The sequence below is a fragment of the Balaenoptera ricei genome, chromosome 16 (assembly GCF_028023285.1).
Source record: "Balaenoptera ricei isolate mBalRic1 chromosome 16, mBalRic1.hap2, whole genome shotgun sequence".
Taxonomy (NCBI): Eukaryota; Metazoa; Chordata; class Mammalia; order Artiodactyla; family Balaenopteridae; genus Balaenoptera; species Balaenoptera ricei.
Window position 1 is genome coordinate 119,657,521 of NC_082654.1, and position 288,358 is coordinate 119,945,878.

General features: G+C 40.7%; 1 protein-coding gene across 2 annotated transcripts; it reads left to right on the forward strand.

Annotated features, from left to right (window-relative positions):
• Positions 1-11,801: 11,801 nt before the first annotated feature.
• Positions 11,802-200,429, forward strand: ARID5B (AT-rich interaction domain 5B). Of its 2 annotated transcripts, XM_059899412.1 has the most exons (10): positions 11,802-11,823; positions 12,256-12,510; positions 42,768-42,993; positions 103,883-104,113; positions 155,069-155,181; positions 161,278-161,482; positions 163,437-163,489; positions 173,109-173,206; positions 190,741-190,939; positions 194,329-200,429. In XM_059899412.1, exons 1-10 carry the CDS (start codon positions 11,803-11,805, stop codon positions 196,480-196,482), a joined length of 3,555 nt encoding a protein of 1,184 aa, XP_059755395.1. In that variant the 5' UTR covers position 11,802; the 3' UTR covers positions 196,483-200,429. The 2 variants fall into 2 exon arrangements, with proteins under 2 accessions (XP_059755395.1, XP_059755396.1); XM_059899413.1 differs by lacking the exons at positions 11,802-11,823; positions 12,256-12,510; positions 42,768-42,993; positions 103,883-104,113 and adding an exon at positions 153,498-153,644.
• The last annotated feature ends 87,929 nt before the right edge of the window (positions 200,430-288,358 follow it).

Here is a 288,358-nt window from a genome sequence, read left to right on the forward strand (position 1 = left end):
TTTTAGCCAGACACAGAAAACAACTCAGGGCTCCTCACTTCCATACCTTGACAAGCCAGGTACACTCAAAATGGGTACTGCTTCCAAAAATAAAAACATGGGTCCTAACTTAGGGAAGGGGGGTTTAAAAGATCAGCTTACCTGACAAACATAACTTTACAAACATAACTTTTCAATACTTCCAAGGAAAAATTTCAAAGCTGATTTTAATGCCATCTTTCCTGTGATGTCTTCCCAAATGGCTGCACTTCCTGCCCTCTCTCCATGGTACCACGGTCCTTAGTGGCTGGACCCGTGATTCTCATCTCTGGTTGCACATTAGAATTCCTTGTTTGGGGGAAGGGGGTAAAAAATTCATATGACCTATGTACTTACCCTCAGAGGTTTTGATTTAATTAACCTGGGGGTGTGATCCCAGTGTCGTATCTTAAAAACTCCCCAGACGAGCATCGTGTGCAGCCAAAGTTGACTGCCAGTGTAGATGAACTGGGGTACATAATTCATCGAGATGCTGAAAAACTTACAGAATGTCTTCTTATATATATATTTTATCTCATTCTTCTAAAATTCTTTATAATTTATATTTTGAGTATATTAGTATATATTAGTACATTTGTAACAGCTTAGTGCAGAGGTAAATATATATTTTATCAACAAATATACACATATCTGGTGTGCATTCTAAAACAAGGGTTTTCTGATAGAAGTACATCCTCCAGAAGTTTGAATCTAAATAATTCATTGGGTAAGTAGCCATTTCTACGAAGTAGACATTTCTTTAATTATAGTCTTTGTGGTCTGTTGTTAGCTAATTTTATGTTGTTATCTGCCTTTCATCTGTGCATTTTGTCTTGTCTCTGAAAGTAGACTGTAAATGCCTTTAAGGCAAAGATTCTGATTCATGCTTTTTACTGTCCTTCATATTTCTTGGCGTGGTGTACGACCCGTGGCTGTTCAACTCTGGGCAAACCTTAGTTTCCTCACTTAAAAAAGACTGATAATAATAGTACCTTCATAGCATTATTATGAGGATTACATTTGAGATAATTCATACATAGTTCCTAACATATGTTGCTCAGTGAATGGGAGCTGTTTTATTACTTGTTTGTTGAATTGAATTCTTACATCCCATACATATGGAATGCCAGGTACCATGCTAGAAAATGAGAAAAAAAATGTATAAGACATGGTTTCCCCTTTGAGCAACTCATAGTCTAACAACAGGAAAAAAAACCCCAGACGTTTAAATGCTCAATAATAAGGATACAAAATAGATGCTAAGATCGGCATATTATAAAATTCTATGAGAATATAGCTAAGGGAGCAATTAATTTTTCCTAGTGCCTTGAAGCATGAATAGGAGTTTTCCTGTGGACAAGGAAGAGGCATATGCTTGAAAGAAGAGCACAAGCAAATGCATAGAGCACTTGTTCTCAAAGTGTAGTCTGGGGATCCATGGGAATCCCTGAGACCACTTCAGGTGGTTAAAATAACAATCATAATACTAAGACATGGTTTGCTTTTTCCACTCGCATACTGTCACAAAAGTATAGTGGCATTTTCCAGAAGCTACATGACTTGTGATATTCAACAGATTAAATGTAAAAGCAGCTATGAGAATCCAGCTGTCTTCTATTAAAGAGATTTATGAAAATGTAAAACAATGCCCTCTCTTTTCACTAAGTTATAGTTACTTTTTAAATACACGTATGTCAACATGTAATGTGTTTATTATCATTTTTAAATGAGTTAATGAATATTTTAAATATTTCAATTATAATTTCTAATGTGGTAAATATATACATGTATATATTTATATTTATATATTTATATAAAACCACCATAAACAAAAGCTCTTTGAGGGCCTCAGCAATCTTTAAAAGTGAAAAGGGTCCTCAGACCACTAGCATAAAGGCATAAAGTTGCATGGCGTGTTCAAGGAATAGATGAATAAATGAAGACGTGCAGTTAGCTGCCTCCAGTTCTTTTTGGAGTAGAGTGTAAATTATAAATATATACATCACACATTCATACACAACGAATATGATTACCATATCCTCTCAGCCCATGAATAACAGATAAAATATGCTAAAAGGCTGAAAGATTTAACCTGAATCTATTGGTGATTTTTGGAAAGGAGGAGGGAGCAGATTTAGTTAATCCAGTGAAAGTCATCGCATATAAATTTGCAAAATATTCCCTGGGCTGAGGTCATGTGTTTAATTTTAGCAAGTAGGGTGAATATATTTGGGTAGGTATTTATACTAAGCAGTGGACTGAACTGGAGATAGGTTTGACAGTGGAAACAGTGATACAATCTTTATTATTTTCAATGCAAAAAAAATGAACTATTAATGTGATGTTCTGGTTGAGAATTTAAACTCTCAAAAAATCTGGAAATTCAAAGTCATGGTACCCATAGCAACCATAACTCTGCCCCCTTGCATGCCCAGTGTGGAGTATTTTGTATTGCAGTACATGCTGTGAAATCTATGCCTAAATGTGCTATATAACAGAGTTACAGTTGCTGTGGGAACTGTAACTTTGAATTGCCTGCCTTTTGTGTCATTAAACTTTCAGCTGAAGTATTGCATTAAAGGAATTTTTTTTTCCTCCACTGCATTTCCTCATTTAAAAAAAAAAAATTGATTGGGTGTTTTTTTTTTAAAGGATGTAAATGATGTTAGACTCAAAAGGAAGGATAATGCATTCTTGTTTCCCAGATATATGCACTGATATAACATTAGTGAATTACCACATTTACATATTTCAACCTGCAGTAACAAGTCATAAAATAATCCTCGATTAACATAGAACCTTTAATCCTGAAGGGTCCCATCACACACATAGACACACAGTAACCGAACCACATTGGACAAGAAAACTCAATAAATATTTAACAGCGCCCAACAAAATTATACAGTGCTTTAGGACAAGCAGTCAGGAAGAAAGGTACTGTCTTCCATGGGTGGAACGCAAACTGAGGAGTGGGAAATCTCATGCTCCATTCCTACTTTTTTGATGGCATTGGCTCTGTCTTTGACCTTGAGTCAGCGACTTGAATCCCTCACAACTCTGGGTATTCCATTTTCTCTGTTTACTGAGGAAGTATTTCTAGGACCAATGACAAGAAAAGACTTCAAAAGGTCATTTGGTTGTGTATACTACTGCCAGCCAAGGCACATACCTACATATTGTAGAACAGGCAATTACAACTACAAACTTCTACTACAAAAGGCAAGATAGTAAATATTTTAGGCTTTGAGGGCCATACGGTCTCTGTCGTAACTACTCAACTCTGCTGTTTTAGTGTGGTAGATGCCATAGACAATACATAAATGAATGAGCATGGCTGAGTTCCAACAAAATTTATTTATGGACACTGAAATTTGAATTTCATATAATTTTTATTTGTTACAAAATATTATTTTTCTAGTGATTATTTTCAACCATTTAAAAATATAAAACACATTCTTAGCTCGTGGGTTGTACAAAAACAGGTAGTAGGCTGCAGTTTGCCAGCCCCTGCTCTAGAAGTTTGAGTTGCATGTCAGGCTGAAGGCTACCTGTAGACAGAGGTGTGCTTCTAAATATTTAACTAGCTCCCCAACCCAAAAGAGGTATGTCTGTGTTAGTTTTTATATATCTAGATCTAGATGTAGATACAGATATGTACATATGGTATACATATATGATTTAGATATATATGATTTAGATATATATATAGGTGTATAAGTTCGTTACACATTTTGCTGATACACAGCAAGTGTAGCACAAATGTACAAATAATAATAAAATATGCCACACTCTTCACTGTAAATTCCATAGAGCCAATCTATTCTCAGAGAATGCTTTTGTTAACTATTTGCTGAACTCTTGTATCCATAGCTAACCTATAATTGCATTAGCAAACGAGTGTAGTTCCAACCTGAATATTGTTTGAAATTTTCATTTAAATTGAGGAGTAAAATAAAAGTGAGAAAACAAAGATGTATCCAAAAATTTCACTCGTTCACCAATGACATGAGCAACTTCTTTGCTGAATTATATAGCTTTCAAAAATTTCCTCAATTTTTTTGTGCTGTTCACAATATTATTGGCTACAGACTTGACATACTTTTTTTTTTTTAAGTGATTTTAAGCCTCGTTGTTAAACAATGAGTTCTTTTTTTTAAAAATTTTTATTTCGTTTATTTATTTTTGGCTGTGTTGGGTCCTCGTTGCTGCACGCGGGCTTTCTCTAGTTGTGGCGAGCGGGGGCTACTCTTCGTTGCAGTGCATGGGCTTCTCACTGCGGTAGCTTCTCTTATTGTGGAGCACGGGCTCTAGGCACGCGGGCTTCAGTAGTTGTGGCACGCGGCCTCAGTAGTTGTGGCTCGCGGGCTCTAGAGCTCAGACTCAGTAGTTGTGGCACATGGGCTTTGTTGCTCCACGGCATGTGGGATCTTCCCGGACCAGGGATCGAACCCATGCCCCCTGCCTTTGCAGGCAGATTCTTATCTACTGGGCCACCAGGGAAGCCCTTGACACACGTTTAATTTTAATCCATGTATTAGTCAGGGCTCTTCAAAGAAACAGAACCAATAGGAGATATATGTATCATAGTTTGATATATATATATCATAGTTTGTGGAGGCTGAGAAGCCCCAAGATCTGTAGTCAGCAAGCTGGAGACCCAGGAGAACTGACCTTTAGTTGCAGCGTGAGTCCAAAGGCCCAAGAACTAGGACAGGCAATGGTGTAAGTTCCAGTCCAAAAATCGGCAGGCTTGAGGCCCAGGAAGAGTCAGTGTTTCAGTCCAAGTCCAAAGGCTGGAAAAGACCCATGCCCCAGCTCAATTAATCAGACAGGAGTTCTCTCTTACTCAGACTTTTTTGTTCTATTCAGGCCTTCAACTGATTGGATGAGGCCCACCCACGTGGGGTTGGGGGCGATCTGCTTTACTCAGTCTACTTATTCAAATGTTTATCTCATCCAAAAGCATCCTCACAGACATATCTAGGATAATGTTTGACCAAATATCTGGGTACCCCATGACCCAGTCAAGTTGACCGATAAAATTAATCATCACAATCTACAATATTTACATTTTCTCCATTCCTTTCTTAAGTCTAAACAATCAACAATACAATAAATCAAGCCCTGATTGGTAATGTTTGCTGAGTTCCATGCTCTAAATACTCCCACCACGGCCAATTTCAAGCTACCAACATAATGCCAATGGGCATGGATTGGGAAGAGAGATGGTAACATACTGTGATATAGTATTGCAATCATCACAATACAAAAGGTATAATTAACCTCAAGAGTATAGATAATAGTAAAATGTAGTAAAATAATTAGAAAGTGATGAGTTTTCAGTATGTACTACCTTTGTTTTTAATACAATGTATTGTGAATTTATATAATTTATTTTTTATTGAAGTATAGTTGATATAAGTATATATACAATATATACATACAATTTAATATTTAATAATAGACATGTTTAATAGCCAGCTTGCAAAATTCCTGAAAATGCAACAATTAGCTGTGGTGAGTCCAAAACAGGTGGTTCCAGCACACCCTGAGAACGGCATTGTGTAAACTTTGTTTGAGGCTCCTCTGGTCCCTTACCATCTTTGTGAAAATCCTGCCCAGTTTCATTTTGGCCACAGCTTACTGAAGATGAGAACAGAAACAATCTCACTATTCTTCTTGGTATTACTTTTCCTCTGAAGTACTCAGATCTCTTTACACCCTTAGTGAATTACTACGTTTACATATTTCAACCTGAAATAACAAGTCATAAAATAATCAGTCTGTGGCCATGGCAAAATGTAGGTGGAGACAGCCCAGGGACTTGCTGGTGCTTCCATGGGTTTGGCTGATGGCCTAGCACAGGGGGCTGCCACTACACAGATGACCAGTCTGGATCATTTTGCCACAATTATCTGAGAAATTCTGACAGAGCCGGAATTAGGATTTGAGTCCTACAGACAATTATAGCCATGGACAGGGAGACACAGAAAATCAGTGAAGAGTGGCCCCTTGACTTGCAGTTTAGTGATTTACCTACCATGCCCACTCTGCTTTTAATGCTTGTCAAGTATTTTTAAGTTGTAAATCAGTAAATACAAGGCATCATTAACGTCCATTTGAAACTGCACAGAGAAATTTTTAGTAGGTGGTATTTGAGTCCCCCAGTGGAGCCCATACCCCATGTCTGTACACTTTCTTGTCTTCTTTTTTAAAAATCAGGTATGGCAAGATGTTTTAATAACCTCAGATGGCTGGGACCTCTGTTTTTGGTATGATCTAAGATAGCTGTTCCCAGCAATGCCTTTAATACCACGCTGGGGGTCAATTTAATCAAATTCTTTATTAGTATGTGGATCACAAATGAGTCTGAAGAACAAGGAGCCTATAAGTCACCACCACCCTCTCCCCTAGGATGTGGCCACCTGAGATGGAATGGTGTGGCATTTCGGTTAGAGGGACAAGGTCACAATTTAGTCAAAAGTCATACATACTCCACTGCAGTGCATGCAATTTTAAAAAGAAGAGAAAAACGAAGCTTAGTTATTTCTAAACTAAATAACCCAGAAATGTCAAGGGCACTTGAAGGCAATGAATTGTTAAAATTAAGGGGTGTTTGGGTATATATGTGATTGGGGTGAGGGAGTGGGACTTGGCTTTGATTTACAAACAAATCAGAAAAAAATAGACTCAGCATTTCTATTGTAACTGGAAATGGCTTGGGCAAATTTAATCCAACTTCCCTGAAAATACTTGATTAGTCTCCCAACGCGGAGGCAAATCAAGATAAGATAGGAAGTCTCCGTCTGTACTAAGGGCAGAGGACCTTGGGGCTTCCAGTGCCCACAAAGGGCATCACATGACCCCTCCAGGGGCAGGGTGGGAGGGGGCGGGGTTTGGAGGGGGGAGGGGGGGTCCCTTTCTCCGAGTTCCCCGCTTCTCTCTTGGCTCTGCCTTCAAGTCCATGAGAAATCTGTCCCAAGCTACCAGCCTTTACTGCCTGGAACTGAGTTAAGAGGCTCAGTGTGTCTCCCCACCACAGCCCAGGAGACAGGAGACAAATAGGAGGCCCAAATTTAAGATGTAGCTCAACCTTTGACCACTAGAGGTCTCCTGGAAAGCAATGACCCGTATAACCCTATTTACCCTCCTTCAAACCCATAGACTTGTTGAGCTCAGACTCCGCGAGTCTGCTCTGCTGGAGGCCGCCTTATTAATAACGCCACCCACCCCCAGCGCTCGCGATGGCGCCAGGCTTGGAAGGGGGGAGGGGACTAGGCAGTGGCTGACCCTCGGACAGTGCTGGCTTTTCAATCCACGAATCAGTCCGCAGACTCTCTGGCTACCCCCCCCCCCTCGAACCCCACTTATTGACCAAGCAAGACGGGAGAGAGCCTCTAACTCGAGGTCCCCAGGTGGGCAGCGCGGAGTCTCCCGTACTTCTAACCAGCTATGGACTAGCCAGGGGACCAACGTGTAGAATCACTTAGCAGGTCCACCAGCAGGCCAGGACGCCCCCCCCCCCCCGCCCGCTCCCCCAGCTTCGCCCCACTCGTTTCTCCTGCCCCCTTTCACCTTCCCCCTTTGCCTCCCGATCGCCAAAGTGGCCTGGGTTTAACCGGTGGAAGGAGATTAGGGGACCATTCACCGTCCCTGTTCTGACCCATGCGATATTTTCTGGAAAAATATAGCGGCTTCTACGTGGGAAAGGAAAGAAAAAGAAAAAAAAAAAAAAAAAAAAACGTGGTCGGGGGAGCAAGGAAGGAAACAGCCAGGTTGAATTCCCAGTCTTTATCAAGCAATTCGCTCACCAGTGAAAGCAAGCTGCAGTGGCAGATTCGAGCCACATGCGGTAGTGTGTAGCAATTAGTAGATAAAATGCTGACTAAAGTGCTAAAACATGAAGTATTATTATAGCCAAGGTCAAAAATGTTTCATTTGTCTTTTACAATTTGGGGGAGGGGGAGGCCCAGAGGTGCGCAGAGAGGGTTGAATTTTTGAAATGGTCGCCTTCTTTCTTCAACTGTACTTTAAAAAAATTTTTTTAAATGATCTTGTTTATTATAGTCCAAGCTGCCTAATTATGTCACTGCTAGGTTTTGCAACTAACTTAATCCTCCTGATCTTTCTTTATTCACAGACACTGAAAAATGTGTCTACTGCTTCCCACTCCCTTGAGGGGTGAAAATGATTTTTAATTTTTTAACCTTTTAAGTAAACCAAATAACTTAAAACAGAAGTTGGGTTTTGGCTTAGCAAAGCAGCCGGAATATAGATGTGTGGGTATAGGTTCCTGTGTTGCAGTATAAGAAAGAGCCCAGAAATAATGTGTGATATAAACATATACTGCTTTTTCCCCACTCTTCTTTTACACACTGTGAGTCCCAGCTACAAGCTTTTTTTATAGATAAAGCACTTGCTTTCATGATTCTAACTGTCCAGAATGGATTGTCTTCTTACAACATTCAATCTGTTTATGAGTATTTACTTTACATTAGCCCAAGGACCCTGCACTGCAGGAGTTTGCCTCTATTCCCCTGGGTGTCGGGTGTCTCAAGTCTTACATCTGCTCTGTGATTGATGGAACCTTGAATCCACGTTATTACTCTCTTACAAGCAGAAATCAAACAGGCTATTAACTACATTACTTCAAAGAACTGTTTCAATACAATCTCCTTATCTTAATTGAAACTTTCTTTGTATGGATATTTGCTACAGAGATAATTTACAGGTGCCTATCAAGCATCATATTAAAGAAGTAAAGTAGAGGGGGGTTTTGGGGGGTTGTTTTTTGTTTTTGTTTTGTTTGTAAACACACACCATTGTGACCTATAATTTTAAAAGTCATTCACAGGATTGGACCTGAGGTTTGATTTACTGGATTTTATTAGGTTCACGGGGGTGCTAGCGCTGCTCCTATAAAAAGAGCGGGAAGATGCCCCTGTGATTCAGTTTTGACATCTGACTGTAAGACTGCAGATATTCAAAAATATTCAGACCTAGATCCCTGCAATTGTTAACATCTCAAAAACCTTATCCGGAGTTTTCCAGAAGACAGAGAGATCAGGCAGCATGCAGCCTATTTCAGCACCTAACCTTGAACAGACATAGAAACAGGGTTTCTAATTAGGTGAAGTTCCTTACAGACCCTTGAAGACTTATAGCAACAAAACCAGCAGAAGTTGCTTACATGCTATAAAGAGCTGTGTATTTTTAAAAAGAGATTTAATATACAATCGAGGGATACCCTCAGGCATTCTGTTGAGGTTTCCTGCATAAATGCTGCTGCATTGGTCATACAGGAAACTGACTCACAGTCGATCTCAAATATGATCTTGTCAAAATACTGCAACTCAAGTTTTTTAATATAGTATTTCTTGAACTGAATGTATATATTTACACGAACAGGACAGAGACTAACTGCAGCCTTAGGCGTCTCTCATGTATTTTTAAAAAAATTATGTAAAATGCCCTTCAGTCAAGTCCATTCATATGTAAAAAAATGAACAAAATGGGTTATTCTAATCAAACGTCTGCAGTATGCATCATAAACTTAAAAAGAGACAGAAAGCACCAGAGAGCTGTAATTTCTCTTTGTAACCCATGCTTATAAAATAGAAAGATCAGATGAAATTTCAAGGAAGATAATTAAAGAGTGATGTGCAAGTCATAATTGGCTAATGCAAAAGATGGGAGACTGTGAATTGTTACATTGTCCTCCATGGTGCAGAGTTGTGATATTACTTTAAATTATTAAAATAGTTTTCGACATCTTTCAGAATACCGGCTCTTTGGCATGGGCTTTTATTACTTATTGTAATTGGAGGATCTGCCATTTTCTTTCGTTTATCTCTGTGTGTATAGAAACGAGCTAGGTCTTGCCTTTTATTACTTCCCCATGTTCTGAATCAAAAATGTGGTTTAGATAATGTTAAGTGTCCTAATTCTTACTGCAGTGGACGCAGACGTTTTGAAAAGGCATAAAAATACACACAGAGGGTCTTTCCACCTCAAGTCACTGAATATGAGGCATTTGTGCTCTGCCGGGTGTATTAACTTCAGCCATGTGAATATAATTTTCATTAAAGTAATCCTGTTTCAACTAGATGCTGTGACTAGAGGTGAAACGTTGCGAAAGCGTTAAAAATAGCTTACTAGTAATTTCAACATCCTGTAATTTTATCACAGATCAAGTTTCAACTGTCATACTATACAGACCTTATTCCCCATATAGTACATGTTTACTTTTTTAGCATGCCAGACCCACTTTGGAAAGATTGGTGCCAATATAATAAAATCGGAGGGGGGGTGGTGGTGGGTGTAACACTGAAAGGAGTGGGAGGAGGGCGGGGAAGGGGATGGGGGAGCGTGGGGGAAGCGAGTACACCATTTTACATCCACACTGCGAAAATGCAATCTAGCCTGGCGGAGGACCGGCAGCTGGGTCGGAGCGAGCGAGGGCTTTGCAGTCTCTGCCTGTTCCTTGTTCTGTCGCTCTTAAGTTTCTCTGTGTTTGCATAATAGCCATGCATGCAAACCTCGCAATGCTCCAGGGCTCCAGAACAATAAATATACACATTTAAAGCCTTTATTGTCTTACGGTTCATACCCCCGGTTTTCAACAGCTTAATTTCTGGTTGTATTTAACTAGTTTGCAAATGGATTTTTTTCAGTTTCAAACTATTATTGAGGAAGCTCCTCTCCCTTTTTGGCGGGGGGAGGGGTTGGGGGTGGGGTAGTAGTCGGTATATTATTCCTGTAGCGCTGGGTTATATAAACACATTATCATTTGAGAGCGCCCTTGGCGTCCATCAGCATTGTAAACACGTACTAGTGTATATACTTCAAAATTAAAGAATGCACACGCAGAACCGGGAGCCTGAATTCATATTCCGAGCAGACTCGCTGCTCGCATTTATTGATTTATCGTGCATCGTTTATTGTTCCAGTCCCTAAATGCAGGCGCTGTCCGTTCAATATTGTTTGCAAAATCTTGAGATGTGTGTGCGCTGCTCACTTGTCTTTCTGTTCTTTTTTTTTTTTTTTTTTGCTGAGTATTTTTTTTGCGAAGCGAACAAATGCATTAATATTTATATGTTTATATAATCGATAACCCACTTTTCCCTTCCATGTAAATAGGCATCAAAAGATAATTTAACAGATTAGTTCTCGAAAACATGGCAGTGAGGAAGCGTAATTTAACTATCAAACAAATCTACATGTCTAATAACAGCAAATCTGCTAAGGAGCATTAGAAAGAGGAGCAGCGCCCCGGAATCTCTGCAGGAAATGTTCTTTATATTAGACATATACAAGCAGGTCCTGTCAGATGCACAGCGGAGCTCGCTAGCTCTCGTCTCCTCCAAAAATCTCATCAAATGAAACCACTAGACAAGGGAGATTGGGAAAAGGTAGATCTCATCTTCACACACCTTTAGGGTAGAATTTATTTTTACAGACCTTCCTATATATTTTTTGCCTTGATCCATCCTCTTCCCGCCGAGATCGGACGGAGCCTTTCTGCCGATTATGAATTTGATCAACCCACGTTTGGAAGGAAACCCACACATTTTTGACAGGAGCTGAAAATTGAGTCGTCAGAGAAATATTAGGACACATTTTCAATCATTTTGGTGACGAAGGGGAGGCGAGAGCTTAGTTTTATATTGAGACATTACGCCAGCTGAAGGCAGAGAATGTTTTTCCCTGCCAGGACCTGATGCAATCCATTCAAGCCAACAAGTTTGGAGAGAATGTTGAGTTCAATCAATTCAGAACGTCGAGATGGAGCCCAACTCACTCCAGGTATTTCGCTCTCCTCCGCTCCTCCGATCCCGGCACCCCCCGGCACCCCCCAGCCCCCCGGCTCACCCACACCTCTGCACCCACCCACACCCCCCACAAACTTTTCACCAAACTTTTACCCTCTGCATCCCCCCAAATCATTTTTATTGTTTAAAAAAATCCCTGCAGTGATCATACATACATAATGTAATTTTACCGCCTCAGATGGAGAGGTAGGGAGAGGTGGGGGGCCCGGAGTTTTTTTTTTTTTTTTTTTTTTTTTTTAAGGGAGGCAGAAAATTTGTGTGGGCTCTATTATTTTTTCCACCCAGCTTTATATCTGTTGGCTCTTCTGTATTAAGAGTGTGGATGTCTGTGTGTAAATGTGTCTGGGAATAGACGTTTGTGCTCTGATGGTTACATTATTTATTTGGTGCTTTTTTTCCCCTGCAGTGGGTCGGCTCACCGTGTGGCTTGCACGGACCTTACATTTTCTACAAGGCTTTTCAATTCCACCTTGAAGGCAAACCAAGAATTTTGTCCCTTGGCGACTTTTTCTTTGTAAGATGTACGCCAAAGGATCCGATTTGCATAGCGGAGCTCCAGCTGTTGTGGGAAGAGAGGACCAGCCGGCAACTTTTATCCAGCTCTAAACTTTATTTCCTCCCAGAAGACACTCCCCAGGGCAGAAATAGCGACCATGGCGAGGTGGTAAACTTATATCTCCCTCTCTTCTTTCTTTATTATTTTTTCCCGTAGTAATGCTTATTACAGGGCAAGCTTGAAAATACTGTATTCACTTCTGCAGGCGAGCAGGATCGACTTCTTTTTTAAAGGGGTAGCGCCACTAGCTGGGGCTCGAGTATTTTGCCATTGTCAGAGTTTGGCTGTCAGCTTTACAAAGAAGATCCAACTGCTGATTTTAGTCAAGATCAAATAACTTGTTCGAGAAGGGTTTTGTTCAAGGATATGTGTGTGTGTGTGAGTGTGTGTGTGTGTGTGTGTGTGTGATCCTGCTATTGCCGCTTGAACATCACATGCTTTTTATATTTTTTGCCTTTTGAAAATTTACCTTCGCGCCTGGCTCGGTAGGGGATGGGTGGATTTCTTTCGGTGGGTTTCGATATTGTTCCCGTTTTTCTTTTCTTTTTTTTTAAAGTAAGTATTTGATATGTTTAAGAGGGCGGAAATTACGAAATGGAGGCAGAGTGAGATCAAAAGCTATTGAGTTGGCAAAGACGTGTTGAATAAAGTGATAAATGACAGGTACTGGAATAATACATTCAAATAACTTGCAGATCTGCCCGGGCGGATTTCAAAGCGGTCGTGTAACCGGCACAAACACGTTAAGCATTAACAACTATCTCTCGTCCCCACCCCCTCCCCCCGGACAAGCCATTTGATGTTCTAGTTTTCAATTACTCCACGCAAAGTGGACGCCTTCCAGCGCGATCTTTGGGGATGTGTGGGACGCGGACGGGGGAGGGAAGGGCAGAGGGGTGTGTGCTCGCCCCCTGGCCCTGCGGGTCCGGAGTCCTCCGTGCCCAGACGGCGCTCCTGGGGAGGGTGGAGAGGGACAGAGCCTCCCCGGCACGTTTCTGGGCGGCCGCGGGGGCGCTCGCCGCGCTCCCGGCAGGACGCCCGAGGTGAGCCCGCTGTCACCGGTCGCCGGGGCGGCCGCCCCTATTCGGCTCTGTCATTTCATGTGTGACCGCAGTTCTGCGGGCTCCCCTCGTCAGCTGACCGACCTCAGCGCCCTGGTACCTACCGGGGGAACTGTTCTGGGGAGGCTGTGCCCGCGGCGCGGCGGGGCGGGAGGGCGCGCGGCCGCCTGGCCAGGCTTTGTGTTGCCCAAGCGAGAGCAGGGCAGTCAAACTCAGACTTCTGAGGGCAGCTAGCTCTGTGCCAGGCTTTCGAGCTGTCGAGGTAGGTGTAAGGATCTTTTTGTTAAGTGAACGGTTCCCCGTTTAACTCATCCCGGAGCTCGAAGCTCCCTGCCAGTCCTTCCAGAATTCCTTGGTCTGGTGGAGTTGATTGTACTTTTGGCACCTTCGGTTCACTCCTCCTCGCCGGGATCGAGTTACCCGTCAGTGGTCTATGCCGGTTAATTACCGGAGTTCGTCAAAACGTTCGCCCTCGGATCTGCCTCTTCGGAAATAAGCCCCTCCCTCCTCCCGAACACCTCTCCCAACCCACACGCCCTCCCCTCCGCCCTCCCGGCCAGCTCTGGGTTTTAAACGTTCACCTTTCCCGACGTCTGCCGGCAATTTTACAAAGGTGTTGTTTGGAAATGCTGTGAAAAATCCTGCAGCCTACCAACAGGTTGAGCTCTTTGCACCGCCCAAGGTTTGGCTCGGCCCCCTCCCCCGACCCAACTTTCCTGCGCAGCTGTCTGCCTTCCCCTCCCCCTCCTGATTTCTTATTATTTGCTTTTCAAATTTATTACTTCAACATGGCCTGTGATCTGGAAAAGGGAAGGATTAAATATCCAGAAAAGAGCTGGTGCCTAATAGACTTCTGACTGAACCCAGGAGGAAATTATTCAGTGTTTTATGGGATATTTTGTGGCCACACTCTTTTTTTTTTTTTTTTTTCAGTTGAAAGCGGAATATTTTTTAAAGACCCTGAATTGACCCCACTTGGTCCAGTTTTAATTTCTGTTGTGTAGTTAAACAGTAAATTCTGATTTAAGAATAAAAGAAACGTCTGAAAAAAAGAAGAAAAAAAAAAAAAGAAAAAAAAAAAAAAAAAAAAAAGAATAAAAGAAACATTAGCCGAAGGTTGCATCTGTTAGAACTAATGATAGTGAATAGATATATTTTTAAATACACGATTTTTAAAAAGATATTATTCATTATGGGGAAATGTAAGCGAACCATTTTAATGATCTTTGCGTTTCGTCACTGCTATATGAGCCATACCTGAGAAAATTAATCTTGCCATTTAAAAGTAAACTCTAGGGCGTTTGGAGAGGGAGATGGCTCTATTTATATTCCTCAGCTGCATATACATCGTCTAATATTATGCATGATTTGTTTTTTAACGCTAACACGGATGGTAATTAGCTGTATGATTATAGTTGTATATTTCATTAGGACTTTGGCTGATGTCATTGTGAATTATTCAGCCATATTAAAACAATTTTCAGTTGAGATAATGACACGCCTCAAAATTATGCAAATACAGGCTACATTGTGCAAAATAATTATGACAAATGTAAAGCAGGTAGAAAGTTTCCCAGTGCAGATCGGTTTTCCACCCTGGTGATGTCATTTCCCCCCTGGCCTAAGATAGTCATTCATTAGCAGAATAGCAGCAGGAGTCTTCTCTGGAGGGGAGCCTGCAGAAACCAGCATTTACTGCTGGCACCTAGAGGGGGCAACAGGGCCCTCTCATTAAGACGTTTGCTTTGTTTTCTCTTACTCCGTTAACTTGTTTATACAGTGAAATGATTTTATTATTGATTTTAAATAGTTTTGAATGATGCACTTGCCATTTGCAATGAATAACTGAAAGAGAGAGGTGTCGTGGTGGTGCGCACTGTGACTTGGAGAAAATGTTCAGCACATTTAATCAGCCAGTACAGTTTATTTAAAGTAACCAAATGGAGATTAATAATTTCTTGATTGAGCTGACATCAGCATCCATTTCGAAAGGACAGCCAGGACTCCGTATGCTTTTTTGGTTTAAGAGCACCATTCTGTCTTTTTATGATTTCTTGAAATATAAAGACATCAGTTCTAAAAACAGGGAAATTATCATTGTGCGAGATTAGAAATAGCGTCCCTGTGCGGTTTGCTATGATCTGCAGAGGACATTTTTTTTTTTTTTTTTTGGTGGGGGAGGGAAATTTTCGTATTGATCTTTGCATTAATTGTATCAGGCTAGATAAGGCAGGACTTTGTATGCCCATTTTATAGATGGAGACAGAGGCTTGAAGAGTTTATGTGGTTTGTCAAAGGTCGCCGGCTGGAACCTAGGCCTTCTTAAGCTTTAGGGTTGCTTTATTTTCCCCCTGAAACCTACCCTTGAAACTAGAGCTTGAATACCTCATATTATATTCCAGAAGTGTGTACTAAATGTGGGCAGTTCCTTGTACATTTTAGAACTATGACTAGTCAGCTTTGCTAAAGGTCACCAGATATTTAGGTAGCAGAATCATTCTTATTCTATAAAGTTCAGTTAATCCTAGCCAGTGTCATAGAACAATAACAGTTACATTTTAATACCATTATTAATAATCATTAACAATTTATTACTAGTTTAAATAATTAGGATAATGTCTGGCCTGCTTACATCACTGCTGCCTACACGTACTTAACAGTGCTGGCAGCTGGTGTGGAGGAAAAGCATTCCAGAGAGTCACATCTTGATTCTACAACTTCCTATTTGTTTGACCTTGGATAACTGTAAACACTCTGAACCTCAGTTTCTTCAGCTGCAAAATGGGAACAATAGTAAGGCTGACTGGGGATTGTTATAAATATCAAGAGGCATTATTATGGGCAAAATTACTTTATAACTGTAAATTAAATAAATAGAAAAGAGTTATGATTATGAGGGTCTTTATTTTAGATATTCTTAATTTATAAGTAAGAAACATGATAACTTTTATGTCTGTGTGGAGGCTTCTGGGCCTAATCATGATACAGTCTTGAATTATTATGAAAGTGAAGAGCAGGGCCATATGCAAGGAGTTAAGTGTCTTCAGTAATTACCTACAATTGCCATATTCAGCCAGTAGCTCTTCAGAGGAGGAAGATGGCAAAGTAGGCGGGTAATTGGTTCTGTTACTGGGTAACTTCTGATTACATTCATTTTCAGATTGCCAAGTGCTTATTCTCTAGGCAATATACGCTCTTAAAAATAGGTGGATGTACAAGGTTGGGTTTCAGCCTGATGGATCATGGGCTGGATTCTACAAGAAAGCTTGCTGGTCCCCTGCAACAGTGAGTGTGGATGAGTAAGTCAGTGATGTCAGGGAGTCAATATCAAGCATATCTGGGCATTACAGATTCTAGTATGCAGCCAGGGTTTCTAACAGTGGTTTGACTATCACCAGCCTCACTATCCAGTCAAAAATTGTTAAAAATGCATATTCACGAGCCCCTACTGGAATTAATTTATTTAGAATCTCTGGAATTGGGGTCCAGGATTCTGCATTTTAAATAGTCTTGCTCTAGCTGTGTGGATCTTGGGCGAGTTTTAAACTCTGTGCCTCGGTTTTCTCATCTGTAAAATGGAAATATGGTACCTACTTCCCAGGATTATTTTCAGGATTAAAGGAGTTAATACATGTAAAGTGCTTACTACTGAGGTGGGCACATAGTAGAGTCTCCAGTAATGGTTGACTCATTTATTATTATCATTAATATTAGTATTATTGTTCTCGTTAAAGTTTGAGACCACTACCATGGACCTTCCTAAAGAAAGCTTTTCTCTATGAGAGGGCGGCATCTAGGTTAGTTTACTAGAACATATAGCCAGTTCAGGTCCCCCCAGATCAGGCTGGCTTTCATCCATATGGTGGATTTAGCAATGTTGCCATTATAAAAGGCTCCTTAAGGATTTACATTTTAGTATTGAAATATGCTGTCAACTGGATCAGCAGGATTTTTTAGAAGATCACCTGATTGTATCACAGACACATTCTGAAATTCAGGAGGTGCTGGACTGGCCTTGCTCCGCCTGTGGGTGGCCACTCACTGGGTCTCTGGTCTGTTTCCATGAGCTGATTTTTTTTTTTTAGAAGTTTCTGAGATCTCTTCAGTGTCCTCACTAGCCTTGCACAATTTCTTTAACTTTTCTAAGCCTCAGTTTCTTCATCTGTCAAATGGATTTAATGGCTTCTACTTTGCCAAGAGAATTAGTGATAATAATGAAAAGGTCCTGGCAACCAGCCTCGTACCTATACATGCGAGCTCAGCAAATGATGGATGCTGTTATAATAGTTATTGTTTATTTTTAGTAATGATCTTAAGCTAAGAGAAGGAATATCTTTACTCTCTCCCTGGCAGGCCCTTTAGAACTAGGGTGAGAACTAATGAATTACATGGAGAGAGTTTATTAGACTGTGACAAGTATCAGCAAACTAAGGCCAAAGGGCCAAATCTGGCCCACTGTCTGCTTTTGTAAATAAAGTTTTACTGGAACATAGACTGTTTATGTATTGTTTATAGCTGCTCTCAGGCTACAGTGTCAGAGTTGAATGGTTGTGACAGTGACCATATGGCCCACACAGTGGAAAATATTTACTCTTTGGCCCTTTACAGAAAAAGTTTGCTGACCCCTGGTCTATGGAGTTGATCCGAAATAAGAAATGTGACTGTGTACCTTTTTGTCTTTCTTACTGGGCTTTGGAGCAAGATCCAGTAATAGAAGAAATACTTTAACGTTAATACGTCAAAAACCTTTACATGTACAAAATTCTGTTTCAGCATTGAGCCTAGGGTGTTAAAATTTGAGAATCAGTAGAACGTATACTAAGTTGTATTTTGTATGGTTAAGTTCCCCATTCCAGCCAATGCTGGTTTCATCTATCGTGAGTTAATAAAAGCTACTTGCTGAGTGCCAGCTATGTGCTCCGTGCTTTGCTAGGTACAGAGATGGATGTGAAACAATTCATGATGCGGCTTTCTTTCTCAAGAAGCTTATCAATCTTGATAGAGAGATGAGATCAACACATGTTTTTAAAAAATGTAAGATATAAGCAATATAAGATGTAACACATTGGTGAATTGTGCTGACAGTAAATGCAATACGTTTTCAAAGGAAGGGTCACTATCTGTATGTTTTTGGAAAAGGCATGTGTTCAACTCCTCAGCTGCTGATTGAAGACCTACTAGGTGCTGGACAGTGGGGTACTGAGATACAGGAGAATGGCCCAGCCCTCAAAAAACTCTTAGTCTACCCCCATAGATAGACACTGGTCACAGAAAAGCTGTCAGACTCTTATCTGCATCCTTTAGTTAAAGCGGAGATTAACTAAGGTCACTATTTATTTGTAGCCTTTCACAATCTTTCTGGAAACTATGAAGTACTGTCTTCACCTTTGAGGTCTTATTCACTCCAGGCATATTTATAGAGCACCTATTTTGTGCCAGAGCCTGTTCTAGGCCCCGACATCCAGCATTGAACAAAACAGACAAGTATCCCTGTCCTCAGGGGGCTTACAGTCCAGTGTTTGGTTTTAATCTCCCAGGTAGTTTTCACATGGTGCTTCCTGGGATGGTTATCTGTGTGCTTTTCCTGTGCTTGTCACTCCCTCTTCCCCCTCCCCACTGCAGTGCGGGTCTCAGAAGCAGAGGGTTGTGCCTTACTCACCTCTGGGTCTCCCCAGAGCAGTCAGTGCATTCATCAAGTATCTGCTGAATGACTGAATGACATGATTAAAATGACTGCTTCCCCACAGCCTGCTTTCTTTAAGCTTGGCCCAATTTCTTTCTTTCTGGCAGAGGGTCATTCACCTGTGGGCCAGTTCCAGCAGCCCACCTCACATTTCTTTCTCTTCTAAAATCCATACCATTTTGCACCATAGGCTCTGAAAAAGCACAAAAGTTTTTTTTTTTTTAGGAGAACTCGCCAAAGAAATTAGTGACTATTTGGGACTGAATGATCAGGCGAGAGCCAGCATCTCCATCTTTTTGAGCATGTTTCCAGTCTTCAGCCATCAGCCCATAAAAAGTCAGGGTTTTGGGGGAATTCCCTGGCGGTCCAGCGGTTTGGACTCTGAGCTTTCACTTCCAAGGGCCTGGGTTCAGTCCCTGGTCGGGGAACTAGGATCCCACAAGCTGCACGGGGTGGCAAAAAGAAATTGTATTAAAAACAAATAAATAAAGATTGTTTAAAAAAAAAAGTCAGGGCTTTGGGGTGGCAGTCTGTGGAAAGATGGGACTTCAGGGAAGAGGAGTCACTTCTCACCTGAGTGTTGGTTGGCAGTTCTGGCAAACTAGCATGTTTTTCAGACTGATGGTCTTGACGAGGCCACATGTTTGATAGCAAGTCAAAATTGTAATCAATTAAAACCTGTCTTGACATTTAGAGTGTCAGGCACATACTAAGGAAATGTTATTTTTATGAAGTGCACGAGTCCATACATGTAAATACTTCGCTGTTAATTATTAATAAAGCATACCATTGTTCATAGTGGCATCTAGTGATACATGACTCAGGCTCATTTATCAAAGTCTAGTTTTAACCAATATCCAGAATATAATTGCTGGAATCAAATGGATTTGCTTGTCATTTTTTATAGCCAGGGTGGTTGGATATTTGCCATCTTCTGCTCGGAATAATATTGCAGCTAGTGATTACCCGTTGGCTTGGCTTTTAAATAAATTTAAAATAAATGTATTGATTGTTGGCTTAAGGATTCATTCGCCTCTCAGAAATGTGGTCATGGATTCCTGCATTTCTTGAAAAATCTGCTCCTGTGCCCTCACACGAGGATGGCTTTTTCTAGCCGCACCATGATCCTTGCTGGCTTCCTGGAGATGAGAACCTGGGCCTTGGCCTTCAAAGAGCGTGGCTCACATCCTGGACAGTCAGCATCCATACTGACAACACAACATTTCAAACATGCAGATGATGATGAGTATTGAAAGGGTGCTTTAGAATCATGCTAATGGCATCAGTCTCCAGTACACACTTGCGTAAATTAATTCTGCTTTTAAAATCAGATGCACCGTTAACAGCGTTAAAGATGGATATTTGACATTTATCACACAGACTGGGACATGTGGTTTAACTGCATGAATTTTCTGTAGGATCTTGGTGGCTGTATGAATCGACGCACAGTGGCGGGTGTCCTTACACACATGAACATCAAGTTCAGGGTCCTGTCTCCATCCTTGAAAAGAGAGAAAACCTGGGGGTAGAAACCACGTGTTGCTAGTCAGTCTGGCGGCCCCATAACCATCTCCCCTCTCCCCACCTTTCCTTTCTCATGACTCCAGCTCACCCGGGCTGAGATGCACATGCCCCCTCCCCAGAGTTGAGTTCCAAGCCGGATCAGTGGCACTAAACATTAAGCTCTTGTCTTTGAGAATAATAGGCTTTGCTTTGTACACCCTCAAGCATGTTGAGCTACTGTGCAGGCTGGAAAATAAAAATGTTCTAATTGTGTCTTTTAAATAAGCATAGGAGTGAATTAATTAGACCATATTTTGTCTTTAGTTGCTTAGTTACACAATAGTATTCCTGGGCACGAGTAAGATAAATTGGCTCTTTTTTGTGCTGCCTGTCCTTTAATCATAATTACTGTATTGCTCAGGAGAGTAAAGCATACATAGATTTTGAATTTTTTATTAATAGTCAAAAATATGCATATGATATATAAAGTATATGCTGTTTAACCTGTTTTATATGCTTTTATGTGGGAAGAAGTTTTATTGTGGTGGTAACATTTGCATTAGTTGCTCAAAGATGTAGTTCTGGGAAATACATAATTGAAATGTTTTTGAATTGCTTTTTCTGGCCTTTTCAATCTTATTCAAAATAATAGTGCCTCCAGTCTTACAGCAGTCATTCTCATTTGATTTAACATCTTTCTTTGCACTGCACGCGCAGCGCCCAGGTTTAACCCTGCAGAGCCTAGATGAGGTTTTGTGATTCACGGGCCTCACACTTTGTGCCTTATGTTTTGGGGTTCACACTGTTGGGGGGCAAGGGGGCAGCAGAGCGCCTGCATCCAGCAGCCATCACTCCAATGCCCTTCGCTCTGGCACTCTTCCATGTTCCTCGCAGAAGGCTCCAGGGTTGGAGATCATAAGAGTTTGTTGTAGCTTGGACTGGACAGTGCTATGTGCTTGCCTTCTAGGGTCTTGCAAAATGGGATGTGGCTTCTGGAAGGAACTTGGGTTTCTAGCCCCCTATCCCACCCCTCCACCACAGAGGGCAGCAAGAGTTGGACAGCTTGATGTAGTTATTGAACAATGGGAGAGTCTGGCTTAAGACCCAGCATGTGTGCTGGGCAAATGTATGTGAAAATCGACCCCATTGTTCTGTTATATTTGAAAGCAAATAAATTATTTACAGATATTTGCTAATTAAAGCACATGTTGTTTTACCAGCACAAAAGAACACGGTATTACTGGAGACAAAGAAGTAAGTGCGAATAATTTAATCTTGATAATTCTGTGTGTTCTTCTTAAAGGACGAATATGTTTAAAAATATGTACATATACGTACATATTAAAGTGTGTGTGTGTATGTATATACAGATATGTATATATGGAGTTGTGTGTTGTGTGTGTGTGTTATTCTCACAAAGGAAGCCTTGCATACTACAGAGATAACAGGCCAAGTTACCATCCAGTTACTTGTCACTAGGCCTGCTCCAAGCTCCCTGTGGAACATTGGAGATGGAAATCATTTTGACAGAATACCGTTTTCCCTTTAGTCCAAGTTTTGCTTGCCGTCATCTAGTTTGAGCTCAGCTCTGAGTACCATTGGGAAAAAAAGCAAACTAGCCAGATATTGTACCAGGGAATAAAAATGTTCTCATTCATTACCTTGTCCTCAGACTTTCCTCAGTGACGGGCCCAGGTTTAGCGGTTTCTCTTCTGTAACAACCCAACTTTGGCGACATTCTGATTGGAAATTTGCATTGTGGAATGAGGGCCTCTGACAATGAGGTGAAGCCGTCCGATGCAGAGCAGGTTGTTCTGATGTTCTGGGACCTTCTCCTGGCTGGAACGATAGCCTGTCCATGGGTGCAGCCGGTCTCTCTGCCTCTGCCATCAGACATGTGTGCTTGTAGGCGGGACTGGCCAGACGCTCTTGGCACTGTTGATCGCGATGACCAGGAAGACTTGCCATGGTTATCTCAGAAAAAGGCTCCTGGCTGATGTGCCATGGATGTTTTAATAGACTCACAGGATATTCAAGAGAACAAGTCCAGCCCCCTCTATTTAACAGATGCAGAGACTAAGGCTCAGAAAAATCTTGGGCATGTGCTCAGAGCTAGTGGGTGACAAGTAGAACCAGAAACCAGTCCCTCAAGCACAGTGGTCTGCTGCTTTGGGGAAGGGCTGCTCTCTTGAGGTTATAGTCTGAGGAAAGTAGGCAAGTGTTTCCCATGGGTGTGTTCAGGTGGGTCGTTCCAGTGCCCTGTCTTACACCAGTAGTTGGTGCCTCTGTGGGATATCACTTTTATAAAGTCACTAATGGAATGTATGGTTTTTATTCTAATGATGAGATACTTACCAAAGGGTGAGTGATTACACAGAAACCAGGCTTTGATATTCAGGGTCCCCTCTGGATCTCACCTTTATTACCCTCATTTCCAAATTCTTTCCTGGAGCCAGGAGGGCCCTCTGATAGGGATATTTATATTGACTCAAGAAAAGCGTTCTTGGTGATAAACAGAATTGGCATTTCTGCTACCGTCTGATATTCATGGATGGTTTCTTTCATTCAGAAATTTTTACTGCGTGCCTACTATGTGCTGGTTCTCTGCACTGGGATATAACAGTGAACACAGTGACTAATACCCAGATAAAGATTTCTGTTCTTAAATTACTCACTCTCTAAAGGAAGAAGGAAAAGGTAAGTTGATTGATTTATCCAAAATGGAGGAAACCCATCGCCATACATTGTAGTCTTAGAACCACATTCACACTTCGTTCTTCCAGGTGCACAACCCAGACGAAACTTCCCAACTTGCTGTTTTCCAAAACCATTTGCAGAAGTTTCACCCACAGTGTTTTCAATGAAGTTACATTTTTTTTCTATTGAGTAGCTATTGTGTCAGGCATTGCAAATATATTAACATATAAATTAAATACTCATTTAATTCTCAAAGAAATTCTCTAAGGTTGGTAGTACTGTGACATTTCCACACTTTATAGACTAGGCAACTGAGACCGAAAGAGGTGTTAAGTAACTTGCCCAAGGTCACATCTAAGTGAGACTGACAGGCAGGATTGAAAACACCAGATTCTCGATTCTGCCAGGTGATCTTCATATCCCCCATTTAGAATATATTGAGAATTAAAATTGGGATTTTCATTATATACTGACCTATTGTTTACCTGAGCCTTTATGAATAGTTTCTTTTGGTCCTTCATCTATTTATTTAGCATATGGTTCTTGAAAGCTTCTATCCTGCTCTCTGGGAACTTGCAGTCAGATTGGCCGTGGACTGATACGCGAGTCATTTGGTAATAATACCGCGCACCTGCTCGGTAAAGTGTTTGCACGGGCGCTTTAAATCCCAGCAGCCCACGCGGGGCACCAGGCGTCTCCCTTCGGTTCGCTCCCTCTTGAGCGGCGTCTGTGTGCCGCCGCGCTGGGCCCTGGAGAGACAGGTAGGAAACCAGGCAGATGCTGCCTTCGTGGGGCTTCTCACTGCGCGGGGAGCACAGGCACGATTAAGCAAACAATCCTAAATAAATGGGTGATTTTGTGGTGCGGTCAGCGTGGAGAAGGGAAAATACAGCCACCTAGGATGGGGTGCCTGATCTTGTTAGGAAGGTCTCTGGAGGCATTTTGCAAGAAGTAGCGTTTGAACTCAGGGCTAAAGAGATTCCAGTGAAGATTGGGACAGGGTTTCTTGGTAGGATGTGGAGGTGGGAGCGTTCTCCCTTTGGCATGATTTCTGGGCTGCGCGGAATCTTGGTGAATCCCGGAAACAGGTTAGAGACGCCCACTGAAGCCCACTGGAGGCACCTACTGTTTTAGATCCCATTGAGACACCTGTGTACCATTTTCAGAACTGATTTACATTGTCTGCCTGGCTGTGGAGAAGTAGAAAACGGAGCCGCAAACTAAGGCCTATAGGCCAAATCTGGCCCACTGCATGTTTTGTCAATAAAGTTTTATTGGCACATAGCCACCTGTTTACAAATGGTCTCTGGCAGCTTTCACACTATCGTGGCAGAGCTGAGTAGTTGCGACAGAGACTGTGACGCACAGAGCCTCACGTGTTTACTATCTGGCCCTTTACAGTAAACGTTTGCCTGACCCCTGGTCTAAAATGATTTTAATAAAGTTAGTAGTAAAACTAGGTGCCGACAGCTTCACATGGACCTTTTGTTTACTCCCTACAACCATAGTACTATGAGGTAGGTTCTAGGGTCACCTCGTTTTGCAGGAGGGCAACCTGAGAGGCTAGGTAACCTGTGCAGGATTCTAAGTTCACTCCTCAGGTAAATGACAGAGGCTGAATGGGAGCTCGAGCTGTCTTGATTCCAGAACACAGACGGCAGACGCCTCGTGCTGTCCTGCTGACAGGTCGAGGAATTAGGGGTTGTATCCGAAAAGGGGTGTAAAATTTGCTGAGGTTTTTCTCTGTGAAGTAAAATAGCACAACTGCTGTATCCTGTTGAGAAACCACCTCCTCTATGGTGTCTTCCACTGACGAGGAGGGAGAGGAACCCGGAGCAGAGGCACAGGTGTGGGCCGGGCAGGGAGGCCAAAGTGGATGGAGCCAGGGCTGGGAGGCAGAGTGACGCTTGGGAGAACCGGGGAGCACGTGACTCGTATGGCTGTTGCTTCTCAGGTCCTGTCGAACATTGCGGGCAGTAGTGTCATTTGCTGTTGCCCTATCTTTCCATTTTTTCAAGAGACGTGCCAGAAAGCCAGATTTTTGTGTGGTTTTAGTTGGCAGTTCCGTACAATTTAAAAAAAAAAAAAACACTGTGGGCCAAACGCAACATGTCTTCAGTCTAGATGTGGCCCACGGGCTGCCACCTTGCACTCTCTGGAGGAAAGCTTTGGAATATTACAGTTTTGAAAACTTTCTCATATTTGGCCCATTTTCTGTAATGAAGCAAAAGGAACCTATTAGTCCTAAAGGGGCAGCAAAGGGAGGAGCCCAGGCAGCCCGGTGGACAAAACCCTCACCATTTTCTCCAGCCAGAGCCCCGGAGTCTGGAGGGATGGAAGGAATGGACGGACGTGCGAGCTGGGGCCCACAGTCAGGAAGGGGACAGGTATCAAGATGTGGGAAGAAGGAAGTGTGTGAGTGGGGAGGTGGCCTGAAGCCATGCTGAAGGCGCCCTGCCGAAGGGGGCTTGTGAGCAGACCCTTGAAAATACTTTGGCCTTTCACGGGTGGAGATTTTTGAGGAGTGAGAGTGAGAGAAGGGGAAATCCTTGGCAGAAGAAGCCATAGGCAAGTAGGAAGGCAGGACGTTACAGTATTGGATGTGGTCTGCATTCGGCGAAGGAGCAGGGCTGTGGTGGGCAACGAGGTAGACTGAAGCCAGACCTCGGGTTGTCTAGCTGGTCAGGTTGGACTTGAACCTAGAGGCAGTGCTGATTAGTAATTTCACGTGTGTGATTTTTCTTTCTGTTTAGAATATAAACTCTTAGTCTCCAAGCTTGGTAGAACCAACATGTGCATATGTACTTTGACTGGTAGTAGCTGCACGTCATCTTGGTCCGTTACTTAATTTTTCTGGGGTCTCTGTTTCCTTATCTGTGAAGTAGGCTCATCTTGCTGGGCTGTGATTATCAAATGAGACTTGCATGGGCATAAAGTCCCAAACCCTGGCCTGGCTAATAGAAGACCCAGGCCTTTAGCAGATGCTAGTTACCGACCCTGTCCTTTCTGGTCTGAGACCAAATCCTAACTTTATTGTCTCCATGAAGTCTGTCCTGGTGCTAAGACTGTTAATAGTCCCTTACTAAGTAATTTATTGGTTGAGTCATTGGGTTACTAACTATTGTTTGAAAAAACAATAACTAAGAAAACTATCAATTTAAATTGAGTTAAACTTCCTGGTTCTCCATCTGTCCTGAGAGATTTTTCTTGTGTTTAGGTTCAGAGTTTTTGATTCATGTTTGAGGTTTCCAGTCACTGTGAAGGAGTCACCCTCAAGCCCATTCTGCTCTGTTCTATTTGTGTCTTAAAGGACCGTAAGGGGGCATTTCTTCCATCAGCCACAACAAAATAAAAAGAGATGGGAGTCAAGAGACCAAACCTGCATTCCAGATGTCCCATCTCAGTGTGCCGAAGAAAGTTCAGACCTGGTGCTTCCCAGGTCCCTCCCCTTTCATGATGCAACCTCTGGGAAACCTGTGTTGATGTGCTGAATGTGCACAGCATTGAATTTATTGTAAATACCCTCCCTTTCCCGCCATTTAAAAATAGCCTCTCCTAGTTCTTATTTTTCAAAACACCCCGAATCTGGAAATGGGTTTCACCCCCCTGTCATCTCCTCCTTTTCCTCTTTTGGTGGTGGTAAGGAGTGTATTCCAGGCTAACTCCTTTGAGATGTGTGATGCCAGGTTCTTTCAAAAAGCAGAAAGCATCAGCAGAAAGAAGGATGTAAAGGGCTAGAGTCCCAGCCAAAATGGCTGGGGAATCTTAGAAGAAAGATCTTCAAAATAGAGGCTGCCTGCTGGGCCATTAAATCCTTTTGCTTTGGGTTAATCCCACAGTGTGTATCAGATGACTAGAATTCAGATGAAAATACTGCTGTAGTACTCAGGCTCCTCACCAAATTATTCCAAAATCTAGTGTACATGGGTTATAAATACAGAAAATAATTGAATTCTGTATGTCTTAAGTGAGATAATCTGTTCCATTCTGTTTCTTGTGCACATTCTCCATAACAGTCTAATCGTGTTCTGTGCTCCTGGGGGCTGAATGTGTATTCAGCAACAATGCATTGGGTTGTAAAATACGCATCCCCAACTATTTGGGCAGGCTAGAAGGAGGTTCTAGTAAAAAGGCTGAAGATGTTTTTCCTAATGCAAATGGTATGAATCACACACATGGTAGTGTCTTTTAAAATTATCAGTAGGCTCTGTTTTTTTTTTCTTTACAGTTATAGGTCCTATTTCTCACTCCACATTTTGGATGTTACTAGATCAGTAATTCAGTAGACAGCCAAGCAGGTGTTCAAATCATTTCTGACCCCCAGAATTCCTTAAATGACCCCTCGAAACAGTGGAGTGAAAACATTCTCAGCATGACAGAATATTGAGATACCTCAGTTGCCTTAATTCTTTTTTTTTTTTTTTGGCCTTAATTTTTTTAAATTAATTAGTTAATTAATTAATTAATTAATTTTTGGCTGTGTTGGGTCTTCGTTTCTGTGCGAGGGCTTTCTCTAGTTGTGGCGAGCGGGGGCCACTCTTCATCGCGGTGCACGGGCCTCTCACTGTCGCGGCCTCTCTTGTTGCGGAGCACAGGCTCCAGACGCGCAGGCTCGGTAGTTGTGGCTCACGGGCCTAGTTGCCCCGCGGCATGTGGGATCTTCCCAGACCGGGGCTTGAACCCGTGTCCCCTGCATTGGCAGGCAGATTCTTAACTACTGCGCCACCAGGGAAGCCCAGTATTAATTTTTAAAGGCTATATTCTGCCTTTGTTCTCTCTTTTTAAAGAAAGAGAAGCCTTGCTTTGATCTTGGCCATGAGGGCTAGAGGATTGTGTATCTACAGGACCTGTAGATTGTATATGTAGGCAGCACCGTTGTGTAACTGGTCAGCCGTGCCAAGGCCCTTGAGAAGGTGAGAGGAGGACAAGAGACATGAGGCTTGGAATTCTTCTGCGGTAGCGGAGGACATAATATAATATTGCTCTTAACATTTCTATTTTTAAATATAGGCCTTTTGACTGCAAACTTTTATTCAATTCACTTCAGCCAATATTTATTAGTACATACAAGGTACCGTGGAGGTGATAAAGAGATGAGTAAGATTGGCCCTTCTTCCTCTAGTTGCTTAGAGGAGATAGAACATAAAGTCAGCCTTACTTGATAAGCTTATATTTTACTTTGCCCCTTCCATCCTGAAAGGGATGCTTATATTGTTGTGTAGTATTCTTGGAAATTTCTATGGATACCCCCCAAAAAGAAAAGATCTCTTTTTCAGGATTTAGGCAGTTGCATAAAGCATTCTTCCATTGGCTTGTAACTTCTCAGCAGAAATTAATCTAATTTCCAGGCACAGTTAAAACTGTATTTAGCACCTTGTTTCACAGATTTTATTTCATTGTCACACAAAAATATGTCAACGTATTCCATGTTAAAAGATTAGTGTACTAGCTCTCTATTGTTGTGTAACGAATTACCCCATATTTCCCATCTTAAAGCATTTCTCATTCACAGTTTCTGTAGGTCAGGAGTCTGGGTAAGGCTTAGCTAGGTGTGTCTGGCTTGGGGTCTCTCAAAGCTGTAGTCAGGGTGCCTGGCGGGCCCTAAGTCATCTCAAAGCTCTCTGGGGCTAAAATCTACTTCTGAGCTCACTTCTCTGCTCCTGGGCTGTTGGGCTGACGGCCTCCTTCCTTGTTGCCGTTGACCTTGACCTCCCTGGTTCCTTGCCCAGCCGCATGGGCTTCTCCACAGGCCAGCTCCAGCATGGCAGTTGACTTCCCTCACAGTGTGTGAGCCAGCCAGGAGCCACAGTCCTTTGGTAAACTAATCTCAGAGTTGAAATCCCATCACTTTTGCCTAGGTCTGTTTGTTAGATGTGGGGCATTATGTCCAGCCCATATTCAAGGGGAGGGGATCACACAAGGGCATGAATGCAAGGAGGTGGGGATCATTGGGTGTCCTTTTAGAGGCTGCCCACTACAGTCAGCAGTGGAACCAATCACGTTAGTATAAAGCTAGTCTGATGTGGATTGGAAGATAGTCTTCTTACCCTGTCTCGCTCTTTTTTTTTTTTTTTTTTTTCTCCTTTTGTTGTTGTTATGCATTCTCCTTGAGTGGTTCTTCCAAACACCTCCCCACTCTTCTGGGCATTTAATTATAGACGACATACATAATAGATAGCAGACTGCTTTAATCCTTCAAATATTTGTTAGTCTTAGAGCATGTCAACAAGTTATATTGGGTCTTTCTAAAACCTAATGTCATATATATATATATAAATTTATTTATTTATTGTGTTTTATTTTATTTTTGGCTGTGTCAGGTCTTAGTTGCCCCACGGCATGTGGGAATCTTAGTTCCCTGACCAGGGATCGAACCCATACCCCTGCAGTGGAAGGCGGATTCTTTTGCCAATGGACCTCCAGGGAAGTCTCAAACCTAATGTCTTGATCAGTGAATTTGGGGGGTTTTGCTGGAAAGGACATTGCGTCTGGTGTGATGATGAGTCTGCAGAGAGAAGGGGGATGAGGACGCTGTAGCTGGTATAATTAAACAGGCTCCTAGATGCATAAAAACATAGGTGTGGTTCACGCACAGTGCTCGAGGAGGGGCGTTAAATCAGGTTGGCATATGTCCATGTAACGAAGTCCTAAACATCGACATGAAAGGGATTGTTGTCCCAGTTTGTGTTTCTAACAGGTGAACCTATAGGAAATAAGGATCTCTCAGCCACTCTTCAACTTTGTGCGTATGTCAGGGAGCAGCTGGCCTTCCATCTTTTAAATTCTGTGGAAATTATCTGTTTCACGGGAAAACTCAACTGTTCCTCTTTCAGGGAAGATGCAACTTGGTTTTAGATAAAGTGCTTAAAACACACCTATGTAGGCATTAAAGGTTTGAGAAAAGGGTGGCATTAAGCAGATTCTGGTCAATTATTTTTTAATATCTTTTCCCAGTCGGTTGATTCTCTTTTCACTTTTTATTTATTTATTTATTTGGCCACGCCACACGGCATGTGGGATCTTAGTTCCCCAACCAGGGATCGAACCCGTGCCCCCTGTAGTGGAAGCATGGAGTCCTAACCACTGGGCTGCCAGGGAATTCCCAGATTCTGGTCAATTTTTAATAATGGAAATTGATTTATGGGGTAGCTTCCATGCGAAACCTGCCAGAAACTTAGAGAAAAGGAGTCTGGATTCAAATTTAGAAGCATGTATCAGCTCTAGGACATATGTATGCTATGTGTTTTTTCTTTCATCTTGAATTTGACAACATACCGCGTCCCTCCCCGTGCCTTTGTATCCTCTGTTCCCTCTGCGTGCAGTGTCCTGTGTTCTTTCCCCGCTCGTTCCTTCTCTTCCTTACGGTCTCAGCAGAGACCTTCCCTGACCATCTGATTTGAAATCATCCCCACTTCTACCCTCTGTTTCCCATTATTGCGCCTTCTAGTTCTTTTGCCTCAGATTTTATTATCTGACCCCCCACTCCCCTCTTTGCCAACACACACACACGTACCCTAACCCCACACACAACTGTGGGCTCCAGGAAGGTAGGGATTTTTACCTGTTTCAATTTCTGTGATCCCAGTGCCTGACATATAGTTAGTGCTCAATAAATATTTGTTGAATGAATGAGATCACTTATGACAGTTTCTCATTATATAACTCACACTTAGCTGGGGACTGTGGTTTACTGTGTGTGTCCTGTGTCTCCCACCCCCACTAGACTGCTGTTCTTCCCCAGCCCCCTGCTGTTCCTAGTGCCTAGCGCAGCTCAGAGTAGATGCTCCGGACATTGAAAATGAAAGAATGAATGGATTCTCTGGCAGAGGAGACTAGAGAGAGAGTAACCTTCGCTTCTAGGCAAGGAACAGGAGCCCTGGGCACTGCCCGTTTCTGAAGGGCAGCACCAGTGTCTTCTTCATCCTTCTCTCTCCATGGCTGGTACTCAGTCCAGTGCCTGGCACAGAGCAGAGTCAATGCAGGTTAATTGGATCAGGTTGAGCTGAGTTGGGGAAAAGCTCAAACAAAATCCCTCCTGACAATAGCACCGGATGAAGCTCAGCTTGGGAACGCTCAGCTTGTGATAGCTCCTTCTGGATTCCCTTCTGCAACTGTTTTGTCAGAATTCCCGATAGCATTCATTCATTCATTCACTCATTCGTTCGTTTGTTCATTCATTCATTCATGCATTCAGCTCCTCCTGGTAGTATACGGAATATCAGAAGACATGGAAGGCAAGTTACAGCCCTGCCTTCAGAAAGCTTACCTTGAGGAAAACTTGGGCTTTATTCTCTGGTTTATACCACCTCACTGAGGTGGCAGAGAGTTGGAATCAGGCAGCCATAGTTGCTCGTGTCTGTCCTCTGTGTTGGCCTCCACACCACGGTCTTTGAACAGGAGTAGAAAGGTCACCAACTGTGGCTGCAGATTGGCTCTTATGTTAATCCTGGCTTATTCAGAAACACTCAATATTTTTCCAAACTGAGTTTAGAGCTTTTGACTGAAGCCTGAATCAGTTACTGTGTCAGAGCATATCACTCGTATGGGAAAAGCTAGAACTGTAAAATACAAAGCCCCTTTTAAGTAATCCAATATAGGATAATTACATTATTAAATAAAGCCGTGGGTCTCAAATTATTCCACTGCCATTGTACATGTGAGGGTAATAACGTGAACTGTGCTAAGTGAACAGAGTGAAAAAAAAATGTTTAACAAGAGGGAGCATGTCTAAATCATATGTTTACGTTTAAATAAAGGCTACAGAAAACAGGAAGATTTACTTGGTTTCTACATTAAAGTGTGCTAAATAGGCGTAAGGCTTTCGATGACTCTCTGTGAAGACTGCTCTTCTCATTAATGACAGCAGTATATCAAGGTGCTGTGCCAGATCACCAATAACCTTGACTAATTCAGTCGGCTCCCACCGTGATTTTCATATACCAACAGGGGCAAAGAACTTCCTTCTTCCTTTTAGGGTCTTGATTGAATATGGGCCCTGCTGAACTTCATACCTGAGCAGGGTGCCGTATGCCTGTAAAACTAGGTGAAAAAAAGATCAGCAGGTGTAAAAGTAATGGTTTGAAGTCACTCACCGTATTAGAACATCTGGGTTGGGTGGTGGTTGAGTTTGGGTTTTATTGTTATTGTTTTTGCTTTTAGAGAATGGTCTTATAGGTAACTCAGCTGTGCTTTAACACTGGAATTGGCCTCATTTATCTTCTTTTGTTTCTGTTTTAATGGCCAGAGCTAAGTATATGGGTGCCAAGCTAGTTTTTATTATGGCAACCTGAAAGTAGTTAAAAAATAGACTGTGACGTTAACACCCTATTAATTTGGCTAAAGGAAGGGTAGGCTGCTCAACCGTTGACTTAAGGCATCTTCTCTACATATCAAATGCTTGCCTGTTTAGAGAGGATGCTGGGATGCATTTTCTTGATTTCTGTGTAAATTTTTTTTTAATCTTAGGGAGGAAAAAGAGATGCGTGCATAGTAAATCCAAAAGGAAAGAAATGGAACTGGGAATTAATGAGAGGATGTTTCTGGGGCTTTCTTTAGAGAGGGCCTTCTGGTCAGGGAAGCAGGCTGCATCCTAACAGGTTTCAGATGAGCGAGTATTAAAAATGTTTTTAGGAATATTAAAATATTTAGGGTTTTTGAATTACTTGTTTGATACTCAAATGCCTTTGGCTGTGCCGTGAAGGATGGTCACATTACATTTGACAAATCGCCCCTCAGAGCAGTCTTCTGTTTGCTTACTCCCTGTAATTGCGCCAGGATGGATTTCCAAAATTCACCGAGCCACAAGCATCACGCCAGTGTCTGGTGAGGGGGAGGGAAAAGGTTGGAAGAGAAGGGGCTGGCTTGGGAAATTGGAACCCAATACACTAATCAGCCTCCATGGCAAATCCATTTCATCGTGTTAAGGGAGTCACATTAACCCTTAGCAAACTTGAGAAGATACCTGCATCACTCAGACAACAGAAAATTCTTCACATTTTTAACTAGTGCATGTAGTCTTACTTTGGGGGCAAAAACAAAATACAAATGAAAAAATTACAAATCTTTTTGGCCCAACATGACCTTAAGTCCCAGCCACCCCAGGAAATTGCTGGGAGATGGGGAAGGTTCACTTATCCCAGGATAGGAGTAGGTTGGAGTGTTACTGCTATAAAGGCTTAGAGACCAATTTCCCAGAGAAATGATAAGCTTACCAAGCTGGTTTCTGGTTCTACTTCAGTTTTGTCATCTCTAAAATGGGCCTGAGGTTACCTACCTCAGCAAGTCCTCATGGGGATTAGATAAGATGATGTCTGTTAAATTCATAGATTAACGTCTGGGTAGAGTAAAGCACCTCAGAGTTTGCCACCGCTGTATCCTTGAGGGTTAAGGAGAAGCCCAGACGTTCTTAATTGCTTTCTGGCCCACCCTTTGCCTTGGAGGTACCCAGCAGGAGCTACAGGGATATTATTGTCCCCAGACAAAGAATTAAGAGGAGTAAAGAACACGCACAGTTCCTTGCAGGTGACATCTGAAGATCGCTCACCCTCCTTCCCTCATTTTCAGTTAAAGTGATGTTATGTAATAACAGTAATAGCCGTCATTTCTTGGATGCCTGTGTTGAACTACTCCAACAGCCTAGTTACCCTGTGAGGTGGGTTCTTTTATCCAATTCCCCCCGCCCTTTTTTCAGATGAGACCTTGGCGAGATAATGTCACGTCCCAAGATTAACATTGACATTAAACACAGTAGAGCTACCTGTGAACCTGGGTCCATGAGACTCAGAAGCCAATGCTTCCTCAGCTCTCAGTTTCCCCCAGCATGGAACATCCAGACAGGGGGGACCATTAAAATAAATACTTGTTGTGTGCTTTGGGCCCAGCACAATCCATGGCTCCTTGGGAAGTACAAGAGAAGTAAAAGTTAAACGTCCTCGCCGTTAAAAAAGTCTCTGCAATTCTGGTGTTTATTGTAGGAGAGAGAATTATGCAATTCACAATCAAATACTGACACCTAACAAAGATTTAACATTATGTCACAGGTAATAAGCACAGAAATTCCCAGTTCGGGGACCAAGTTAGTGTTGATATCATTTTATTTTGCCGAGTAAGGACGTTAAAAAGCAGCTACCAGCATCCATTGCCATCCTCATTTCAGAGGAAAAAAAGATTATTGTAACACCAGATGAAAGGAGGAGAGGTGAAGTCCTAAACAGCAGGAGTGTGCAGGGAGCCTCTCCAGGCCAGCGCCGCACCCTTCTCTCTGTCCTGGGGGCCCCCGGTGTGGCTCCATTAACAGAGCTCCTGGGACCGGTGGCTTCCAGTGACATTCCCCCACAGAAGACGGAGGGAGGAAGGAGAATGAAGGCAGGTGCTTATTCCCTGTCTTTGCACGGGAGGTTCCCCCGGGCTGCTGGTGTCCCTCTAAGGAAGAGTCACAGCCACTGGTGGAAGGATCTGCTCTGATCCTGGTAACCATCCCCCCCACCTTTTGACGATTTCACCCAAGAGTGGTGATAGCTGAGATGCTGTTAGCCCAGGTTCCTGCGCTATTGCTCTCTTAGGGTTCTTTTATATCCCACCAACATCTTTGTCATTAGTCCCTTTGTAAAACCCTCCTTGTATTATCATTACTCAACTGTTCCATCTCTTTCCTGTTGGGATCCTGGCTGATACAAGAATAGTCCTTAAAATCTAGCATATTTAGCTTCTTGAAATACTCACTGTGTTGTCTTCATTTTTATCATTTCATTTTTCTCATTTCACCACTGACCAGTGAAAGCTTCATCTTGTTGACCCACATTACCATTCTCTTTTGCCAGACCTTCTTGGACCTCTGACTGGCAACCACGTGCCTGCAGAGTGAAACCTTTTACTCACTTTGTAGATGTCCTGTTAGCAGAACATACTACTGTGTAACAGGGAGAGTCATGGGGCAGATGGTACCTTGGATATCAGGTATCTGAGGGAGGTTTGCAAGCACGGGAAGTGGCCAATGCAGCCAGGCCCAACAGGGCACTTTCTTCCCCTTGCCTGAGTCCATTGGTGCGAAAACCCAGGATGTTTGGGGACAATTAAGGTGAATATGCTGTGTTCTCCTGTTTTCATTCTACCCCCCCTCCCGCCAACCCCTCTGATAATACACGTATGTGTTTATTGTCCTTTGGGCTCCATTAACATAGCTGAACATGGCTCTCCTCAGCAATGGTCTGCTACGGGGTACCACGTGGTGCTATAGGGAAGGTTCCGTTCATGTCTTCTCTCCTGAGGAATGATATATTAATAAAAAAAAAAATAGGTTTAGCTCTGTTTAACAGAGACCCAGAATTAAAGCTGCTTAAATAAGTTGGGAGTTCAAAATCTCTCATGTCACAGCCAATGGGTAAGTGTTTCAGGGTTAGTATGACGGCTGTGTTCTACGAAGTCATCTAGAGACCTGACTCCATCTAGCGTTTTCTCCTGAGAGATGTGCCTTTATTTGTATGATCCAAAGGCATATCCATCCCCTCTGAGGGCCTGACCTGGAAGTTGCGCACATCATGGATACATCCCATTGGTCAAAACTTGGTCACATGGCCGCATCTGGCTGTAAGGGAAGCAGGGTAGTGGTGTCTGTATTCTGTGCCGAGCAAATTAGCAGTCTGTTACTAAAGATGAAAGGAAGAATAGATGTGGGCAAAAAGTTAACCACAGTTGGGGAGTATTAAATTCTTCTTGTGTCAACTAAGCTCTTTTCTTACACATAAGCCAAGTTGGTAGTACAGTTCCGCTGAACTTGAGTTGACTCTTGAGACATCTAAATTGAGGACTGGACAAAGGACTGGAGTCTGGATGAAGGTCTGAACCAACTAGTTGGAACCAAACTACAGAATGTAGTCATGGCCTTAGAGAGTAACATTGGAATCTCCATGGAGAATGATTTCTTCAAGGAGTGATATGCAGAGAAGGAAGACTGGACCCAGACAGCATCTAAAGATAAATGTTTCCTACATTTTTCCTGTAGGGAAATAGAATGAGGAAGGAGAGAAATTGAACAAAGCAAAGGAATGTAGAGGTGGTAGGCGTTGGGTAGGTATTTTTCATGGGTCCACTGAGTATCTGTACGTTTGTGAGCAGGGCCACTGACTCTTTGTTCCAACTATCTTTTCAAGGATGTTTATATAGTGAACGGCCTTGGAAGATGGAGCTAGTGCCTTCCTCCAGAACAAAGGGCAGACATACTTATTGATCAGTATTAAAAGATTTGGGTTTCCTATGCTTGGGGTTCTTCTCCTGAAATGCACCGCACTCTGTGTACACATATCATCTAGCCCTCTTGGTATCTCTTTTTGGGAATTGGGTATCAGAGATCCAACACAAATGCTGATACTTTGACTACAGCTATTTCTGTGAGCTATAAACCATCGTTTGTCTCTGACCAGGAGTCTGTGTCCTCTGCAAGCATCCATGAAACTGTGACAAGCTAACTTATAAGTTTGAAAGTAGTGTAAAATCTCAGATTCTTCACAGTTCTTAACAAGAGGGAGAATTTCAAGTCAAAGGTAGAGTTGTTCATTATTAAATTGTTACTAAGACATTAAGGAAAGTTAAGAATAAGAACGGCCTTGGTTAGTGATATAGTGGTTTTCAAAGTTTCTGGACTAAAGACCCATTATGCTCAAATTATTTAGGACCACAAAGGAGCTTTGATTTATGTGGGTTATATCTACTGGTATTAGAAATTAAAACTTAAAATGATTTTAAATGCACTAATTTATTTAAAAATAAAAGTAATGTGACATTTATATGCCAAAAAAATGAATGTCAAGCTGACCCTCACACTTTATATAAAACTAAGTCAAAATGGATTATACTTCTAAATGTAAAACTATAAAACCTTGGGAAGAAAACAAAGTAGAAACTCTTCATGACCAGGAATTAGGCAAAGAGTTCATAGATTTAACAGTAAAACCACAATCCATAAAAGAAAAACACTGACCAGTTGGACTTGATCAAAGTATGAAACTTTCATTTTGTGAAACACGCTGTTAAAAGAATGAAAAGACAAGCTACAGAACAGGAGAAAATATTTTCAAACCCCATATCTGGTAAAAGACTTGTATCAAGAGGGTACAAGAACTCTCAAAACTCAACAGTAAGAAAACAACCCAATGTTTAAAAATGGGCAAAAGACTTAAACACACACTTCATCAGAAAGGATATACGGATGGCAAATTAGCACCTGAAAAGATGTTCAACATCATCAACCATTAGGGAAATGAAAATTAAAAACATGATCAGAAACCGCTACGTACATATTAAAATGGCAATAATAAATTAACAGTGACAGTATCAAGTGCTGGTAAGGATGGGGGACAACTGGAACTCTCATACATTGCTGGTTGGAACGCAAAATGGTACAGCCACTCTGGAAAACAGTTGGCCAGCTTCTGCAAAATTAAATATGTACTTACTATATGACTCAACAATCCCTCTCCTAGGTATTTACTCTAGAGAACTGAAAATGTATGTTCACACGAAAACTTGTACATGAATATTTATAGCAGCTCTATTTGTAATCGCCAAAATTGGAAACAACCCAGTGTCCCTCAGTGGGACAGATCCATAACATGAGGTACTACTCAGCAGAAAAAAAGGAACAAGCTGTTGATATAGGCAGCAGCATGGGTGGCTCTCAAAGGCATTATGCTGAGTGAAAGAAGCAGCCTTAAAAGATTTCATACTGTGTGATTTAATTTATATGACATTTTGTAAAAGAGAAAACTATACCAAGCACAGATCAGTAGTTGCCATGTGTACTATGGTATACATAGAACTGTACATAAAAAAAGGAAAATTTACTGTAACTTAATTTTAAAAAACATTAATACAATGAAAATGGGAATATAAAGCCATCATGTAAATGTAACACATTTTTATGAAAATTAACCTTATTTTCAAAAACAAAAAAAATTAGTAAAAACAGTGGCATTGTTTTACATTTTTGTAAATTTCTTTACTGTTGAGCTTAATAGAGACAGCTGTATTCTTGTATCTCCTTCTGTATTCACTCTTTTGCCATACCATCTGTCTTGTAGTCACTGGAAAACCCCACTATACACTTGAAAGAGAATAAGAGTGAAAAAAGCAAATAGTTTCTTAGTATTATTATGATCATTGTTTTGACTCTGTGGACCACTGAAATAGTCTTGGGGATTCCCCAGGGTTCCTGAGCCACACTTTGAGAACCACTGATATATAATGTACTGTCCCAAATTTCAGTCATTTTCATAGCATCTTGACCTTTTTTTTTTTTTTTTTTTTTTTTTTGGCCATACTCACATCTACTGGGTTTATTTAATGGCTTTGTTCAAACTGACCCATTGTTTTTTAACTAAAACTTATTTAAAGAGGAAACTTTCTATATCTCCTATAAATGGGAAACCAGTACCACTTCCCCATAAGTGGAAAGTTACCACAAAAATAAATAAGCAATGAGTAACTTATATTAAATGTTAAAAGGTTTATCCATGAACCATCTATACTCATCTCTGTGTGGCATTCTTTGGAAAACACTAATTCAGAGAAGCAATGACAGTGATGACAGCTAAATCCGATGTACCACTTCATTTATGTTAACACATTTAATCCTCACCATTACCGTCAGAGATAGACAGTATCATTAACCTTTTTTAAAAACATACATTTAAAAAAATGGAAGCACAGGGAAGTTAAAGAAGTTGCCCAGTATTCCACAGGGAGTAAATGGCAGGGCTGGGATTTGAACCCAGGCAGTCTGGCTCCAGAGTCCAGGATGAATGCTGTGTTGTTGGCCGATAGGAAACCTGGATTCCTGTCCAAGTTCTGCCTGAAGTTGGCAGTCGGACATGTCACTGAACCTGACTGTCCTCATCGTTAAAGTGAGGGAGGTGGGATAAATTAGGGTGTGGACGTTTAAATGGTGGGTGCGTGCCCAAGGGGCCAGGCAGGTAAAGGAACGGTGGACTGAGTGTGAGGCGATAGGAGCGGTGGGGTCGGTGGCAGACTAGAGAGCTTGCATCTCATCTAAAGAAAGCAACCTCTACTCAGTTTCAGCTTTTTTGTTTTGAGGGGTCTTTTTGTTCTCTTTTTTTCCCCCAGATAACCCTTTATTTTATTTTATAGGAGAAGATAGAAGTCAGGAGACTTTGTGTAAAGTTTCCCAATTGTTTTTTTTTTTTAAATTAATTAATTTATTTATTTTTGGCTGCATTGGGTCTTCGTTGCTGCGCACGGGCTTTCTCTAGTTGTGGTGAGCGGGGGCTGCTCTTTGTTGCAGTGCAAAGGCTTCTTATTGTGGTGGCTTCTCTTGTTGCGGAGCACGAGCTCTAGGCATGTGGGCTTCAGTAGTTGTGGCATGTGGGCTCAGTAGTTGTGGCTAGCGGGCTCAGTAGTTGTGGCTCGCAGGCTCTAGAGCGCAGGCTCAGTAGTTGTGGCGCACAGCTTTAGTTGCTTGGCGGCATGTGGGATCTTCCCGGACCAGGGCCCTAACCCATGATCCCTGCATTGGCAGGCGGATTCTTAACCACTGTGCCACCAGGGGAGTCCCAAGTGTCCCAATTCTTACAACACTTGGAGAGGCCAGCCATACACATGGGCTGGCTGATACATGACGTCTTGACCAGATGATCTCCTCTGACTTAGAGGAGTCTGTGATTGAGTACACTATTATTATGCAGTGGGAGAAACAAAATCCCAACAACAGAAATAGCAGTTTGAAACAATGATGAAAGGGGATAGGGACTTAGAAAGTATCCCAACACAGCCTCCATAAATATTGATTAGGCTCTGGGTTAATTGAAAAGCCAAGGTGCATTAATAGAATAACAAGGTGTATTTCTTTGTGTTCCTTTTGGGTTGCATTAGAGTAAATAAGCAGTATTTATCCAGTGCTAATTCTCGGTTTGCAGAGAGCTAATGTAATCATGAGATGAGCTTATAGAAATTCTTTTCTTAGACATAGAGACTTGCCCAAGAATGGTGAGTATTAGGAACTTTAGTCAGCAATTGCCTCAGAATAGTAAATACGAACATGTGATTTATGCCATTGTGTGTACAGAGTAATGTTTCCTGAGACATTTTCTATATATATGTTGGCTATTTTGTTTTGGGGGTTGGTTTTTTGCTTCCCCCTCCTCCGCTTATCAGATTTCCTTCTAAATCCTGGCGTTTGACAATGTTGCCGGGCCAGTTTCTCTGTGAATCCACAGTGAAACATACTGGTGGTTTCACAGTTAATCCAAACTTGGGTTTATGGCTTATACATGTTTATTTGAATTCCTGCATTTGTTTTTATGCATTGTGTATATATTCAGAAGGTCTGTTTCAGAGAGAGAGAGAAAGGAGGGAGGACTAAACCTGTAGACTGGATCTTGAAAGATGGGTTTATTCATCAGTGACATCATAAGGATTGTATTTTCTCTCGGTTAATAAACTATTTGTTTGGCGGGTGTTGGAAGCCAGCCAGAGCTAGTCATGCCATTTCTTGGAAAAGTTCTGAAGCAACTGGTAATTGAAATGATAATCATTTGATCATAGAGCTATTTGAAAATAACATTCATCTCCAAACTTGTCTCTTCTAGGGAACCATATTTGGTAAAATTGTTGCCAAACTCCATCTTTGCTAATATTGAGACTTATATACCATGATACTTAATTATTTTCCAGTATATTCTAAACTTGATTTCTGGTATGCCCTGTCCAGAAGCTGTTCCCATGTGCTTTGAAACAATACCCAGCCTGAATTTTTATTCTGACATTTAATAATCACCATGTAATAGCTATAAAATGCGTGACAACTATAGATCTTTTATTTCGAGAGGATGGTGTAGTGAATCTGAGTGAAATCATCCATTGAAATGGGACTTTGTAATATGCCCCATTGTTTATATAAAGTATTGAAATTTTTTTTTTCTTGAGCAGAGAATAAAAACAGTTTCTACTTTGTCTCCCATTTAGTGGAAGTTCATATTTAATCATGATAAGAGAAAGGATTCCATTACAAAAGTTTTACTTTTCATTTTTGATAGAGTATTCGTTATTTTGCTGCTGCCTAACAAACTCTTCTCAGAGACAGCTTGGAACTGGATGAGGAAAAGTGAAATTTTAGATCCTACCTTAAAACATTTTTAAAAAACTGAATCCGGGGCTTCTTATTGTGTGAAGCTTATCTTAATAAACCCTTTTTTGTTTGCTTTGGAGTAGTGTGTGTGTGTGTGTGTGTGTGTGTGTGTGTGTGTGTGTGTAGGTGGGAGAGAAGGAGGAAAGAGTCATGTTTTACAGCAAAATTAGCTAAAATCACTCGTGAATTCCCTTTGTTTAATAGCTCAGAGACATCTTCCTGTTGTTGTTTGTCAAAAATATTTCTAAGATTTTGTAAGCTTAGGGGTTTTCACAGCTCAGCTTTCTTCAGAAATGTGAAGTAAAAGAAATGAAAGAAGTCAGTTCAAGTTGAAATGTCAAATGCTTCAAATAATTTAACTTAAAGCCCAGTGAGATGATCTTCTTAAGCCTTTTCCAAAGAAGCTTCGGGAAAGAGAGGCCCTCCTTTGCTCCATGTACGGATATCTATTAAATATCTTGCTGGATTAATTCTGAGTCAGAAAAGTTGGTCGTTTCCTGGAAGCAATTAAAGATGCTTAAAATTGAAATTTATGATCCATAGGAGAAACTTAAGTTTCAACTACTTTTCTTAGATTCATAGGTTTTCTCCTCACTTGCCCTCTTGCTTCTTACCCCATACGTATTAAAAGAAAAAATCAGTTCATTTCTCAACTTACAAAGTTTTTAAGAAACATGAGAATGTGTAAGTTTCTTTCAGTGGGAAGCACATAACATTTATGAAGTATTTCTTTGGGGATTATATCACAGTTTTATTTAATTTTAGGACAAAAGTTAAATTCAATATTTGTGTATAAGCCAAGGGAAAATGTACCATAAACATAGGAATTTGGGGGTGAGTCAGAGTTCCAAGAATCCCAGATTTACTTAGACCATTTATATAGAGACAGGCTAACCATTAGTCATCTAGTTCTCACTTTTTTACTTTTGTAAAATTAATGGCACCTAAAAACTAGCTTTCGCCCATGTGGTCAAGTAAGGAGAGTGAGCTTTGGCTTATAGCATTAAAAATGGCTATTAGAATTACTGCCCAATTTTTGGACATTTTGTAAGCACATAACAAATAAATCCTATAAATTATTCCTCAACTAGACCACAAGCAGCGAAAAACCATTGAAATGAAGTGAGTTTTTGAAGGTTCTCTGTCACCAAAAAAACATGTTGTCTGCTTACATTAGGTTCAGCCGCTCAAATGGTGTTTCAAATGGGCTTTATTGAAAATGTATCATTTACTTCAGAACCACCAATAATGTTTTTTGTTCTTCCGCCACTACATCTTATAGGATGAAGTCATTGCTGTTTCCGAAAAGGTGATTGTGAAGCTTGAAGACCTGGTCAAGTGGGTACATTCTGATTTCTCCAAGTGGAGATGTGGCCTTCGAGCTGGGTCAGTGAAAATGGAGTCCCTGGGAAGGAATGGACAGAAGGAAGCTCTGCTGAAGTACCGGCAGTCAACCTTGAACAGTGGACTCAACTTCAAAGACGTTCTCAAGGAAAAGGCTGACCTTGGTAATTATCGTTTGTACTTCTAAATCTAATGTGTGGGCGTATACAGTAACCTACTTTTCTTATTGTAGGTTTTTCTGGAAACCCTGTCATTCATATATGCATATAAGTTCTTTAACCTCAGAGGGACCTGGGAATATGGATGGACAGATGGCTGGGTGTGGAAGGGATGGATGTTACCTGTTGAATCACAGGACCTTCTCTGTGTGGAACCCTGTGCTGGAAACTGGGTGATATAATAACACTCAGCGTTTAGCAGCTTCCAGTTGCTGTCAAGGCATAAGACTTAATCGAGGCACCAAAAGTTGAATTAATGGAGAGTTTAAATATTTGTTCTGAGTAGATAATGTGACATTTTTTAACACCACATCAGAATTTCATGTTTTATGTTGGAAGGAAAGCAGAGTGAGGAAGAGAGATGAGTTACTTAATGTGAAGCAGGAGAACAGTTTCAAAGCAGGGGAACTACTGGTTCGCAACTCATGGCATAGGTTCCCCAGAGTTTTGAGGGTTTAGTGGTCACCATCAACTATATGGTTTTTTCTTTCCTTCCTTCCCTTCTTCCACTATAGGTTTGGGATTTGGAGTAGTTATTCTGTTTAGTGTTTGAATCCTGACTCTGTTGCTTACTTAGCTGTGTGGCCTTGGGCAAATAAGTTAACCTCCAAGCCGCAGCTTCCCCATCTGGAAAACCTGGAAGCTTTTCAGGGTCACTGGGAGATGTAAGATACAAAGGGTCTAGCACAGTGATTGGTGTATATTGGTGTATGGAGAGGAGTGCCATAATTAATTCTATTGCTTTTTCTCAACACTCTCTTCTCCAGTGACTTTTTTGAGTCCTTTCCTGCTTGTTTTTTTTCCTTTGTAACTCCTTGTGGCATTCACTGACTTACTTTCCTAGCATTGCTCAAGACCAAAGTTGTTGACCTCTGATTTAGACTACTTATTTCCTCTTTAGGCAAAGAGGAACTTCACTTTTAACATATTAAGGCATCTTTTTCTTTCGTTCTAGCGCAATGCTGATTTTCATAGCCCTGTTTTATGCCTTAATGTAACAACTTCCTGTTTTTTTTTTTAACCTAGATTTTAACTACTACAACAAACCTAGACTTTTTATTTTAATTGGCATAAAGAGACTGAGTAACACCCGTAACTGACTTGTCTTTCATGTGATTCTGGTTTGTGATGTGCTGTGTTTTGGGAATAGCATTAATATTTTCTTGCAGTTTAACAATCAACAGTTTCCTGGCATCTTTTGGTAGATGTCAGGCAGTAAGATTTTGGTCATGGTGGCCTGATTGTCATGTGCCCATTTAGAGAAAATTATTAATCTAGTGGTTTTCATTTCAAAATTAAAGAATTTTTTTTTTTAACCATCTTCCTATACAGGCTGTTAACATGGCCAATTTTGTGAACACACCATGACTAGCCTTCTGACATGTGGTAATGCTGAATAATACAGCTGTTGTATTACTTGCCTAATATATGATCTAAGTTGTATTGCTATTGTCTTATGTTTTCCTTAACATTAAAACCTTTCTTCTGTTTGTTTGATTTTTTTTTTAGTTATGAAATATACTGTTACTAATAAAAAACTAAACAGGAAACCCATGGGGGAACAAAAGGATGTGTAGATGGTTAGGCTTGATGTCATGCATATAAACAAGAGTATTTATAGAAGAGTTGTTTTGTATTTAAAATTGATAGTTTATTAATGAATGAAAAGAAACCCAACTCCTTAATTTCATCAAAAGATTTAGAGGTTTTGATCTTCCTGAACTCTAAAAATGTCCATAATCGAACTTTTAAATAATTGATTCCAGAAGAAATTGGTTTATAGTGAACATTCAAAGTACTTAGTGGTTTTTAAATCTTGTTGTTCATTAGACTCACTTAGGAAAAATTTTTAAATACTACTGATTGCTGAGTACAGCTTCTCCAGATTCTTCATTCAGTAGGATTGAGGCAAGGCCAAAGAATGTGTACTGATAAAAGGATCTCTAGGTGATTCTGATTTTTTTTTTTCTTCCTTTGGGTCTCATTTGGGAGACAGCTCTGTGAGTGATTAGTGCAGAGGAAGGGAAAATAAGCAACAGGAGATTTGATTGGATTGGAAAGCTCTCTGGTGAATAAGAAACACCATGTATTTTTTTTTTCTTTTCTTTTTTTTAGTGTAAAATACCCCTTTAAGGATAGAATTTGGAGCCTTGAAATTCTACTCAGTTGGTATGAACTGTGGGGAATTTGAGACAAATAGCTTTTGTAATTGGAATGCACACTGTGTTGTAATAATGTGGAAAGAGAAACAAAAACTTTCCTTAATGTAATGAGTTTCCATTATCTGCTTGATCTAAGGTTTACAAGCCTACATTGTGAGGATTTATATTGGGGATATAGGGGGTGTCATTTGCTGTGTGCATTCCTGTCCCAGCAACTTTCTCTTCAACCCCTTCCTTTCTCTGTCTGCAACATCAAAATATTTGTTGTCTGTACTTTTCTTTCTGCACAGTGGTTTTCTTATCTCCCTTTCTCTTGGCCACACTGAAACCACTTCCAATACCACATTGTTAATGGAAGTTCACACACTTATTAGGTTTTTCCTTCTGTAAAACCCTTCCAACTCCTCATTGTTCTTACCAGAGAAAGAAGATGAACTCTGAGATTGCTTAAGACCGTCCCTCTTTTTTTCTAGTGGAAGTAAGCAAAGAATGGAACCATCTCACCTTTCTGTGGATAAAGTAAAACTGCAATATGTTATTTTTTTTAACTGAATTATTTCATCATGTTAAAACATCAATAATAACAAAATAATTAGGTTGACTCTTAAAGAAGGGATTTTACCATATAAAAGCTAATTAAAGAACACTTCTTACTCAGTGTTTAGGTAGAATAAGTTCCCTTTAATCCCAGTTTGTGTCACTTCCTGTCTCTCTGAATAGTAAAAAAACAAGAATGTTCTCACAAATGTGTGTCTGCCAACAAATTAATACTCCACAAAGAGAAACTCTGCCCCAAATGGCAGCTTCCAATAACTGCTCTGACTCAAATCACAACTCTTTCATTTTTTATCCCTTTCCCCTTCAAGGACAATATTTGCGGATGTCATGTTTGCTTTTTAAAAACCTATGGCATTTTCATTTAAGATGGTAAATGGTGACTGAAACTGCAGATCTAGATAGCGGGGAAACTAACAATCTTAAAAAACACTTCTGAGATGTGTGAGAATACATTCATCCTCTTCCCTCCTCTTTGTCCTTTTCAAAGAAAGAAAGTTCAGTATGAAACCAATTCAGATTGTGACTTTACTCGTGAGATATTTTACCTTTTTTCAGACAGTTTCATACTGACGTTTATAGAAAAGGAAGAAAGAAAAAATAACTATGTTAAAATAGAAGGGTTAAGGAATGTATTATTCATAAGCATAACGAACACAGGAACCTGTTTTTCCAGAAGAATTGGGTTGATTAAATCATTCACTACACAAGCCTCTAGTTATTTATTTTTGTCTCCAGAATTACAGTACTTAGCTTTTGTTATAAAGTGGACCTGATACCCATATTTGGTATGGCAGTTGGAACTAGTCAAATGAAGAATTATTTCATTTTACAAAACTTTTAGCAACTAAGGAATATAAACACTATCAGTTAAACATAGCATACTTGCATTTTTTTATTCCTTGGGCTATAGTTTGAAAAGAAATCAAATTATTTTATATAACACTGCTTCTTACAGAGTTCCTTTAAGTGAAGTATGAAAGCTGCAGTGTAAGCTTTATTGGCCTATAAATATGTCATTATAGTTGGACTACATTTATATGCTTTGGATTGTTGTTTAAGCCAAGAAAATATGTCTCTACAGGTTGACTTTTTATTGAAACCCTTTGAGGCATACAATAGAATGTATTTTAGGCCAAGGTTATTAAAACAGCATTTTCATTTTTTTGCAGCAGACTCATTGTCAGTTACGCTGCCACAAACTGTCTGTGGATGGGCAGTTATGAATGGTTTCATCTCCAAATATGTCTCTAGAAAAAGAAAAGATAGAGGAGTGTGAGCTGAAATCAAGAAAAGAGACCAAAAGATGTGGGTGTGGGTGAATTTAATGCTGGGGGTTCCCTCAGGTTCCCTCAGTTCAGTTTCTGTTTCTAAAGTCCCGTCAGATGGAGAAAGCGTGCCTTCCCCTGTCCCTTCTGCTGCTGGGACTTTTACTGTACTTTGGGGAATAGACAGCATGGTGGCGGTGAAGGAGCAGTGGCTGGGAGGTCAGGAGAATCTTGCCTCTGCCTGTCCTGGAGGTCTGTCACTCACGGCACAAGTCACTGTGTGTTTACACCTTTGGGTTCCTCGTGTGTGAAATGGGTCATAGTGTGTACTTTGTTCATCTCGCTGGACTTCTGAGAAGGTCAATAGAGAAAAAAGATTAATATCTATGGAAGCATCTGTGATACTGAAGTCTAAGATGGTATTATCATATTATTATTATTATCAGAAGGCGATTCTATATCATAGGGAGCTAGGTGGTATAATATTAGCTAATTTGTCTCTTATGAATTTCCCTAATCACATGTTCTAGTTATTTGGGTCAGGGTTGACACTTACTGTCTGCCTCAGTAGAAGGCTGTTATTAAAATCCTTCAGGTTCTTTTATTTGTATATATATTATTTGTATATATATATATGTATATATTTGTATATATTATATATACAACTTTATGGAGACAGAATATAAATATATATTTTTATATGTTTATATAGAGATATGTATTTATATTTTATATAACGTTTCTCCTCGTAAATTCTGTCAAAATAAGCTGGGCCACAAGTGGCCAGTGGTGTAAATGTCTTCTCCAGTCGTACTTCTAGTTAGAAATTGACTATAGTCTTTGCTTGGAAATTCTGGAGGCCTTGTATTTCAAATGGTTGTTTCAGCTTCGTTTTGAGTTTGATATGTCAAGCTGCTTCCTGGGATGTGGATACAGGAAGGATTCTCGATTTGTGTTGAAGAAAACAGTATAAATGTCTCTAATAAGAAGCATGCTAAGGTTCTGACAGTTTGTCATAGTAAGTATTTTTCACCAGAGACATCTAATGAACTTCTTAAGATGGAAGACACGCTTCTTCCTAAGCCAATCCTTTTCTTCTTTCCTTCCTTCCTTCCTAGATGTAAATTTTGTATGTATATATTAAACAGTCTTCTCAGGGTATTTGTTGTTTATATTTTAACTTCCATTGCCGAGCTAGCTATACTATTTTTTTCTTAAAATAGAAACTTGGGAAATTTCTTGGATGCTATATTGTTGAATTATCCTGTTCGTGGATATCATGAGGAATCCCTACAGAAGGGCCTCTTCACCGAAACAAATTTGGCCTTCTTGAGTTCAAAATAGAAATCAGTTACACTTGAGGCTTATCAAAAATTTGTAAAGATAATTTCCAAAGGATTTTCTCACAAGCTCCTCTGACAGTATTGTTGTGTGAACCATGCATTCTTTAAAGAATCTAATTCTAGCACAGTGAACACGGGAGAAGCATGCTGGCCACGTGCCAACGTGGCTGTTTCTTCAAGAGGTTGCTTCATTTCATTGTAAAGTGACAGCCCAGAGAACCTTTGACACGAGCAAGTTCACACTTCCAAGAGTCCATACCCAAGACATTCAAAGCTTTAGAACAACTTAGTGACAGGCCATTTTCTAAGGATCTGGGAACATAGACGGGAGGTTATTCCATTTCATTTCAAAGTTAAAATTCAGGTTGGCCATGTAATCAAATAGTTGAAGACTGTCCTGAAATAATGGTAGAATGAACATGTAAAAAGTGTCTTGAATAAACAACGATGTATGTTGTCTGCACTCAGCCATCTCGGCTACACCTGCTGGAAGGGAAGTCTGTGAAACCTAACCACGTGTGAGCCAGTCAACAGCTGGTCTTTGATATTGCTGTCTAGATATCATACTGCCATCACTCAGGAAGGCTCATTCCAAGTTAAGACCCTTGCATTTGGAATTTCTGTTGACTTGCAGATCTTCTAGTGTTTCCTAGAGTGATGAATACTTTCTAGGACACCAAATTCAAATCTTTTAATAATGGACTGAAGGTTGGATAGTCAACTGAAGAGAAGTCCATAGAATTTAAGACTTTATTCTTACTTTTAGAATTGGAGATGTTGGGGCAGAAGTAAGAAAAAAGTGAAATTGGAACTTAAGTGCTATTTTTAAGTATTCAGGTTACCAGTATTCACCTCCTGGATACAATGTTTGAACAAGGTAAGAAGCTCATGCTTTTTTGGGAGCCCTTCATAGAATTGTCAGGCTGGACACTGGTACAGTTGATATTTCCTCTCCCCCCCTTCCTTGAAATAGTCCTCAGTTCTGTCTTTATTTGGCTTGTTTAGCCAAATCCCAGTTTTTTCAATTTTTCACCAGGATGTGGTTTCAGAATCCTTCCCCATCCTGGTCACTCATCTCAGGACACACTTTGGTTGTTCTTTTATACCAACTTACCCATTGTTGGAAGAGAGCCATGGCACATGCGTCAGGCTTGGCACCCTCCAGGTAGGAATGACACGGGCAAAACTATCGGAATCTCTTCCCTAAAGCTGTATGGCCTTGACTTTTCTACTCCTCAGGGCAAAAAGGAGGGAAAAGATGTTATTCAACCACTATACCTCCTGAATTTTAGTTACCTCTTTTTTTGCTGGTGTTTTTTTTAAACAGTAGTGTTAAATGTAGACTATTATCTAATGAACATCATTGTCAACTAACATGGCAGGAGGTTTTGTGGCTCAGTATCATTGCTGTGCCTTTCAAGTTTCTGTAATTCCTATAGTTGTATATTGTAGCATTTAGGGTAGGACTGTAGTATTTTTGCCTCAATAAAGATCCACAGTTGAATACCAGCTTGGTGTCCAGCTTTGTTTAAGCTCTTCTGATCAAATAAGATAAAAGACCAGCACACACGTCTTCCCTAAATTATCATATGTGTTAGTTTAGTTCATTACCATCCTTCTGGACTCTAGCTGTTCTTGCTTTTTTTTCATTCTCTGTTTTCTGGTGTATGGCCATATCTTTGATTAAAAAAAGACCATGATGGAGAAGGCAACCAACCCATACTTTTGTTTTCAGTCTCATTAATAAAAATGTGAATATCACAGTGAAAAATCTGTGGTAGTCACCATCTGATGGGAAGATTACCAAAGATGAAAGAAATTCAGCTGTGGTCTGAGTCCCTTGCTAATATATATGTCCCCTTTAGTTTCTGGTTACATACCCAGGGTCTTTAGGAAAAAGTCTTTTAGGCATCCTTGGCTTCTTGCAAGCTCATAAATATCTGGTATTATAGATAGACAGGCACACTTGGAGCAATACTTCGATTTGCATTTGGTGGTAGGAGTCTACTGTGAGGAACAAACCTGATTGGTCCACGTGGTCTGTTAAGCATCCTTGAACAGTGCAACATCGCGCCTCAAATGTGCTTTAAAAATGAAGTTTGATTCAACATTTCCCCTTCCGTTGGAAATGTAAAATGTTTTTCTCCTTTTATTGTAACTCTAAAATATTTTTCTTTACTTTCCAGCTCTCATCTCTTTAGCCACTGCATGATTACTGACTGTAGACCATTATTATAGCTGTTATCATGATGGCATCACCTTGGAACACAAAAGCACATACATCCAACACGTGAATTGATGGGGCTTTTCCAGAGGGTTTTGTGAGCAGCTATTTGATTTGGGCATCTAGGTTTAATTCTCTTTAGTATTGATGCTGATTCTTCCCAACTGCTCATTTGCCTTTTAGAGTACTTTAAATGTGAGGTTTTATTGCAAAACATTAATTTTCCTAAATGTCAAAGATCCACCCCTCTTCTCTCCTCTAACATTATGTGTTTAAGTCTGTAGTTTGTACAGGTCCACTGTTGAGGAAAGCTGAGGTTTGGACTTTTACCCCATTTTAATGAATATATTTATTTAGGACAGATTGGAATAATAGTGGGGTTTCAGAAGCTTTACAAGTGCTTCATGCACAGTAGGGGCTGAGCAAACAGTGCTGTTAATTTGGGGTTTTCCTAGTTGCCTTGCCCTGTGTGTTTTCAGTTGGTATGCTGGGATGAAATGGCCTCGCTTTGTTCTCCCAAATGTGCCTGGCCTCTTTCTTTGGACCTCTCCACTTGCTTTTTAATTTTTTAATCATTTCTAACATCTTTTACACTTCTGACCCTTTAAAAATACTGGCTTTCAGCCAGTAGCTCCCCTTTCTTCGATAACCTCGTGCCTACTGGATAAGATACAAATGTTGTAGGCAAGCATCCAGTGAACTGTTCAGTCCCAGCCTCCAGTTTTTGTCTTTTTTATTAAAGATCTTTCATTGTTGTTGTTTTTCTGATTGCCAATGTTATCCGTGTTCATATTAGAAAATGTAGGCAATACAAAATGCGGAAAAATTTAAGTTGCTTCTTTTCCTCCCACCCAGAAGTAACTGCTGTCAGCATTTTTAATATCAATATGCCAAGGTATATGAATGTGTGTATAGGTATGAAATTCATATGCATACCCTTCCCCCCCCCCCATTTAAATTTGTACAGGTGTATTATGACAGTGCCTCCATATCATAAAATACTGTTTCTTTCTGCCTGCCATAATGTTTCATTAGAGAGGTGTTTCTGTTTGGACATTTCATTTGCTTCTGTTTTCCCACAAACTCTGAAATTCTTGTAACTCTGCCCATGTCCATGACTCTTTCCTCATACGTTTGTAGAGGTGGAATTGCCAGCTCAAAGTGCGCACAGAATGTTAAGACAGCCTATCTCTCTCTCTTATCTCCTATCGCTTGTGTAAACCTCTCGCTTTAGCCTAACTAGTCTAACTGCTTGGTCTTCTTTCTCTTTAACCGCATGCACCCACACCCCTACTCCCCAACCCTCCCGTGAATTTTGTACGGCTCATGCCTTTACTCATTCTTGGAATGCCCCTTCCAGGACTCTTACCTGAAGAAAATCTCTTTTCTTTAAGTTTCAGTTTAAGCCCCTGAAGCCCTTGTTTGGCATCCTGCTCAAAGGATTTTCCCTGCTTATGGAGCTCTTATCACACTCAGTGTCTCTACCACCTGATTGAGCACCTTACGCTATAACTAGCAATATAATGCAGTATCTTTTTTTTTTATATATATATGCTTGTCTTATCTTCCCAGCAACAGTCCTAACTATCCTGTAGGCATTCTAACTTCACAGCTATATTTAGTAGGTTAAGTAAACATGCGACTTTCATGATCAACCTCCTCTGAAATTTCTGGCGTTCTCTGCTCTGCGTGGTCGGGACACCTGTGTGGATTCAGTGGTTGACTTGAGTTCTTGTCCAGCACTTCCTAGGACACCCTCTAGTGGAGGGGCTTTCTCATTGGTACCTGTAAGGAGAAGCAATGTACAGTTGGCCCTCCATATCTGCGGGTTCCGCATCCATGGATTCAACCAACCTTGGATGGAAAAATACTCAGAAAAGAAAAGAAAAAAAAACCTTCAGAGTGTTCCAAAAAGCAAAACTTGAATTTGCTGCATTTTGGCAACTATTTACTTAGCATACTTAGCATTTATGTTGTATTAGGTATTACAAGTAATCTAGGGATGATTTAAAGTGCAGTTGACCCTTGAACCACGCGGGGGTTAGGGTGCCAGCCCTCTGCACAGTGGAAACTCTGGGTATAACTTACAGTCGTCCGTCCATATCTGTGATTCCTCTGTTTTCCCACTTCTGCATACCCATGGATCCAGCCAACCTTGGATCATGTAGTACTGTATTTACTATTGAAAAAAATCCCTACATAAGTGGACCCATGCAGTTCCAATCCGTATTGTTCCAGGGTCAAATGTATAAGGGAGGATGTGTGTAGGTTATACACACATGTTATACCATTCTATATAAGGGATTGGAGCATCCTCAGATTTTGGTATCCTGGCGGGGTTTCTGGAACCAATCCCCCATGGATACTGAGGGACGACTGTACTTGTGGTATTTAGTTTCTAACTATTTTTGGCTTCGTTTATAATCCTCCATTATAGACTCATTCGTGGAAACTTACTAAGAGAGCTTTTGAACATGCTCAAAGCTAGCTTGCCAGCCTAGGGATTTTTGGTGGTGTTGTAGGAGTTTGTTGTGTGTGGACATTTACATATTAATACTGGCACTTATTAATTCCTCTCTTCCTCAAGGGAATCTTTTTCATGTGTCAGGATTATAGCAGTGACAAAAATGTGCAGGGAAATAAACAAATCCAGACTGGACTTGCTCTCCCTTATCTTTTTATTATCATCAGCTTGTTTGTAATCTGTCTTCTTTAGGTGACAGGTTATTAAGGAGATGGTTTTAGCAAGACATCTGATACTTCTTATTCTAGGCAATTGCACTGTTTTAATCCTCACCTCCCTTAAAATGGTTACTCGCTAATCATGGTGGAGGATATTCCCCACCTTCCAACTACTCATTCTACTTCTTTGGTTCACAAGAGAAGTGTTCTGTTAGGCTCTACAAAAACAATGCTTTATGCCTGGCCTATTCACTCAATAAGAAATAAAATATTGTTTTCATAGCAGTGCTGATAATAAGGTAGATTTCAAAGCATGATGAAACGTATACTTTTCTAGCAGAGAAAAACCTATAGTTACCTGGCTAATTACCCATGACATGATGGCTGTGTGTAAATATAGGCTTTCACATGTGCAGCCTCTGTGTGGGTTTCTTTCTTTTTTTTTTAAATTGAGAATGCTCATTTAGTTTCCATTGTTTTGTATTAATGTTTTCAATCAAAGATTTAGAAGAATGAGCAAACACAGAACCTACCATATTCGGGTGGCTTCTTTTTGACCACTGTACTAAACGTTTGTGTCATGAACTTTAAAGTAAAACAGACGTGAATTCAAATCCTTGCTCCGTAATCTGTATCACCTTAAATTTTTAAATTCTGCTTTGTTTGTTTATCTGTAAAACAGCATTAATACCTGTCTCAGAGGACTGGGAAAGATTAGATTAGATTACATATGGGGGAGCATTTAGTCAAGAACATTAGTTTTCTTTCCTCTTTCCTTTAGAAAAGTAAACCTTGCAAAGTGCTATTTTCTTCCCCAAAAAAGTAAAGTGGACAGTTGCAACCTAAATATAGTAACATGAAGTAACAGGCATCGACTTCTACTCATATTTCATTAATCAACAAAGTGATTAATTCCATGGTCATGTTTTACTTCCAAGAGGTGAGGATATATAATCATACAGCATTCTTGGAAGGAGAGGAAAATTGGATGTTGGGTGAACATCTGTAATAATCTCACACGTGCCCTTTGGATAATGGTAAATCTCATACAATAATAAAATCTCAGGGTTGATAATCTAGTTACAAAACTCTAGTTATGACATCTTTCCTGAGCTTACTACTTCTTAAATGTCCTCTGCTGAAAATAGTTAATTTTTAAATATTTTCAGTGATTGAGGAAACTCATGACTTTACAGTTCCTTTCCATCTTTGATCCATCTCTGTGCTAGAAATTCTTTCTTCTGAGGAATTAAATTAGAAAAGTATGGTTTATAGTACAAACGACTGTATTAATGATGTACTATTGTTATTAGTTCTATTCTTGAGACAGCAGAGAACAAATCAAATTTTTGTTCTTGACAGCATTTCAAATATTTGAAAATAACTGCCCCCGCCTCCAGTTCTCCATTCTCCAGGTCAAGCACCAATAGTCTCAATCCACATTCCTTACACAGCATGACTGCTGGTTTTCCCACCTGTCTGGTAGCCCTTATCTAAAGACATCTAAGTTGTCCCTGTTGCTCTCCGTGTGTAACTATCTATGTTTTCTATTTAAAGAAAAGGCGATACTTCAATCTGGTTTCCGGTCTTAATTTTACTTTTTATACAAAAAAATTTAAACCTTTCAGAAGCAAAAGTACTTCTTCACCTCCTTTCTTATTCCACTCCTCCCAGAATTAACACACTGCTAATGATCGGTAGTTATTCCTCCAGTTATCTGTGTGTGTATGTGTGTAAATTGTTTTGCTTTAAAAATAACATCTTACGCTGTGTACAGTATTTAGCAAGTTGCTTTATCAACTGCTGTTAAGTAGCCTAGAACTGTGCTGTCCAGCATGGTAGCCACTAATCACATATAGCTATTTTTTTTAAAAATAAATTTATTTATTTATTTACTTTTGGTTGCGCACGGGCTTTCTCTAGTTGCGGTGAGCGGGGGCTACTCTTCGTTGCAGTGCGTGGGCTTCTCATTGTGGTGGCTTCTCTTGTTGCGGAGCACGGGCTCTAGATGTGCGGGCTTCAGTACTTGGGTGCCAGCCCTCTGCACAGTGGAAACTCTGGCTCAGGCTCAGTAGTTGTGGCTCGCGGGCCACACTGGCTCAGTAGTTATGGCTTGCGGGCTCTAGAGTGCAGGCTCAGTAGTTGTGGTGCATGGGCTCAGTTGCTCCATGGCATGTGGGATCCTCCGGACCAGGGATCAAACCCATGTCCCCTGCACTGGCGGGCAGATTCCCAACCACTGCGCCACCAGGGAAGTCCCACACACGTAGCTACTGAGCCCTTGAAATGTGGCTACTTTAACAGAGAGACTGAGTTTTTAATTTTATTTAATTTTAATTAATTTCAGTATAAAATTAAAAACTAAAGCAGTGTAAAATATTTTTTTGTTAAACATAACTTTATTGCTTTGGTAGGACTACATCACTTTAACTATTGAATATTTAGCATGCAAACTGGATGTGCTGTAAGTGTAAAATAGACACCTGGTTTCAAAAACTTAGCTTAAAAAAGAATATATCTCATTAATAATTTTTATATTGGTCACGTTGAAATAATATTTTGATATGTTGGGTTAAAAAATATATTATTGTAATTAATTTTACCTTTTCCTTTATTTTTTTTTAATGTGGCTACTAGAAAATTTTAAATTATATATATGGTACACATTATATTTATATTGGACAGTGCTGATCTAGAGAGATATGGACGGCTGTGATGTTTAGCTAAACCTTTTATTTTAAAGTACGTGTCTGGTGTACATTGTCACGTGTGTGCATCCTCTACAAGTGGTTGTGCTTTTGTGTACTTTACTGTACAGTGCTGTATAGAGTACAGTAGTACAGTATCATTATTTCAAGCCCGGGATGTCCGGAAGCAAGCGTAAAAGCAGCGGTGATGTAGCTGATACTGCAGAGTAAGCTAGGCTAACTTTGTTGGACTTATGAGCAAATTGGACTTACAAACACACTCTCAGAATGGAACTCGCTCATATGTAGGGGACTTATGTAGAAGAATCGCTGTTGTATGCACTGAGTGCTGAAGAAGACCAGGGCACTGTATTTGCTGTAGAAGGAAGATGACGATGAAAGAGACCCAGTCCCTGCCCTTAGGAACCCATGGTGTAGCGGGGTGGACAGCACAACTGGGTTATAAGGTAGTGTTTAGCCAGTGCATGGATGAAGGTGTAAGCAGAGGGCACTGGGAGTATGGAAGAAGGTTCCTGAGTGGGTCTTGCACGTGAGCAAACTTGTAAATGCTTAAAGAGCAGGGATGATGACCGCTGTTCCTTTGGTAGTAGTCTCGTGTGATTGTTAAATAAATGAGGAGATTCCCATCCCATGTGATCACTGTTCTTCCAGGATATTACTAGGCTTGAAGACGATCGTGGTCGTCTTTGGCTTAGATCTTCTTTTTGAAGGACCTACTTATCCCACTACGAGCTTGGATTTGGTGCAAGATTGGCTTTCTAGATAGAATTCCTGTGCTTGATGTTAGATGCTGACCTTTCATTGGCTCTAATAAATACCTAGTGGTTCATATCAAGCTTATCTGGTTAGCAAAAGAAATACATATTTTACATATCCCTCATTGAAATTCCTAATATTTTGCCAAAGCTTTAGCACTTCCACCCAGAAAGTGTTCGGAGGTGCTGAAGGGAAGATAATTAAACTTAAGGCTCTTTCTTGATTTGTTTGTATTTATAGTTTCATTTGTTTCATAACTATGGAGACTTCCTACCTACCAATGCGTGCTCTGGCGATAAAGGGATAACAGTTGAAACTCAAAATGTTAAGTCTTTACCCTCTCATTGGCTGTCCTTGATTCATCAAAGCAATATTTTGATACCGTATTCTTAGCTTGTGTTACCTACAAGCTAAGAAAAAAAGTTAGTAATTTTAGATTGCAGATGATAAAACTTTTCCATGAAAATGTCAACTTTCTGCATGGTTACATTGTTCATGGTTGCAAATGGGGCTAGTGTGGTTAATCAAATCAATTCATAGAAAACAATTTCTCCCAAAGGCAGTGTTAGAATGGATCTCACAAAATCTGAGAATTTACCCTGGGCAGAGCTTTCTAGCTGAATAAAACTTCTCCTGTTGAATCTAAGAGTGGAGATCGGGAGGGTATAGGGTCATAGATAGCAGGTTCACGGTTTGACAGGAGGTTTACGGATAATCATCAGCTACCCCCAGTTGCCCGCCCCCCCCCCCCCCACACACACAAACTGTAGCTTAGGCGATAAGTCATATGCCTGAATATTCTGCTGGGGAATCATCTGAGTCATGAATTCTTAATTAAGGACTGATAGATACATTTTTGTGGGGTGCCTAAACCCGCAAATCTTCATGCATAATTCTGGATATAAACACACATTTTCTCAGGAGCCCATACCTAGCATTCATCTGATTCTGAAAGGAGTCTGTGATGATAAAAAGGGTTAGGAAATACTTTTTCAATGCCTATTACTTATCACTCTGCCCAAAAAGCCACCCATCAGGGATTACCACCAAGTTTTATTTATTGCATTTTCCTAGAAGCCCATGCATATGTGACAGGGAGGAGAGGTAATTGGATTGGCCTCTTCTGATGGTGCTTAACCTTTGGGTATGTGGCATAGATAACTTTGAGAATCTAGAGAACACTATGGACTCCCTACCCAGAAAATACATCTGCAAAATTGGAATGACATTCGAGGACACTTCGTGAAACTGGTCTTTGAACTCTTGGTTAAAGACTGCTGGTTGATTCTCTTTAAAGAGTATGGAATCGTTGTGCTATGAAGAAAAACGAAAATGATATGTGTCCACGCACAAGGTTGATGGGGTTTTTGCTTCCAGATACAAGGATTTTTGGTTTTCATGCATGTGTGACAAGAAAGAGCATGCCTCTCTCATGTCATGTATTTTTCTATTTTCAAATTATTAATTTTGACAGCAGGAATGGGCACTGGGTAATTCTTATTTGCTCCTGTCTGGATGATCGGGATGTGCTGTGTATACATTATAACTTTAGTAGTTACTTCCTGTTTAGGAAGCCCTCTGAAAACTCCTCGTGGTGAAGTAGAGCCCCCTGTTGTAATGTAAATACGTTCTCTGTGGCTTAATTTTTATATATCGCGTTTCATAAAATGAGACCTGCCTAAGGATTTTTCTGAAAGCCTTTTTATCACATCAACCCTGTGGCCACATTTTTTTTTTGGCCACACAGCATGTGGGACCTTAGTTCCTTGACCAGGGATCAACCCTGCACCCCCTGCAGTGGGAACGTGGAGTCCTAACCACTGGACCGCCAGGGAAGTCCACAGTGGCCACTTCTAACGACAGTTTGTTTCTTATGTGAATCAATCGCATGCTCAGTGTTCTAAATATTTATAAAATAATGGCTTTTTGTCTTTTACTAAGGGAGCTCTGCATATTGTTTATGGGTCTAAATTTGGCCTATTTCCTGGGAGCCTGAGTTGAAGCCCAAGATGAGAAACATTTTCTTCTTTATTCTGATCAAGACCCCATCTGCCGTTTGCTAGACTAAACTACTTACTGGGAAGGGAATGAGGGTCCCTCCCTCACCCCAATTTTTTTTTTTAATTAATTTATTTATTTTTAGCTGTGTTGGGTCTTTGTTTCTGTGCGAGGGCTTTCTCTAGTAGCGGCGAGCGGGGGCCACTCTTCATCGCGGTGTGCGGGCCTCTCACTATCGCGGCCTCTCTTGTTGTGGAGCACAGGCTCCAGACGCGCAGGCTCAGTAGTTGTGGCTCACGGGCCCAGTTGCTCCGTGGCATGTGGGATCTTCCCAGACCAGGGCTCGAACCCGTGTCCCCTGCATTGGCAGGCAGATTCTCAACCACTGTGCCACCAGGGAAGCCCCCACCCCAATTTTTAATCTAAAATATCGTCCGGCATGTAGTAGGTGCTCAATACATACACTGGGTGAATGGCTGCATGATGAGGCTTTAAATCTTGTACCTGGAGGCAGAATAATGTAATGGTAGGAGTCTGGCAGACCTAAACTTGAACCTGGATTGCTGATTAAAAAAAATCCATATAATAATTTCTACCTCACAGAGATGTTGTAGGATTTAATAACATATTGAATTCCAGGTACTTAAGACAGTGTCTGGCACAATAAAACACTTGATAAATGGAGCATTATTAAAGTCTTAGGCCTTAAATTTGGATATCTTAGACTTTAGCCATTTGTAAACCAATGTCAAAATTTTTCTCATGTCGATAACTCCCTATTTTATAATTTAGTTAATATTTTTTCTTTAACTGCTTTTTTTTAACTTAAACAACTTTAATAGGAAATTTTATATCACTACTGCAAATGGAAAACCTATATCACTTGCTATAAATAACAGTGAAGATAAATACATAGTTCTTAAAATTAAAAAAAATGTTTATCCGTGTATCACCTAAAATTGAGTTGGGTACTCCTAGTGTAGACCACACTAAAGTCATTTCGTTTGAGGCTTTTCTCCTGGGCAACAGCCCAGCCTAGGTTATTGATAGCAGTGAGACCTGCCCGGGCTATGGCAAGCCTCATGTCAACAGCAGGCCGGGGAGGGTTGGAACCAGTTGCACTGAATTAACCTATAGGCTCAGAAGTATAACTGCCACACAGATGCGAAGTCTGAAAATAACCCACCGTGCACCTGCCCCTTTTGTGTGTCCGTTACAGAGTTAATTAAGCACCAATAGATTAGATGCTGTAAGAACAGTAGAATAAAGACATGACTCTTACCTTTGAGATGCCTGGACTCACATGATTGGCTTCATACCCAGCTCCCATTTGGGGATGAGGCCGCGGGACAGTTTCTGAACACAGATCCCAGTCAGGTGAGGAAAAGGGTAATTGTTATTACTACCAACTGGCCCAACACAGTGATGAAGTAACCTGGCAAATCTGAGTCCTGGGTAAAACTAGTTTCTTTAGAAATTTGCCGAGGCGAAGGTGATTGGCTGAGATTGAATCCTTCAGGTTGTCTAGATTAGAACAACCTGCCCTAGCCTTGGGTTTAAGCTAAGCAAAGGGAAATAAACACTGCTCTAAAAGGGAGTGTACACCAGCGGTGCGCAAAAAAAAACAAAGGTGAAGGCTCACATCCGTGTTGTGTCGCGTAACTGATAGAAGCTGAAGCACCATTGGAAAAAGGCTCCTCGTCCATACTACTCTCCTAATCATGTAAATACGTACAGCGCGTTTTGGGATGCTTGTTAACGACGCTGTAGGCACGGTGGCAGTCAGAACATTTCACGTGGTTTGAGAAACAGCTCTGGATGTGTTTGCAGACAGTCTGATTCCAACAGTGTCCTGAAGACCATCCTCAATTTGACTGCGCTCTTCTCTGTTGTGCTGTGAAAGAAAAAGGTAATGCAGCCAAGTATTGTGCTGTTGGCTATAAACAGCACAATTCCGAATACAAATATTATTAAAGGTAAATGAATCATTGAAAGGATAGTAGCATAAAATACCTGACAAATGGACTCCTGAAGTTTGGGCAAGAATAAATTTTACCATCCATGAGCAGCACCTCAGTTCATCAACCGGTAATATTAGTTGTCCATTTAAGTCGCCAAAAAACATTTATGATCGTAAAGTAAATGGTAATTAGGACTTACCAGGCTGTAAATACATAGCAGGGATTTGGTGATATCATAATAAACCATGAGAGAAGCTAGAGTGGTTTCTAGTGTTAGTAGAACCTTGAGAAATATTTAAAGCCGTGTTCTCAGCACCACAGTTGTTGTTGCGTTGTTTTGTTTTTTTTAATTGGAGGTGAGGGGAACAGCAACTGGTGTTGTATCAAAAAATGTGCAACTCTTTTTCATTAGGGTCAATGGGAGTATACCGACTATCGAGAGGAGATTAAGCCCTTGGTTTGTATGATGCATGAATCTTTTAACAAACAGAATCTATACTTAAGGAAAAATAAAATACTCCCTCCTGTTCCTCCCTCTCTTAGTTCCCTCATTTCTGGTTTCTTTCCTTTGAATGAGTTTTGTATAAGCGAAAAAAGACAAGAGCAGAAAGGTCCCAGGCCTCTCAGCTACTTGGCTGGATTTCAGATTCTAAAAAGTAAAGCATTCATCACTCTAGCCCTGGGCTTTGCTTCCCTACCTTGTTGTTACCTGCCAGTCTGCTAACGGTGGAGACATGGAAAGGGGTACCGAGCCCCACCTGCCTCCTGGCTTCACTCACAGCCGCAGGAAGGGCGGCCTGTCAGTGGGACAGGGAGAGCTAGACGGTGTCCAGAACCACAGCCTGGTGACATCATGGCAGCGAATCAGTTGAAGATCCAGCCCAACTGCTGATCTGCAGGCCAGTGTCACTGCCTGGCAGGACTGGCCTGGCCGAGCAGCTTATATCTGAGTAAGGAGCAAGACCATTCTTTGTCAAGTCCGTCAGTCCCACAGGAAGTTCCAAGGAGAACGATGCATGCCCCGTGCTGGTGGATGTTGAAAGTTGCCTCCTGCGTCTTAGCTGCACTCTTGGTTTCTATACCTGTATCTTGGGTTCAGGAGACTCCTGTCATCCTTGACTGTGGCCTTTCTTGAGCCCCTTCTGTGTGCATTTACTACAATCGTGCCTAGTATGTGCAAGGCACTGGGAAAGAAGTGACCTGCACAGTCAACACACCTACACTAGCATCATTAGCAACTGTTAGTTAACCAAGTTTATACACAGGGACACATGTGCCTGGTGTGAAAAACATGGCTGGGATTTGTCCCAGAATAATTTTATGTTTTCACATTCCTGTGGTCCTCAAATCCCTTTTTAGATTTGCACCTTTCTTGATTCTGAAGTCTGGAATCGAATAACAGAGTCCAGCTTACTGGATAATCAGATAGAGGTGAACGGTGAAAATCAGCACATTAACAGCTGTAGGGCTGATGCAGGCACCAGGCAAAGTGGACACACACCTCAGGGCTGAGGGAGAAACCAGGACCCCTGGTGTTGCCAGGAACTAACTCCACAGTGGCTGGGGTGTGGAGGTGGGGAGGGCCTTGGATCTCCCAAGGGAGGATCCAGGGATACAGGGGAGGTGGCAGGGAGCACTGAAGAGAGGGGTTGGGGGCAATGGCTGTTTACTAACCTGCACGAAAGTCTTTGATATTTTGACCTGGCGAGAACGTCGTGGTGTGTACCAGCGGAAGGGCAGCCCCCCCTATAGTCCTGGTGTCAGTGTGCTAACACAGGGGCAAGAATCATCTAGATTCTGTCTGTAGCTCACTGAAAGCCCGCCCTACAATGCTTAACTGAACAGTGCTCTTCAAAATGCACGGACTAAAAATAGTTTCATCTGCAGCGTGAACATAGTTTCATATTTATACTAGCATCTGGCCTAAGAAATTGAATACTCCATTCTTTAAATAGCTCCACTCCAGCTCTTTGAATACTCTGAGAAGAAAATCTCCCTCAAACACCTTGTTTACATAGGCATGTTTAAATGCAAACAAGCTCCCTTTTTAAAAAGCAGAAGAATATTAATTTGGGAGTTAATGGGGCTTTGGGGTAGTCTTTCTGTGTAGGGGCAGGTAGAGAAGGAGGGGTTGAATAGAGAATGGATTTAAAATATGTCCATTTAGTAAGGGATTTCTGAGACATCTACTGTTTAACTTTTTCTGTTTTCCAAAATTTGATTCACAAACATGTGAATAGTGTGTGTGAATCTTTACCATCATCTGTGAAGCCAGTTAGAATGAAGTTCTTGGGAAGAAAAATTTATGCTGCTGCTGATGCCCAAGAATAATAGAAATATAAGACTAGATATACTTTAACTTTTTCTACCAGTAAATGCTTTGGGGCCGGAAATCATTTGCCAGCAGGCAATGAATGTACTTTTGTTAGTCTTAGGGGGATACTAATGGTTAGTCCCCATGAAGAAAAATGTGAAAATGACACACTAAAAGGTAAACATTACGAATGGATGGCTAATGATTAGCTGTTATAGTCCGAAGGGGCAGGGTATTTTTTTTTTTTTTTATAGTTTTATGACCCTTGCCCAGCCTTTATTGAAAGAACATTGTATATTCAGAGTTATATATTTCAAACTTACACCTCCTTTGAACATCCTTCTTTAAAGATCATAGCAAAATAAATAAATAAAGATCATAGCAAATGTTCTCCACATTTATTTATATGCTGTAGGGGGAGGAGGATTTTAAATGTATACTGGTCTTAACGTTATATTAAAGAAGAGGAACACAATTATTTTTAAAAATCCAGCTTGTGAACCCACAGAGTGGGATATAGTAATAAATGTTCACCCTTCCCCTGTCCCACCCATCCTGAAAAGTAAGGGTAGTACTGTTGTTCTGTCAGGTGGGTAAGTTAGCATTTAGTATATTATTGCTACAGTAAAGTCAAGATATATCCTTGTCCAAAGTGAAAAGCTTTTGTGAGCATAATCCAGTTCAGAAAAGTAAAATTGTTAACGGGTTGCATTTTTTTCCTTATTTAAAACAAAAATGGCTTTTTTTCAGTCCCTGGGGGCTCTAGTTTTACATCTTAGATTAACTACTTTAGTAAATAAAGAATGTCAGTAGAACATTGCCCACTAAAATGTTAACATGTGGGTATGTTTGAGGAATAGTAACAGAAAGGCAACTTTTCCGTCATCGATGTTGAAATTAGATTTGAGGCCATGGGTTGTTCTTCACGGTCTACGAAAGTAAGTGCCTTGGCTGAATGAAAACTATGTAGATTTCTCTGGGAAACACTGAAATGTCATAATTTAAACACCGCTTTCATTTTTCACCAGTGGGACTTTTCTAGATAAAAATCTAATTCTAAATCATTCTTTTAAAATGTTTTTTCCCATTATGAATGTAACAAGTTTTTTATTGCAGAAAGTAAAAATATGCAAAAAGAAAAAATAAAAATCATTCATAGTCCCACTACCCAGAGGCTACCTCTGTTAACAGTTTAATTCCAATTTACTATATGTTCTTGATTCTAAGAGCCACTGGTTGTAAAGATGCATCATTGATTTCACAACAGCTTTTAGGGAACAAGAAACAATTTCATTCCATATATAGACATAATTTTTAGATACATACTGATTTCAGAAAATTACAAAGTGGTGAAGGGGGCCAGGGAGTGCATTTTAGAATTGATTTTTAAAGGCCCAGCTCTGGCCCTTCTTCTCCTCGAAGCTGTATTACTCCCTGGGTTCCCAGCTCACCGGGAATCCTGCCCTAGTCCAAGACTCTAAGAAATGTAAGGAACCTCAACTATTCAATTTTACATCCATCAGAGTAATCCTTCCACTGTTTTCCCAGTAATATTGGGTTTACTTACCTTATACAGCCCTGGATTTTTTTTTTTATATGCTCTCTCTGAATTTTAGAAAGTTTTTGTTTTTATATTGGACTAAATATAAAACTTAGTGGCTCTAAGTTTAATGGCTCTGCCACATTTACCCACTGGGACCAGTTCCCTTAATAAATCCCATAAGACAAGGGTCTAGACTCTTCTCCCACATAAAAGTCCTTTTGATACTTTAAAAGCAGTTCTCACATTCCTTTCAAGAGCTCCTGAAGTCTTCCTGGTTCTTCTGATATCTTTGAATTTCTAGGTTAACTATCCCTGGTGCTTTCAACCTAGAGTATTCTTATACTTGTGTTGGTGTGTTCTGGTTAATCACTGCTCATTTAAAAATACCATCTGCAGACTGTGTATGTTGTCTAACCAAGGTGGCATATAATAAGACCATTACATTCTTCATCCTGCACCTATATTTCCATGAATTCTGTCCATGTTCTATTGTTTCTCCCAAGCAATACTTTCTTTTGAGTCATATGGAAATCATGGTTAGCTAGAAAACTGGGTCTTTTTTTTTTTTTTTTTACATGAAATGTTAAGATGGACCACCGCCATCCAGTTCTTGTACAATAATTTTTTTCTTTTTTTAAAACTAAGTGTAAGACTACATTTTTCTTTATTATATTTAGCATTTTTTGCTTCCAGCCAATTTTCAGCCTTTTTAAGAGCTTTTTGCTCTTGACTCTAATACATTTGGAGCATATCTTCCAACTGTGTCATCTGCAAGTGTGAGAAATCTTCTATATCTTTACTCAAGTAGTGATTAAAACAAGCCCCCACCAAATAAACACAAACCATTATTGCTGTTTGGATATGACTGTATTCCTACTTGCATTTCTTTTTAAGGTATATCTTCCTAACTTGACTCCAAGTGTCTTACAGGAAAAAGCTGGTCTTACTGGTCAATATTTGTATTGTCCAGAGCTCCTAGTTCAGAGTCAATTTCTGATGGATCCATTGGCTCTTCATGAATCATGTGAAGATCTTTGGCCACCCCTACAATTCTTGGTACATGAACCAAGGAGAAATAGACCATGCGGTGGACCTAGGTAGAGATTATTCACACAGTGTCATGTATCCTATCACAAAAAAAGTCCTCTTCTTTCATCTGAGTGTTTTCTTATAGGATGATAAACAGAGCTGCTTGATGGAGAAATGCTCATCTTTCAGGTTGAGATTTATACTGTGTAGACAAACTGCCTGACTGTTTAACTCAGTTTTCCCCTTTCCAAGTAGATGTTTTGCTAGAATATAGACACAGCCTCCACAGATACCTTTCTGGCCTGTGAATGTTAATGTCTCTGTTAATATGTGTGCCATTTATAACAGAAGAATGATGCTGGCCTTTTATTTTGACAAAGTGTTGGAAATATAGCTCATTGTAATCAAGGGACGCTACCCAGGCCCATGAAGTAGTTCACGTAACCTTCTGGTTTGGATATGCTTGTTGTATTCATGTAGATAATCATCTGTTTGTATATTCTTATATTTGTTTATTCATTCATCTATTCAGTAAACACTTAAGGGCATATTATGCTCAGGCTCCATTAGACTTTAGCTTTTAGAAGGATTCTTGAAAATATTAATTTTCTTATTGTATGGCAGTATTGGGGATGGATCATTTCATGAAAATTACCTAGGAAAGAATTTTGTTGGTATACAAATATACCCAATCTAATGTCCAATAATAATAATAATAATGATAAATTTAACATGGTGAACCAGTATACACATATACACAAATATCTGTATTTTATATATATGTATGTGTCCATATATATATATGTGTGTGTGTGTACGTGTGTGTGTATAGATGTAGATGTATTTAAACCAATAGTTCCAGCAAACTTTACTATGAATGATACACTCTAGCATTTTCTTTTTTATTATATTCAATTTCATTTAAAAAAATGCTGGTTACAACCCACCTAAGAGGTTTTGTAATCCTACTAATGGGCTGCAAACCTCAGTTTAAAAAACACTGACCTAGAAGTAATCATTTTGCATGATGTCTTCTTTCTGGTTAAGCACACTATTTCCAAACTTAACTAAGTGTTTATGGATGTGAATGTGGCCAACTGTTACTTAGGTTCTCCCAACCCTATAACAGTCCCTACAGAACTTGTGTTTTTTTTCCCAAAGTCTAAAAGTGAACCCTTCCAAGGCATCCTATTTCTTCTTTTTTTTTTCTTTTTGGCTGCATTGGGTCTTTGTTGCTGCCTACGAGCTTTCTCTAGTTGCAGTGAGCTGGGGCTACTCTTTGTTGTGGTACGCAGGCTTCTCATTGAGGAGCATGGGCTCTAGGTGTGTGGGCTTCAGTAGTTGCAGCATGCGGGTTCAGTAGTTGTGGCACGCAGGCCCTAGAGCATGGGGACTTCAGTAGTTGTGGCTCACGGTCTCAGTAGTTGTGGCGCACGGGCTTAGCTGCTCCGTGGCATGTGGGATCTTCCCGGACCAGGGCTCGAACCCATATTCCCTGCATTGGCAGGCGGATTCTTAACCACTGCGCCACCAGGGAAGTCCCAAGGTATCCTATTTCTAAGGCACCATTACTAGTACAGTTCTGTGCCCTTTTTGGTAATCTAATATAAAGTATTGTCATAAGTAATTAAGCTGCCCATGTCCAAAATAAAAAGAAAACCTCACAATATAGTCCATTTATGACACGATGCTTGATTTTTCAAAAAATGAGGACGGGGTTGCTGTTCTTCCCATATACAGTGATTTTACAGAATCCATCTTTTAAGCATTGTCTGAATTGGTATGTTACTCCTCGGTGAGATCAATAATTTCCTGCTTTTTTGCCTTGGACCTTAGAGAAACTGCTTTCAACGTCCCAAAGACAAAGAAAAGCTTCTATTTATAGGCTTCATGTGGTTTCTAAAGTTTTAACCAACGTGAATAGAACAATAATAAATTGCTTTCACATTTCTGCCCATAGAATTGTTTATTTAGCATTTTCTGTAAAACAAGAGCCCTTCCATCCACATGAAAAGACTGTATTTTGATTGCCTGGGAGATTTGAGATGATTTCTAATCTTGCCACAACTGTCTTCTGCTGTATAAATGAAATGTTTCATTTTCAAAGAGACTGTCAGGATATTCTACAGACAGTTCCTTCACTGCTCCGCACCCCGCACCCCCCGCCCCCCCCCGCCCCCTGAAAATAAAGTGCTTTGCTTTGTATTTTCCAAGAGAACAATGGCATTATTTCTTATATTGGAAGATGCGACTTTCAGCAAGTCCTAAAATGCTTATTTTACAGCGGTTTCTTTGTTTCATGAAGTTGCTCATAGGATTTGCTTCTTTGATTCACTGACTACCAAGCATTGCCAGTTTTATGGCATGGTCAAACAGGACAGTGGCCCTTTGGAAATGGAGCAAGAATTGAACCTAAAATATTGCATGCATGCAAACTATTATCTCTTTTTGGGGTGGGGTTGGGCGGTCAGGCCAGGGAATATCTACAACAAAACTCCCTTCCTTTGTTGAAATAGATGGGTCTTTTCTTGATAGCTGGACAAACCGTACCAAGGGAACTGCCATTTGGTTAGGGTGTTAAAGAGAACGAGTTGAGTTTATCAGTCAGCCTTCCTTGACCCTGGGCTTATTAGCATTTTCAAATTATTTATGTTCTCCTACACCCTGCGTTGCTCAGCTCTAGACCTGCCCTGAGTATGAAAGAGGCTCTGTTTTTTAGTGACACTTGACCCAACCAATTTTCACTCAGGAATCATCAGGTTCTTTTGTCTGACAATCAGAATAAAATGATGTTTTCACTGCTCAATTTAGTAGGTGCTTTAATTTTGTTTAGAAATAGTCTTAGGATTCTTTTGGATTTTTTTTTTTTTTTTTGCCCTGAAGTTCTTGATTTCCATGCTAAGTTACATGAAAAGATGCCCTCTTTTCAACCAATACATCCAATAAAGAGATTTTTTTTCATAATTATGCCTAAAGAACTGGAAAAAGTCAAGTTTCAAGCATATATTATGGCTTGCAATACCAGAAAAGTGACTAACATCCAAGCAGAGAAAAATGGCTAGCCAGTCCACTAATTATGTTAATATGAACAGGTCTCCAAGCTGCACTTAATGTATTCTGCCTTGATTAGCCATATTGAAATACTTGAAACCCTGACTTGTAATGTGAAATTCAGACATACTTATAAATGCCGATAGCTTTTATTTACTTAGAGTGAACAACTGATGAAAAAGCTCTTACTTAAATAAATTGAGAACAAGGATGCAAACAGAAACATTATTCATTCATTTTATCATTTTTCCTCCCTGCTGTGGACATTAGCCTCTGGCATCTGGTCTTTAACCATAATCTATGGCTAGATATAGGCAGGGCCTTGTAGGAATGCTAAGGTGAATTCAGACTGGGTAACGCTTGAGAATTCCAGTTAAAACAAGGTTGACTGAAATCTAAAACACACTGTAATATAGAGAAAGGAATTGTTATTATAGATTAAATGTATGTTGAAGATATAGAAGGATTATTGTGTCTGTTTCAGATGTAATTTCATGCCTGAGAATTTACATTGAAGGAAAAATGGTCTGGATCCCATTAGCGAAAGGCCCTGTTTTGCTGTCAGTTTAATTAAATGGAAACTGCTGGCAAGAGCGCTGAGGAGGTCGATAGAAGCAATACTATTTTGTATGTTGGAACAGGAAACTGTTAGGTCTTCCAGTTTGAAAAGGATACAAAAATGAAACCTGTGATTCATTTTTGTTTACAAACTCCCTCCTAGTTTACAATGACCTTAGTGATAAATTAACTACAATAAGTTATACATAGTGTGCAGGACAATGGCTTGATCCCAAGATATGAAATGCTAATCTCCGATGGAGGTAGAACTTATTTTAATGTGCCTTTTTCCCTTAAACAATGCCTTCTTCAACAAAAGTGATTGTTTCCTTTGGTTATTTTTCTGTAAGTAGATTGAGAAGGCGGGAGGGGTGTTCTATTTGCTTTTAAAATGTGTGTGTGTGTGTGTGTGTGTGTGTGTGTGTAGCAAAAGAAAGAAAAAAAGGGGAAAGAGTAAAAGACCCTGAAACAGTGATTTATCTGTTAAGTGTGTTTGGCATCCTGCCTTTTGGCTGGAATTTTTGAGAGAAACATATTTGGTTTACTTTCATGGGCAAAAGCTCTGAACCTCATTTGTAGGAAAAAAAGAGCATGTTTTCTTTTCCCTTTTTCAGTTCGGTTTATTACATCTTGACATTCTGTCTTATAATTGAATAGTAATTCTGAATTCAGAGCTGGAGAAGAAGGAAATTAAAGTGGGTCCTCCTCCTCCTCCTCCCTCTCCCCCTCGTCCTCCTCTGTTTCAGCGAAAAGGACTAGCTGATCCCAAAGTTTTATCTCTTTTCACAGCCACCCTTCGAACTGGCACCAAAAATGATTAATTTTGCTAAGACTGTGTAGCTGTCTTTGTACCTTGGACCATGCTGAGGGTTGTTGATATGTTTGTGTCCATTTTAATAACTCGAGGTCAGTATGTGTTATTAGAAGGAAGTTTTCAATCTCATTTAAAAAAAATAGATTGCCAGTGAAAGTCTGTACGATACTCTCATGGTGGATGCATGACATTATGCATTTGGCAACACTCAAAAATGTACAACAGAGAGTGAGCCCTAATGTAAACTATGGATATGATTAATAATAATGTATCAATATTGATTCATCAGTTAATATAAATGTACCATACTAGTGCAAGATATTATATGTTTTGCGTAAAGATACCAGCAGCAAAATAATTTTTAAAAAGATTTGTAAGTGGTATGAAAACCAAAATCCATTTTCTCCCCTTAGTTTGGTGCAGCTATTTTTGTCACTCTTATCAGCTCAATATATTTATTAGATTGTCATTCCCTTACTAGGTGTGTTGAGGGAGATTTATCAGAGTTACAAAAACGTAAAAGTTGGGCATATTATTTCAAAAAGGTCTGATCAGACATTTGGACTATCCAACATTAGAGAATTTATATGGGGTCATTTTCTTTTTCTATGTCCACATTTTTTCTTCATCTCTTTTAATTGTGCTTATTTTCTTACAATAAAAGTAACGCAGTATATGTATAGCTGATTCACTTTGTTATAAAGCAGAAGCTAACACACCATTGTAAAACAATTATACTCCAATAAAGATGTTTAAAAAAAAAAAAGTAATGCATGTTTATCATGTTGGGACAATACAAAGAAATAGAAAGAAAAAATTTTAATTGCCCATAATATCACCATGCTGAAATAAATAGTATTGATATTTATTGTCTATCATTCCAGTCTTTTTTCTCTGCCTATTATATGTGAGTTTTAAAAATTATTCGTAGTGTATCTTCAGTATTATAACACTTTTTTAACTTAATATGCTCTTTTATGCACAACAGATATTCACATGTAGTATCATTTTTAGTAATGGACTCCACTGTATTCCATTGTACAGAAGTGCCATAATTTATCTGGCTGTTCTCCTTTTCTTGGACTTTGGAGTTTTTTTTCTAGCTTTTGTCTATAATGAACGCTTTTCTCAGGAACATTCTTGAAGAGATATCATTCTTTGTGTTCTTGATTATTTCCTTAGAATAAATTCCTAGAAGTGGAACTTGTGAGGTCAGAGATCAGAGCAGAATTCTGAGGCTTTTGCTAGGTATTGGTTAAATTGTAAAAAAAAAATTTGTAAAGAACAAATATAAATGGTAAAGAAAAGTAGAATTAGGATATCATATATATTGAAAATCCTTCAGTACTTGGCGTCGCTGAAGCCAATGTAAAATGAAAAATATGTTACCAAGTTTCAAGAGAAATTGGGCAAATTCAGATATAGCCAATCTTGCGTAGACTTGTACTTTGTGTATAGAACATGTTTCTATACCCAGAATTCTCTCTCCAGCTCTCACACTGTGATTAGGAAAGATAACCCAACTCTGAGAGAGTTCCTGACTGGTTCCGTCTCCACCTGCCGGAACTTCCCACATTGCCCCTCTGGGGACCTGTATTTGATTTGCACCAAGCCTTCCTGTGGAAGAGACACACTCCCTGCCTTTTAGAATGTGCTAGGTCCATGCTGTGTGTGTGTCTGTGCTCTCACAGGTGAATATAGGGGACTGGGGTTGGAGTACTAGCCAGTTGACAGGCTGGGACTTCTGTGAAAGGGTTAACCTAAAAGACTTGCAGCCAATGAACATTGATCCTGATGATGTCACAGTGGTGAGATCAGAGGCTCCAGGGAGTTTATTATGAAATTACTCAGAACTGGAAACATTCATTCTACTCTTAGTGGCTTTTTTGAGTGTGACAAAAACAAGGATAAATTGAAGTTTTAATAAAATAGGGCTATGTGTCTTGCTCCAGGTTCCTGAAGATCATTATTTTGAGTACAGTGAAATTAACACACACACACACACAGACACACAGACACACACCCACCCACACACCCACCCACCCAGATGCTGGTGTAAAAAAGGGGAGGGGGAAGCTTTTAATCTCTGTTATTGATTTTCTGTGTGTACAGTTTTATCTAAAGAGTATGGTTTACCAGCCATTGTGGGGCTGGGCTTTAAGGCCAATAAAAAGCTTTGGTCCTTAGAAAATAAAGTGAGATATTCAAGCAGCTAGTTTATTTTAATTTCTTTACTTTTCCATTTCATGACAGTATTTCACATAATTAGGTTGATTTATGATTACAGATAGTTTGAAGATGTAGGATACTTTAACAGTGCAGGGCTGGTTTATTGTATGTGGCCTTATCCAATTATAAAATTGAGTTTAGTCATGTAATGATTCTCCAACTAAAATATCAATCATGGTGAATGGACTTTTACAGTGTATGTACTGTGAGGCTATTCTGAGCTTCTCTCGTCAAGGCATCCTCACAGCTGAATATGCTTACTTGGCTTTACTCTTTAACATGTAAGAACACATGAAACTTTGGCTAAATTTAGCCTCTTGAGTCTAATGCACATGCTTGGTGACAGCAAAGGGGGAGGTTCTGACGACGAGCAGGATATGATAGACTAATTATTTCCGCAAGAAAACGAGCATCCTACATTATTTGTACAAATAACACAAAGTGATTATTTGGCTGTGCTGTTGTAATGAAACAATAAAGATCACATTTAAAACAGTATCCCACAGGGTCTTCTTTTTTTATTCAGAGCATTTTTGGCTACTAAAACAAACATGATTTGCTGCTATGGTTAACAACAGCAATTGGGGGCGGGGGTGGGGAGAGAGAGAGAGAGAGAGGGAGAGAGAGAGAGATTGGCAGATCTTTCCCTCTCTTTCCATTAACGCTAGCATTCCAGAAATCATGATAAAGGCATGTGGGACAGGAATGTTGAAATAAGTCGCTTATTGAAATAAGTCGCTTATTTCACTATTCTTTCCATATTGTTCACATAACCATTTATTTACAATAATTTGAGTAATCTCAGAGTTCCTCCTAAAGGCTTTTTTTGGCCAGGATAAAAAGTGCAGCTTTAAGATATTTCTCCTAAAATAAATTTGAGACGGTCTCATTTATAGTCAGCAGTGCCTTGATTACTTGCAGACACACTGGAAATTTACATGCGCTTTTCTCCTTTATAAAACACTGATCTGTTCATATCATTAGTTCCCTCATGACTAGTGCTTGGCTGCCTGCCAAGCGGTCTAAATCTGTAGTTGTAAATCGTGAGTTGAAATAGCAGAAAGTGGATTTGTAACTTAAAAAGTGTAAACAGTTTGGAAAATGAAGTAATTTTGGAGTATGATTGATTGCCTTGTGATTGTACTTTAAATTAGCCTGGGGTCTCAGGGGCAGATATGTACTCTAACTGCTTATTATACATTTTCAGTTTTCGAAGGAATAATAGCATTGTTGGTAGGCTTTTAAACAATGTATGCGTCTCCTGGAGTGACCTTTTAGGAAATGAATAGTTTTATTGTGTGTCCATTACTTTGCCTGAAACAACATTTTTGAGTTATTAATTTGACTTGTTCTATAAATAAAGAATTCAAAATGCAAAGCAGCTGTGCAACCCAGAGCATAGTATATCATGCTTGTGCTTCAGAACCACTGTTTGAGATTGATAATCCACAGAACAAATGGTTTCTTGGATGATAAATTAATGTTTTCTGGAGCCTCTGGTTACCAAAGAGTAGCCCTTCGATATGGCAGAAGCCAAAAATTATTGTTAAGGAAGACAATCGATGAGTTGGCCTTCTGGGGCACTGGAAGTACAGGTCTGTTTTTGTTAAGGGATCTCAGTTCATTTAATGGCACAGGTAGAAAGTAGGAATAGCCCCGTGGTAATTTCTGGGCAAAGTGGAGCAGCTGTGATAGAGCAGGAAGGTCTGGTGTCAGAAAGCCTGAACTCAACTGTCTCTTACCAGGTATCTGATATACCAGGTGGGTCATCCTAGACAAGTCACTGAGTCTCCAGAACTCTTTTTTTCCCCACCAGTAGAATGGGTAGAAGAATTGCAACCTCACAAAATTGTTACGAGATTCAAATGAGACTAGATGTGAAAGGGTTTTGTAAGTGTGTAGTGCCCTGTTGTGCATGAGTATCATTACACCATCATTATTATTATTGCTACTACTATTGCCATTGTGTTATTAATATATTGGCTTTGGTCATTTTTCCTGCCTATTAATATTGTGAGTGGCTCACGGATGTAAATTTCGAGTGCAGTCTCATTCACTTTTAGCTTCTATAAGGGAGGGGTCTAGTAATTGGGTTTCTTTGTTTTGTTTTGTTTTCTGTGCTAACACTAGAATTCTAGTTTTCATTTGTGGAAACAATTTCCCCAAGATAGCCCTTTCTTCGTTATTTTTTACGTCTTCCTCATCGAATTCAACATTTCTTAGGGATCACGTTTTATTCCTTTGTTTAGAGATGAAGGATCTTGGTTCCTTAAGCATTTATTGGAGTTTTTACTGCATGTCAGACAGAGCCTGTGTTAAGCATCAGGGACACAGTGGTGAAAGGGATATAGTTCTTTGCCTTTGCAAGTGTCCAAGCCTCAGGCAGCAGTTTCCAGTAGAAATTTCTGTGATGATTGACCTGTTCCATATCCGTGCCTTCCGATAAAGGGCTCACCAGCCACGTGTGACTGTTGACCACCTGAAATACGGCTAGTGGAACTGAGAAACTGAATTTTAAAATTTCTATATTTGCTTTGATTTTAATTCATTCACCTTTAAATAGGCACATGTGGCTAGCAGCTACTGTATTGGACAGCCCAGCTCCAGAGTAAAGATTTGCCAGGTTAACTGCCAGGTCGGGAAGTAAACCTAAATATTTTGTAATCGGCATGGAGACTAAATTACCCATGTCTCTGTTCTCTTGAATGAGACGCAATCCCAAAGCTCAAAGGAACTGGTTATTTGGAGAATGTCCGTGGACAAAACAGATGAATTGCTTTTTCGTGTATATGTTGTTGAAGCAGGGAATTGGTACGTATTGATGAGGAAGATGAATAAAATACTCATACAGGGCCCAGCCTCTGGTGAGCAGGCCTATGGTGGCAGTGCTGACATGGGACGGCTGGCGGCAGGAAGCCCCAGCCGAGCCAGCGGGGGCGCGAAGGCAACTTGGGGGCATCTGCCCAACAGTCATAAGTGTAGGATTTATGGAGACTTCCCTGGCGGTCCAGTGGTTGGGACTCTGCGCTTCCACTGCAAGGGGCATGGGTTCGATCCCTGGTCGGGGAACTAGGATGTCACATGCCCTGTGGCGTGCCCCAAAAATTTTAAAATTAAGAAAAAAGTGTAGGCTTTATGAACATTGAACTACAGAGTAAAGAACTCCCTGTCTCACAGAGAAAATGTAACACTTCACATTTTCATTTTGAGTTATCCGGAATTCATTCCTATCCATGGAGCAGAAAAATCCAATGGTATTGGGTGTGAAATGCAGCCATCCGAGGCCTGAACACGCAAGTCGCTGGGAGAAGGCGGCGTGCGGCCAGCGTGCCCTGGGCCTGCTCACCGGAGGTGCTGTGGCCAGGCCTCTGCAGACGGTGAGGCATCTTTGCAAACGATCGGGTGCCTCAAAGTCCACTCTTGGTTCCTGTGTTAGTGAGTTTCCTCTGGGAGATGAAGCAGCTTTTGGCATTGTGGAACAGTATTTAAATACTTGTGGTGAGAAGTCTAATATTAGAGTGGGAACAGAGAGCCTTTAGACATCATGGAATCCAATCTCCCTGTTTTATTTTTATTTTTAAAATTCAGTGTTCCTGGTTGAGCCGTGGAGATCTGACTAAGGGTTTCTCAGAGTCGATGGGAGGGATGGCAGAGCAGCTGGTTTCCACCCCTTGCTCCACGTACCATCCAGCGTTATCCGTTGCACCTGCCACCTCTCTCCTCCTGTCTCGTGACCTGGCCACCAGCAGTACGAGCTCTCCTCTCCACCCTTCTCCCACACCGAGTCCTTCTTTCGCACAGCAACCTTGCTCAGGCCCAGCTGCTCCAAATGTACCTTCCCGTCTCCAGGCCCTCAGCAAACCAGAGGCTAGGTCTTCATCCAGGGCTGGCTTATCCAGTGGCCATAGCTGGCCCAGTGCCTAGCGCTTTGGGGGGCCCACAAGAATGTTTCCAATCCTTTAAAGATCAGAGGAAAATGCAATGACCTTTTCAGTGGCAGAAAACGTTTTAATGTGTAACATTTATTCATCTTTATACCAGTGTGGTCCTAAAATACAAGTTTCAGTATTTCCCTATGGAGGAAGGGGCCGAGGCAAGTCACCATGCAGCGCTGCCTTGACCTGATCCCACCTTCCTTGGAAGGCAGAGCCCCCCACCGTCTCAAGGAGGAGAGACGAAGCCCAGAGAAGGGCAGGCGTTGGCCCAGGATTCCAGAGCCAGTGCGTGGTGCGCTGCTCCCCTGCGAAGGCTGCTTTCCCCTCAGACGTCAAGGAGATTTCTTCTTAAAACGATTTATTCCAGGGCTGGTTTTTCCTCACCGTAATGTAATTGTACTTTAATCAGTAAAAAATTTCCTGTGGAACAACTGGGAGAGGTGGGGAGGAGAGAAGCCCAACTGAATGTGAATTGTTGTTTATTTGTCTCTCTTAAACAATGTTTCATGTTAAACCAGCTGCAAATGAAATGAATTGTATTATACCCATCTTGGAAAAATAGCAGCTGATCTCACAAATTCATCGAGCTTCCTGGTTCCAAAGGCCTCTCTTAAAATAATAGTATCTCCCACTCAGTAAACACCTGCCTCCACTTAGTGGGCAGTGAAGGAATTATAATTGCAAAACCAGAATGGGTCCTCCTGCCTCCTCCGAGGTGGCAGGTTCTGTGCTGACCCTGACCCTGAACAGGGAAGGGGAGGCTCGTGGCTCCCCAGGACAGAGACCCCAGCCCTCCATCTCTGTATGATTCCTGGATCCCAAATACCATCTCTCAGCGAATAGGCCGCTCCTCTGTGCACACCCGCTGCCCAGTGCACAGCCCACAGCTCCGTTCTCAGCGCTGCTTCAGTGGCAGGTCCCTTTGTGTCACAGGCTTATCTGGGTGTAGGCTTCTCCCAGAAGTCCTAAGAAGTGGTTATGACCGGGGGCTATGGAATCAGACAGACCTGGGTTCCAGAGTGACCTTGACCAAGACACCTAATCTCTCTAAGCCTCAATTTCCTCATCTATAAAATGGAAGCGGTAAACATGACCCTCCTAGGGTTGCTGCAGTGATTAAATACACATTAAAGGCTTAGCACTTGCCTGTCAATAGTGTATGTTCAATACAAAGCAGCTGGACTCCAGGAGGACGGTGTGTGATCACTGAACACTCTGACTGGGAGCCTGAGGGTTTTAATTTGCATTTTCCTTTAGTTTGGCATCAAGCATTGCAAAGACGGCAATGTTAATAAGCATCAGGAAGCGTGCTCGGCATTTTGCAAACCGGACTGTATCTTACCTGTCCAGGTGTGCGAGATCTCAGAAAATGATTCCAAGTCAGTCGCACTTGAATGTTGTCAGAGGTGAAGCAAGTTCATCAGGTTTACGATGTCCTCAAAGCCTAGGCTGAATATTCCTCAGCCCAGGTCTCTTAACACCTGTCTGTTAGATTCTACATTAAGCAGAAAAGAAACACCTGACTTGGGTGTGACTAAATTCCATTATCTTCTGTCAGACTTTCTCGGAAGAGGAGATGACTTTGGTCCCCACCAGCCTGAGTTTCTGAAGGGTCTCACTAACCGTCTTTATAGAGGCTTGTTTGAAACAAATGGCATTTCACAATGTTTGTCTCTTTGCAGGTTTAGAAATCTTATTTAAATCAATGTAATGAGACACTTTGAACAAAATGTAATCATTCTCACTTCTCCATGTGTTGGAAGAAGCAGTCTCACAGCTAGAGTTGGGGTTAGATGGAGCTGTCCCCAGCCCTCACACAGGCTGGCGTTTCGCTGTGTGCTCTGGCTTGTCTCAGTGCGCCATACAGGGAAGATCTTTTGGGGTCTGTATTAAGTGAATTGTACTCTGGCAGAATTAAGAGAGCTATTATTCCACCGTGATTTTTGAAAGAGTCGGACACACCTCCGAACCAAGCGGGACCACTGGACCAGATCTCCCCCCTCGTCCTCCAGGCCCCCTTGTGTCTTGAGACCAGCAGTTTTCCAGTTTTCAAGAAGGCTCTACTGAAGTGGAAGTGGAAAGTTCCCTTAAAGTTGGAGGGTTTGTGAGGTCAAGGGGAGTCTTCATGTTACCTTTTACAACAAGGATTTATTTATGTTTTCATTCTAAAATTGAAAACAATTTTTTTTTAAAGAATGTGTGAGCAAAGATAAAAGAAACACTTATTTCTTCTGGCCGAAGAAACCTGGTCTCTTCATGGTTACGTGTGAAGGAGTAACTCATTGAGGAACACCTTATAAAAGAGCATCTTAACCCAAGATATCACGTGGTGGGAAAATATATTGGAAGCATCCCTTCCACTGACCTGTGCATGAGGACGTTTGTCCAAGCTCTGAAGTCCTGCTCTCTTAGAGAAAGGTGAGAGGAGATGCAGCCCTCGTGGGGACAGGGCAGCCTTGGAAGCCCCTTATTTTGGTTCTTCTTGTGCATGGGAGGATGAGATTTTTATCTCTAGATTTCAAAGCATTAGCAAACTTATAATAGGAAATACCACCCAAGGTGGTAAATTATGTTGCTTTTTAATCTAGAAATGTTTTTAGACAGAAAGAACATGATGACTTTAAATAGTCTGATCGATTTGAAGGCTGGGGAAAGGTAGAGGGGGCTGATGAGTCTCAGGGCTTCCTACTTGTCTTTCAAGTATCGAGGCTCCTTCAGACGCTACTCATGTGTGCCTCTAAATCCATAGAATAACTGGTGTCGGAGTTCCTCTAAGCTTCAAGATTTGTTACTGGCGCAAGAAAAGGGTGTTTGGCATGTCCCACTCGACTTGAAGTAAGGACCTTAAAGCTTAACAGCAAATAAAAAGAGTTGGTGGAAGACAGATGCTAATTTTCAGCAAAAGCTGAGCTCTGTTTCCTCATGCGAGCCTTCCCTTCCTCCTACCGTTGAGAATTGAAGAATTGCGATGGCTTTGTCGTAAGGTAGGAAAGAGGTGATTTTCTTAAGTCAGAGAAGGAGACAAACATGGAATTTTTATCTTACGTAATATTTGCTGGTATTTAAGTATACTTTGGTGGCATCTTGGCTGGTGTTCAGAGATTGTTGAAATCATCTTGATTTTGAAGAGTCACTAAACGGAGCTGTTAAATTGTGCTTTGTGAATGGCACTTAGCTACAAAATATTGGTTCTGTCTTGGCCTCGTGAACAACACCTATTATCTGGATGTTCTCTGTCCACATCCCACCTGAGGAAAATATCAAATTGGGTTTGCATTTCAGTTGAGGCAAAATATATTAATAATATCCTTCATTATTAAAAGAGATCTCAACTGTTTATGTGGATGGACTGTGCAGGGCTTGCCCAGATGAAGGCTGGCAAGCCAAGTGCCAGAAATAAAAATGAAAAAGGAGGCATTTAAATTGTAGGCAATAGCGACTTCCCTGGTGGCGCAGTGGTTAAGAATCCACCTGCCAATGTGGGGGACACGGATTCACACCCTGGTCTGGGAAGATCCCACATGCCGCGGAGCAACTAAGCCCATGCACCACAACTACTGAGCCTGCGCTCTAGAGCCCGCAAGCCACAACTACTGAGCCCACGTGCTGCAACTACTGAAGCCCACGTGCCACAACTACTGAGCCCGTGTGACACAAGTCCTGAAGCCCGGGTGCCTAGAGCCCGTGCTCTGCAACAAGGGAAGCCACTGCAGTGAGAAGCCTGCGCGCCGCAACTAGAGAAAGCTTGTGCGCAGCAACGAAGACCCAATGCAGCCATAAATAAATAAATAAATTTGAAAATAAATAAATAAATTGTAGGCAACATAACCAGTGTATCTGGTTTTCTTCTGTATAAACCTGGTCAGATTCCAAATTGCATTTTTAAAACCCCTTTTTGTTTGAACTGTTTTACCCACCACCACTCTGTCCTTTTGAGTCTGCAGCGGCAGGTAGACGTGGGCTCAGATCCATTCTCCAACCTCCTTAGCAGTGTGACGGCTAAGGGCCACTTAATATTTTTTGTGTGTCGGTCTCCTTATCTGGAAGATGGGGATAATACTAACTTCCTATAGGGTTGTCTAGAGGAGGAGAGAGATGTGTTCATGACCGCCACACAGAAGGGGCTCAGGGAGGGATGGTGTCTTTATATGCTTTAGAGAGTGTTTGTGTAGCCTTCAAACCTCAGCTCGAGCTCTCTCTTTCGGAAGCCCTTCTTGACACTCCTTTGGTACCAAGGACCTGCCTCCTCTGCTGTGGCTCTCGTCAGAGCATTTATTGGCATGCTTGTTCGCATGCCCGCCACCTCTACTAGGCTGCACATCCTTCAGGGAGGGCCACTAGCTCTTTGATCTTTGTCCTCCTGCCGTTTGCTACCTCCTAAGCCACAGGAAGTGGTGTCTGACCAGTCGATGGACAGATGGCCATTTTGATGTCGAATGCTATCTTTTCAGTGATGCAGAGGGTGCAGTTGTGTGAGCTATGTGTGTGATGAGGGTGGAATGGCTTGTGGGTCTTTGTCCTGGGACCCAAACAGGGGAGGTAATAGAGGAAAATAGTACTGTTGGCTTCACTGAGCCTAAAATTTGCTCCCTGGGGGGTTAAAAGTGCAGAAGTGTGCTGATGAAGAGTGTTTTATACAACAGCGATCTCTTTCCGAGATTATCTTCCAAATATGGCAAAATCTAGCTTCACTCGGGGGATTGTTTTGAGACTGGAGACATGAGACCGGAAAGGCTACTTTAATAGTACAACCTGAAATGAGAAGTTTGCTTCTTATTAGTTCATGAAATCACTAGGATTCTCAAGGCCACCAGCCCACTGGACAGTCTTAGAGAGGCTCTCAGGTTCTCACAAATCTGCCGGAACCCCTCTCAGAGGTTTGGGGCCAAGAAGAAGGCAGGTGGGGTGTGATGGGATGGTGTGACATTTAATGCCCAATGACCTGTCCCTGCCAGTAGGTGGGTGACCTTGGGCCAGTCATCCACCTCGTTGTGTTTCCATGTCCTCTTGTATACAACAGGGGTATCCATATAGACTTCAAGGGGGGTTCTGAGAGGATTAAGTGAATCTAAGCTCGTGAAGGGGCGTTATATATTCCAAAGTGTTATACAAATGAGTGATTATACTATGCACAATAAACTACTTGTAATTATACAGCGTGAAGCAGGGTGTGTGTGCTGGAGGGGCGTGAAGGGAGCTGGGGAATTGCTATAATCAGCATTTCGGTACATAGTCCCAGCATTTGAGTGGGTAGTCCCCAAAATGTGATCAGAGACACCCCAACACTAGCCTGTTGAGGTGAGCCATGAATGACCAAAAAAAGCATGGGGGTGGGTGGGTAAGAAAGCAAGTGAGAGAGAATTTCATGGTAAAATAAATTCAGGAAAGGCAGCATATTCCCTCCTGTAGGCTAAAATGCCCCTTAGCTTGTTAAAGGCCCCAAGGAGACTGTCTGTGTAACTGTTAAATTCAGTGTTTTCCATACTATGGGACCCTTTTTCCATACAACACTTGGTCATATGCTCCTTTCTCTCCCCAGGAGCTAGTGTTCTTCGGAGTATTTGGGGGGATGACTTGCAAAGCAGTAATAATGGTGAAGATCTGTAGAGCATTTGCCCTACACTAGCCTCAGTACTTTCTTTTAACTCACGTATCCTCCCAGGAAGCACAATTTTTATACCCATTTTCTGAAGTAGGAAACCAAGGCTCTGAGAGGTCGTCATTTCCCAGATCACATCTTTAGTGAACACCTGGCCCTGCTGCTCTTTCACACTTGCTACCTTGTTGAATTCTTCTACAAATGATCGAACTTACGGGGCTCATGGTTTCCAAAGTCTCCAAGCAATTGATCCTTCTGCACCACTGTGCTGGTGCCCATGAGAAGGCAAACTGGTGAAGCCAATCTTATGGAATATGTGATTTTGAAATGTGGAGCCTTTAAAGGGCTCACCTGTGTTACCAAGAGAAATGGGTAATTCCCGTGTTTAGCATCAGCGCTCCCTGTGACCTTCTGATAAGGAGCTCTGACCTCCTTTTTAGCTTAACACTTCCATATTTATACAGCTGACCTCAGGACCTTTCAGATACTCTGTAGTTGCCTCCAACTGGTTTTCTGTTTCTTATTTTCATCCTGCCCCCCACAGCTGAATGTCTTCATCTGTTTCAATAGGTGCATGACAACAACAGGGGTAGCTGTTACAAAGCACTAATCCAGAGACGCAGCTCAGGCGTCCTCGTTCAGCATGGCAGGAGGGGGGCCCAGGACTCCTTATTTCAACAAACCCCTCAGTGGTTCTAATGTGATTGTCCACAGAACACGTGTCATTTCTTGGTTTTCATTTAACCTCTGAGTATGGGGACCTACAACCTGAAGTGAGAAGTATCTTTCCAGGTTGAGGCAGAAACAGATTTCCTCTCAGGGTTCAATTGGAGAGACGTTAATGAAGAGAAGATTTATGGAGGTTGGTTAGAGTGAGGAGAACCAAGAGGGGCCGTTGAGGCTGTAACCCAGGGGCTGTAACAGCGGAAGCAAGAGAGGTTCCCGTGGAAGCAGGAGTCACGGGGGAGCTGCAGTGGTGCAGGGCTGCAGCCACGGCCAGAACTGTGGTGCCAAAGTTGGAAGGGAGCAGGGAAGAAATACCCCAAGTTCTCTCTTGCCCACCACCTGCTATCCTGCTGGTGTCTTCCATCTGCTGAACTAAGCGAAAGCCAGAGTGCAAGGGAGACCCGTGATACAACCTTCAGGGGTCACACAGCAAGGGAGATAGGCTTAGGAAATGGATCCGGGGTTAGGGTAGAAGTAGGGGACGCGGAACGGTGAATAACCAGAAAACACTAATTTGAAACGTTAATTGAAATTAACATCAATTGAAAGCCTACCATGTGCTTCACTTGTATCTACGATGTTAGGGATTCAGACATGGTACCCAGTTCCTGTCCTTCAAAGAACCCACAGTCTAGAAAGGGGACCCCAACATGAACAAATAAAGTTCAGTGTAGTGTCACAGGGTAACTGTATCTTAGGAATTAAGCTGATCTCAGTGATCCAAGATAGATTTCTGGAAGCAATCATTTGTTCTCCAGAACAGAGGTTAGCAGAGACAGAGAGTAAATATTTCAGACTTACGGGCTGTCGGGGCTCGGTCTCGACTACACAACTCCACCGCTATAACATGGGAGCAGCCATAGACAGTACGTCAACAAAGAGGCATGATTGTGTTGCAATAAAACTTTATTTACAGAAAGAGGCTTCAGGCTGAATTTGGCCCATAATTTGCCAATCCGTGCTCTAACATAAACCATGCCACAGAACTATCTTAAGAGGTGCCCAGAGCAGAGCTCGGTAGCACTGGTAACTCGTGGTATGAAACCACAGAATTATTACTGGAATTAATACATTAGTCACCAGCAATTTGTTTATTGTGTGTTTTATGAGAAAAGGGAAGTAGGTTTGGATATTAGAGATCAGGGAAAGGAAGACATTTGCAGTGGAAATGACTTTCAGCAGATGATGGGTATTATGGGAAATGTGAATAAACCAGATTCTTCCTCCTGATGTCTTACATCAGCATACTCAACGCTAATACTGTACAAAAGGAAGTAAAACAGCATATCCGCATCATTGGCTTGCAGTGATACTCTCCCACGCTGTGCTGTGAGAGCGCATTGGAAGGTGCCAGAGTTTTATATGACTGCGTTGCTGTGAGATTGAATAGTGGTTTCAGTTTCCATTGGGTTTAATAAGTATCTCTTTCCTTCAGATGTTAAATGAATTTTCGTATTGTGCACACTAGGAAAAAAAAGATAAAAAATATACCCATTCTGAACAACTGATGTTCTCCTGCTATTGTGTCAGAAAACAGAACAGATGGTGTGTGGACATGGCACCAGGGGAACTTGTAGCTCGTTACAGCAGGAGAATAGATAGAACCCAGAGGAGAGGGCTCTCACCGGCTCTAATAGTTGAAGCTTTTAATTTTTTAACTTTGAATTGATTTTTATCATTCACCAGAAACCAAAGGTGGCAAGCAAGGATCTCTACTAAAATAGTGACACAAGGTTGCTTGCTACCTCTGGCCTTTGTTGGGGTTTTGGTTATTAGAACAATGAAATAACAGCCACAACAGTGGCTTTACCTCCTGTTTTGCTCTCTTCTCCCAGCTGGGTTTCTGAACCTTTTTACTTAAGATGGTAGGGTCCTGGAGTCCAGGACTGAAAGGCACCGTGAGGACTGCACCAGGTACCCAGAACAGCCCCGGTTGTCCCAGCTGCCTTTTTAGGCCTGAGGTGTCTGACACAGTGGTCTTCACATTTCTTTCCCAGTGGACTCTCTAAAGCTGTGCCGTCCAATATGCCAGCCACGAGCTCCGTGTGGCTATAAAGCCCTGAAATGTGGCTTGTACTAATTGAGATGCTGTAAATGTAAAATACAGATTTTTAAAACTTAATATGAAAAAATAATGTAAAATATCTCATTAGTAATTCTTTATATTGCTCATGCATTGAGATAATGTTTATGATGTATTTAGATAAACTAATTAAAAACAAAAGTACCCTAGAGAAACACTTGCACTTATGCCATGACATAAGACAAAATGTTTTCATTCTATGTATATTGTCATTATGTTGTACACCCTAAATTATGTTATATGTCAATTTTTTTTTTTTTTTTAGTGACCAAACCATACAAAAAGTCATTTTATTTTATTTTTTCCTTTTCTGACTCTTTTTTTTTTTTTTTTTAATTTATTTATTTATTTATTTATTTTTGGCTGTGTTGGGTCTTCATTTCTGTGCGAGGGCTTTCTCCAGTTGCGGCGAGCGGGGGCCACTCTTCATTGCGGTGCGCGGGCCTCTCACTGTCGCGGCCTCTCCCGTTGCGGAACACAGGCTCCAGACGCGCAGGCTCAGTAGTTGTGGCTCACGGGCTTAGTTGCTCCGCGGCATGTGGGATCTTCCCAGACCAGGGCTCGAACCCGTGTCCCCTGCATTGGCAGGCAGATTCTCAACCACTGCGCCACCAGGGAAGCCCCCTTTTCTGACTCTTGACTGAGTCTATTGCTTTTTTTTTTAAACATCTTTATTAGAGTATAATTGCTTTACAGTGGTATGTTAGTTTCTGTTTTATAGCAAAGTGAATCAGCTATACATATACATATGTCCCCATATCTCCTCCCTCTTGCATCTCCCTCCCACTGTCCTATCCCACCCCTGTAGGTGGTCACAAAGCACCGAGCTGATCTCCCTGTGCTATGTGGCTGTTTCCCGCTAGCTATCTATTTTACATTTGGTAGTGTATATATGTCCATGCGACTCTCTCACTTCGTCCCAGCTTACCCTTCCCCCTCCCCGTGTCCTCAAGTCCATTCTCTACATCTGTGTCTTTATTCCTGTCCTGCCCCTAGGTTCTTTGGAACCTTTTCTTTTTTTAGATTCCATATATATATGTGTTAGCATACAGTATTTGTTTTTCTCTTTCTGACTTACTTCACTCTCTGTGACAGACTCTAGGTCCATACACCTCACTACAAATAAGTCAATTTCATTTATTTTCATGGCTGAGTAATATTCCATTGTATATATGTGCCACATCTTCTTTATCCATTCGTCTGTCAGTGAACACTTAGATTGCTTCCATGTCCTGGCTATTGTAAATAGAATTGCAATGGACATAGTGGTACATGACTCTTTTTGAATTATGGTTTTCTCAGGGTATATGCCCAGTAGTGGGATTGCTGGGTCGTATGGTAGTTCTATTTTTAGTTTTTTAAGGAACCTCCATACTGTTCTCCATAGTGGCTGTATCAATTTACATTCCCACCAACAGTGCAAGAGGGTTCCCTTTTCTCCACACCCTCTCCAGTATTTATTGTTTGTAGATTTTTTGATGATGGCCATTTTGACTGGCGTGAGGATACCTCATTGTAGTTTTGATTTGCATTTCTCTAATGATTAGTGATGTTGAATATCCTCTCATGTGTTTGTTGGCAATCTGTATATCTTCTTTGGAGAAATGTCTATTTAGGTCTTCTGCTCATTTTTGGATTGGGATTTTTGTTTCTTTGATATTGAGCTGCTTGTAAATTTTGGAGATTAATCCTTTGTCAGTTGCTTCATTTGCAAATATTTTCTCCCATTCTGAAGGTTGTCTTTTTGTCTTGTTTATGGTTTCCTTTGCTGTGCAAAAGCTTTTAAGTTTCATTAGGTCCCATTTGTTTACCTTTGTTTTTATTCCATTTCTCTAGGAGGTGGGTCAAAAAGGATCTTGCTGAGATTTATGTCATAGAGTGTTCTGCTTATGTTTTCCTCTAAGTGTTTGATAGTGTCTGGCCTTACATTTAGGTCTTTAATCCATTTTGAGTTTATTTTTGTGTATGGTGTTAGGGAGTGTTCTCATTTCATTCTTTTACATGTAGCTGTCCAGTTTTCCCAGCACCACTTATTGAAGAGGCTGTCTTTTCTCCATTGTATATTCTTGCCTCCTTTAGCAAAAATAAGGTGACCATAGGTGCGTGGGTTTATCTCTGTGCTTTCTGTCCTGTTCCATTGATGTATATTTATGTTTTTGTGCCAGTACCATACTGTCTTGATTACTGTAGCTTTGTAGTATAGTCTGAAGCCCAGGAGCCTGATTCCTCCAGCTCCGTTTTTCTTTCTCAAGATTGCTTTGGCTATTTGGGGTCTTTTGTGTTTCCATACAAATTGCGAAATTTTTTGTTCTAGTTCTGTGAAAAAAGCCATTGGTAGTTTGATAGGGATTGCATTGAATCTGTAGATTGCTTTGGGTAGTATAGTCATTTTCACAGTGTTGATTTTTCCAATCCAAGAACATGGTATGTCTTTCCATCTGTTTGTATCATCTTTAATTTCTTTCATCAGTGTCGTATAGTTTTCTGCATTCAGGTCTTTTGTCTCCTTAGGTAGGTTTATTCCTAGGTATTGGTATTTGATTCTTTTTGTTGCAATGGTAAATGGGAGTGTTTCCTTAATTTCTCTTTCAGATTTTTCATCATTAGTGTATAGGAATGCAAGAGATTTCTGTGCATTGATTTTGTATCCTGCTACTCTACCAAATTCATTGATTAGCTCTAGTAGTTTTCTGGTAGCATCTTTAGGATTCTCTATGTATAGTATCATGTCATCTGCAAACAGTGACAGCTTTACATCTCCTTTTCCAATTTGGATTCCTTCTATTTCTTTTTCTTCTCTGATTGCTGTGGCTAAAACTTCCAAAACTATATTGAATAATAGTGGTGAGAGTGGACAACCTTGTCTTGTTCCTGATCTTGGTGGAGATGGTTTCACTTTTTCACCATTGAGAATGATGTTGGCTGTGGGTTTGTCATATATGGCCTTTATTATGTTGAGGAAAGTTCCCTCTATGCCTACATTCTGGAGGGTTTTTATCATAAATGGGTGTTGGATTTTGTCAAAAGCTTTTTCTGCATCTATTGCGATGATCATATGGTTTTTCTCCTTCAGTTTGTTAATATGTTGTATCACATTGATTGATTTGCGTATATTGAAGAATCCTTGCATTCCTGGGATAAACCCCACTTGATCCTGGTGTATGACCCTTTTAATGTGCTGTTGGATTCTGTTTGCTAATATTTTGTTGAAGATTTTTGCATCTGTGTTCATCAGTGATATTGGCCTGTAATTTTCTTTCTTTGTGACATCTTTGTCTGGTTTTGGTATCAGGGTGCTGGTGACCTCGTAGAATGAGTTTGGGAGTGTTCCTCCCTCTGCTATATTTTGGAAGAGTTTGGGAAGGATAGGTGTTAGTTCTTCTCTAAATGTTTGATAGAATTCGCCTGTGAAGCCATCTGGTCCTGGGCTTTTGTTTGTTGGAAGACTTTTAATCACAGTCTCAATTTCAGTGCTTGTGATTGGTCTGTTTATATTTTCTATTTCTTCCTGGTTCAGTCTCGGCAGGTTGTGCTTTTCTAAGAATTTGTCCATTTCTTCCAGGTTGTCCATTTTATTGGCATATAGTTGTTTGTAGTAATCTCTCATGATCCTTCATATTTCTGCAGTGTCAGTTGTTAGTTCTCCTTTTTCATTTCTAATTCTATTGATTTGAGTCTTCTCCCTTTTTTTCTTGATGAGTCTGGCTAATGGTTTATCAATTTTGTTTATCTTCTCAAAGAACCAGCTTTTAGTTTTATTGATCTTTGCTATTGTTTCCTTCATTTCTTTTTCATTTATTTCTGATCTGATCTTTATGATTTCTTTCCTTCTGCTTACTTTGGGTTTTTTTTTGTTCTTCTTTCTCTAATTGCTTTAGGTGTAAGGTTAGGTTGTTTGTTTGAGATGTTTCTTGTTTCTTGAGGTAGGATTGTATCGCTATAAACTTCCCTCTTAGAACTGCTTTCACTGTATCCCATAGGTTTTGGGTCTTCATGTTTTCATTGTCATTTGTTTCTAGGTATTTTCTGATTTCCTTTTTGGTTTCTTCAGTGATCTCTTGGTTATTAAGTAGTGTATTGTTTAGCCTCCTTGTGTTTGTATTTTTTACAGATTTTTTCCTGTAATTGATATCTAGTCTCATAGCATTGTGGTCGGAAAAGATACTTGATACGATTTCAGTTTTCTTAAACTTACCAAGGCTTGATTAGTGACCCAGGATATGATCTGTCCTGGAGAATGTTCCATGAGCACCTGAGAAGAAAGTGTATTCTGTTGTTTTTGGATGGAATGTCCTATAAATATCAATTAAGTCCATCTTGTTTAATGTATCATTTAAAGCTTGTGTTTCCTTACTTATTTTCATTTTGGATGATCTGTCCATTGGTGAAAGTGGGGTGTTAAAGTCCCCTACTATGATTGTGTTACTGTCGATTTCCCCTTTCATGGCTGTTAGCATTTGCCTTACGTATTGAGGTGCTCCTATGTTGGGTGCATAAATATTTACAGTTGTTATATCTTCTTCTTGGATTGATCCCTTGATCATTATGTAGTATCCTTCTCTGTCTCTTGTAATAGTCTTTATTTTAAAGTCTATTTTGTCTGATATGAGAATTGCTACTCCCGCTTTCTTTTGATTTCCATTTGCATGGAATATCTTTTTCCATCCCCTCACTTTCAGTCTGTATGTGTCCCTATGTCTGAAATGTCTCTTGTAGACAGCGTATATATGGGTCTTGTTTTTGTATCCATTCAGCCAGTCTGTGTCTTTTGGTTGGAGCATTTAATCCATTTACATTTAAGGTAGTTATCGATATGTATGTTCCTATTACCATTTTCTTAATTGTTTTGGGTTTGTTTTTGTAAGTCTTTTCCTTCTCTTGTGTTTCCTGCCTAGATAAGTTCCTTTAGCATTTGTTGTAAAGCTGGTTTGGTGGTGCTGAATTCTCTTAGCTTTTGCTTGTCTGTAAAGGTTTTAATTTCTCCATCAAATCTGAATGAGATTCTTGCTGGGTAGAGTAAGTTTGGTTGTAGGTTTTTCCCTTTCATCACTTTAAATATGTCCTGCCACTCTCTTCTGGCTTGCAGAGTTTCTGCTAAAAGATCAGCTGTTAACCTTATGGGGACTCCCTTATATGTTATTTGTTGTTTTCCCTTGCTGCTTTTAATATTTTTTCTTTGTATTTAATTTTCGATAGTTTGATTAATATGTGTCTTGGCGTGTTTCTCCTTAGATTTATCCTGTATGGGACTCTCTGCGCTTCCTGGACTTGATTGACTATTTCCTTTCCCATGTTAGGGAAGTTTTCAACTATAATCTCTTCAAATATTTTCTCAGTCCCTTTCTTTTTCTCTTCTTCTTCTGGGACACCTATAATTCTAATGTTGGTGCGTTTAATGTTGTCCCAGAGGTCTCTGAGACTGTCCTCAATTCTTTTCATTCTTTTTTCTTTATTCTGTTCTGCGGTAGTTATTTCCACTATCTTATCTTCCAGGTCACTTATCCGGTCTTCTGCCTCAGTTATTCTGCTATTGATTCCTTCTGGAGAATTTTTAATTTCAATTATTGTGTTGTTCATCATTGTTTGTTTGCTCTTTAGTTCTTCTAGGTCCTTGTTAAACGTTTCTTGTATTTTCTCCATTCTATTTCCAAGATTTTGGATCATCTTTACTATCATTACTCTGAATTCTTTTTCAGGTAGAATGCCTATTTCCTCTTCTTTTGTTTGGTCTGGTGGGTTTTTACCTTGCTTCTTCATCTGCTGTGTGTTTCTCTGTCTTCTCATTTTGCTTAACTTACTGTGTTTGGGAATCTCCTTTTTGCAGACTGCAGGCTCATAGTTCCCGTTGTTTTTGGTGTTTGCCCCCAGTGGCTAAGATTGGTTCAGTGGGTTGTGTAGGCTTCCTGGTCGAGGGGACTGGTGCCTGTGTTCTGGTGGATGAGGCTGGATCTTGTCTTTCTGGTGGGTAGGACTGCGTCTGGTGGTGTGTTTCGGGGTGTCTGTGGTCTTATTATGATTTTAGGCAGCCTCTCTGCTAATGGGTGGGGTTGTGTTCCTATCTTGCTAGTTGTTTGGCATAGGGTGTCCAGCACTGGAGCTTGCTGGTCGTTGAGTGGGGCTGGGTCTTAGCATTGAGCTGGAGATCTCTGGGAGAGCTTTCGCTGTTTGATATTACGTGGAGCTGAGAGGTCTCTGGCGGACCAATGTCCTGAACTCGGCTCTCCCACCTCAGAGGCACAGGCCTGACACCCAGCTGAAGCACCAAGACCTTGTCAGCCACACGGCTGCTAGTGTTAGAGGGTCTCCTGCAGAGGTGGGGGGTGGCTGTGGCTCACTGCGGGGACAAGGACACTGGCAGCAGAAGTTCTGGGAAATACCCCTTGGCATGAGCCCTCCCGGAGTCGACCATTAACCCCACCAAAGAGCCTTGTCAATTATATCTCAGTTAAAGGGGGGAGACAAAAATGTCCATTGAATTATTACTTTTAGTAGTAAAAAAAACTAGAGCTATAAAAGATAAAATAGATTATTAAAATTTCACCTGTTTGCTTCTTCATTTTTTTAATGTTAATGACATACTTGGCTCACATTGTTTCTATTGAATAATCCTGCTGTAAAAGGTTTTTCAAAAACCATATATTTGCCTTTTTCCAATTTTAAGTGGACATTTATATTTTTATCATAAATTTGAATGAATTTTTTTTTTTTAGTTTTATTTATTTATTTATTTATTTTTGGCTGAGTTGTGTCTTCGTTTCTGTGCGCGGGCTTTCTCTAGTTGCGGCGAGTGGGGGCCACTCTTCATCGCGGTGCGCGGGCCTCTCACTATCCCGGCCTCTCTTGTTGCGGAGCACAGGCTCCAGACACGCAGGCTCAGTAGCTGTGGCTCACGGGCCCAGCCGCTCCACGACATGTGGGATCTTCCCAGACCAGGGCTCGAACCCGTGTCTCCTGCATTGGCAGGCCGATTCTCAACCACTGCACCAGCAGGGAAGCCCTGCATGAATTTTTTGTTAATAGGCAGTAGAAAATGTTAAACATGATATGGAATGAAATAAGATGGTGATTTACTATAATTAGAATAAATATTATATATCATTTGATAATATCTGAAGTGTTAAAGTCTGTATTTATTAAAGTACAAGAGTTCTGATATAAATCATGTAAAATTTTTATCCTTAGGTTTTATGCAGTTTATTTTTAAAAATCTGGTAACCTTGCAGAACATTCCAGCCAAAGTACTCTGTTACTACTGCCAAGCGTCTCCTTTAACGGAAATATATAAAAAAAGAGAAAGATCAAAGCCCATGGTTTATGGTGCCTTAATATATCAATAAAGGAGGTTTCTCCAAAACCAGTATTTTGATTTGTCTCTTTAGTGATCTTAAGACGACTAAGGGGTAGTAGATGGGTAAAGGAGATTGGCTGTATTGAGTGCAGGCTCACTCTCAGGCAGATGAGTGGAGTAGTGAGTGACACAGATGTTGAGCATCTGTCCCATGCCTATGCAGGTTGGGTCCAGGGGTTCACCAGTTTGAAGTCCCCTGATTCATGATGAGCCACTGGTAGAAGAAAGAAGCCTTTGCCCTCCTTGTTAAGCCACTCCAGAAGGCCTGTGATAATATGCAAGAAAACAATGCATCCAAGCAACTCTTGTCACATGAGGATGTGAGCTCTCAGAAGTCAATGCTGTTGTTTGGAGATGGCTCAGCTCTTTGAGGGTGGTCCACACACTCCTCAAGCGGTGCAATTATTTTTTAAAAAGTCACAAAAATGAGATGACTGCCCAACCTCAGTCCCCATCATCTAATGCCAGCCAATGACTAAAGCACTGTTTGGTGGATAACTTTCTCCACATCCTTTGAGCCTTTTGGGAAGAGCTGCTGGTCCAGAGCCTAGAGTGAACTAGTGACATGACTGCTCTTACTGTTTGACAGAAGGTTCAGATGTTGACTGCAATACTCTCTGTAGGCAATTGGATTTGTCAGTGGTCCTTCAAAGGTCTAGGAGGGATAACAAGAAACTAGGACACTGATTCTGTGCCCTCCAGGAGTTTATATTTTAGTGACTGGTTGAAGAGACACCTCTTTTTCTTTCAAGAAGCAATTAAGAAGGCATCCACATAGAAAATATAACCCTTGCCAGATAGCCCCCTCTTTTTTTAAATTGTGTAAAACACATGTACATAACATTTACTGTTGTAGCCATTTTTAAGCATACAATTCAGTGGCATTAAGTACATTCCCAGTCTTGTGTAACCATTACCAGTATCTATTTCCAGCTTTTTCATCATCCTAAACAGAAACTCTTTACCCATTAAGCAATAACTCCTTATTCCCTGCCTCTATCCTCAGCCCCAGCCCCTGGCAACCTCTGTTCTACTCTCTGTAAGAATTTGCCTATTCTAGATACTTCATATAAATAGAATCATACATTATTTGTCCTTTGTCTGGCTTATTTCACTAGCATAATGTTTTCAGAGTTCATCCATATTGTACTATGTATCAGAACTTCATTCCTTTTTATGGCTGAATAATATTCCATTGTATGCATAACCACATTGTTTATTTGTTCATCTGTTACTGGACACTTGAGTTGTTTCTACTTTTTGGCTCTTGTGAATAATGCTGCTGTTACACTGATGTACAGGTATCTGTTTGAGTTCTTGTTTTCAATTCTTTGGGGTATATACCTAGGAGTGGAATTACTAGGTCATATGGTAATTCAATATGTAACTTTTTAAGCAACTTCCAGACTATTTTCCACTGCAGCTACAACCATTTTACATTCTCACCAGCAATATATGAGGGTTCCAATTTCTCCACATCCTCACCAACACTTGGAGTTTATTGTTTTTATTTATTTTTAAAGTAATAGCCATCCCAGTAGGTGTGAAGTAGTATCTCATTATGGTTTTGATTTGCATTTCCCTAGTGACTAATGATATTGAGCATTTTTTTCATGTGTCATTTGTATAACTTCTTTGGAGAAACATCAATTCAAGTCCTTTTAAGTTGGGTTGTTTGTCTTTTTGTTGTAGGAGCTATTTGTATATTCTGGATATTAATCCTTTATTTGATATATGATTTGCAAACATTTTCTCCCCTTCTGAGCATTGTCTTTTCACTTTCTTGATAGTGTCCTTTGGTGCACAGAAGTTTTAAATCTTGATGAAGTCCAATTTATCTATTTTTTTGTTCTTGTTGTTGCCTGCACTTTTGGTGTCATGCTTAAGAAACCATTGTGAAATCCTAGGTCATGAAGATTCCTCCTGTGTTTTGTAGTTTTAGCTCTTAAATTTGAGTCTTTGATCAATTTTAAGCTAATTTTTATATGTGGTATGAGGTAAGGGTTCCAATGCATTCTTTTCCTATCAATATTTAGTTTTCCCGACACCATTTGTTGAAAAGACTGTCCTTTCCCCATTGAATGATCTTGGCACCCTTGTTGACACATTTGAAAGTTTATTTCTGGACTCCCTATTCTGTCAATCACATTTGACCCTTATGCCATTACCACACTGCTTTGATTACTGTAGCTTTGTAGTAAGTTTTGAAATAGGAAAGTGTAAGTCCTCCAGCTTTGTTCTTTCTTAAGATTAACTACTTGAGATCTCTTGAAATTCCATATAAATTTGCCAGATGTCCACATCTTTAAAAAAATATTGCACAGTTAAAATGCAGGCAAACAAAGGAGAAAATAAGAATCCCAGATACTCTCATAACCTAGCTGAACCCCACTATTAGTGATTTTTAAGCATTAAACAAGACAACATGGGATACCACGTCACACCTTCTAGGATGGCTATCAAAAAGACAAATAATAACAAGTGTTAGCGAGGATGTGCAGGTATCAGAAACCTCATACACTATTGGAGAGAATGTAAAATGGTGCAGCCACATTGGAAAACAGTCTGACAGTTCCTCAAAAGGGCAAACACAGAATTACCATATGATCCATCAATTCCATTCCTAGGTATATGCACAAGAGAAATGAAAACATATATCCACCCAAAAACTTTTACTCAAATGTTGATAGCAGCATTATCCATAATAGCCAAAAAGTGGAAACAACCCAAACGTCTCATCTCTTGATGGAATGGATAAATAAAGTGTGGTATGTCCATACAATGGAATATTATTTAGCAGTAAAAGGAAATGAAATACTGATACACTCTACAATATGTATGAACCTTGAAAACATTATGCTAAGTGAGAGGAGCCAGTCAAAAAGAACCGCATATTGTATGATTCCATTTATATTAAATGTCCAGAATAGGCAAATCTATAGAGACAGAAAGTAGATTAGTGGTTGCCTAGGACTGATGAGGGGCAAAGAGATGTGGGAGTGAGGGGGTTTAGGGTTTCTTTTGGGATAATGAAAATGTTCTAAATTTGACTGTAGTGATAGATGCATAACTCTGTGAATATACTAAAAGCTTGTGCATTTTAAATGGATGAATTATCTAGTATGTGAATTATATCTCAGTAATGCTATTAAACAAAAGACAAGGGGCTGAATATATTATTTCTTGCCTTTCTTATTTTCACTGATTATAACAGAAGCATCTTTGCATGACCTGAAATGTTATTTGATTTTAGTATTTTTAATGACCACACAGTTTTAATGAAAGTAGCCATACCATGACATAATATTATTTCCAGATATATATTCTGTTATGTAGTGTATATATACACACACACATATATGTAGGCATATGTGTATATATATATATATATATATATATATATATATATATATATATATATATATATATATAGAATGCCTTCAAAATGCTGAGCACTAGGTAATCAATATTAATCAGTCTTGCATCATTTGGTGTTTAGTTCTCCACACACACAGATTTTTCCCCCTGATACAAACCATGTTGGAAATGATGAGATTTAGCTTGATCAGTGCTGACTAGTGAAATAATCATGTCCATGAAAGTCATGACAAATAGTGATGTCATTTTGTTAAGGCACAAATTCAGATCTTACATGCTGAGAGACTAATGTGTGGAAGTTAATCATTTAGCTATTGATCTGTCCAGTATCACACCTTAATTAGGTTTATTCATGAGTTTGGGGGTTCAGAAGGGTCTCTCAAATGTCAAAGGCTTACATGGCTGCTGCAGAAATGGAATTGTGACTCTCGCAACGATGGCAGACATAAGCTACAAAATAAGAATAAAAAGCTGTGTAGATATTTTAAGGGGAAAGATGGCAGAAGTTAATATGATTTTTAAGACCAGTTGTGCTAATGATGGTCAAGTTTCCTTCTCTTATAGCAACTTTGTCATGGTACCAGAGGGGCTAACTGGATCTTAGTAGTAGCTTCCTGTAAAACAAGAGAGGGTTGAGTTGAACTAAGTTCAAATCCAATATAATAGCCTTACCTGGGTCACTAGTAAATAAATAAATGGATAAATTAATCTCTTTGACATAATTTTAGAGTAGGAGAAATTTTGACTAAGATCTGGCTCCTAGGGGGTCTCAAGGGTTCTTTATATTTTCTTCTTCAGACACTGAAACTCACCGATACTAAAAGTGAATGGTTGACTGTAGCTTAACAGTTAATCCTGTGAAAGGGAGGCAGGTTATGGTAAATCAGACCCCTTAGAATCACACCCCAAATGTGGTCACCACTTTTACCTATGTGTCATTCTAGCCATGTGGTCTCACCAGTAGATACACCTGTTGCATAATCCCTGTCTTGTATGACATTTAAATTTGGCTGAATTGAGCCATGTGGGAATCAGACACAAAATTCTCTAGAACAAATCTAATATGGCTCTTGAATGCAGCTTAGAATTCAGTGACCATTTGGGGGACCCTTGGTGGTGGAGCTGGCTTTGCCTCCTAGTAGGTTCATTTGTTCCTTGAAGTGTGATGGCAGTGCTTGGTTTTAGTTTAGCTTTCTGTTTTCTTTTTTTGAGTGATGAAGCAGTAGTAGGGCAAAAGCTGATATTAACATATTAACACGTATTTTTATATTTGTGTATCCATCCATTTGAAGTGGCTTGCTTTTGGAAACAGCTGGTTAAAACCCTGGGTTTTACATTTGAAATATTCTTTGTTCTGTTTGTAACCATGCACTGACATATTTTCCCATATTCTCTTTTTATAAGTTCTCCAGTGGTGTTTTTGTTGCCTATCCTGGGAAGATCTGTCTTTCCATTTATCAAAACAAATGGCAAGCTGGGGACCATTTAAAGTAGGGTTTTTTTTAGTTAATAAAACCAATCTTCTTGTTCTGTTATGTTAAAAGTACATTATCTTTTTATTGTCAGTTCTGTTTGGCTAGCTCTGTTTTCTGTCTTAGCAATCTCAGGGCTGCCCCACTTGCTTACTGTGTAGAGACTTACAAAATCATTAAGGGTGGGGCAGCACCAGCTGACTTACAGTACAAACCATTTCTCAAAATAACCACAGCAGTGCAATACTGATGTGCAATTTACGTCACAGTATGTTTTTATGAAATAGTTTGTGGCCTTTTCATTTCTATTCTGGATGGAATCTTGTTCTCTCTCCCTTTTATTCAGGCATTTAATTTATTTTTATTATTAATATTTTCCACTCCTTATCTTGGCGTGCCTCCAATTTAACAGCTTTGGTGAGAAAAAAAACCAAAAAACTGATCTTCCTCGACCCCAACTCTTCAACGTCAGTTTAACTGCAACTGTATTTTCCCCTTTGATGTGTACTAACTTTGGGTACTAGGTTGACTGCCTTATGAGAGATGTAGGGACACATTACACGTTTACACAGAATTGTAATCAGGAATTGATAAAGTTAATGTACAACTGTGAATTTTAAACACTTTCAACCAATTCAGGCCCTTTAAGTCATATGCACTGCTGCATTTTCCTTTTACAAACGTCTTTCTGTATAATGTCCTGTAATTAGAACAGGAAATCATTGAGTAACTGTAAGATGAATAAGAGCACTTAGACTGAAAGGAAAATTACCTTCCGAGAAATTATATTCTTTTCTTTTTTTTTTTTTTTTTGCTGCATGTTACAATGTTGGTAATGATAGTAACAGCTGTAGCTACTCTTATCTGTAGAATTTTCATGCTTAGGTTTTCTGGAATAAAAAAATTTCATTTTCAGTAATAATCAAAAATGAATGGACGAAAAATAGGAAATGCCTAATTATGACAAATATTCAGTGTCACAACAGAGTAGCAATTAAGTGGAAACTTCAATATAATTGTCAATAGCAGTAAGAATTGGAATGGTGCCAGGTATATAAAGTTGATGCTTTGCCTTGGGTCGTTGCTAGGAGCACAGTGAAAAGTATAAAGCTTTGAGAAAGGAATGTCTAATGTAATAAAGTAACAGAAAGAAGCATAAATCATTGTAAGAGCCTCTCATATTGACATTATTTTACTTAAATTGTCTCAAAACTAGACATCAAGTTTTATAACATGAGCAAATTCATATTTGCTTGGGGAAAAAAAAAGAACACTGTATATCATCTTTGAAGGACTAGGGACATTGTGTCTCAAACATAACCTTCATACATGTTTGGAATCTTTTAAGTGAAAATCTTTAAATGTTTGTTTCTATTGGCATCCAAATGCATTTGCCCTAATACGATTAAGAGAACTAAAGGGCAAAATACTTGGCAGATTTTTCAGTTGAGGTAATTAGGTGCAGGAAGGAACATGCATACTTTTTCCACCAGGCTCTATAAAATCCTGGTGCGAGGGTTTTTTTAAGTTTTTTTTTTTTTTTTTTTTTTAAGCTTACTGTGATGTTAGAAATAGATTATAGTGGTTTTCAGTAAGCATAATAGTGTGATGTTTCCGAAACAAGCCTTCCCTCCTCCCCACAGAATGAAAAAGAAAGTTACATTTCTAAATTGTTGTGTAAGAGATAAAAGCAAATTTCTTCTCCGGAATTTATGTTTTCAGCCTTCTGTGCATTTGGCCACCATTATCTATTTAAAAAAAATAGCATTATGGATATTTGAAAGTCAATGCTCCATTAATTCATTGTGTTTGCTATTTCATGCATCTCTCTTTTTACAAAGACGACTTGAGCAACGTGCTATTCAGAATGAATGCCTGCTCTTACCATCTCCCCCCACCTTCTCCCCGCTCCCAGCCCAACGCTGAGGATTAAAGCAATGGTATACAGTTACTGTTTGAAAAGCTTGGGTGGAGTCTCACGTTATAATTACAGTTTCTCAGTGGAATTCTGTTTTGGACTTTGAAAACATATAAATAAGTGAAAAATTGACATTGAGAGAGGTTAACAAAACGTGTAATTATGATATAAGTGCAGGATTAGAGTAATTTTGGTTGAGCATTACAAGCAGTGTACTTTAGGTATTAACTTTTAATAGGCAAAGTTCTTTTCACTGAAGTTGAAATAAGGTTTAGTAATTTGGGGACTCTTATTCCCTTTGAATATTTCATTTTAAAATAGGCACACTTTTTTTTTGGTGGAGGGGGACTTGAGGAACAGGATGACGTTTTAATAGAATATCATAATTATGGTTTGAAATTTCAGTCTTTGGTACCAGTAATTTATTGCTGGTCATTTTCTGTTGACAGAAATCAAGTAATGTGTATATAACCCAACCAACTAGAGTGTGTTGGAGAAAGATTCCTTAGGGTAATACTTTGATTTCTTTTCCTATGTGGGTGTGGCTGAAAGAAAATCTTTGTTCCAGGAACACGTTGTTTGTCTCTTGCTAAACAAATGTGCAATTTATCCACTCTTTATTCATTCTTAGATTTATCTGCTAGACCTATTATGAATTGGGCAGGGGGAGATGTCCTACACAGTGTTTACTGTCAGCCCTTGTTTCATGCGTAACTTTGCATAGGAGTATTTGTTTGTGTGTGTATGAAATGCATAGGAGGAAAGAAGTAGCTGAGGAATTTAAGAATTCTTGAAAGGTTGTTTGGCTTTATTTGTTTCTTAATGTACTAGGGCAAAATAAAATATGACAGCTGTTGAACAATTTAATATTTTTGTAGCTGTATCAGGAAGAAGTTAATGCAAAGGCTTAGGAGGAAGTTATAGGATCATAGAATTTTAGACCTGGAAAGCTCTTCCAAACTCAGTTTTGTACTCTCTTGTACATACCTTTCATATTAAGGTGACCACACTTTGTCTTGAAAAAAAAAAAAAAAAAAGTCTCTTCGGTTCAAGAAACTTCTGCCTAAACTCCAAAGAAGAGATCCAGGGTATCTTCACTCAGGGAAACTTTGACCTAGATGAATTGTTGGTTCTTCCAGATCTCACCTTTACTCTGGATTTTCTCCTGACTCTCACCTAGAATGCTTGTTAACCTCTTCACAGGAGTCCTGAGGGTCTCATGGACTTTCTCTGCTTTTGTAAATATTAAAGGCAGCTCCTCTGGGAATATCTAGTTGAAAGGTTGGAAATTTGCCTCTGTCCAAACAGTGCCAAAATTCTGGTCCAAATGGATGGTTCTGCTAATAAGCAACAAAGTTATAATTATTTTTTTTTTTTTTGGAATCAGTAAGCACTGCCACCTTAGACCAGGTCCCAGCTATGCCTCTAACCTCTCAGTGAGGGGCAGGAGTTCTAGGCTTGCACAGCCTAGAGTTGACTTTATTTCCTATCATGTGGATAGAAAGTAGAAAGTTGATAAACATGAAAGGTGTGTCAATAATGTTAAATCGTTACAATGGGAATTTCAGTGTTCCAAAATAAGGACATGTCAACTTAACCAGAGTAGAAGAATTCTGGCTTATAACTGGCTGAATTCAACAGTTCTTGATGAAACGGATGTCTCCTATTTTACTTGATCAAGACCACCATCCTCATCCCTAATACTGTAAATTAGTTAAATCTCTTCCACAGCAATAACAACAACAATAATAATCATATGTCAAAGGAAAAATATTTTATTTCAGCCACACACATATGGGAAAAGAAATCAAGATATTACCCTAAGGAATGTTGTTATTATTATTATTATTATTAGTGACATTTTGTCATAATGAAAAGCTCATCAAACTTGGAGTTAAAAGATTGGGTTATAGTCTCACCTCCATCACTTTCTAGTTCTTTGAGATCCTGGACTAGTCACTTGGGTGTCTGAACCTCAACTTTCCCATCTCTAAGTCAGAGAATATTAATAAACAGGTTGTCATGCTAATAGGGTTGTTGTGAGAAACAAACAAACAAAAGATATGCTATGTGAAAGGCCTTTGTAACTTTTATTGTTTTTTTATTAGCACCAGAAATTGCACTAGTGTTTTTGCTCTGCTTCCTAAACAAGAAAACAGTTCCTCAGTTCCTCATATTTTTGGTTAAGAGAGCTTTTTTACATTTGCTGTCTTCTGTGATACCTGTAACAGTCCTGGGAAAGTGGCAAGGAGAAGGGAATTTGGTCCTGTATTCTGTTTCAGGTACATTGGGGTTTTGGATAGAAGCATATACCTAAAAACAGGAAAAAAAGAAAAAAAATGTATATATGGAGAGAGAGAGAGGAGAGAGATCAAAGCCCAACTGAATAAATAACTGTAAGTAAAACTCAGGTAGTGTTTTCAAAGTTTAATGTGCATGAACTACCTGGGAGCTTGTTAAAAATATAAATTTCTGGGCCCCAACCTTAGGGATTCTGAGTCAGAGGTTCTCATTGGGGCCCCAGAGTCTGCCTCTTTACACCCTGCTATATGATTCTGATGCAGGCGGTCCTGGGAACATTCTTAGAGATACTATCTCCAGAATGAATGGACATCATAGCATGTGTTTCCATGACTTGGGGTCAGAGGGAATTTGCCATTTTTTTTCCATCAGAAAGAGAAGGACCACATGTTTTGGTTAGTGTTTTAGAAACTGCATGATGAAAGAGGGATAAATGGTTGAAGGATGAGGTGGAGTAAAAAAAAAAGTTATTTCTAAGCACAGAACGTAGCCAGGGGGCTGATTTCATCCAGAATAGAAAATTAAGAAGAAACTAGAGATGGCATCATCATGAAAAATGGTCAGAGAAAAACAGAAGGAGAATGAAGGGATAGGAAGGAAGTGAGGTGGTCCCATGAGTCCAGGTGACATCTTCTGCTATAAAACTAACTCTGAAGCATTCATTTTTTTCACCTTTATTCAGCCTGAGAAGCATGACTTTCTCCATTTCATTCAAGAATTCTTGGAGAAACTAGTACAGCTTCCTGCCACCCCCCACCCATTACAGAAAGCCAAGAGATTTGGAATCAACGGATATTTGAACAGTATTTACTATGTACAGGAGATGGCATTAGGGGCTGAGCATGCTGAAATAAGTCCTGAGGGTTCATGTTTATACCCCTGTCTCTCATCTTGGACGATCTTGGAGAAATCTTGGTCATCCTGGACAAATAGAGTGTAATGATGCAATTGACACATTATGGGCTGCTTCTTCCAATAGTACTTAGACACTCTGGAGTTCTGATGATGTTAGGTAGATATTTCCACTCAAACATTTTTTTGCTTTAACTCTCTAGAAAGCACAGATTTGAACCCAAAGTGTGAACTAGTGTCTTGATCTACTGTAAAAATCTCAAATTGGCATGTCTTGGGACATAGATCAGCATCTCGGAACTACTTTTCACTGGGGACTTGCTTTCAGTGTAGACATATTTCCTTTTAATTAAGTGTGCCAGCTGATGAAGTGGCTACCCACAAGCCAGGCAGGAGTCTAAGCAACGTAAACCGTTAAAAGATGTCATCTGGAAAGCAGCTAAACGTCTCCATTCTCGAAGAAGCCTCCAGCCTGAGGAACTAAGTGAACATAATTAGAAATACATCTGGGTAATGGCCTCCTATCTGAAAAGGTCACATGCACACCTTCCTTTGGTACTGGTTATGTCCCATCATTACGTTCCGTCCTTACTCATTCGTCTCCCACTGGTTACCAGATGGCCACGACAGTGTTGGTATCCTTAACAACTGTTTTGTGCAGTTCCCTGCAGCATGGTAAAGGCTTGAAATATTGAGTGTTTTCCCTTTGGATAAGCAACTGACATATCTGGGAATTGCTTACAAACGCCCTGATGATGTGGTTATAGAGAGTGATGGCAAACTGGGTCATGGAGCCTAAATTCAGCTTGATGTTTTGCAGGTGGCAGGATAACAAAGGGAGGGGGTGCCATTTCTCAAGCTTAAGATGAAGGAAGGATTCATCCACGCAGAATCTGGGTTTTGTAAATGAGCGCTTAATATGGTGAGGTGTAAATAAGCATTAAGATCATTGTAAGAGGGAGTTTCATTAAAGTTGCTGAAACGTTCTCCTGAGTTAAGTTGGTTCTGATGGAGCTCTCACAGAGATGCCTGGGGGGTCCTCTCAGTGTGGTCCTCTGCGTTGTGCTAAGTTACCAGATGGATTTGAGAAACGTTAGAAGATAGGGGGTATGGGTTGGTGGGAGGGCGGGGAAGGTGGATGTATCAGTCACATTGAGATAGATCACGCTGCAAAAACAACCTCCAAATCACAGTCTCACTTGAAACAACAAGTGCTTACATTTATACATCCATTTAGGACCAACCAGGGGCTTTGCTCTGTGTTATCCTCACTCAAGACCAAGACTGGCAGAGTAGCCACTGTCTGAAACATTACAGATGTCCAGAACAAAGGGAGGGAGAGAGTGTGGTCCATGGTACACTGGCTCTTAAAGTAGCCGCCCACTACTGCCATATTTCATTGGCCAGAACGAGTCACACAGCCGTTTGTTCTAAATGGGCAGGGAAGTACGGCCTTTCCACAGGACCATAGAGAGAATGAGAAATATTCATTGAGCAAAACTAACAACCACCAGAGCAGATGACGATGCTCTTCAGACCCACAGACATCGCTCTGGGGCCAGATGACCTTTACAGGGGCTTTAAGCGCTGAAAGATGACATAATCCAAAATAAAAGCAATACCAAACTGTGGAAAGAAGTATAAAGAAGCTCAACAAAATTCTAATTTTTTTCCTACGGTGATGCCTTTAATGCTTAAAATATATATACACATCAGATTCTTTCAAGACAGTTTTCTGGTTCTGCTGCTTGCCGGTGACCTAAACATTGCTTAATGTGTCTGTGGGGTTATCCATCCCACTCTTTTCCTTTTCTCTGCCTGAGGCTTTTTCATGGAGCTGGAGGGGTGATGGTGCTGAGAGGATGCTGGCAGTAGCCGAACTGTGCTGAAGATAAACTGATGCAAGAGTCTTTTTGAAGACTCTGTTTTTAGTACAAAACCAGAGGTGCTCATTGAAATGATGCCAGGGCCACGACAGTTCTCTGTTGGAGGGAAAAGGGTAATGGAAGTGTTTTCTCGTTTGTCTAGGGGAGGACGAGGAAGAAACGAACGTGATAGTTCTCAGCTACCCTCAGTACTGCCGCTACCGCTCGATGCTGAAACGCATCCAGGATAAGCCGTCTTCCATTCTCACGGACCAGTTTGCGTTGGCCCTGGGGGGCATCGCAGTGGTCAGCAAGAACCCTCAGATCCTGTACTGTCGGGACACCTTTGACCACCCAACTCTCATAGAAAATGAGAGCATATGCGATGAGTTTGGTGAGTCTTTTTTTTTTTTTTTCCTACATGAAACTTGTGCGTGTGTGTTTGGCTGTTTTCAGTTCTTGTGAAGAGCAGCGATGGGGAACGGGGCTTACTTTGACAAGCCCTGTGTGCCACCCACCCCTCCCCTCCCCCCAGTGATTGCGGCATAAGACGTCATTGCCACCTTGGCAGCCTGTGTGTACCAGGGCCCAGGATTATTCTTTAGAATTTGTTGTTCAAGACAGAGTCTGGAGTTGCTTGGTCAACCTTGAAATTGGACTTCATAGGACAGGAAGCTTTTATGCTAGTTGCTTCTTAAAAGGGTTCCGCTATTCAGATACTGATTTTTTTCATTTAACTGATCACTTCCTTTTCAGTGGTATAAGGAGCTATAAAAATTCGCCAGTTTAAAAAAAAACACACCAGTTTAACTACTTCAGTATCATAAGGTAAATAGATATAGACAGATAGATAGATATAGATAGATAATAGATCCCCATGCCCCTTAATTTTGTCATATACATATATCTTTATACACTGTGCCCATCAAAGATGGGTATGTGCACACATATCTGTATCTGCATCTCTGTTCAGCTGATTGGTCATGAGATCTCTGTAGATAGAAAGGAAGGAAGAGAAGAGATCACATCCTAAGTTTAGGAGACCTTTCATGATGCCCTGAAAGACTGGAGGCAAGATAAAATCACATCTCTCACATCTTCACTTTCTCATCTCCTTCTTGAAGAGATTGGATCATATCCGTGGTTCTCAATAGGCTGGGCCGGGACATCAGAATGCCCTGGGGGCGCGTCATCTTAGTACACGTGTCGCCTGGCAGTTCCTATACTTACAGAGGCAAAGGCACCCCCAACTCTCACCCTCTCCCTTCTCTGGGAATCACCACCGTAGAGTGAGCGGGGTGATGACTGAGCCGCGCTGGCCCCCATGTGGGTATCTGGGTGCAGACGCAGTGGAGACCCCTGGCCTAGAGAGTATGACGGGGTCCCTTGGGGCAGAACATTCCTTGATTCTGTTGGGTAATGTCTTTCCGAGGATGCCTAATTTTGGGGATTATTCAGGTTCAGATTATTCTGCTCAGCCGTTACAGGCCTCACTGTGGTTTGGGGGTCCACGGTGGCCTCTCCAGTCTGATTGTTCACGACTCCAGCAGCCCTGGAGCTGCTGCGGGGGTATTGTAAGTAGTAGGTGTGTGGACAGATGAGGGTAGGGTGACCAGACGGCTCATCTTGATCCAAGAACGAAGGGAGAAAAGAGAGGAAGGGGACCTAAGTTTATTAGACATGACTTTTTTTGTTGTTACAAACTTTTTCCAGGTGCCTTTCACAACTCTGGCTTATCGGTCTATAAGAGAGTAATAGTGTTTATGCAAGTTATGATTTTCTTATCGTTCTTAATGTTCAAATAACCTTTTTATTTAAGTAGATGAATGTATCTAATACATTTTTAAAACACACTCTCTTTTCAGATCAACATTCATAAATCTTCCCTTTTCAATACTTCTCTTTTGAGTTTTTCATCTCTAGCCCCTACTCCCAGGACAAAGGGTTTCTCTGTCCTGCTTGCTGCTCAAGAGGTCTCTAAATTCCTGAAACAAAATAGAACTGAAAAAATGCTTTCCCTCATTTAAGAGTTTTCAAAATTAAAGTTTCACGTGTAATATAATGAAAAAATGTTTTAACCTTTTTGGCTAATTTAAGAGTTATTAGTCATGGAGTTTCAAAGCTGTTGTATCTAGAATAGGTAATAGAAGTTCCAGTTTAACAGCGATCACAATGGTTGTTTAAGAGTTACTAAATTAGTTTTAAATGTTCTCACAAACACAAGCATCTGACTTTTGAATGTTTTCCGGAATTTTCTTCTGGTATAGCTAATTTTAATGCTGTTTTTCTTCTCCAGCCTCTTAAAGTGGAAGCTTTCTTTTGAAATAAAGGTACCTTTAAAGAGCTTCTAGATGGCTAGTCTAAAAATTAGAATATCAGATTTTTTTAGTTAAGTTTATACTTCAAATAGTTGGGACTTCTTACAGGGTTTCATTTTAGTAAGTGAACAGAAAAAAAGCTTATTCTGACCCAATTTGAACACGTTCACCAACATCCCTCCCCCACCTTGCACTTCTGGTCATACATCTCAATTTCCAGAGAAATTCCTTTTAAACCTCCAACTGGTTATATTTGAAATCAACATGGGTTAAAGGGTTTGTTGAAACGCGGGGTTGGATTTCTCCAACCAACAGTTGGTGGAAGAACATAAATTTAATTAGTGACTGGCATTAAACAAATGTTCCTAATATTAAACACTGCCAGATGACTGAAACACTTCTGTCAGATTACCGCGAGTGCCGGGGGGCCCACAGATGAATTTTCTGCACAGTATATATTCTGTACCACACGTTTGGTGACTTCAGTAATTGGTCAAATGTAATTTAGGTAACAGTATGCCTAGGCTGTAAAAATCAAATTTTATTAGCCATATCACCAGGTGGATGAATGGTGGAGCTGATGGCAAAGAGTGCATAGCATTTAGCAGCTACGCCTTTGACACATGAAATTCATAAATTGCCATAAAATACCTCCAAGGTCCTTCTCGAAAGGACAGTGTCTGCTTTCCTATGATTAAATAATGTTTATTTTATTAACTAATATATCTTTTGCTTTCTTTTATTAAATGGCGTTACGGAGTGAGGGTGGGAGGGGGGTGTTCCAAAGATAAATAAAACACAGTCCTTGCTTGTTTTGAGGATTTAAAATCTAATTGGGGAAGACAGGATTAACGCACCTGAAAGGTTAACTCATGTTACAGGAAAGTCAGTGATGAAGTATTGGGTGAGTGCTGTAGAAGGCACGTGCAGTAGGCATTTCACAGCGAGCTGGGGGCATGCAGGAGATGGCCTGGCTGGAAAAGATGGTCATATCATGGGGAGGGTTCAGGGAAAGCCTCATGGAAAAGGCAGAGCTGGATCTGGTTTTTAAAAATAGGGAGAAGCGGCGGGAAGGGGAGGGATAAATTGGGAGATTGGGATTGACGTATACACACTGCTATATGTAAAATAGATAACTAATAAGAACCTGCTGTATAGCACAGGGAACTCTACTCAACACTCTGTAATGGCCTATATGGGAAAAGAATCTTAAAAAAAAAAAAAAAAAGAGTGGATACATGTATATGCATAACTGATTCACTTTGCTGTATGCCTGAAACTAACACCACGTTGTAAATCAACTATACTCCAATTAAAATTTTTAAAAAGTAAAAATAGGGAGAGAGGTTATTAGAAAAGTTTTAGAAATACCTAGATCATTTAAAATTCAGGTCCAGACTCCATTAGGAATGGCTGCCTTTGCCCTGGGTCAGCTGTTGGTCTCTCTTAGATTTGTTTGCCCTTAGTCATCACCCTCAGGAGGCCATGCTCTCTGGGTGGGATTTATAAATGGCCTGATGCCCCCTCTACCAGTAGGACATGAATGTGAGTCGGTGGACCCGGGCTGGGACAAACCCAGGCCGTGGCTTTGGAACGGATCTGGGCTTGCTTTCTCGAGCAGGGATGTCCCCTCGTTTCCTCTGTGTGCCATCCAGCTTACTCCCATTCCCCAGGTTCATCTCCGAAAATGGACTTTGCTCGTGTGACCACCTTACCCAACTGCTCAGACACCCCACCCCTTTCCCATTGTTTTAATGTCGTCCACTGAATAACAAATTTAATTGAACAATAAAAGTAAGGCTTTTAAATCTGCAACGAGTCCCTGTAAATAAATTCTCCATGGAATTTTATGAAGCTGGTTAATGAAAAGTTTGATTAGAAACTATGAAGGAAAAAGAGAATAGATGAAATTTCATCATTTAGTCCCACATGACAGTAGTGTCATTTTGATTTTTATTTACATTGAGATATTCAGCATAGAGTAGATATATCCTGGTTTTAATTAACTATTCTCCTTACTTGGGAAAGGTTATTTTAGGCTTGAAGGGTTTTGATAGCATACCATCTGCTTTCTTCAGTGTATTTTATTCAAGTCCCTTCCTTGCTTACACTGCAGCACAATGTCTAAACCTATGACATAAGCATAAATTGAATCGTATTAATGTTAGGTGATTGAAAAGCTTCAGCCTCAGCATCCTGCCCGCATTCTTCCATCTTGTCAGTTACAATGCTCTGAAAGGCAGTGTGCTGTTTTCTTAGCACAAGAGAGTGGACTATTTTTAAAACTAAAGCAATGGACTCCGCACTAAAGCATTATGAAAACTGGTTGTCTTGCACATGCAATTAGGAAACGAGGTTATAATAACAATGAGGGGAAAGTGACATTATGAATGGCAATTTTTTTTCATAAAAATCTTTACCCTACCTATAATTCCCGCCCCCCACTGTCCTGTCAGAATCTGCTAGCATAAGACATTCTCTGACAGCCCCCCACCTTACTTTTACCTCTTTTTGTAATGTGATGATCCTTTTGTAAAACACGTACTGTCATTTATAGTGTGTTATTGTCTGTGCTGTAGAGAAAACACACACCTGCAAACATTTTGTCTGTTTTTCCTGTTAGAACAATAAAATGTCCACCAGTTTGTAATGCACAATGTTTACATTAATATCACACAAATTGATTTCACATGTGTGAGGTGTTGACAGCTAAATCCAAACAGAGGCACCCGCAGTATGGTAGATAAATGGATAACTTTAAGGTATTGGCTTCTATCAGAGATGTGAGGCAGACCCAACGTAAATGAGATGAAATCAGTTTTTAAAAGTGGGTGAGGCTAAATGGATGAAGATATGGTTGGTTAAAAAATTAATAAAAGTATGGTTTATTTTGGTTTGAGTTTTGAATTGCAGAGAGACATAAGAAGTCATGCTTCTAAGTTCCTTGGCAGATGGTGTGTGCACGTGTGCGTGTGTGCATGGGCTTCTTGACCAAGGAGTGGGATGGGGTTAAAGGAAGGATGTGGTAAATCACCCGAACAGAACAGAGATGAGATGGACCGTCATCTTGGTGTTTGGTCCACATGGAGAACACCGTGAACCCTGATCCTCGGGGAGAAGTTGGCTACATCAATATTAAGACATAGCCTCTGCTGAGGGGCTGGGGGGTAACGTGGTATAGTATTGAATAAAAAGAGTGCCAGGCTTATAGGCACATAGCCCCGGTTTAATCAAGGCTCAACCGTCTGATTTGCTGTGCTCTGGGCAAGTGACGTAAGGCCCCCTCACTTGTCCCATCTATAAAATCCAGTAGTAACAGCCCACTTGCTGGGCTCAGAAAAAATTTTGTATTCACTTGATTTTTTTTTTTTTTTTAATTCTCTTGATAAATGAAGATTCTCTATTGTTTCTGTTGGAGTCTTAGGCCTCAGACAACTTGTACGTAGTCATCTAAACCCATCTTCCTCTTTGAATAATAAAGGAACCGTTTTCCTAAGGCTCTGGGGCTCTTACTGGAACCTTAATGGAAAAGAATAGTTTTCTACTTTTTACAGTATGTTTTAAAGACGCTTTTCTGACTCTGCCCTGAACTTTCCGTTTTCCTGTGGGGTGAAATAATGACATTATAGACAAAAGGAGAAAAAGCAAAGGGAGGGAGGGAAACAGAAGAGGGGATGAAACCTTGACGTTTTATGAAAGAAAACTCAGGACCTATAAAATTATTTTGAAGTGTAAAGGACGAGCTGGACGACACAGCCTGTTCCCCTCTAAACATCACATGTTTTGCTGGAAATGAAAGGAAAGGCAGTTGTTTTGCTAAAGATCATGGGAATTTGTAAGTGAGTAAACATTTTTTCCTTGCCAAAGTAGGTTTCATGGTCTCAGTGGATTTCGATGATCTGATGGCTTTGTTCCTGGCCCCTGTCCACATTCAGGCTTCCCCTGCCTGCCTGCGGTGCCCACCCACCTCCCAAATGATAACAAGGCAGATGTTTCTCTTTAACTGAAGCCGAGTGGCAAAGGAGTTGTGCTTCTTGTACATTGCTGTTTCCGTAGAAGACCTTCACCTTCAGAGATCTCGCTTGGAGGACTGCTTTGTCTTGGAAATTTTCTAGAGGTTCTGTTTATCATTAGAGGATGGTCTAACCACGACCACTCCTGGTACCTCCTCTTTATTCCACGTAGCTGCCAAAGCAGGGCCAGGGGGGATGTTAAGTTCATCATACCACATAGTCAACCAAACCCCAGTACGTCTGCTGGTAGAGGTGTGTGGGATGTGCTCTAGAGTACATGGAATGGTGGACATAGGGCTTTGGCTTCCAGGACAGTGAGACACAAAGAGGACTGGAGAACAGGCCTCCTTGGGCAGAGGCATTGGAAGCTAGGGTGCCAACCCTTTTGGGGGTTAATAGAAAGAATTTTTATGTTGCTACTGTAAATTAATTTACAGAGTCGTGATATATGAAGTGGGTAGGATTAGTGGATTTCTCTTCTGTTTTTAGAACTTAAAATGTATTTTAAAATAACTCTGGACTCCTTTTGTAGCTGAGTGGACTCCATAGGTTATTAGAAACTATTCGGACTCATGGGTTCAAGACACTCTGTTCACCTCAGAAGAAAGGATTTGTGTCTATATTGGCTAATATTTCACCTAGGATTTTATCGAGAAAAGCAAGAAAGTTATATCCTATTACTTTAGCAAGATCAACATATTCCTCGCCAGGGTGAAACAGATATTTTTATCAGTTAAAACGCGTGCGCACACACACACCACACATGCTACAGGAGGGAGCCAGCTCATTGAAAAATCACAGGCGGAAGTGCTGGTTAGGGGTAGGGTTGGTGGAACGAGGTCCCGAGTAAGTCTGTGTTCATTTGATTTTTAAAATCTTCTTGATAAATGAAGATTCTCTCTAAACTCCTTCATTCTATCCTGTCAGGGAAACTGGATTGATTTAAGTTCCTTGGACTGTGGGTGAGGCTCTCTGGGGATGCTTAGGGCCCGGGACGTTGTCTGATACACAGTATGCCCGTATCCACTCCTGTGTTTCGCCAATATCTATTCAGTACCTACAGTGCAGCAAGCGGTGCCTGTGCACACAGTTGTGAACAAGACAGAAAAATACCCTACTCTTAAGGATCTTACAGTGTAGTATGTGGGAAGGGTATTAGCAAAATGTGCGATAGCCATGACCATACCTCCTAGGTATAGACCATGCCTCATGGGGTTGTTGTGAAGATTAAATGAGTTAATCACTTAAAGCACTTAGATGGAACATGGCAAGTACTACTTAAGCACTCACGTTAACAGAACCTTCTTGTACCTCTTGCACCGCCCAATACTACCTTAACCACATATGGGGTCCACAGTGATTCCTCAAAAAACATGCACAAAATCGTTTCATACCTATACAGACTGCCAGGGAAAATGAGGTATCATTTGCTTCTTAAAACTCATTCGACATCCGTTCATTCCAGAAATACTTGTTTGTTTGTCCTTCTGCCTGGAATGTGTTTCCACAGATATCATGGGTCTGGCTTCTTCTCGTCATTCCAGCCTCAGCTCAAATGTCTCCTCCTCAGAGAAGTCTTCTCTGACCTTCCCTCTTCCACAAATCTGGCTCTATCCCATCACCCAGTGTATCATTATCATCCTATCACTCATCCCTATCGGAAATGAACTCCTATATTTGTCTCTTTACATGTTTTAGTCTGTCTGCCTCCTCCCCACCCATACTATATGTAAGCTCTTTAAGAGCCAGGAACTCTTCTGTCTTTTCACAACCACGTGCCTGGAGACCAGAACAATACTTGGCACACAGTAGGTATGTAATAAATATCGGTTACATGAATGAACGGATACGTCCATACTGTGTATCGATAACATTGCTCTCTGCCATTTTACAGATGAGGACATTTAAGCACAGCAACATGCCACAGCTAGCAAGTGGTAAAACCAGGTCTTGAGCCTAGACAGGGTGACTCTTAACCATGATACTTGCGTGCCTCTCACCTTGGTCCCTGCTCGGAAAGATCTGGCAGATTTCCGGAGATCATCAGGCTGACAGGAAACAGATAACTGACCACCAGGTCTCTAGATGATCAATGTAAAATAGGTTCTGTAGGATTTAGAGGGATTGGTGTGTGTTGGAGTGGTTTAGAAAGGAATGATGGTAAAGATTCAAAATATGAAAACCATTGGATTGGGATCAAGAAACTCTGATGCCAGCGTCTTCTCTTGTCTATGTTACACCAGTCTCCCTGCTTCAGCCCTTGCTGTCCTTTGGTCTCTTTTCAAGACAGCAGTCAGAATGATCATTTCCCTGCTCAGATCTCCCAGTGGCTTCCCACTTCATCAGAGAAGCAGATGTGAGTATCAAGCCCTTTAAGAGCTGGAACTCTTTAGAAGTTGAAGGGGGCAGTAGTAAACTAGCCTGTGTTCTCCGGGACTCTTTTTAAGGCATGGGATTGCGATGCTGACAGGACTTTCATTGTACACCTCTCTGTAATTTTCTGCTTAGAGTGCCTTGGCTTTCCCAACTTGGCATCCTTTTTTTTAATGAAAAAATTATAGGTCTAATTTCAAAAAATGAAATGTATGCAAGCTTTCCTGCTTCTGTCACTTCTTTATTCCTGTAGCACATAAATCATTTCCCTTTTTAAAATTAAATTTCGTTTGCCATGATTTGGAAATGGGTTTTCAAAGGACGCTGAGTAGCCAAGCTCTTGGCAAAGGAGCTAGCTGTGCTGCCTGCTCAGGAAATCTCCTCATTGCTGGCTGGTGTGGGCCTTGATTCCATCATCTGGGCTTTATGCTCCCTTTGGAAGTTGCCTAGAAATTCTCTCCCTAAGACTCTCCTCTCTGAACCGCCTTTCTGGCTATCCAGTCGTCATCTTGGAGGACGAAAGAACATGGGACTTGGGCAGAAGAAGGCTGTGCGTTCTGATGCTTCTTGGGTGCTTATCCACGCATTCACTGAGCACCAACTCTGTTGAAGGCAGAGCTCCAGGCGTTGTTGGGATTTTGGTCTCTGTTCTCAAGACACTTACAAATCAAGGTGGTTGAGATAAACCGTAGAGCAGTGGTCACTGCCACTATTATCTGTGATCCTTTTAACAATCCTGCCTTTGACCCATGAGCAACCTTAGGGTCACATGGTGGCTGCAGGGTCACAGGCCTAACGTGCTGCTGACGTGCGAGTTGTACCGCCCCCCTCCCAGGCCGCTGACCACCGTGGGCACACTTCCACCACAAAGTGAGAGGAGCATGGAGCTAAGAGTCTGGAGTTACTTTGGCGTTCAAAGAGATGATATCGTGAAGCTTTGCAAATGGGAAAGCTCTGCCATCTCACAGAGGCTGCCGGGCAGTCTGTGAAGGGCGAACGGAGAAGGTCAAAGTCTAGGTGCCAGTGGAGTTAAAAGATGTATGAAAGAGGGCCCGGAGGTCAGGGAGGCCTCTTAGAGGAAGTGGATCTTCAGCTGGACCTTGAGGGATTCGAAAAGGAGGAAGTTATTTCAGGTGAGGAGGTGGAAAATACTCTGGACTTTGAAGCTCAGAGAATGGGGTTTTTTTCCTCTGCCATTTTTGGCTTTCAGCGTAGACAAAAAAACAGCCTCCACGAGCAGAACTCTTTTTTTCCTCCTAGAAGATGTCACCTTCCCCTGAGGACTCACGTGCTCCTGAGTCCTTCTCTCACAGGCCCCATTGTGGTTAAGACCCAGAGGAAACCTCTTGGAGGAAAAATCAATGTGTCTCTTATTAAACTGGAAATGTTTCTTTGGGTGTATAAGAGAGGGAGGGCTGCACGAGCTTTGCAGCAGCGGGTAAAGGAGCAAGGTGCCTGCTTGATTTCCTGGCTGTTTAAAGGGCTGCTTCTAGGCTGAACGAGTAGCTTCAGAATAATCATCTTGGACACTTTGCTCCTTATCCCTTTTGTGTTACTCAGTACTTTTCCAAAGTTATTTTTTCCTTCTGCTTGGTATTAAAGTTACCAGCGTCAACTGCATTTCTCTTCACTAGATTCTAAGCTCCTGGGGGGGTAAGAATCATGCCATACTCATCTTTGTAACAACATATGCTTGTGGAAATAATATAAAAACTCTGCTAGATTCCAGAGGGCTTCAAATCTCCATCATCTATCTTATCACCTTCCTTAGAGTCAAGTACTTCTTGACCTCAATCTTTAAACTTTAGCTTATCGCCAGTTGATTTAATTCTCAAGGGAACATGTCTAGCTCAAAGCAACCAGGTTTCTCTCAACATTTACTCACCTTTTCAAACTAGAGGAACAGTCTTCATAAATTGGTCAATGTCTTTGGTTGAAGATTGTTCACTTGTTACGAAGCTTAACAGTCCCTGGAGTCTGCATGACCTCGAAGCTGCGCTTTCTGAGGAAGTCGAGGAGCATCCTTAAGTTAGGGCAAATGGTAGTGTGCATCCAGAAATTAGTGCATCCACCTTTCCCGCCTCTCATGTTCAGATATCAGAATTCATTGTGGACATCAAGGAATGGTGGCGGAACATTGTTCTCAATGGTGAAAAACTGAAACCATTTCCTCTAAGATCAGGAACAAGACAAGCTTGTCCACTCTCACCACTATTATTCAACATAGTTTTGGAAGTTTTAGCCACAGCAATCAGAGAAGAAAAAGAAATAAAATGAATCCAAATTGGAAAAGAGGAAGTAAAGCTGTCAGTGTTTGCAAATGACATGATACTATACATAGAGAATCCTAAAGATGCTACCAGAAGACTACTAGAGCTAATCAATGAATTTGGTAAAGTAGCAGGATACAAAATTAATGCACAGAAATCTCTTGCATTCCTATACACTAATGATGAAAAATCTGAAAGAGAAATTAAGGAAACACTCCCATTTACCATTGCAACAAAAAGAATCAAATACCAATAGCTAGGAATAAACTTACCTAAGGAGACAAAAGACCTGAATGTGGAAAACTATAAGACACTGATGAAAGAAATTAAAGATGATACAAACAGATGGATACCATGTTCCTGGATTGGAAGAATCAACATTGTGAAAATGACTCTACTACCCAAAGCAATCCATAGAGTCAATGCAATCCCTATCAAACTACCAATGGCATTTTTCACAGAACTAGAACAAAAAATTTCACAATTTGTATGGAAACACAAAAGAACCTGAATAGCCAAAGCAATCTTGAGAAAGAAAAATGGAGCTGGAGGAATCAGGCTCCCAGGCTTCAGACTATACTACAAAGCTACAGTAATCAAGACAGTATGGTACTGGCACAAAAACAGAAATATAGATCAATGGAACAGGATAGAAAGGCCAGAGATAAACCCATGCACATATGGTCACCTTATTTTTGATAAAAGAGGCAAGAGTATAAGGTGCAGAAAAGACAGCCTCTTCAATAAGTGGTGCTGGGAAAACTGGACAGCTACATGTAAAAGAATGAAATTAGAGCACTCCCTAACATCATACACAAAAAAAAACTCAAAATGGATGAAAGACCTAAATGTAAGGCCAGACACTATAAAACTCTTAGAGGAAAACATAGGCAGAGCACTCTATGACATAAATCACAGCAAGATCCTTTTTGACCCACCTCCTAGAGCAATGGAAATAAAAACAAAAATAAACAAATGGGACCTAATGAAACTTAAAAGCTTTTGCACAGCAAAGGAAACCATAAACAAGACGAAAAGACAACCTTCAGAATGGGAGAAAATATTTGCAAATGAAGCAACTGACAAAGGATTAATCTCCAAAATATACAAGCAGCTCATGCAGCTCAGCATCAAAGAAACAAACAACCCAATCCAAAAATGGGCAGAAGACCTAAATAGACATTTCTCCAAAGAAGATATACAGATTGCCAACAAACACATGAAAGTATGCTCAACATCACTAATCATTAGAGAAATGCAAACCAAAACTACAATGAGGTATCCTCACGCCGGTCAGAATGGCCATCATCAAAAAATCTGCAAACAGTAAATGCTGGAGAGGGTGTGGAGAAAAGGGAACCCTCTTACACTGTTGGTGGGAATGTAAATTGATACAGCCACTATGGAGAACAGTATGGAGGTTCCTTAAAAAACTAAAAATAGAACTACCATATGATGCAGCAATCCCACTACTGGGGATATACCCTGAGAAAACCATAATTCAAAAAGAGACATGTACCACAATGTTCATTGCAGGTCTATTTACAATACAGGACATGGAAGCAACCTAAGTGTCCACTGACAGATGAATGGATAAAGAAGATGTGACACATATATACAATGGAATATTACTCAGCCATGAAAAGAAATGAAATTGACTTATTTGTAGTGAGGTGGGTGGATCTAGAGTCTGTCATACAGAGTGAAGTAAGTCAGAAAGAGAAAAACAAATACTGTATGCTAACACATATATATGGAATCTAAAAAAAAAGGTTCTGAAGAACCTAGGGGCAGGACAGGAATAAAGACGCAGATGTAGAGAATGGACTTGAGGACACGGGGAAGGGGGAAGGGTAAGCTGGGATGAAGTGAGAAAGTGGCATGGACATATATACACTACCAAATGTAAAACAGATAGCTAGTGGGAAGCAGCCGCATAGCACAGGGAGATCAGCTCAGTGCTTTGTGACCACCTAGAGGGGTGGGATACGGAGGGTGGGAGGGAGATGCAAGAGGGAGACAATATGGGGATATATGTATATGTATAGCTGATTCACTATGTTATAAAGCAGAAACTAACACACCATTGTAAAGCAATTATAGTCCAATAAAGATGTTAAAAAAAAAAAAAGGAATGGTGGCGGTACCGTTAGCATACAGAACACTGGCAAGTTCTAATTAAATGTGGGTTCTATGGATCAGGAACATAGTATATATAGATTACACTTCAGGCTGGAAAGTGTTGGGAAAGAAAAGGCTTAGCCAGTATAATGTTCATTATTAGGAAGATTACTTAGTGGATGGCACTTATGCCCCAAGGATACTTTATGGATCCCTGACTTGCTCTGTGTTATCTATGGATGAGGATGAGGTCTTCTAGCTCCCAGAAGAGTTCCACAGAGGGTCCTGCATGAGGCAGGTTCACGACACGCAGGGTTTAGCAGGTCACGCTTTCTTCCTCACAGTCCCAGACATGAGCGGTAGGTCTTTTAAATAAGAGATAAAATATTTTAACGAAGATATCACACACAGTGCCAGAAACTGTCCTCTCGCAGGGCACTGACCACTGCCCCATCCCCTGCACATGGGCTTTCAGAGAGGAGGAGGAGGTTGGTAATAGTTGGTTCTTCTGAGGTTTGTTTTCATCGTAGCACCGATGACAGGTCCTATGCTCTAGGGAGCGCATTCTGTCCCATAGTTCTTGAAAGAAGGGAAGATATGAAATGTGTGAGGACTTGAACAAACAGGGAGTATTGTGGAGCGCCCCCCTAAGTTGACTTGCTGACCTCATCTGCCCGAGCTGAGGAGGTGACCTCAGAGCTGTAGAGTGTGGTCTCTCCACTGCCAGCCCTGGTAATTGCTCATCCCATCCTCAGCCCTGCATTCACAGCTCACGAGAGGACAGTCCTTCTCATGGAAGAGCCTTCCTCAGACACGTCAAAGACCTTCCCCCAGTCTTTGATGCCTTACCTCTGAACAACTCTATATAACCAAGAGGACAGGTGTCACTGGCCCCACTGGGCAGTTGAACTGATCAGGAAAATCAGTGGCTAAACATTAGTGCAGTAGTGGTGGGACCTCAATAGGACTCGAGCATCAGTTTCTCACCCTGTGCCTAAATGCTCTCCCTGCCAAGTGTGACCCAGTGCTGAAGGGTGTGGCATCACAGCTACAAGATTATATGCAGCAAACTCTAATTAACCAGAATCTTCAGTTAACCAGATGTTCCCCATCCCCCATCCCCTTTGTACAATAGGAAAAAAAATAGTAAAAAAAAAAAAAAAAAAAACCCCAGCTCGTATGTTTTTCAAAATAATTTTCTCATGAAATTATTTCCATTATGGAAAATACAAGTATAATAATAATAATAATAATTGCCACTCTTCTCTGAGTATGGACCACATGTCAGGCCTTAGGCTAAGCCCTTCCCATGCATTTTCTTGCTTAATCATTACAGCACCCCAGGACTTCTCTGGTGGCGCAGTGGTTAAGAATCTGCCTGCCAATGCATGGGACATGGGTTCGAGCCCTGGTCCGGGAAGATCCCACATGCTGCGGAGCAGCTAGGCCCGTGCGCCACAATTGCTGAGCCTGAGCTCTAGAGCCCGCGAGCCACAACTACTGAGCCCACGTGCTGCAACTACTGAAGCCCACGTGCCACAACTACTGAGCCCGCGTGCCAGAACTACTGAAGCCCGAACGCCTAGAGCCCGTGCTTCGCAACAGGAGAGGCCACCGTGGTGAGAGGCCCGCGCACCGCAACGAAGAGTGGCCCCCGCTCATCGCAACTGGAGAGGGCCCGTGTGCAGCAACGAAGACCCAACACAGCCAAAAATAAATAATAAATAAATTTATTTAAAAAAAAATCTTTACAGCACCCCTATAAGGAGGCTCGTATTAACCATCACTTCACAGGGGAACAAACAGACGCTCAGAAAGTTTACAGCAAGTAAGCCACACAGCTAGTAAGTGGTCAGGCTGGATTCCAGTTCAGGTCTGTCTGGCTTCAAAGCTGGCGTTCTCATCCACTCTGATATTGCCTTCCTACATAGCACTAATAATCTCATCAGTGTTCATCCATTTCCTTCCAGTCTATTTCCAAAGCATTTTCATTGAGAACATCTTATATATGCAATTGTTGTATCTTAATTTAGTTATTACAAAATAAACCTTTCCTCATATTATTGTCAACATTTTTATAAACACCATTTTAATGGTTGCATAATAGTACATAAAATGAATGTATCTGAGTTTACATAATCCCTTTCTGTTAGAAGTTTATATCATTTCCTCCAGGGTTTTGTTTTGTTGCTTTAATGAATAATGTATAATTAACACTGTAATGAACATCTTTATATATAAAAATATCAGCATTTTGATGATTTCTTTAGGATAAATTCCAGGAATCTCTTATTGCCAAAATTATTTTCCTTCTGAGCAATAGTGGAGAGATCAGATAATCAGAGCCTGCTATGGGCTGAGTTCACAATCAGCTCTTATCTTCTGAACCTTCCACAGCTATGGCTGAAGATACAGAACCAGTGCTCAGAATGAAGACCCTGAGTTTCTGTACAGCTCTAAAGCACAACAGGAAAAAATTTCTTCAGTGGATACTGGGCTTAGGCAAGAAAGTGAGTTTAGGCAAAGATTTTCACCTCATCAGCAGTCTCTTGAAGAACATACTAAAATTTTGACTTTTAGTCTCAGACCTCCTGAATTTAAATGGGGAATGTCCCATGTTTTAATTACACTTCATGCACACATAAGATTGAGGCTCAGTGTCATGGGATTGCCTAAAGTTGGCATTGGTGGCAGTGGTGAATGGAGAATGGAAGTCGACAACGTAACTATTACCGCGAGCTCCTCCTTCCTTGTTTGCTTCTGTCCAGGCGTGATGGAGGAACCTTGGGCTGTAGCTGGTGCCCACACGAGTGGTACGGTGTGGCAAGAAATAGCAGCAGAAGGTGGGGTCTGTTCCTTAGGCAGTGGGCTCAGGTGAAGGCCTTGCCTTTAGTGCAGAGCCAGGACGTTGGAGAGGTACACACTAGTGCTATTAATTCCCGAGAAACTAAGAAAAAGCACAGGAGAGGGCACTTGGGTGGAAGTCAGGAGACCTGGGTTCAGATCTGACCCTCATACTAAATAGGGAGCTTCAGCAACTCAGTTGACTTCTTTTTTTTAAATTAATTAATTAATTTATTTTTATTTTTGGCTGAGTTGGGTCTTTGTTGCTGCGCACGGGCTTTCTCTAGTTGTGGCGAGTGGGGGCTACTCTTTGTTGCAGTGCACAGGCTTCTCATTGCGGTGGCTTCTCTTGTTGCAGAGCATGGGCTCTAGGCGTGCGGGCTTCAGTAGTTCTGGCTCGCTGGCTCTACAGCGAAGGCTCAGTAGTTGTGGCTCACGGGCTTGGTTGCTCCATGGCATGTGGGATCTTCCCAGAACAGGGCTCGAACCCGTGTCCCCTGCACTGGCAGGCGGATTCTTAACCACTGCGCCACGAGGGAAGCCCCCTCAGTTGACTTCTTGTTTCCATGTCTTACATGTGAAATGGAAGGTTGGACTGGATTTTTGAGCTTTCTGGGATCTCAGCCCCTTTTGAGAATCTGATGAAAACTACGGATCTTCTTCTGATAAAAATGTGCATGCAGATATCATCATCATCATCATTATGGCTCTGAACATTATTATTAGCAAAAATTAACATATCAAGCAAATATAGAAAATTCTGCATATATTTTTCAGGTTCACAGACTGTGTGAAACCTTGGATTAAGAACCCCAAGGCTGCATGATCTTTAAGATCCCCTTTTGTTCTCACATTCTTGCATTCTGTCAGTGAAATAATGATTTGTAATGATTCTCTGTAAACTTTATATTTTTCTTAACTAGGACAGCTCATTTCCTGAGAATTCTGGTTCATTAAAGGTATATATATATTGGGATTGACATACATACACTAATATGTATAAAATAGATAACTAATGAGAACCTATGGTAAAGCACACGGAACTCTACTCAGTGCTCTGTGGTGACCTAAATGGGAAGGAAATCCAAGGAAGAGGGGATGTATGTATACATATAGCTGATTCACTTTGCTGTACAGCAGAAACTAATACAACATTGCAAAGCAACTATACTCCAATAAAAATTAATAGAAAAAGTATATATAATAGCAGTAGCTCATGCCTTTTCTTGTATTGAGAGCGTACTATGTGTCAGGTTTTGTGTTAGGTGCCTAAATATAGTGTTTGTGTCCCTGAGTGATATCCACTTAATGAATCATGTGAAGGGCTTGGTGAAGCCAACTTTACCATTTATTAAACACTTAACTACCTGCGTTATCTCCTTACATTCGCACAACCATACTTTGAGGTAGGTGTTGTTATCCCTGTTTTGCAGATGAAAAAAGTGAGGCTCAGAGCTGTTGAAGGAGGTCATTCCGTAGAGTTCTTGCAGGGGGGGAGCTGGGATTCGAACCCAGCTCCGTGTCCTGTACAGTGGGTACTCTTACAGGGCGTGCTGCTCTTTGAAGTAAACTGCTGACTCCTCTGATTTACTTAAATGATAATTACAGAATCCAGCTTGTACTCAAAATTTTTGACAAAAAGGACAAAAACAATGTTCCTGCGGGTGCAGCCAACCACATTCTCTTCATTCACCTGCACGGTCCTTGCTTCCCCACCCTGGACAATGCCCATTTAGTGATTGACTCATGTGAGTTTAAACGTGGTCAGTGGCCTCAGCCTTATCTAACCTGTACTGATATCCTGCGGCAGGTGAGTTGTTAGACCCGGAAGACTGCAGCGTGTGACAAGGTTCATGCCTTCAGCAGGTATAGCATCAGGCCTGATGTCCTATCAGTGAGCCCCGCTCCCTGCTGGGCCCATTCTCATCGTGTGCTGTTGACCATCTAGTTTAGGGCATCCCGTGCCCACGGGCCACCTCTGGCCTGTCACCGTGTTACAGAGATTTATTGGAACAGCGCCACACCGCACTCATGCGCTTATGTCTTACCTATGGCTGTTTTCGTGCTGCAACAGCAGAGTGGAGCGTGCCCCACAGAGCTGAAAATATTTACGCTCTGACCCTTTACAGAAGAATCCGCTGACCCCTGATATAGACCAAACAACTAGGTACTGTAGTTCATCAAATCTAAGACAACATGTTTGTAATACACATCATTTTTATGTGTACTGCTAGGAAGTAAAAAAGCATAATTGTAAGATGTTCATTGGGAGACCACCAATTCTGGAGACCCTGAAATGTGAAAAGAATTGTGCATCTTAGAATCAAAATTTGGTACTTTTCAGAGAGATGTTTTAGAGATATTTTTAAAAAATATAAATACGGATTGTCTTAAAGACTATTTTCCTTTGCCCTTAAATCAACCAGTCTGTTGACTCCTTACGAAACCTGTAATAACAGACATGTCATGGGACCCAGTGAATTAGAAAAGTGCTGGCTTTTTGGCATCTGTCTTCCCAAAGACAGTTGCTATTAATGAGTGGAGGAAATATTTTGGCATTGTTCTCTGACACTATTTTCAACTCCTGTTAGTATAAATATTTAGGGTGTTTCAGTACAGTGGCTTGTGTAGCAGCAAATTTGTTCTTTTATCTTAGGGCTGGTATATTTGAAGAGCGTGCCTGTTCTTAAAATGTGTTATGAGGCTATGTACAAAAGGCTTTGTAGTAGTTTGGAATGGAAAACTTCTCAGATGCTGCTTATGGTCAGATTCTTACCAGTCTGAAAAATATGCTAATTACATACAAGGCTCTGAGCAAGGAGAGGGAACTCAATATTCCAGTTTTCAACTTCCTCAAAACAAAAACAGGACACCACTTAATGGGGGAGGTAGCAGTGAATGCTCAAACAGCATGTCCCTCGTTATGTGTATACACGTCACCCATGATGCTTACACACGTTTGCACACTCACAGAAAATGTCCAGAGAGCATCTATATTTGCAAATATAAGTCATGTTTTGTTTTTTCTTCAAAAATAGAAATTTAGGAATTCTGAGTTCAGCCACTTATTATTTGGCTAATTCAGCTGCAGAGTAAATTATGAATGACCCCCAGATGTTGTTTATAGTGATTGGATATTTTCAGTTGTGAAATAATATTTTCTTTTTTGTGCTTGTGCAAGTGATATTTCTTAATATGCTCTACAGCATCTGAATCAGAGTTTGATGGCAGAACAGTTTGCATGTCCAATGTAATTGCTTCTAAGTGAGCTCTTCATTCTTCACATTTTTAGCTCTAATTGCTTTTTTTCCCATATGTCTAAAAATAAATATTTGCAAGTTTTGCGTTCTGCTACTCATTGTAATACATAAAATATTTGTACACTGAGCAAAATTCACTGATAATGTTCGCAATGGGCTATTTAGAGAAAGTAAGGTTTGTGTGGTAAGAGGAGATAAAATACATTTTTATTAGTCTAAATGCCAAAGAAAGCCATTTATCGTATTTTGAAAGAATATTTTTAAAGGAGTGGCCAGATATTTGACCTCTGGGGCTATTTAAATAGACTCAGTTGGAAAAAGAGATCTAGAGTCAAAAATAGTCTGTTTTGCTATCTAATGGAGATTTTAAATGATCTTTGGAAGGTGGCAATTAATTTTCGATTATCAGGGACAGGGTCCCTCACTATGTAGATTATCCAAGTCCCTGACTTCCTGGGAAGGTCCCCTCTGCCTTCATTTGAGTTTATTCCAGCTCATTAGCACTTCCACCCGAAGGCTGGCAGAGAAAAGGAGAGGAAGAAAAAATGAAATCACCTCTGCTGCTCTTAATGGCCATTGGAAAGAATGGATCATGAATGAAATAGAAACCAGTGGGAAAAATAAGCTATTGGGTTTTCTGTGTTTTCTTTTATCCTTGCCTTCCTTCGTTGACACAGATAATCAATAGTTGGCTTAAAGACTTTTAAATGAACTCTACCTCGGAAGGCTTTGCAGTTATTATAGCAATATCATTTTTCTCTTTTTTTTTGGAATCTATATAAATAAAATTATGATATTTTAATGAGGTAAATAAAATAAGGCTTAACTAAATGGACATAATATGTCTTTGAATAGGAAGACAATATGACAGTTTTTCTTAATGTATAACTTTAACACAGTTTCAACGACAAAAAAATCACTGATAATATTTTTGAGCCTTACCAAGTGTTTGAGAGTCGATCTGAGTACACCAAAATGACAGTGGTTATACCTAGGGAAAGGAGGAAGTGGAAAAGTGAGGGCAGGGAAGAACATGGAATTTCAGCTTTTCCTATGTATATTTCAATCCATTATTCTCTTTACACTCCCAAAGACTGGGTGAATTCCAAAGAGGTAAATATTGCCCAGTCCCCATGTTCGCATGTTCCTGAGCTTTTTTTTTTTTTTTTCCCCAAACCTTCCCCCAATCAGTTTTTATGCACAAAATCCCCCTCCCCCCCCCATAGTAAAGGTAACAATTATTTGTATGGGTTCAGATATGAACATCTGCTTGGCCCTCATATCTTGTGATCCTGACCTGGCGATATTTTGCATCACTGAAAGTTGGCAGGTTTGGTCTCCGTCATCGTGTTTGCTTCTTAATGTGTTGCTGTATTTACAGTTCACCCAGAACAATCTGTGACAAAGGTTTGCTTTTATCAGAACAGCTGCTGGATTTCTACCACATCTCAGGGTTCTATTGGATGTGACAACAAAGTCATTCTTCATTGTTTGCATTACTTGGCCATCTTTTGGATGTGTATTTTTTGAGGCATCCTGGCTACATGCGTCTCGAATTTCAGCCCCTCTTTTGGACCACCAGGCAGCCCAGAGCTTTTGAGCTTTGTCTTGGAAGCTCCTTCCATCAATCAGAATACCAAATTTACGTTGTTAGGCTCCCTGGAGGTGTTAGGGGTCCGGATTCAGCAATTATTGTGAATAAGAACCTTGCAGCTAGGGTGAGTGCCAACATTCCAAGTGCGAGCACAATGGAAAAGAGAAGTGGTTTATGTTAGAATATGGTCACATTCTTCTGATTAAACCCACTCAAAAAAGACAACATTGTAATATTTTCCAATGACTGTTTATCATGAATTACGTCAGCCTTCGTTTAAATTGCTATTATTTCTCCTTAATGCTTCTTGGTGCCTGCATAATTTACGGCACTGGCAGCCTGGAGACCATGAAATAACCTTTCACAACCAACATGCGATAGTAGAGAGCCTGGCGTTTTTGTTGTTAATTATTATAAGACTCCTTTAACTTTTACAAAGTGACATAAAATATTGTTGAGGTATTTATGGTTCAAGCTACTTTTACATGGATCTATTTTGCTTCTGGCTAGTTCTTAACTAAAGCAATCATTTGTGGTTATTAGGCCGCTGGAGATATTATGTCAGAACTAGTTTAAGAGTATTATTATGTATCACATGTCATACACTACATGTCAGCACTTGAGTCTGTCTTTCAATAAAAACAAATGTAATTTTAGTTTGTGCCCTTTTAGGGATCGGCGATTTGTAAGCTAACCTGAGTTCATGCGAAGGTGTCCCAACCGTTTGGGAGGGAGCCTGTCTCAGGCTTCCATCATTCACTGTTAGTCTCTTTCCTGTGGATTTAAGACCTTTCCAAAACAAACTTTGGCAAAGGTTTAATTCAGAGTGAAGATTTGCTTCTGGGGAGCAACAGAATTAGCAAAGGCTGGTTAATCGCCCAGAGACGAGCTGGTTTTGATTCCCCCCACTAGGTGGGTTTTCTTGCAGATTTCCTAAGCACTGCCTCTTCTGGGCATGAGGAGGGCCCAGCCCAGAGAAGACCCTGCCTCACTGTTCAACATTCTGGAGAGAAGTCTTGGGTGAAGAGTAGTAGAAACAAAAAGGAGGGGAACATGTTTGAGTTTCCACAAAACTACACTTCCAAGCAAACTTTGAATTAATATGTCACTCCCCTGGGTTCCAAATACTATGCATATTTTCCAGTCCTTGCTTATTTAAAGCAAGAAAGGAAGGGCGTGCCAGAAAGTTTTACAAAGAATGAAAACACATTAATGACTCATGTGAACAATTACTGATTTTCTTAACATATAATTTCTTAATTACTGTCAACCAAAATAATTTGCATGATAATATTTTTCCCTCTCCCCCATCTGTGTCTAAGAGCCATAAAATAGTGATCAAAGAGCCTATTTGATCAATAGTAGGGAAATATAACTCTGTAATTCTCAGTGGATTAATGGGACTCTGACACTGGATAGCCTTTAGAATAATCACCTTCAACACAATGGGCAAAATGAGCTTTCCAGTAAAACAAACAGCTTTGAAAAGAGCTTGGGGGCATTTTCTTTAGCTTGAATTCAAGGAGGAAATTGTGACTTTTATGAAACTTGCATAAATTTACATGTATCCTGTCAGAGTTTTAAAATTAGACAACATGCCTGAGTGCCCTGGAAATGAGTCTGCCATCCAGATTTAGAGTGCTTTTAGCTTTTTTAATTAAAGACATTTCACAAGCCAACCCCAGAGAAAGAAGAGAATTAAGCATTACATAAGAATGTAGCAAAGTTTGAGATTTAATGAGTGAATATTACCAATTTATAAAGGAGATAAAAGGTATGAAAGGAGCAGTTATTGGGAGTTCTTTGCAGTTTTTTTTAGATGTAAGAAATGGAAGAAGTGAAAAGGCCAGGCTGCCATTTGCTGTAGCCCTCGTTCTGGAACTGGTTCAGAGCTCGCAGAACTGACTGTGGGGCTGTGAGGCTTGTTAATGAGCACTCGTGGCAGTGAACTGGGATCATGGGTTTGTCACATGAATGTATATATATGTATGTATAAAACTCAGAAGATAGAAAACGAGAGTTGTTGCTGCCATGTGCTTGCGAGAAACCCAGAACAGTTAAAATCATCCTAGAGACCACATTTATTAGAATCAGTGCGAACCCTACAAATGCTCATTTTCGATTCTTTAATAACTGCTGATAGTAAAATATAGTTATTGAAAATTATTTTTAGCTACACATGTTATACCGTTTAAAAAACTTAGACTAAATACTGTCAGCCCATGTTTGCTTTCCTAGCATGTTATTCATTTATTGAGAAATTCGGAATGTAAAACATCTGGGAATAACTTGGTGTGTGCGAAGTCATCTTTAAAATGTGTGTATTTCAGAACTTCTTTTGTGTATTTATTTAGAAATACAGGAAAATTCTGTAAACATGTTCTGGAATATATGTAGCATTTGAATATGAAAGAGCGAGTTGGCATAACTGAAAACCCAAATTTCATTTTCTATAAATGTTCCTCTGTTGGAGGAGTGGGTTTCTGAAATTAGAGAATTCAGATTGTGGTTAGCGATATTTATAGACAAGTATCTCTCTTTGCCCTGGACTGAGCGTGTGAACCAGAAATGTCCATTCTGGCCCCTTCTGGGGTATGATGTGATGTTTATGTCTAAATGAAGGAGTTAGGTTAATTCAGCGTTTTCAGGCCTGAGTTGGAGCTGTATAAACCCCGTGGCGTAGGTATAACGGAGTGCCGCCAGAAGGGCTGGTCGCTCCCCGATTCTGTTCAACAATTAGTGCACGGATTTCATAGCCGGGCCCTTAAGAAACTGGCGCCGTCAGCACAGTCATGGTGATTGGGAAATGACCCAACAGAGAGCGGAGTCACAGAAGGGAAGTTCTTAATGATTCGTAATTTTCCCTTTTGGGAGAAATAGAAATAAGACCCAATATTACATAGCTCTTCTCAGTTCTTATAAATTTCACATTTTGTAATCATTTTAGTAGCTTGAAAGCCTCGGGGCAGTTCCTCCTGCCCCATGTTCCCTAATCCTCTTCTTTTTCTGAAATAGAATTCTTTGTGATAAGAACAGAGCTCGCATAATTAAGTTGGTTGGTACAGTCCAGTGGACTAGACCCGATGAGCTCTGTAATCCTCCAAACACCACTTTCTTGAGACTCTAAAACCCATTCTTTGGAGGAGGTCCTTTAGAAGCTCACGGTTTTCCAGCTACGGGGCACTCTTGCTTTATTTTAACCCTCTAGGGCATGGGGTGGGGGCCTTTGAAAACCTCATCTCTTTACTTGTGCCTCACAGCCACTGTGATTCCCTCATTTGTGGCTCCGGCTCTGGATTTGATATGATACAAGGGCCATCATCAGAGGAATATTAAAATCAATGTGTTTTCCGTGGGCAAAATATTCCCTGGGTCTTGTGATGAACTGAAATGATAGAAAGGAACTGAGAGCAAACCTTCTGGCAAGGAAATTAACTCAAAATTTAAACTAAAAACAACCCCCCCAAAACCCCTCAGTGTGAACAAGCCACAGAGATCTCCTATAACTGGAGCACGGGGTTAAATTTGTTCATCGACTAGGGTGTGAGTAAACTGAAAAGGACTCTATGCATGTATATATGGAACTCTGAAGACAGCAGTAGTTCCTTCAGGGCTGGTCAATTTTACACTCTGAATGATGGCTGAAGGAGGTACTGCGGGGAAGAGATCCCTCACTTGAATTTAAGGAGCAAACAAAACTATGGACAGTCTGAACTAATGAATACTTTAATAGGTATTTTGTTACTTTCAAATATTTGTCTATCTGCTAACAAGTACTTTAATGAACACATAAGAGTTGTCCGTTGCAAGGGGCATGAGCTGGTCAACATCAGTGGGCTAAAATCCTCAAAACAGTCTTCTGTTTTGAGCCAAACCCATTGAACCGGAGTCACTAGTTACCATCTATTTTCTTGAGAGTTTCGATGAGGTCTCTAGATCAAGGAAATACTGGAAGCAAGCCAAACAGACGTGCCTCTGTGTTTAATTCTTTCCCTTGCCTGGACTTTCAACACACTGGGGCAAGTCTCCCACCCTTTCCCCAGTATCTAGTATGTATGGCAGAACCACATGCTGGTGGATGACTCAGAGAAGACTGTTTTGAGGATTTTAGCCCATTGATGTTGACCAGCTCATGCCCCTTGCAACGGACAACTCTTATGTGTTCATTAAAGTACTTGTTAGCAGATAGACAAATATTTGAAAGTAACAAAATACCTATTAAAGTATTCATTAGTTCAGACTGTCCATAGTTTTGTTTGCTCCTTAAATTCAAGTGAGGGATCTCTTCCCCGCAGTACCTCCTTCAGCCATCATTCAGAGTGTAAAACTGACCAGCCCTGAAGGAACTGCTGCTGTCTTCAGAGTTCCATATATACATGCATAGAGTCCTTTTCAGTTTACTCACACCAACTTGAACAAATAGCATATTTATACACACATGGGCAGGTCATTGCCACATTATTGAGGCATATTTTTATACCAGAAGAATGAAGTACTGAAAGAGGCTTAGGTATGTTCACACTGTTTGGCACACTTGTGTTGACAGTAGCTTTGAACCTGGTGAGATTTTACATCTCACCTCTAAGGGAAGGCAGTCAGAGCAGGTGGTATTTACAGCCTGTTGGGATCGGTGGCATTGTGGGTGAAACAGTCTACAGAATACAAAGCCACTAATTTCATAGAGATGAGACCTTTGGTTGGAGATGATGAGGGCTTTATGGGTAATTTTCACACCAGTGACCCCACTTCCCTTCTAAACTGTCACACTAGCATTTAGCTGGTAAACGTGATTCTCTTTGTCCCTCCAAGCGTCCTTTGAGTGGATGAAGGGCAATAATATGAGCCCATTGTCACAAATGAAGAAATAGCATTATCGGAACTTGTGGAATAAAATGTGTTAGTGGAAGAGTCTGGAATAAACCAGTTCCTGGTTCAGCCACTGCTGCTACTCTTGTGTTCTAGTGTTGGGATGTTTCTCCTGGCCCTTAAAAAGAAGCCGTTGCTTCAAGATTGTTGATGTCTACTCACCTTTGGGTAACAGATAATAGGTATTTAGGAAATTTACCCCCAGCTTTTTAAAATGCCTGGTCTGTTTTCTTGTTCATTCTGTTGTTGTTGTTGTTAATTTACTTAACTTTACTGAGTTTTCTCGTCTTATACCCAAGAATAACGCCTGTTTCCATAGTTGTCCTAAGGATTGGACAAGATGTGTGGGAAATGTTTAGCACTGTGCTCCTGGTATAGTAGTTTTTAAATAGGAGCAATAGTGGTTATGATCCAGATCACACAGAGCTGGGGCTGGTGGTGTGCCCTCTCCTGCTTCGTCTCCTCTGTGTCTTGGATAAAGGTGAGAGACTCCTTAGCGTCCTCAGCAACACCCACACGAAGATACGGTGGGTACTGATCTAAGTGTGTGCCCCCGCTGTATAAGCAGCTTCATGTTCAGGCCTCAGCCTCTTTAGCTTTAAAATGAGCGAGATAGGGACTTCCCTGGAGGTCCAGTGGTTAGGACTCTGAGCTTCCACTACAGGGGGCACAGGTTCGATCCCTGGTTGGGGAACTGAGATCCTGCAAGCCTCACAGCGTGGCCAAAAAGATAAAGTAAAATAAAATAGAATGAGTGAGATAACCCCCCTCAACACGGAGTGCCTTATTCATCCATCCATCCATTCTTCTTTTGGTTGGGGCTACCATTCATCAATTCAACAAATATATTTAGGGAGAACTTATTATGTATTATTGCATTAGACCTTGAGCCAAACTCAATGAATGAAACAGACATAAGTCCCCTGCCCTCCTGAAGACTAGGGTCTAAGGATGTGAATAGTAAGCAGATATATACATGGTCACACACATGCACGCATAACAGAATTACAGGCCATGATAAGAGCTACAAACACAAAAAGATTGCTGTCTAGATTAAATGAAATAATGTATGAGAAAATGCATCATAGGCTATAAAATGTAGACCTTCAGAGACTTAACTTTGACTAATGCAACACCTGCTGTCTGTGGCAGCCAGTGCTAGCGCACATGCTCAGTGCCTGAGGTTTAGTGGTGACACCACCACCCCTTTTTCTTTGAGGCTTATTTCAGAAAGGAGAGTGGAAGGGAACCTTTCTGTTGAGTTTATAATAGCAATTACAAGCTGATAAGGGCAAACCATTCATCAAACGATCGTACCTCCGGACTTTATCTCTTCAGGTCAAATGTTTCCTGATTGATATTGACTACCATATCTTAAGCAGCTTTGAACAGATAAGCAGCTAGAAAAGAAATTCCTTTGAAGGGATGTGACAAAATTATGTTTTCTGATTTTTTTTTTTCCTTTAAGGAAAGAGATTAACTTCTCATTGTTCTTCTTAAAGAGCACAAAAGCTACAAAAGTGTAGAAAATGCAAAAAAAATTTTCATGGGTAGATATTGAATGAGTTCCCACTGATGTAAATTATCATCTGTGTTGATGTTCTTTTCTTGTTCTGAAATTGTTTGGAAGGAACTTTCAAAATATTGAGAATGACCCTGTACCAAAGATACCTCGGAACAGACGATTACCCCAAGAAAAGATATCTTCTTGATTACTATGTATAAGTACCCTACTAGAAGCATTGCTGTAAACAAGTCTTGCAGGTTAAGTATAATTCATTTTCATAGAACATTATTTGTAGAAGCAGTGTTTTAAAGGTGAGGAAGGTAGGTTTCTGACCATGGGCCTGATACCCAGCTTTTAATTGAAACGACCATAAACGTAATTAGTCAACTATGTATTCAATTATAAAGTATATAATTACATTCTGAACAGTAAAAAGCTTCCTAAAGTGTATATAAATCAATTAAACAGGGCAATACAGTAACCGATCACATAAAATTATATTTAATGAGATGTGTCATCTATCACAGTGTTTTCCACACAGTTCTTAACATCTTTGTGATTCATTTGTGCCTTATTTTTTGCTGCAACAAATATCACAGTAAAGGAACCTCTTTATTTTGGCCATAGAATTTAGTGACATTATTTTGAGCAGAGTGACATGGGTATCTTTAAAGAGAGTTTGGGGAAGATTTGGGGGCATTTCTAATGCTTTTTGGAAAGGTAATCTGGATTTGTCTATCTACTTTTACTCATTAAAAATTTCTCTACAACAAGCTTGGGCATTTGTACTTAGGTTGTGGTCTTGCTTCTGTATCCACAGTTGCTATACGTTGCCTTGAAATTAGCTAGATGACCTATGTCTGCTTGTGTACTTCCTGTGATAGATGCTAGATATTACAACAGAGGTGTAATTAGACAAACATGCTAAATACAAATCACTCTTGATCAAGTCCCTGCACGTTGAGAAGTATAGGTGGAACTAACTTACAACCGTGTTGTGGGGCCTGTATTTACATAAATCCTTCAAGTTTCTTATGTATAATCAAGCAGGTCATTCCAAAGTAGGCTGACTTAGGGACAGTGGGATTGAAGCAAAGGAAAAGCATATTTGCACTTTTAACTTTGGCAAATTGGAAGGATTTCTAAAAGATTTTGATAAATATTTTCCAAAATGGCTTTCATTAAGTGGAGGTTCAAGCGGTGTTTGTATCTGGTGAAGATACACCAAAGATGCTGGTCTTGCAAATTCTGACTTGTGCCTCAGAATGGATAATAAAGAAATATCTGAGTAACTTCGAAAGGGCTAGCTTTCTAATAAGGTGATGATACCACTCACTTCCCTCCTTTTCATCCCCTTCAATTAGGTCCAGATCCCAAATGGCTTTTCCATAAGTGAAGTCAGACTCGCGCTGGGTAGTTATACCCAATCCTTGTTGCAAGAAACAGAACCACAAAGAACAACCGACCAGGGCAGGACTGCCGGATGGGGTGACCTAAAGGCCTTCTCCTCCATGTCATGGGAAGCTCACGTGGTTCTTTTGATCCCGCACTTTCCTGAATAATGTACTAGCACGTACTTTCGAGGACAGTCGGTTTGTTCATTTATCCGTATGTCCAACCGACGCGTGTTGATAACCAGCTCTGTCATGGTATGTAGCCCCGTGTAAGGCTGTGGGGCTAGTACAATGAGCAGCACAGCACAGTGTTAACCTTTGAGGTGCACACGTGCTAGTGGAGGCTCCCTTGAATTAAACAGACACTTAAAACGTTATTTAAGTGCTGTGATAGAGCTAAGAGAATCCTCAGATTCAGCAGAAGAGAGGAAAATACTTATTATTTTTAAATTTCGATTATTCCCTTGAATATTTTACTGGAACTAATGTAACTGAGGGACTGGCAAGTTTTACAAGTGACTAATACATTAATCCCACTCTTCCCTTCTGCCTTGTGGGATTGTCAGTTGAGTCAGGGCTTAAAAATGGAACTTGATGAGATTTGTTCTAAAGATGTTGACTAATACCAGTTAAACCCCTAAACATCACACACAGATTGATTATGTCTTTTTCCGCTCTTTTTAAAGACCCAGAGATGCACCTAGTTAATACCCTGCTCCATGTCCTTAGTAGAGAGCAGGCTGATTAAAGATTGTTTGCTGGCTGGAAATGAATAAATGAAGAATCACATGTTAGAACGGGCGTCGTCCGCCTGCAGAAGGAGCTGAGCATGGGCTAGCGGGGAATGGTGAGAGGAGTCATTGTGAGCCCTTTTTCACCGAGGATGACACGTACAAATGTAGAGTTGTGTCACGGAGACAGGGAGCTGGGGTAAGGAGGCTCTTGGCGGGGTGGGCAGCCAGCTTCACCTCCAGCTGTGTCCCTAATACAGACTGAAAGAGCAGGGAAGGAAGCAGGGTCTGTGTCTCCTCTCTTCCTCCCTCTGTCTTTCCTATCCTGCCTACCCCTCAAGCCCCTTCCTGCCACACGTCCTGCACCAGCCTCCTTGGATCCGTCTGTGTGGCTCGTGAAGGTCTACAGCACTGAAGGTCTCTGCCACGGTGATGCATTTGTCTCATGGAGACGGGGAAGAGGATAATGGTCCCTCCCTTGTGCTCTGTCCAGCTGGGCAATATGGGACTGTTTTCAGTTTCTTGACCTTGCTCTTCTCTCCCTTGATTGTAAACCTTCTGCATATGTCCTTCCTGGAAAAGAAAACCTGTCATCATTGTCTCACCCCTCAAACTGGCCAACTTCTTCCGTCTTGCAGATCTCAGTTTAAACATCACTTCCTGAGACAGGTCTTCCCTGATGTTTCCATGCGTTCAGCACCCCCGTGGTGTTCTCAGAGCTTCTTCTCTTGCTTGTTGATAACACCTACCCACCCACTTTACCCTCTCCCTCTACTCTTCACGCCAGAACCTCAGCTTTGTGAGAGGAGGGCCAAGGGATGCCGTGGGAACCCCTGTGTGTAGCCTGCATATCCTCGGTAACCAGCATATGTTGAAGGGATGTTTCAGTTCTGACTTGCAGCAAACAAACTCAATTCTGCTTCCCTAGAAAGCAAGAATCTCGTCTCATGAATCTTTGGTGACCCTCATAAGGCTAAGTGGTGCCCAAGAAATGTTTGTTGAAAATAATTCTTAATTATGTTATTACCTTAGCTAGGCATGAGAGGAGTTTCCTTTAATGATGTGTGGGACAGCGAGAGGAATGAACGAGCTTGGGCCTGTTTCTTTCTTAGTTGGAAGGAGTTACATAAGCACAAAAACACTAGTTTATAGTATTGAATGAGCAATCGCCTGTGAAGTGTGTGCCAGTTGTCACTGCATTCTGCTTTACAGCCTCTCTTTTCCTTGGCCCTCATCTCAGGGAGCAAAATCTATTCCTCAGTAGGGTCTTTGCGTAGGCTGCTCTGTACAGGCAGGTAGCACGGCGCCAAGAAATTGAACTCCAAAGATACATGAATCTGGGTTTCAGTCTCTACTCACGGTTACTCACCACCTTTGTGCTCCTGGGCAATTACTTACCCTCTCTAAGCCTCAGTTTTCTCATTTTTGAGTTGGCAGTAATGTTGCTACACACCTCAAGGGGATATTATAATCATCCCTCGGTATCCTCAGGGGATTGGTTCCAGGACTCCCTCTGATACCAAAATCAGAGGATGCTCAAGTCCCTTATATAAAATTATTATTTGCATATAACCTAAACCACCGCTCATATACTTTGAATCATCTGTAGATTACTTTTAATGCCTAATACAATGTAAATGTTATGTAAATAGTTGCTGGCAGGTGGCAAATTCAAGTGTTGCTTTTTGGAGCTTTCTGAAGTTTTTTTTTTAATATATATTTTTGATCCGTGGTTGGTTGAACCTGAGGATCAAAAAGCACACAGATACGGTGGGCTGATTGTACATGAGGATTAAGTGAAGTGCTGCGCGTAATGCTCTCAGCACAGCACCTGGCATGAGACATTTGTTAGTGACCTGCAATATCTGTCACTATTCGCCTCCATCAAGGGAGATCGACTAGCCTCCGTCTGCTCCCCAGAACTGTTTGTGGGTACACAGAGAGGCCTAGGATTTATCTGTCCAGAACATTCCAGAGCCACAGTGTTCTTGTCTCTTGTTTTTATTCTCTCCCTCCGTCCCACCACCCAGCACTTGCGCTCCACGTACAGACCACTCTCAGTTCCAGGTGCGCCACACCCTAACTTACCTTGGTGGCTTTCCAAAAGTCAGATTTCTTTATGTGACACATTTTTAATCTCTGATAACAGCCTCTTTTTTCTTTCTGTTTAAGTCTATTATCCTTAATTTTTTCTAAATTGATTTCATAGGGAAGACATAATCTTTCATTGGAATTAAACAAAATGAGAATATATGGCCAAGAAATAGTGGGAAGACAGTTGTAGGATCTAAGACCCAGAAGCGCTGCTGCTGCTGAGGCTTCTGTGCTGTTTACTATGTGCCAGGCGCTCGTCTGAGCCCTGAATCAGTTTCTCCGTTTTACAGAGGGTGGAACTAGTTGCCTGTGTGAACCATATAGTGGAAAGAGTATGTAATTAGCCTACTTTGCCCTTAGGACTCCATCCTGATAGAAAATTATTTTTCTCCACTTAATATCCAACAAAAGAAGGAGATCACCTTGCCACAAGTTCTGCCCTTGTTTAGTTGAAACATTTGACTCAGTTTATAGAAGTCTACATCTCTGTAGCTTGATCATGACATTGGAATGTCAAAGTAAAAAAAAAAAAGAAGAGGGGAGAACACTATGAAATGAAATCTGCGTTTACTAGTAAGAAGCACAGAGCATTTGGCATCAGCAGAAAGCTTAGTCTTTGATGTAGAAAATAGAAGAGTTCTCGCTGTTTCCATTTGGGTCAGAGAAAGAGATGATGGCTCTCTGATAAGGTTAGTGGGTTCCAATGCTGGATGTAATCATCGACGAGCCACAAGTTGTCCTGCCCTGAGGATATGCAAGTGTGAAATCCACACGTCAGGAAAAATGTGGTCAGTGAGGAACCGCACAACGGGAAAAGCAGAAAATACTTAATAAGACAAGTCCCAGTTATCCTGTGAGCGAGACTTTGTTATAAGATGAGACCACTTATTTATGTGAGTCAGGGGCTGATGACAGATGGTAGAAGAGACAGAAGTGTGGATGAGTGATTTTTGGTGAATCTTCTTTTTTTTTTAATTTATTTTTTATTGAAGTGTAGTTGAATTACAATGTTGTTTTAATTACTGCTGTACAGCAAAGTGACTCAGTTATACATACATATACATTCTATTTCATGTTCTTTTCCATTATGGTCTATCACAGGGTATTTTTTTTTTTTTTTTTTTTTTTTTTTTTTTTTAAATTTTTATTTATTTATATTTTTATTTTTTTTTTTTGGCTGTGTTGGGTCTTCGTTTCTGTGCGAGGGCTTTCTCTAGTTGTGGCAAGCGGGGGCCACTCTTCATCGCGGTGCGCGGGCCTCTCACTATCGCGGCTTCTCTAGTTGCCGAGCACAAGCTCCAGACGCGCAGGCTCAGTAGTTGTGGCTCACGGGCCTAGTTGCTCCGCGGCATGTGGGATCTTCCCAGGCCAGGGCTCGAACCCGTGTCTCCTGCATTGGCAGGCAGATTCTCAACCGCTGCGCCACCAGGGAAGCCCCTATCACAGGGTATTGAATACAGTTCCCTGTGCTCTACAGTAGGACCTTGTTGTTTATCCATTGTATATGTTACCGGTTTTGGTGACTCTTCTTGCCTCCAGACATACAGAAGCCAACAGCCTGCAGTGTCCCTATTCTGGACAGCTGCCTAAGGAGAAAATGTTTTATTTTAGGTATGGCAACATCCTCAGTTTCAAACAGTTTTTTCCCCTGTTTTCGAAAACATTCACATGATTAATACCTCTTGCATGTATTCAACAAAAGTTGCCTAGCAACCATCAAGAAGCATTTTTGGAGTGCAAAGGGTCTAAAAATGAATGAAGAGCAAAAACAGTTGAAGTTACAGCTGAGATGACCAGGTTTCTGATAGCAGTTTCAAAGCAGACCCCCCAGGAATCAGGCCAGGCATCCCTTAAGAGTAACAAGATCTGATCTGGCATCCTTACAGACCCACTGAAATGTCCTGTTCGTGTTGGACGCATGCAGAGAGGGAATATGTAGATACAAGAGGAACCTCTAAGTGTAGCTTGATCCACTTCTTTGCCTTCAGGCAGGACTGCCTCCTACCTAATCCCACATGGATGTGTAGGTAACGGGGTTTTGGAAAACACTTAAGAAGAAGGATTATTATAACACCTCCTCTGGTAACCCACTTCGGAATCTTGCAGCCTTTGGACTGAGACCACTAGGTAAAGAACGTGGGTTAATCCAGGAATTAGCCTCTTTTCTTTGGGTTACTGATTTATACTAATGGTTGGCTCTCACAGTCATACCTTATTCTAAATGAAAAGAACCTAAGGGATCTTCTAGATCAGAGGTCACAAACACGGGTGCCCAGAGGTGTCAGCAGAGAACCTTGAGGGAGGAGGGCCGGTGGGGCCTATGAGAAATCAGGAAACAGTAGATACCCATGGTCTGTAAAAAGCAGCAGCTACTTTTCAGCTCCAGTCTTTTGTTGTGTTGTAGGAATATGAGCCCAGAGTTCTCAGATCTCTCAACTCTTTAAGAAAAGCCAGACGTATCAATTTTTATGTGAAAAATCTCATGATTTTCAACTGATGACAATAATAATTTTTAAGAAGTCTTCAAACTAAATAAACTATGCTACCAAGGCAGATTTAGTCCATGAACCAATCTTGTTTAATGAACCTGTAATGTTATAGATGAGGGAACTGAGGCCTGGTGAGTGAGGAAACTTACTCAAATTCAGTGACTATGTGAACTCCTAAAGTGGGGCACGGTGCTGTCTTCTCTGTTTTATTCCCAGCTGGACTAGCACAGGGTCAGGCATATGATGGCAACTCCATAAGTATGTATCGAATCAACAAATATGAGGTGTTAGAGGCAAAACCAGGACTTGGCGAGTAAGAAATCAGGACCTTAAATACTTTCTCTTAAATGACTTTATTTTCCTTCTAAGTGACCTTCACTAGCTTCTGTTTAGATAGAACTTGCTCTTTTGCCAGGTTGTGGCTTGTTTAAGGCGGTATTTGATTAATAGGAATGTTCTAGTGAAAATGCCAAAGGAAAAGCCCTGGATTCTATCTGGGGTTCAGCCTTCCCATAGATTTGTCTATACTGGGACTCCTACAAACAATAGGTTTTCTTGGCCTACCATATTCAATTCCATTCAGATTTTTAAATTTTTTATTTTTATTTTTTGGCCGCATCATGTGGCACACGGGATCTTAGTTCCCCAACCAGGGATGGAACCCACGCCTCCTGCAGTCTACTGGACCGCCAGGGAGGTCCCCAATTCCATTCAACTTTCTGTCTATTAATTGAGCTCCTACAGTGTGCAGAGGCCTCTGTATGGTGATTTCAAGACACAGGGGATTCAGATGAGCTGGCGGCCGGGGGGTGGGGGTGGGATTTCAATGATTAATTTAGAGAATGAAGATACTTGGCATATAGTCTCTTCTTTAAAAAATGTTTCACCCTATTTAGGCGATACTCTACCGTGTGGCAGTTTCCTTTCTTCACTTTTTGTTTTGAGATATAACGTTGCCCCAAACATAGAATCAGTTATCACCAAGACATGTTCCCCTCTTTTAACAACCTCTGTTACTGGCTCTCTATTGGAAGGCTCTGCGCAAGTGGACAGCTGTCAGCCTCCAAGGAGGTACACCAGTTGCCAAGCGGTCCTCCAGCTTTGATCGCACTTACTCTTTCTTCTTGGGTGCTCACCTCTATGCTGAGGGTGCAGGTGTTCCCAGTGTGCCAGTAACTCACCCACGAGAGAACTACTGGCCTCTTGAAATGCTTGATGTATTACTTCCATGTGTCTGTGCGTATAATAGTAATAATAATGGCGTCCACCATTTATCAGTGTTTTCTAGATACCAAATAATGTGCTAGTCATGTTGTCTCATTTTATCTCACTCGTAGTCTTTCTCAGTCATAATCTTTCAATCCCTTTTTGATAAATGGGCAAATTCAACCCCAGAGAGATGGACTTGCCCAGGGTCACACGGTGGTTTGGTTTGTGAATTTTGTGAAGAACTACCTGATCTCCAAGGCTCTGCCTTCTTTATGAAACTTGGGTCTGCAGCAGCAATTTTACCAACTTCACAAGACTTCTGGAGTGAAAGGTGTATCTTTTTTCAGAAGCCAACTCTAAGGGACATTTTAAACAAAGCGGATGGCGATTTTGAATGAGACTGTTTAATTTCAGAACAGTGTCCTTTGCTGCCAAAGGTAATCAGATGTAATGTCATCTTGCAACCTCTCTGCATGTGTGACTTCATAAAACTGGTGTAGCAGTTTATTATTATAAAATTAGTATCGCATAGAACAAACCAGGGATGCAAGCCAGACGAAATAGACAATGAATAGTTATATAAGGTTTTGGAAGCACATGTAGTAGAACACAAGCTCACTGTATTTTCTTCTCAATTGTCTGCCGTTTGTTAATGTTTCCTTTCAACATGATTGCATCTCAGTTTAATAGCACTTGCCATCTCAGGCTTTATGGTGCCAGGCCCGACATAGTTACATCCCCTCTGTGCTAAAAATATTGCATGTATATATTCAACCGCAACCCGACATGTTTAGCTAATGGGTTACTCAGGAGCTATGCGCTTATATAATTAAGTGATGTATGTAATTTTGTGTTAACACATTTGCAATGTGTGTTTCCCTGGTGATTGCAATGCTTTATTCTGTGTAAAGTGTGACATTTTAATTCCCGCTGAACAATTTCCTACCTTGATTTGCCTTGTTTTTGTGGCAGGGGATTATTTTGCAATCAAGATAAAAGCATTATTTATGAAATTTCTAGGCTATCCCATTACTGGGAACTTTTAACTGCAGATCAATCTCCTATTTTATTGATCTTTGTTGAAAATCTTTATTAGAATTTAAATTTAATCTCTACATTATAGATTTGCCCAGACTTTGGCCTGCAGGAACATTTTTTTAGGTAGCTTTGCAGGGATGGGTTTTCTTAAAAAAGTAATTCTCACCAGACAGTCTGCCATCTTCCCCAGGGAACTTTGTTTCTCTTAGGTGTTGCTGTCTTTTCCCCTGTTTAGGTTCTCCAGTAGGGCCAGCATCATCCCATGGGCTTGGAGGGTCTTGGCAAAACAAGTCATATTTATAGATTCACAGACAAGGCAGGTCTCTGTTAAGCATTTAACTGGTTGACAATTGCTGGGTCTCAGAGTTACATAGTGGGAAATAAAATGTGGACATGTATTTTCCCCCCTTACTAATGGCAACCAAGGGAAGGTACTACAGACAGGAAGGTGAACCACCAAGGACAGCCCAGCCACCTTGCCGTCTTCAGAGGTATTTCTTTTCTCTAGTGGAATCAGCAGTCAGTGCAGTTTAATGAACATTTACTAGACTCTCACTAAGTACCAGACACTGCTTTCAAAACATGATACAGAGAGCCTGCAAAGTTTTATTGTTCACCTACTATGATGATGCCACAGTGACTAAGACAGACCTCATCCCTTTAGAGTCTGGTGAGGAGAGAGACTCACAGAGGATTTCAATACAGGGTGCTAGGTGCTAGGGTAGAAGCCTACTGGATACAGAAGTTACAGACAGAGAGTTCCTCCCCCAGCTGGGGATGTGGGAGAATAAGGAAGTTTTTTGGGGGATGCAATTCCCAGTGCGAGTCTGGGGAACAATTACAAGTTGGGGCAGGAGGGAAAATGGTGAAAAAGGAAGGGTATTGTCGGAGACAGCCGGGGAGCTCGGGCACACAGGTGCGGAGCCACGTGAAGAGCTTGGGACCTCTAGGGTATTTGTTACTATTGGAAGGTACCGAGGACGCCCCGCAGCAAGGTGGGCAGTGGTCCGTTGCTCCCAGAGGTCTTGAATTCCCAAAGCCTTTCCGCACATGAGGAGGCCCCTTCGGTTTTCCGCCCAGCCCAGCAAAAGCAAGCAGGTGGCAGGCACCGTCGCCAAGTGCCAAGTGTTGCCACGACGGCTTCGTGAGTATTTTCCTCTTAGTCCCTCCCATCTTGGTCTGAGCAAACAGCTGGGAGTGTGGTGCACAGACGTCCCGCCAGAAGGACCCACGGTCCGTGCGCTCCAAGTGAGCTTTCTCCGTTGTGTGTTTTGGCATTTGAACACAGCGGGAATGTCCTTGTCAGCTCCCATTTGACTTTATTAATTGCAGTTCCTTGGAAAGTGTGTTTTAGTTACATGGTCTTGGGATGACGGAGCTTGCCCTGCAGAGACCCGAGAGGAGGTATTCGGGGCCCATTGCAAAGCCGTCTGTTGCCAAGGCACTGCTGCTAATCGCCTGCAGCCAACAGACACCAGTGTGACTCTGGGCAATTGGCAGACTCTCTGGGCCTCCCTTTCCTGATGTGTAGAATAAGGGTTTGGGCTAGATGGTGTCTGAGGGTCTCCTTACTCTCTGGAATTTCATCATTCTTTAAATTACTCAAGTGAAGAAGCCTACCGTCCTCACAGCTCCTAGCGGCGATCTTTGGTTCCAAATCCAGTAGAAAAGCCACAAACCACTTTCTGCACTTCACGTCTTGTCATGATTCTCTGGCTCCGTATTTTAGGAGGCCGTCTACACTGGCACTCAAATCTAGATTTTAATTTTTTAAGGTACAAAGGGAATTGCTAAGCCCCTGACTGTTCCTCGAGTAGATGGTGGTATGGATCAAATAATCCACTTCATTAGTGTCGCCAGAGGCTGTCACCTAGCAGCTCTGTGTCCTTTCCAGGCCCCGCCTCCACTTCCCAGAGCCCTGAGGCTGTGGTTAATAATGTCAAAAGAATGTTTTAAAATTGCTCTTCTGTTGATTCCGAAGAGTCAGAGCCCTCACGTGGTTAAGAGTCCTGGGCTAGGAGTCAAATTCTAAATATAATTCCAGTCTCTGTGAACGTCTTCGTTCTTCACTCTCTCACCATTTTTTTGATGTTTCAGTTTTCTCATCTGCATCAGTTTTCTCATCTGCAAAATAGGCATAAGATCCCTTGCGCCACAGAAATATTTGCACATGGCTTTGTTGTACCCAAGGATTGGCATTAAATTGGGGCCGAGTATCATTTTTCATTCCATAATGGGACTTAAACAAAAGCCCTTTTGAGTGTGCACCTTGTGTGAGCTCCCTGTGCTTAAATGCGGATGAATTTCAGAGGTCAGCAGACACCGCCCCCTTTCTTCATTATATTTTTTTAAAGCTAAACAAGGCTAACTAGGGAATTCATTTTGGAATAAAAAGACATGAAAGAAAGGGTATTTCAGCTTGCACGGTAGTACAAAAAAGAACAAGAATCATCATGTTTCCTAAAGAACTCACAGCTGTTTAATTTTGTAGTAAAATTACTTTAAGAACTTTGCAAATTCAAAGACAAAACCAAACAACTGTTGTTGCAACACTGAACTTCCACGTGTGAGTGGAAAAGCCAAGTTAAGATTAATCTGCCCCCAACCTCATATTAAAAATACAGAGCATTTTTGTTAATGCTGGTTGGAGGAGCGGCTTTTATCTAGAGAGAAGACACATAAAAGAGGGAAATGGTACATTTACTGGTAATAAGATGAAAAATAGTTTATGTTCTCATGTACTTTGCCCCCAGGTTTTCTTAAGCTCCTCAGTCTGTTTTAATACCAGGTTTGTTTGCTTTTTGGGGATGGGCCTGTTAGGCAGGAAATTGTTGAAAGGCCTACAGCAGAATTTTTATTTAAATGCTGTTTTTTAAAATTAAAATTAAATACCAAATTGGGTAACCAATTATTAGATTTGGAGTTCAGATTTTTATAAAATTTTATTTTTAGGCAATAAGGCTAAGTTCTGTACTTAAACTTCTATAAATTCTGCGTTTCCATATGTTGCCTATTGTCAGAAACAAATAAACTGTTCCTTATTTAAAAAGAAAAAAAAAGTGGTTTTCTTCCATATTAGGGAATTATTCAGACTTCTTTCCTTGGTTCTTATAATTCCAAACTAGTTGGAACATCAGTCTATTTTTGGTTATGAAGAAACTTTGAAAATGTAGGCATGATTTTTTTTAAGGTTCTAAATCTCCTAAAAATCAGTTTGCCACATATATAACAGTTATGGTTGTAAATACAGGGAAGTCATTGTATTCCAGCAAGACAGAGTTCTAATTTCCATATTACTAGCCCTCCCCCCTCCCCCCTCCCTCTCCACATAGGAGGGCTGCTCAATGTAAATTCTAAAACATATAAAACAACATAAGGTTGTGATTTGTGACTGTTTCTGTCAAGGCTGAATGTTCTTACCTGTATTTGATTAAACTCTCTTGTTAGTTTCTGGGTTTTTAATGGTCATCCCACCACATCACATAGATTGACCACAAGAGGGCAACCGAGAGTTTCCTTTCAGCTAACAAAGCCAGAAATGGTTTTAATATCAGCTAAGTGTTTTAACTTGCTAAGGATTTATTTCCCCGCCTTCCAATTGCCACACATGCAGCCTCCGAGTTTCCACTAACAGCGAATAATAATCCAAATAAAGTTCTTCTGAAGGAAAATATAGACAGACTGGTGCAGACAAGAGCTTTTGCCCAAATAAGGATCCCTTTTGTGGAGACCCCACGTGTTAGATAACCATCAACTGACAGTTGGTCATGAGTTAATAATGTTGGATGCTGAAATATGCATGCCATGTGCTATAAAAGAGTTTGGAGGACAAAGACAAATACTGCTATAGTTAGATATCAAAAGCATACCAGAGGTGTGCAGACTGCTTCTCTGGATGTAGGTTGAACCTGCCAAATAATTTCATAAAAATTATTGTTATAAGTATTATACAGTAGAATGAATAATAGTCATTGCACGTTTCTGTTGATGTTGCGGGGATTTTGGTCTTAATCTTGCTGCATGTTACTGCCTTAAATGCTATAGCAACTCTTGCCTTCTAAGAAGAGAAAATATTTCCTAAGCTTATTTCTACTGCTACCATTGCTGTTCTTTTATTTTTATAATGAGAACCCTAAAAAGGGGGTAAGGGGCAGGGGGTTCCATAAAAGAATCCAGGCAGGTGTGTAGCCCTTTGATTGGCATGTTATATTTGGAGAACCCTTAATGTCTAGGTATGTTTCTATGTTGCTGCTGCCACAGGAATCAAAAGGTGAGGAGGTGGAGGGGGAACAGGCTTTGATTCAGCAACTGTGACAAGTTATTTGGGAAGTTGAGACATGGGGCCAACTGAGCAGCCATATTCTCGGAGTGATGCCCCCTGGTCTTTTTGGTGCTAAGATTGGGAAAAGGATGTATCTCCTCTCCTGCCCCCTAGAGTTCAAACTTTTTTGTTCTGTCAACTTTTCTGGGCTTGATGGAGCTCCTGTCTTCAATGAACAGTCTCCCTTTATGTCATATTAAACCATGGGACTTCAAGCACCTTGGCAAAGCTGTGAAGGCTGTGCCCTTGCCTTTGGACCTGGCTGTATCAAACCTCTCTACTTACTTGCAGATGAAAACTCCAAAAAGAAAAACACACGCAGACCATGAACTTATTCAACAATTCGTGGTGTAGAAGCTTCTACTTTTCCAGTGAGCCAAAATCACTCAGAATCGATTTTCTCTTATTCAGTTCACAAATGACTTACCTTATGCCCAGCCCATGCTGGTAGCAGGAGAGAATAACAAGTAAAATAAAAAATTAGACAGCTCTTTTTCTCACTTTCTTCCCTACCCCCCACCCAACTCCCCAAGTCTGTTGTCAAGGCTTAAAACTTGCTTTGACATCTTAGTTAAGGAAGTTAATGAAATAACATCTTCATCGGGGCCATGTGGTTACTTTGAATCAATGATTACCAGATTTGAATTTTACAAAGGAGACACCTCAGCTTTGGCAAAATTTTCAGATACTAACATCTATGCATGACTACCCTGCAAAACAGTGAATAAAACTCTAAATTGTATGGAAAGTTTGACTCATGATTTTTGCTGACTATTTTAGCTTCAGATGTTAGTCTTGTTCTGTCTGCACTTTAACACACATTTCTAAGGACCTATATCTATAATCGTAACGTTGAACTGTTGACTAAACCAGCATCACCCGAGAGAAAGATACCGCAAGCCATGTGTAACTTAAAATTTTCCAATAACCCCATTTTAAAAGGTAAAAAGAAACAGGTAGAATTAATTTTAATAACATTTAATTTAATGCAGTATGTCCAAAATATTTCAGTATGTAATCAATATAACATGTTATTAATGAGCTATTTCATATTTTTTGTATTGTCTTGGAAATCCAGTGTGTGTTTTACACTTACGGCACATCTCAATTTGGACTAGACATCTTTTTTTTTTTTTTTAATATTTATTTATTTGGCTGCATCCAGTCTTAGTTGCAGCACGCGGGATCTTCGTTGTGGAGCGGGGGCTCTCTAGTTGTGTCGTGCGGGCTCAGTAGTTGCGGTGTGCACGGGCATGGCACGTGGGATCTTAGTTCCCCGGCCAGAGATCAAACCCACGTCCCCTGCATTGAAAGGTGGATTCTCAACCACTGGACTGCCAGGGAAGTCCTTGGACTAGACATCTTTTAAGTGCTCGAGAGCCCCATGTGGCTAGTGGTTGCCGTATTGGACAGAGCAACTCTAAACAGTCCTAGAAATGTTTTGGCTTTCACTGAAATAAGTGGGAATAAATTCTAACATCTTCTGTGTGTTCTCTATCTTCATCATAAGATTCCTATCAGTGTCTGTCCGCTGTTTCCCCACAGTGTGACACACTCTCACTCCCGGGAGCTGAGCTCCCTAGCTTGCCCTGCTGGGGTTATAACGAGCTGACCTTACTTAATATACCACCAGCCCCTTTCTCTTCTCCTTTTGGACCCTCACTCTACCCTGCTGCAACACACACTCTTCTCTGCCACCTGTGAGTTCCTTGGTACCACAGTAGAGCTTTTAAAGTCGTTTTCCAGTATTGTGGCTCGCAGCTCATAGAGGAGGAACGGATGAGAGGGATTTACCTGAGCAAAGAAGAATGTCTCAAAGTCTCAGACAAACAGGAACAGTCATCTTTTTACTTCTAAGTAAGAGACTATGCTACTTCTTCTTCTTCTTCTTCTTCTTTTTTTTTTTTTTTTTTTTGGCTGCACCTCGTGGCTTGCGGGATCTTAGTTCCCTGACCAGGGATTGAACCTGCGCCCTCTGCGCCCTCAGCAGTGAAAGCACTGCATCCTAACCAGTGGTTCTCCAGGGAATTCCCTGGGACTATCCTATTTCTTAAATTATTCTTTCTGAAAGGTAGAAAAACATGAAGAGAGTGAAGAATCCCCTTTAAGTACAAATTCCTTTTGGGATCTTTTTAAAAAGAAATCGGGAACCTATTACTTGATGATCTTTTACTTTTTACTTTTCCGTATGTGTTTGAAAAAGTGAAAAGTCTCATACTATATTAGTCCAAGTCTGTAGTAAGTTAAATATCTCCATGTTAATCCACATATATACACACACAAAAAAGTCTCTTTTACTTACTTCCAATGTTTTCTTTAGAGATGCAGCAAATCAATTATCCTCAGTGTTGAAAATGGAATATCTCATTTCCAAACCTGGAGAAATGGCTGAACAAGAATGTTCTATTTATACACGAGTTTAAGAACTGTTCTGATATTTACTGATCCTCGCAAGGTTATTCAATACAAAAATGTGGCTTGCGCTTCTGTGCTGTCACGTACAATAGTAACACCATAGAACATATCAATCATGGACTAGAATAAACAGGTTTATTGATTATAACAAAAAAAGAGAGAGACAAAAATTAATTCTCTATGTTTACGAGGTCCTATCTTTTTTTTTTTTTTTTTTGGCTGTGTTGAGTCTTCGTTGCCACGAGCCGGCTTTCTCTAGTTGCGGTGAGCGGGGGCTACTCTTTGTTGCAGAGCACGGGCTCTAGGCGTGCGGGCTTCAGTAGTTGCGGCTCATGTGCTCTAGAGCGCAGGCTCAGTAGTTGTGGCTCGTGGGCTTAGTTGCTCCGCGGCATGTGGGATCTTCCTGGACCAGGGCTCGAACCCGTGTCCGTCCCCTGCATTGGCAGGCGGACACTGCGCCACCAGGGAAGCCCAAGAGGTCCTATCTTTATAAACTTCATAAATTACAGAAATCAAAATGTCCTTAAAAAATCATTTCCAAAGTGGATCCTTAAATAGCCTAAGAAAAAAAAAGACAAGAATCTTAAGTTAATGTTCTATTGGTATTGTAGATAATCATACTAAGAAAAACGAAATCTGTGTATACTGAATAGTTTTCAAAAAATGGAAACATGAGTTATTTCAAAATCTTAAGAAAGAGTACATAGTGAGCATTGAGACGACACACTTGTTCTAATTGTAGGAGTTTTGATGAGGTTTTCTTTTTTTTCCTCAACATCCAGCATGATCTTCATTAATTGAGGAGCCTGGGGCTTGGAAATGGCTGGTGGGTACCTGGCATCTGGGGAGATGAACAGCAGGAGAAATGAGTTGCCAGGTAGATGGGAAAGTGAAGTTTGAGCCACGATAGCATTTTAGAGTCCATTTATTGGTTTGGCTGGGTTTGTGACTTCTCGACAAGACTTTGCAGCTGGGGAGGAAATTGACCCTTTGCGCGCAGCCTGAGCACCTACACGGTGCTGCCTCCTGTACCTTAAGATCCAAGCTAAGCCCTCAGGTGTCCATGCTGCCCTGATGTCTCTTTACAAAATATTTGGAATTCTAAGGCCAGAGTCTTTCCACAGTCTCCTGAGGCCATGGCCTATAGACTTCATTACCCCAAAGACGAATAAGCATTTGCAGAGCAGCTATGAGCCACCAAGGTCCTGAAGGGGATCTTTCATCTGGGATGGTTGAAAGGATACTGTGATGATGGTTGGAGGATACTGTGAGTAGCCAGGACAGACCAAAGTTTGAAAGGCCTGGCACTGATTTCAGTCTCCTTCCCTTTTTCCAGAACTCTCTCCTTAAAGAGTCAATCCTCTGAAAACCCAGAATCTCTCCTCACTCTAGACCTCAATTTAGCTCCCCGATTTCCCTCTTACTCTGCAAGTGGTAGTGAAAAGCCATCTATAATCCCTTTCTTCTTTGCCAGTGCCCTTTTAGACAAGCCTATCATGGACTTCTGGAGCATTTCTGAATTCCTTTGGAATTCCCTACATCATTTTGAAATAATATAAGATAACATTTGGCCATTTAAATTTGTCTCCCTCCTCAAGACACGGAGGGGAAATAAAGATAGAGATCTGCCCATCACTGCTGGTAAAACCTGACTAAAAAAGAGGTTTGATTGTGTATTAATGGCAAGAATGCACGGAGTCACATGCTTTCAAACCAATTAGCAATACAGATGAGCTAGCAAGTCAAGTTCCATTTATAGGCTGGGGGAAGGGGAGAAGTCAAATAATCTGTGTTGTTAAGTGTTTCTGAGAAATGAAGACCTCCAGGGCAGAGAGAAGGCGGATCAGGAAATAGCTATGCAAATCACATGCCTATGAAATTACTAAGACTTTGATCAGAGGCATTAACAACTGCTCCAGCATTCGCAAGTACGAAACAAGGAGTGAGTAAGACAGGGCATATTTGGAAGGCATTACAAAAGTGTTTACTTGCATGGTTTGTTGAGCAGTCAGTGAAGTCCACGGCTGTTTTGGACTTAAGTTGCCTGACCAGTCCAGGTATGACAAATGCAGTGATACATTCCACTCTCATTAGTGACTCTTGGGGATCTCAGTGACAAAGAGCCCAAGTGGCTTGACCTCATATAAAGCCTGCTTCATTTTTTTTTCCCCCACACTCTTTCTAATAACACTATACCGCTCACCCTTCCACAGGTGGTAGGAGAGGACCTGGATTCAGTGAGAGCATAGTTCATTGGAAATGCTAAATTGTAGTTAATAGGCACGGTGGTTGAACCCACATCAAGGTATGGCTTGGGCTAAAGCAACCTTGGAAACTCAAAGCAGCCATGACATCCAGAGGAGTGAGTGTGACCATTCCCCTGGGGCACACCCCTTGGTCCCTGTTCAGGGCTGCCTCGTCTTGGTGGCATTTGAGAGTGAGGGCATTTGAGGCTGGCTCTGGTCTCAGCTTGCAAGTCTGGACTCATCTTTTTAATGCCTTTATTTGAGGAAAAAAATTACTCTTAAAAAGGAAACTGTCAGAACAATGACAGAAAATGATAACACTCTTGCAGCTTTTTTTAAAACTGTGCCTATTGCTTTAAAGTCATCATTTAAGTTAGCAAGCCCCTCAGGATGGAATTGTGCTTGTTAATGGCCCGGTGTGTTCATCTCTCAGACAGCACAGTTGCTTCTCAAACATTTCTGCTGGGTGTGGGAAATTATTTATAGGCGAACAGAATAAAAGTAAACTTGCGTGTTCTTAAATCTATATATAATTGATGCTCTGTGAATTCATGGAAAGATTCAGCCAATTATCAGACGCTGAGTACCAGCGGCTGCAGTTTTCTGGCCTTGCTCTGTGAGGTGTGGAGCGGGGAGTATATGGAACGTAACCGTGGATCTGAAATAAAATTTCAGGGAATCATTTATGAATTTAAAAGTAAGAATGTTGGCTTTAAGTTAAAGCCAACATGAGAGCTGAGAGCTTCTGTTTTTCTTTTCTTTTTTTCCAAGTATTTGAAAACTGAAATTCTGTAAGAGATTATCTGTGAAATGCCTTTCTTTTATTACACCCATAAATTTCAGGAGTGGCTTTGATCAAGCCTTCTGCCATTCTCGGTTTCTAAATCTTTTACTCATACGTTAATAACTTTAAAAACACTCATCCTATTTTTGTTGTAGTGCAAGAGGAAGTTTCTAAAGAGTCAAAAGGGAAACATTGAAAATAGAACACAATAAATGATAACTAAATTAGGATAGGTTTTTTTTTTTTTTTCTTCCCCCAGCAGGAGCAGTGCTCCATGCTGAAACTTGCCAGAGTATTTTAAGATTATTGTCTGTAAAGACAATGTACCAAAGAATTGAGATGCTCAGAGGAAAGGCATTAAAGAAATGCAAAGTATTATCAGTAATGCACACTATGCATAGAACAATGTTTGCCAGTCCATAATACTTCAATCGGTGTCGTTTAGTTTTCTGACTTGTGTTTAGTGTTTAACACACACACACACACACACACACACACACACAACTTGCAAATCAAATGAGTTAACGCTCTGCCAGCTTCCTCTAGACATTGACCCTGGGGGTCAAACTCTTAGGAAAATGATGCCTGGTTTTCCATTCCCCTAATTCCAGCCCCTACCAACAAGCAAGTCCTATCTCTGAGTGGAAGCTCACAAAGAATTTCTCGAGAGAACATGTTGCTGTGCTGGCAACAAAATCCTCTGCAAAACGAGAAGAAAGAGTTGTTAACTGATGAGTCAATCCAGCTTTTATAGCAGTTTATCTTCATGGCATTTCCAAGAGCATAAATGTTATAAAAAAAAAGAGAGACGGTCATGACAGGAAGAACACAGTAGGAAAAAAACAGGAACATTTAAGCCAAAAGCAATTTACTTTGCCAGTAACTGGTTACATTTCCTTTGTTTTATTATTATTATTGCAAGATGAAAGTTTCCCACACCTGTGCTGCCCTGACACATAACTTGTCAGAACCCACAGTGAAGTAAATACGTACATGAACGCCTGCAACTCTGAGCTTCTAGACTCTTGAAGAAAAACAAAGCAAAACACAAAGCATGTTTTGCTGTACTGTTTAAAAAAAAAAAGACACTGATTCAGTAATAGTTGAAGGAGTTTTTAAGAAAAGGAAAAAACAAAACAAAACACATGGGTCAGATGTCAAAGTAGCCTGGGGCACTGGGGGGTGCCTAGTCTCCTGGGATTAACACCTATAGAAATAGCGGTGACGTCACAATGGTGAATGCTTGTTAATTTCATGGCGCTGAGTAAGAGGAACAGATGGGCAGTCAGAGAGGGAAGATTTTTTTTTAAAAAAACCACAGAGATCTTTCACCGATTAGGCAGAAGAGTCAGTCAGTGGCTCACGGCAAGGGGGTAATGTACTTTGGTGCTCTAAGTTTTATTGGAACTCTGTGACTTAACTGATGGGGACCCTGCTCGCCCTCAGGGCTGTAGGATACTGTCTGATGCCTGAGATGGGCTGCAGCGCCCTCGTGCTGTGTGGTATTTGAGAGTGTTTTCATTTGGGGAAAGCTCCCTGGAGACTGCCAGCCCCAAGTTAATAATATAAATACCTCATTATGAGACACAGTGTGTGTGTCCTCTGTTAGGGACAAGTTCCTTAAAGCAGGGGCTCTGGATGATGTCCAGTTGCCTGGGTTGGAAGCCTTCTGCTACCAGTAACTAGTGGTATGACCTAAGACAAAAGTACTTTCACTCTATCTCAGTTACCTGGTCTGTAAAATGGGGATAATACTTGTGCCTTCCTGTTGGCTTGTTTTGAGTTTTAAATGAGTTACTGTATGCAGAGTGCTGACTGGCAAGAAAAAGTGCTCCGTAAGCATCAGCTATTAGTATTATTTGTGAATAATACTGAAAACATTCGTGCAAAGAGCTTTGACTGAACTATCTGAGCCAGGCCAGGGTTGGCCAGTGGCTATACACACATATCAAAGTAACTGTGCATTTATTGCTTCACCCTAAAATACACTACATGTATTTTTTTTGAAGTAGAACTCACCAGAACCAGTTATGCTATCAGTAAATGTATTGCTGGCTTCCAAGAATGGCTTTGTTGGTAGAGACTGCTCTCATCTAAAGCACGGGAGCTGGTGTGCTTCTGGAGTTTTAGGATTTGGATTCTCTAAGGGAGTGTGCGGCCCTTAGCTGTCAAGGAGAGGGCAGGTTTAGGTTGGTCCGGGGCAGCTAGGAGGAGGTGGGGAAGAGTTAAAGGCCAGAGCCACGCCCCCCTGACCGCACCACACCATAAAGCATTTGCTTTCATTCACCCGCCTAGCAAACGATTTGTCTTCTTGACCCTGTAGGAAAAAAATGTAATCTGGGGACAAGAATATTCGCTATCCCCAAAAGCCAGCCTTTCGGTCCCAAAGATTCACCTGGGGTCTTGTGGATCCAAAAAAGTCTCCAGTTGTATGACGGGGGCTCCCACCCCATACGGAGTCCCGCACGCTCCATTCCCCCGGGGCTTTGAACGTATGCTCTTCAGGGCATTTGTTCATTGCATGTGGGACAGTCATGGCCCCGCTGAGATGCCAGATACAATTACCCTGAGCAGGAACCAAAGGCTGTAGGTTTTCCGTCCCATTTCCTACAGCAAACTCAAGCCACTGGGGTGTGCTCCCAGAGCTCACAGGTAAGCAGGAAAGGTGAGTGCCGTTTTTCAGGTGCCCAGTGTGACGGGCATACATGTGGTCAGGTTGGCGAGCCCAGCTCTTGACACCAAGGAGGCCTATGTGGGCACCTGTATTTCCACTAGTCACTTGATTATTCAACAGTATGTTAGGCAGTGCTGCCCCTGGAGGGATGCTGGGGCAGAGAAAAATGAGTCTAACATGGTCCTGCCCTTAAGGACTCTCCAACTTAGTATAATAATAAGCTATGAGGCACAGCTCAAGTACAAATAATACAGCGATACTTTCCATCAGAGAAGGTCGGAAAAGAAGTTCAGAGGGGAGACTAAAAGAGGTATTTGAGTTTGAGGCTTTAGTGGCTGGTGAGATTTACGTAACCATACCTGAAACATCAGTGTACTTGCCTTTCTTGGGGACAAAAGCCCTTTTCTCTTGATCAGATTCCACTTAGAGTTTAAGTTTGTGCGACCAGACTATTAGGTGTTAGTCTCTTCTAAATTTGCAATTCTCAGAATTTGCTGGGGAAGGGCATGTGCCTCTCTGGGTTCTGAAAGCAGCTCAAAGAATGGAGAAAATAGACCCGATTTGGGGATGACTTATTGTCAGTTCCCGGAACCTTTGCCTTTATTCAAAACAGCCTGTTCAGTGCAAGTTCTCTCTATCTAAAAGGCCTTTGGGATTTGAAAGCTTTTCTGGAAATAAATGCCTTTTAGGTTTAAATGCTTTTTTGCCAACATGTTAGGAAGGAAAGATCATAGTAACAAGTCTTAGAACAGAGGCAATATTGTTTTCTTCCTTTTAATGAAATGCCTCAGACCTACCCCAAGTTCTGTGGGTTTCTGTCAGCTTTCTGCTCTGCTATTATTTTGATAAGGGACTTGAAAGTACATCCTTCCCTAAGGGTCATTAAAGTCTTAGCCCTTGGGTCAGTTGTGGAAACACTTCTGTGCTACACTGCGTCCTCAAACCAAAATGGTCCCCGCCCTGGCTCCAGGCCGAGCCTGGAAGGAAGGTGGCATCGGGCTCTGACAGGGGAGCAGGAGGCCAGGATCCACAAAACAGGCCGGATGAAATCACCAACCCCGTGTGGTAGTCTCAGAGAGAGAGGCAAGCCCTGCCTGCCAGTCTGGCAACTCAAGCCAAGTCCTCCGAGCTCATCCCACACACCCCCGTGCTAGTCACTGCTGTGTGTTTACATGAGTAATGGAGCTGCCGGGGGAGGGGAGTTGTAAGCAGAGCGCTGAGCCTCGCAGCCCGCATTCGGAGGGAAGCTGACATCCACACCAAGTCAAGTGGAGACTTCAGGGACGTAGGGCCGGGAAGCAGTCACATGCTGTAGCTTTCACCAGCACAGACATCATCAGGCAGATGTTTGTCGACTGGAATGGGTAATCGCCGCTTTCTCTTTGCTTGATTTTTTGTTTGTGAGTTTGTTTACCTTTGATAATTCCAGGCTGGCTTTCTGAGATGGACTTTCAGACAAACGTTTTGGGGAAATGAGAGGAGAACGGATTTGGGAAGGGGGGAGTCTGAGCCCCAAAGCCACTTTTTTAAACTTTTGCCTGATCGTAAAGGCAGCTCTGCTTTATTGTGCTTTGTCAACAGCAAGACTATTATCCACAGTAGAAAATCAAATTAGTGGGATTAATTGTGTTTGTTAAGAGGAGTACAGTGTACAGTGTCCTAAAAGCACTGGTTAACGGCGTGACATGAGTAAGATTAACAACAGTTAAGAGGGTTTGAGTTGTTCAGATTTTCCATGGTCATAATCATACCTTAAAGCAATAAAAAAAAGTGTGGGTACCTTGAAAGGTCCTAAAGAAATTGCTTGGGGTATAATTTGTTAGTTTGGAATTCTTCAAGGGCTAGTCGGTTCGTTGGTTTGTTTTATTTTTGCTTGACTCCGGTGACTGATGAAGTTAAATGTGAAAGCTGATGCCGGAGAGTCGTAGCACTCAATAAACAGCAGCCTTTTTTTTTTTTTTTTCCTTCTTTCTGTATGGATCTTAAAGGGATTCAAGCTCAGCATCCAAGATGAAATATAACTTTGATTTGTGTCTTGTCTATGGCTTTTAAAAAGTATAATCTCCACGGAATCAGGCTAACTCCAATGTGATCTTTGGAAGTTATTTTAAATAACCCTCAAGATCTTCATAAAAAAAAATACATTGAAAAGGAAAAGAGAACATGCTGACTTAAATGTATCTGCCAGATTTGTTGAGATTTGAAACATGCTGGTCGCAATATTAATAGTAAATACATGGGATAATATTTTTCAGATTGTTATTTTGAATGCCTCTTTTTCTACAGCTCTCTCCTTACTTGTTTGTATCATACTTTGAGAAAATGCTCATGTCTCCACTCTTGAAGAGAGATGTTTTCAAACGTTACATTCCTATGGTACCATAATGGGCTGGCATATCATTTGGGTTTCTGAAAACAAGATACAAAACAAAAAACAAAGAATGAGCCAGGCTCAGGGCTGTCTTTCAGCCCAGCATGTTTCTTTTATAACAATGGGGAAGTACATTTTCCTTATCATCATCCTTTAAAGCTCAGGGCTTCATTTTATTTATATTAATTAGACACGTTCAAGTGTAATAGATTAGCTTTGGGGAGCATGGACAGAAGTGTAGAGTCTACCAAGAGGCAGCCCTTCAGAGAGAGACGCCTAAAAGGAGGCTTGGCTACCACACATGTGTATGTTTCTCTGAACAATTAGAGGGCGCCACTGGAGTTAAGATCCTTGGTTTTTCATAAGGAAACCCACGCAAATGAAAACGTATCTCATCTGTTCTCCATTTGTTTTCAGCGCCAAATCTTAAAGGCAGACCACGCAAAAAGAAACCATGCCCACAGAGAAGAGATTCATTCAGTGGTGGTAAAGATTCCAACAACAATTCCGATGGCAAATCCGTTGCCAAGGTACGGTCATTCGGCTCCATGGTATTCGTTTTGCTGCATCTTTTTATTTTTCCCTCTTCTCTTTCTCTCTCTGCTCCTGTGTCTTGGTGGCAGTTTTCAATTCAGAGTCTGACTTTGCTATTCACAGCTCTCCGCTGTGCCTGTTCCCGCCACCTCCCCTCCCCTCTCCTCCCCCCGGGGGGGGGGGGCTGGGGGAGGGGCAGTGCAGGCATTTTGATTAGTCAACAGAAAGACTTCCCACCTCCCTGTTTGGCCTGTTGGGTAAAGGACAGATGATTAAGCGCCCACGTCATTGAGGCTGAGATTTCATAGTAGGTGACACAATGACATAGTTTACTCTGCTTGTATCAAAAATAGACGAGCTGAACCATCCTCTTTCTGAATGTACTCATCTAAATATGTTTCAGCAGTTAACAGAGGATTAAATTAGAAATGGCTAGAATTAATCTTTTTTCAAGTTACTTTTTTTTCAAAGTCACCTCTAATTTACCTTAGAATTAAAGACACGTAGCCCAGTACTTACATGTATACATAGACTCATATATAGATTTACATGTTTTTAAAGATCACTCTTGATGCAGAATGAAAGTCCAAATTCTAGACTCTTTTTCAGACCCTGGGGCCTAAGCATTCTTTGGAATCTGGAAAGTGCATGCCTGAAGTATTTAGCACCATGAAGGGTGAAGTGTCACTTCATATTTTTAGGCTTATCTTTTTTTTTTTTTACTTTTGTGGGCTTGGATCGTGTTTCCATGATTCCGTTTACGGGGTGTTTGCGTTTAGGTGTTGTTTCTGTGCCAAAGACAGCAGTAGCCCCTTTAGGACCTGAATTGAAGCCCGGATTTCAACTGATACCACGTTTCCAGATCCAAGGACTAAGCTTACGAAAATGGGAGCATTATTAGTGAATTTGGAAGATCCTGATGTAGGAAAACATCAATTCAGGTCTCTGTTGACCATCTACTATTTTTCTGCCATGGCCTCCTCTTCTCCTCCCAGTGTAAAGAAGCAAATCCCAGACATTCACATTCTATATCTTATCTTCAAGGATTATTTCATCAGGAAGTTCTGAAGACTTATTGGTTAAAATTTCTTCACGCTTCCAAGATTGCAAGGGGTTAAAAAGAGACCACCCAGTAGAAATGTGTGTTTTCTGGCTAAAAACAAATCTGTTTTTCCCTAAAGTTATTTTTGTTCTGTTCCTTTAACCTTCTGCGAGTGAGTCTTGTGTGGATACCAGAAATGAATTTTCTAGGAATTCGGACATCTTGGCCCTACAACTACCTATCTAGGGCTTCGACTGCTGTGGTCTTGAAGGATGTCAGCGGGAACAGTTTATTCCCTGTGACGTGGCTTGCAAGATACTGCAGAATGGAGTGAGAGGGTTTTAGGATCGCGCGCAGCATTCAGCAGAGCTTGTCCTGACAAGGTCTTGTGTTGGCGCCCTGCCCCATACCTCTAAGGTGACATCACATGTTTATCCCAGCATGTTCTGCACCTGAGCCCAGCAGGAGGAAGCTCCTTCCCATGTCATTTCATTTGGAGCCACCACCAAAGAATGCCTCTGGGAGTTTTACAGAACTCATACAATTGATCTGAAAGAACAGCACCTCTGATATCTCCCTCCATGGAAGGCAGCTCAGGACCCCTACTAGGACCCGCAAAACTGAAGAGAACTGGAGTCTGTATTTGCTGTTCACTGACTTACCCTTCTCAGAAGGGATAGTAGTCAAGCCTGGGTTTTCGAAGTGACCTTTTCCACCTGATGTGCACCAGCACCGCCATTTAGAATCTTTACCAGGAGGAGGATCATCCTTCCATCATTAGTTTCAGTGGTGACTTGATGAATGTCATGCTGCAGTCAGCTCCCGGGGACTGGTTGAAACGCCCTGCTCTTCTCGGAGTCTTGGATTACAGTCCTGCTTCGGCTGCTTCCAGTGGGTCTGGAAAGACCGCTTCACCTAGAAGAGAGAGACTGGTAGGTATGAAGTACGGCGGGCGGGCTTATCTGTTGGCACCAACAAATGGATGTAAAATCCCTGCTGAATGAATAAGCCACATCTGGGGCCAGGACAGCATTAAAAAGACGTTTGTGACTTAAAGTGGCCTCTTCTCATGGAACGCTACCGTAGAGGTTACAAGGCTGTGACCATCTGATCATTTGCTGAACTGGAAGCAACATTTCAGGTGATAGTTTGGCTTTATGACCAAGACTTGTATGACTGTTTTTTTTTTTTTCAAAAGTGCCTCAAACAGACCATTTCTAACTGTGGATAAGTACCAGCTTCCCGCAGCTCCACGCAGCAGAGCTCTTGGAATAAGAACCCACTCAGTTTGTTGTGTGCATGACTGGAAAAGCGAGTCAAGTAATTTGCCTGTTGCTATCCAAAGGCTGCCCGCTTTCACTGAGAACATGAAAACTAACTTTGCAAGACTCTGTTTTCCAAGGGACAGAGAATTTCATGGCTTTCCAACAATAGCAAAAGTCTCATGGAGAAGAGGCTACCAGTTCTCTGAAGATGTCATGAATGTGTCCAACACAAATCCAGGTCTGGGGCAAAAGCCCATCCATAATGGCGACCTATACAAGAGAAGTCTTCTCAGCCTGGTTCTCTAATGAAAGGCCTCCATTGATAAAAGGCAAATGACTTTTCACATCCTGTAAGCACTTTCCAAAGGCCAGAAGTACATTGACAGGTGGCTTATATTCTTAAAGGAACACTAAAAAGGGAAACTGCAATATGTTCTTTCATTTAAATCACAAACACACTTTTGATATTTCACAAATGTGATACTTCCATTATTTTCAATATTTTTCATCCCATTTGGTCCGCAGAACTCACCCCAGGGGTTATCCTTCTTGCTTTCCTGAGGAAGAAAACGAGGGTTTCCTAGGAAGTTAGTGACCAAATCGAAATTAGACTCTAGTTCCTTTCCTGCTGGTTCAGCACATCTTGCTGCCCCAGTTGAAGGCTGAATTAGTTACACCTCAATCCAGTGAAAGGATGTGGTTAATATCAAATAGGTGGTGGTTCACTGAAAATGTTAAATGTGGATTCTTTAATTAGCACTTCCTCAATCACTTTGGAAACCCCAAAGCTCTTAGTGAACTCAACAAGTGTAAGGTGTTCAGGTCTTGGGGGGGCGGAGGGTGGGGGGAACAGATCTAGTAAATTAACTGTTACCATCAAAAGGCTGGGCTTTCTCAAGGTCAGCATGAAGACTAGCTCCCGTGTCATATTTCAGTAGCTTAAAATGCTGAGAATGTTTCCGGTAAGTGTGAAAAAAATGTAGAAAGGAACTTGGCCTGGTCCTATCCAGAAACAGAATAATACCCTAAAGAGCTCATTTATGTTAAGTGAAGAAACGTAGGGAGCTAGTCTGAGAACAGAAAGCACTGTTCATGTCTTACGAAGCCCCTGGCCCCCAAGAGAAGCGCCCCGACTTTCAGGATGCAGCTCAGTAGGTGGCAGCCCAGTATCACCTGGAGCCTCCCCTGTGATCGTGGGGTCTGGATGACTTTGGGTCGGGCTTGTGCGCGCCCTCTGTGCTTTCCTTCTGTTTCTGGGTGTTTCTGCATGGGTGAGGCAGCTCCCTAGACGCTGAGGGGCAAACCTCATACTCCCTTAACAGTGGCACTTCTGACCTAACAATATAAATAAGTGGCCCGTTATCACTGCAGATTTAAGACCTCAGCCTGTTTTAATATGCAAAACTGACATCTACTCCTGGTTTTAAAAGATGGGTTTGGAGTGTGGGAGACCTGAGTTGTCAACGCAGGGTTCTACCTGACACTAGCCACACGCTAAAATACACACCGCTGAGCTTCAGTTTCCTCGACTGTGAAATGGGGCTCAAAACCTCCCTTTTATGATTCTTGTGGACATTAGGTAGACTGTGTGAAGCCCAGGGCGCTCTACCTGGCTCACTGTAGCTGCTCCGTTGATACTGGTTTCCTTCCCTCTGCTCAACACACAATGGAAGGAATGGAGCCCTTTTACACTTTGGAAACCACCGAGTTTTATCTTCAACTTCTCATTTGATAAATCACATTTCTAAGCTGTAGGTTTTGTAATGCCTAGTGATAAGATATGCTCTTTAACTGGAAGTATGTTTTGACTACCAATTTAATATTTTTATGAGTGTCAGTAAAATACAGTGTTTAAAACCACAAGCCATCGAGTGAGAGTACCTGGGTTCAAATTCCAAACTCGCCGCTTACTAACCTGGACGTGATCTTGTGATCTTGGATGCGTTACCCATCCTCTCTGTACCTGTTTCCTCCTCCCTAACAGGAGAGTAATAACCTGCCCCATTAGGGTTGTGAGCATGAAATGAGATAGGGCCACAGCAGGGCTTAGAATAGAGCCTGGCTGCTAGTGAGCACTGAAAAAAGGCCAGAGAGCAACACAGATCAGAACTGGAGTGATTTTATGATTTCAAAGAGCCGTTAAGTTACGGATCTCATCAGAACTGTAGACTCAACAATCTGAAATTTGACAGTGAAAAATGATGACAATATAAAGCTTCCCAGGATGCTTGCCTTAATATAATGTTACAAAGTACTAAAGTTTGAAAATACTGTAAGAAGAAATCCCGTATGGAAAAATGTTTTCATCCCACTTCCACTGATCTTTAAAAATTAAAATCTTATCTAGAGGCCCAGTTGATTGAGTTGTGCAGGAAGTTTTATTTTTTTCCAGGACTCTAGAGATATTAAACTAGTGTGTCCATTTGAGAGAATAAACAATAAAGAAGACCCTTGCAGAGGAGACGTCTGTTTCCCTTTAATAAATAAATGTAGGCTTTTATGTTCTTAGAGGAGACGTTCCCCTTTAATAAATAAGTGTATCCTTTTATGTTCTTAGCGCTTGGGAAGGAGAATCTGAAGGGAAAGAATAAGAGGGGTCAGAAATCTGAAATGGAAAACCTTGTTGAATGTGTGGGACATTTTAATTCATAACATTTCCTGGGCAATCATCCTCTTCTCTCCGACGTTAGATCGGGAGATGTAAAGAATATTGGAATGTACACATTCCCCATGGGCTCACTTGAACTCGGAGCTTGACCCTTTGTACTTCCCCCTTTGACAATTAAGATAGCTCAGCAACTTGGTGTTATATTTAACAACCATCTTGTAGAAGCCTCTTGTAGAAGGTGGCAGTGAGGAGGGAATAGGAGGTTAGCTGCTCCATGTGGCGAGCTCCATATTTGCCTGGAGTGTGGAGGGAAGAACATCTGGCCCATTTACTGTCATTTATTTATTAATTATGGAGCTTTTCACTTACTCTTCCTGGGTTTTTAGCTGACCTCTACTTTCTCCTTTGTGGCAACTTAGCATCTATGAGATTCTCAGAGCTGACTGAAAAGCGAGACACCCTCCTTAAAGAGTGAGGTGTTTTGTTTCCTACTGAGGGTGTATCTGGGCATCACCCTCGGGTGACAGATAGCAGAGACCTTGCTGGTATTCCTGATGCCAACATCTGCCAGCATTGACCTGTTTTTCCAGGTTGCTGGGAAGAGTGGCAACAAGATAAGTTTACTATGAAGAAATGCACTTGCCTTTCATTTTGATACAAAGTGCGAAACATGGGACTGTTATTAAGAACGCAGGGTTCCTTCAATGATAGTAACAGATGGTGCCCCTTAGGAAAATAAAGTGTATAAAGAGACGGGAGAATGGTCCTAAGTAGATGCAAACACTGTTTCTGGTTTCGTATCAACATACTTGTAAGGAGTCTAAAAGAGGCTGGCACAGGTTGGCAAACCATGGCCCACTGGCCACCTGTTTCTATAAATAAAATTTTATTGGGACACAGCCTCATGCATGCATTTACATATTGTCTGGGACGGCTCTCGTGCTAGAGTTGAGTAGCTGTGACCAAGATGATAGTGCCCAAGAGCCGGCCATAGTTACTCTCGGGCCCGTCACAGAAATTTACCATCTCCTGGTCTGAGACAATTCATATTCAGCGGTGCCTCTAAGAGCTATTTCAGGGCAAGGGTAGTTGACTGGTTCCTGTCCTAGCTATGTCTTTGTAAGTGTTCCAGAGCTGTGCTTGATTTGATGTGGCGTGTTTTTTTTCCCTTTTCCAGGTGAAATGTGAGGCCAGGTCAGCCTTGACCAAGCCGAAGAATAACCATAATAACTGCAAAAAAGTCTCCAATGAAGAAAAACCCAAGGTTGGAATTGGTGAAGAGTGCAGGGCAGACGAGCAGGCCTTCCTGGTGGCACTTTACAAATACATGAAAGAAAGGAAGACGCCAATAGAACGGATACCGTATTTAGGTTTTAAACAGAGTAAGTATACTTGTTTTCACTTCTGAAATATCAAAAGCGCTCAGATTCTTTGAATTGGGAAAAAAGAATTTTGACTCAGGATTATGTTGAAATCCTATTCTGGGGATGATGCTTTCTGTTTATACTAAATCCACAAATCATCCAGGCCAGGAATTTTTCCCCCTGCCTCTTTCCGCGATATTGTTCCCTTCTGGGGCAGTTGCAGTGAGATATTTATAGGCTCGAATCCACTGATTATGACTGGAAATAGACATGTTGAAAGTTTCTCATTTTCTGTTTTGTCAGTCTTGAGTGTCTGTAACGCCTTTCTTCTGAGATAATAATATGACGTAGCTTTATCAGGCACAGATGTTGCCTGAAGAGACAGCTTTTAAAAGGAGGACATTTAAAGATGGACAAAACAAGCACAAAGAGAAAACATATTTCCTAAGCCCCAAAATTTGTTAGGAGATAACAAAAACCTGATGACTTCAGAAGAAACAAGAAATACACAAATTTGAACCGAGGGCCCAATTTTGAATTACTTTGACATGTACATGTAAGCGTCATCATATATTTTAAAGTAGAACAGGGAACTCTTAGCTGAGCAGAATTCCTTATAAAAAGAGAAGAAACCCAGACCCTGTCCTGATTTCACAAATGAATATATATACTGCCTCTGTCTGGACTTTGTGGCACACAAAGCGATGAGCCCCTGGCTTGAAATAGTATTTTCTCCAAATGTATCTTCCTAGATTAAAACCATGTGTCATTTTGATGAAGAATGTCAAACCTGTATGTTTTACATAACAATTTACATACCTAATAGCAACTGGCACTGATTGCAAGAGAACACTCGCAGCCATTATAAACTTATATAACTACGAATGATAACAATGTTTGTCTGAAAACTGGTTGCTTGAAATAGAAGTAAAATTAATGTACTATGAACAGCTTTGTTGCATTATGCATTGGTTCAGATTAAATCAAGGCTGAGGCAGGGCTCTTGATAGCTTTGAAATAGTGCAGGGTTCAATGAGGCTTTTCGAACGTGTTGTGTCAAAGAGCCTTCTTTTTTTTTTTAATTTTAATTTTATTCTTCATTTCCTTTACCAAGGAATTACTTGAAGTTCAATTTTCCCCTCTTGTGAAAGAATCAAATCCGTAGCAGTCCCATTCCATGGTATTTAGTACAAATGAACAGGGTTGCTAGCAATTTGGCGTAGATGTTTAATAGCATAAACACATGCATGCCCTGAGAAGAGAAAATTGTTTTTAAAAATATAAATTTGCAACATCACACAGGCAAGTTAGGGGACTGAGTGGACAAATGACTCAATTCCTCTGTGAACCAGTATCTTCCTTTCCTTTGATCTGTTGTATCACTGCAGCCTCAAGGGTGAAATAGCTGTTTTCCTTCTCAGTGCAAGGTACCATGTGCTAGTGAAATATGCTATGAGCTTTTAATATAGTGCTGCCATCAGACATTCTATTAAGAAGCTAATCATATATTAAAGTGGTTGTTATTTATTGATTATGGAGAGTTCTTATCTGAAGGAGGCATTATATATTACCGTTTAGTCAATGGCTTCTTTCTAAGGGTCCTACAAGAACAACCCCCGTTTTGAAATCCCCCTCTTTTCCCAAGGAGGCTGTAACTTAGCTTCCCTTGGTCTGCTGATGGCAATAGGACTAAAAATTGTGTTTGTCCTTTATCCTAAAAGTAGAACTATTTCCGTATTTGTGACTGTTTCTTAAGAAATATTTTAAGTGGTACTAATATATCCTGTTGTTGAACACCCTTTGGCAAATTGTTTCCTAAGAACTTAGCTCCCTGGGTTACGTTTAGTACTTCTTTTTTTTTTTTTTTTTTTCTCTTTCTCATTGAAAAAAACAAAGCAAAATGTTTTAATTGACATTTCTTGGAAATATGTTAATGCAATGCTTATCTAAATACTTATTGTCCCTCTAACAGTTAACCTTTGGACTATGTTTCAAGCTGCTCAAAAACTGGGAGGATATGAAACAGTAAGTGTTTAAGCGACTTAAATGAAATAGTTTTGCAATCTAACCCCCCACCCGCACCCTGCTGTGACCAAAATGGAGAAAATGCAAAAGCAAACCATCGCTGACTTGCCTTTTCAAATGGCTCTACACTTTTGGGGGTTTATTGGGCCGCTTTTGGAAACAGTCCCAATTAGTTCCAGCTTTGGCAAAATTGTAAACTTGTCGTAAAAACTACAAGTGGAAAACATATGTAACTCTCCCCTGTCAGGGAAATTAGTTGGGTCTGTAATTTTTTCCCATGTTGAGAAAGGGCTATTATTGTACAACAAGCCAAGATTGCATAAAAGAAATTTCCCTTGGCAACATACCTGACATCTGTTCATGTCTAATATGGGAAACGTATTAAAGGCTTTCAGAAGTAATCAGTATTGGCCATTAAGGAATAGAATGCAGCAGAATCTCCTCTCATTCTAGGGCAAAGAAGCTTTATTAGACAAGGGTCAGTGCCGCATAAACAGGAAGTTATCAAACTTATTCAGAACAGGCTCTGACACTCTTTATCAGCTAATTCTAACTGACAGGAACGGGTTATTTTTAGCTCACAGGAAAATCTGATGGCCAGGGAGGTTTACAGCATGTATTTTGAACTGATAAAATGTTAGAGCAACAGACTCAGATTAAAATCTTGAAAGAAGAAGAGAGAGCTGCACTAATATAGCACGCAGAGATGACATCTGTAATAAAATCAAGTGACACAGGAAGATGTCGTCATTGGAAAGATTTTCTCCTCCACACAATGATCAGATTGAGTTGTGCAGGTTCTTCTACAATTGAAGAAGAAATTATTTTTTTTTCTTTCCTTACAGAGTAACCTGGGGTATGTCCCTGTATCGTAGTAAAATGACAGTAAGAGACACAGAGTCAAGAAAATGAAATTCATTTTAACCCAAAATAATGAGTGTTTCTTGCCAGATATAGCATATTGTTCCACAAACTAATGTAAGGGTGTGATGTCAGGGGCTTGGGATGGGAAAAGATAGCAAGTGTTATGTGACTCACGTAATCTGGTATTAATGTGGAGATACCTGCTGTGAATTCTGACTAAAAATTCTTTGATGTGAGTCTATATACATGTAAAATGCTTATTTAATATATGGGCAGTGCATAGGTTTTTATAAGGAAATCGAATACTCATATGAACTACATTTAAAGGTGCACTTCATAGACATGAATTTGCTTAAAATATTTGTTTTACCAAGTGCCCTATTGAAAAATAAATAATGTAATTTTTCACTTGGTTGGATCTGTTGATAGGACAGGGAGTTTGACTCCTTCCCACTGTGGCTCATAGTTTTGCAAAATCTTGAGCTAATTATAGCTTTTGTGCATGTGAAAAAGCTGATAACTTATTCAGTGTTAGTCTCATAAATTGAGGAGTCAACCCCATAGCTTAGACTTTTAAGCCTAACCTTTAATGTTCAGAATAGGAATACACATTCTTACAGACTGTGACTGCAGGCAGTTACATGATATTGCACAACATTATGAATGTCTTTTCAAACCCAGGAATTTTTTGTTATTCACTGATAGGGAGAGTGCCAGCAAATTTCACAGAATCAGTTTTTCCTGCTTTTGTATCTTCTGTATTTGCACAAGGATTTTTTTTTTTAACATGCAATAGCAAAGTGGTGTAGAAAATACAAAAGAAACTTCTGATGAGTCTCAAGGCATTTGCAATACTCTTTGAACAACCAGTGATTATTCTTCTGTTGAATGAATGAATGAATGAATGAATGAATCACACAATCAGCAGATCACCTGACCACATATTTACTGAGTGTCTTATGTGTATAAGGTATTGTGTTAGACACTCTGGGAGACATAAAAATATCTAGGCCAGGGGTTCCAGTTGCTTACCATCCAGGAAAGGCAGTAATTATAAGACAAGGTGGAAAAAAAGATCAGTGCCCAGTTCAGGTAAAGTACTTCCTCGTTTAGAGATGAGGAAGAAAGACTTATGGCTCTGATGCCAGTTGAGCAGAATTTTGGAGAACGGATGGAATTTAGACATGAAAGATCATGGCCTTCTTGGAAGAGAAAATCAGATGGGGAAACAAACTATGTAGGTAGAATAAAGTTGGGTATAGAGAGTTTGTAACTTAAAGTAGAGTCACTAGGTGGTGGGGCTAAGTGACCATGAAGAGGAATCCAGAGAGAAGGATGGAACCAAGGGAAGAAGGCCCTTGGATGCTAGGCAGTGAGGGATGGGGCTGGGAGCTATGAAGACTGATAACAAGTTAAGTGTTACGTTTTGCCACGTACTCTTCCTGCACCGTGTCGTGCTGGATGGAGTGGAGGAGAGAGTGAGTGGGATGGGTGAACATGGCAAGACCAGACTGGCATCCGCTTTCCATCTGGTTATGTGCTTCACGTCTCTGCAGCCAAGCCACAAAGAGGACTGGTGACCTGTGGGGTGGCCCTTTTCCTCCTTCCCTCTCCACTCACCCTTCAACTCCTTCATCCTTTGGTGGGTCCCTGCCACTCTTCACAATACGCCATATTTTTTCATCTCATCTCAAGCAGTGAATCTACATGGCTATCTCACTATATAATCTATTTGGGGCCATAAACTGAATGAAGCCAACTGGTGGGATTTTTCCTGCCTTCTTTCTTTCCTTCTTTCCTTCTTTCCCTCCTTCCTTCCTTCCTTTTTAAAAAACGCCTCATACTACCTGTTGGCCCTGCAGGCGTTTAAATTTGCCGCTCCCATTCTACCTTTAAGCTTTTGAACCTGTGAAGTACAGAAAACATTTTTCTCTAGTATATTTTGACTAATAAAACCATGAGATGCTCAATGAGGATTCAGTTTTGAAGTCAGTGCAGGAGATGTATGAACAATGTCCAGAGTCTGAGGACTTATCGTCATCACAGCCTTACTAGGGGATACTTATCTGTGAGATTATCTGATATCGGAAGCAAGTGTAGACTTGTCATTTAGAGCTCAAAAGAGATCTTAGAATCTTCGAGATCAGTGAAGAAGATTCTAAAGGCTTCCCAGAGGCTACTCAAGAACTGGGGCTCAAATTTTCAATGGGGAACTTTAAAGTGTAAGTAGTTTTCTAGGTCTCTGAGATACTAACTCTGGGGTGGGGCCTGGCCTGAGAATTTGAGAATCCTTTTTTTTTTTTTTAAACTGCCCAGATTATGTTAATTCAAAGCTAATGGTAACAATGATTACTACACCTCATGACTCCTAGCTTCAGAAGCCCCCATCTAAGTCAAGTATCAAAGATTAGAATGTTGTCTTCATGCTAGTACTAAATAAACATGATAAACATGCCAGAATATTAACATTCCTTGGCTCAGAAGTAGCACAAAGTTTCCAACGAATATTTTTTCATTTGGTAAAGTGGCAATCTAAATTGGGACTCAATAAGCCATTTTCATTTTGAATAAGGAAAAGTGTAGCCCCCCAACTTTTTTATTTTTCACGAATTGGCCTTTGTGCAGAAAAAGATCCTTGCCCTGCTCCACATGAAACTGAGGCACGGGGAGATGAAATGAGTTGAATGGGGTCATCGTGGCATTCTTCACATTCTGAATTGCTGAGAATTTTGTGCGTAATTACTTCAACCTCCATAGTATCACTGGGAAGAAAGAGATTTATAAATTCTTTGTGCCTTCCGTTCCCAGCAGTCTCTTATGTATCTTTTTATGTATTTGGGGTGATGTTTTGGAAAAAAAAAAAGATCTAATAACCTACCTTCATTGGTAGCATCTTTCAGTCATTTCTTTGTACTTAACATGAACCTTACCAGATATACTAACTATTAGCTGAGATTTTCTGATTCTTGAGAAAAATGTGTGACCTTAGAAGATGGGTCAAGAAGTCTGGAAGATGTAAATACTCAGTAATAGTAAAAAATTGCAAGTTTAAAATGTGTAGATATATTTCTTCTGCTGTTAACTTGTGATTGGATAAAGACATCTCTCTGGAATTCCTTCTGGTTATAAAAAGAGGCCATCTTAATTGGCTTGTTTTTGTTTGTGGTTATAAACTATTCCAAACCTTCTGGTTCGAATTGAGGATTACGGATTATTTCATTTTAGTCCTTCACAACCCTCAAATTGAATTAAAAAAAAAAAAAAAAGGAGCAGAAGTTCTATTTTAAGCCTTTACAGCGTTCAACTAATGGCTATATTCTGTTCTCTTGGCCTCTTCTGCCTCTGCTAGAAATGTATATTGTGTCTCTGCACCCCTAGGTTTAGAGATCATAAATGTATTGAATGGATTTGATTTCCTAAAAAACAGTATACTGGCTTTTTGATTGGTTGGCAATGAGGACCCTTCTTTAACAGTCATATATCCAATTTCTCCTTCCAAACATTTAAGAGTCTGGGTCACCTACCGTGGAAGAGGCAGAACTGAATCAAGTTTTGCTGATGACCTAAGGAGGTCTTCACTTCAGTGTCTGGTGAAGCAATTAAAGCTTGCAGAGTAGCTTGGGGTATTACCAGGATGCAGCGTGTTGATGATGGTTTGCTAAAGTGATTTCCATTTGGCTAAACATTTGATGGCAAGCCAGAGGCAATATTTGGAGAGAGGTTGAGTCGGGAAATGGGTCTTGAGTAAATCTTATCCTAGAGGCGGAGGACCATGCAACTGCTGCCTTCTAAGAATGTCAGCTCACAGCCCCGCCTCGCCCCATGGGTGAGACCGGACCATTATTTCCCAACTGGAAGAAGTCACTTGTCTTCTTGCTGGAAGGATTAGGCTTTGACATCAGATGCTGGCTTTGACATCATTTCAAGACATCCTCTGAATCTAACCCTAGTTCTCTGGACAGACAAAGCCTCTTGCTTAATTCAGAATTCTCGAGGCCAAAGATGATGTCATATCGCTTTGAAAGGCTCCAGTTCCTGGAGTACTACCAGGAAAAAAAAGTCATCTTCCTTGAATGCAGTCCACCCTCAAGGTGTCCTGAGGAAAAAGGCTTTCTGACAGCAGCCTGGGCAACACTGCTCGCAGGCAAACTCTCCTTCTGACTTCGTAACGTCCTACACATTCTTACAATTAATATAATAGTGGAAGCACTGTTGTCCTAAAAGATTTCTGATGACTGTTTCCTCACCAGGCCACAGAAATACCAAAATTATTTCATCCTAGAGACCTCAAAGGTAGGAAATATAAAGCCTCCAAGACTGTGTCTTGGGTTAAATAGGTTTCCAATTTTTTTTTTTAAGTGACAGACTATTTTCATCAAATAAAATTATGGGAGGGACAGATTCCTTTCCCACTCACTGGGCCCATTTTCTTGGCAGGGATTAGCATTGTTGGGAGTTAGTTTCACGCCACCTTTTAAAACACCACCTGAATTCTAAAAAGCAGTTTGAAAACCACTGTACAGTCTGCCCTCTGTATCTGCGCCTCTGTATCTGTGGGTTCCACATCCGAAAATTCAACCAGTCTCGGATCGGAAAAAAAATTTTTTTTAATTCCAGAAAGTTCCAAAAAGCAAAACTTGAATTTGCCAAGTACCGGCAACTATTTACATAGCATTTACGTTGTATTCAGTAGTATAACCAATCTGGAGATGATTTAAAGTATACAGAAGGACGTGCATAGGTTATATGCAAATTTTATATGGGACTTAGGCGTCCGCAGATTTTGGTATCTGCAGAGGTCTGTGGATGCAGAGGGGCGACTGTATTCCTAAGCAGTGAAAACTTCATGAACATGATAGGTGTAGAGTGCTTTTCACAGAGTTCCTTGGGTCTTATCCACACTAGGGAAAGAAGTAACTATCAAGTGTCTTCAGAGTGAGATTAAGTTTCATATGCACCTAGATTGGTTTACTTTACCTGGGTGTGGTCCGCTCAGTTTTCCGTCTTGCTTTGTGGTTAATTCTATGGCGTTATGAATCCTGCTAGATTGTGAACCCTTAAAAGCGGTGACGTCTCTTTCTTTTCATGCTATCACCCCACCCTCAACCCTCCACCCTCCCTTCCGCCTCCGAGCCTCTGTACCTGGTAGCATCCTAGAATGGTAAGCAGCAGCGGATGTGTTGATGTCAGGAATCCAAGAGAAGTAACTGCTTGGATGAATTTTCTTTAGGAAACAGACAGCCAGAGTTCTTTGTATCCTTAAAAACCTAAAATAATAGAAGGTCAGGTTGAAACATGAACATGTCCAGGAAGCCTGAGGCTTTATGAGAGAGTTGATTAAGCTAACCCCATGGCTAGATCAAACTTTCCAGCTGAATGGGGCTGGGGGCCAGATACCAGGAGGCAGACATTGCTTCTGCCTGAGACTGGGTTTAAAGCTTACACACATCCAGAGAGGACAACAGAATAAAAACCCAAAGCCAATGCGTACCTAGGCACGACGAAAGCCTATTAGTACAGAAGGCAGAGGTACACAGGTGGGGGCATGACGCCCAGGAGCTGTCCCAGCTCTGTCCTCCTCTCTCTCCTCATAGGGCTCTGGGACCCCCTGTAGGTTTGGACAAGGCGAGGATTTAGACGTTTCTTGCTGTAGAGCCTATGGTCAGCGTTTGAATTGAAAGCGCATCTGGGCACAAAAAATAAGAGACGTATACCCAGGAGAACTGTGTACTTAAAAGCATTTAGCAGTTGGAAAGAGCACATTTTATGACTTTCCTGTGGAAAGAAAATATCTCAAAATGGCCTGATTCATCCAGGATGGCCAGTGGAAGCTCAGTAAACAGTTGAGAACCCACTTCCTTGAAGGCCCAGCCCTTGTCTTTTCTCCACTGGTAAAAACTGTATTGAAACACCAGAACCTGCTAGCGGGGGGCTAACACAGACCCCTAGCCAGCTGCATATGGTTTATTAATGCCAAGTGGTGACTGATGCTGGCTTCCCGCTGCCACAGTTTCAATCCTAGTGTGAGGAAGATTTTTTGTTTTTCCTTTTGATAATTCATTATTTATTCTCAAAGAAGTTTTGTCATTTCTGTCATAGGCATTTGTTTAACAGGGCATCCCCTAGTCTGGATGATGGGTTGTGGGTAGGGAACACGGCCAGTTTCCACACATATCCCTGTCAGCAGTGGCCTCTTGTTCATTATATTTTTCACAGTCAGTAGTACTTTGTTTATATATTTGGTCATTTGTTTATTTTTGGGTATCTGCCACTAGGATGCAGTCATCTTGGGTGTTGGGTTTTTACTGTTGCCACCCAGCTGCTAGCACAGTACCCAGCAAATGGGAGATATTCAATAAATGTTTGATGAGTGAATGGATGAGTGAATGGATGGATTCTGGTATAATTGGGACTTATCCGTGACTTAATGGTGAACCTATGTTCTAACTAGAGACACAAGTGGGCAGGGTGGAAGGAACCACAGTTTTAATGGTTTTACTTTAAGAGAGTAAAATCTCAGAGCACTGGTAACCCAACCCACCCCCTTATATTCTTGCTGACCTCGTAGCGATGCTATTTTCCCACTAGTGAGAATTTGAGAAATTGTAGCAGAAGCCATGGGTCCCACAGTTATCTCCTTCCTTCGAAGCAAAAGGCCCCTGGAGTTCTATATCGTCACCCTGCTACACTGTTCATCAGGTCATTCTGATCTGGAGGCTGCTTTGATGTAGTGGAAAAAAGTCTGCTCTTGGGACCATAAGACATCGGTATGAGTCCTGGCATTCCCACTCTGCTGCTGTGTGTCCTTAGGGAAGTTGTGCAACCTCTCTGAGACTTGTTTCCTTTGTCTGTGAATGAGATTCCTATAATCTGCCTCACAGGCTGATAGGAGGACTAAGTGATATCATGGATATGAAAACTCTTTACAAAATATAAAATATAGTGTACACAAGAGATACAAGTATGACAAGAGTGATGGTTTCTTTCTGAAGTGATTGCAGGAACACACATAGGCTATTTTCCAGGGCCCACACCTCACCTGAGGGAAGGGAATATGGAGATTTGTTTCAAGGGACTCAGTATTCTAAGGGCTTTGAGGAATAAGGTAGATACTTGGAAGAAGGGGAACCTGTTTATTCTTCTGTGATACACAGGTCCAGAATGGATCAGCCTGAAACTGTAATATTTAAAAGGTTGGAGGGAGATTGTAACTAAATATAAAATAATTACCAAAATATGTATTTTGAGTATTTTTAAAGGGGCTTGAAAAAACATTTATTATTATAATCTAAACCAAGCTACAGATACAGGAGGATTTTTAGTTATACCTGCTAGTAGATCTAAGAGGTGGCTCAGGCTAACAAGAACTATTGAAACAAATTGGTTCGAGAATGCTTCATGGGAAATTGAACAATGCAAAACTCACATTGTCTCGAGGTCCTACCTGTGTCTGTTAAGAAGGGTTTATGGAAATGAAGGGGTTCTTTTTATTTGAAATGGAAAGGGTACCATTTACCCTATGATATTTAACCACCCTTCTCCTCCTGAGATCACAATCACAGAGCCCCTGGATGCACGCTGAGATTTTTTTTCACGCATTGCTGCCTTTAGCCCCTAAGTGAACTCCGCTGGCAGCTCTGCGGGTGTTTTTCAAAAGAAGCCTCCTGTTCTGATTGTTTAAATGCCACTGGCACCTCTGCCACGCCCTGCCCCCTGCACATTCCACTAACAGAGTTTTCCTGGAGCCCTGTTTAGAAACGTTCACAAGGATCTCAGAACTTGCTCGGTCTTCCCAGTTTCAAGGAAACACTAGATTGCTCAGATGTAGTAAATGACGTGGTTTCCCCAAATTAATCATTTGCTAGATCATGCATCTGTTATTTTGTAAAATCGTAATTTATATATAAAAATAAAATTAAAGAAAAAAAACAAGACCATAGTATGCCTTTCGGTATGTTGCAAGCTGTTTGTTTTTATTCACCCAACTCAGTAAAATACAGAGCTTACATTTTAACTTTGGAATATGTTAATTTTCATAGGATTTGATGGATATCCCATTTTCCTGACCTAAGTGAAGAGAAATAAACAGCTTGCGACATAGACAGTTTCAGATTTTGGTTTTGTTCTGATGGTTAGAGGAGCTGGCATAAAAATACAGCCTGAGATGACTATACATTTCATAACCAACTTGATCATTTTAATTAATTTGTGTAGTAATTTTTTTTTTAGTTTTTAAAGTAGGCAACACATCACAATAGTTGAAAAACCAGAAGATACAAAAGCATGTTTTATGAAAACTCTGTCTTTACCTGTGTGCTCAGACACCCATTACCATCTCCCTTAAGCAAGTAATGTTAGTTCTGATTCACTCAGACTGCTACACTAAGATATATTTTAGCTGAAATCTTATTTTATTTTGATGCTTTATCACATGACATAAAGGAACAGAGTATAAGTTTGGGACCTTGGGGGCAAATAAGTACATGAATATCCAGGGAGATGCCTCAGATAAAAATGCGCTAAGGGTGACAAAATATAGAGCCCAAAGCAGAATTCCATTTTTACTGTAAAGAAAAATGCTAAAAGTGAGATCTTACTATAAGCCCGTTAAGTCTCCCATATATTCATTTGGACTTCTCTGTTTCTGGGTTTCCAGAATAGACCGTTCTCTTCTGACTGTTGCATATGTATTGAATCCTGGCACTGTGAATCTCTTATGATGCAAGATTAAATTTCTCATCGCCACTTTTTTCAGATAACAGCCCGCCGTCAGTGGAAACATATTTATGATGAATTAGGCGGTAATCCTGGGAGCACCAGTGCCGCCACTTGTACCCGCAGACATTATGAAAGGTAAGGCACCCTTTCTTGGAAAGTCACTGATTAATTAAAAGTGTGTTACTTGGAAGTTAATTGGTCAAACGTAAGACCTTTTAGGAAACAGAAAGTATCCCTCTGGCATTTTACTTTGCATACTGCCTTGTGATTTTTAGGGAACATGGCTCTCTCTGGTTATAAGGGATGAAATTAGATTAAGTTCCTTTAGTTTGGTTTTATCCTGTGACCACCTGCCTGATAATATTTACCCCTCCCCCCCCACCCCGCAAGCATAGTTTATTCAATATGTTCTCTGTACTCTATAGATTTATTTGCTATGAGAACTTTCAGCTTCTGGAAAACTTTGAGCTTCTGGGGTCTGTGGTGTTACTATGAGGTTGCCGTGTAACTGCATTAATATTGAAAAGTATTAATGTTGACTGTATTAATATTGAAAAGTAAGCATTTCTTTAATAAGAAAATTGGTCCCAGATAAGATCCATTGTTTTTTCCCATCTTGGTGTTTTTCTTCTAATGCTTTTGACCCAGGAAATCCTTTCTTGCCAAGCTCTGTGTGGTTTGGTTTTCTAATAATTTCAGCTTCTCTCAGAAAGGTGATGATGATGCAAACAAGAAATAATGCCAAATTGGCCTCCTCTGAGGGTTGTATCCTCAGGAATTTTTCCCCTTTGCATGAGGACTGCGTTACCCACAATGCTGAAGACCAGTTAGCGTAAATCACGCGTTATCCTTGCTCTGTACTTCCAGCCCCGACTTAATTTCTTTAGGTCCTAACAACTTCCTTATCACTGGCATTTCCCTGCAGTAGTGCTGACCGACTTGGCTTCATGGTTTCAAATTCAGAGCTTGTGAGATCCAAGTAGAGGTGTCTGTGTGTCTGTGTGTGTTTTAATGATGGCCGTGGATGGAATGAAGTCAAGACACGGTCAGCTGAGCAAACGGGCCAGTTAGGTTGCTCCTTTGAAAAATAAAACACAAGTGCTAAATTTGATGGTCGCTCTTCACATAGTCAGCTACCGTTCCAACTTCAGCCCACACGCTTAACACCCGTCTTTGGATCATACAAATGCATCTTCAGATAATGTCACCGCACACATCAACTCTTAGTCGTATTTCTTTTGAGTCCAATTATATTTTTATCTGCATTGCACTTAACACAGAGCCTCTTTTAGTATGGCCATTCAGTGAAACTTGGAATGTTTTTATAGGTATAATCATAGAAAATTGAGTTGGGTTTAGTACCCTATGAAAAATTCTCACAAAGTATTCCCAAGAGATTGCCTTACTTGACAGTGTTATAATCCAGAAAAGGATTTTTTAAAAATTGATAAGAGGAATTCAAATTATTACTTTTCATAGCATTGTTTGCAATATACTGCACGAATTTTTTAAATGTGAGTGTTATGTCTCACAGTATTTAATACAAAAGCCCGCACCCTCACTGTACATAACACTTACAGCACTGAAGTTCTAGTACGAAAAGGCACTGGTACCTGGGGTGAGTGTTCGGTAGTGTCTGAGGTACCACAGTCATCTTGTTTTGATTATGAGTCAAGGCTTTAATCAAAACATTTTCATTAGCAACACTGTCTCTACTTGCAAAGTTTTTCTTAATGATAGTGAACCTCCCTTAGCTCCATGTGCAAACGTCCCCAACATGTGAACCGTCACACTTAAAGGACCAGATAGCAATTAAAATTTGAAAAAGGAGTGTTATCTCAGCTGTGAGCTGGCTCACCTAGTTAGAGTGAAAAATTAATCAAATATATTACAAAGCATCACATGGTCAAAAAACAGATAAGGTTTGGAATAGAAAAAGGATTGGATTTCACAGTACTAGGTAAGTGTGTGTGTGTGTGTGTGTGTGTGTGTGTGTGTGTGTGTGTGTGTGGCTGTGTGTTTAATTTACTCAAGCAGTTGTGTGGATAAAAATAGCTTCAATCTTAAATGAAATGCCAAGATATGTTCTTTTGAAGGTTGTGTACTTTTGTTTTATGATTTACCTCTTCCTGGAGTGGCAGAATCCCACATGCCTTCAGTCAGTCAAAATGGAAAATTCTAATAGAGATACCTCCAACTTTAGCAACTAAAAACATTATTAAAGATTTTTAGAGATTTTTCTTCTCTCATTCTTGGGAGCAGACTTCATAAAGGTTTGGTCTCCCACTGGAATACATTTTTTGAAAAGCTATGTCGGTTACTGCTCCAAATCTAGAATTTGTTTGGTCAGTGTATCAGTCAGGATCCAGGAAGGAAAATAAAAATCCACACTAAGTATTCAACAAAGAGAATTTACTGTAGGGAACTGCTTAACAAGCGTTGGTGTGAAGCAGTCCACTAATATGGAGGCAGTAACCATAGGTTTCCTAGGGTTGAAGGAATAGAGAAAAGAAGGTAGGTTATCACCACCCAGAAGTTTGGAGAGTGGACCTCACCAAACTGGGGTTCAGATCCCTCATAGGTAGAGGCGCCCAGCCAGTACTGGTCCTTCAGGGGCTCAGAGGAGAGGCACCGTGCTACGTTATTGTTGGGTTGGCACTGAAATGAACAGCAAGCAAAAGGGAAGGTGGTCCCTTCTCCCTTCCCCTGGCCTGCTAGGGCCCCATTTGCAGAACCCCAATAGGAAGACAGCTGACAAGAGAGACATGTAATTTATGTTGTCCCAGTCCCAGCATCACCAAGCGGAGCACAGAAGAGTGGATTCGTAGTTGAGAGACAGTAGTCAGCTGTGGGCGCCCCATGGGGCCCCCAACGTAGAAATCCCTGCACAGAACCTGAAACCCAGGTTGGAGCACAGCTGTTCCAGGGTGATTAGCACGGTCCTTAACCCATTCTTGGCATCTGCATTTCCTTTCTTTTTTTAAATTTAATTTTTATTTTACAGTGGAGTATAGTGGATTTACAATGTTGTTTGTTTCAGGTGTACAACTAAGTGATTCAGTTATAGATATACATGTATCCATTCTTTTTCAGATTCTTTTCCCATATAGGCCATTGTGTAGAGTATTGAGTAGAGTTCCCTGTGCTATACAGTGGGTCCTTGTTGGTTATCTATCTTATGTATAGTAGTGTGTGTACGTTAATCCCAAGCTCCTGATTTATCCCTCCCCGCCATATTTCCCCTTTGGTAACCATAAATTGTTTTTGATATCTGTAAGTCTGTTTCTGTATGGTAAAATAAGTGCATTTTTATAATTTTTTTAAAACTAGATTCCACATATGGGTGATATCATATAATATTTGTCTTTCTCTCTCTGACTTACTTCACTTAGTATGATAATCTCCAGGTCCATCCATGTTGCTGCAAATGGTGTTATTTTGTCCTTTTTTATGGCTGAGTAATATTCCATTATACATATGTACCACATTTTCTTTCTCCATTCCTCTGTCAATGGAAATTTAGGTTGCTTCCATGTCTTGGCTATTGTAAATAGTGCTGCAGTGAATATTGGGGTGCATGTATCTTTTTTTTTTTTTAAAGAGTCTGTGTTTTTTAAATTAATTAATTAATTAATAAGTTATTTATTTATTTATGGCTGCTTTGGGTCTTCGTTGCTGCGCGCAGGCTTCCTCTAGTTGCAGCGAGCGGGGGCTACTCTTTGTTGAGGTGCTCAGGCTTCTCTTTGCAGTGGCTTCTCTTGTTGCAGAGCACAGGCTCTAGGCACGCGGGCTTCATTAGTTGTGGCACGCGTGCTCAGTAGTTGTGGCTCGCGGGCTCTAGAGCGCAGACTCAGTAGTTGTGGCTCATGGGCTTAGTTGCTCCGCGGCATGTGGGATCTTCCTGGACCAGGGCTTGAACCCGTGTCCCCTGCATTGGCAGGCAGATTCTTAACCACTGCGCCACCAGGGAAGCCCCTGTATCTTTTCGAATTATGGTTTTCTCCAGATATATGCCAGGAGTGGGATTGCTGGATCATATGGTAGTTCTGTTGTAGTTTTTTTAAGGAACCTCCATACTGTTCTCCATAGTGGTTGCACCAATTTACATTCCTACCAACAGTGCAAGAGGGTTCCCTTTACTTCACACCCTCTCCAGCATTTACTGTTTGTAGATTTTCTGATGATGGCCATTCTGACTGGTATGAGGTGATACCTCATAGTGTTGATTTGCATTTCTCTAATGATTAGAGATGTTGAGCATCTTGTCATGTGCTTTTTGGCCACCTGTATGTCTTCTTTGGAGAAATGTCTATTTAGGTCTTTTCCCTGTTTTTTGATTGGGTTGGTTTTTGTTTTTGTTTTGATACAGAGCTGCATGAGCTGTTTGTATATTTTGGAGATTAATCCCTTGTCGGTCACATCATTTGCAAATATTTTCTCCCATTCTGAGGGTTGTCTTTTCATTTTGCTTATGGTTTCCTTTGCTGTGCAAAAGCTTTTAAGTTTAATCAGGTCCCATTTGTTTATTTTTGTTTTTATTTTCATTACTCTAGGAGGTGGATCAAAAAAGATATTGCTGCGATTTATGTCAAAGAGTGTTCTGCCCGTGTTTTCCTCTAAGAGTTTTATAGTAGGCACTTCCTTTTGCCATCTTAGTCCCTCTTGCGTTGTTGTGGTCAGATACAAGGGGTGTCATGAATAATTAGTAATCTATAATAGTTAAATCAATCATCTGCAAATATTGGTATTTTTTTAAAAAAATCAGACTCTACTTACCATAATGCCACCCTCCCTCATTTGAATGATGCTGTAAAGGAATCACCCGTACTCCTGTGTGCTGTGGTGGGGAGAAATGTCTGCGAATCACTGCGCTAGATGTCTTACTTCTCTTTGATGGTTCTACCAAAGAAGGGAAGAAGTATACACTCAGATCTGTCCAGGGACTTGAACCAGTTATGCTTTGGTCAAAGAAAAGGCTGAAGCTCTTGACTACAACTGTGTTGAGTGATTTTGGCAGATTTCATTCATTCCTGCTAGTTATAGGCTGTGCTAACACAATTAAAACAGAGATGACTAGATTGGTGAAGGGCCATTGTCTTCCAGAAGGTTCAGGGAGTTTTAAAGGGTCAGGGTTTTGTGAGCACACATCTAGTCTGGAGATGCCCTTGGAAATGTTTAAAGCCTTCCAAACCAGATCGGAATGATTGGAGCGCCCCCTCTGCTGCCGGTTCACCTGGGCTCTTGTTTTCACTCTAATACAGAGACTGGCTCCTTTTCCTATTTCCCTGCCACCAGCTTTGCTTTCCTAGAAGATGAAGAAGCAGTGAGTGATCTACTATGCATTATCCACTGATGTATTTTTCATGCAGTGTGGTTCGTGCTTCCAGTAAATGTTTTCATTTTCCAACAAGAAAAAAGTAGCCGGTTCCCTCAGTAAATGTTACTTGCATATTAGTTGGGCACTTTTGGTTTATTAATGAGTGTAATAATGAAAGTGCAGGTTGTTGAAAAGAATCAATGTTGTTTTTATGTAAGGCATAGCAGGAATGGTACAATGCCTGTGAATGCATCATTGTCGCTGAAGGCCTGACTGGTCCAAACTTGCCTCTGATTGGTTTAAATCAAATAGGTCCAAGCACTTCATAAAAATGTCTGTGTCAGCCTGGTTTTGCCTCCAAACCTATTCATCTCTGTCAGTTTTTAATATTAGTACCAGGCTCCTGGCCACAGTCCATTAGTACTGTACTTAATTGCTCATGTTACAGATGATCACCAATGTAAGAAGCATTAATGTTTCCCCATCGAAAGACTGTTGCTATGTAGATGTCTCCAACTCAGCAAAGCTTATGAAGTGTGGTTATTCTGGACATCTCTTGTTCAGGATTTATAGATAAAGTTACTGTAGATTATAATGCAAAGAAAAATGCCCACCTCCTTCTGTGCAGGACACTTCTCAGTGGAACATTTTCTTTCTCGTTCAACTCTTCGTTGAAGATGCCCCGAATAACTTTCTTTTATCAGTAAAGGAACAAAAAGGAAAATGGTTACATTAGTGGAATTCTCTTAGCTTGATTTTCTGGAATAGTAATTCACTTTAAAGACTGTTTTCACATGCAGATTTGTTTTCTTTTTTTAAAAAAAAAATGTTGTTTAAGCACATGCAAGGGGGAAAAAAATCTTTACACAGAATACCAGATTACTGGTTTTAATTTTCCTGAATAAATTACATGGTCTGTGTCTGTGGAGCACATGAAATTGTTACTAGGGATTTTAAAGGGAGCATTAAGGCAAAAAGTACTTTATGATGTGCTTTTCTGAGTATTTAGAAAATCATAAACAAATGTATTTGTTTGTGGGGGAAATGAACAATTATGCCTCATCTTCTTCTGTACTTAATGCCCAATTTCAAAGTCTCCCCTCTTGCTTTTCCCACAAGCATTCCTGGGCTGAGACTGTCCTGCCGCCTGGCTGAGGCGGCTTCCTGGGCAGTGACTTGGGGGGAGCTGCACCCAAGCCCCATGCATTTGGGCAGAACCCGAGTGATGGTCAGATGGAGCTTTGGCCTTTTTTTCTCTGCAGGTGGAAGGCAGTGTGTGAGAGGTTCACGTTTTAAATAAGATAAGTATGTGCTTTAAGGTAAATGCCAAACGTACATCAGGTTCTAAGGGACTCAGCCAGTCATACTGGGGGAAGCCAAGGGGAAGTATAAGGCGGGCTACAGCTCTGTTCATGTCCAGCTCAAGACTTGGTGCCTTCGTGCTCATTTTGACATCCTTGGAGTTCATCAGTACACAGTTCAGGGGGCCACAGGCAGGATACACAGATTGCAGGGATCCTCTAGCAATCCTCTAGACCAGTGTTACTCAAGTGAGGTTCTTCTGGCCCATCTGTGCTCTGTGAATGGGGCAGCTATGCAGAAGCACTGATACACTTACATGGCAGTTTGCCAGAATAATTTTTTTTAAATGGGAACTTGCATTTTGTATGTCTTTTAAAATTTCTCATTTTCCTGTTAATTCCTTTTTATGGTATTTTACAAAAGTGTCAGTCAGCAACAGACAGGAAATTTAGGAAACTAGTCCCTCTCACCAGGTCACTGGAGAAGCAGCGCTCCACACCAGTGGTCACAAACCCAGATGTTGATGGGGGCAGGTAGCATGGGTGAGCACAGGTGTGGCCAGGCTGGAAAGTGCCAAGCACACAGCCGGGCGAGAGAGAGGCCCAGGGGGATCAGCGACACTTACTGCCTTAGAAGGATACAGTCTCGGTGCTTCCAGACCTTCCATGTTCTGGAGATAATTTTTATGTGAAATCACCCAACTTACAAATACTGGCTCCAGTATTTCTGAAAATATTTTATGTAAACTAAACTAAACATGCCTGTGGGCTGCTGTGTTCCATGAGGACTGAACTGTCTCTGGCATCGGGCTATAATCCAGTCTCTGCTTAATTGCCCTGCAGTGGGAAGGCAACGAAGAAGCACCACTGTTGAAGGCACTCTTCATCTGTACACTCTTCCCCATACTGAGCAACATACCTGTGGCTTCCCATTGACTCTACCTTGCCTTTTGGGGCTGACTCATTCCACATGCTCTTTTTTCTCGGTGATGGGCCTCCATACACTTGGCAAAGCTCCTCTCTCACTTCAAGTCTTCCTAATCCATTCATTCAAGCCTCAGAGCACGATATATGGACTTTCACCAGTTTGGCTTGCTCTCGTGTAAATGCCTCCCATTTGTGTCACTTAGAAGACCCAAAGCTGTTCCAGATGTGGCATATAGTATTTCTTGGGATGTGGGCAGTGTCAGTCTATCAACAGAGCCTAAGATTACTTTTGAAATTGGTGGCCAGTTTCTTTTTCTTGGGTAGGATAGATTTGCCATTTGATTGACTGCCTTTTTCCTTTGCTGCTGCCCTCAAGAGCCAGTTGGTGTTTTTTGAACATCTACCAAGAATAGGGCTGGCAAAAAATGAGGATGTGCCCATGCTGCCACATTCATGGCAGAGACTGCTAAGGGAACATGATGCCGCTTCCCGAGAACCCAGGCTCAGCTTCACAATTCCCCTCAATATGGCGCCCGTAGGCACTACTGCCAACTCACTAGAACTGGGAGGTGCTGTGACCCTCTCTTTTTTTTTTTTTTTTATAAAATTTGCTTTCTTTTTATTTTTTTTTTATTTTTTGTTTATTTTTTTGAATTTAATTTTTTTATACAGCAGGTTCTTATTAGTTATCTATTTTATACATATTGGTGTATATATGTCAATCCCAATCTCCCAATTCATCCCACCACCTCCCCCCTCCCCCACTACTTTCCCCCCTTGGTAGCCATACATTTGTTCTCTACCTCTGTGTCTCTATTTCTGCCTTGCAAACCGGTTCATCCGTACCATTTTTCTGGATTCCACATATATGCGTTAATATACGATATTTGTTTTTCTTTTTCTGACTTCATTCTGTATAAGTCTCTAGGTCCATCCGCATCTCTGAAAATGACCCAATTTCGTTCCTTTTTAAGGCAGAGTAATATTCCATTGTATATATGTGCCACGTCTTCTTTATCCATTTGTCTGTCGATGGGCATCTAGGTTGCTTCCATGAGCTGGGTATTGTAAATAGTGCTGCAGTGAACACTGGGGTGCACGTGTCTTTGTGAATTACGGTTTTCTCTGGGTACGCGCCCAGTAGTGGGGTTGCTGGGCGTGACCGTATCTTCTGTGACCCGACTCACAGTCCATACGTACATGAAACAGAGTTAAATATTTAAGGCTATAAAAACCTTAGGTAAGGAAGTAATAGATACAGATAATAAGTTCAACAGAGATCAAAGAAAGAAGAGAAAATTTCCAAATGGAATAAGCAGAGTCTTCCAGCGTGGGGATCTAGAATTTGAACTGGATTTTTTTTTTAATTGGAGTATAGTTGATTTACAATGTTGTGTTAGTTTCAGGTATACAGCAAAGTGATTCATTTATACATATACATATATTCATTTTTTTCTCATATAGATTATCACAGAATATTGAGTAGAGTTCCCTGTGCTATACAGTGGGTCCTCATGGGTTATCTACCTTATATATAGTGGTGTATGTACGTTAATCCCAAGCTCCTGATTTATCCCTCCCCGCCATATTTCCCCTTTGGTAACCATAGTGGTTTTTGATATCTGTAAGTCTGTTTCTGTTTTGTAAATAAGTCCATTTTTTATCATTTTTTAAAATTAGATTCCACATATGGGTGACGTTCTAGATTTGTCTTTCTCTGACTTACTTCACTCAGTATGACAGTCTCTAGATCTATCCAGGTTGCTGTAAATGGCATTATTTTGTTCTTTTTTATGGCAATATATATACAATATTCCATTGTGTATATGTACCACATCTTCTTTATCCATTCCTCTGTCGATGGACATTTAGGTTGCTTCTATGTCCTGGCTATTGTAAATAGTGCTACAGTGAACATTGTGGTACATGTATCTTTTTGAATTATGGTTTTCTCTGGATTTATGCCCAGGAGTGGGATTGCTGGATCATATGGTAGTTCTATTTTTAGTTTTTTAAGGAACCTCCATACTGTTCTCCATAGTGGTTGTACCAATTTATGAACTGGACCTTAAAGAGATTAGGTTAGAACCTAAGATAGATCATCGTACACCGCCTAAAATAATTCAGTTGTAGAACTCAGAAACAGTAAAGAAATTATATTTGAGGGCAAGGACCTTGTGGTATTGCTTTCCTTGAGACTCACCAGTGCACCCAGTACTGTGTCGTGAACATACCAGGGACTCAAGAATTAGGGGTTGAATGAATTAAATTAAATCCAAACAAAAAGGACAGCTTTCTCTAGGAAATGTGTACAAAGAGGTAGGGAATGAGTTGGTAGAAGGGGCAGTCAGGAGAGGTCTAAGGCTGAATTTCCAAACTGGATACACCAAAGGCAGGTATTATAGTTTATCCTCTCAGTGTCTGTTCAGTCTCTTGCCTTGAGGTCCAATGGGTAGACCGTGCCCCATCCTCACCCATGGTGGGGTCGACCAATCTATGGACTTGCATCTCCTTTGTAAACACTGTCTTGGTAACGGGGACTCTGACCAACGGGTACTCTGTTGGCAACGCTTCTGTAATACCGCCACCCAGGCGCTCTCATCTCCCTTTTCCCCACACCCACAGAAGGCCACCTGGCCCTTATCAGCAACCAGCGACCCCCAAAATCTAACACAAAGTGTTGAGATTTAGGCAGACTAAATAAGGTATTGCTGCTGCTCTTCCAATGATACCCCGTCAGGCTTGTTCTTATAAGGCACCTGAACTGGGTGGATGTAAGCACCCTATGCCCGGAGCAGCTTCTCATCTGTAAAGAATTTCTCCCCAAAGGACAGTCAGGTAATTTCATAAGCAAGAGCCTCCCTCCGTATCACTCAGCATGCCTGAAATGCTCTGATAACTTTCCAATGCCTGGATTTTTCAAGAAACTTTTAAAAAGGAAAACAGAACCCCAGCCAGGCCCTGGAGTAGAAAAACTGGTTTCTGTTTAAAAAAAAAATAAACAACAGCCTTTGAAAAATCTCTATTTAAAAATTCTTAAATTTGCCTCTAAATGCAAGTTGTAATTAATAGAAGTTGGAGTTTACACTGTTGAGTGTAAAAACACCCTCAGGCACAAACTAATCAAGTGTGTATGTCATGCTGTAAACTACAGCAAGTTCTTTGTTTGACCCAAAAAAGGCTTGCCAAACAGCAGTTTCTTCTTTGTCCAGCCCCCTTATTGTCTCATTTTTGTTTTCTTCCCACTCCCCGTACCCAACCCCCTTTGAACCTTGCTATAGTATTTAAGAAACTTTGCAGGTTCCATGTTTTATTGATAGTTTTCATCCAGCCTGAATTTAAATTTGAGAATAGATTAGGTGTCTTAGCCCTTTTTCTTTTTGATAAATAACAAGAGGTTTCTACTTATGATTTTCTGTCCTCAGGGCTTTATCATTAAGATTAAATAACTGTATTCTCAAGCATGCCACTGCACAAACATCTTTTCAATTATGTGAGTAACAGATGCCTTCACAAAGGAACTATTGAAAATTCAGAAAGCATGTTTCCAAAAAAGAAAGGAAAAAAAAGTATCAGATGACAGAAGAATGTAATTGTTTACCATTAAAATATACCCTTAACTCTTCCACTGAAAACCTCTTGGAACATTTTGGTTTTGTGCAAGTTATTACAAAGTTTGATCAAAGTGATACATGTTTGGGGGAATTGTTGAACATTTCAGAAGCTCTGGGATGTGTGGTGTCTCACTTACGTGGGACTTGAATGCGACAGTTGTTTGTGCTTTTACATATGGACCCTTCATGTTGGGGGTGCACATCATGTTGAAAACGCTGTAGTTGTATTTGTCTATTATTCTTGAAATGATGTTCATCTGCCCTTGAAAGAGATTCAGAAGAACACCCAGGAGTTTCTCTCCACCCCGCCCCCGCTAAGCCTGGCTCCCACAGCCCATGTATTCGGTTCAGGGGCCTGTCATCCTGGAGCTGCATCTCTCACGCTGACCCTCCTTCATGGGAGTCAAGCCACCATCCATCAAGCCAGGGACCCCAGCACCGTTCTTTCCTCTCTTTGCTTAGTTAGGGTCACAGTTACTCCACGACTATGGGAAGGCATAGAGTCATCAATGGGCCTCAGAAACAACTCTCCCACAACTGGGGCAAATGGAGAAAATTAGTGCCTTCACAAGGTTTTCTTGTTCATCTTCTGCTTGCCCTTGAGTAGGTAATGAAGCCCCTAGTGAGCTGATTATTTTCCCAAGGCAGAGATTTTCTGAAGACGAGAGGCCATTGATAGTGGTCGTTGATAATAATGGGCCACGTGCCGTTTAGGCATCTTAGAGTGGAATACAAATGATGCTCTTTTTACCTACTTCCTTTTTAAAGAGCTCTGTACAGTTTACCGTTGGTAGCTCATGGGCAAGCTGAGTCTTTCACACAGAACCCATGTTGCATTCTCCCACCGTTTTCTTGGCTCAGGTGGGTCCTGCCACTGGCTTATTCCCCGTGGCCTGCATGTCAGTGTGGCGCCTCCCTCCATGGTTCGGTGCTCCAAGCTTTGAGTTCACACCTTCGTCTGTCAGAAGCTGACACTGAAGTCCTCTTTCTCCGCTCTCTTTGTGACTGATATTTTGCTCCGCACTCTGCACACCATTTTTTCTGCTCCACTGAAACTTACTTATACCATAAACTGGTGGAGATCTTCATCTGGAGCCCACATTTTTTCTTAGATGGAGCTTGGCTTTTAAAAGAGTAGGAACAAAGCGGCATAATTGCCATTATACTCAACCAGTGTTGTGCCCACTGAGGAAACATTCCCACTGATCCGCACGTTGACGTAGCAGCACATTTGTGTATTTGGCTTTTGTTTTGGTACTTGCCCCCCCCCCCCCCCCCCCCCGCCGCCAACAAATGCTCTTTAGCCATTTTTATAGTGATGGTCTGGTACCTTGAGCTGGAGGTGAACAGTATGTGAGATTAGAACTTTCCATGTTTCTTGGAACCTTAACAAGTGTGTGTACTTCATCTTCAAAAAAGAAAAACATACCTTCTATTGGCTCCATATTTGGTGAAAGAGTGCTTCTCACACTTCACAGTGAAGTTATATATTTTCAGTTTCTGGCTGAGAAGGGAAATGTCTGGCCAAACCTTAGAATTTATCGACCCTAGAATCAACCTGGAGGTATAATAACTCCATTTGGGATCAGATCAGGTCTGAAGCCCCAGTGGAACCAATATGTCATTTCTTTTCTAATGCCACGATAAAACCTAATAGTTAAAAGCATAGTAGTAGCATTTTTGCCCTGATATGCACGCCAACTTTATTCCCTCTGCCCCTAAGATATTCTGCTGCAAAGGCACCAGTAGAAATCTGGGCCTCGAATTGTTCACTGGTTTGATAGCATCAAAGTGCCTATGCAGTAACTAGGGTAAGTTTGAGGTTCATATACAACCCTAAAGATTTGCCACTGTGCCGCGGAGCAACTAGGCCCGTGCGCCACAACTACTGAGCCTGCGCTCTAGAGCCTGCACGCCACAACTACTGAGCCCACATGCCACAACTAATGAAGCCCGCCCGCCTAGGGCCAGTGCTCTGCAACAAGAGAAGCCACCACAATGAGAAGCCCACGCACCGCAATGAATAGTAGTAGCCCCTGCTCGCTGCAACTAGAGAAAGCCCTCGCGCAGCAACTAAGACCCAACACAGCCAAAAATAAATAAATAAATTAAAAAAAAAAAAAAGATTTGCCACTTCTTCTAACTCTTCAGACTGAATCAGTCCTAGACATTCTTATAATATCATTTTTCAGAGCTCTATAAATACATGGATTCTCATTTCTCCTCTTAAGCACTGTTTGCTAAATGTTTTGGCCCCAAAATTCAGTCAGTCATTCCATGCAAGCATTAGTCAATACAGGAGACATTAGTGGTTACTCGTTCTGATGAGATTTGACATTATTTTTCCTCTGTCTATGCGGAGGGGAGGGGAATGTTGCCTAATAAAGATGAAGGGTCTTTTCTTCTTTTGTATGAAATGCAAATGATGAGGACATGTGCAATATTCATTTCTTGAACATGAAGCTGCTGCTTTTTGTTGAGAAAGAGAGGCAAGGCCCTGGAGGATTTCAGAATTTGTAAATATAAAATTATCTGCCTTCGTGTTTAAAAAAAATAATAAAAGGGAGAAAGAGTTGGCAGGTTGCCAGATTACTTATATTACAGTAATAGATTTGCTGACCCTTGACTTCTGCTGAAGAGAAATGTACTGAATTTTTCATAATATCAGATGAGGCAGATCTAAAAACCTAGTATACTGAGCACCATTATTTAAGTTGAGATTTAACAAAGCAGAAATCTTTTCAAACCAGCAGTTTCTTGTATGATGATAATTTAGTGGCTCAGACGCTAATAAATCAAGGTTATAATGCCACTGATTTGTTAATTTTAACTTGGGTTGATTTTAAGTTGTCTTTATTTAAAAAAAAAAAAAAAAAAGGAGAAGGAGAAAAAAATCTTGCTTTTCACAGTGACTGAATTTAGTAAGAATCTCCGTGATAGAAAAAGGCTCCCCTACTGTTTCTGCTTTGGGGTGGAAAATGTTATTCTTGTATTATTCCTAGGGAAAAATAAAATCTCATGCTGCTACAATTCTTATGTCTATGGAAAGATGTTATTTTTTAATACATGATGGCTTACCTATTTCAGATCCATTAATGGCATCGTAAATAAGCATTTTGCTAATCTGAAATGTGAAATCTGGATAATAGTAAAGGCCCATTTATCTGCTTAGCTCTCAGTCCTCAGACTACATTAAATTGGGGGGGGGGGGGGTGGGAGGGGGAATTTCTCTGGATTTTCTAATGAATATATTGCTTCTCTTCCCTATTACTTCCATCCACCAGAAACCCAAACCACATTCTTAGAGTTGCAATCCATTGAAAATATTTCTCCTGTGTAATGAGTTCTTAGGGGCTGGGGTGCATTTTTGCTTTTATCTGTACAGTTTAGAGGCTGATTAAATCTTTGTTGTAAGGTGCAGTCATGTTGCTTTATACTAAATTCTTTATACAACGCTTGCTGCATTGGGCAATGTTGACCTTATGTTGGCTAACCTGTTTTCACTGGTATCGCATGTACGTTAAATGTTTAAATGTTCAGAAACCTATAATAGCTTTCGTCTTCTGTACTGTGTAAAAACTTCTAATAATCAGATGATAAGATCATATCCTTTGGGGTAATTGTGTTGTACCATGACAGGATAACTGAAAAAACATTCAGTGAAAATCGTGCCAAACGGAAATCACTATATGAACAGCGATTGTTTGTGTGCTGGGTGAGGGGAGCTCTGCTCTTCAGGGCTTAGCTGGTCATATTTCTACTTGTTTCCTTTTAGCTGCTGCCTTTCTTGTTTTATTTCGGGAGCCTTTATTCCCTGAGCCACTATAATTATCTTTCAGTGATTTAGAAGGGAAAAAAAACACTCAATTGACCTTTACACACACACACACACACACACACACACTCACACACACTCTCCCTCTGGAAGCCTTGAACAAGCAGGGTTTGTGTTTGGATTCAGTTTTACCTTAGTCATGCCTCTTTCCAGATACAAGAAACATTTAATTCCAGATTTCCTGCTTCTGGCTTTAGGCCTTTGACCAGCAAAGTGAAATGTATTTTTTACTGCTGTCAGCCAGCCAGCTGCTGAGCTGAGTGAAGGGAAGAAAAAAAAAAAAAAAAAAAATGAAGGAAAGGGAAAAAAAAAAAGGAAAGAAATGAAATAGAAGTGTTGCCCTGCTTCTTGAACTTGCAAAATTGTGCGAGGAAATTAAAGTCTCCTTAGCACCCATCTAGAAAGCTGGGTTGGCCCAGGACTATCAGGACCTGAGGTGAGGGGTCCTCACCTTGGGTGTCTCTCCCACCCAGTTCTCTGCTTCCTCTCACCCCCTTCCCCACACTCAGAGGTAATGCTGTCATCCTTAGTGAAGGGAGTCCCTCCCGGTGCCACCATCTCAATTAGAGAGTGGAGTTTGGGGGGAGGGTGGTACCAACAAACAATAACCATTGGAATACCCAGACTTCAATGCTCCTTGGGTTCCCATGGCAACCAAACAAAAGCAAAACAAACCTATCTGTCCTAACAATAAAAATATGTTTTCATTAAAGTCAATTTAACATATTTTTCCTAATTTAAAATATTCAATGCATTTTGCTCCCGGACAAAAATCCCCAACCTGCCACTGCTGAAGGGGATAAAGTCCCTGGCAGAGCCATGCAGATAAAAGCAACTGGGGGGAATGTTGGGGACTTTACAGATGAGACGGAATACATTCAAGTATGAACAAGATTGCTTTTTTCTCTCTTCTGCTTAGTTATGCTTTTTATTATATAAACATTAACTGTAATATTACAGTGGGAAGCAGGTATTTGGCAGCCATATATTATTTTAGTAAGTCTACATAGAGAGAACAGTTTCCAGTTTTAGCAGCTGTAACATGTTTAAACTCAGTTTGTAATGGGATCTGAAGATAACTATTCCCCATGGGCTGTGTTGATCTTCATGGCTGGCCCACTGCCAGACGCAGGGCTCGAAACTATTATTGACGCCTTCTTGCACATACCTTGCCTGAGCATGCTCAGTAATGACTTTTGTTTCTAATTGCTATAAATTGAGATTTGATTTTCCCATAATTTACTTGGTATTTTATTAAAGAGTGAAATATCATGATCACAAATGTCCCCACGTCTGTACTCACAAACCCAAACAGTTGTGTACGTTTAAGTAGTTGAGATCCAAATTGCATAGTTAGAAACCAGTTTTAGGATAGCTAACAAATATCCAAGCCAAAGAAGTTTTTGCCTGGGAGTCTTAGTTTAAAAATAATTACGGTTCCCAATATTTGAACAGATTTATGTTGTTTATAAGCCAAGTACATTTTCTTCATTGAGTCAACTTGTCTTATTTAAAACAAATTATGTTTGCTGTATTAAAGTTCATATTTTTAAGGCTGAGTCTTGTATTAATCCCACAGTGAGTCATTAATCATACCAAATGCATTATAAAAACTTTAATCACTGAAGTTGAAACTGAGATTGTAATGCAATCCATCCCGTTTAATTACATCAGCTATTTTTCCCTTTCAGATCAAGCGCTATGTTGCAAAGGGAAAACAGATTAAAACAAGAGCTGTTTGATGTTTCTCTTTTTAGAGCAATTTTATGTACTTTGTTTAAAAAGTTATATAATTAAAATGCTTGAATTTTTCAGCCCTCTGATTTTTGTGGCTTGAACGTTCTGCCTGCCTTCCTTCTCTCTGCGGCCCTCTTTAACTTGGCACCCCAAAACAGAGCTTCTCATATTGGAGGCACCTACCCCCCTAAGAGCTCTGGATAAGACAGCCGTCTCCCCGCTGTGCCGTGCTTCCCTCCTGTAACCTCTTTATCTTAAGTGGCTGGTCTATATTTTGACATGAATGAATGCAAACTTGGGAGACAGGCAGAACTAGGTTCAAATTCCACATCTAACAAATGGGGTGACTCAGGCAAACTATTTAGCCTTTATGGGCCTCAGTTGCCTCATCTGTTGAAAAGGGAATAATAATAACGACAACAATAATAGTAAATACTCCATAGGGATGTTGTGGACATTACGTGAAATAACCTATATAATGTACCTAGGGCATTACCTGGCACATACTAGTACTTTACTAGAATGTAAGCCTCAGGGGCTTTGAATATCTTGCTCGCTGCTGTATCTTGGTGCCTAGAACACTGCCTGACACATAGTAAGTGCTCAATAAACAGCTGTTGGCAGAATGATAAGTGAATGGCAGCTAGCATTATAGTTGCTATTATTGTGATGTTGTTATCAGCATTTAGCCAGGTCGCATGGGCAGTGATAATGATGTGACTTTGGATGTGTCCATTGGTATCCTCGGTGTACAGCTTCGCAAAACAAGAAAGAGGTCTTGCAAAGCAGTATGTGAGCTACCAGGTGCTGGTTTTGACCGGGGAAGATGAAGTCACTCGATAAATTGCCTGTATTGAGACAAGAAAGTAAACCCCCATAGCATCAGCACTCCTGGAATTGCCTGCCCTGACCGATCCTCTCTTCTGATACCCTTGTAGACTAATCCTGCCGTATGAAAGGTTTATTAAAGGAGAGGAAGATAAGCCCCTGCCTCCAATCAAACCTCGAAAACAGGAGAACAATTCACAGGAAAACGAGAATAAAACAAAAGTATCAGGAGCCAAACGCATCAAACACGAAATCTCTAAGAGCAAGAAAGAAAACGAGAATGCCCCAAAGGCCCAGGATGCATCAGAGGTGAGTTGGGCTCCTCCACAGAAATGCCTCTGTGGGGTTGGTCCTGCCTCGGGGCCTTCTGGAGCCCTGCGTCCCCCTGGCGTCCCTGCCAGGGACAACACCAGACTGAGAAACCTAATCATCTAAACTTCACAGTCGCCTGAGTAGTGGGCCTTTCGGGGCAGCACGTGGATTGAATGGGATAGGCCAAGAATAGTAGGATCTAGAAGGAAGCAAACGTTCTGTAGAAAACTGAGAGCAGACCCGACTTTGAGGTAGAAGGAGCCAGAGCTCCAGCTCTTAAAGCCAAGGGACTCCCGTGTGAAAGATGTGGCTTCTTTGCCATTTCACAGCCAGCCTGTCTGAGGAGCTGGTGTGACTTTAAAACACGCATTGTGGGATCTGCTGTGTCTCTGCAGGACTGTCCTAAAAACTTCAGAGACTTGTTTGCCTCCATTAATTGACCTCTGTGCACCAGACTTGGGTTAAGACCAATTTAGAAACATCTTAAGTACATATTATATTTATAGGGGAATTTTGAAATGGTTCCTCTGAAACCATGATTATCTGTCTTGTTAACAGGTAGTTTCTGAACCTTTTAAAACAGGCCCCAGCTACCCACAGCCCCCAGCAGCTCTCTGGTAGAAGCCGTTACTATCATCGTCCAGACAGTCATGGGGGGTGAGCTGGGCTCTGTTTCAAGATGAATAATAAAAAACTCTGCCGTCCATTAAAAAAAAAAAAAAAAAAAAAAAAAAACCAAACCAAAACAAAAAAAACTTAGCAGCCACATTTGAAGACAGCATGTTCTAAGATTCAACCCCAGAGGGAACTTTGGTGCTGATATTAAACACTCCCTAAAAATCAGGTTTATAATGAACACATAAGAGACCCTCTAATTAAACACCGGCTTAAAACACCCTCACAACACACACACCAGCCTCCTAACTAGAAATTAACTTACCGAACTGACTCCTGTGTAAGAAGATAATATTAATACCAAGAAGAGAAATTTGCTGTAATTTTTGTTTCATAATTATTTTAAGCTCTAGTAATTAAAAGGGGGGGGGGGTGATGCAGAGATTTCTAAACATCTGCAGGCTTGCAACATAAATGGCCAAAAGCAAGGAAATTCCAAGTTAAGGCTTACATTCCATTCTCCCTTTATCCTGTTGGTCTGGTGATTTATCATAGGGCTTGGGATCAGTGAGTTCTATTAGATACCATATGTACAGCATTGCCAAAGCACCAGGGGACAAACTGAGGACCAAGAGGCCAGCTGACCTTTGAATGGCTCCACTCTGGGCATGAGAATTGAAAGGGCTGGTTTGTGAGTTTGGGGAGGAATCCTCAACCCATGCCCTGAGCCCATCAGCTTGGGAGGTGACCACTGTCAAGAGTAGAGCCCGATGCCCTGCGGTCCACAGAAATCCTGAAAGCCTTAAGGATCCCTGTTTCCTGTAGGCCCCCACAGGTTCCCTTCAGGGACTGTAAGTATCTAAGTGACCAAGGTGATTATGATCAGGTTATCTAAACTACCTGGAATCCCACACCCTCTCTCCAAGGTTGACGCAAAGATAAGAATTGCTCCCCGCCTCCTACACAGACCCATGTTATATATATATAACAAGTATATTTCTCTCTCTATATAGAAATATACTTGCTATATATATTTCCATACATAGCAAGTATATTTCTTCTCATTGACTGTGTGTTTGGGGTTTGAATTTTATTGTTGTTGTTATTATTGTCATTGTTTTTAATTTGGAGATAGGAGGGCTTAAAAAGCCCTTCTAGTCAAACCCACTATCTATCTTCAAGTAATCAGATTATAAGCTGTGTGGTGGGAAGGTACCATTTAATATATACTAAGGCAAATCATAAAATGCCATCCTACAAAAAGGGTCCTTTACTTTTTTTTTTTTTTCTGCCTAGCTTTCAATGACCTCCTAAACCTGTTTACAACCAAAAACATAGAACTCCGTGTAGCGGAAGGCCTAGGTCACAGAGACATCAGTGGGGCTGAGACTCCTCCACAGCCCCATCAGAAGCTAACACTTAAATGCGATATGCCTTTTTCCCTAGCCGTAGTCATTTTTCTATATTTTCATGTGGTGTATAAGCTCACGAGACCAATGATGATTGTTAATGTAGAACAAGTAATGATATTTGTCCTGGAAAAGGCAGCTATTAGTACAAAAACAAAGAAAGGAAAAGAATGATGATAAGCATCCCTAAAAAACAGGGATATCTTGAAGTGGATTTAAGGAGAAATATCTATGAAATGGGTATGGTTCCTTAAAATTTTTGTTCCTATGCACCCCTACACCAGCATCCTCAATCTTGCCCAAAGATTCTAAAGTGGTAGGCACTTCTTTCCTTAACAAAGAAGAAAAATACTCAAGGGATGAGGTGGGAGGTGGGGGGTGGGGGGGAAGACCATCTCAATATAACCGTTTTGTGACTGTTCTCCACCAAGACACACCAGGGCAGAATGACAGAAGTTTTGAAAGAACTTGCCAGTCCCCCTGGGTCACAGATGGAAAGTTAAGATGACCTTCTAAGGCCAAAGTCTGCACAGCTACGTAATGCAGTGAATGAGTCGAATTGTACCCACAACTTCTGTCAGTAGGGACACATAAAGACCATCCGTCTCATTGACTACAACTTATTTCAGTGAACAGAAAAGCTGTATGTGTTGTGGCATTCACTGCTTGAATTTTGACAATTTCATTTTCAGCTTTAATGGAAATGTAGTTTGCTGCAGCCTAGAAGGACTTGGAGTCCTTCTGTCCCTCAGGTAGACAGGCTGACGTTGCATCTGCATAATTTTTCAATATTTTAGCTTTATCTGCATGTCATATGGCACTGGGTAGAAATGATTAACACTTAAGCATTGCTGATTTAACCCATCATATTGCACATGTTAGGACGGGAGTTGCTCTCTCGAAGAAAAAACAAGGGATTTTAGTAAGTTTGTTGTTGACACGGGGTTGGATTTTTGAAAGATTCTAAAAAAATCTTTCTCCAAAGTGTCATAAACCGCAACATGTAATTTAAAACTCATTTGGATAATTGACTGATTTGACAAGAAAACAACCTCAGAATTAAACTATATATTAGAATCAAGGAGTGATATGATTGTATACCGGGAGTACATAATTCTTTGCTATTTTGATAGGTATCTCATAAGGGACTGGAGTAAATATGCATATTTCCCCTAATGTTTCTGTAATTTATATTTCTTTGTTTAGAGCCATGATTGGGGAGTAATAAAGCTTTACAGAAACTCCATGAGCTGACTGAAAAGGCTGTTTTCAAAAAACGGCTGTGTGTAATATTTTATTTCATAGCATAAAGTGTCAACGCATTTGGCTTCCTTCTGACTATCTTTTGCAATATTTTATCAGGTTTCGTCAGAGCAAGAGAAGGAACAAGAGACTTTACACCAGAAAAGCATCACTGAGCCCCTCCCAGTAGCAGACACAAAGAAAAAAGTGGAAGGGTACCAGGATTTTGCAGCAAGGCCCCTGGTGTCCCGAGCAGACCCAGAAAAGGACGACGACACAGATCAAGGTGCCAGCAACGAGGAGGCGGGAGAGAAGGGGCCTGCCCCTTCACTCGCGAGCGCCCCTCTGGCCCCCGAAAGGGATCCAGCCCCGATCCCCGGCGCTGGCAAACAGTCGCGCACCTCTCCCAGTGCTCTCCTGGACTCAAAACAAGAACCCAAGCCCTGCTGTTTTACAGAGAGCCCTGAAAATGAACTCCAAGAAGCGTCCTTCCCCGGCTTCCCCACCACGCAGCCACCACTGGCCAACCAGAGTGAAATGGAGGACGACAAACTCCCCGCGATGGCGGATTATATCGCCAACTGCACCGTGAAGGTGGACCAGCTGGGCAGTGACGACATCCACAGTGCACTCAAGCAGACCCCGAAGGTCCTTGTGGTCCAGTCATTTGACATGTTCAAAGACAAAGACTTGACTGGGCCCATGAATGAGAACCATGGACTTAATTACACCCCCCTGCTCTACTCAAGGGGCAACCCAGGCATCATGTCCCCGCTGGCCAAGAAAAAACTTTTGTCCCAAGTGAGCGGGGCCGGCCTCTCCAGCAGCTACCCCTATGGCTCCCCACCCCCTCTGATCAGCAAAAAGAAACTGATTGTGAGGGACGACCGGTGTTCGGGTTTGTCCCAGGCCCATCACGGCCAAAGCGCTGACCACATGGCAGTCAGCCGGCCGTCAGTGATTCAGCACGTCCAGAGTTTCAGAAGCAAGCCCTCAGAGGAGAGAAAGAGCATCGGTGACATTTTTAAGCACGACAAACTGAGTCGATCGGAGCCCCACCGCTGCAGCTTCTCCAAGCATCACCTTAGCCCCCTTGCCGACTCCTATGTCCTCAAGCAAGACGTTCAGGAGGGCAAGGAGAAACTGCTAGAGAGAAGGGCTCTTCCCCACTCCCACATGCCTAGCTGCCTGGCCGATTTCTACTCATCTCCTCATCTCCACAGCCTCTACAGACACACTGAACACCATCTGCATAACGAACAGACATCCAAGTACCCTTGCAGGGACATGTACAGGGAATCGGAAAACAGTTCTTTTCCTTCCCACAAACACCAAGAGAAGCTCCACGTAAATTATCTGGCGTCTCTACATCTGCAAGACAAAAAGTCGGCTGCAGCAGAAGCCCTCACAGACGATCAGCCAACGGACCTGAGCCTTCCCAAGAACCCTCACAAACCCACTGGCAAGGCCCTGGGCCTGGCCCACTCGGCGCCCGGGCCTCAGGAGAGCAAGGGCACCTCCCAGTTCCAGGTCATAAACAGCCAGAGTCGAGACTGTCACCCCAAGGCCTGTCGGGTATCGCCCATGACCATGTCGGCCCCTAAAAAATACCCTGAATCGCTTTCCAGATCGGGAAGACCTCACCCTGTGAGACTGGAGAATTTCAGGAAGATGGAAGGCATGGTCCACCCCATCCTGCACCGGAAAATGAGCCCTCAGAACATTGGTGCAGCGCGTCCCATAAAGCGTAGCCTGGAGGATTTGGACCTTGTGATCGCCGGGAAAAAGGCCCGGGCCGTGTCTCCTCTGGACCCCTCCAAGGAGGTCTCTGGAAAGGAGAAGGCCTCAGAGCAGGAGAGCGATGGCAGCAAGGCCACGCACGGTGGGCATGCCGGGGGCGCCTCGGAAAGCCACAAGCTGCCCCTCTCCTCCCCTATCTTCCCAGGTTTGTATTCTGGGAGCCTGTGTAACTCGGGCCTCAACTCCAGGCTCCCGGCTGGGTATTCTCATTCTCTGCAGTACTTGAAAAACCAGACTGTGCTTTCTCCACTCATGCAGCCCCTGGCTTTCCACTCACTTGTGATGCAAAGAGGAATTTTTACGTCGCCAACAAATTCTCAGCAGCTATATAGACACTTGGCTGCAGCCACACCTGTAGGAAGTTCGTATGGGGACCTTTTGCACAACAGCATTTACCCTTTAGCTGCTCTAAACCCTCAAGCCGCCTTCCCATCTTCTCAGCTGTCGTCCGTACACCCCAGTACAAAACTGTAAGCCTGGTCCTGCCTAGCACCCCAGATGGCGTGGGTAACAGAGCGTCACCCCTTAGCCTCGGGTGACGGCTTGTAGAACGAGAAGTCAGTATTCTTCTAATCCGGGGTGAGGTCAGTCCCGGCCAAAAGGGGCCTAGAGGGGAGGTGAGCATACCTGATATTTCCGGGATGGCTCTAGCCCTGGCTGGTCCGTCTTGAGCCCCTGCCAACACAGATGCCCTCGCACCTCAGATCGTTCACTTCGCACGGGGGTCTTGTGAAGGGATTCACGTGTATCCAGGAAGAACTTAGAGGACCCCGTCTGAGTTCTGATGGTCAGGAAACAATCTGGGCAAAAAAGGGCAGATATTTCAGAGGAAGGGGCAAGGAAGACTGGCAAATATGCCAAGGGATGCCCCTCTCTTCATAAAACTCTCCAAGGTTCAAGCAATGCAATGTATAGTGAAACTTCAATAGATCTTTCATTTTGACACTATTAAACAATCCAGAGAAGTAAACACTGTTAAACTGACTGTATATATTTGCTTCTTTAAAAAACTACCCGTATCACTGTTTGCTCACCTAATTTATATACAGGTAGTCCTATTTTCTCCCAGTTCCTTCTTGTCCCTTTTTTTTTTTTTTTTTTTTTTTTAATTAAACAGTATCGCTTTTGTTTGCAGGTCTTGTTTTTGTTTTATTTTGTTTTGTTTTGTTTTAAAGGCTGACTGTCCTTAGTTGTTGATGTGTGTTTGTAATTTTTCCACATCTTATCATTTTGAGCAGCTTTGGGTGGTAATGTTATTGTTTACAAATTGAAGCAACTGATTCTAGTGGAACAAATGATCAAAGAAACAGTTGAGCACACAATAGTGCAAAGAACGTTCCTTTGCAAATCTGCAACTTAAGGATTTTGTTCCTCATAAATGGCATAGTTGAAAGAGCTTATACACTGCTTACCCGGCCAAATGCTTTGCTTTGAAGTATTGGGTTATGTGAAAATATCGAGCATTGTACTTACCTTATCTAGGCTGTGAAACTGTCCTACATACCAGAGGAATCATAAAAACAAAAACCTCACTGGCAGCAAGCTGCTGAATAACAACAGAGTCTAGAGGACATATTTGTGGGCTGCACACATATTTTAGGAATTTCAGAAATTAGAATAGAAGCCAAAATGATTTACATTCGTGTTGGCACTGATCCCTTTAAACAGTCTGGGAAAGGGGGTTGGGAAGAAGACAGATAGATAGAGCTTGACTATCCAGAAGAAAATGAACAGCGGGAGGCCCAGGCACCAGATACCTGCCCAGGGCCGTGGTCTTTCGAGTAATAGGTGGTCACATTGCCTTCCTCAAGCTGGTTTCTCGCTATTCCCAGGGAGAACCTCACAGGTCACATCTTTGGGGGGTAACCGGCAAACTGATTACCCATTTCAAAAGAAAGCCATCCTCTTCGGGTTTATGGGGCATGACTTCTGTGTGTATGCACACACATAGGGTGATTTGTGTCATGTTTTTAACCACCTGGCAATACAGTCCACTTAACAATTTCTTTTATTGTTGGAAAGAAATGGTCAAGCTGTTCAAGCAGTCAAAAGATGTAGAGAATGTGTACTGTCATTCTTGCCACTTTATTCTGTTTGCTGCCAAGACGTAACATCAAGGTGGATGCATTTTCTAAGTGTGTTAAAAGTCGATCGACACAGAGAGTGGATTTTCCTTCCACGTCCCATCCCTGCTGATGGTAAGACTGCTTTGATGCACTCCCCAGTCAACCCTCCCCTGCCCCACCACTACCGGTAGACATTAGAACCATAGTTAACCAAGCCTTTTCATTCTATGAAATTTGAATGAATATGAGATACTTCATTCTATGAAAATTGATGACAATTTTCAACTTCTAAATAGGTAACTTGACTGCAAAATAATCAAAACTGGTAAACAGTGAAACCGTGGCTCTTAAACCAAGCCATGCATGCCGTGCATTTGTATTGAAATGTCTCTATGATACGAAGCCAAATATTCAGTGTAACATACTTAATATCCAAAGGTGGAAACAAAAGAATGTAGAGATCTAGTTTTAAGAGTTCCATTTGCTTCAATTAATTATTTACCTTCCTGTGGAATAATATATATATATATATATTTAATAGAACCATAGATAGACTAGTAGAATTTAGATTATAAATGTGTGAATGCAGATTATCCTGCTATTGCACAAGATAGAGGGGGGAAAAAAATCTCAATTCCAGCTGGCAGAATGCTGGCCAGGACACATATAAGAAAGCTGCACTAGATTGAATAGTCACAGAATCAGAGGACATGGAAGAAGGAGGAAACTCCAGTGTTTCTGCAGCTGACCTGGGCTAGCTCCTACATGGTTTCTCTGAGCTCGTTTCTCAAAGAAAATGGGGGCATCTGTCCCTGGTGGAGCTCACCTATCCGTTTTGAATATGGGGCATTTGTTTTCCCCACTGCAATGATTTCAGTCTGGTTTCATCATGTTGGAATTCGATCACACCATTTTCAAACAATGTTAACATAGTCCAGCTTTTGTTTTTCTCATCTCTTCCGAGAGGAGATTCACTGTTTCTGTCTGAGGAAGCTCATACCCTTGGCAAAACAGCAGGACAAATAAAGAGAAATGGGGGTATACATTCCCAACAGAAGCAGTGTGTTGTTTTAAAACTCCGAACAGAGATCTTGGAAATCTTTCAAAAAGACCATTGAATTCTTCATTGGCTGAGAACTACATTTTAAAAAGTCTTAAATAGGGCTTTGTTTGCATTGTTTGAGTTCAAGGGGCCTTATTATTGAATGGAATTGCACAAGCCTTTCTTTGTGCAATCAAACCATTGTTATTGGTAGTTCTGTAAAGGAAACTGTGGAATCTAATTGGCAGTGGAGTCATAAATCTATTTACGAAGTGTGGCTTCCAAGAAATGTTGCAATTCAAAATGCACTAAGTCCGTGATTTACTGGAGATTTGGAGATTCTAAATAATATTTTTTAAAAATTTCTGGCTTAACTTTTGGCAACTCAACATTAAAGAAAAAAAAAAAAAAAAAAACCCCACAAAAACCAGCCCAACCAAGTTTCAGAATTAAGTATTCTAGTAAGTGATTGGAACTTGTAGTTTTTGCCACAGGACTGACTTATTTATTTACTAGCTAGAAGCTCTTAAGTTCACTTGTTTATCAGGGCATATACAGAAGGGTTTGTTAAAACTCAGCATTGACTTTACAACTTTCTGACCTGGTGCATGAATTCTCAAGTACTGTATTTCACTGTGTTGGTGTGTCTGATGGAAATTTCGAGGTGATCCCACAAAAATATTTTATGTAGTGTGCCTTCAAAGAGAACCATTTATTTCTCTTCACTTGTTGTCCCACAAGTCACATTTGGTCGTGGTCAGCCAAGTCCCATCTGGTCTAGTTTTACTCTTGTCCCAATTTTAAAGAAAAATGGGAACAAGTCTGCCCTGGTGAGACCCACACCATTGCAATGAATATCTTGAGCACTTAAATTCCAGTGTTGGCTGTTGATGTATTTGGTATTCTGCTTGTCTCCTCATGGTTGAAATATGTCTGAAGAATAGCAGCATAATCTCTTGGCTGTTTATACTTTTTTAAACCTTCCTGTGTTGTAAATATTGTATACTTTTGGTGACTCCAGCTATGTAACCTCTATGCTCTGTAAGGTGATTATTTGTATATAGCAACATGGCCCAGTGATACTATATAGTTTCCCAATGGAGAGGTTATTGAGTAACCTTTGCATTAGTTTAAACACTACCAGAAGAATGCTGAGCCAACTATAAACACTCAATTTTGTATGTTTTCCAAATTGTACTTATTACTGCTTTTGATACTGTATTACGTGCCAATAGTTTCCCAATCACATAGCAGGCAAGAGATATTTTGTACTTTTTGATCCACTGTAATATTTAATAAAAAATGTTACTATCTGTTTCCTTTTGGGTGTAATCTGTCACTTCCTCCTGAGGAGCCCTGTGACCTCACCAGAGTACTTTCTACCCCATTATCCCCAAGTAGGATAATAACAATAACAATGATGATGATGATGTGTATGTTTGTTGAGAACCTACTGGGTGCCCAGTTGGCATACAGTATCTTTACTCTTCACAGCCCCATGTAAATATGGTTATGCCCATTTTACTGATGAGAAGACTGAAGCTTAGGTAAATCAACTTGCCCAAGATCACCTGGCTAACTAATTGGCAGAGTTAGGATTTGAACCCAGGGCTCTTAAGTCTACAACTTCCTTTCTATACCATGCTCCTCTCCTGGCAGGTAACAGAAGTCACCATTTACTTATTTGGTCAACAAAGATTTTTTCATGTCTCAACTGCCAGGCATAGTGTTAAGGAGCTGGGACTACAATGGTGAGTAAAAGATAAAAAATACTGTCTCTGGAGTTTATAAATCTTACAGCAAAGAGAGTTAATCAAATAGTCACCCACATAAATACAAAACTTCAACCTGACCTAGTTCCAGGGGAGAGGAATGTGATGAAAAGTGATACATGAAGAGGAGGTGGTGACTAAACTGATAACGTGAAGGATGAGTATGAGTTGACCAGGTGAGAAGGAATTGGGAGAAGAGTTATCCAAGCACAAGCTAACACATGTGCAAAGGCCCGGAGGCAGGAACAAGTTTAACTTATTGTAGGAATCGAATAAAGCCTATGTGACAGAAGCATAATTAATAAGGTCCAGGGAATGAGGTTGAGTTGAGGTTCAGAGTATAGCAGGGGTCAGCCAGATAGGTCCTAAGAGACCTGGTTGAGCATTTGGTCTTTATCCTAAGCAAGAAGAGGTTTAAGTGGGGAGGTGATATGTTCAGATTTGTCTTTTTCAATGTCACCCTCTGGCTGCTGTGTGAAGGCATATTGAGAGCAATCTAATGCAAAGATGGTGGTCATTTCAATTGGGGTGGTGGAATGGAGGAGTGGATACATTTCAGAGGTACTTGGAAGGAAGGATGAACAGACTTAGTGATGGGTTAAATGGAACAACTGATGTATATTCAGGATTGAAAAGCTAGGAAAACAGCACGTTCTGATGTCTGGTGATCATGGACAAAGATTTCTGGTCTTTCATCCCCTTAGTCCACTGCCTCCAAGCTTCCCCCTGGTTTTGCTCAGCTTACTATTCGTTGAAGTGAGGCGTTCACAAAGTAGCACCCTGTGTGCTCCCTTCTTAATGGGTCCCAGAGACTGGGGCAGGGGAGAGGGTGGACAGACTCTGCTGAGTGTCTTAGTTTACAACCCACACCATCTGGTCAGGGTGGACTTTGAATAGACAGGTGAGAGTAATCTGCTAACCAGCATGTCACCACAACTCTGGGGGAAGAAAACCACAAACATCAATACGTTTTGATAAAAGACCTAAGACCCTTTTTCTTATCATGGTTGACTCCCTGAAGGACCTGCCCACCCCTCTCAGGCCAGCAGGAGTTACAGCAACATGTTAGAGCTCTCACCCTCTTCCCCCGGCTCTCATCCCTTTGTTAATCCAAACACGCCAAACACAGAAAGAACGCCTAGCCCCGTGGTCTCCTCGCCCTCATTCTAATTCACGTGTATTTCACCGTATCATGTGAATTGTTATGAGTACATCAAAAGAATGTTCTCCCATCTACGACACATTCAGCATTTATAGATCTGATACTTGAATCATACACAACAGGAAGCATCATGATAAGTTATCTATTTTTACCAGGCCTGGCTCGCTAATACTTTTGGGAAGGAGGGTGCTTTTGCTAAAGATGTCACTCATGGTGCAAAAGCAATAAAACTGCCCAATGATTTATTCTAGGAAAGTGGCCAAAGTTGACAAATGTTTGAGGGCTGATAGTGACCAGGAAATGGGTGATCATTTACATCAACAAGTAGGTAAGTGGAGGAGGAGGGCGTGGGGTAGGGGGTGGGGTGACCTCTGGCCAGGAATAATGTAAAAAAAAAGCATAGCCTTCAGGGTTGACCTAGACAGTAGAGTAAATGACACTAATTTGGGTCCATTAATAGAGAATTCCTGAATTTTGGAATCTCCAGGCTACCTGCTGGGATAAACAACATTGCAAAGCATTTGTTTAACCTGCTTAAAAGAACAAACTATTTTAATCATGCTAGCTATAACCACAGGCATTCAGCCAACCTAGTAAGGACAAGGTGATCTGCTCCCTGAGGCATCCATACAAGAACTACTACTACTTTAATATTATTGAAACTCTCTCTAGAACAGAACCGTCCAATGGTACTTCCTAGAATGGTGGAAATGTCTTACAATTCAGAGTTTTCCAATACTGTAGCTACTAGTCAAAGTGGCTACTGAGCTCTTGAAACATGCCTAGTATGATGGAGGAACTGATTCTGTAATTCTATTTAATTTTTATTCACTTAAATTTAAATAGCCACATGTGGCTAATGGGTACTATATTCAACAGTGCAGCCCTAGAATGTGCAATTGGCCAATGAGCACATACATACAGACACAATTACAGATGGGACAAAATCTGCAAGTGAATTTTAACGTAGACACTAAAGCAGGCAACGCTGTATCTCTTCTGGGCAAAACTTCGTTAATCCATTAGGGGGTAACTATAGATTTAACACTATTTTTCACTCAGGATTTACACATCATAAGCATCTAAATACTTACTAATGAACAAATAAATCATTGGGAGAGCATATGCCAATAAAATGGACAACCTAGAAGAAATGGACAAATTCTTAGAAAGGTACAACCTTCCAAGACTGAACCAGGGAGAAAGACAAAATATGAACAGACCCATCACAAGTAATGAAACTATGATTACAGAGGGGATCAAGATGGCGGAGGAGTAGGACGTGGAGGTCACCTTCTCCCACAAAAACATTAAAAATACATCTACAACTGGAACGATTCGCACAGAACACCTACTAAATGCTGGCAGAAAGGACAAGGACCTCAGACTTCCGAAAGGACAAGAAAACCTCCACGTAACCGGGCAGAACAAAAGGCAAAAGAGAATGAAGGCATCGGGACAGGACCTGTGCCCCAGGGAGGGAGCTGTGAAGGAGGAAAGGTGCCCTCACGCTGGGAAGCCCCCTCTCCGGCAGGGAGATCAGCCTGGACGGAGGGGTTGCTTCAGAGCCTCAGAGGAGAGCGCAGCAACTGGTTTTTGCAGAAGTCAGAACAGCACCGCCGCCCTGTGCTCCCCAGCCTGAGACACTCGTCTGCCCGTGCAGGTGGGGGCTGGGTGCTGAAGCTCAGGCTTCAGAGGTCAGACTCAGGGAGAGGACCGGGGTTGGGTGCACAGAAACAGCGTGAAGAGGCTGGACTGTGGCAGCTGAGGGTGTACCCGGAAGAAGCCTGGGCTCACCAGAGAGGCAAGGTGCCACTGTTCAGGGGCTTGCACCAGGAGAGGGGCACAACCAGCAGAAGAGCTTCTTTCCCTGTGTGTGTGCTCCCAGGCAACAGGACACCACCTACAGGAGATCCAGGGGCGGGTACAAGTCACCACCACCATAGTGGCTCCAGAGGCAGGCACGGGCCACTGCTATGAGACCCGAGAGCAGGCACCAGGCCCTGCCCCAATTGTCCCAGGAGGGCGTGGAAAGAGAAACCCATATGGAACCTGTGAGCAGGCGCCAGGCCCTGCCCCCGCTGTCCAGGGAGTGCGCTGAGAGCAGCCACCCATACAAGACCCCCCACCAGGTGCCAAGCACTACCCCTGCTGACCCGGGAGCACACAAGGGCCACTGTAGCTGCACAACCCATATCAAGGGAATAATAGCCAGTACACGCTGAGGAAAGACGCAGCAAGCATCCAAACTAAAAGCAGTCCCTTGACTGCAAAAAAGGGACAGAGTAGAAGGACTTAAGCTTACCAGCTCTCGCAAAAACACCAAAATCACAACTAACTGCTGAACAACCATTGATAAAAAAGACTGGAAACTATGAAAAAGGATATTTTACATTCAAAGACAAAGAAGAAGCCACAAAAAGACAGCAGGAGGGGTGCTTTTGTGACATAATCAAATCCCATACCCATTGGGTGGGTGACCCACAAACTGGAAAATAATTATATTGCAGAGGTTCTCCCACAAGAGTGAGAGTCCTGAGCCCCATGTCAGGATCCCCAGCCTGAGGGTCTGGCATCCGGAGGAGGAATCCCCAAAGCATTTGGCTTTGAAGGCCAGCAGGGCTTGAATGCAGGAGCTCCGCACGACTGGAGGCAACAGAGACTCTACTCTTGGACGGCACACACAAGGTTTCATGTACACTGAGACCCAGCACAAAGCAGTAACTCCATAGGAGCCTGGGCTAGGCGTACCTACAAATATCGGAGAGTCTCCTGGGGAGTCGGGGGTTGGCTGTGGCTCACTGTGGTGGTGGGGGGGGGGCGAAGGACACTGGTGGAAGAGGCCCCAGAGTATACTGATTGGCGTGAGCTCTCCCAGAGGTTGCCATTTTGGCATCAAGACTTGGCCCTACCAAACAGCATACAGACTCCAGTGCTGAAACACCTCAGGCCAAAAAAACAGCAGGATAGGAACACAGCTCCACACATCAACAAACAGGGTGCCTAAAGCTATGCTAAGCTCACAGCCACCTAAAAACACAACCCTTGACATGGCGCTGCCCACCAGAGGGACAAGACCAGTTCCATCCACTAGTGGGCAGGCACCAATGTCACTTACCAGGAAGTCTACACAAGCCTTAGGACCAACCTGACCCAGCAGAGGGCAGATACCAGAAGCAAGAGGAGTTACGATCCTCCAGCCAGCAGAAAGGAGACCACAAACACAAAAAGTCAGGCAAAATTAGACGGCAGAGAAATATGTTCCAGATGAAGGAATAAGACAAAACCCCATGAGAAAAACTAAATGAAGCGGATATAGGCAACTTGCCTGAAAAATAATTTAGAGTAATGATAGTAAAGATGACCCAAGATCGCAGAAAAAGAATGGAGGTACAGACTAAGAAGATAAAAGAGATGTTTAACAAAGAGCTAGAAGACTTAAAGAACAGAGATGAAAAATACCACAACTGGAATGAAAAAATACACTAGAAGGAATCAATAGCAGAATAACTGAGGCAGAAGAACGGATAAGTGAGCTGAAAGAATGGTAGAAGTCACTGCTGTGGAACAGAATAAAGAAAAAAAGAATAAAAAGAAACGAGGACAGTCTCAGAGACCTCTGGGATGACGTTAAATGCACCAACGTTCGAATTATAGGGATCCCAGAAGGAGAAGAGAGAGAGAAAGGGCCTGAGAAAATATTTGAAGATATTATAGTGGAAAACTTCCCTAACATGAGAAAGGAAACAATCACTCAAGTCCAAGATGTACAGCGAGTCCCATACCAGATAAATCCAAGGAGGAACATACCGAGACACATGTTAATCAAACTGGCAAAAATTAAATACAAAGAAAAAATATTAAAAGCAACAAGGGAAAACAACAAATAACATACAAGGGAACCATCATAAGGTTATCAGCTGATTTTTCAGCAGAAACTACAGGCCAGAAGGGAGTGGCACAATATATTTAAAGTAATGAAAGGCAAAAACCTATACCCAAGAATACTCTACCCAGCAAGGCTCTCATTCAGATTCGATGGAGAAATCAAAAGTTTTACAGACAAGCAAAAACTAAGAGAATTCAGCATCACCAAAACAGCATTACAACAAGTCCTAAAGGAACTTCCCTAGGTAAAAAAGAAAAGGCCACAACTAGAATCAAGAAAATTACGAATGGGGAAGCTCACTGGTAAAGGCAAACATACAGTAAAGGTAGAAAATCATCCACACACAAATATGATATCAAAACCAGCAATCATGAGAAGAGGAGAGTACAAATGCAGGATAGTGCAATGAAACTGAAATTAAGAGATCAGCAACTTAAAACAATCTTGTACATATATAGACTGCTATATCAAAACCTCATGGGAGGGCTTCCCTGATGGCACAGTGGTTAAGAATCTGCCTGCCAACACAGGGGACATGGGTTCGAGCCCTGGTCTAGGAAGATCCCACATGGCGCAGAGCAACTAAGCCCGTGTGCCACAACTACTGAGCCTGCACTCTAGACCCCACGAGCGACAACTACTGAGCCCATGTGCCACAACTACTGAAGCCCGTGTGCCTAGAGCCCGTGCTCCACAACAAGAGAAGCCACCGCAGTGAGAAGCCCATGCACCGCAACGAAGAGTAGCCCCCGCTCGCTGCAACTAAAAGAAAGCCCATGTACAGCAATGAGGACCCAATGCAACCAAAAATAAAATAAATAAATTTATAAAAAAACAAAACAAAACAGAACAAAACAAAACCTCATGGGAACCACAAACGAAAAATCTACAATAGATACACACACAGAAAAGAAAAAGCAATTCAAACACATCACTGAAGACAGACATCAAATGGCAAGAGAAGAAAACAAAAAAGGAAGGGAAGAAAAAAGACTGTCAAATACAAATCCAAAGCAATTAACAAAATGGCAATAAGAACATTCATATCAATAATTACCTTAAATGTAAATGGATTACATGCTCCAACCAAAAGATATACACTGGCTGAATGGATACAAAAACAAGACCCGTATATATGCTGTCCACAAGAGGCCCACTTCAGATCTAGGGACACATACAGACTGAAAGTGAGGGGATGGAAAAAGTTATTCCATGTAAATAGAAAGGAAAAAAAAAAAAAAAAAGCTGGAGTAGCAATACTTATATCAGATAAAATAGACTTTAAAATAAAGACTGTTTAAAAGACAAAGAAGGACACTACATAATGATCAAAGGATCAATCCAAAAAGAAGATGTAACAATTGTAAGAATATATGCATCCAACATCGGAGCACTTCAATATATAAGGCAAACTGTAACAGCCATAAAAAAAAGAAATCGACAGTAACACAATAAAAGTGGGGGACTTTAACGTCCCACTTTCATCAATGGACAGATCATCCAGACAGAAAATCAATAAAGGAAACACAGGCCTTAAATGACACATCAGACCAGATGGATTTAATTGATATTAATAGAACATTCCATTTGAAAGCAGCAGAATACACTTTCTTCTCAAGTGCACATGGAACATTCTCCAGGATAGATCACATCTTGGGTCACAGATAAAGCCTTGGTAAATTTAAGAAACTGAAATCATATCAAGCATCTTTTCCGACCACAATGCTATGAGATTAGAAATCAATTACAGAAAAAAAAAAAACTGTAAAAAACACATACACCTGGAAGCCAAATAATATGTTACCCAACAACCAATGAATCACTGAAGAATCAAAAAAGAAATTAAAAAATACCTAGAGACAAATGACAATGAAAACACAATGGTCCAAAAGCTATGGGGGACTTCCCTGGCAGTCCAGTGGTTAACGCTTCGCCTTCCAGTGCAGGGGGTGTGGGTTTGACCCCTGGTCAGGGAGCTAAGATCCCACTTGCCTCGCAGCCAAAAAACCAAAACATAAAACAGAAGCAATATTGTAACTAATTCAATAAAGACTTTAAAAATGGTCCACATAAAAAACAAACAAACAAAAAAAAGCTATGGGACACAGTAAAAGCTGTTCTAAGAGGGAAGTTTATAGCAATACAATCTTACCTCAGGAAATAAGAAAAATCTCAAATAAACAACCTAAGCTTACACCTAAAGCAACTAGAGAAAGAGGCACAAACAAAATCCAAAGTTAGTAGAAGGAAAGAAATCATAAATATCAGAGCAGAAGTAGATGAAATAGAGATGAAGAAAACAATACCAAAGATCAAAGAAACTAAAAGCTGGTTCTCTGAGAAGATAAACAAAACGGATAAAAGTTTACCCAGATTCATCAAGAGAAAAAGGGAGAGGACTCAAATCAATAATATTAGAATTGAAAAAGGAGAAGTTACAATGGACACCACAGAAATACAAAGGATAATAAGAGACTACTGCAAGCAATTATACGCCAATAAAATGAACAAGCTAGAAGAAATGTATAAATTCTTAGAAACATACAACCTTCCAACACTGAACCAGGAAGAAATAGGAAATATGAACAGACCAATCACAAGTACTGAAATTGAAACTGTGATTAAAAAACTTCCAACAAACAAAAGCCCAGGACCAGATGGCTTCACAGGCAAGTTCTATTGACCATTTAGAGAAGAGCTAACACCTATCCTTCTGAAACTCTTCCAAAAAATTTCCAAGGAAGGAACACTCCCAAGCTCATTCTATGAGGTCACCATCACCCTGATACCAAAACCAGACAAAGATATCACAAAAAAAGAAAACTGCAGGCCAATAACACCAATGAACATAGATGCAAAAATCCTCAACAAAATACTAGCAAACCAAATCCAACAATACATTAAAAGAATCATACACCACGATCAAGTGGGATTAATCCCAGGGATGCAAGGATTCTTCAATATCTGCAAATCAATCAGTGTGATACACCACATCAACAAATTCAATAATAGAAACCTTATGATCATCTCAACAGATGCAGAAAGAGCTTTTGACAAAATTAAACAACCATTTATGATAAAAACTCTACAGATAGTGGCACAGAGGGAACCTACCTCAACACAATAAAGACCATATATGACAGCCCTACAGCTAACATCATTCTCAATGGTGAAAAGCTGAAAGCATTCCCACTAAGATCAGGAACAAGACAAGGATGTCCACTCGCGCCATTTTTATTCAACATAGTTTTGGAAGTCCTGGCCAGGGCAATAAGAGAAGTAAAAGAAATAAAAGCAATCCAAATTGGAAAAGAAGAATTAAAACTGTCACTGTGTGCAGATGACACGATACTCTACATAGAGAATCCTCAAGATGCTACCAGAAAACTACTAGAGCTCATCGATGAATTCAGTAAAGTTGCAGGATACAAAGTTAACACACAGAAATCTGTTGCATTTCTATACACTAACAATAAAAGATCAGAAAGAGAAATTAAGGAAACAATCCCATTTACCATTGCATCAAAAAGAATAAAATACCTAGGAATAAACCTACCTAAGGAGGCAAAAGACCTGTACTCTGAAAAGTATGATGCTGATGAAGGAAACCAAAGATGACACAGACAGATGGAAAGATATACCATGTTCTTGGACTGGAAGAATCAGTATTGTCAAAATGACTATACAACCCAGGGCAATCTAGAGATTTAATGCAATCCTTATCAAATTACCAATGGCATTATTCATAAATCTAGAACAAAAAATTTCACAATTTGTATGGAAACACAAAAGATCCTGAATAGCCAAAGCTATCCTGAGAAAGAAAAATGGAGCTGGAGGAATCAGGCTCCCTGACTTCAGACTATACTACAAAGCTACTGTAATCAAAACAGTATGGTATAGAGCAAAAACAAATACAGATCAATGGAACAGGATAGAAAGCCCAGAGATAAACCCACGCACATATGGTCACCTTATCTTTGATTAAGGAGGCAAGAATATATAATGGAGAAAAGACAGTCTCTTCAATAAGTGGTGCTGGGAAAACTGGACAGCTACATGTAAAAGAATGAAATTAGAACACTTCCTAACACCATACACAAAAATAAACTCAAAATGGATTAAAGACCTAAATGTAAGGCCAGACACTATAAAACTCTTAGAGGAAAATATAGGCAGAACACTCATTGACATAAATCACAGCAATATGTTTTTTGCATCCACCTCCTAGAGTAATGAAAATAAAAACAAAAATAAACAAATGGGACCTAATTAAACTTAAAAGCTTTTGCACAGCAAAGGAAACCATAAACAAAACGAAAAGACAACCCACAGAATGGGAGAAAATATTTGCAAATGAAGCGACTGACAAGTGATTAATCTCCAAAGTATAAAAACAATTTATGAAAAAAAATTTATGCAGCTCTATATAAAACAAAAAACAAACAACCCAATCAAAAAATGGGCAGAAGATCTAAACAAACATTTCTCCAAAGACATACAGATGGCTAAAAACCACACGAAAAGATGCTCAACATCACTAATTATTAGAGAAGTGCAAATCAAAAGGACAATGAGGTATCACCTCACACTGGTCAGAATGGCCATGATCATAAAGTCTACAGAGGATCAGATCAAGATGGCAGAGGAATAGGACATGGAGCTCACCTTCTCCCACAAGTACATCAAAAATACATCTACATGTGGAATGATTCTCACAGAACATCTACTGAACACTGGCAGAAGACCTCAGACTTCCAAAAGGTCATGAAAATCTCCACATAACTGGGAAGGACAAAAGAAAAAAAGAAAAAAAGAAAAAAAGAGAGAAAGGAATCAGAATGTGACCTGTGCCGCTGGGAGGGAGCTGTGAAAGAGGACAGGTTTCTGCACACTGGGAAATCCCCTCACTGGCGGGGAGATCAGCTGGGACAAAGGGGGAGTTCTGGAGCCTTGGAGGAGAGTGCAGCAACTGGTTTGCAGAGGGCAAAGCTGAGAGAGACCTGCACAGAAGGTCGGTGCTGCCCGGCACTCCCCAGCCTGAGATGATTGTCTGTTGGGGCAGGCGGGGGCTGGGTGCTGAGGCTCAGGTTTCAGAGGACGGACCCTGGGGAGAAGACTGTGGTTGGCTGCATGGAGACAGTCTGCAGGGGCTAGGGTGTGGTGGGCCACGACCAAGGGAGTACGGAAAGAAGCCAGGGCCTGCCAGAGAGGCAAGCCTCCATTGTTGGGGGGCACGCGAGGCAAGGGGCAGTCCCACTATAGGAGTTTCTTTCTCCGCACATGCTGTTAGGTGGCAGGGCACCACCTACACGAGCTCCAGGGATGAGCACAAGCCACCGCTGCCATCTTGGACTCCAGAGGTGGGCATGGACTGCTACCACTGCCAAGCATCCTGCAAGCGGGCACTGTTCACTGCCCCCACCTTCCTGGGAACTGTGCGGCCTGCCACCAAGGGTGCTGCAACCAGGCACCAACCACTGCCCCCACCTCCCCGGGAGTGTGCATGGTCCAGGCACCTGCACACCCCCTATCAAGGGGATAACAGCCAGCACACGCTGAGGAAAAAGACAGCAAGTATCCAAACCAAAACCAGCTCTCATGCCAAAAAAATATTGAACCCACACAAGCTATGCAGGGACGCTCCTGCATGTAAATAGCGCTCCAAGACTACAGTAGATAATTGTTTCTCCTAAACTCAGAGTAAGAGAAATACAAGCAAAATGAAGCAGAGGAACCATTCCCAGTTAAAAGACCAAGAGAATTCCCCTGAAGGAACAAACAGTGAAACAGTCCTCTTCAGTCTAATGGACACTGAGTTCAAAAAGGAGGTAATAACACTGCTGAAGGAATTAAGAAAAGCTATTGACAGAAATGCAGAATACTGTGAAAAGGAACTAGAAACTATAAGGAGGAGCCAAGAAAAATTAGAAAATTCATTTGCTGAGACAAAAGCTGAGCTCAAGGCAATGTATAGCAGAATGAATAATGCAGAAAAAGAATAAGTGATCTGGAAGACAGAATAATGGAAATTACCCAATTAAAACAGGAGACATGGGCTTCCCTGGTGGCGCAGTGGTTGAGAGTCTGCCTGCCAATGCAGGGGACACGGGTTCGAGCCCTGGTCTGGGAGGATCCCACATGCCGCGGAGCAACTGGGCCCGTGAGCCACAATTGCTGAGCCTGCGCGTCTGGAGCCTGTGCTCCACAACAAGAGAGGCCACGATAGTGAGAGGCCCGCGCACCGCGATGAGGAGTGGCCCCCGCTTGCCGCAACTAGAGAAAGCCCTCGCACAGAAACGAAGACCCAACACAGCAAAAATAATTAATTAATTAATTAATTAATTAAAATATATCATAAAAAAAAGAGTAAAATAATATTAAAAAAAAAAACAGGAGACAGAAAGCCAAATTAAAAAAAAAATGAAAGCAATATAAGAGACCTATGGGATAATACAAAGTGTGCCAATCTATGCATAATAGGGATTATGCATAGATTGTAGAAGAAAGAGAAAAGGGGATTGAAAATGTATTTAAAGAAATTATGGCTGAAAACTTCCCAAAGCTAAAGAAGGAAACAGATATCCAGATACAGGAAGCACAGAGAGTCCCAAACAAGAGGAACCCAAACACCTACATCAAGACATATTATTGGGTTGGCCAAAAAGTGCCTTCAATTTTTAAGTAAAAATAAAAGACACATTTTTCATTTTCACCAAGAACTTTATTGAACAATGTATGTACCCTTTTGTTCCACTACCTTCTGCCATTTTCCAGGCAACTTCATAACTCCATCTTCTCAAAACTTTTTATCTTTTTGAGTAAAGAACTGTTCCAAGTACCTTTTACAGTTTTCCAGGGAATTAAAAATTTTCTATTAAGAGAATTTTGTAAGGACCAAAATAAATGGAAATCCAAAGGTGCAATGTCTGATGAATATGGCAGATGAATCAGAACTTCCCAGCCAAGCTGTAACCGTTTTTGCCTCGTCATCAAAGAAACATGCAGTCTTGCATTATCCTGATGGAAGATTATGCATTTTCTGTTGACTAATTCTGGACACTTTTAGTTGAGTGCTGCTTTCAGTTGGTCTTACTGGGAGCAGTACTCGTTGGCATTAATTGTTTGGTTTTCTGGAAGGAGCTCATAATAGAGGACTCCCTTCCAATCCCACCATATACACAACACCACCTTCTTTGAACAAAGACTGGCCTTTGGTGTGGTTGGTGGTGGTTCATTTCGCTTGCCCCATGGTCTTTTCTGTTCCACATTGTTGTACAGTATCCACTTTTCATCGCCTGTCACAATTTTTTTAAAAGATGGAACGTTTTCATTACGTTTAAGTAGAGAATCACATGCGGAAATACAGCCAACAAAGTTTTTTTCACTTAACTTATGTGGAACCCAAATATCAAATTGAGGAACATAACCAAGCTGGTGCAAATGATTTTCAGTGCTTGACTTGGATATTTTGATTATGTCGGCTATCTCCCGTGTGGTATAATGTGGATTGTTGTCAATTAATGTCTTGATTTGATCGCTATCAACTTCAACTGGTCTACCTGACCCTGGAACATCGTCCAGTGAGAAATCTCCAGCATGAAACTTCACAAACCACTTTTGATAAGTTTGATCAATCGCAGCACCTTCTCCATACGCTGCACAAATCAATTTTTTGCATTTCAGTTGCGTTTTTACCTTTCTTGAAATAATAGAGCAAAATATGCCAAAAATGTTGCCTTTTTTCTTCCATCATCAATATTAAAATGGCTACACAAAAACTCACCAATTTTGATGTCTTTTTTAAAATGCACACTGATATGACAGCTGTCACATACAATCTAACAAAATTGTTTTGACTGAAGTTAAAGACAACTAACTGCTACTAGAGCCATCTTACAGGAAAAAAAGAATGAACCTTTTGACCGACCCAATATAATAAAAATGGCAAGAGGTAAAGATAAAGAGAGGATTCTAAAGGCAGCAAGAGAAAAACAAAGACTTCATTACAAGCGACCCACCATAAGGCTATCAGCTGATTTCCCTACAGAAATACTGCAGGCCAGAAAGCAGTGGCAAAATATATTCAAGGTCTTGAAAAGGAAAAATATGCAACCTAGACTACTCTACCCAGCAAGATTATCATTTAGAATAGGAGGATTAAAGAATTTCTCAGACAAGCAAAAACTAAAACAATACAGCAACCCTAAACCTATCCTAAAAGAAATACTGAAAGTCTTCTCTAAATAGAAAAGAAGCAAAAAGATATAGGAAGGAGGAAATCACAAATTGGAAAGTAAATCACTTAAATTAGCCCATATACAGATTAAAAACAAACAAACAAACAAAACCCTATCTGTGAAAGTGATGATAAACACAAGGAACAGCAAAAGGATAAACATGAAGATGTAAAAAAAGGACATCAAAATCATAAAACGTGGGGAAGGAGAGTAATAAAATGCAGATTCTCCTTCTTCCTTTTTTTTCTCTTAAGAACGTGTTCGAGCCTATATGACTACCAGTCTAAAGCAGGCAGATATAGGAGGAGGTTAACATACTTGAAAAACAGGGCAACCACAATTACAAACATATTTACAATAGATTCACAAAAACCATAAAGAAGAGAACACAAGCATAAAATAAAAGGAAATCATCAAACCAAAAAGAAAAACAGAAAGAAAAAGAAAGAAACAAAGAAGAAACAAAGAATCAACTGGAAAACAGGGTTTAAAATGGCAATAAATACACATGTATCAATGTTACCTTCAATGTCAATGGACTGAATGCTCCAATCAAAAGACACAGAGTGGCAGACTGGATAAAAAAAGAAGAACCTACAATATGTTGCCTACAAGAGACCCATCTTAGGGCAAAGAACATACACAGATTGAAAGTGAGGGGATGGGAAAAGATACTTCATGCTGATGGAAATGACAAGAAAGTGGGAGCTGCAATGCTCATATCAGACAAAATAGATTTTAAAGAAAAGGCTATAAAAAAGATAAAGGACACTATACAATGATAAAAGGATCAATACAAGAAGAGGATTTTGCATTCATCAACATATATGCACCTAATACAGGAGCACCTAGATACATAAAACAAATACTAACAGACATAAAGGGAGAAATTGATGGGAATACAACAATAGTAGGAGACTTTAACACCACATTCACATCAATGGGCAGATCTTCTAGGCAGAAAATAAGGCAAAAGAGATCCTAAATGATACAACAGTTAGACTTAATTCATACTTTCAGGACATTACAGCAAAAAAACCCACCAGAATACACATTCTTTTCAAGCGCACATGCAACATTCTCTATGACTGATTGTGCACATACTAGGGCACAAAATTAACCTCAACAAATTTAAGAGTATAGAAATTATTTCAAGCATCTTCTATGACCACAATGGTATGAAACCAGAAATCAACCACAGGAAAAGAAATGAGGGAAAAAATGATTACATGGAGACTAAATAACATACTACTAAAAAACCAATGGGTCAATGAGAAAAATCAAAAAGGAAATTAAAAAATACTTTGAGACAAATGAAAATGAAAACACAAATACAAAATATATGGGGGGATTTCCCTGGTGGTCCAGTGGTTAAGACTCCATGCTCCCAATGCAGGGAGCCCAGGTTCAATCCTTGGTCAGGGAACTAGATCCCACATGCTGCAACTGAAGATCCCGCATGTCACAACGAAGATCCTGCATTCCGCAACTAAGACCCAGTGCAGCCAAATAAATCAATAAATAAATATTTAAAAAAAACAAAAACAAAAACAAAAAACCCATATATATGGGATGCAGCAAAAGCAGTTCCTAGAGGGAAGTTCATAGCGATACAGGCCTTCCTCAAAAAAAAAAAACAAGAAAAATCTCAAATAAACAACCTAAACTACCACCTAAAAGAATTAGAAAAAGAACAAACAAAACCTAAAGTCAGCAGAAGGAAGGAAATAATAAAGATCAGGGAGGAAATAAATAAGATAGAGATTAAAAAAAAATAGAAAAAATCAATAAAACCAAGAGCTGGTTTTTGAAACTGTAAACAAAATTTTCGAACCTCTGGCCAAGCGCACCAAAAAGAAGAGAGAAAACCGAAATAAACAAAATATTGATAAGAAATGAAAAAGGAGAAATCTCAACTGATACTGCAGAAATACAAAAAAAAAAAAAAGTAAAAGAATACTATGAACAATTATATGCCAACAAATGTGACAACACAGAAGAAATGGACAACTTACTAGAAACATACAGCCCACCAAGACTGAATCAAGAAGAAATGGATAATTTGAACAGACCAATCACTAGAAGTGAAATAGAATCTGTGCTAAAAACTCCCTACAAACAATAGTCCAGGACCAGATGGCTTCACAGGCAAATTCAACCAAACATACAAAGAAGAACTTACACAGATTCTTCTCAAACTCTTCCAAAAGATTGCAGAGGAGGGAACACTCCCTAAGACATTCTATGAAGCCAACATCACCCTGATACAAAATCCAGACAAAGATAACACCAAAAAAGAAAATTACAGGCCAGTATCTTTGATGAATATATATGCAAAAATTCTCAACAAAATATTAGCAAATGAAATCCAACAACACATAAAAAAGATCATACACCACGACCGAGTGGAATTCAACCCAAGTTCACAAAGATGGTTCAACATATGCAAATCGATCAATGTAATACACCACATTAACAAAAGAAAAGACAAAAACCACATGATCATCTCAATAGATGCAGAAAAAGCATTTGACAAAACTCATCCATACATGATAAAACATCCATCCATCCATCCAAACATCTGTACATGATAAAAATTCTTACCAAAGTGGGTATAGAGGGAACATCTCAACATAATAAAAGCCATTTATGACAAACCCACAGCCAATATAATACTCAAAGGTAAAAAGCTGAAAGACTTCCCAGTAAAATCTGGAACAAGACAAGGATGTCTACTCTCACCAGTTCTATTCAACATAGTATTGGAAGCCCTAGCCACAGCAATCAGACAAGAAAAGGAAATATCAATAAAAGGTATCCAAATTGGAAGGGCAGAGGTAAAATTGCCATTATATGCAGATGACATGATACTATATACAGAAAACTCCAAGGACTACACACAAAAACTACTAGATCTAATAAATGAATTCAGCAAAGTAGCAGGATACAAGATTAACATTCAGAAATCAGTTGCATTTTGTTATATTAAAAATGAAATATCAGAAAGGGAATGTAAAAAAAAGTACCTTTTAAAATCACACCAAAAAAAAAAAAAAAAAAAAAAACCCTAGAAATAAACCTCACCAAGGAGGTGAAAAAGTTGTACGCAGAGAACTATAAAACATAATAAAGGAAGTTAAATAGGATTCAAAGAAATGGAAAGATATCCCACGTTCTTGGATCGGAAGAATTAATATTGTTAAAATGGCAATACTGATTTTTCCCTGGCAAAGGTGCTCAAGATGGCGGAGGAGTAGGAGGATGTGGAGTTCACCTTTCCCCACAAATGCATGAAGAATAAATCTATAAATGGAACAATTCTCATCGAGCACCTGCTGAACACTAGCAGAGGACCTCAGACACCTAAAAGGACAAGAAAGGTCCCCACGTAACTGGTTAGGACAAAAGAAACAAGAAGGGAAAAGGAAGAGGAGAGGAAGCAGGATGGGACCTGCGCCCCTGGTGGGGAGCTGAAGGCGAAGAGATGCTCCCGCATCTGGGGATGCCCTCACTGGTGCAGAGATCAGCTGGGACAGAAGGGGAGCTTCAAGGGCTCGGAGGAGAGAGCAACAACCGGTCTGTGGCAGGCAGGACAGAGCGAGACGTACACAGATAGTCCGTGCCACAGCCCTGCACACCTCAGCCTGAGACGGGTGTCTGCCAGAGTGTACGGAGTCTGGGTGCTGGAATGTGGGGTTTGGAGAGTAGACCTGGGGAGGGGACTGCTGCTGGCTGTGGGGAGACAGCCTGAGGGGATGGGAGTGAGAAGCTCCGCAACCGGGGATTCTCGCGGAGGAAACCTGGATTGCCACAGAAGCGAAGCACCACTGTTGAGTGATGCACAAAGGGCAGGGCTGCCATTGCAGCCTCTCTCATCCCATGTCAGCCCCTGCCTCCACAGGCACTAACTAGGGAGGGCTCCTGCCAGGGTCGGCTCACGCACCCCTGCCATCGCCTCCTTCTCCCCCACCTCCCCTCCCTGGCCTGGGCAGCATGCTTACCCCAATCGCTGCCTGATGGGCTCGTGCATTCAAACTGCTACCCCAGCGCCCTCCCACCTGGGTGGCCCACTCGCCCCAGTCGCCACCTTGGCTCCTCCCTGCCTGATGGGCTCATGTGCTCTGGCAACCTCTGGAGCAGACTCCAGTGGGAGGACCACATATAGAGGTGGGGCTGAAACCACAGCTGAGCCCCAGGGGCTGTGTGACTATGGAAGGAGAGCTGAAATCTCTCCTCGCGGCTGCATGAACTGTGGAGTTACACCTCCATTGACAGCTTCCTAAATTCAGTGCCTGGGAAACATCCGGAAGGACAACAACTGCTCCTGCAGCTGGGACAGGACTAGCTTTAGCAGCCGTGCGCTTTGTGGGCAAGTACACGTGGGGGTTGGGCCAGGCCAGAGTCTGTGCTGCCTCCACAGCTCCCACAGTGGGTCCAGGTGCACAGCTACTGCAGTCCTGGGAACTGACCTCAGTGGATCTGCACTGGTGGCCTGCTGAAAACAATGCCTGAGAGTCACCAGGGCCAATTGCTGGCGTACCCACAGTTAAGGTGGGACCGAGAGCAGTGCCAACAACAGTATACACTGTGAGCCTGCACAATGGGTGAAAGGGGACACAACAGAGCACATTCACAGGTGAACAGTTACAAAGCAGGAATACTCAGTGGCTTCTCTCCCAGTGGGAGTGCTCCAATCCCGCCTACCTCGCAATGCAGATCTGAAACACAGGGAAGAAATAGATCTGGGGGACTCTACTCCAACAACTAGGGAGCAGGCCCCATCCCTGACAGGGCAGTGACAACCACAGAGCAAAGGGAAGGCCCTGCTCAATATCCAGGGCAAGCTCTTGTGACCACACCACCAGTCAAACCCCCTATCAAGGGGATAACGGCATAAGCCTCTGGACCAACGTCACCCACCAGCGGGCAGACACCAGAAGACATACTACGATCCTGCAGCCTGCAGAAAGGAGACCACAAACACAGTAAGTTATACAAAATGAGACAACAAAGAAATACGTTGCAGGTGAAGGAGCAAGATAAAAACCTACAAGAACAACTAAATGAAGGGGAGACAGGCAATCTACCTGAAAAAGAATTCAAAGTAATGCTAGTAAAGATGATCCAAGATCTCGGAAAAAGAATGAAGGCATGGATCAAGAAGATCCAAGACATGTTTAACATAGACCTAGAAGAACTAAAGAACAAACAAACAGAGATGAACAATACAATAACTGAAATGAAAAACATACTAGAAGGAATCAGCAGCAGAATCAACTGAGGCAGAAGAACAGATAAGTGACCTGGAAGACAGAATGGTGGAAATCACTGCTGCAGAACAATAAAGAAAAAAGAAAGAAAAGAAATGAGGACAGTCTCAGTGACCTCTGGGACAACATTAAACACACCAACATTCGAATTATAGGGATCCCAGAAGAAGAAGAAAAAGAGAAAGGGCCTGAGAAAATATTTGAAGAGATTATAGTTGAAAACTTCCCTAACATAGGAAAGGAAATAGTCACCCAAGTCCGGGAAGTACAGAGAGTCCCATACAGGATAAACCCAAGGAGGAACATGCCAAGACACACATTAGTCAAACTAACAAAAATTAAGTACAAAGAAAAAATATTAAAAGCAACAAATAACATAAAAGGGAATCCCCTTAAGGTTATCAGCTGATTTTTCAGCAGAAACTCTACAGGCCAGACTGGAGTGGCATGATATATTTAAAGTAATGAAAGGGAAAAAACGTACACACAAAAATATTCTACCCAGCAAGGCTCTCATTTAGATGCGAGGAAGAAATCAAAAGTTTTACAGACAAGCAGAAGCTAAGAGAATTCAGCACCACCAAACCAACAAATGCTAAAGGAACTTCTCTAGGCAGGGAAAAAAAAAAAAAAAAAAGAGGCCATTACTAGAAACAAGAAAATCATAAATGGGAAAGCTCACTGGTAAAAGCAAACATACAGTAAAAGCAAGAAATCATCCATACACAAATATGATATCAAAACCAGCAACCATGAGAAGAGGAGAGTACAAATTCAGGAAATGGGAATTGCATTTGAAATTAAGAGACCACCGACTTAAAACAACCTTGTATATATATATATATAGACTGCTTTATCAAAACCTCATGAGAAATGCAAACCAAATCTATCTACAATAGGTACACACACAAAAAGAAAAAAGCAATCCAAACACATACACATCACTAAAGACAGACATCAAATCACAAGAGAAGACAACAAAAGAGGAAGAGAAGAAAAAAGACCTACAAAAACAAACACAAAACAATTAAGAACATGGTAATAGGAACATACATATTGATAATTACCTTAAATGTAAATGGATTAAATGCTCCAACCAAAAGACACAGACTAGCTGAATAGATACAAAAACAAGACCAATATATATGCTGTCTCCAAGAGACTCACTTCAGACCTAGGGACACATACAGACCGAAAGTGAGAGGATGGAAAAAGATATTTCATGCAAATGGAAGTCAAAAGAAAACTGGAGTAGCAATACTCATATCAGACAAAATAGACTTTAAAATAAAGAATGTTTCAAGAGACAAGGAAGGACACTACTTAATGATCAAGAGATGAATCCAAGTAGAAGATATAACAGTTGTAAATATACATGCACCCAACATAGGAGCACCTCAATATATAAGGCAAATGTTAACAGCCATAAAAGGGGAAATCAACAGTAACACAATAATAGTGGGGGACTTTAACACACCACTTACACCAAGTGACAGATCATCCAGACAGAAAATTAATAAGGAAACACAAGCCTTAAATGACACATTAGACTAGATAGACTTAATTGATATTTATAGGACATTCCATCTGAAAACAGCAGAATACATTTTCTTCTCAAGTGCACATGGAATATCCTCCAGGACAGATCACATCTTGGGTCACAAATCAAGCCTCAGTAAATTTAAGAAAATTGAAATCATATCAAGCATCTTTTCTGACCACAATGTTATGAGATTAGAAATCAATTACAGGAAAAAAAACTGGTAAAAAACACAAACACATGGAGGCTAAACAATATGTTACTAAACAATGGATCAGAAAGAAATCAAAGAGGAAATTAAAAAATACCTAGAGATGAATGACAATGAAAACAATGATCCAAAACCTATGGGACGCAGCAAAAGTAGTTTTAAGAGGGAAGTTTATAGCAATACAATCCTACCTCAAGAAACAAGAAAAATCTCAAATAAATCTCACACCAGTTAGAATGGGCATGATCAGAAAATCTACAAACAAATGCTGGAGAGGTTGTGGAGAAAAGGGAACCCTCTTGCACTGTTGGTGGCAATGTAAATTGATACAGCCACTATGGAGAACAGTATGGAGGCTCCTTAAAAAACTAAAAATAGAACTACCATACGACCCAGCAATCCCACTACTGGGCATATACCCTGAGAAAACCATAATTCAAAAAGAAACATGCACCCCAATGTTCATCGCAGCACTACTTACAATAGCCAAGTCATGGAAACAACCTAAATGCCTGTCGACAGACGAATGGATAAAGAAGATGTGGTACATATATACAATGGAATATTACTCAGCCATAAAAAGAATGAAATTGGGTCATTTGTTGAGACGTGGATGGATCTAGAGACTGTCATATAGAGTGAAGTAAGTCAGAAAGAAAAACAAATATCATATATTAACGCATATATGTGGAACCTAGAAAAATGATACAGATGAACCGGTTTGCAGGGCAGAAATTGAGACACAGATGTAGAGAACAAACGTATGGACACCAAGGGGGGAAAGCGGCAGGGTGGTGGGGGTGGTGGTGTGATGAATTGGGAGACTGGGATTGACATGTATACACTGATGTGTATAAAATGGATGAGGAATAAGAACCTGCTGTATAAAAAAATAAATTAAATAAAATTCAAAAATTTTAAAAAACAAGAAAAATCTCAAACAACCTAATCTTACACCTAAAGCAACTAGAGAAAGAAGGACAAACGAAACCCAAAGTTAGTAGAAGGAAAGAAATCATAAAGATCAGAACAGAAAAAGATGAAATAGAGATGAAGAAAACAATAGCAAAGATCAATGAAACTAAAAGCTGGTTCTCTGAGAAGATAAACAAAATTGATAAACCTTTAGCTGACTCATCAAGAAAAAAGGGAGAGGACTCAAATCAATAAAATTAGAAATGAAAAAGGAGAAGTTACAATGGACAACACAGAAATACAAAGCATCATAAGAGACTACTACAAGCAACTATATGCCAATAAAATGGAGAATTTAGAAGAAATGGACAAATCATTAGAAAGATGCAAGCTTCCAACACTGAACCAGGAAGAAAAAAAAAATATGAACAGAACAATCAAAAATACTGAAATGGAAACTGTGATTAAAAATCTTCCAACAAACAAAAGTCCAGGACCAGTTGCCTTCAAAGGCGAATTCTATCAAACTTTTAGAGAACAGTTAACACCTCTTTCGGAAACTTCGAAAAAACTGCAGAGGAAGGAACACTCTGAAGCTCATTCTACAAGGCCATCCTGACCACGAAAACCAGACAAAGATATCACAAAAAAAGAAAATTATAGGTACTTCCCTGATGGTGCAGTGGTTAAGAATCCACCTGCCAATGAAGGGGACACAGGTTTGATCCCCAGTCTGGGAAGATCCCACATGTCGCGGAGCAACTAAGCCCATGTGCCACAACTACCGAGCCTGCATTCTAGAGCCTGCGTGCCACAATCACTGAAGCCCGTGCACCTAGAGCCCGTGCTCCACAACAAGAGAAGCCACCACAATGAGAAGCCTGCGCACTGCAACGAAGAGTAGCCCCCACTCACCGCAACTAGAGAAAGCCCACATGCATCAATGAAGACCCAACGTAGCCAAAAATAAATAAATCAATTAATTAATTAAAAAATAAACGAAAACTACAGGCCAATATCGCTGATGAACACAGACATGAAAATCCTCAACAAAATACTAGCAAACTGGAGCTTCCCTGATGGCACAGTGGTTAAGAATCCACCTGCCAATGCAGGGCACACGGGTTTGAGTCCTGGCCTGGGAAGATCTCACGTGCTGCGGAGCAACTAAGCCCATGCATCACAACTACTGAGCCTGCACTCTAGAGCCTGCAAGCGACAACTACTGAGCCCACACACTGCAACTACTGAAGCCCATGTGCCTAGAGCCCATGCTCCGCAACAAGAGAAGCCATCGCAATGAGAAGTCCGCACACTGAAACGAAGAATAGCCCTCTCTTGCCACAACTAGAGAAAGCCCATGCACATCAATGAAGACCCAATGCAGCCAAAAACAAAAGCAAAAACAAACTGAAAAATAAAAACCATATGATCATCTCAATAGATGTGGGAAAAGCTTTTGACAAAATTCAACATCCATTCATGATAAAAACTCTCCAGAAAGTTGGCACAGAGGGAAACTACCTCAACATAATAAAGACCATATGTGACCCGCTCAGAGCAAACATCATTCGGAATGGTGAAAAAGTGAAAGTATTCCCTCTAAGATCAGGAACAACACAAGGATATCCACTCTCGCCACTATTATTCAACATAGTTTTGGAAATCCTAGCCTTGGCAATCAGAAAAGAAAAAGAAATAAAAGGAATCCAAATTGGAAAAGAAGAGTAAAAACTGTCACTGTTTGCAGATGACAAGATACTCTACATAGGAAATCCTAAAGATGCTATCAGAAAACTAATAGAGCTCATCAAAGAATTTGATAAAGTTGCAGGATACAAAATTAAAACAGCAATCTCTTGCATTCCTATACACTAACAACAAAAGATCAGAAAGGGAAATCAAGGAAACAATCCCATTTACTAACTCATCAAAAAGAATAAAATACCTAAGAATAAACCTACCTACGGAGGCAAAAGACCTGTACTCTGAAAACTATAAAATGCTGAAGAAAGAAATAAAAGAGGACACAGATGGAGAGATATACCATGTTCTTGGATTACAAGAATCAATATTGTGAAAATGGCTATACTACCCAAAGGAGCCTACAGATACAATGCAATCCCCATCAAATTACCAATGGCATTTCTCAAAGAATTAGAACAAAAAAATTTACAATAGGTATGGAAACACAGAAAACCATGAATAGCCAAAGCAATTCTGAGAAAGAAAAATGGAGCTGGAGGAATCATGCTTCCTGACTTCAGACCATCCTACAAAGCTACAGTCATCAAAACAGTATGGTACTGGAACAAAAACATAGATCAATGTAACAGGATAGAAAGCCCAGAGATAAACCCACGTGCCTATGGTCACCTTATCTTTGAATCTTTGACAAAGGAAGCAAGAATATACAATGGAGAAAAGATAGGCTCTTCAATAAGTGGTGCTGGGAAAACTGGACAGCTACATGTAGAAGAATGAAATTAGAACACTTCCTAACACCATATACAAAAATAAACATAAAATGGTTTAAAGACCTAAATGTAAGGCCAGACACTATAAAACTCTTGGAGGAAAACATAGGAAGACCACTCTTTGATATAAATTGCAGCAAGATCATTTCGATCCACCTCCTAGAGTAATGAAAATAAAAACAAAAATAAACAAATTGGACTTAATTAAACTTAAAAGCTTTTGCACAGCAAAGGAAACCATAAACAAAACGAAAAGACAACCCTCAGGATGGGAGAAAATATTTGCAAATGAAGCAACCACCAAGGGATTAATCTCCAAAATATACAAATAGCTCATGCAGCTCTATATCAAAAAAACAAACAACTCAATCAAAAAATGGGCAGAAGATATAAATAGACATTTCTCCAAAGAAGACATACAGATGGCCAAAAGCACATGAAAAGATGCTCAACCTCACTGATTATTAGAGAAATGCAAATCAAAACTACAATGAGGTATCCCCTCACACCGGTGTGAATGGCCATCATCCAAAAAACTACAAACAATAAATGCTGGAGGGGGTGTGGAGAAAAGGGGACTCTCCTACACTGTTGGTTGGAATGTAAATTGGAATGTAAATTCTGCAGCCACTATGCAGAACAGTATGGAGGTTCCTTAAAAAACTAAAAAAAGAGCTACCATATGATCCAGCAATCACAGTCCTGGGCATATATCCAGCGAAGACCATAATTCGAAAAGATACATGCACCCCAATGTTCACTGCAGCACTATTTACTATTTAATAGCCAGGACATGGAAGCAACCTAATGTCTATCAACAGAGAAATGGATGAAGAAGATGTGGTACATATATACAATGGAATATTACTCAGCCTTAAGAAAGAATGAAATAATGCCATTTGCAGCAACATGAATGGACCTAGAGATTATCATACGGAGTGAAGTAAGTCAGAGAAAGAGAAATATATGATATTGCTTACTTGTGGAATCAAAAAAAGGGCACAAATGAACTTATCTACAAAACAGAAACAGACTCATGGACTTAGAGAACTAATTTATGGTTACCGGGGGTAAGTGGGTGGAGGGATAAATTGGGAGATTGGGATTGACATATACACGCTACTATATATAAAACAGATAACTAATAAGGACCTACTGTATAGCATAGGGAACTCTACTCAATACTCTGTAATGGCCTGGGAAAAGAATCTTAAAAAAGAACAGATATAGGTATATGTATAACTGATTCACTTTGCTGTACACCCGAAACTAACACAACATTGTAAATCAACTATACTCCAATAAAAAGATTTTTTTAAATGGCAATACTACCCAAAGCAATCTACAGATTTAATGTGATCCCTAAAGATATGCAAAGATATCCCATGCTCTTGGAGTGGAAGAATTAATATTGTTAAAATGGCCATAGTAACCAAAGCAATCTACAGATTTAATGTGATCCTTATCAAAACACCCATGAAATTTTCAGAGAACTAGAACAAATAATCCAAAAATTTATATGAAACCATAAACGATCCAGAATTGCCAAAGCAATCCCGAGGAAAAGAAACAAAGCAGGAGGCATAACTCTCCCAGACTTCAGACAATACTACAAAGCTACAGTAATCAAAACAATGTGGCATTGGTACAAAAACAGACATACAGATCAATGGAACAGAATAGAGAGCCCAGAAATAAACCCACACACCTACAGTCAATTACCTCCTTCTTACAGGAGGTAAGAATATAAAATGGGAAAGAGACAGTCCCAAGCGGTGCTGGGAAAATTGGACAGCTGCATGTAAATCAATAAAGTTAGAACACACCCTCACACCATGCACAAAAATAAACTCAAAATGGCTTAAACACTTAAACATAAGACATGACACCATAAACCTCCTAGAAGAGAGCATAGGCAAAAATTTTCTGACATAAATTGTACCAATGTTTTCTTAGGTCAGTCTCCCAAGGCAACACAGAAATAAAACCAAAAATAAACAAATGGGACCTGATCAAGCTTACAAGCTTTTGCACAGCAAAGGAAACCATAAAAAAAAAAATGAAAAGACAACCTACAGACTAGGAGAAAATATTTGCAAATGATGCAACAGACAAGGGCTTAATCTCCAAAATATAGAAACAGCTCATACATCTCAACAACAAAAAAACAAACAACCCAATGGAAAAATGGGCAGAAGACCTTAATAGACATTTCTCCAAAGAAGACATACAGGTGGCCAACAGGCACATGAAAAGATGCTCAACATCAGTAATTATTAGGGAAATGCAAATCAAAACTACAATGAAGTACCACCTCACACCAGTCAGAATGACCATCATTAAAAAGTCTATAAATAACAAATGCTGGAGAGGGTGTGGAGAAAAGGGAACCCTCCTGCACTGTTGGTGGGAATATAAGTTGGTGCAGCCACTATGGAAAACAGTATGGAGTTTCCTCAGAAAACTAAAAGTAGCACTACTGTATGATCCAGCAATCCCGCTCCTGGGCATACACCCAGACAAAACTATAATTCAAAAAGATACCTGCACCCCAATGTTCATAGCAGCACTATTCACAATAGCTAAAACATGAAGACAACCTAAATGTCCATCAACAGAAGAATGGATAAAGAAGATGTGGTACATATATACAATGGAACACTACTCAGCCATAAAAAAGAATGAAATACTGCCATTTGCAGCAACTAGAGATTATCATACTAAGTGAAATAAGTCAGAAAGAGAAAGACACATACCATATGATATCACTTATATCTGGACTCTAAAATATGGCACAAATGAACCTATCTACAAAACAGAAACAGACTCACAGACATAGAGATCACACTTGTGATTGCCAAGGGGGAGGGGTGGAGGGAGAGGAATGGACTGGGTAATTTGGGGTTGGTAGATGCAAACCATTACATTTAGAATGGATAAAGAACAAGGTCCTGCTGTATAGCACAGGGAACCATATCCAATGTCCTGGGATAAACCATAATGGAAAAGAATATTAAAAAAAAGAATGTATATATCTGTACAACTGAGTCACTTTGCTGTACAGCAGAGACTGGCACAACATTGTAAGTCAACCATACTTCAAATTTAAAAAAATCTACAAACAATAAATGCTGGAGAGAGTGTGGAGAAAACGGAACCCTCCTACTCTGTTGGTGGGAATGTAAATTGGTACAACCTCTATGGAGAACAGTATGGAGGTTCCTTAAAAAACTAAAAATAGAACTACTGAATGATCCAGCAATCCCACTCCTAAGCATATATCTGGAGAAAATCATAACTCAAAAAGATACACGCACCCAGTGTTCACTGCAGCACTATTTACAATAGCCAAAACATGTATATTCCAATATACAGGGGAATATTACTCAGCCATAAAAAAGAATGAAATAATGCCATTTGTGGCAACATGGATGGACCTAGGGATTATCATACTAAGTGAAGTAAGTCAGAGAAAGACAAATATCATACACCATCACTCATATATGGAATCTAATTTTTAAAAAATGATACAAATGAACTTATTTACAAAACAGAAACAGACTCACAGATTTCAAAAACAAATTTATGGTTACCGGGGGGATCTGTGGGAGTGGGGAGGGATTAATTAGGAGTTTGGGATGAACACACACACACACACACACACACACACACACACACACACACTACTATATATAAAATAGATAACCAACAAGGACCCACTGTATAGCACAGGGAACTCTACTGAGTAGTCTATAGTAACCCATATGGGAATAGAATCTGAAAAAGAATGAATATATGTATGTGTATAACTGAATCTGTAACTAACACAACATTGTACATCTGTAACATCTGTAACTAACACAACATTGTAAATCAACTATACTCCAATAAAATTTTAAAAAAAAAAAGGAGCCTACAAACAATTGCGGCATTTTGCAATCCAGTCCTGCCTTTCATGTTAAATCTGACTGTGTGAGGCTTGAATGCGACTTCCAGAAAGTTTATGTAATGCTAATGTGGCCATGTTCAAACCACATTGTTTTATTTCATGGTAATTCAGTATTTATCTCTGGAGACTAGGAAAGTATTTAGCAGGAAGGAGATGACCAGGTAGGGAAAGGACCCAGTCACCAAGCGTGGAAGAATCCATAACAAACATATTTTCAGCGGTCCTTATACTTCAAACCTGGGTATGTCACTTTATTTCTCCTTTACACAACAACAACAAACACTAAGGATACAGACTGATAACTCCATATATGCCAGACGCTGCTTCAAATGGTTTTTTAGTATTAATTCATTTGATCCTCATAGTATCCCAAAATGTAGATACTCTATTTATTCCTACCTTACAGTTGAAGGAAAAAAGGCATAATTGAGCTTATGATGACCAAACAAAAGGAGCAGTGCCTGCGCTGTAGTATCAGAAGATTCTTTCCTTAAATTTGTTTTTATTGTGTTCCTCTTCTCTCCTTTATTCTGCCACCCTGACCCAGAAATTCAAATGATCAGCCAAAAATGTCGGCAGAGCACCCTAAGCTTGTTTGTACGTCAATGAAGCAAAAAAGAGTAAAGACACCAAGAAATAGTATTAGGAAAGAAAAACAGATGCAGTAGAGACTTTTTAAATGATTAGAGAATAGCATTAACTTTAAGCCTGTAAATTGGAAAACTTAGATAAAAGAAGGTATTTTCTACAAAAAAATACTTAACAAAATTTTCCCAAGAAGAAATATAAAACAAATAAAAATTAAAAATTTGACCAGGAATCAAATCTCCACAAAAGAGCGCCAGGCCCAGATGGTTATAAGAACTGTGTCAGAGAAATGAAAAGGAGGAAAAGCTACTGAATTCGTTTTATGACTTTATTTTGACCTCATTACCAAAACTCAAAAAGGACTGTGAAAGAAAAAAAAATATAGACCAATCTCACTTATGAACCAGATGCAGAAATCTGTGGTAAAATATCAGAAAATTATTAAGTTTATGTTTATATAAACTTGTTTATAAACTTATGTGTGTACATTCATATACACACATAAATGTGTATGTGTACATATACATGCATACATAACATACTAAAGTGACATAGTCATGTGAAATGTTTTAAAAATATTATAGCATGACCAAGAAGAATTTATCCTAGAAATATAAAGATGGTGAAACATTAGAAATTCTATTAATGTAATAACATGTGAAAGCCATTTGAAAAAAAATTAAGTTGGATCCATACCTCAAACAAAACAGATATGAATTTCAACGAAGAAAACATTGGAGAATTGTAGGGAAAGCCTTTCTAACTATGATTCAAAATTTAGAAACCGTAAAAAATTATTTACTTACATAAAAATTTAACGTCTATGCAAAAAATAAGTAAATTCAAAAGGCAAATTTTACTTTGGTAACAAATATTGCAATTCAAGTCACCAAGGGCTAATCTCTTTAAAGAGCTCCTAGAAATCAGGAAGAAAATGGGCAAATGACAGTAAAATGCACAAACCTTAAGTGTACAGTTCAAGGAACTTTGACAAATGTGTACAGCCATGTGACCATGACCGAGGACAAAATATAGTCCACCTCCATTTTGCCATGTTTCCTCACGCCACTTTCTTGTCGATTCACCTACTCTGACCAGGTAGGGAATCGCTATCCTGATTTCTATGATCAGATTTGTTTACCTTGTTTTTAGCACTCTTTTAAAAATTGGGAGCACAAAGATATTTACCATCATGTCACTGCTTTTATTTAACATAGCACTGTAGGTCCTCTGCAGTGTAATATGACAGGGAAAGGAAATTAAAGGCAAAAAGTTTGGAAAGGAAGAAATAAAATTGAAAATTTTCATAAACAATATGATTACCCAAAAAATCCAAGAGAATTTATAATTATTATAACGAATGAGAGAGCTCAACACATTTGTTGAATATAAGATGAAAATACCCAAGCCCATAACATTTTATCTACCAGCAACAACTGAAATGGTACTGTAAAAATTTTTCCATTCACAGTAGCAATAAAACCAAAAGGTACCTAAGAATAAATCTAAGAAAATAATTTGAAAAGCAATTTGGCAAACTCCAGTAAAGTTGTAGACATGCTTACTATAAACTCGGAAGGAACACTTTTAGATATATCCTGAGAACCCTGACACTTGTGTTAGAAGGAGTAGGTAGGGGAATTCTTTTTGCAGCCTTGATTCTCATCACACACTGAGAAACAAACACAGAGACACAAAACAACAGAAAAGTCCATCAATAAAGAAAGGACACATAAATGGAATAATATGAAGTAGTTAAAAATGAATATTTAAAATCTCTATGTATCAAGGTAAAGAAGCAATCAAATACTTAATGTTGAGTGGAAAAGAAAAACATTGCAAAACGTTTCAGACAGTATGATAAGAATTAAACACACGTATGGACCTAGAGATTATCATACTAAGTGAAGTAAGTCAGAAAGAGAAAGACAAATATCATATGATATCACTTATATGCGGAATCTAAACTATGATACAAATGAACTTATTTATAAAACAGAAACAGACTCACAGACATAGAAAACAAACTTATGGTTACCAAACGGGAAACAGGGGTGGTGGGGATAAATTAGGAGTTTGAGATTAGCAGATACAAACTACTGTATATAAAATAAACAAGATCCTGCTGTGTAGCACAGGGAACTATATTCAATATCTTGTAATAAACTATAATGGGAAAGAATATATAGAGACATACATACACACACACACACACACACACACACATAACTGAATCACTTTGCTGTACTCCAGAAACTAACACAGCACTGTAAATCAACTATACTGCAATAAAAAATTTAAATAAATAAATGGACACAGGTACAGGCACACACACACACAAAAGAAAAACACACACTAACAAGGTAACACTGTTTATGAATATATTGCATTTAACGAATAGGACATAGGTAAGGACATAGACAGCAACACATCAAAATTAGGTTATTTACAGGAGAGGGAAAAGGAGAATCAGATGAGGGAGGAAACCCTTTAACTGCCTGTAGAGTTTGTTTCTTTTGAAATGTGGAGCAAGATGGCAAATGTTAATATTTACTGAATTTGAGTGGAAAGAATGTGGTGATATATACTATGACATATTTTTGTATATATGAAATTCTACTTTATAAACTAACTGACATATAACGCCGCATACGGAGTAAAGACACACGCGTTTGCAGCCTCCAAGACTCAGTTAACTCACCTGTAAATTGGAGATGAATAGCACCTGCCTGGGCTCCTCTCGGCGTTGTCGCCAGGATACGAAGACGTTTCATAAGCAGTGAAGTTCCACGCAGCTAACGTTATTGTTACTGTTGATGTTTACGACTGCATCGCACACTCTGCTCTTGATAACTGGACGTCTACTTCCCAGCCCAGACTTGTCAGTGTTCACGCAAAGACGCCTCACAACACTCTAGCCTCTGTTACCGAGACTCCCACCCACCTCCGGGTGTCCTACCCGCCCCTCATCAACTCCCATCTACCCCCGCGCTTCCACCCACCCCCCACCAAGCTTCCCCCGCCTATCTTCAGGACAGGTGGGTCTTATTCCCGGTTGCCCTAATGCAGAGAAAGACGAAAGCCTGGGATCTCATTAGAAGGGCTCAAATCCCCCACAGAGCACATCAATCCGCTTCTTAGCTCAGCTCCTCATTCCTTCCCAACGCGGGGCCTCAACAGCCTGGCCCTTTGCCTCAAAACCAAGTGGGGCTGGGAAGCAGTCATTACAGTGGTGCCCAAGGATTAAAGAGAAGGACTTTTCTGCTGTTCTGAACAGGTTTGTTTTTGATTTTTTTTTTGGCTGCACCGTGTGGCTTGCAGGATCCTAGTTCCCCACCAGGGATTGAACCCCGGGCCACAGCAGTGAAAGCACCAAGTCCTAACCACTGGACCACCAGGGAACTCCCTTCTGCTTTTCTTTTGGAGCGAATTTTCCACATTTCAAGAACATGATGAGAATGACCTCCAGTTCAGGCTTCTACTCCATGTGGGAGGAGGCTGGGGATAGTGGTACATCTCTGTGCATGCAGCAGCAAACTGACCTGCCCAGAGGGGGAAGATTAGGACAGGAGAGGTGTGGACCTCCAAACGTCCTCCTGAGAAACTGAGGTTGCAAAATAATGGGACTAGTTTCCATGAGCCAGGAAGATTCACTTACAGTTCCTCCTCTGTGAGTGTTGAGTGTGTGTGTGTGTGTGTGTGTGTGTGTGTGTGTATAACACAGATACTGTGCTTAGTGCTCCCACATATATGATCTCCTTATAACAATCCTCTGGGGTTAGGTCATTATACTTTCTTTAAAGATGTGGAAACTAAAGCTCAGAGAGGTTAAACAACTTGCCAAAAGTCATCTAGATTATTTAAGGCAAAGCCATAATTCAAGGCCAGACCTTCCTACTCTAAGAGGATGTCTTAATCCATCACCTCTTTTATTTCATGGGGGCCCCAATAGGGATGATGTTTTGCTGTGTATTAGAAAGACGTGCTGGTGACTCATTTAATCCTTGAGCACGGGGTTCTTGCCCATGTTCCCTCACTTTTAGTATAATGTCTGATTCCTGAAAGGTGCTGCATCCATGTATGCAAACCAAGTCATATTCAGACAGTTAAGTCAAGCTTCCTTTAATTTGGGAAATTCTGCAAAAGAACCAAAGAGCAATGGTCTTCACCAGAGTTGTTGCTTCTTAAATTAGTAAGCAGCTCAGATCTGGGGATATGTTGGTGGGAAAAAATGGACTTTTTTGCAAGCTTAGATTTTGTGACCTCATAATGTAGTGTTTGGTGATTCTTTGTTGCAATACAAGCAAGACACATTCTTTCATTTTTTTTCCATTAAAACTTTATAGATGAGGAAACTGGGGCTTATAAAGAGTAAGTAGGGCTTCCCTGGTGGCGCAGTGGTTGAGAATCTGCCTGCCAATGCAGGGGACACGGGTTCGAGCCCTGGTCTGGGAAGATCCCACATGCCGCGGAGCAACTAGGCCCGTGAGCCCCAATTACTGAGCCTGCGTGTCTGGAGCCTGTGCTCTGCAACAAGAGAGGCCGAGATAATGAGAGGCCCGCACACCGCAATGAAGAGTGGCCCCCCACTTGCCGCAACTAGAGAAAGCCCTCGCACAGAAGCAAAGACCCAACACAGCCATAAATAAATAAATAAATAAATAAATAAACCCAAAGTTTAAAAAAAAAAAAAAAGTAAGTAACTTGCCCATAGTCACCCAGCTGGTAAGTGTCAGCGCTGTGACTGTGAACATGTGATGGCCTCTGGCTCCAGCACCCCAGAGCCCAGCCTCTACCCTGAACTGAAACAGCAGGAATTCACCCCTTAGGATTTGCATCTTTGCTGCCGGGCTCTTGGCGTGGGTGTGAGTTGTGAGGCCGGCACACAGCCACCTTCGGCCCTCTCCATCTGGCCTCTTGGTGACTGCTCTTTTTCAGCTGCTCTGGGTCTACCACCCAAACTTTGGGAGGTGCATCTTTGGGAAAATTCATTTTTTATTCATCATATATTCTTGCCCTATCGTTACACATGTGCCATTTCTTCTGCCTCACTCTTCATCAGAACCTGAGCCCCTGTATCCTGCCTCATGTGGCTGGCGTGGAGGAGCTCACAGAAAAGTGTAAATGATAAGGTTCCTCCACCCATCTCAAACTAACATATGATGATCCCCCAAGCAAATATTTTGGAAAAAAAATATCCTCATTCAGAAAATAACTTCAGTGGAAAGCTAAATCATCATTACTATTTTAAGCTGAAGATGGAGAGTTTAAATCTCTTGCAGTTTACAAAGGCATGCAAAAACCAAGGCCATCTCCTGTTGTGCTAATTTACTCCGTCATTAAAAAACAACATTATTTTTATATTGAAAATAACACAGACATATTATGTAATTGAAGGCAAAATTCTTCTGAGTTTTAAGATAAAACCAAAAAGACATCAAAAAAATGTCAAATATGCAGCAGGCTGCTTTAGGCTACAATCCAGCAAATGCTCATTGGGAGCCTCCTATGTGCCAGGCACAGTGCAGAGCTCCCAATTTGAGCACTGAGTAGGGCAGTACCTTTCTGTTTCTTCCAGAACCTGAAGTCTAGTGAGAAAAACAGTTATGAAAGCAGTACGTCTTAAGTGTGTTGAGTATTATAAAAGAGAGCAAAGAGCTGTGGGAGCATAGAGCTAGGGGAGTGGTAACTTCAACTAGGATTTGGGGAAGACTCTTTGGAGGAAGTGACTGTTAAGCAGTGATCTGGGAAGTGATGAATGGGGAAATAAGATACATGAAATTTCAAAAAACAAGAGAGAGCATGGGTGTCCTAGGAACTGAGAAAGCAGCGGGGTCAGTGGCTGGGGTGGCAGGGGAAGTACCTAAATAAGAAAGTAGGAAAAGCACTGACTTACTGCATACAACTGTGGCACAACCTCCCATAAAACTTGAATAGTCAAATATTAGGCAAATAAATGATTTAACAAAATTACCCCTAATGGGATAATTTACATTCTAAAAGAGAATGCCAGGCCCATAAAACCTGAGAGAACCAACTGAAAAACAACATGAAGGGGCTTCCCTGGTGGCGCAGTGGTTGAGAGTCTGCCTGCTAGTGCAGGGGACACGGGTTCGAGCCCTGGTCTGGGAGGATCCCACATGCCGTGGAGCAACTAGGCCCGTGAGCCACAACTACTGAGCCTGCATGTCTGGAGCCTGTGCCCTGCAACAAGAGAGGCCACGGTAGTGAGAGGCCCGCGCACCGCGATGAAGAGTGGCCCCCGCTTGCCGCAACTGGAGAAAGCCCTCGCACAGAAACGAAGACCCAACATAGCCAAAAATAAATAAATAAATAAATTAATTAATTAAAAAAAAAACCAAAAAACACAACATGAAACAGTAAGAGAATTCAGAGATGAGTTGCAAAGTAAATATATAAAACCAATGGATTTTCCTAAGCCATAACTTGTTAGAAATTGTGGTAAAAGAAAAGATCTCATTAAAAATATCAACCACAAAGAATCCTAGGGATAGATGTAACAAATAATTTGCAAGGTCTTTATTAAAAACACTTTAATAATCTATTGACAGGCCTAAAGATGACTTAAGAAATTGAAAGACAAACTATGGTCTTTGATGGAAAGATATCAATTTTTCCTAAATTAATTCATACAGGTAATTAAATCTCAGTTAAAATACCACTTTTTTAACTTAAAATAATATTAAAGTTTGTAAAACAACTTAAGAAGATTAATTAATTTCTTGAAAATGAAAAACAATAAGAGGAACTAGCCAAGTCTGATACCAAAACAATTTTAAAGCTATAATAATTTTAAAAGTTTGTTATTAGGGAAAAAATATATTAGTGAATAAGAATAAAGACATTACATTAAAAGGATCATACACCACAATCAAGTAGGATTTATTCCACAGATGCAAGGATGGTTCAACATCCACAAATCAATGTGACACATGACATTAACAAAATTAAGGATAAAAATAATATGAGCATTTCAATAGATGCAGAAAAAGCGTTTGACAAAATTCAATATCCCTTTATGATAAAAACTCTCAACAAAGCAGGTATAGAGGGAATGTACTTTAACATTAAAGGCCATATATGTCAAGTCCACAGCTAACATCATACTCAATGGTGAAAAGCTGAAAGCTTTTCCTCTAAGATCAGGAATAAGACAAGGACATCCACGTTTGCTACTTTTATTCAACATAGTATTTTAAGTCTTAGCCAGAGAAATTAGGCAAGAAAAAGAAATAAAAGGCATCCAAATCAGAAAGGAAAAAGTAAAACTGTCACTATTTGCAGATGGCATGATATTATATATAGGAAACCATAAAGACTCCACTAAAAAACCATTAGAACTAAAAAATGAATCCAGGAGACAAAGTTGCCGGATACAAAATCAATACACGAAAATTTGTTGCATTTCTCTACACTAATAGTAAACTATCAGAAAGAGGAATTAAGAAAACAACCTCATTTATAATTACATCAAAAAGAATAAAATTCCTAGGAATAAATTTAATCAAGGCAATGAAAGACCTCTATATTGAAAACTATAAGCTGTTAATGAAAGAAATTGAAGAAGACACAAATAAATGGAAAGATATTCCGTAATCATGGACTGGAAGAATTAATATTGTTAAAATGTCCATATTGCCCAAAGCAATCTACAGATTCATTGAAATCCCTATCAAAATTTCAATGGTATCTTTCACAGAAAGAGAACAGACAATATTAAAACTTGTATGGAACCACAAAATACTCCAAATAGCCAAAGCAATGTTGAGAAAGAAAAACAAAGCTGGAGGCATCATGCTCTCTGATTTCAAACTATATTACAAGGTTATTGTGATTAAAACAGTATGGCAGGACTTCCCTGGTGGCGCGCAGTGGTTAAGAATCCACCTGCCAATGCAGGGGACATGGGTTAAATCCCTGGTCCGGGAAGATCCCACAGGCCACGGAGCAACTAAGCCCATGCTCCACAACCACTGAGCATGTTCTCTAGAGCCCACAAGCCACAACTACTGAGCCCATGTGCCATAACTACTGAAGCCCGTTCACTAGAGCCTGTGCTCCGCAATGAGAAGCCACCACAATGAGAAGCCCGGGCACCACAACAAAGAGTAGCCCCCGCTCACCACAACTGGAGAAAGCCCACACACAGCAATGAAGACCCAATGCAGCCAAAAATAAATAAATAAATAAATAAATTTTAAAAAACCAACAGTATGGCACTGGCATAAAAACAGACACAGAGATCAATGAAACAAAATTGAGAGGCCAGAAATAAATCCACACTACAAGGAGCCAAGAATATACAATGGGGAAAGGACAGTTCCTTCAATAAATGGTGTTGGGGAAATTAGACAGGCACATGCAAAAGAATGAAGCTGGACCACTATCTTACATAATACACAAAAATTAACTCAAAATGGATTAAAGACTTACTTACTTGAAAGTAAGCCCTGAATCCATAAAAATCCTAGAAGAAAACATAGGCAGTAAGCTCCTTGACACAGGTCTTGGCGACGACTTTTTGAATCTGACACCAAAAGCAAAAGCAACGAAAGCAAAAATAAACAAGTGGGACAATATCAAACTAAAAAGCTTCCAGACATCAAAGGAAACCACCAACAAAATGAAAATGCAACCTACCAAATGGGAGAAAATATGTGCAAATAATATATCTGATAAGGGGCTAATATCCAAAATATATAAAGAGCTCATATGACTCAATAGCAAAAAAAAAAAAGTCCAATTAAAAAATAGAAGATATGAATAGACATTTTTCAAAAGGAGACAGACAGCCAACAGGTACATGAAAAGATGCTCAACATCATTAATTATTAGGGAAATGCAAATCAGAACCACAATAAGATATCACCTCACACCTGTTAGAATGGCTATTAACAAAAGCAAGAAATAAGAAGTTTTGGCAAGGATGTAGACTTTGTCTGCTATTGATGGGAATGTGAATTGGTACAGTCACCATGGACAATAGTATGGAGGTGCCTCAAAAAATAAAAAAATAGAACTTGAACCATATGGTCCAGCAATTCTACTTCTGGGTATTTATCTGAAGAAAACAGAAACACTAATTAGAAAAGATATATGCAACCCTATGTTCATTGCAAACAACATGGATGAACCTTGAGGACATTATGATAAGTGAAATAAGTCAGACAAAGAAAGACAAATACCATGTAATCTCTCTTACATATGGAATATTAAAAATAAACAAAAACAAGCAAACAAAAAAACAAGCCCACAGATACAGAGAACAGATTAGTGGTCGCAAGAGTCGGAGGGTAGAGGGGTGGAAGGAATAGGCAAACTGTGTGTGTGTGTATATATACATTAGTTTAAATAAATTAAATTTTAAAAATTTTAAAAAGAATCCATAAACAGAACCAAATTCATAAAGGAACTTAATATATGAAATAGTAACACTTCAAAACAGTAAGGAAAAGGTGATTTGTGAATAAATGGTGTTGCAGCTGATTGGAGAAAAAAAATAAAGCTAGATCTCTACCTCACTTATTACAGCAGCATCAGTTCCAGATGGATCAAGAATTTAAATGTAAAAAAGAAACTATAAAACTTCTGGAAGAATAAATGACTATATTAAAAATTACGATTATTTAAAATAAAAATATACTATAAGTCAAGAGAAATGACAAGTTGGGAAAATTTTAACTTATGTGACAGGAAAGGGACTAATTTCTTTCATTCTTAAAAAGCTCATGCAAATAAAATAGAGAAATGATGAACAATGCAGATCAGTGGTCAATTACTAAAAAGTGAAATAAAAAAGTAGTCAGTAGATATGAAAATATGCTCAACATTACTCATAAGTAAAGACATGCAAATTACACAGCAACAAGAGACCAGTTTTAACTCAGATCGTGGGAAGCTAATGTGATGAGGTCCTATTCTGAGAAGGCTATGGAGAGGCAAACAGGCAAGAGCTAAAGCAAGGGCTGGTGAACTGGCTCATTTCCGGGAAAAAAAACTTGGCAAAATCCATCTTATTTTAAAGGGACTGCTATAGACTGAATGTCTGCATCCTTCCAAAATTCATATGCTAAATCCTAACCCCCACAGTGTGATAGTATTAGGAGGTGATTAGGAGGTATTTAAGAGGGAGGTGATTAGACCATGCAGGTGGCACCCTCATGAATGGTATTAGTACCCTTATAAAAAGAGACCCCAGAGAGTTCCCTCACCCCTTCCACCATGTGAGGACACAGGAAAATGAAGGCCATCTATGAACCAGGAAGGGTCCTCACCAGACACTGTTATTTCCTGACACCTTGATCTTGGACTTCCCAGCCTCCGGAACTGTGAGAAATAAGTTTCTAAGCCACCCAGCCTATGGTGTTCTGTTATAGCAGCCTGAGTGGACTAAGACAGATACCATTTGACTTAACAATGACTTTGCCAGGAATTTACCTATGTAAATGTACCTAAAGATGTTGGTCAAGAAATGTATAAAAGTGTGTTCATTGTGGCATTATTTGATTACAAAAAAGAGGAAAGAAACCCACCAATTAGGGGTTATATAAAGTACGGGGCTACCGTATGATGATTCTTATGCAGGTATGAAAAAGAATGGAGTAGTTTTGTGTGTACAGAGATAGGGAAAAAAAGAGGTGCAGAACTGTGTGTAATATCATCCTTTTTCTGTCAAAAAGGAAACATAATAGATAAATGATGACAATAGGTAGACAGAGGGAGAGAGGGAAGGAGGGAGCAAGGGAGATGCACACCGGTATAGGCATAAAAACATTTTCTGAAAGCAATCAAAAGTATTTTATCTGTGGCTATCTTTGGGCAGAGGCATGGGACTGAGGGGTGCAGACTTTTACATTTCATTTTACAGTTTTAAAATATACAGATTATCCACTTTCATTTAATTAAAATATGAACATGGATTACCTGAGTAGTGGGATAATGAACTTTTTTCTTTTCTTGAAATGTCTGTAGTTTAAAAAAAAAAACAGTTTGGTGAAGGAATAAAAAAAAAGATAACAGGTAAAGTCTTGACCCAAAGGAATAAATCTCAATGGTGACCTGTCTGATACTGTTAGAGCCCCAGGAGGAGGTATTTCTAGAGGGGACTTTCCAGCATCTCACAGATTTCCCCACTTGCCTTGCATAACGATGGTCTTCCCATACATGCCCATCAGGGAACTTGGCTTCAGCATCAACAGGGTTAAAGTAAACCAAAGGAAATTAGGCTTAGAAAACACTGTCATTATGATCTGTGCAAGCATTTCCTCTCTATCGATAAACCTCAGTGAGATGACAAGAACAGATATAGGCTCACCTCATGCTTCTTCTTCCCCCCCGTAGTTGGGCAGGCTAACTGCCTAACTGTGGGCCCGGCATGCCCCAGTGGTCTAAACTTGCAGGGCTTCAGCTGGATGCCCCAGGAACATGTGCTGTGATCCTGGTGGGTCTTCTCCCCTGCATCACCAGTTTCTGAGGCTCTTCCTCGCCCATGCCCTTCTTGGAGGGCAATTCTGCTCAATCCATCTGTACTGAAGCAGCTCTCTGAGGCCAGCTGTGTGTGTGGCATCCCATGGGTGCAAGAGATGGTAAACTCAGAGCCTACACTCAAAGAACTACCGGATGCTCTGAGGCACCTCAGAAAACAATTAGGCAGCCACGTGAAAACAGGGATCTAAAGAAAGAATTTCAGCCAGAGTTCGAGAGGCAGCAAACGTTGTTGGTTGACTGACCCAACCAGCTAACCTCCTCTTCATCTATACAGCAAGGGGTGGCCCTGCAACACCGTTTGGGCAAAGAGGTACCAACAGAAATCTTTGCGCTAAAAGAAAAAAAACATTTGCAAAAAGGACAGACCCAGTTACCATGTTCCTTTGGCCTTTGCCCCTGCCCGCTTTTTCTTAATTCGGGGACGTGGCCCTGAGGCTGAAGGGGAAGTAGCCACCTTACAACCAGTGGCGACATGCATGAGGGTAAAGCCAAAATGTTTCGAAGGGCAGAGTGCAAGATATAAAGAACCTGAGTCTCCACAGACATTGTTGGGCCACTGCACCAGCTCTGATTACCCACATCCAGATTTTTTGTTACGTGAGGAAAAATAAGCTTCCCATTTGTTTAAGCTGCTACTAATCGGATGTTCTATTATTTGCAGCCAAATCCATTGTTAACCGATACACCTGGTCTTAAGAGGCAGTAGCTCCGGTACAGTGGAAAGTGCCTGGAATTGAAAGATTTGGCTTCAGATTCCAGTACTGTGGTTTACCAGGATAAATTATTACTTAACTTTTCTGGGTCTCTGTCTCCCTTGGTATAAAATGGGGCTAATAAAGCTATGCAGATGGTGGGACCTGGTCTTTCAACCTTCTAACCTATTGAACCCACAGAGAAGACTTCTGCATTCTTCCATTCCCTCCCAGTGGGACAAAGTACGATGGTGTGGCCAGTCTGTGTCAAATAAAGAATGGGGAGCCCTTTGTCCTGCCCTGTGTGTGTTCTTGGATGTTCTCCTAACCTCTTCAATTTCCTCATCTGTAAAATGGAAGTGTGTGGAAAGGGGTGAGGGATGGAGTTGCTTAGGTAAGCTCTGGAGTTCATTCTCCTTCTATTTACTGATGCCTTGCAGTCCTTGGAACATAGAAGGGAACATATGATCGCTCATTTATCCCATAAATGTGTACTGAGCACCTCCTCTGTACCGGGCACTGGCTTAACCACTGGAAATACCGCTGTGAATAAAACAGACAACATCTTATATCCTGATGAGGAAGACAGGCAGTAAATGAGCAAAAACATAAAGAAACTGGATAATTTCAGAAAGTGATAGGAGCTGTGAAGAAGTAAATAGGACTAGGTAATGGAAGAGAGTATGCCTGGGGTGAGGGAGCTACTTGCAAAGAGATGGGTCAGGATAAGCCCCTCTGAGGTGTAACCTTAGCCGAAATGAGGAGCCAGCCCACATCCCAGCTCTGTGATTGGGTACGTAGACTGGTCCTCACTGCAAATATGTTTCCACGATGGCGAGCTCCAAGTCCATGATGGCATCCTAATGGGCCCAGACTGTGGGCCTTCATGGCCCATTGGACTCATCAGGGTGGGAACATGTAAGCCTAGTGGTATCCAAAGGAGAGGATGAGGGAGCTGATGCCTGTGCAAGCCAACCCAAGGTGGGCAAAAGACACTGCACTTCTCTTTTATCTACTAGTTGATCTCACCGTTCTTCATTTTTTAGGGGGGGTGTTCTTTATAATAAATATGATACATTACTGGGATAACAATAATAGCAAACACCTAGTAGTGCTTGCTATGTACTTAGACATTGTTCAAAATACTCACATATACTGACTCTAATCTTCAAAACTCCATGAGGTACATACTGATATCCTCTCCACCTTACAGAGGAAGAAACAGAGGCACAGAAAGTTAAGTGACTTTCCCAGCTCAGGAGTGTCAGAGTGGGACTTGGAGCCGGGCAGTCTAGTACCATAGTCAGTTCTCTTAACTACTGCACTGTGTAACCTTCATGTAAAAAATTTGTTTTTAAGCATATTACGGTTTTATTGGAGGTTCAGCTTCAAATTTTTTAGAAATCTTCTGTCAAGGAGGTTGGAGACCGTAGCATTTGCTATGAAGTCAGAGACAGCTGGGTTTAAATACTTGTCAAAGAAAAATAGTATTCGTGACCCTTGTTAAAAATGGTAAGGCAGACTATTCAAGGTGGGCTACTGCAATGGAATTTAGCTGTAGGGGAGGAAGCTGGGGTTCAACTCTGAACACAAGAAGGCAAGTGGAAATTTATAGTCAAGGAGCAGAGTACGGGTTACTGGATGGGAAATTACTAAGAAGAAACATGGGGGTAAGGGAAATTCTGGCTAAACCAATTTTGATAGGATTTTTGCTAAAAGCAGGCCAGGGTGTGGGATGAGAAATTTGATCAGATATCAAGGGCGGGGGATATTCACTAAAATGACCCGGCAGGATTTGAGCTAAAACTGGACTAAGTGGGCCAAGGACAGAGCCTAAGAGTGAAGCCAGTCAGTCACAAAGAGGCCTCAGAGGAACCTAACTCAAGTTTGGTAAAGGAAAGTCTTTGTCATTCCCAGCACTGTTACCTCCTGGTTGGGTTAACTTGGGTAAGTTAACTAACCTCTCTTAGCTTCTGATTTTTCATCTGGAAAAAGATAATAATATCTTCCTTAAACATTGTGTGAATCAAATGAAATAATGCTCAATAAATACTTGCACGCTGCCATGTCTAGTAAGTGCTATTAAGATCATTGTTATTAGAAAGCTCTTGCTGGAGAAGTAAGTCGTTCCTGATGAAACCAGGCTCTCAGGACTCTTAAATGCCACTGGTAAGAGTGTTACTTGGCAAGGCATTATTGCAAGGCAGGTTTGCCATATCTATCAAAATATCAAAATATGGCATATCTTTGGAGACAGTAATTTCATTTCTGGAAATATATTCTAAGGAAATAATAGTATAAGAATACAAAGACATTTCCGTGGATGTCCATTGCAGCATTATTTAACATAGTAAAACTTGCCCAATAACCTAAATGTCCAACAGTAGGAGAGCGGCTAAACACATAATGGTCTTCATGTAGTAGAATGCTATGCAGCCATTAGATGGGTTCAGTGGTAAGTAAAAACAACCATAACCCGTTAAGTGCCAAAAGCAGGTTGCAAGATAATACACATAACATGATTCCATTTTTGTAAAAACAAAACAAACAAACAAAATCAATACAAAATATCTGTTTTTATGTGTGGATGATGAGGTAGGCCTATGTGTGTTTAAAAAAAACAAAACAAAACCCTGGAGGATAAACACCAAAACGTTAGCACTGTAGCTCTACTCGGTCCTGGTATAATAGTCATTTGTGCTCCTGGCCTAATATTTCTGGCTCCCAACCATGAAGACACATAGTAGGAGCGTACTCCCTTGCTCCATTGCAGTGGGGTGGGACCATGTGAGCGTGCTAGCCAGTGAGTTGTAAGCCGAAGTACAAGTATCATTGCTGGGTCAAGTGTGTGACTGTTGGCATGAGACTTTCCATTGCTCCCTTCTTTCCCCTCAGCCACAGCAACTGGCAATGTTCCAAATGTTAAGCGGCAGCTCTACCTATCTGGGTCCCAGAATGAGGAAGATGACACTGGAGTAGATGCCCCAGGCAACTTTCTGACATAATGATCATGTAGCTTGCAGAAAAAAAAGACCAATGGTTTTAAACCACCGATACTGCTAATTATTTGTTACCTTAACAAAACCTAACCTGTACTCCTGATGATAGGGAGTATGGCTGATTTTTATTTTCTTCTTTGGTTATTATAGTTTCTGACTTTTCCCCTCTGGCTAAAGCCAAAATATGGGCCGGATTTGTGGGTCGGTCCAAAAGCCTTATTACAGGAGCATCTAGACTAGAAAGGCCAATTTCCCTCCTCTCCCAGGCTGGCCATGGAGCGGACCCTGCCTTGGTGAGGGGTCTGCTGGCGTAGGAAAGGAGGAGAAACCGGAGGGAAGAGAAAGCGGGGCAGACCGCACACGGCTGCACTGGCTCACCAGGGGACAGGCCTGGGCTGGCTGGATGCTGGAGGCCTAAGGGCACCAGGTATTGGGACAGAAAGTAAATAAAGCGTTGTGTTTATGGGAATCCCTTAGCGTTACTTACTGCCAGCCTCGTCCGAAGTTTAGAGCCTCCCGTCACAGAAAACAAGGGCCCTCCTGTCCGCTCTCTCCACTTTCTATCCGATCCACAGCCTGTTACTAGAACAATCCTTGTAAGCAGCAGTTCGATGGTATCACTCCTCCGCTCAGAAACCTCCCGCTTGAAGAAAAGATAACGTCGAAGATCCTCTTAGTGACTTTTCGGCACCCTAAAATGAGGCTATGGATGACTTGGATGTATTTTCTCCTCCCTTTCCTCAGCCTCTTCCTCCTCCCGGGAATGTCCCTCACTCCCTCTCCCGCCACATCCCCTCAGACCTACCCAGCCCCGAGGTGTCCCATCACCTGCTGGTGGCCGTCCTAGATGACCACAGCCCCGAGGAGAGCCTTCAGAGCCCCGAAGCATTTACTTTCTCTCCAGCAACCGGGACTACACTGTCCACCTATGACTTCTGATCCAATCCAACAGGCAGCTCTCCATCAGGGCAGAGACCACGTCTTATGCATCTTTGTCCAAAAGCCAGTACTTTGGACAAGGAGCTGCTCCATGAACACCTGGTTCATGATCAAATCAGGGTCCCTGCTCTGGCGGAGAGGGAGATCAGTGCCCACTACCTATGAACCACCGCCCACAGTTCTGCCTTCAGAAAACCTCCCCAAAGGCACCATTTCCTCCAGGGCTTTGAAGGGAGACACATGCAATTATTTCAAAGTCATTCTTTATGTCTGTTCTCGAAAGCTGGTACAACTGTCTGATCAGACAGTACTAATAAGAAAAAGAATTTTTCAGGACATATTTTTTTAAATGTGGTCTCCTCCACCTAGTGTTTTACCTAAAGAATGATGATACCTTGAAAATTAAGAGGAAGGAAAATCCTCTACAAAGAGATTCTACTGCATTGAACTTGCCACATCCTTTGGGACCAGCTAGCATAATCTTTAAAACCCAGAAAGACCCATTAGGATGGCTATTGTTTTAAAAAATAGAAAATAACAAGTGTTGGTGACAAATTGGAACCTTGAACACTACTGGTGGGAGCGTAAAATGGCACAGTCACCGGGGACAACAGTATGGTAGTTCCTCAAAAAAATTACAACAGAATTACCAAATGATCCAGCAATTCTACTTCTGGGTGTACACCCAAAAGGGCTGAAAGCAAGTATTTGAATAGATATTTGTACACCCATGTTCACAGCACATCATTCGTAATAGCTAAAAAGTGGAAGCAATCCAAATGCCCATCGACAGATAATGAATAAGCAAAATATGGTACATATGTACAGTGGACTTATTCTGCCTTAAAAAAGAAGGACATTCTGACGCACGCTACAACATGGATGAACCCTGAAGACATGCTAAATGAAATAAGCCAGTCACAAAAGGACAAATTCCATTTCTATGAGGTACCTAGAGTAGCCAAGTTCTTAGAAACAGAAAGTAAAACAGAGGTCGCCAGTGGCTGGTTGGAGAGGAAACAGGCAGTTACCATTTAATGGGTATGGATTTCAGTTGAGTAAGACGGAAAAAGTTCCGGAGATAGAGGGTGATGATGGTTCACAACGCTGTGAATGTACTGAATACCACCGAACTGTACACTGAAAAATGGTTAAAATGGTAAATTTTACGTTATGTATATTTTATCACAATAAAAAAAAAAAGAGAAGGTGACAGACTTTTCAAAATTCAAAAAATTACAGAGAAACAACTTGTATTTTCACTAAACATGTTTAGAAACGAAATAGAAGATGAGAGGAATGTTCTTCCAGGTCAGAGAGAACGTGGCCCTGTGACCTCTCGCCCCAAAGTCCTTCTCCCAGGAATTGGTTGGGTTCACTCTGAGCACCTGTTGCTTGGAACCTGAGGATTAAATGAGTCTAAAACTTTGCGTCTCTCCTCCTCTAAATGGCACAAAAGGCATGCACATTCATTGATTCTGTAAGCATTCTTCTTGCAGTCCAAGGCTGGCCAATCACGACCTAAACTTGTAACTCCTTACTACTATGCCTAAAGTCAATATTGCCAATCAATCACAAATTGTTCCCACTGAGACCCGGTGCAGATTCAGAATCCTTCTCAACACATCTCTGTAACTGTAATACTGGTAAGTGGGTGTTAGCATGAGGCAAATGCAATTTGCCATCACTAGGTACAGAGGACCTCCCTCAGGGCTTGCAGGCACTTGCATCAAATCCAAGGCAGGGTTTGGTATTAAGAGCTGTGGCCGACTAGAGGAGGAGGGCCGAGTACCACTATGTTCAGTAAGTACACGGTGGTATGTGGCCTCGCAAGAATCCAAAGCCAGGCTCAGCCATGAGCCAGCTCCTTAAGCAAGCCTCCAGTGCCAGGCAAGTGCCTGTGAATAAATGAAGATATAAGTCAAAATCAACATTAACTTGGTTTTCCCCCTGCAGTGTGCATAAAATTATGTAATGTAGGAATTAAGGAAGAAAAACAGAAACCCAGAGAGCCTGCTGTGTGTTGATGTGGGCCTTCTTTGCTAATATTTTTCTTGGTTTAGAAGAACTCAGAAGGCGGAAGACTCCTCACGGAACTTCCATCTTCAGAAGAGCTACTGGATTCTCTTTTTCCTCCCATCTGGTTCTGAAGGCCACAGCACCTTTCCCCTTCTCTGCATCCCTCCCGACTGTTTCGAAAGAAGCTCTCCTCCTTTTCTTTTGCCCACCTCTGCTTCTGGCTCTGCCTACAGTTTCCCTGGCTCTAGACAGGTCTTGGCGTGGGTGGGCTCCTAGTACACTCCTGGGTCCCACCCATGAGCCTGAAGATCTGCAACAGGGGAGTAGGTCTAAAAAAGATAATTCAAGGTCTCCCTTCTCCTACTCTGCTAAGCGTTTTAAATATGGGATCCTATTCATCATCTTAATAATTCTGTGAAGGAGGTATTATTATTATCTCCATTTTACAGACGAAGAGACTGAACTTCAAAGAAGTTAAGTATCTAACCCGAAGTCACACAACGGCATGTGACAGAACTGGGACTCAGGCTCAGCTCTGTCCTCAGCTGAAGGTCGTGCCTTTAATGAGGCTGCCTCCTAACCATTCAGCAGGGTTCTTGCCTGGACTCCCTCCGTGCCCCGGCCTGATGTGCTCCTGCAGTCTTTTAGGAGTCTCTGATTTAAACGAATAAAACTCTAATAATGGAGTTTTCGGCAGTGGAGCCACCTAATTACAAAGTCTGCTCCTAGAAGATGTGCAGACTCGGGCTTTCCTGGATAGGACGGTATATGCCGCAGAGTCCTGCAGGAGAAATTGAGGCACTCCAGCTGTACCCTGGTCCTGTCTCTGACTCACAGGTAGGAAAGCCTCGGAGTCACTCTGACTTCAGTATGCTCGATAACGTGAGGGTATTAAAGTTAGGAGAAGCTTTCAAGGATTTCTAATCCAACACTCTAAAAATCCTAAATACCATCTGAAGTTTGTTAATTCGTTCATTCACAAATATTTACTGAATGCTTACTATGTATCAATATTTCCATCTGATTCACAGGAAACTTAAATCCCTGAAGCATTGCTTTGGTAATCTTTCTTACTCTATAAATGAACTAGATATTTTTGTAGTCACTGAGTGAAAAACTGAAGCCCAGGCAAGTGAAACAGCTACGATGTCCGTATTAGTTTAGAAATAGCCATAAAACCAACTCACTTCCAGCTGAAGTCTGCTGGAAGAGCAGAGAGGCCATAACATGTTTCCCTGGGCCTTCTGGACATGAAGATCATAAGAAGTGTGTCTTCCAGCCAATGTTTTTACCTTGATAGTCTTTTCCCCCTATTTAGAAAAGTAGAGATTTTTTTTCCCCCCCAAAAGGTCATTTGTTAGAAGTAGAAGGGAACTTCCTCAACGTGATAAGGGGATATCTACAGAAACCCACAGCTTATATCACATTTAACGGTAAGAGACTAAAAGTTTTCTTCTTAAGATCAGGAAAGACACAAGGAGACCTGCTCTTACAACTTCTATTCAACATTGTACTGGGAGTTCTAGCAAGTGAAATTAGGCAAGAGAAAGAAGAAAGAGGCATCCAGTTGGAAAAAAGGAATAAAACTACCTCTATTTGCATATGACATGACACTACATAGCAAAAGCTTAAAGAATCCAGACAAAAAAACTAGTTGAGCTAATAAATGAGTTCAGCAAGGTTGCAGGATATAAGATCAATATAAAAAATCTATTGTATTTCTGTGCACAAGCAATGAAAAAAATCTTAAAATGGGATTCAGAAAACAATTCCATTTACGATAGCATCAAAAAAATAAAATACTTAGTAGTAATAAATTTAATCAAAGAAGTGCAAGATGTACACTGAGAACTACAAAACATTACTGAAAGAAATTAAAGAAGACCTAAATATGTAGTAAGACACCTTGTACTTATGTACTGGAAGACTTAATATTGTTAAGATGGCAATATTCCCCAAATTGATTTATAGGTACAATGCAACCCCTGTCAAAATTCCAGCTATCTTTTTGCAGAAATGAACAAATTGATCCTAAAATTCATATGTAAATGCAAGTGACTTGGTCAAAACAATCTTGAAAAAGAACAAAGTTGGAGGATTCACACTTGTTGATTTTAAAACTTCCTACAAAGCTACAGTAATTAAGAGGTTGTGGTACTGGCATGAAGACAGACACATAGATGAAGGGAATAGAATTGAAAGTTCAGAAATAAACCCATATACCTATGTGGTCAATTGATTTTTGACAGGGTACGGAAACTATTTAACAGGGAAAAAATAGTTTTTTCAACTAATAATAGTAGGACAACTGAATATCCACATGCAAAAGAATGAACTTGGACTCCTACCTCATACTATATACAAAAATTAATTCAAAATGGATCACAGATCTAAATGTAAGAATAAAACTATAAAACTCATGACACTATCAAAAAAGTGAATGGACAGGACTTCCCTGGTGGCGCAGTGGTTGAGAATCTGCCTGCTAATGCAGGGGACATGGGTTCAATCCCTGGGCTGGGAAAATCCCACATGCCACAGATCAACTAAGCCCCTGCACCACAACTACTGAGCCTGCGCTCTAGAGTCCACGAGCCACAACTACTGAGCCCACAAGCCGCAACTACTGAAGCTCACACGTCCTAGAGCCCGCGCACCACAACTACTGAGCCCGCGTGCTGCAACTGCTGAAGCCCATGCACCTAGAGCCTGTGCTCCGCAACAAGAGAAGCCACTGCAATGAGAAGCCCATGCACTGCAATGAAGAGTAGCCCCCGCTTGCCACAACTAGAGAAAGCCTGCGTGCAGCAATGAAGACCCAAAGCAGCCAAAAATAATAAAATAAATAAATAAATTAAATTAAATTAAAAAATTTTTTAAAGTGAAAGGACAACTCATATGATGGAAGAAAACATTTGCAAATCAAAATATCTGATAAGGGTCTAGTATCCGGAATACATAAAGAACTCTTACAACTCAACAATAAAGAGATAAATAACCCAATTAAAAAATGACAAAGAGGGCTTCCCTGGTGGCACAGTGGTTAAGAATCCGCCTGCCAATGCAGGGGACACGGGTTCAATCCCTGGTCTGGGAAGATCCCACAGGCCACAGAGCAACTAAGCCCAGGCGCTACAACTACTGAGCCTGCGCTCTACAGCCCACGAGCCACAACTACTGAGCCCGAGTGCCACAACTACTGAAGCCCGCACACCTAGAGCCCGTGCTCCGCAACAAGAGAAGCCACCGCAATGAGAAGCCTGCGCACTGCAACGAAGAGTAGCTCCCGCTCTTCACAACTAGAGAAAGCTCACGTGCAGCAACAAGGACCCAACGCAGCCAAAAATAAATAAGTAAAATAAATAAATATTTTTAAAAATGACAAAGAATTTGAATAGACATTTCTTCAAAGAAGATATACAAATGGACAATAAGCACTTGAAAAAAATGCTTACCATCATTAATCATTTGGGAAATGTAAATTAAAACCACGATGAGATACCTTTTTTTTAAAAGAAAAAAGGAAAATAAGTATTGGCAAGGATGTGAAAAAAATTGGAATCCTCATACACTACTGGTGACAATGTCTAATGGTGCAGCCAGTTTGGAAAACAGTCTGACAAGTCCTCAAAATGTTAAACATAGAGTTTTACCATATAACCCAGCAATTCCATGCCTAGATATATACCTAAGAAAATTGAAAACTAATTTTCAAACAAAAACTTGTACATGAATGTTCACAGCAGCCCTATTCACGACAGCCAAAAAATGGAAACAACCCAAATGTGCATTGACTGATAAACAGATAAATATGTGGTATGTATATACAAGAGAATATTATTCAGCCATGAAAGGAGTGAAGTACTGATTTGTGCTACAATATTCAAGAACCTTGAAAACAGTATGCTAAGTGAAAGAAGCCTGATACAAAAGGCCACATATTGGATGATTTCATTTATATGAAATGTCAGGGGTAGGAAAATCCATTGAGACAAAAATTAGGTCAGTGGTTGCTAAGGGTCAGGGGAAATGGGGAGTGATTGCTAACAGCTATGGTTTTTCTTTATTGTGTGAAAATGCTCTGGGATTACACAGTGGTGATGGTTACATAACTCTCTGAATATACTAAAGGTCACTGGATCATACATTTTAAATTGGTGAATTTTGCAGCTATCTGAATCATATCTCAATAAAAAAGGTCAGTTGTAAAAGTAATTCCTATGCAACATTAATAAAAACTAAAAGAGCGAAAAGTTGTCTATTTTTTTAAAATTTATGTTTTTGTCAGGGAAAGGGATTTTGTTCTCATATTTCTACCACTGATCAGGAAGACCACTATTAAGATCATACCCAATGACTAAACCAGCCATGGTAATGAGGGCCAGGAAATTTTTAAAATATTGTTTCTGAGAAACTCAATTGTCTAAGTTTGAGTTTCCCCAGAAACGGATCCTAAAACAAAGATTTATGTGCAAGTAGTCTATTTGGGAGGTGAAGGAAATACCAGCAGGGGAGCAGGAAAGTGAGTCAGGGAAGGGAAGGCAGCCAATGAAGTGCGCATTATCAAGCAAATCACCACCAAGGGTAGCTGGAGCTTGATCCTATCGGGGAACCCTGTGAGTCAGTGTAAACTGTGTTTCAGTTACCCTCACCCCCAGAGACAAGGAGTTGGGATATTTATACTGGAACTCCCATCATTGGTTGAGGGTTAGCTCCTCCAGCAGCAAGTGAAAGCCCTCAAGCAAAGAGAGGCAGAGGCTGGTAGCTGGAAGCTGGGCAGACTTGCACTGAAGTGGAAAGGCCTGACAGTTTATGGTGTATCTGCTAATCAGAACTCTCAACAGATGATCATGGGTTCTGAAATAAAAACCTGGATTAGAGTTTTAGCTTCAGCACTTAGGGCCAGCTACCCAGCTTACTGCGTCTCATTTCCTCATATGCAAAATGTGGGAGGGAGGGGGTAAGAACGTACATCTCACAGGAGTGTTGTGAGGATGAGATAAGATGATATATACGAATGTTCCTTCAGTTTAGTTAGTGGGTCTTTTAATTTTTAAATTTTTATTTAAAAAATCTGTGGATGACAATAATACATCAAGGACTTCCCTGGTGGCGCAGTGGTTGAGAATCCACCTGTCAATGCAGGAGACACGGGTTCAATCCCTGGGCCGGGAAGATCCCACATGCCGCGGAGCAACTAAGTCCATGCGCCACGACTACTGAAGCCTGTGCGCCCTAGAGCCTGTGAGCCACAACTACTGAGCCCATGTGCCACAACTACTGAAGCCCATGCGCTCTAGGGCCTGCGTGCTGCAACTACTGAGCTCGCGTGCTGCGACTACTGAAGCCCGCATGCCTAGAGCCCGTGTTCTGCAACAAGAGAAGCCACCGTAATGACAAGCCCGTGCACCGCAATGAAGTGTAGCCCCTGCTCGCCCCAACTAGAGAAAAGCCCACACGCGGCACCGAAGACCCAACGCAGCCAAAAAAATAATAAAATAAAATAAATCGAATAAAGATATAACTTGTAAAATTGGAATGACAGCTTGCTAATCTTCTTTGTTCACTTAGCTCTTGAAATGATGGGCATAACCCAGGAGCCCTGCCAGACTTTCTTTCTTTTTCCTTTTTTAAAAAAATATATTTATTTATTTATTTATTTTTGGCTGCGTTGGGTCTTAGTTGCTGTGTGTGGCCTTTCTCTAGCTGCGGCAAGCAGGGGCTACTCTTCGTTGCGGTGCACGGGCTTCTCATTGTGGTGGCTTCTCTTGTTGCAGAGCATGGGCTCTAGGCGCGCGCGCCTCAGTAGTTGTGACTTGCAGGTTCTAGAGCGCAGGCTCCGTAGTTGTGGTGCATGGGCTTAGCTGCTCCACAGCATGTGGGATCTTTCCGGACCAGGGCTCGAACCCATGTCCCCTGCATTGGCGGGCGGATTCTTAACCATTGCGCCACCAGGGAAGCCCCTGACATGTGACTTTATAACTGGCGTGAACAGCTTCACTAGCCTGAGTTACAAATACTCAGGTCTAACTTTTTTCTTCTTCGTAAAAATTGAAGTATAACTTACATATAGCACAGTGAACAAATTTTACGTGTACAGATTGATGAATTTTTGCATGTGTCTATGTACTTGAAACACAACACAAATATAGATATAGAACATTGTTATCACCTGGAATTTCCCTTGAAGTCCTGTCCAAGTCTCCTTCCCCCACCCAGAGGTAATTACTACTCTGACTTCTATCTTCATTGAGTAGTTTCGCCTGTTGTTGAATTTCATATAAGAAATCAAAGCATATGTATTACTTTGTGTCTTTCTTCTTTCATTCACATAATTCTTTGATATTCATCCATGTTGTTGCATGTATCCATAGTTTGTTCTTTTCTTATTGCTGAGATATTCCATTGAGTGAATACACCATGATAGATTTATTCATCAGCAGAGCTGAGGGACATTTGGTGCTTTTCATGTTTGAGCTATGACGGATAAAGGTGCTACAAACATTCTTGTATATGACTATTTGTGGACCTATTTACTTAGTTCTTTTGGAACTGAATTCCACCTAGAAATGGAATTTCTGGGTCACAGAGTAGGTGTATATGTACCTTTAGTGGTTACTACTCAACTGTTTTACAAAGTATTTAAATTAATTTACATTCCCATAAGCAATGTATAAAAGTTCCAGTTGCGGGCTTCCCTGGTGGCGCAGTGGTTGAGAATCTGCCTGCCAATGCAGGGGACACAGGTTCGAGCCCTGGTCTGGGAAGATCCCACATGCCACAGAGCAACTGGGCCCGTGAGCCACAATTACTGAGCCTGCACGTCTGGAGCCTGTGCTCCGCAACAAGAGAGGCCGCGACAGTGAGAGGCCAGCGCACCGCGATGAAGAGTGGCCCCCGCTTGCCACAACTAGAGAGAGCCCTCGCACAGAAATGAAGACCCAACACAGCCATAAATAAAATAAATTAAAAAAAAAAAAAGTGTCTTCTCAAAAAAAAAAAAAAAAGTTCCAGTTGCTCCATATCCTCAAAAACACTTGGTATTTCCAGTTTTTACAATTTTAGTCATTCTAATGAGTGTAGACTACTATTTTACTGCTGTTTTCATTTCCCTGATGAATAATACTGCTTAGTCCTATTTCCACATGCTTTATTAGTCATTTGGCTATCCTCCTTTATGAGTTGCTTATTTAAGTCTTTTGCTAGTTTTTAACTGTAAATTTTTTGTCTTTTTAAAATTTATTTGTAGGAGATCCTTATATATTCTAGATTCAAATCCTTGCCTATTTGCTTTTTTTAATAAAGTCTTCTGATGAACAGAAGTTGTTAATCTTAATCAATTCCAATTTATTAACTTCTTATGATTAGTGCTTTTTGCATCCTGTTTAAAAAACCTTTACCTATCCCAAGATCATTAGCATGGACAAACATTTTTCTTCTAGAAAATTTCAGCTTTAAGTCTATATCCATTTTGCATTAATTTTTGTAGCTGGTGTGAATAATGATTAAGGTTCTTTTTAAAAGATACAGATATGTATTCCAGTATTATTTATTGAAAGAGCTAACTGTTCTCCACCGAAGTAAAGAAGGGCCTTTTCCATGAATCAAATGACTGTATACGCATAGGTCTATTTATGGCCCCATTCAGTTCCATCAATTCATTTGTCTATGCTTGTGCCACCAACACATTGTCTTAATTACTGTAACTTTATATAATATTCCAGGAAGTGAGGGGGAAGTGAATTCAGCCTTGTGACTAATGATTCTATCATTCATGCCTACATAATGAAACCCTGATAAAGACTCTGGACACCGAGGCTTGGGTGAACTTCCTTGGCTGGCAATCATACTTCCATATTTTGGGTGATGTGCCCTAAGGATAAGAAAGCTTCATGTTTGGGACCCTCCCAGACCTCACCATATGTCTCTTCATTTGGCTGGTCCTTATTTGTATCCTTCATGATAAAACTGTAATAAAAAGTAAAGCACTTTCCTAAGTGATGTGTGTCATTCTACCAAATTATCCAACCTAGGAGGATAGTGGGAACCCCTGAATTTGTACCCAGTTGATAAGAAGTGTGGGTGGCCTGGAAACCCTGGAGTTTGCAGCTGGTGTCTGAAGTGAGGGGAGATTTGTGGAGAATGGAGCCCTTAATTTGTGAAGTCTGCACTAATTCTGGGTAGTCAACATCAGAATTGCATTGCAGGCACATGCACGTTAAGGATTGTTTTGTCTTTTTAGAGAATCGAGCCCTTTATCATTACACAGTACCTCTTTATCGCTGATAATTTCCCTTGTTACAAAGTCAGCTTTGTCTGAAATCAATATGGCTACTCCAGATTTCTTTTGATTAGTGTTAGCATGCTCTGTCTTTCTCTATTCCTTTACTTTTAATCTTTGTCTGGGTTTCTTGTTGACAGCATATAGTTGGGTGTTGTTCTTCTGTTAAATCCTCTCTGAAATCTCTGTCTCTTAATTGGTATATTTAGACCATTGACAGTTAGATTGATTACTTACAGGTAGTGTAAGTACCCTGAAACAGCATATTCCCAGTTCTTCCCTCCTGTTCCTTTTAATATTGCTGTCATTCATTCCACTTATCCCTAAGATATAATCACCCAATACATTGTTGCTATTACTATTTTGAACAAACTGTTATCTGTTAGATGAACTAAGGATAAGAAAGATTAAAGATTTTATTTTACCTTCATTTATTCCTCTTCTAATGCTCTTTTCTTTTTTAAAGTAGATCTGAGTTTCTGACCTATGTCATTTTCCTTCTCTCTGAAGAACTTTTAATATTTCTTTCAAGACAGGACTACTGGCAATAAATGCCCTTAACTTTTGTTTATCTGAGAAAGTTTTTATTCCTCCTTCACTTCTGAAGGATGATTTCATTGGATACAGAATTCTAGGTTGGTAGGCTTCCCCCCACCCCCAAGTTTAAAACATTTCACTCCACTATAATCTTGCTTGTACGGTTTCTGAAAAGAAGGCTGATGTAATTTTTATCTTTATTCCTCTGTTTTTGCTTCTCACTTCTTTCAAGATTTTCTCTTTGTCTTTGATTTTCTGTAGTTTGAATATGATATGCTTAGGTACATTTTTTTGGGTATTTATCATGCTTGGCGTTCTCTGAGCTTCCTGGATCTGTGGCTTTGTGTCTGCCATTAATTTGGAAAATTCCCAGTCATCACTACTTCAAATGTTTCTTCTGTCCTTTTCTCTTGTGTTTCTCCATCTGGTATTCCCATTAAATTGTACGTTATTACACCTTTTGTAAAAGTTCCATAGTCCTTAGATTCTGTTCCATCTTTTTTCTTTTTTCTCCTTGCCTTTCAGTTTTTAAAGTTTTATTGACAGTTTTATTGAAGTTTTATTGATAAGCTCACTGATATTTTCCATGACCATGTCTAGTCTGCTAATAAGCCCAACAAAGGCATTCTCCATTTATTTTAGAGTTTTTGATTACCAGTATTCCCTTTTGATTCTTAGAGCGTCAATACCTCTGCTTATATAACCCACCTGTTCTTGTGCAATGTCCACTTTTCCACTAAAGCCCTTCACATATTAATCATAGTTATTTTAATTCCAAAATCTCTGCCATGTCTGTGTCTGGTTCTGATATTTGCTTTAACTCCTCAGACTGTCAGGTTTTTTTTTTTTTTTCCTTTAGCTTTCCTTCTAACTTTTTTTAATTGAAAGCAGAGATGATGTACTGGGTAAAAGAAACTGATTTAGATAGGCCCTTAGTGTGAAGTTTTATGTCCATCTGACTAGGAGTTAGGTGGTGTTTACAGTTGGTTGTAACTGTGGTGTCAGACTAAAATTTCTGCTAGTGTCCTTATTTTTGTCTCCCCCATTGTTTGGGGTTTTCCTAGAGACTTCTTAAACAGGGTTTGAGGCCTGCAGTTCTTTTAGCTATAATCATCTACTATTACACAGACGTTGGATTGATGTGGTAGTATAATGTGTGTGTGGGGGGGAAGTTTTCTGTAGTCCTGTAATCAGATTTCAGTCTTTTGGTGAACATGAGTTGGGTATTTCCCTTTCCCCAGGGTGGTTAGGCTTTGGTAAAACCTCAGTAGATTAGACATTTGTAAATTAGTTTCCTTAAGGGTAGGCCTTGCTGAGAATAGAGAGCTCTGGATATATTTCAAAATGGTTACTTTTCCCCTCTCCCTGTTGGAAGCATGAGGACATTTTTCTCCAATCTTCACAGTGACAAACCTATAGAATTCCTGGAGATAAAACTTACAAATGTGTGGAGGCCTCCCTAAAATTGGGTTTCCCCAGAGTTTTTAACTCTCAGCTTGTCTATACTGAGCCTGGAGCAATTCGTCAATTACAGTTTAAAATATTCCTACCAATACTGGCTGCAGTGAAGGATTTCGGCTCTATGAGCTGTGGCTCTCTGTATCCACTTGTCTGTTGCTCCAGCTTTCAGGACAGCAATTTCTCCTGTGACCCCAATTCTCTGATGGATCTAGGAAGAGTTGTTGATTTTCACTTGGTTCAGCTTATTTATTGTCATAAGGACAGGAGTGACAACTTCCATAAGTTTTAGACCAGAAAACAGAAGTCCACCAGGTCTGCTTTTGAAACGTAAATTAAGATATTGAGCCACTGGGCTTCCCTGGAGGCGCAGTGGTTAAGAATCTGCCTACCAATGCAGGGGACACGGGTTCGAGCCCTGGTCTGGGAAGATCCCACATGCCGTGGAGCAACTAAGCCCGTGCACCACGACTACTGAGCCTGCGCTCTAGAGCCCGCGAGCCACAACTACTGAAGCCCGTGCGCCTAGAGCCCGTGTTCCACAACAAGAGAAGCCACCGCAATGAGAAGCCCGCGCACCGCAACAAAGAGTAGCCCCCGCTCGCCGCAACTAAAGAAAGCCCGCGCACAGCAACGAAGACCCAACTCAGCCAAAAATAAATAAATAAATAACTTTATTTAAAAAAAAAAAAAAAAGGTATTGAGCCACTATATGTCCATATTAGCAGGAAGTAGTATGTCTTTATCTTGGAACCCCTGGCTGTAATATCCTAGAATCTCAGCATATAGTCTAGCTAGTTGAGCTTTCAAATATCCCACAAGGAGGAACTATAAAATCTAATCAATCCACTAACAGATTTCCCTTTTTATTCCTTGTTTCTAATATTACTACAATGACTATGTTAGACTGTGTCACCACGGAAAAGACCTGGCTCTCCGAGGCCAACGTATCACTGCCTTCTACTGCCATGACACTGTGATGGTCCTATTACCTCATTGGCACGTTTGTCTATGTGTGCTCCACCCTTGGGTCCCTGAGGTTATAACTGCCCTTCCCATACATTCAGCCAAAGCCCCAAAGTGAACCAGCCATGCTAGGGTAGATCATTTTATAGGGGCATCTACAAACCCACATCCCCCTGTCTTCATGGTGAATTCCCTCTCACTTGAGCTTCCTTTCCTATAAGTAAGCTTACTCAGGACCACCTCAGTTCATCAAATCTTCAAAAGGGAAGGGATCAGGTCTGGATCCATTTGATTTGCTCACTTGCTGTCCAGAGACTAGTTCTGCATTCCAAGAAGTGTAAAGAGAGACAGCACACTTAAGGCACCTGTGGCTCTTCAGAGGCCTGCCCTGATGCTGGCTTGCATTTGCACAGAGCTAGAAGTGTCTGGGAATTTGCACCCAGCATGCCCCACAAAAAGTGGCCCTTTACCAAAAGAGAAAACCCAGTTCTCTTACCTCCGACTGGACAACTGTGATGTGTAATTAACGCTCCCAGGTTCCCCTGTGGGATCAGGGTGGAGCTACCTCATATCCTTGCTTGGTTTCCTTCCTTTCCTTGTCCTGCTTCCTCTACGTCCTTACCTGTCTACCCTGGAAGCACTTCCCTAATCAACCATTTCCTCGTGGCTTTCATCTCAAAGTCTGCGCCTGGGGAACTCAACTTAAGACACCAACCAAAAGTTTCAAGGTGCTGAATGCCTTCTGGTCTTCCATTTTCCCCTTAATCTACTCCAAAGTGATTTGCTTCCTCCAAGTGAAGTGGCTGACATTTAAATGCCACCTGCTCATACAAATAAATAAATTTTTCTATTCCTGCCCAACCACATTCTTTGCTATTGGTTATTTCCAATCGTTTTACTTAACATGTCTTCTTGTGCCTTTAGAGGCCTGAAAAGGTCAGGCCCCACAGTAGCCAAATAATTCATTTGATCATCCACCACTGTATTCAAGGACGCTTGCTTGAATATTTACTCTAAAATCAGTTAAGACTTTCTTTTTTAAGAATGTTCAACAGCTTCATTGAGGCATAATTGACATACAATAAGCTGCACATATTTAAAGTATATAATTTGATAAGTTTTGACATATGCATACACCCGTGAAACCATTACTACAATCAAGACTGTGAACATATGCATCACCTCCAAAAGTTTCCCCACACCCCTTTACAGTGTCTCCCTTCCATTCCTTTCGCCCTTCTCCCAAGCAGCCATTAACCCGCTTTCTGTCATGATACATTAGTTTGCATTTTCTAAAGCTTTATATAAATAGAATTGTATACTATGTATTATTTTTTTGTAGCTGTTGGAGTTTTACACTCAGCATAATTATTTTGGGTTTCATCCATGTTGGTGCATGTATCAAAGTTCATTCCATTTAATTGTTAAGTAGCATTCCATTGCATGGATATACCGCAATGTTGATAGGTTCACCTGTCAGGATACTTGGGTTATTTCCAGTTTGGGGCTATTACAAATAAAGTTGCTATGCACATTCATTCACATGTCTTTGTATGAACACATACTTTCTTTTTTCTCTTGGGTGAATGTTTACACATGAAATACTTGGATCATATTGTTGGTATATGTCTAATTTCTTAAGAAACTGCAAAAATGCTTTCCAAAGTGGTTATATCGTTTTATACTCTCAGCAGCAACATATGAAAGTTTCAGTTCCTCTGCATTTTCACCAAATCTTGGTACGGTCAGTCTTTATAATTTCTATTTAATTGTAATTTAATTTAATAGATGTGTAATGGTATCTCATCATGGTTTTAATTTGCATTTTTTAATTGAAGTATAGTTGATTTACAATATTATATTAGTTTCGGGTGTACAGCGTAATGATTCAATCTTTTTTGCGGATTATACTCCGTTTAAAGTTATTATAAAATAATGGCTATATTTCCCTGTGCTGTACAATACACCCTTGTTGCTGACTTAGTTTATACATAGTAGTTTGTATCTCTTAATCCCCCACCCCAATCTCAGCCCCCCACTGCCCTCTCCCCACTGGTGACCACTACAGTTAAGACTTTGACGACTCCTTTCCTGTCCTCTCTTTTTCTCTCCCAGTGCCCTCATTCAGGCAAAAATGCCCCTATATCTTTTCCAACTTGCCCAGTCAAAATCTGTTCATGAGAAATGATTAAACTAGTCAGTGGCTGAAATGCAGTTTCTACTTTTCTTCTCTCGGTGAGGGATGGTGAGGGGAGCGTTAGGGTATTTAAAATATACCCTCGCCCTACATAATAAAAAGCTCTGGATGTTGTTCAAGGTATTTCAGAGATCAGACAATTGATATGAGGAGAATTTCGGAGCACAGGGGCCCTTAAAGATAGCCCCTGGCATCTGTCCCTGGCAAGCAAAAGTCAGTTGTAGGCAATTCCTTATTTACAGAGTCTATAGATTAATCACAGTTGAAAGGGGAGTAGCTCTCTCTAGATGGATCTCCCTCTGCCCCCATCTCTGTACCTCACCTGGTGCTGGTGAGAGCTCAGGAACAGGTAACTTCAGCTTCAGCTCAGCAACAGAGGTGGGCAGGGGAAGTCTACATGGTGTGGTGGACGAGGCGTCGAGTTCAGCAGAAAACAGCCCTGGTTAAAAATCCTGGCTTTGCACATGCCCCTGTGTGACTTCAAAAAAGTCACTTAATCTCTCTGTGGCTCCAATTCCCTGGATATAAAATGAAGATAATGATACTACTCTCCAAGAACTGTTATAAAGCATAGAAATGAGATCAAACATGTACGAAAATGGCTAGTACCAAATAAACACCTGAAGAATATTAATCCCTCTTCCCCCTCACCCCCCATACGGCAAGGTTCAGTAAATGATGCTGGGTTTATCTGAGTCATCATTCTGCTTCCCTGGTTCAGAAACTGACCCCCAGTTAACTCCGAAAATTAACCTTCCAGAACATCAAAATTAGAAGGTACTTTTCTATCATCTTGTTCAAACCATCCATTTTACAGATGATGAAACTGAGGCCTAGAGGGTTCAGGGGCCTTGTTCAAAGCCTACCGTTTCTCCTCTATTGCTCTTTGCCCTATACCTTGTTAATTATCACCTTTTTGAAGTCTGTGTTTACAAGTCCTGGCTAATGTTTAGCTCTTTGCATCTCCAGTATTATTTTGTGAGGTGTTGCCCCACAGGGTTATTTCAGTCTTCTGCACAGGTCTCCCAAAAGGACAATGCTGTGGATTCTTCACAGCTCTCCAGAGGTGCCAAGCTGGTGCGTAGTCACTGGCCCTGGGTCCCAGATACTTCCTTCCTGAGACAGGGCTGTTCTCTGGACATATTTGTCTTCTGGCAGAAAAGCATTTTTCCATGCCCACGGTGGTGAAGCTGGAAGAGAGAGTCTCACAGAGGCTGGAACAGTTCTGTTGGCTTCCTGGCCTTTAGTGGGTGACTTTGCCAGACACTCGTGCTCTGGGGAGACAGCTCTCCCTCTGTCTCAGTCCCAGGGTCTGCGGGGGACCCAGCGATCCAGAGGAGAATCTTCAAGGCCAGAGACCTCAAGTAACCTCGAGAGCTCCCTCTTTCCTGCAAAGCAGCTCCACCACTGTCCAGGGCCCACTGGTTCCTCCTTGAGGACTAGAATTATGAAAACAGCCCAATCAGAACACAGTCAGGAGGGTCCAGAAGCGTCCAAAAGAGTCGTCCTCACAGTGTGGAATTCAGTGAGTTCCACCAGGGAGAACAGGAGAGACGTGACTGAAACCCCCTTGGAGCCTTGTCAAACCACAGCACCCCACTGCAATGCTGCCCTCACCACCTCACTTCAGGGATAACCTTGGGAGACTTCAAACTCTGAATGTTGGCGGGTAAGGTTAGGTAGGCAGGTCAGAATCTGGTTGGGGGTGGGAGCCAGAGGACAGGTTTGAAAAAGCTCCCCAGATGGTTCTGATGAGTTGCCCTCACCCGCTAGGGTTGTTAGATTTAGCAAATAAAAAACAGGACACCCAGTTTCATGGGACTTTCAGATAAACAGTGAATACTTTCTAGTATAAGTATGTCCTATGTGATATTAAAGACATACTTATACTAAAAAAAATTGTTGTTTATCTGAGACTCAAATCCGACTGGGCATTATGTATTTTATCTGGCAACTCTCCCACCCTCTCCACCCTCAAACAGGAAAGTGACATTTTCAAATACCATTCTAAAAAAAAAAAAACATACATTCACTGTCAAAAGTGCAGAAAAATATGAAACATTAAATTAAAACCAGTAATAATATTACCACCCATAGTTGTTATTATTTTGGTCTATCCTTGTCTGTACACACAGACACACACACACACACACACACACACACACACACACACACCCCTCTGTGTGTGTGATTTATTGTCAGTTATATTTTTATAAAATTTGGATTATACCAAACATCCAAATATTCAGTTTTATATTATGTTTTTCCCTATAACATTATATGTATGTATAACGTGCTTTATTTCATATATCATTGTATATATTTACTGCTATATATTTTCCTATGTCTTCAAATATCTTTCACCACCAGGTCTTTTAATGGCTGACAAATGCTGACTCTGATTCCCAGCTCGGGCATGGAGGGGAATGAGAGGAACAGATCTCAGAGCCCTCCATTTTGGCAGACAGCAATTAGCCATCAGATGCTTGATGTGGCAAACACCCTGCATCACGCAGGACCCACAGGAGGGATTCCAGAAATGCTTTTGATTAAACAAGTAAGTAAATGAATGAACCCCTGTAGACCCTGGGAGCACACTAGCCCGAACACAATACCCACATTTCCATTGTACAGGTCCTGCTGAATGGAAGAAGAGCTGCTTGCACTTCAGCAGGGAGCTGGTAATTTAGAACACAGCCTTCTGGCCCCTGGTGTTGAACATACGCAAAGTCCTGATTTTGCTTTAAATTTCACAAATAGTATCAGTGCCAGGCCCCATAGTAAGTACTATGGACACAGAAACGAACAGGCTAGAGCAATCACATTCCTGTGAAATTATATGTGTGTGTGTGTGGTGGGGAGACAGATAGTAAGAGAGTAAATAAATATAATTTCATACATTAGTGATAAATGAGACCCGAAACTACTGCAGCCACAAAGCTTACTGACCATGCTAACATGATTCAACTATTTGACACTCAGCATTAACATGACAGCAACATTCTAGAAAATTCCAGTCCAAAAAGATGGAGTTGCAAACAGTGGTACTGTTTGTTTTAGGAACTTCCTGAAAACCCATTTATCTGAAAACAAACTCTTCAGCTAATGGGGATCAGGGTGGTTGCCCCTTTCTCAGAACAACCCAACTTGTCTATATACTCTTCAAGGTCCCCTGCAAAGCCCTCACCTTGCTGTGTTCATCCGTCCTAAACTATTATATCACAAACTGCACAATTCCAACAAGGACTCCACATAGAAAGACCCACCTTAAACTAGAACCTCAAAATCTTAATATTCCACCCTGACCTCCCCCTTCTACGAAGCTTCTATGATTCCATCAAAGTAATGATATCCCTTACTGCACTAAGCAATACATTTGGCTTTGTGCAATCAGCAGGCCATTTCAGTAGTCTGTGTAGGAATCAGCAGTCAACATGAGTGGTATGAAGTAAAAGAAGCAGGGCCACTCAATCCATAGTGCTGGAGATGGGGCTGGCAGTGGTGGTTGAGATGAAAGCCTCTCAAAAGTGGTAACATTTGAGCTGAGACCTGAATGAGGAGAAGGATCTGGCCTTGCCATATCCTGGGGCAAAACCTTCCAGGCACCAGGAATAATAAAAGGAAGGTTGACAGTAGGGCAAAGGAGTTCAGAAAGGTGGAAGGTATCAAGAGATGGATGCCAGATGATGTAGCTCATCGCAGGCCAATGTAAGGAGTTTTAATTTTATGCTAAGTGTGACTCAAAGGAAAAAAAAAAAACAACCTGGAAGATTTAAGCAGAAAAACTACGTTCTTTCAACCATCCTTCCCGTCAATGAACATTACTTGAGACGCTTCTCTTGCCTGGTATTTGTGGGCATGAACTGCCCTGGAGATTTAGCTTTCTAGAGAAAAGACAGACACAAATAGCCAGCGTGCAGAAGACCAACGCCTGTACATTGCAGGAGGTGTGAGAAGGAGACGGTGACCAGAAAGCGAGTGGCCCTTCCTTGTCATGGCTCTGCCTCCCACGCCCCCAGGGTTCGATGTAAGTGCAGTTTGCTTGATGGTAACCTCCAGGCTCTAAGGTCCACAGGAGGTTACAGCAAACTCGGGCTGTGGACTCCCCAGGAGCAGCCAGCTCGTTATTTTTACCTACATGCCTCAGGACCAAGCTCAGTACCTGGGAGAGAGTAGGAGCTCAATAAAGGTGCTCAACAAATGTTGGAATAGATGGTCTGCTTTTTGGGTATTTATACTCCATCCAGTTCCAAAAAGTTATGAAATTGTACACAGAGCTACATATATTATTAAAACACAAAATAAATGAGAAAATTAGCGGAAGGAAATGTAAAGGTAGGGAAATAAAGTTACGGTTGAAAATCCTTAGCAAGTAGTTTTGAACAGAGGTGAATTATAAAGTCTTGTTAGCAGCCAGAGAAAAGAGACCAAAGGTCAGTTGCTAGATTCACAGAAACAAAATTAAGAACAAGAAGCCAGTGGCTCAGGAAAAGTCCAGTTCTTTTCTTTTTTTTCAAACTTACGCCCACATTTTATTTATTTATTTATTTATTTATTCATTCATTCATTCATTCATTCATTCATTTTTGGCTGTGTTGGGTCTTCGTTTCTGCGCGAGGGCTTTCTCCAGTTGCGGCAAGTGGGGGCCACTCTTCATCGCGGTGCGCGGGCCTCTCACTGTCGCGGCCTCTCTTGTTGCGGAGCACAGGCTCCAGACGCGCAGGCTCAGTAGTTGTGGCTCACGGGCCCAGTTGCTCCGCGGCATGCGGGATCCTCCCAGACCAGGGCTCGAACCCGTGTCCCCTGCATCGGCAGGCAGATTCCCAACCACTGCGCCACCAGGGAAGCCCCAGTTCTTTTCTTGAATTGAGTCAAAGAAAAATTGTTATGGGTCTTCATAAAGTGATTTTCTGTGAGGTAGTATATAACAACATCCCTAAAACAATACAGTTGTGAGTTTCAAATGGCCATTTCTGGAAAATCCCGGGAGCATTATCCAGGCATATCTGGGCCTAATTCGATCAAGGTGACTGGGAAGAGGCAGAGCAGGCACTTTCCTGGTGACCAAGCTTGGGTACCAGAGGGACAGACGCGGGCTGGGAAGCAGTGGAGGATCGAGACGGCGGGGACCCAAGCACGCTTGAGCTTGCTGGAGCCAGGCACGTGCATCCATCTCGCACACCTCTGGAACGGAGTAACTCAGAATACAGGGGATTCCTCCCCCCTTACACCCTGTGTGGAGCAGCTTTCGGCCCTCCTGGAACAAAGTGAAGGAGAGGGAGGCCTATGCAGCGGAGAGATTTGCGGAGGGGGGAATCTTCATGAAGTGCTATAGTAAACACCTCATATTTCAACTCTGTGAAGAAAGCATCTCCTGGCAGACAAGCTCACAAAACGTGCGCAGTTAGTGGTCGGGTCGTCCAAGGCCTGCGTGCAGCTCCATCAGGGTCCCCCACTTCCTGGGCCATAAAAACGTGCTCCTGACTGATGGCTGACATATGAGGTGACAGGCAAGGAAATGGTTTCCTTCGGCTGCGTGTGTGTGCCGCACTTTACAGCTCCCCTGGAATCAGTAAGGGCAGATACTGCTATTGCGTAAGTATAGACTCTCAATGGCTTCTTCATGGAAGAGAACATTTGGTTTGGAAAAGAAAATCATGGTGAATTCAAAACAGAAAAATGTCTCCTTTAAAAATATTGTAATTTTTGAATGATTGTAAGCACGGTTTAAACTCACTGGATTTTCCACCAGATCTGTGTGTGCAGACATAACCTGTGTTATGCTCTGATGATGTCAGGCACTTGAAAGGAGAGCTTTACCTTTTGCAAAGTTCTTTGTCACCGCTTGTAGATGGGAGAGTGGAGCCTCCACAAAGGTTAAGTGCCATCTCCAAGGCCACACAGGTGGCTCCTAAATTCCCAGCTTCTGAACTCAGTTGAGAGCTCTTTACATGAGAGGATGTCGATGGGGCAACAGGAGCCCAGCCAGCAATTCTTCATTTCCCCACCTCTTACCTTTTTCTCCACTTTCCTACTAAAGGGATACTCTTAGATTGAGGGCTATGAGTGCAGCTGTTTCCATGGTCTTATCTGCTACTCCCACTTTGCACAGATATCTGCTTTTCCATGAGTCCCAAGTGGAAATGCTCTAAACATAAAGACCTCAGAAACCAACAAGGGCTGTGGAAGTTTGCCGAGCCTCAGATCACAAGGTTGGCATTAGAATCCCCTCCTAGCCTTCTGACCCAGGCTTGTCTGGGACCCCAGTCCTGTCATCGTGTCTCTCTTTTCCACACAACATGACCAAAACCAAGAGGTTTTCTGAGTGCTCACATCTGAACCAAGGGACCAGGGAGATTTCAGTGCCACGGGCTGCACATTCTGGTGAGGAATATGAGGCAGGAAAGACATTCATAAATTCTCAGACAATAAGGTCAGGAAAATAAATTCTTTGCATGACAATAAGGGGTGGTGGAATTCATTGGCATGATTACAGTGCTGGATTTGTACTGTTTGCAGCTTAGAATGGAAAGTCAACAACCACACACTGTTTAGGGTACTCGCTATGTGATCAGGCTCCTCCCATCAGGCATATAATTCAACAATTATTTTAGGTTTAGGAATACATTCTGACTTCATATTATGAGAAGATTTGTTTTAGGTGCTATTGCTAGGGAAGGGGAAGAGGGGATAGAGGGTGGGGGGAGGGCAAAGATAGTGTCAACCGATGCTGACCCTAAAGAGGTTATTCTCTAAGCAAATATTAACTGAAGGTCCACCTGCTGAATGAACATACCTTACTCAGGGGGGGCTGCCTGGTGCTACACAAGACTATCGAAAAAATATATTTATAGCCATTTTTCAATGGGAGAACAACACAAATATCTGTAGGAGACTCAAGAAGAATAAGAAGGACATAAATGCAAACTGATCAGTGCCCAAAGTATAGGAAAAGAGATGAAGGTCCTTTCAAAGGATTTCAGCATCAAGGGTTGGAACAAAGAAGGTTTCGCCCTTTAGTAACCAGAACACTCTGTTAACCAGATGGGGCCATTCCCTGGCATTTGCCTGTTGTAGCTTCTGATCTCTAAATCTCCATCCAGCCAGCAAATTCCCCAGCTATGATTACCTCCAATATATGAGCTCATTTCTCTGCACTAACTCCCAAATGGTCGACATCGATTTGCAATGTTAATGAAGTAAGTACCCAACTATCCCTGTTCATGAGCTATTACCTCGGTATTGATTGTAGCCTTAATTGACAATTACTTGAATGGGCTGGGCTACACTGAGCTTTTATTAATTTTCCATTGTGATGCCCATTACTAAACTTCACTGCAGTTGTATAATAATATAAACTCCCCACTGTGGCTAACTGAACTGGAAAATTCCACTGGCCATTTCTCAAACCTGTTTATCCTGGAAAACAAAGAATTTGGTACTGTTAAATTTGATAACAGGATTCTAGACCTCGGCTCTCTGGGAAGAGAATTGTGACTTTGGCTGTGAAAATAAATAAAATTTGCTGAATTATTTTTCTTTCACTGTTATTTCAGAGGACATGTGGTATCCAGAGACGTGATTCTTCCCCTCGCTGCCTAGAGAAACAGTGAAATCCACGCTACTGTAAAATTATATTCATTCTTCCATCTTCCTTCCTTTCTTTTTTTAAATTAAGGGTGGGGAAGAGACATCGAGGTAGAAGAAATTATGTAGTTTTAGGAATTTTCATTTTCTTCAGCTAAGCCTTGTAAATAGATTTTTTTTTTTTTTGCCCATCTCTCAAACATACAAGCAAAATCTCTGATTTCAAACCTTCTTAAAATAATAAACGAAATATATTAGAAATATCAAGACCCTGTTGGAAATGAAAGTCAGAGCTTTACCATGGAGGAGGTAAGAAAAGGAAGGGCTTGCTCACCAGCACACATTTAGATATCACTTCCCTCTCTCAGCTAGACCTCAGAAATCAGAAATGACTCTGGCTTTTGCCTCTTAGAAAGCCTCACACTGGCCTCCCTTTACCACCTAAGGTGCCCTTGACCAGCTCTAACCATGTTGGGATTACAAATGTGCACGTTAGGGTGAATGATAACCGTACTTGGAAAATGGGAAAACATCATCATAGAGGCCATTCTTCCTCATAGTATGGCTGGGATCAGCTGAATTTGGCTCATATAATGGAGAAGATGTAGGGGAGGAAAAACACTTTTCCTTCATCCTCTTATGTTCAGTCACAGGGGCCTGTGAATTAAACTAATAAAAAATCAGATTAACAGGAGAACATTTTACATGCGTGGAATCTTCACAGAAAAGAAGTGAATTCCCGAAGTGATTAGACTTGGGAGCTTATGTACCATTTTAACAAAGGGCAATAGATTGTGGAGAAGTGGCTAAACAAAGGAAAGAGGGGCTTGGGCTTCTAAGGGCAGTAAATTTGTGGGCAGGTAAATATATGAGGGAAACTAATGGTAGATAAGGGTTATTTAGTAAGGTTTACTTATGCAGACTCACAACAGTGTCATCTCTGTTTCCAGTGACAAGACCTGTTCTCTCCTTCCTGGTATGGGATATGGGAGGGGTACACCTTCACAAAGGAAAATTTATGCCCCACTCTTAGGCAGACTGGGGGAGGGCAGAGAGCTCCTAATGTGTCTGCCATTTTCCTCAATGCCTTCAGCTCAAAATAACCCTTATACCAAATTGGCATATTTTGGTGGTGGTGGGGGGAATTCTTATCTCCCTCAAAGGTGATTCAGAAATATAACTTATGATCTAAGCCAGAGAAATGACTGTAATGTGATATAAAACTGATTAGAGTTAAATTTATTTTGTTATGAGCTAATAAATGGAGCCAGTCCTATGGTGTTTTGGGAGAATAACTGGTACAAGCAGAAAAGGTGGGGGTTATTATCCATAAAGGATTATCCATAAGGGAACTGCTGAATTCTTGGTCTTGCTGCTCTAGAAATATAGTCAATAGCCACAAAAATTTCAGGAAAAATATTGATCGGCATCCAACCAATACAACTTTTAAATTAATCAGACTGGTATCGTTTTTGTTTTGTTTTGTTGACCATTACACACTCTCGGGAAGTCAATGACAAGAAAACTAGCTTCTATTACAGAGGATGTTTTGAAAGAAAAAATTAACAGAGACGAGTTTAAGCACAATCATCTCTGCCTAGTGTGAAAGGCTATGCAGTGTGGTATAAAATGCCTTTCACTAGGAATCAAAATTCTCATTTTATACTGAGGCCATAAGCGTAATGTCTATAGACCTCATTATAAAATGAGAGGTGTGTACCCTATAACCTCTGAGGGACTTTCTGTCCCTCTGAAACGCCATGATTTTGGCCTTGAGACATTGAGGTGCATGAAGGTAAAAGAGTGGGAAGAGCATTGTGCTCAGAGGCCAGAGCATTGCTTTGAGTTTGCATTCCCCCAGCCAGCTGTGTGATCTTGGACAAGTCGCTTCATCATCCTGAGCCTCATTTTCCTCCTCTGTACCATGAGGTGCTACTGAACCAGGTGACCTGTATGATCCCTTCTACATCTCGGGTTCAATTCAACACAGTAAGTAATGGCTCTTATAATTTACTTCTATGAGTAGACTTGGCAAAGCTGTAGTACCCACTTATTTAATTAAACACTAACCCAGGTGTTGCTGTGATGGTGATTTTCCAGATATGGCTAACATCTAAAATCAGTCGACTTGATCTTCTCTTGACTGCCGTGGCTAGGACTTCCAAAACTATGTTGAATAAAAATGGCGAGAGTGTACATCCTGTCTTGTTCCTGATCTTAGAGAAAATGCTTTCAGCTTTTCACTGTTGAGTATGATATTAGCTGTAGGTTTGTCATATATGGCCTTTATTATATTGAGGTATGTTCCCTCTATGCCCACTTTCTGGAGAGTTGTTTTTTTTTTTTTATCATAGATGGGTGTTGAATTTTGTCAAAAGCTTTTTCTGCATCTATTGAGATGATCATATGATTTTTATTGTTCAGTTGGTTCATGTGGTGTATCACACTTATTAATTTGTGGATACTGAAAAATCCTTGCATCCCTAGGATAAATCCCACTTGTTCATGGTGCATGATCCTTTTAATGTACTGTTGGATTCAGTTTGCTAGTATTTTGTTGAGGATTTTTGCATCTACAAACAATAAATGCTGGAGAGGGTGTGGAGAAAAGGGAACCCTCCTACACTGTTGGTGGGAATGTACACTGGTATAGCCACTATGGAGAACAGCATGGAGGTTCCTTAAGAAACTGAAAATAAAGCTACCATATGATCCAGCAATCCCCCTCCTGGGCATATATCCGGAGAAAAACATGGTTCAAAAGGATATATACAACCCAATGTTCATTGCAGCACTGTTTACAATAGCCAAGACATGAAAGCAGCCTAAATGTTCATTGACAGATGAATGGATAAAGACGATGTGGTACATATATATAGTGGAATATTACTCAGCCATAAAAAAGAATGAAATAATGCCATTTGCAGCAACATGGATGGACCTGGAGATTATCATACTACTAAGTGAAGTAAGTCAGAGAGAGGAAGAAAAACACCATATGATATCACTTATATGTGGAATCTTAAAAAAAAAAAAGGATACAAATGAACTTATTTACAAAACAGAAACAGGCTCATAGACTTAAGAGAATGAATTTATGGTTACCAGGAGGGAAGGGTTGGGGGGAGGGATAGATTAGCAGTTTGGGATTGACTCGTACACACTGCTATATTTAAAATAGACAACCAACAAGGACCTACTGTATAGCACAGGGAACTCTGCTCAGTACTCTGTAATAAGTTAAATGGGAAAAGAATTTGAAAAAGAATAGATTCATGTATATGTATAACTGAATCACTTTGCTGTACACCTGAAACTAACACAACATTGTTAATCAACTATACTCCAATATAAAATAAAAATTAAAAAAATAAATAAAATAAAACCAGTGGACTTTAAGTGAATGAGATTACCCTCAGTAATGTGAGTGGGCCTCATCCAATCCACTGGAAGTTTTTAACAGCAAAAACTGAGCTTTCCTGGAGAAGAAAACAATTCTGCCTCAAGACTGCAGCATTAACTCCTGCCTGAGTTTCCAGCTTGCCAAACTGCCCTGTGGATTCCAGACTTGCCAGCCCCCCGCAATCGTATGAGCCAATTTCTTAAAATAAATCTCTCTCTCTCTCTCTCTCTCTCTATATATATATATATATATATATATATACACATGCACATATAAATACACACATATTTTATTGGTTCTCTTTCTCTGGAGAACCCTGACTGATACAGCTCTCCAGGTGAGATGGTAAATTGGTGGCCATCAAAGAAGATGCACTGATATTTCTTTTACTTACTATGGTAGGAATAGGGATAGAAACATAGAGCACAGGTTATCTCAGTGGCTATATATTCAGCACACAACATTTTTTTTCCTTGGGTCTCTACAGGTTTTATTTGTTTGTTTGTTTGTTTTGAATTAGTTGACAACATTTAAAAATAAGGAGATACCACTTAAAGTGTGAATTTCTCATTCTCTTAAATAACTGGAGATCTAGCAACCTGAGGCCTGTATTCCTGCAAGGAAACAGTCAGCTTGAACTAAATCCTCAAATTGGGTTACCTGTCACCCTGGGGTACACGAAGGCTTTCCAAGGAGTATCAATTCCTAGACACTCAGCCTCCATATGCTCTCATTTCTAAAGCCGATCTGCTTGGCAAATGGCTTGCCTTCTGAGCCTCAGAGTTGCCCTCTTTTTCTCAGCTCCCCTTTACAATCACCTTTTTCTCACGTTGCAAAATGTGGTAGATACCAAGATACACTGCTCAACTCCCCCTTCAACAAAGGACTAGCTGCCTGTAGTGGGTCAAATGGTGACCTCCAAAAGATACAGCCATCTGGAGCCTCAGAATGTTACCTTACATGGAATAAAGGTCTTTGTAGATATAATTAAGGTAAGGGTCTTGAGATCATCCTACATTATGCAGGGGGGGGGGCCCTAAATCCAATGAGGAGTTTTTTTTTAGAAAGGACTGAAAAGTAGGGAACCACAGAAACACAGAGGGGAAGGCCATGTGAAGACAGAGGCAGAGATCTGAGCCAAGGAATGCCCAGGAGTGCCAGGAGCCAGCAGAAGCTGGGAGAGAAGCACGGAACAGTCTCCCTTCAGAGCCTCCAGAAGGAGCAGCCCCTGTCAACACCTTGCCTTTGGACTTCCGGCCTCCAGAACTGAGAGGATAAATTTGTCACTTTTAAGCCACCCAGTTTGTGGCGACTGGTTATGGCAACCCCAGGAAAGGACTGCACCGGCCCTCTGGGGCGAGCTCCTCCAGGGCTGGCCTCATCCACTAAAGGCCCACCCTGCCTGGGTGACTGAGCACGCGGCGGAAGCAAGGCCCGCCACCTCAGCCTGTCACCAACACAACTTCAATGGGCAACAATCGCTTCACAGCTGCCGCCTGGGTTGGCCACGCGCTCACCAAGTCCTTTCCAGTCCAGGCTGGCTTCCGTCCCCTCCTCCTCACAGGCGCTGATCCCTAATAAAGAGCTTGCCCTCACATTCTGTCTCAGCATCTGCCTCCGGAGAACCCAACCCGCCAGGCAGAACAAACGCATACATTCTACCCATCTCAAATCCTACTGTTGTGCATTGCCTCGGGGTGTTACAACTCCCTGGGTGACAATAAGACAATTCAAAATATTGATCTTGATGTTGCTGTAACAAAATGGTTCCTGTTCCCATTTACTTGTTTTTATAAACCAGGTTTCTCAGCCTTTATATCTATAAACACCAAACACAGGAACAGATTTGGTGCTGAACACGATCTCATTCTAGCATTAAGTAATGTTCACCTACGCATATATGAACTAATTGGAAAAGATAAAACCCACGTATCTCATACAGGTATGCATTTAAAATAAAATTTTATGTTTAATAGTTATTCATCACAACTTTACAAGTATATTCAGGGTGTTTTAATCAATTTTTCCAGAAGAAAAGATCTTAACACATATGCTCTTATGGTCACAGGAAATAAACTTTCAATTTGTATTTTAATTTATGTGGCAGAGAAGTCTGAAAGTGTGATGAATAAAACACTTTAAATCAAACATTATATTCAAATAAAATTTTGTGGGAGAAGAGAAATTAAAAAATAAGTTCAAGGAGAAAAAGGAAGTAAAATTTGTTTGTCAAATAAAATTTGTTGGTATATCTTTTTATGGTTGATGGTGGTTATCAAATTGCAATGGGGTTTAAATTCTATCAGAGTGATATAAGGCTTTTATTTTAAAATGTAACCGTTTACAGTGCACCACTAATTACCTTTAAAAACTATTAAGCTCACTATTAAAAATTTTATATGTTAAACTGAAATCTGATAAGGGTACATGTTTTCCAAAAATTTTTCAGGGGGTTCATGAGAGAATAGTTTGACTACCTTTGATTTGCATTGCCTGCTGGCATCTGTAGGCACTTCAGTATGATTTCTGCTTTAGCTAAACAACTGAGTATCTCTCTGCTAAAGCCTATGCTAATCCCCAAGTGCAGTTTCTGGTAGCTTTTATCTCCCCCAGATCTCTAAGGATCCAACATACTTGCTGGGGAGGAAGGGGCTGAAATACAGCCCCTTCTGATTTCCACAAAAGTTCTTTAAAGGCAAGGGCCACAGAAGAATGCTCTGAGGGGGGCAAGAAAGAGACCTACTTACAAATTCCCACAAAGGAATTTAAGAGAAGCTGCTCCTTTGGCACCCTCCCTCCATCCCCCACTCCCCAGCTTTCTCTCCCTTCTCTACATAGATTCCGTTACAAGCAGGTGGAGGAGAATGAGACATCTGAGGAAAATGTATTCACTTTCGCACTATTGCTGTTCCTTCCAAAATAATAACTTTAACAATGATTGCCACTTATTACGTGCTTATTATGTGCCAAGGGGAAAATGAATTACCTTAACAGCTGGCATCAGAATTCCTCGTAAGAAGGGAATTGTCTTTTGAGAATCTCTTGATAAGCCCTCTTAGGGACTGATTCTAAAAATCATCCAGAAGATGCATAACACAAGCAAGAAAATTTTGGTGAAAAATTATGACAAATAATAACAGCCAACACCTTTACAAATACTTACTATGTGCCAGGCACTGTTTTAAGTACTTTATATATAGAAACTCATAAAATCCTCATGACTACCCTATTATCCTTGTTTTAAAGATAGGGAACTAAGGAACAGAGAGACTGAGCAACTTGTCTCAGTGCCAGAGTCTGTGCTCTTATCTACTATGCTCTTAACCACTGCGCTATACTGTATCAGGACATTTTTATAAAATGATAGTAATTAAACCAATATGGTGCCATTTCATCATAGAGTAAGGAAATAGAACAGAAATCTGAAACAGACCCATGTATAGAAAATTAACATATGATAATTAGACATTTCAAATCAGTAGCAAAAATGAAAATAAATTTCTACTTCACACCTAAACCAAATTATATTCCAGATGGATCAAATGTATCAAATGTGTAGAAATGTAAATGTATCAAAAAATTTAAGTTCTAGGAGAAAATACTGGAATATTTTTTATAACGTTGGCATTTCCTTCTAGGCATATGAAGCCTAGTATCTGTATTTAAAAGATTTTTACCTTTAGCTACATAAATAGTAATGTATATGGAAAAAATACATTATAATCCAAGTTGGAAGAAAAACAATACCCTGAGACAATACTGAACATATATGATAAACAAAGAGACAGAAAACATAATATATAAAGAGTTTCCACAAATCAACAAGAAAAAAACCCTACCTGCTAGGATAAGAAAAGAAATACAAACATGAATTCACAGAAAAATAAATGTAAATGGCCAGTTACTGTAAATTAACTTTATATATAAATAGGCGCACAATCACATCAAAAGCCAAAGATGTGAAAAACAAAAAATATGGGATATCACTTTTAAAGAAGAAATTAGCAAATATTAAAGTGTTTGAAAATATGGCAGATGGAAAACTCTAAAATCCTGTTGGCATATTGGTGGTAGACTAATTGGCAAGCCTTTCAGAGAGAACATTGGCAGTACCTACTTCAACAGAAAATCCATACAGGTTCCCCCCACTATCTGAAAGTAGAGTGTTCCTGTGAAACCTTTCATAAGCAGAAATGGCGTAGAGTGGAGAAACAATTATCTTAGGACACATCCTGCTAACGAATGCACAAAATAAATCAAGATAAAGCACAGATGCTCATGGACTCAGTTCAAGTTATGCCAGCTTGATGCTGAGATGCTGGGTGTAGTCCCCGGGAAGGAGCTTGGTGGGGCTGTTCTCACTGCTTGGGGTGCGCTGTGAGCTGCCTCTATAATGGCTCACTGCAAAACACATACTGAATGCTATCTGCCCTTTCCCCCTTTTTTTGTAAAAGTGAAAATATTCTTTGGATTTCTTTTGGCTATCAGAAACAGGTGTTAGTGTAGGTGCTTTGCTAAAGCAAAGTGGTGTAAAGTGAACTTTTGAAAAGCGGGGGATAACTGTATTCCCTTTATCCTAGTAATTACAGGGGGGAATGATCATGTCTCCAATGTTTAAGGACATGGAATGAGTCCACATGTCTCTCCTGGGTCAAATGTCTGCATCAGAGTCTGGCTTGCAAGGCCCTCCATAATCGGGGCCACCTACCCATTCAGTGCCACCCCTCACACCAGCCTGTCTCCCCAAGCCTGACAGGTGCCAAATAGCACCCCCTCCCCCATGCTGTTTCATCCTCTCAAAGGACCTTGCTTCTATCTTTCCCCACCCGTTTTGAGGCCAAGCCCAAGCTCCATCTCCTTAATGATGTCAGGTCCTTAGCACAGTCCCTGACACCAAGTAAGGCTCAATAAATGCAAGCTTTTGTTACTTTAATATTATTAATCCTTAAACATCTACTCTCTTAGGCGAGTCCCTAAATCTTTTGGGCGTGTTTTCTTTACAATGAGCTTGAAAGTTTCTGGAAGACAAGAAATACTTTGGGCTTCCCATGTAAAGGCAGTACGGTTTACAAGGTTTTAATATCAGACAGACCTGGGTTGGACCTTGATCAGCCATTCTCTACCTATCTTTTAAGTTATTTCACCCGTATGCACTGGCCCATAATACATGCTAAATCAATTGTTACTATAATGATTATGGTTGCATACCTGCTCTCTGCATCATATCTGCCCCATTGCAGCAATGTCAAAATAGAATCAAATCCATAGAAAGTAATCAGTAAACTCTTCTTGCAAGTTGATTAGTTTAGCAATCTAACTTGTCATGTGTTCTATCAAATATACTCCAAGTGACACTTTGTGTGTGTTTTCAATCATTCATTCATTCATCCATCTAAGAATAACCTCTCTTAGTTTGCTTTTAAGCCAGCTAGTAACTGTTCTCAGTTCAGAACTAGTCAAAGAATCAGTCTTCACCCGGTTGCTAGGAAACTCTGTCTTCGGTGCAGAAGTTAAGAATCAATTTCCCCATGCCTTAAAGAACATATAGTTAAGTAAATGACTTCCTCAGAAACACTGATTCATTCCAATAGCATTCAAATAATACGGAAAATCAGAGTTTTTTATGTGGAAGCTGCATCTTTACAGTGAAGTAGACACGCACTTAAGAAAAACATATTTACACATATAATCTACATCTTGTTCAGAGAGAAAATAGCCTTTAATGTAGTAATAGGACTATTTATGTAATGAAACTCTCATGGGCTCTTGCATAAATAATGATTCCTGAACTGTATGAGTTTTTATGTGAAATCTGCCTTTGTGAACTTTCATAAGAATTTGGTTTTGTGATTACATCAAAGGCTGAATTTATATCAGCAAATGTAGCTTTGTGAAGACATGAAGACATTTTCTAATAGAAACATCATAATTAGAAGCACATTTTCTCATAAGATTTGTTTTGAAAATGCTTGTGCCTCTTCATGGCCTAAATGTCTTGCAAAGGATTCTCTTCGTCAGCAACTGGCTTCACAAGCATTCTCGGACATCAGCAAGCCCTGCTCCAGGGAGGGATGCCAGCCAGCCTGTGAAATGTTTCTGTAAGAACTTTTGGCTGCCTCAACTGCCTAAAGCAAATGTTTGTTTGCTGCAGTACGTGAATCAAATGCTTTTGTGTGAAAACACTCGCTAGAGAAACAAATGTTTGTTTTGGTAATCGACATTTGGACTGTTGGAACATTACCACTTAAGATATTGGTTTGAGAAATATACATTTAATTTGGAAAGCACCAGTTAGGATCAAGCATGTGACACAAATCTAGGCTGTAAGGGAATGAGGTTGAGATTGGACCCAAATTTTTCACTTTCCCTTGTCAGATCTGACTAGGAAAATGGTGCCTTGTTTTACATGTTGCTGTATAACGTTACTGAGCAACAGCATAAAAGAAAAAAGTGATTTACTTCCTTCTAGAAGTGTATGACTCATAAATTATCAAAGATAGCAGCAAGAACATATTTATCTAGTATTAATATTTAAATGCCATTTTCCTGTTGAATGTACCACATGCTCCATATTAATCTTTTAGATTAGACTTAGTACAAATTGATGTGTTCTAAATGGAAGATTTCTCCTTACAGTTCGCTTTTGATTATCCATGCTACCTGGCAGGAGGAAAGGTACAGATACTACAAAACAGCAGGTGATATAGAAATAAGCTCTGGCTTCAGAGAGCGTTAAATTTTTTAGCAGCAGAAAGAAACTAATTACATTTGAAGGGAGAGAGGTGTTCAGAGGGAACTTGGATGGCAAGAGGGTCATTTATATATTAAATATTGTATTTGGTCATAGATAATCCATAAATAGAAAATCAAGCTCTAGTATACTATGGCCAAGGCTGCACACTGCAGCAAAATTTTTTTAAATTAAAACACTTTATTTCCTGTACATCTTAAAGCATAGTTTTAGCTCTGGTGAAAGCCAGGAGTATATGTAGATGCATTTGATTTTTCACCATTACGTTTGAGTTTTCCTTTTTCATGAAAATAAACTGCAGGATCCAGGTTCATCAGAAAATTTATGAGCCGATACCCATAATCAAATCACTATGCACTTAACAATAAAATAAAATTATAGCCCAAATTCTTTGCTGCTGGCCTTAGTCCTATTTGATCATTAGCTGAAAAAAATCATATTTTGAAGTGGAAAAAGAAGCCAGTATCCATTCAGAATAGCCCAATAGAAGAAATATTCATTTGAACACTGAGAAACATGACTTTGTATCCTGAATCCACCCATTGCTGTTTCCATTTGTAAATTTCATTCTACTGTTGAGAAAGATAAATGATATAATTCATGTGAATTTGAAGTACTTTGAGCTCCTCAGAACTTAATAATTCAAAGTATTACAGTAAATTCCCATTTATTCTGAATCTAAACTACCAGAAAGCTGAAATAATGAGAATTTTTTGTGCAATTTATAAAATGGTAGTGTCCCTGGAGCATTAAAAGATTCTAAATTCTTTTGAATCACAGAAAGATTAAATTTTGTTCAGCGTTATTTTGTGGTAAGAATGTTTGATAGAGTTCTAATTCTTTGAAGGTAGGAATTAATCCATATGTAGCCTATGCTAATTATTCTTTTTAATTTCAATATAAAAATAGTATATTTGCATTTCCAGGAAACTGGCTTTGTGTTTGTAGCCTAATATACTCTGAAATGTATAGCAGATCATAAGCTTTATAAAGTTTGATAACGGATCACGAGTCCTACTTTATTAGCTATAAATGATTCATGTGGTTTCAAGTAAGAGAAACCCACTCAAGCCGGCTAAAGGAAAATATATTATTTATTACTATGATACTGGGCTCTTTCATAGAACCCAAGCCAGTACTCAGCCATAAACTGGAACCAAGCTGGAGGTCTGTGGGAAACTCTAGGAATTTATGTTTTCGCTCTGCCTCTCATCTCTACTTCTCTTTGTCTATCTGCTTCATTCACTTCTCGGTCTGCAAACCAATTTCTGCTCTTATTCCCTCCACTAGGTGGAAAGTTGGGCCCTGTGTGGTAACTGACATCATGTATTATGGGATCAGGCACTGGAGAGACACCAACACTCTTTTAGCCCCACTTGAACTGCAAGAGAACAAGACAGGCCTTGCTGGAGTCAGGTATCCATTCAGTCTCCCCATTTCCTCCTGGCCCCCAGTACACTAGAGAGGAGGGGAAGGAGGGGAAGAATTGTAGCTTAGGTAAATAAACAACTGCTGTGGACAGAGGGAGGGTCAGTTGTCAGAGAGGCAGGCTCAGTGTGAGCTGGAAGATCTATACTGTCAGTTCTGAAATGCTTTGGTCTCAGAATCCCTTTAGAGTCTTAAAAATTATTCCAAGACCCCAACAGTGTTTATGTGCACTGTAGCTATCAATATTTACTATTAGAAATTAAAACTGAGAAATATAAAAATATTTAATTTCTAATTCATTTAAAAAAACCCATTATACGTTAACATCATTAGAATTTTTATGAAAAATAACTATATTTTAAAAAATAAAAAATTAGTGAGGAAAGTAGCATTATTTTACATTTTTACAAATCTCTTTAATGTCTGGCTCGATAAGAAACAGCCTGATTCTCATACCTGCTTTTGCATTTAATCTATGCTATTTTGGCGAAAGTGTAAGTGGAAAACTGGCCTCACATAGATATGTATGTGGTAAAAAAAAAAGAAGGAGTATTTTAGCCTTTTAATATAATCGTAGATCTTTTTTGATACTATGCTAAAATCTGACAAGAGATAGATGCAATCTAGAATCTGAAATCATATCAATGAAAATTTTGTACTCTGTTACAATAGTATCCATTGGTTTATCTTGCAATTTTACCTGTGCAGGATTTTGTAATATCATGCATGGGTCATTTGGAAAATATTGGCTGACAGAGTTATGTAGATATTCCAAATGTTGATGAATTTCATTATACAATATACAAAAATCAAAGCTTCTAATATCTCTACCAATCTCTTCAGAAAAATTTTTAAGTATTGGGAAACTGTCACATTCATGGTAACAGATACTAGTTTTCCAAAATTCTAATTTTCACTTGAAAGCTTAAATTTCAGCATTGGAAACAAATACTGTCAATTGCATGTCTTGTAGAAACAGACTGACTTCATCCATTTTTGAGAAAATGTCTGCCAAATAACCAAGTCTAAATAACCATAATTTGCCTGTCACTTGTTCTTTTAAGTAAAAATGTTCCATGAAAAAAGTCTAGTTGAGCTCACAACCCAAGCAACCACATAAGTGCTTTTTCTTGAGACAACTGTCATACTTTGGTACAGAGAAGTGCTTTATTCATATTCCTAATTATGAAATATAGGAATATTCATAATTCCTATTTCATCAGAGAGAATACTAAAAACACATGTAACCAAGCATCAGTGTTTAATAAAATTAATAATTTTTAACTGATCCATCAAGGACACTTAACAAAACTGTCTTTTTTCTCCCACATGGTGGTGAAGAATATCGTGACTCCTAAGTATAGTCTGTTATTCCTGCTAAGGTGCCAGCAGTTTTATCCATTAGTGCTTTTTTTACCATCAGTATAAATGTCAACAAAGTCAACAAGGCAAATTATCTTTTTAGTGTTATTATGAAAATTGTTTTGTTTTCTCATATTGCTGAAGGGGTCTCAGAGATACCCCCATTACCACTACTGCCAAGGATTTGTGGACCTTGGCACATACTTAGAAAATCAGTTATATACCAACCTGTTAAACATACATTCATATTGGCTGAAATCATTCAGTAATGGAATCTTATTCTTTTGGTATAACATCTTGGCAACAAGAAAATGTACATCCATATTAAATGGGAAAACACCAAATTAAAAAATTATAAACAAGTTATAATTTTTAAGTAATTAGTTCTTGGGAGAATTTTAAAATGCAGACTGGTAAAGTTGGTAAACAACCTCAGAAATTATGGAGTTCAATATAACCTCCAGTGGAAGAATATTTACAACAATAAATGCTCTGGTTTCTGTTTGATGGATTACTTTGCAGGAACTGAGAAGGCCATGGCTGGAGCCACGTGGTATGGCAATTTCCCAAATCACATAAAATTAAAAATGCAAGGAAACCCTTAATTCTTAAGCTACCACAAATAGATTTGTGAGTTAAAATAATAAAAAATAAAAAGAATCATATAAAACTAAATTTTCAAAGGAAGCAGTGGTGATCTCAAATCAGACAGTATTGATTTGAGATCACCACTGTGAATTTACTAAGACTCAGAGATACAGGGCTAAGGAAAGGGTAGGTTAATCCAGACTCAACAATTTACTAGCTGTGTAACCTTGAGCAAGTGAACCTCTCAGGCCTGTTTTGTAAAAGGAAAGCAACAGTCCATACCTCACAGCCTTCTTGTATTACATGAGCTAATTATAAGATATTACAAGTGCTGAACAGTACCTGGCACATAGCAGATACTCAAAAATGTTATTTCTGTTTTAAAAGGTAGGCAGTGATATAACAGAGAAATTCAACTGCTAATCTAACAAGTCAGTCTTTATTACAGTATAAAAGAACCAATAAAACAAGAGTTACTAAGAGTTAGTAAGCCAACAAAGGTGACAAAATGTAATAATAATAATAAAAAAAATAAGCCAACAAAGGTGATAAAATGTAATAATAATAATAATACTCTGTTAACCTAAAAGAAGGCAAAAAAAAAAAAAAAAAAAAAAAGAGAAGAGGGGAACAATGAACTGATGGATGGCTTAAACAGAAAGCAATAGCAGGGACTTCCCTGATGGTCCAGTGGTTAAGAACCCACCTCCCAGTGCAGGGGACATGGGTTTGGTCCCTGGTTGGGGAACTAAGATCCCACGTGCTGCAGGACAACTATGCCTGTGCTGCAAATACTGAGCCCGCATGCTGCAACTACTGAGCCCGTGCACCACAACTCCTGCACGCCACACCGAAAGATGCCGCATGCTGCAACGAAGATCCCGCATGCCGCAATGAAGACCCAACGCAGCCAAATAAATAAATATTAAAAAAAAGAAAACAATAGCAAAATGAAAAATTTAAACATTATCATATAAATAATCACCTTAAATGTAAATGATCTAAATAAACATCCTAATTAAAAAGCAGAGATTGTCAGATTGGATTAAAAAGCAAGTGCTTAACTGTCTAATCATATATGAAACTCACTTAAAACATAAAGAACAAATGGGGTTAAATGTAAAATGATGTAAAAGGCTGAAATGAGAGGTACCAAGCTAACATTAATCAAAAGAAAGTAAGAGTGGCTATGTTAATATCAGATGAAGTAATTACAGAGCAAAGATAGTAATAGGAAGAAAAAAGTCATTTCTCAAAGATAAAGGGATCAGTTAGTTCATCAGGAGGACATGAAAATCCTAAACTTTTATGAAACCAATAACAGATTTTTAAAATACATGAGTAAAAACTGATAAAACTGCAAGGAGAAATAAATACATCCACAATTATAGTTAGGGATTTCAATATACCTCTCTCAATAATTGACTAAACAGGTAGACAAAAGGTGGATAACAGGTACATAGAAGAGTTAAACAACACAGCTGGACTTAATTGACATTTATAGAACACTCCACCCAATGACGGTAGAATATACATTCTTTTTAAGTGCATGTACATGGAACACTCATCCAGAGACACCACATTCTGGGCCATAAAACAGAACTCAACATGTTTAAAAGAATTCAGACTATACAAAGCATGTTCTCTGACACAGTGGTATTAAATTAGAAATCAATACCAGAAAGATCTACAGAAAATCTTAAAATGTTTAGAAACTAAATAATACTGTTCTAAATAACCTACAATCAAAAAAGAAATAAAAAAGGAAAATTAAAAGTATTTTGAACTGAATGAAATGAAAACACAGCATTATCAAAATTTGTAAGATGCTGGTAAAGCTGTACTTAGAGGGGAATTCATGCACTAAGTGCCTGTAGTAAAAAAAAAAAAAAAGAGCAGTCTCAAATTAGTGACCTCAGCTTCCACCTTAAGAAAGTAGAAAATGAAGAGCAAATGAAATCCAAAGGAGAAGAAGAAAAATAATACAGAATTAAGTGGAAATTGATGACCTTGAAAACAAAGAAGCAATTAAAAAAATCAATAAAATAAAGGCTGATTTTTAAATTTTTTATAAATTTATTTTTGGCTGCATTGGGTCTTTGTTGCTGTGCGCAGGCTTTCTCTGGTTGCTGCGAGCGGGGGCTCCTCTTGGTTGCAGTGTGTGGGCTTCTCACTGCGGTGGCTTCTCTTGTTGCAGAGCATGGTCTCTAGGCGTGCGGGCTTCAGTAGTTGTGGCGCACAGGCTCTAGAGCGCAGGCTCAGTAGTTGTGGCACATGGGCTTAGTTGCTCCACGGCATGTGGGACCTTCCTGGACCAGGGCTTGAACCTGTGTCCCCTGCAGTGGCAGGCGGATTCCTAACCACTGTGCCACCAGGGAAGCCTGGGGCTGATTTTTTTAGATCAATAAAATTAATAAATCTCTAGCCAAACTGATCAGAAAAAATAAGAAATTATCAGTGTTATGGCAATAAATGTGACCACTTAGATGAAATGCACAAATTCTTTGAAAAACACATACCTATGTTAGTATATACACATACATTTTCTTATTCTGTCAGCAGAGAGAGCTAGAAGCAAGGATTCGTCAGTAACAATGAGCACAGTGAACAATCAGACCTTGGTTTCTAAAACCATTCCCCAGTAAAAGGAACCAGGGCTCCTTGGAGAAATCGGTGATTCTAGGATTGGTGCCGGAAATACACAGATGAGCCTGGAGAATTCTGTAGTACCAGAAAACAAGGAAGTACTCAAACAAAAATGCAATGTATGAGGTGTGTCAAAGGAATACAGGGCCAACTGAAAGAGCTCACCTAGACGAGGTAGTGTTTATCACATCTCACCACACTTTTCTTCCTTCTTTCCATACTGCGCTCTTTGGAAGGAGGTCACTATGTGTAGCCCCAGGTCATGGAGTGGGAAGTTATGCTCCGCTTCCTTGAGAAAGGGGTATCTACGTAAGTTATAAATGTATAAATATAACATATATAAAGGTATATTGGAATTCTTCTCCCTTGTTATTTACTCATTCTTTTATTTACATCAGTATGAATTCATGAATAGTTATTTTATACTGTGTGTTATAATCCAAGGCTACTTTATTTTGTTGCTCAAATGGTTCCAGCTTTGACTACTGGGAGCACTTTCTTACTTTCTGGTGCATTAAAATGTTCCAGACTCCTCTTGTTCTGTCCCTGTGCCAGCAACAGACTCAGTCATTTCTGCAAGGAACTCTGGTTCCTTTTAGTGGAGAAGAGTATTTAGAAGCAAGATCTGAGCACATTCATTGCTACTGGTATGTCTTTATATCTAGGCCTTCTCAGTGGACAGAGCTAAGATATAGATATGTAATAAAAATGAGTTCATAGTGATACTTCCAATTCCAATCCAACATGAAAGGGTATATTCCACTCTTTCCCTTTCCATACTTATAACTCCCTTCCCCAATAGTGGGAAACCTGGCTCCCATTACCTTCAATATATTTAGTCATTTGCTCAAGCCTAAAATGCACAAAAGATTGTTTCAATGGAATATAACAATGCAGAACTCGATAATGAGTTCCATCTCTGCAACACAGGCGGTAGAGGAAGGAAGTTAAGCATAGCTCTGGAGTTAGACCTTGAATCTATCATTTCCAAAGTGTTTAACTTTGGACAAGTTATGTCACTTATTCAAGCCTCAATTCCTCCATCTATAAAATGATATTATCTACCTTATTGGGTTGTTGTGAGGATTAAATGGGCCATATGGTGGCTATAGTAGGTATTCAGTAAATGGGGGCTAAATGCTGTTTTTGGTACATTTAGGGAACCTTCTTTAATATACTGTGTAGAGTGAAAAAAGCAAGGAACAGAATGGGATAATCTTTAGGCCTCACTTGTGCCTAGACATTTTCTAGACTATTACCAAAGGAACTGTTAACACGGGGATAAAAATGAGACTCACTTTTCATGGCACAAACTTCCTGTGATGTTTAAAAATTTTGCCATGTATCTGTGTTCCTTTTATATTTATATTTAGAAAGACAAACTTCATCTTAAAAGGTTATTTGGTTAATTAAAAGTTTGATTTAATATCTCAAATAAAAAGTTTGAAGACAATGTCTGTGAACCTGGTTTTCCTGAGATGCAGTGCTGAGCGCCCTCTGTGTCCTGGCCAGCCTGGGAAGTTGGCCCTGCGGGCAGCATCATGGCCACAGTTAGGACCCATATCCTACTGTTTTATGGCATTAGAAAGAAATACTGATCTGCTAGTAGTGTTCCCTTCATTATGTTCTCTCTCTCTTTGATTTACTTATTCGTTCACTCAACAGATGTTTACTGAGCACCTAACTTGTTCCAAGTACTACTGGATACACTGGGGATACAGCAGTCAACAAAACCAGTAAATATCCTTGTCCTCATGGAGCTTACATTCTAGTATGGGAATGTTTCACATATCTATTGCTGCTTAATAAACTACCCCAAAACATAGCGTCTTCAAGCAAACTTTTTATTTCCTCACAATTCTATGACTTAAGAATTTAGGGCCTGCCTTGACAGCTCTGTTCATATCGTGTTGGATGATGGGTCATTCACTCGACTCCATTCAGCTGATGGCTATGATGGGCTAGAAAGTTCAAGAAGCCTTTGCTCAGTCTGGAGTAAGACTTTACCCATGTCTGGAGCCTTGGGGTACTCATCCATATGTGGTTTCTCTCCACTAGCTTGGCCTTCCTTAAAGTTTGGTGGTCTCAGGGTAGTTGGTTTTCTTACGTGGCCACTGGCCTCCAATGGAAGCATTCCAAACATGGAAGACGGAAGCCCAGAATCAAGTGGAGGGGAAACAGACTCCATTTCTTGAAGGGTGGGGGGAGCAGCAATGTCACATCAGAAAAGAGTATGTGGGATGGAAGTTAATGTGGTTATATTTGGAAGCCATCTATCTCAGAGAGATTGATAACTAGTAAGACAAATAAGTAAAAATGAATTCTAAGGAGAAAACTGAGGCAAGGAAGGGTGTAGAAAGTATGAGTTTGGGAATAGAGTAACAATTATAAGTAGGGTGGCTAGGGAAGGACTCATTAAGAAAGTTACATTTAAATTAAGACTTGAAGGAAGGGAGGATAAGTCGGGCAAGAACATTCCAGGCAGAAGAAACAGCAAGTGCAAAGGCTCTGAGGCAGGAACATGCTTGGAATGTTCAAGATAGCAAAAAGGTCAGTATGTCTAAAGCAAAGAGAGTGAGGCATCTCAAGAAGAACAGGAGATAAAGTAAGAGAGGTAAGGGGTCAGGATATCATGTAGAGTCTTACAGGTCATTTGGCTTTTACTCTTAATTGAATGGGGAGCCTTTGGATTTTTTTTTTTTTAATAAACTCATTTATTTATTTATATTTATTTTTGGCTGCGTTAGGTCTTCGTTGCTGCAGGAGGGCTTTCTCTAGTTGCGACAAGCAGGGGCTACTCTTCATTGCGGTGCATGGGCTTCTCATTGCGGTGGCTTCTCTTGCTACAGAGCAGGGGTTCTAGGCACGTGGGCTTCAGTAGTTGTGGCACGTGGGATCAGTAGTTGTGGCTCACGGGCTCCAGAGCACAGGCTCAGTAGTTGTGGCGCACGGGCTTAGCTGCTCCACGCCATGTGGGATCTTCCCGGACCAGGGCTCGAACCCATGTCCCCTGCATCGGCAGGCCTCCAATTCTTAACCACTGCGCCATGTCCCCTGCATTGGCAGGCGGATTCTTAACCACTGCGCCAGGGAAGTCCCTGGATGGTTTTTGAATATGGAAGAGATATAACTGAATTGTGTTTTCACAGGATGCCTGTCTGCTATACTGAGTATAGACAACAGGAAGCTAAAGAGAAGTGGGGAGAACAGTTAGAAGACTATTGCAACAACTCAGGCAACAGATGATGGTGGTTTGAGCTAGGGTGGAAGCAACAGGGATGGCGATAACTGGTTGGATTCTGGATATATTTTTAACATATACCCAATAAGATTTGTTGATGCACTGGACATAGAGTAGGGAGGAAAGAGAGACGCTGAAGATGATTTCGAGATTTTTGACTTGGGCAACTGGAAAGAGGAAGTTGGTATTCACCAGATGGAGAAAACTGGGAACATCAGGTTTGGGAGAGAACAGTAGAAGGTCATGTTAAGTTTGGAATGACTATTACATTTCCAAGTATAGCTATTTAATAGAAAGTGGAACATATAGTTGCATGTGTGTGTGTGTGTACATGTATACACGCACATACTTTAAAATGCTTAGAAAATTTTTTCGAAATATATATTAAAAACTGTTCATGGCTATGTCTGGGTAATGAGAATCTTCAAAAGTGGCACTGAGATGTGAGAGGAGGGAGTAATACATATCTTTTGTTTGTTTTTAAAATTTAATACCCTTCTATACCATGTATTTATACACACACACACACACACACACACACACACACATAAAACTATGTTCTATATTATTTTTATGATTTAAAAATTACACAAAATTTGTGTGGTTGGTGAAATGAATCAAGTCACC

What these genes read in the sequence shown, in the direction of transcription:
- ARID5B (XM_059899412.1), top strand. Translation starts at nt 11,803, where the DNA reads ATGGAGCCCAACTCACTCCAG. An exon ending in CAAGGAAAAGGCTGACCTTG is followed by an intron (nt 42,994 to 103,882) that starts GTAATTATCGTT and finishes TCGTTTGTCTAG; the next exon opens with GGGAGGACGAGGAAGAAACG. An exon ending in GTATTTAGGTTTTAAACAGA is followed by an intron (nt 161,483 to 163,436) that starts GTAAGTATACTT and finishes TCCCTCTAACAG; the next exon opens with TTAACCTTTGGACTATGTTT.